This window comes from Trachurus japonicus, chromosome 1, assembly GCF_045865225.1.
Source record: "Trachurus japonicus isolate A0001 chromosome 1, Traja_1.0".
Lineage (NCBI taxonomy): Eukaryota > Metazoa > Chordata > Actinopteri > Carangiformes > Carangidae > Trachurus > Trachurus japonicus.
This window is the reverse complement of record NC_140907.1, coordinates 17,416,365-17,634,309: the sequence shown is the minus strand read 5'-3', so window position 1 is coordinate 17,634,309 and position 217,945 is coordinate 17,416,365. Positions and strand designations below refer to the sequence as shown.

Below are 217,945 nucleotides of genomic sequence, written 5' to 3'. Positions count from 1 at the left end.
ATACAACTGGTACTGCCAAATTTGAGAGACTACAGATTGGATTTTTTTTCTTTATCTTGACTTTTATTGGAATAAGCCTACTGGCATTGTGTATGCACACACAATTCAAGTTTTGTTCATTATAAGGAGGATAAAACAATAAAAAGGCCGGTCACGCACTCTGGTGTGGTCCTTAAACAAAACACCACAGAGGGGTCCAGGTGATTGGGTCATTGACATCATATCACTCCCAAAGACATCATCAATAAAACATCTTCAAGTCAAACATCCAAAGGATAAATAATAACGTGTTATGTTCAAATAAATAAAAACCAAGACAGTAATACGGCATAATTTGTCTTTTTTGAGTTGTGGTGGTTATTTAGCGTTTTAATTTACGAAAGATAAGTTCCCAGTCCGGGCACCACAGAGCCTAGGAAGAAGTAATTATGTGGCATTGAACCTCATCGAGCACAGACAGACACAGAAAGAGACACATTTCTCAACAAATTACATCTGAAAATTACCAAAGCTATACCCCAGCCCACGCCCGACAACATCTGCTTGGGTAGCAGAGCTCTATTTCTGTGCTGGAAATCTGTCTTGAACACAATCCAAGAAGTGTTTCTGAGCCCAACCTCGATATAACAAACTATAGTGTACATATACATAGATATCAGGGGAAAAAACACACTATGTGAATAGTAATTTTAGTCATTTATGTTTTGCAGCTCAATGAAATACAAGCAGATACCATCGGCCTGGTCCCTGTTGAATCTGCCTTGTGTTCGGCCATCACATATTTCATCACAGCTTGTCTCTTGTTATGCGCCCCTCAACACCCCCCAACACACCCCCCACCCTTGACACATTGAGTGCTCACCCCTGCCAGCCCGTGCCACCTCCTCCCTTCCCCTTCACCCCCTTCCACGCCATGTTGGCAGCGAGGGCAGGGCAGGTGGCCAAACCTGTCAGTCAAAGCACCGTCGCCACGCGGCAACACCACAGACACCAATTACCACACAGCAGGGGCGCGGCCTGGCAACCGCATGGCAACCACATGGTCCAATCAGGGTACACAACAACAGGGACCAGAGAAGGCCAAGAAAAGTGAGCGATGCTGGATGTGTGTGTGTGTGTGTGTGTGTGTGTGTTTGTGGGGTTGTGTGTACGTACAGCGGAACCATGTTCAAGTTATTCAAAACCAAGCCGGCGCATGTCTGTGCGTTTGACAAAAGACAGGTAGTCATTGTGTCTTTTTAATATCCGTTAGTCGTCTATTTAGTGTAGATTTTCAATTGAAAGGCAAAACTGATCTCCGTTTATCTGTTGATAATCACAGTAGTTCTAATTAAACACACGGTCCTGACTCGTGACCAGTTCTGCCGGTCTCAGACTCATGCGTGCAGTGTTCAAAAAGACGCCGTTTTAAAATTTGCCCCAAAAACATGCTTGGATGCTTTGTGCCTATGACACATTACAGGACAATAGAAACTGCATCATCTCATCAAGACTTTCCCCATCCACAAAAAACGAGAGTTTTACAGTCATATTGATCACAGGATGACTATCAAACCATGTGAGTGACTCAGACTTGATTACTGGTTATAAAAGCTTATTTTAGGTTGTGAAATCAAGGCTTTTTGGTCATTTAGAGCAGTAACCTCTTGGGGTCTTTACTATTTGGGTGAACCAAAGACAATGTACAGTACTCCAAAACATCGACAAAAAATTAGGTTAAAATTTTTGTGCTCCAGAATAACTCATATATAGCATAAATAAAGTAGGAGTGGAACAATTTGCTGATAAATTGATTAGTTGATCAGAATCTGGTTAACTGTTTAACAGAGTTATGTCAAACCCTTCGTTGCAAGTCCTAAATTGTGAGAATTTATTGGTTTTCTCTGTCTTATGTGATGTCATTTGAATATCTCTGGATTAACAACTATTTCCTGACACTACAAGCCAAATTACAAAGAAAATGTTTGCTGGCTACAATACTAATTTAAAGTTTTACCTGTTAATTAACTGTTTTCGAACGGCACATTTTACACAATCGTCGTCATGAGAAAAAATGTCAGTCATATCAGTGGCACCATGTGTTTAATTCAACGCGCCTGTTCGCAGCAGAGGTCTGTATGGAGTTTCTAACTCAATGCAGTAAAATGGCAGAGCAGCCTACCAGTCAACAAGTGTTTGTATTTAATGGCCAAAGTCATACTCGTGTACGCCAACAAATAAATATCGCTGATAACACTGACCAAATTATTCCGGGTGTCCCTTTTGTCTTCTGTGGCGAAACACACTAACACATCAGCACACAACGTCTGTACAGGGCAAATATATTTTAATAAAACCAGTGAGTTGCAACCTCAATTTCATTTTGATGAATTTCCTCCTGCGGGAGTGAGCCAGGCAGTGGGCGGGAGGGCGGGAGAGGGAAGTGAGGGGATGGGGGCTGGGAGGCAGATAGAATTTTCATGATTGTTATTTTTGTTATTATACAGAGAGAGAAGGAGGGGTGGGGGGTAGATAAACGGAGTTGGTTTATCTGAGGCATTTTGTGGAGCGCTCCATTATCGGGCAGGTTGGGCACGTCGAGGGGGTTATTTTTCCGAGGGATCTTTGGCCCCGGTAATTAAGCTCCATTCACCAGGCCCTGTTCCCCAAATTAAAAATTTGTCATTAAGTGGAATTTACCATAATGCCTTTTTATCTGCCGGCGCTTCAGCATGCATGCGTGCATGTGTGTGTGCATGTGTGTGAAGGGTAGGGGTGAAGGAGGGGCAACAGGAAAGGCCAACCAATAAGGGGGTAACTCTATGGTCACACGCACATCCAAACACACACATGAACACTATGCACATACACACACAAACACATACACACACACTGAGGAGAAAGGGCAAATTGAAAAACTGAAATAATCCTGGACAGCAGCACGCATTTGCATGAGCAAACACAGCACATGCATGCACACAAGCATGCACATATATGCACACGCTCTCACACACACACACACACACACCCACATTCACACAAACACACACACCCACACACACACACACACACACACACACACACCCTTCAATCCTTCAAATCCACAGCCTTTGGGGTAATTAAATAATGGTGCTTTAAAGTTTTAATTTAGATTTGGCTTTTTCCTTCCTCCTCCTACTGTATGCCACACAGCCCTCTCTCTCTCTCTCTCTCTCTCTCTCTCTCTCACACACACACACATGCGCGCACACACGCACACACACAGACACACACACACACACACACGCTCACACAGTCACCCCCACCCCCGACCAAAAACAGTCAGTCACTGTGTTACAGACTTCTTCCAGCAAGATAGCCCTCCATGGGCAGGGTACATTGGAGAGAGTGAATGATTGAAGAGCAGAATCTCTGTCTCTATAGGCTTTATAAAACAATACAATTATTAGTCTTTAATTAGAGCAGCCCCTCTGTGGGACAGGGGACAGACAAAGAACAATAGAGGATTAGAAGAGGAGCTCCTAATATGGCTCTTTTATCACTCCATTCAAATACAGTTCATAAATGCATCCAGCTGTCCTTGTTACCTTGCAAAGTTGGAAGTTGGTGGCAGATTCGGGGGAGAATGGGAACAGAACAATATTATCATCCCCTCTGCGACTTATTTCTGCTACTAACTCATCTACAGATTATGTCTGTAAATGGTTGATTGTTAGTAACATATGTCAAAAATAATGGGGCGGCCTGGTGGTCAAGGGGTTTAAGGCTCCGACCATGAACCATAACGTCTCCAGTTAGTGCCTAGAACTAGACCTCTGTTGCATGTCGCTCTCAACCTTTCTCATCATTTCATTCCTGTCATCTCTCTACTGTCGAAGCCACAAGCTCCCTCTCAAAAAAAAAAGAAGAAAACCTTCAAAAATGTACATGTTCTTACAGAACCCTGCATATCTGGTTAACTGACGTTCGTTAACTTATTTTGTCAATCTGTCAAAAATTGAAGTAAGACAAATTCAGCAAAAAAGTTATTTATGCGAGTCTCTAACAACCTAAATGTTTCCCAATAAATGATTATTTAAAATCATAGGTTAGAGTTAAAATTTCTGTCATTAAATATACAGATTATTCAATTTAGAGCTATTATGATTTTGAATGCAGGCCCTGCAGCCCAAAGAGTCATTAAATAATCAGACAGATGCAGGTAACAGCACTTTCTGTTCCAGACCACAGGTTGCGTGGAAGTGTGCGTCAAATGTCAAATTCCAAACAAGCCTGAAAATTCAATGTCAATGTATGAAGCTAAATCCCCCAAAAACGGTGCGAGGGCAATGAAAGAACCACTCATTGACGGGGTAAAGACAGTGAAGGCAGCACATAAGACGTCTGAGGTCACAGTATGGGGATGAAATTATAAAGTTGTGGGATATACTGGGACTTTTCTCCAGTGACTTTTAATGACACTGAGAATAAACTGCACCCATTAATTCCACCCGACGCTCCACTAAAACCGAAAGAAACCGAAAGACTCTCGACTTTGGCCGCTCCGCCTCTCTCCCTCCTCCTCCTGTAACAGATACAGAAATGTCCCTCTGACTCTCGAGACAAACATCAAGTTCCCCACATCTCTCTGAATGCCATTGGAGAGTGAAGGTGGGGAAAACTTCTCTATACCCAGAGGGGGAGAAGAGGGGAAAAGAAGAAGAGCAGAGGAGGAGGAGAGGAGGGGTGAAAAGGAAAGAGGAGGAAGAGAGGAGAAGGAGGGGGTGGACAGATGGCAGAGGTTATGCCTGGCTGACGGGAGGAAGCTGTTCTGGGTGTTCAGGGTGGGAGCATGTGTGTGTGTGTGTGTGTGTGAAATGGGAAGAAACATACTCGGCTCATCTTTAAGAAATTCTCCCATCTCCCTTTTCGTTTTTTCTTTTTTTTTTTGCCTGCATTTCCTTCGCATTCTCTCCGATTTCCCATGATCCTTTGTTTATAGACATCAACTGTGCATCAAAATCAATTTCAGTAAATGTCTGACTGATTTTTCCTTTAATATCACATCCCGTGCTCGGCTCAGTTGACTCCATATTGGCTGGAGATCGTATTCAGTGATGAACAAAATAATTAGGTCTTTCAGCATCTGATTGACAGATAAAACCTGGTTAAGGTAAACTAGAGATAGAGTTGAACAACAACACGCTGTCAAAATCTGTAAATGTGTGTGTGTGTGTGTGTCTCCAAAATACTGTGCAGAGGGGGGGTGGGGTGGGCAGAATGGCAGGGGGGGAGCAGAGAGAGATAGGGGGTCTTATTTACTGTCGTTTAATTTGCTCCCCTCTGCACCGTCCATCCCTTGGTTTTTCTGACAGGTAATAAAAAGCAGGAGCTTTCCTGACAAGCCCATTTGAATTTGGATTGAATAATATAACTGTAGGGTTTCCCACATAACGCTCTGTCCAAGCGTGCAATGGCGCACAGACCCTGGCAGCCCCTCTGCCTGGCTGCCAGGGTGTGTGGTTTAGGCATGAGCGTGCGTGCGGGCGTGCGTGTCTGTGTGGGGTTCGTGGCCGATGCCCGCGCGCACACACAAGAAACACAGGGGTGCTGCTTACGTCATGGTAGTTAATGCAACCAGTCGACAATAATGAATTCCTGCAACTAGCCACCGTGCCACTCCCAGACGCCAATCTCCACATCTCTGCTCTACCTCTCCTTCTCTTTCTCCTCACCCCCATCCTCCTCCTCCTCCTCCTCCTCCTCATTCCCTCACCTTGCCTTCTCTACTGCCCAAGATCCCTTCATCCCACCTCCTCTTCTTGTCTTACCTCATCCACTACTCATGCTCCCCCCACTTCCCCTCTCCCTCTCTCTCCATCCCTCCCTCCTCCTACTCTCGGTAGCTGCTGAAATCCCATTCCCCGTGGGGCAGGCTAAATTGAATTGGCGTGTTTATATGAACAACAGGGCCGTTGCTTTAATATACCTTAGAGTTTATGCCTAATGCCTCCCTGCTAATACCGCTGGAGCTCACCGCCCTCACTCAACACACGTTGCTTTTATGGAAGTCATAAAAGAGAGAGAACAGCGAGGGAGGAGAACGGAGAGATACTCTGGGAGTGTGCCTGTGTTTGTAAGTAAGAAGGAGAAAGAGAGGGAAAGGTGAGGAGCCTGTCAATACATATTAACAAGTTATCTCTGCTTTATCATACCTCTTTAAGATCATCCTACAGTATCCCCTCAGAAACCTACACACACACACACACACACACACACACACGCACACACACATCCCTCCAGTGTGGAGTGTGAATGAAAAGAAAGGAGGAGAGACAGAAAGGGAGGAAGATTTTTTTAGATTAGTGAGTAATGCTGAATAAATATCCGGAGATTTGGTTGAGGGAGTCGGTCATGCTCGTCGACTTGCAAACATCCTCCATTTTCTCTCCGTCTCCCCCCTTCTTTCGTCCTTTTCTTTCTCTCCCCTGTCCCCCTTTCTCTTCTGGCCCTGTGTCAGCCTACAAAAGGGCCACAGTACAAAGGAAAGAAACAGGCTTGAGACACTCAACCCAATTACTATTGATCAGTCTGCACTCAGAGGACAGAAATGCGCTCACCTGCGCGCGCACACGTACACGTCCACAGCCCTACAAGCCCACACACACAAATCTGTAGATATAAGGAGTCCTGTAAGGTCACGGACAGTTATTTGTCCACAGCTGATCTTTTTCAACAGTGGCCATGCAGGACTCTTGAATTTAAAAAAAGGGAAAATCATATATTGCTTTTCCAGGTTATATCACTTTTACAGTTTCAACAGCACAAGACTCAGGTTTTGTCATTTGGTTTGTAGTGTAAAAACACCATCACAGTCATTTAGGTTTGTTGTTGTCAAAGTATAAAAAAAACAGTTTAGCAGAAAGAATTTAGACACAAAAAAAGAGAAAAATAAAAGAAGACATGCACGAAGATGGTGTGGTGGTGATGAGTTTAGTTGCCATGACAGAGAAATATTTTTTTGTAGGTTGTGTGTGAATGTCAAACCATGACACAGTATTAAAACTAAAAGTATCAAGTGCTGATACAGTTTTTATATTGTTTACATTGTTACTATATATTTCTTAAATCTTAACACTGATCCCCTTGAACTTGTTTGTTTTGATTCTCATGCACTTAAAAGAAAATCTCTAGAGTTTTCCGCTACAGTATATTCCACAATATTTATTTTACTTGTACAACAGCTGCACTATATCAAAAATGCATCATTCTGGAAAATACTGTATCATTATTAAAGCCAAAGTCCCTGAAAGCTAAAAATTGACAGGTTTCCTCATGCAACGATGGAAAACCCAAGATAATCTTCTAAAAAGGTGGGGAAACTAAAGAAACAAAACACTTCCACAGTCTAGTTTTAATAAAATAAAAATGTTTTTATTTGCTGTTATAGACATTTAATACGTTTTAATTCAGTACTCGCGTAAATTCGGAAACCCACCTTTGATCAAGACTACATTCTTTGTAGGATTATTTCAACCAGTTGACTGAATCTAATTAAAATTATAAATTCGTTTTTTAAACAGATTTTTACATCAACTCCATGAACTCTGCCAAAATTCATATTTGATTCTGGGAAGACTGTAAATCTTGTTCCGACTATGGGCTTGGAATCAAAAATACAATTATCATACAGTATAGAAATAAATTGTTATGTTATTGTACATTAGATGATAAACACAATACACATCTACTATTCACTGGTAAAGTTTCAGTAATCAAAGAAGAAACCTGGAGCTGCAGGAGAGCCTCAGGACATTTCAGCTAATCCACCGAGAAAAAGCTCAATCAGTATGTAAAGACTGCATTGAAACCAAATGCTTTCAGTTTGAAGATGTCTGACCAAAACATTTAAAAGTTTGCAAAGCCCTGTTCTAGGTGTATGCTCCCAAACACACAATACTAGTCTCACATTAGGGGTGTGATGAACTCTGTGTGTTGTCTGGAAGCCTGCGCCGAAATATCAATGACTAAACTCCCCAACGAGTTGGTAACTATCTCTTTCACTCTGATTTTATCCTCAATAATTAATTTTCTCTCCCAACGCCGACTTCGGCTTTATCGGTCGCTCGCTGCCAGAATCTCAGCATTCCATTTAACCATAATCCCCCGGATAAAGGGGCGGCCTAGGTGTGCTAATGCACAGGCATGTGTGCACGCAGGAACCCGTGCACGAGCAAAGACTTAAACTTCATTCGCAGACACACAATGTTAAAAAAAAAAATAAAAATCGGGTACACATATGTGCAAGCTTGTCATACCAATGCTGGGTCATTTCTCCATCACAGGAAATTTACCCCAGTGATAATCTCCATTTACTACATCCAGATACATCAGGCCTCTGTGGCTGGAGTCTGAATATGGAGAATGAGGACACAGTGTTCACTGTCAGCTGTGTAACCTCTCAAACAGATGAAAGATACAAGCTGGATTAGCACAGGCGAGCCTATAGCATGAATCCAGACCCTGCAAGCCCGGCATAGCAACAGCCACGTAACCAGGGCTTGGTCTAGTTGCATGGAAGGATGGTTGGGAATGGGAGTGGATAAATAAAGAAATGGGATGGATGGAGGGAGGGGGAGCTTTAGGGTTAGAGGAAGAAAGGTGAAGCGCGGGTATAGATATAGGTTAATGTTGAATTTCTGAGTCACCTTTGGCCTGTGCTCGTTTTGCAAATAAATGACCTTCTCCTCATGTCCACATTAAAATCCTTCCATTCCTGATGACACCTTGATCTGCTATAAAACGTTTCAGACACAGGCCAATGTTAAGCACCTATGTTTTACGCTTGTTAATTAGTGTCGGTTTTCAAAGGAAATGTGACCAAATGAGCAAAATCAAACAGATATGACAGTTTATTGGCAGTAAGTACCTTTTAAACACCTCATATTTGAGCACCTTTACTAATTTTTGGCAACACATCTGATGTAAATAGTTACAAATTGGTAACGATGACAAAAGGAGACATTGAAAATGATTTAAAAAAAAAAAAAAATGGCTTCCTATAACAACTGATGTGATAGGTACTACGTGTTTTTTTTCCTTTTTCAGACGTGGCCCTTGTCTGAGATGAAACAGTAGCCGACTCACCGGTGTGATCTGGCATTTGCCTCCCATGACAACAGCTTGAGTATTTAGCACGTTCCACCAAACCAAACACATAAATCCTGGTATTTAAGGGCCTATTAACCGGAAATCTCTCAGATCCTACTGGGACTCCTAATTAGTTCCTTATTGAAGGCAGGTGTGATGGAAAGGTCAAGCAGTTAAGCTTACACTACACATTAGCACGCAGAGTGTATTAGCACATCTGCACAGCGATGGGGGCGGACAGGACGGTGGAGGAAATTCAAACACAAGAGGGAAAAACAAACAGACGATACAGAAGCAAATCAACGAAGAAGGGAGAGGAAAGATGAAGAGAAAGTGGATGACATAGAAAGGGAAAGACAGGGAGGACGAGGGATGAGCAAGATTGACTGAAATTGTGGTGAGTGCCAGCTAGGCCAGACCAGGCCCAGCTGGTCTCTGTCTGACGAGTGCCTTAATTAAGAGACATGGGGAGAAGCCTTGGAATGGCCACATACACACTGCCAGGAGCCTCTGGAGAGGAAACGGCTACACAGGCACACTGGTGTGTCTTTGTGGTGCACTGCCAAGCGCACACAAACACACACATGCACAACCATCCTCTGGGACCCTGTGAAAAACATTGCCTCGCTATTATTAGGCAACCCCTTTTTGCATACTGGAGTGAATGTACTAACCCTAAACGTGGGTCTTTGTGCGTTTGGGGTTCTCCCTCTCATCCTGTTGACTGTTAAACTGAACTTCTGATTCCAAAACAGCTCTCGCCCCCCCTCCTCGATACCGCTGTTGCCCCCCCCCCCCCCCGCCCCCCAGAACAAGGAGGGGAATGAGACGAGAGGAGAGGGGGTGATTTTGTGGATCCGTGGCTGCCTTTGCTCACCCCCAACCCAACCCAACCCCACCCTACATCATCCATCTCGCCCACCCCTCTTCCGCATCCCAAAAATGTATTAATATTAATACATGTCCCTCCAAACCCTTCCCCTTAACTCCTCCTTCACACCCCCATCAAAAAAAGGGAAGAAAAAATATCACCACCCTAGGCTACCAGTTAATAAAGCCCTCTCAACAACCCCTCCCTGCCCAAAAGCCAAAGAAAGACAATAAGGGGAAAGTTCTCCGGCCAAATAAAAGAACAGAAATTAATACAGTCCCACGGGAGCTCCCTCTGTCCCACTGTCAACCCCCACAATAATTTGATTTCCTATTAAGTGATTGCTTAATTATAATGATTATTATTGGTAATTGTAATTGACATTTTTTTCCCTCTGCTGGTTTCCTCTCTGTCCTGTCCCTCCTGTCCTCCTTTTCAGATCTTCCTAAAAGGACAAGACGGCAAAACAGAAATATGACGATGTGACATTTGAAATACTGTTATTGTCTCACACATGCTGGGTACCGCTACATACAATGTGGGATTAAGGTGTTGAGCCTTAGACGTTTTATTTAATCATACATGAGAGCGCGTGTGTGTGTGTGTGTGTGTTATCCTGTAGCTTCAGGGCACAATGTCTGCTGCAGGTCTGCAGGAAAAGAGATTCTTGCTCTCAATGGGATACCCTGGTTAAATAAAAGTTAAAGCAGAAGAGTGGGATTCCCTATTCACTCACGCACGCGCACACACACACACACACACACACACACTCTCTCTCTCTAAAGTACAGTAGGGACCCTCTGGTCTCTAGTTTATTACCCCTTCCTCCAGGCTACAGCTACTACAAACGGGAGGTTGTGTGCTTTTGCTATGAAAGAATAAAAAAAAATATACACACACACCTGACACTCTTTCCGACACCTTCTTCAGCACATTTTACATTTAATAACAAAACTCAAAAACCACAATTCACCAGCACCACATTTAAAAAATGAAAACCATTTCATTTAACGTCACATTCTTCCTCTATTCGAAACTAAAGACGGTGAAACTCCGTTCCAGTGGGCCAAGGCACGGTTATTGGGCTCACCTCAGGCGTGGTGAGGCTGACACCGGCTCTCTCTCTCTCGCTCTCTCACACACACACGCACGCACACACAAACACACACACATACACACACTTTTGTCTTTAGATGCACACACCTTCACACTCCAACACACACAACATCCAACCTCGCATCACACCTTCACTTTCACTCACAAAATGTTTTCTCATTTTCCTCCCCAACACAAAACAATAAAACTATCACAGTCCATATATCATTGATTAGAGACTCATCTACCATAATAAAGTATCAAATGATTAATGAGAGGAACAATTTTGAACCAACTTAAATTCAAATTCGTAGTGTCCCGGCAGCTAAGGCCACAGTGTGTGGGTGTCTGCAAGTTTAGCCAAACTGATTTCAACTAGATTATATTTAAATGCTGCCTCTCACTCTGAAGAACAAACAGGGCGCATTAATACAAATGAGCACCTGCAGCCGCGACCGCAGATGTCTGTGGGTATTTTTTTAGTCAAAGTTTCCACGAAAAAAATAGAGAAATTTTCATAGATTATTTTGACAGAGATTACTTTCAAACAGGATGGCTTGTCCCCTCCAGATGCAGATAAATGTGGTGCAAATATCTGCAGAGAAGACAAGATGTTCTGCAGTTGAACCACAGCTGAAATTATTCACTGTTAGCAGCAGCTAATAACAGCATAGTAATCCTGTGATATGAGCTCAACTGCAAGAAAAAAAGGGGTAAAAAGAAATAATTCATCCATACAACATTATGAAAATTTAATTTCTATAATTATGTAAAATAAACCTTTTTTTGTCCATATCACATTCTTCAATTTCACATTTGACCAGAACCATGAAGCAAAATCCAATATCAATGAACACTAATTCATTTCATCATAACCTTGTCAAAACTCATATTGCATCAGCCTAAAGCTTCAAAGACACAGATTCAAATGTTGCCGACATGCAGCGGATCTGAAACAGTTCACAGACAAACAGCTGTTTCATTTTACCCAAGGAAAAAAAACAAACAACAACAACAACATCATCATGTCTCAAGATGTGCGGTGTTGTGCGGAGCCACGCCGGGTCAAGTGTTAGACGAGAGGGTTCGACTGTAGAACCAGCAGCAACACACAGACAGTAACTGACAGACAGGGCTAGATGTGTGCGGACAGAGATCCAGCCGTGTTAAAGCCACTCTGAGATCTGAGCCTGGAGACAAACCGGGCCTGACCGACAGCAGCACCGTGGCCGGTCCTTTTCAAGGCCTGTCTCATCCACTTTAGTTTACCCGCTCTCATCTCTCTCTCTCTCTGTTTGACGCTGAGCCCTGCCGTCTGTCCTTCCACACAGATTTCTTTGGATAGAAACTCAAGAGTTTCTTCACATTCCTCGTCACTGAATCAGAATTTACACTGCTGCCGTGCTCTTCCTCACTTGTGAGTGACCAATTCGCCTCAATTTTTCAGGAAACCTTGAGGCCGTGGGTCTACAGTAAAAGATGTATTACAACTGATAGAAGTGAATTGACAATGGATCTGTTCATGAACAAGAGAGTAACAATGACAAGTGCAAAAGAACAAAGACACTTTACTGGAACTTCCTTCGCAGCCGTACATGCAGTTCAATAAACGGAAATAGATGTCATCTCCAGATAAACAAAACATCTCTGGTAATATTTAATGACAAAAGTACATCTTTTCAAATAGAAAATGATGACCTCGAGGCCAAACATTGAATAAGATGACCCAGAAAGAACACCCAAAGGATGTGATAAGCAACATGACTGAGGCGTACCGAGGGGATTTTTTCATATTACAAAGAAACTGCTGTTTCGTTTACCTCTTTACAGTTGTTCAATCGCAAGGTTTTTTTTTAGTTTTTTTTTAATGAAAGCATCAGGCTGTAAGCTGAAATTTCTACAATTTACTTTGCATGCGCTAATATTAGGCCCACAGAGTAGTCTCATCTGATTTGCATATCTTCTGTAAAAACTGGATAATACAAGTCAAACTATGGCACAGCGATTTCATGGTGAGAATGTGTGTGTGCGTGCCTGTTCAAACACACTGTGTGGTAGTGTGGGTGTGGCGTTACACCTCGTGTGGCACTGGGCAGCCAAGATAAGAGCTGATCCTATCCATGCCTCCCTTCTGCAGCGCCTGCCCGCCCACCCACACACCCACAACACACATTCACACTGCCACACACACACACACACCTAGTGTGGCACCCAACATGCCACTGTAATCTCATTTTACAATCCCGATGCCCTGAACATAAACATGCACTCTCACTCATAATCAGAGCCACAAACACTGAGAAGCCAACTAAATCCATATTTCACTTTGTTCATACTGTACACTGGCATGTGATGCACAATGACACACACCTCGAAATATACAAAGGCCAACCGAGGTGTCAGAGTGGAGGCTGCTGCAGGCAGAAGCCCCAGGCCCCAAGCAGCAACACACATTTACAACACATATGAAGGTAGAGAGTGAACACACTCATACCACAGCTTCTAATCAGAGACTATGGAAAGTCTTGTTGTTATGCCAACCCAAACTGAACAGCATGGAAAGACTATGAAATATAGCAGCTCGAAGAGAGGAGGAGCAGAGAAGAGAAGAGAAGAGAAGAGAAGAGAAGAGAAGCTTACCTTCCTCCTGAGACAGAGAGAGTTAACCTTTTTGTACAAACACACAAACACACTCTCTTCTCTAATTTACCAAGACCTTCGGTGAAACACACACATCCAACACACACACACGGACACACTCTGATGTGATCGGCCACCCCGATAGTGAGCCAGAGCTGACTCTCTAAGCCTCAAACAAAGTTTGGTGTGCACTGACCAAGACCGAGGGGACAAAAAAAAAAAAAAACTGGGGGGAGCAACAGAGAGAGAGGGAAAAAAAAAGTGTGACCACTGAGTGAAGTTTAACCACTTACAATTCAAGTTTAGCTCCAGCACACCCCGCCTACACCCCGGATTCATTCACAGGCATGTACACGCACACCTCTCCGGGTGGGAGAGGCACTGAGCTGGATTTTGGGAAGCCCTGCTTTCTCTCTCTTGTTCCGTCTGGTTGCTGCTGCATGGCTGCCGGACAGGCAGACGGCCCTCGCTCATCCCCCTTTTCTCTACTATCTTTTCTCTTTTCCTTATCCAGTGTCCCTACAGATCCACCCACCAACCGCTGCCCCTCACAGCCAGGTGACAGATAGCCACTCGGGCCGTCGTGCATGTGCGTGTACGTCGAGTCTCCATGTGTCCATGTATTTGATAAAAAACCATATGTGAGGGAGCGAGAAAAGATTAGATTGTAAAAGTATGTGAACAAGTGACACCATGTAGGAGAGAGACAGAACGAGACGGAGAGAAAGAGGATGAAAGGATTCAATTTCTGAAGGTGAGAGGTGGAGACTAAGTGTAGTGAATGTGATTTGATGGTGATGCTGAGATGGGGTTTAGGCGTACAAATACTATTAGTCACTGCTGTGTGAACTTGTTACTCTTATACACACACACTTGCACACAAACACTAATGTGAAAACACAAGCTAGCATCCACCCTGTAAGAATCACTACACAACGTGGCATATAAAAACGGAAAACAATCTGTATATTTCTCCAACAACCCTTGGTTATGGATGTAACGGCCATTGTAGTCAACCAGCCACATCTCAGTGACCTGAAATTGGCCTTCTCTTCCAATTCCTCTGGAAAATAAAAAGGAGGGTGCGAAACAAATTTCCAGAAGAAGAAAATAAGTCCATTAGCTATCTTGTTTTTCAGTCTTAAACCTACACCAGCCGAGAGGAGGAGAATAGCGATAAATAAGGCTGGGTGCCAGTTCTGTGCTTCATACCATTGCACATGTATTACATGCTATGTCTATTAGTATTTACTTTTAACTGTACAATTGGACTGCTTTTGCCGTTTGTATAAATGCATCCAAGGTACTGTACTGTTTAATATTAACAGGAACGCCACTGAGAGCAGTCTGTCACCAAAATTATATGATTATACTTTCTATATTTTGCAGTTTTGACCAGTTCCTTCATTTCCCTTGTGAGTGAGATGCATCATGGGAAAACAGTCTACACAGCACAAATGCCAGACTTTTACTTGATGCACATTGTTTTGAATACATCAGAAGCCCAGGGTTGGCACTGCTCTGCCAGCACTTGTCCTATGTCATGTCTGTAGACGTGGTCTTTGTTTCAGTCATGGTGGACCACATCAGCCTCTGCTTTGTCTTCTATACCCTGACGAAGAAACATTACGGTCGAAACGTTGGTTATGTTTTTTTGATTCTATTAAACCATTTTGCATCCAAGGCTATGAGTGTGCGACATCACTTCTCCTCTGTCGGACCACATCAGCCATAACACCACCTCAGGACACTCCTGCTGCTGTTCCATCTCCTCCCATTCCTTTACAAGCCCCATGAAGAAGAGAAGACCATAACCAACAATGGTTCTGTAAGACATAAACCTTTTAAAAACAGGTCACTACTTAAGCAGTATATAATTTAGAGCATAACATGGGGACTATTTTCATCTGCAGACGTATACCTTGAGTGTACTAGTGTGTATTTACTGTAGCAAATGACTTAAAATAAAAAAATTCATTGTAATGAAGGAACACGTCAGCCAGGACATCTGTGTGGTTTGTGTGTGTGTGTCAACAGAGTTCTGTTGCACGGAGGAAAAAGCTATATGAGACTTCAGACAATGTTTATATCAGCCCATTGTTGGTTTTGGTCTTGTGATAAGATTTATAACAATAACAATAACAAAATGTGTTTTGCCCCCTTTTTTTAACAAACCTCCTTTTAAATCAAATGAGTGTGTTGTAAAGAACTGGAGCACAGTCTCAAGACTGTTGAGGCTCGAACCTAAAATTTCCTTCATTTCCCTTTTTCCCCCTTTTTTTTGACAAAGCCCTCCCCCACCCCTCCCACTTTAAGACCCCTTCCACACCACACCCATGGCCCCCCATGGTCCCCCATGTGCAGATATGAGGTCAAGCTCCAAAGATCACAGAGAGAAGCCAAACGAGAGAGAGAGGGAGAGAAAGAGACACAGAGACCTAAAATCCTCCTTTCCTCCCAAAACCAGGCCAAAACCTTGAGCCTTCCCACCAACTCCAGACCCCCTCCTTCAGCCCAGTTGTGTGTAGAGGAGGCAGTGAGCACTCTTGCAGAAACATCAGCCCAGGGAAATTCAAATGAGGAAGAAACAGTGAGAGAGACACGGAGAGAGGGAGAGCGGGAGAGAGAGCACAATAGTGAGAAAATAGGATAAAAGAATGAGATGGGAGAGCGTTAGGTAGGAGGGAGACGGAGGGGGGGTAGCTGGAGAGGTTGCTGAGGCTGCAGGTTAAGATAATGTGTAGATCTGAAGAGATTTGCAGAGGAACATTTTTATTCATTTTTTGATTACTCCCATCTCTCCCGACCTCCCCTCCCTCTCCTCCTGCGTTGTTGTCTCTCAGTTTGTTTGTTTTTGGCATTAGCGTTACGACTGTTGGTATGCGTGTGTATGTACACATGCATGCTGATTAGAAGTGGAATATTTTATCAACACAAATATTCACAACCGCACCAGCCTGCACGCACATATCAATACATAATGCACACAAACATACTTAAAGATGGATCAGAGAAGAGAGCGACTGGGCAGACGGTGCCAGGAATGCTAAGAGCCTACAAATTCGTAAACATGCAGACACAGATGCTGCGTATGTACATACAAACACGCACGCACACAGAATGTTCATGGCGTAGCCCATCGCTGTGCCCGCTCCTTATCAATGTGCTGCAGGTAGGCTAAGTGTTCTGAATGAGCTGGACCAGACAAAATGACTCGCTGCTTCTATTCTCCTGGTCACACACACAATCAAATGCACAAAGACGCATCACAAAGCTTTCAACAATGCTCAGCGCGCGCACACTCACACACACATAAATGAGGTCACACATAAACATGAGACACACCTTCGTCTCTGACAGATCCTCCCTCCAGGTTGAGTGAGATGGACTGGTCTCCTTCCTGGCTCCCTCGACCCAGGATCATCCAGTTCTCTAAACCATCTGAATCATGCGTATCTGAAGAACTGGATTCAGAACTGGACTCAGACTCGGACTCGGATCGAGACTCTGACTCATGTGAATCTGACTCAGAGCTGCTGGACTCCACAATCATTGGCACACCAAGACTTCTTTTTCTTTTCTGGTTTCCCTAGATGACAAAAAGAAAACGACATGTTACCACAAAGCTCTCAGCTGCACCATCCTGAACCCCCCCACTGAACTGATCAAACCACTAATTAGGTGTGAAGGCAAAGTGTAATTAAACTTTTAAAATCTAAACTCTTGCTCTGGTCCAGCAGCAAACCAGCTACTGGCATCGCTACATGCCTCCCTGCTGCTGCAGGTCAACACACTGGAATAGGCCGCTGGACAGTGGACTGGCCAGGTAGTGACCAGCACTGTCAATTCAGAGGAGAAGGGAAAACAAAATGGCTTAGGCTCATCTGAAGGCTCATCTGAAGTTCATGTGAGGATACAGAAGTCTGAGTTTCAAAAATCAAGTGCACATCTTTCAAAATTACACAGTTTGTATGACATGTCCTTTTTGTTTCCTTAGGCAGCTGCAGTGGAGCTGCACACTAATGACATTACCAGAACAATTGGGAAACTCTTCCTTTTAATGGCTCAAGTCAGTCAGAGTCTATTTATAAACACAACTGAATTGAAATTTGATGTATTTCATGTAGAGTCAATTCACAGCACTTCTAAACCCTCAAAGCAATTAAAAACATTTCCTTATTGCAAATGTATGCCGAATGTTTTTTCTTTTTTTAAATCAATTTGTCTTATTAGCTCTTTACAGCTGTTAAATTGCATTGACAAGCATAGTCATTGTTAATTCAATTCAGTTTTTAATTTAGCTAATTCTAGCACAGTGTCCTTCTCTGTTCCTCGACTCCTCTGATTAGTGCTTTATAAAAAAAAAGATCTGTATTGTAAAGTTGATAGCTCAGGAGTTACCTCACGCAGTGACAGATACTAACTGTACTGTATTAATGTTACTGTAAAGAATCACACACAAAGCCGCCTCCCTCTGTGGTTTACCTGAGGTGCCGGGGTGGACGTCTGCAGCCGGTGTGAGCCTTGACCCTTCAGGGCGCAGACACCGTCATCCTCAGCGCTGTCGTCATCTGAGATGGAGATGACGTCAGGACCGGAGTCGATCACGATGACTTCCTCAAAAAGCGATGACGACGACCTCCGGCCTTTAGGATCATGTTTTGCCTTCTTCTGCTTATCGCTTTTCTTTCCCTCCTCCTCCTTCTTCTTCTTCTTCTTCTTCAGGTGTTGCAGTAGCTTGCTGATATCAGGAGAGGCAGGCTCGCTTTCTCCAGAGCTCTCCACTTCTCTGTTAGCATCTGCGGTCTTCTTCCCGGTCAGCTCCGGCTGCTGGTTCTCCTGGCCCTCCACCTCCTCACCTCCTTCTCTGCCCTGCTCCTGCTCCTCCTGCTCCTCCTGCTCCTCCATCTCACCAGGATTAGAGGAGTAGTGGAGCTGGCTGTAGAGGCGGAACTCCAGCTCGCTGTCGGCCTCTGACCCCTCGGAGTCTCCGTCATCCTCGTGGTAGAGATCATCCTCCAGCTCCTCGCGGTTTTGATAGGCACTGTACATCACTCTAGCATACGCTCAACACACAAACACACACAGATTTGCACACTTCACCCCACACACACACACACACTGTCACAGAGGGGATGACAGTGACCACGGTGGCTGAAGCTGGCTGCAGGGATAAAAGCACAGACAAAAAAATGTGTGTTAGTATAATCAACTGATCACAAGTAATAAATTGTTCATTCAAAACAATATTTCTGATTTAAATTTGCAGTCAAAACATTTATTTTCTATTTTTAATCAATTCAAAATGAATAATTCATTATTGTTATTCATCCTTTATATTCTACTCAGTCTATGAATTGTCAGGAAAAAAAAACTCCAATCACAGGAGTCTGAAGTCCAAAGAAACATGTTCATATGAACTCTTTTTTCCTCTCAAATGGCTGTAAATTTACAGCATATTATCCACTCATCAACACACATTAATATATCTGCCTTGCTGTCAACTCTCTAGAAAACAAGTTACCAGTAACATCATGTATTATGTTTTTACATTGCACAATCCATCACAGTAAATCTCAGCCCTTCCCTCGATGATACTATATTTTCATTATTAGTAATCCAGTTGAAAACACTTTGTTTTTTATCTTCACAAATATGTGGATTTGATGCTTCTTTTTGATGAATTTGGTAATCAGACTATCAGATATTTAAAGAAGTAACCTCAAACCATGCTGGGCTTTTTTTTTTGTTATTATTATCATCATTTTCGGATGTTTTATACACAGGAAAATCATTGATTAATCAATAATGAAAATAATCTTTAATTGGTGCCCCAAGATGCGGTTACCTAAACTATAATCTACAGCACTGAGGAATAAGTGGACACAGGCCTGCATCAATTACAGAAGGGGCACAGATTTCAGCCTTGTTCTGAAATCCATAAGGGCTTGTTAACAAAGCTGAAAGAGAGCACGGTTCAGCTGCGCTCATATTTTTTTTTTTATCTGCAGACCATTTCATCAGAGCTCTGGTGTAAAGACACAGCTTGGATCCAGGTTCATCATCTGTCCAGTGCTGCTTTCAACAAACACTTAACATAACAGATTATGTTAAGTGTGTGTTCAAATCAGACCCTCTTCGACTAAATATGTTGAAATGAAATCAGTGCTGATTACTCACTGTAAAACACACAGTGTTGCTAATTTTCTCAATGCCTGTCTGTCTAAATTGTTCTCTCTCTCTCTCTCTCTCTCACACACACACACACACACACACACACAGAGACAAGACACACACACACGAACTGGACAGAGAGGGGGCATCGGCCCATTGCTCTGTCCAGTCCTGCGTGTCTGTGCCATGATGGCTGGAGATGATTGGCTCTCAGACCGCACACACTGCAGAAATGCCACGCTAGACAGTCACAAGCCGCCCGCCAGGGATTAAAGGGACAGAAAGAAGAGTCTGAGGTGAGGGGGCGAGGGAGAGCAACAGTCCTGAAGTTTAGTATAGTGCACACGGACCTGGACCTGACAAACGACTGACTGTGTCTTACAGCGGTGGAATGTAAAGTGTCGTAGCGTCGCAGTTTGCCAACACAGGTGTTTTCATTTAATCTAGCTAATTAAAGCCCTGCTCAGTGAGTGGGTGTGAACAGACTGAGACTGTATCTGACATCTTGATTTCTCTCCTCTTAGCTCAGTGTACACTGTACAGGTGGAATAACTCACACCTCAAAACCCTTGATATGTTCCTCTACAAGTTTTTCAAAATATCTTCTGAAAATCAGTATCAATGTCTGCATTCAGTATGGATCAGTATCTATAAATAAAGTTTGATTTGATTTGATATGACTAGGTTATCCTTTGTAGATTTACCACAATGTTTTTTTAAACTTCACTACACACATGCTCCTCTGCAGATTGAGATTTTAGAAATAAAAAATAGTGATCATATTATGAAATATAATGCCTTGTTATTGATTAAATAAACTACCCAAAGGCGTAATAAAAGTGTCAGTAATTCTATATAATAAATATTTTCACTTTTGCTTGTCCAAAACATTTGTACATTCAATTCTAATGCAGTATTTTAATTGTCATATACTATATACATTTTACAATATTGTGTGTTTTTTTTAATGTCCTGTCAATTACATTTATATAACGCTTTTTTAACCTGGATGAGAGGTGAAACGTCTTTTCAGACAAATAACTAAGTCCAGTTGCTTTCGATTTAACCTCCTTTGAGATACTATGACCTGGACAAATGAGAATATGCACAGGCTTAACGCTTTTTTAACATTACCCAAAGCACTTGCAGAAACCATTATTCACTCATACAACATTCACACCAGTGGTGGTAAGATACAACTGTAGCCACAGTTGTGCTGGGGCAGACTGTCTGTAACATCTGTAATTCTACAGACATATTCTTGTGACCACAATAAGACACACAAAGATAGTGGAAATGCCCGATGTTATAGCACCCTGTGGCATAAAATCCGAGTGAGGGACCACTGGATTCACTCCTCAACCACTTCATATTGTGTCAAAAGACAGTGATGTTGACATAAAACTTATTGCTACTTAATCAGCTAACTGATCTATATGTGTCATACCTACATAATAGCAAAAGTCAGATTCTGTCTTGTCACTCCAGATATGCATTTCATATTTATTTTTATAAATGCTGTTAAAACCTGAATACTTCCTCCATATCTGTTTGAATGTGGATTTTTTTTAAGTGTGTTGTGTGTACATTGTTTATGACAGAGCCAAATCAAATCAGACTATTACAAGTGTTTAGCATTAATTTTCAAGACAATTTTAAACCCTTTATGTATATTCTTCGAGATGGTGAAAGGATGGAGAGGAGTCAAGTCCACCTCAAAAACGGACTGGTTTGAAACACAGCACAGAGATTTTGTTACAAGGGACAGTGCAGAATATATTCCTTGAAGACGCTTATAGGTCCACTTATGTCCACAACAAGAGGTTGCAGATCCTTTAACAGTGCACCATTCTTCACTGCAACCTGGCATGGCAGCAGCAGCAGCAGCAGCAGCAGCAGCAGCAGAGCCAGGCAGCTGTCATCTCTCTGTACAATAATTCTTCTACTATGGAAGGGGGGGACTTTTTTGACAAGCCTGTTTTTTATTTTCATGACATGACAAAATGCTTCCCTGTAATTTAAATAACATAAATGTTCACATCTGCCTTGTGTCAGGTTCATGATTTGATACTTAAAATATGCTGTCTGTGTATACTGTCACCATATTGCAAGTCGGAATGATACTATAATGTAGCCTAATACTACTGTGTATATTCAGCTCATACTATTTCATTATGTTTTAGTTCATTTGGTCTATTTAGTTTATGTTTACAATTAAACCTTTTAACCGTACTGTATGTTGTTTTACTCCGTGATTTATGTGTCAATTCGAGTGCCCGCTGCGATGTCTCTTTGGGATTAATACAGTATTAGGTTGTGATTGAAGATGCTGTGCTGTCATGTTGTTTGATTACTCGGGAGTGACAGAGTAGAGTGACACAGACAAGGGTCCCAAGCACACGGCCCACATTATCACAACAATGACAAGCGAAACAACACAATAATACAACAGTTTAAGTGGTGTTTATTCACTTTGACTGTTAGTTAGCATGATGATAGCTGCGGCTAGGTGCTGGATGCTAACGAGCTAGCAGACAGACTGAGGCACAAGTTAGCTCCGTAACGAGCTACCATCACATGTCCGAAACTAACTCAGCCCCCAAAACACAAGAAGGACTTACGAGGTGCCGCTGGGCTATGATTATTTGAGGCTATGTGTCGACAGTGCATGTGTTAGCATGTGTTCCCCCTGTCTGTCCACGTGTTTATGAGCAGCCGGTCGGATGTAAACAATGAAGCACCGCGGTCACAAACACGCACGAAAAGAGACAAACACATAAAGCTAAAGTCGTTCTACTCCAGACCAACACTGGATATGGTTCACCTTGTGCAAAAGCAGACAGGAACTCACCTTTAAGCGGCTAACTGGAGAGGTTACAGGTGTGGGAGCTGCTCTCCTGTTTCCAGCCAGAGGGAGACGGGAAACTACTTCCGGGTTTGTCTGAGGGAAATAGGTTGGTCAACCGTAAAGTTTCCCTTCGTCCTGTACGTCAGTGACAGTGCTGCTGAGGCTGTAAAGACTGGGTGTTTTCTGAGTTTTAGTTGGGCTGGCGCGGTTTCTATTATGTTTTCAGAAAAGTCAAGACTCAAACCTAGGAAATAAGTCATCCAGGATTTCAGACATATTAAAGGTCACGGTAAAACTGACTCAGTCTGGCAGTTGAGCAGTTTAAGAATAAGCATGCGCCTATGAAATTATTTAAATTACTTTAAAAACTGTTATTTCATTTAGGCTACTGATTTAGGTAGCGGACTGCCACTACTATAATGATTTATGTAGCCTATATCAATGATGTGTGCCATACTGGATTCAGATGTGATGAGTGAGGGGGCCTATCTAGACTAGCAGGCGAGCCTAGACTGCACTGATTGTCATGTTCATTAAACCACTTTGAGATTTGTGGCCTGGTGCATTTTCAATGGTGCATTCAATACTCAGGTAGGTTGTGGTTTTCAAACTATATGACTGATATGCAGAAAACCCACCCCATTATACCACTATAGTAGCCAGGGCTGTGGAAATAAAGCAGGGTGGGTCCATAAATGTCAGCTCAAAACTGATCTGCCTTCTTCTGATCCTCCTCATCAATATGTTTCTGTCCATGGGACTGACTCTCACTAGATGCTTTTTCTTTTTGCAGTATTCTGAACAAAAACCCTAGACTGTGATTTTCACATCAACAGCCTCAGAAATACTCAAACCAGCTGATCATGGCACCACCATGGTCAAAGACACTCAGATCACATTTCTGCCATAGGTACTATATTCTCATGATTGATGTTGACACTGAAGCTTTTGACCTGTATTCACACGATTTTATGCACTGCGCTGCTGCCACATGATTGTTTGATCTGAATAAGCAGTTGTACAGGTGTTCTTAATAAAATGCTTCTTGGGGTCATGAATAAACAGATCAGGTCACCTGGGCCAATTAGCCAAGTTCGTACAAAATTATTAGTGTTGCTTAATGTCAACAGGTCCACTTTCATTTTCCTCAAGAAAATAAACAGAAAATTTAAAACAAAACCGAAACAAATAAAGTGAAAAATAAGTCATCCTCTTTTGTATCACAAGGTCCTCATCAGTGGGTTAAGTTACATAACACAAAAAGAGATGAGATAATACTGAGTTTGATAATTTGACAATGTTGTACAAGCACACAAACCGGCTCACAAATAACACTTGCAAATACACAAACATGGTGTTAAAAGTCACTACACAACTGATGTGTGATGGGGTGTGCTTTGTTCACTGCTTCTTCACTTTAGAAGTAGCCTACTGAAGATGGCTATACTTTTCAGTAGTATTTGAAATGATGTAGCCTATTATTATATCATTATCACATGATTAAGATGGCCTATTGCAAATATGTAGGTACTGTTTCTTTGAATTAGTCTTCAGCCAGGGCTGTCACTTCTCTCTATCTCCAGAAGCACTTCTGTTGCGTATTTTTGGAGCATGTTTGTATAGCCTATCTAAAGGTAGCCTATTGTGAATTTTTACCGTGCATGTGGCTTCAAATTGATCAAGTTGTTTTCTGAACTTGTAGCTGTTTGTGTCTTTGCATGTGTTTTGTTATGTTGCAGTGCATTAAGCTCACAGGGCCACCACAGAAACAAACATGCAGAGCTGACTGAAGACCTCAGATAGTCAGAAGGACCTCATTTGCAATGAATGAATGAGAGTTACAACGACACCCCGTACCAGAGGGGGCGGTAACGCGCTAAAAAGTTGTTTTTCAACAGCCAAAATACATCCGAAGAAGTAACCTACACCTGAAGGCAGTGGGCGTGGTTGATCTGAGGTTATTTATTTTTTCCGAACCCGGAAGACACAATTTGTTTTAATTTGCGCGGGTTTTTCAGTTTGCATCTCTGAGTTTGTTCGTAACATCCTTAAAATATACAAACTGCACCAGGTGCTATGATGATGATGTCAATGTGAAACGATTCGTGGAGTGTTTTTAAATGTCTGCCAGTGAATGATGACCATGAGAAGTAAAGACACGAGGAAAAGGTAAGACCACGAGCCTACTGCCCATATCATTAAGTTCCTCCTTTTTGTATACAGTCTATAATGATTCGCCCTAAGTTTAAATGTCACAACAATAATTCAATTTCAAGACATTTTCTCATCATCTCAAAAGTGGATGTGTCTGTAGAGTGACCCTAAGTGCAGTCAGGTATCCATGACTTTAGGCTAGTAGCCCATACATTATTGATATTAATCCATATAGTGTTCTCAATTCAAAATTATGAACTATATAACTTGTGTCAACTATAGACTCTAAATAAAAAGGTGTGAACTGAACTTTGGGCCAGCTCCAACTTGCACAGCACCTTCCTCACTATGGACCTGACACTAGTATCTTCTGAACACCTTAGCTTTGGCCCTTAAATCAGTATGAGGTGTACACACATGCAGGGGCCTACAGTGTGTCAATTGTAGCCAGCCTACTAACAGTACAGGTCACCTTGTTTTTTTTGGATTACCAAGCAGTTTCATTGCAAATTGTAATTTCCCACCATGACGCGTCGCATATCAACCCCTACCTTCCCACCCTCTCCCTCTGTCTGCTGAATATTGTAAACTTAGTGGACACTTACTGCATGTGCTCAGAGAACATCCTGAGACTACATTATTGTGAAATGTGTACTCTGATAATAAAATGCCATTATTGAAGTTAATGTAAAATTGTAAACTGGGCTGCTTTACTTCTGAGACATCATATCTTTCTGCAGACAAAAGATCCAGCAGGGTTTTTTACCGTTTCTCACCACATGGACTATTGTCAGTGTGATGTATGCTAGGCTTTTCACCTTCCTCAATAAGGCACAAATATTAGTTATGAAATGTCAGAGTATGTCTGTGTGCGCACTGGGTGTGTGCACGCATGTCTGAGTGACTAGTATGGACCTTCAGGCCTATGCTATTATTACATGTTGATGGGAATGTAAATCTATATGTAAATGTAATTCAACAGAGTAGCTATCGCCATCAGTCATATTTATAACACATAGAATACAGCAAAATTATGCCATCCTGGCTTTCATACAGACTGTGTAACATTAACATCCATCTTTTCCTACCCCTCATTTCATGAGAATAATTGTGAACTCTGTATATCCAACTATAGGCGTCGCCGTCGTAATAATGGTGAGCGAATGGCGTTTTGATAGGGAATCAGAGGGTGAATGCCATCTGATTCCAGAGGTTTCTCCAAGCGTGTCAACACAGGAAAGGCCATCACAGCGTTGGATTGTTTCCTTCCAAAGGTTAGGCCGCTTCTCATGTCTCAACACTATCACCCCTTTTAGCCCATACATCTGACACACATACACACACTTAAAATCCTGCATCTGTTTTGTTTTTGGGGAGTGCATATGGGGGCTCTCTGCCTCCCCTGCTACCCATATCTCTCTAAATTGGATGCAGGTTTGGGATGCCTCACTGCCTCAGTGAAATTGTGATGTGGCTGCCTGATTTTTGGGTTCCATGCATTTGCCGGTATTTACTATTATTATTTTTTTTAAAAGAGAGAGGTGAAGGAGACTGGCTGAATGGAGGCATCTGGTTCAGCAGTTCATCTCTGGGCGTCCAGACCAGTGGCGTGTTGAAGATGGATGGAGTGTCCGAGACAGGGATTTAAAGTCCCCCGATTTCCAATCACACATTCCAGAGGGATGGTTCTGCCTGATGAATGATCTTTATTGAAGAGAAGGAGTTAAAAGAAGCATGTCATTGCTCTCATTTGATGGTGTTTGTATGTGCCATGGTGGCTCCCACTTCCATTTGGCAGCAGATGCTACAACCAACACTTGCAATGGAGTGTTTTATCAAAACAGGATTCTTGTCAGCTGCTCTGGTGCATTGGTAATATTCTCCAACTGATGGCCATTTGTGTACAGAGGGGTCCTGGACGCTGCTGTCGCTTGGATCCAGCCAGAGTCTTGAAACACTGATGTCACCATTGTACAAAAAGTGTTCCGGAAATTTCAGATTTTGGCTGAGGTGCATCGTCAGATATGATGAAACATGTTTTCTTAAGTACAGCGGGGGGGAAAATTGTAAATTGGTGCAGACAAAATTAAACAGTAATTGTTTTGATTAATATCCAAGTATTTTTTAATAACAGAAATGACAATTAAAGGTGTTTTATCTTGTCAAAAGTGATATGTTTTGGTTTTCTTAGCTTTTTAGTCAGCGTTTATAAATATTTTAGGCTTTAAGGACTATTGGTCAAACAAAATAAGACATGTTACATTTTCACCATGGGCGCTGGGATTATTCACTGAGACACTAATGACTATAAATAATTGATTAATTTGTGAAAAAAAAAGCTGATCAAAAAGGAAAATGACAGTCAGTCACAGCCTTCAAAATGATTGTTAGGTGTCTGAAAAACATGTCCAACCGTGGTAGCTTCAGCTTGTTTCAGTTCTGTAACATGAGGTCTGCTTCCCTTTCTGTTGTTGGTGCAGGCTTCCTTCTTACTGTATGAATGTAAATACAACCAGCCACTCTGTACCAAAGCAGCCAGGCAGGAGGAATTCCCTCAACTAAAAAAAAAGAAGAAGAAAAAAAAAAAAAGACTCGCCCTGGATCAGCGCCTCTGAACAAAAATGGCTCCCATGCATCACCCATATGGGGCCCTCTGTGCTGGAGCCATTCACATATATCGGATGTACAGCATTTGTGAACCCATCGTCAGTATATTTAAAAAAAAAAAAAGAAAAGATAATTCTGTTGCATCTTTTCAGTGAGAGTCTTACCCTTTCAGTCATATCAACTAAAGTGTTATATTTTAATTCATTCTAGATATCACAGCATCAAACAGCTTTGCAGCATAAGACACTGGTGGTGTGTTAGAGAGGTTCAGTAGATTCTGCAGTTAATATGCCAAGTAGAGCATATACTAATCAGAAGAAGGAAACAAATGATAAAACACAGCCGGAGGGGGATGATGTCTTGGGCTTGAAATCCTGCAGCAAGGAAAAGAACATTTCTTTTGGTTCCTAGTGAAATTTTTGTTGAATCTCTGAAAAGAGCCTTTTCCACACATGGGATGAGTAATATTAATGCCCCCCCCCCTCCCTAGAAATAAGAACACCTGAGTTTGACCTAGTTTATAATAAAATGCTATGAGAGAAAATGATTAGCATGTTTCCGCTAATGTACTTATTTTCTTTTTAAGCCCTTGTTTTGCCGTTATTAGACAGTGTACAGAGCTACACAGAGCTGACAGGGGCTGATGCTCATGACTCCCAACCACAGAGTCCAGATGCCATAAGGCAAATCTGAGGGTTTTCGACAGGAGCCGCCACTCCTGTTTAAATCCTACTGCTTTTGTTTCTTTTGGAATTATTTGCACCTGTAGACATATTTGTTTAAAACCTTCAATCATGGTTTATAAAGTCTCATACAGCGATATTGACAGTATCACACCGATGCAACAAAATCATATCCAGCATTTCCACTCAAAAGTGCTGCTTATTGATTTGCAGCACTGCCCACTACACTTTGACATATCCAAAGATATTTAAGTGATACATGTTGAAAAAATGTCTGTCTGTTGTTATCATCTGTTGCTATTCACTTTAAATGTAAACATGAGCCGAGAGCTTATAGATTCAGACCATGTCCACCTGTAATGAGAGGCCACAAATAGACATTGAATCAAAAAAGAGCAGGGAACCATTTCTTATGTCTTAAAACCCTGGGACACATAGAAACCTGCTATTGATATGATACCTTAAGGTCCATCAGTAGATTTTAGACCAGCACACCTCTTCCAATTAGATGAATTGCCGGTGCAGGTGCCCCCCCTCCCTCCGTCCTCACCACACACACACATCAGAGGAAACACTTTTTGTGAAGCTCTGTGATCAACAGTCTGTCAGTGCTTTCAACAGGAAAAGGCTAGAACAAGAGAACAAGGCTGACAACACCTTTTGAGACCGGACCGAGTGACTTGTGTCTTTGGGGATTAAATTTGTGAACAGAAGCACTATGCACGCACACACACACACACACACACACACACACACACTCCGTCACCACACCATGCCACAACACCTCTTTCTCAGCTGTGAGTATAAAACCACATTGACAGGAGCCTTGTCCGCTCTTGTTGAATCGTCACGCTGAAATGTTTACCTTTACATACAAATGGCCTGGTGTCATGTTGTGTCACATAATGTTTCATGGACAAATAATGTGTCCCATTTCTCAATCCGCCCTGCAGCCCTTAAGCCCCCGTGCAGCCTCTATAGCCACAGCAACACCCAGGCACCACAGCTGCAAGAAAAGGGAACCTTGTGTCGCCGCCCTGAATTAAATCCCAGGGATACAGAGGTAAGCCCAAGTCAGCACTGCAGCTCCGAGTGTTTTCGAGGAAAGCTATAAGGCAAACCCATCAGCACCAGAGGTTACTTTTTTCTTTTATCAAAGTGTTAGTAATGCTTCTCAGCGCACGGAAATGTGAGATAAGTTGCTTCAAAAGTATCGTAGTCTCACACACACAGCATTGTTCAAACCCTCCGGTATGCTTTGGGTTAGAAACCTAAACTAAACTTACAGTGTTTCACAATAAAAAAAAAAACCTTTATAATACAGAATATGAAAAAGACAGGATACCAGCAAAGACAAGAGCTAGAAAATAATATTAACAAAAACCGAATCGTCAATAACAAGCAAAGCATCTGTTGTGAAAAAGTGGAGATATAAGTGAGAGATAAGAAGCGTTGTAAAGTGAAATGAATGATGTGTGAGCGGTGAATTATTCCAGTGGTTTCAGTTTATCTCTGTCAATAAGGGCCCCTGTAAGTTAGACACATGATTTGATTATGGAAAAAAAAATGCAGTATCTGAGGGCATTTTCCTCACTACTGCAAGTATAAAGTAGTAAAGTATTTACCTTACTTTTCATTTATTCTGTAGGACTTTGTACTTCACTGTAATACTTTGATTGGAACAGATGTGGTAACTTTACATGGACAAGGTTTCACATAGAGAACAGATACTTATGAAGCAGCTACAACATTATGTGTTGCATCAGTGGTGATACAATATTATGAAGTATATATATAATGAAAGGAGCCATGCATGAACACCTGTATTTGTGATTGGTTGAGTACACTGTGCTCACACTTAAGTAAAAACCACAAGGCAAGACTTTAAACCTGTAAAGTATTTTTGAGAAAATACTTTGCATATGATTGTTTTGATATACCAAGAACAGACTGACTGGCCATGCAAATGTAATTCTTTGAAGCCCACATCTTTCCTGCTCTACTCTTCTTTGCACATGCATTCATCTCAAACCCCTCAGAACTGCGGGGCTTTAAACCTTTGTCTCTCCCTGTAGTTTACACTAAATTTAAACGGTCTGGTGGAAGCCAAAAGTCCCAGGGAGACAGAGAGCATCTCCTCCTGTGTTTACGTGTTTACTCATTGTTCTAATCGTCCCTTTAGTTCTTCTGTCTCGCGCTTTAATGCGATTCTTTCCGGTTCCGCTCGGTCAGAGCTCGGGTCACCGATCCAACTACTCCCCTTCATATTAATTAGCCCTACATTAATTAGCACGCGGCTGAAAAACAAACAAGCGATGATTAATATCTAAACTATGGCGAATTCTTTAAAGAGATCCTGAAGGCAAGCCAAATGTGGAGCGACTCCGCACTGAAGCTGCAAGAGACAAATATGAGGAAAGGATAAAAATACATAGATATTAAAAAACACTGTTCCTGCTCCAAAATAGTCAAAACACATGTAATGTTAAAAGATGTCGCTAATGGATACATAATTTAACATTTTAGCTCTTAATGGACAAATGTCTCCTTTAGATCTTAGATCTATCTAAATTTATGGCTGCATACAAAAATACATACGAGGTATGTCACTGTTTTTATTTTTCTAATGAGGATAACAATAAAAATAATAATTATAATAATGGTAATGATAATGAAATATATATATATATATATATATATTAAAAAAGAAAATCTCCTGTAGGCCTAATCATTCAAACTCTATACTTCTATATTTTGTGATGTTTGTGTAAAAGAAAGTCTGATGTTCACAGTGACAATTAATTACCAAGTAAAAAAAAAAAGAAAAGAAAAAAAATACAAGCCTCAAGCTATTAATCTAATTTTCCTCAGTTTGTTTCCATATATTATATTGGAAATTATATTTTTAATTGTGGCAAATCGTGTATTTAATCTCCCTGTACTTCACGGCAAACTTGGCAAAAATAAGCCAAATTAAAATTTATACATCGATAATAACTTGGTTTCTTAAAACCTCTCAGTGGCAGATAATTGTACAGTCTTTCCTTCGAGCTTGCACGTTTAGGAAGTGCACTGAATAATCCGAGAGCCATGGCCATGCATACAGATTCAACTTTTGGAGCCTATGAAAAAGATAAGGATGAGGCAGAGTCTACAGAGGATTGGAGATCTTCTGGCTTCCAGAGAGAAAGAGAGAGAGAGTTAGACTATAACTCCGTGGTTTAAGTTGTGTGATGCTGTTGTGTGTGTGTGTGGGGGGGAGTAGGCCTTTATCATTAGTATAGCCTAACAGCAAATTAAAAAGCGACAGGATGAGTTTATGCATGATAAATAAAACTTTGTGCTGTGTAGAAAGTCGATTAAAGAGTGACTCGTCGCACGTGGCTATACTGTACATTTTACCCACATTTATGTTAACATAAAAAAACAACAACAACAGTTTAAGTCAAATTCCCCCTGTGACACTCCAAGTTCAAGCACAGATATTTTCCTGATAACAGTCCACAATTGATTTATCTGCGGCGCTTTCTCCGCCTGGAGGTCAGAGCTGGACCAGAGCTGAGAGAAAAACATTAGTAGGCTATTTATGTTCCGATGTTGTGGGCGCGAGCCGAAGGTCAGGGTCGTAGTGTTGCAGCGCGAGGCGACAAGCAGAGCAAAATGGGTCGCTGTCTCGCGCTTTGTTCCACACTCAATTGTCTCGGGGCTGCGCGTGAACCCTGAGACCCGCAGCTGTCTGGAGGAGAGAAACGGAGGGAAAGGAGGAAGTTAGAGACACACAGCCACTGTAAATATAGATTTAAAACCCCAATTTTCCTCTTTCACAGTTTTTTACTCATCTCTGTTTTTTCAATTTGTTCTTGAACTTGTCCTTTTTTTTCTTAACATCCATTCTGCCCCTTTGATATTAACAATGAATTATAACAGGTTTCATTTGCATTGCCCTTCCCACAGATGTTCACCTGATGTTTTAAGATTTTGTGACTTCTACTAAGATATTTTTGGTGTATTATCTCGCAGAGACCCCCGACTTCCTGCTCAAACTTCAGCTACTATCTGTTGAAATCAAGCTGAACGCACTCATGCCTAACTGTTATAATTTCTCCCCCAGAGACAGACTTCTTCTGCACTTTCTCTGAGATTTTGTCTTAGACTGGAATGTGCAAATATTCACACATAAATCAGCTACTCAAGTTTTTGATAGCTCACGCCTCAGGCTGTATTTTTGTCTCCTTGGGGAAGAGATTTTTTTTTTTTTAATGTGTTTTACTTTGTGTTTATGTGTGGAGTGTGTAAAATCAGGAGGCTTGTGATCCAAACATATTCAGTACATGAAAGGAAGGGACATTTGGAATAAATATCTAAATAATTTACAAGTTTTTTTTTATTTTTTTTATTTTTTTTACCTGTCTTCATTTTGTAAGACATAGGACGCCCATGGCTTCCATTACCTGTGACTCTGTGCCCTCTGTGTCGGTCTAACACGAGTGTACAGCCTTGTCTTCAGTGGATGTTTGCTTTAGTAAAACGGAAGAGCCAAAGAGAGCACACACATGTTCAGGAAATCTTGAATGTCATTGTTCCGCCAGAGAATAAAGTTCTCGGTGAGAACCAAACAAAGCGGTGAGTATCAGTATGAGTGGAAATTTTCAGTTGGCAAATTAATATTTAAATGAAATGTTATGCGTTCACAGGTGTGTGTCTGCGAACAATCAGAGCTGAGGACCGGAACTATCCGGTTTGTAGCAAACACTCTGCACACAGCGCATGCAGCAGGAGAAGACGACTGCACTCTCCGGCTGCAGAGCTGCGGTGCAGCTCAGCTTGTAGTTGTAGTCCCCTTCGCGTGCGTGCGTCCGTGCGTGCGTGCGGCACCTGCTCTGTAGTCTCTTAGTTCATGCGTAATGCGTAAAAGACCACCGCGCATATCAGGTGTGCACTGGAAGAGGAGGGGAGAAGTTTGGAGAAACTCTCATCAACATGTTTGGTAGAAGGTGCTGAAAGGACCGTGAACACAAAATCACTTAGGAAGCAACTTTCTCTGCTTGACGACCTGGTAAAAACTCACCAAAGCTCCCACTAGCGTTACGCGCGAAATGTAATGTCACCAAAACGACTTGCACAGTTATCTATAGGGTGTGTCACAGAGGAAATGAATCTAACATAAAAGAGAGAGGGGGAGTGAGAGAGAGGGAGGGAGGGAGGGAGGTTGGGGCGGGGGCGGGAAAGTTAAGTAAAGTGGAACTTGGTAACAGATGCGAGCGAGGGGGGCGCGGCCCTGCAGGGAAAGGTGCAGGTTTGTGTGTGTGTTTGTGCGTGCGTGCAAGCGTGCGCGCGCGCGCATTCGTTGGTGTGTATGTGTGCGCGGCTCGTGCGGGAAAAGGACAGGACATGAGCGCACATTGAGAGAGCGGCTCTTTTACTCGGCGTGATCATTTCACGCTTCCCCCCGAAGCCTTTTTTCCACCTAAAGCGTTTAGTTGCAGCTGACTGAGCACTTGCAGGGAGTGCAATAGGGAGCGGAAGGGTCGAATTATTTCAACCTACAACTCGCCCCAAAAGTACTGTAGGACGAAAGGAAAAAAAAAAAAGAGGGAGAGACGAAAACAGTGTCAGAGAGAGAGAGAGAGAGAGAGAGAGAGGGGGATAGACAGGGGGAGAGGGGGACACTGCGAAAAGTTTTTTTTTGTTCTTTTCCTTTTTTCTCCCTCCATCGCCTCCCCCTGTTCTAACGGGGTAACATGGACCAGGGGCCCAAGAGTCCTGCACTGCGGCTGGGGAGAGCAGGTAGGGTCGCACCGGCTCGCTTGAGCTTAATTCCACTTTTGTTGACCGGCAGTTTTATCATCTGAACTAAAGTTGTTGTTTGTTGGCTCAGTTCTGCTTGTGAGAAACTTTTTACATATGCTGTGGAAGTTATTTATGGAAGTGAAGGTTAATGAAATTGTTCCCTTTTTAAACTTTATGATGATGTTCTGCGTTAAAAGCTCCAACATGAACTGCTCTGTGTTTTCAAGTGCAAACACTCGTCTGAATGTTTTATCCCAACTTTGCGAAAACTTGTCTGTTGGTGGAAACTTTTTTTTTTTTTTTTTCTGTTGAAGAAATTCTTTGGACTTTAAAGAGCTTAATAAAAAGTCGGTGAGGCAGGCAAGTTTGACATTTCTGCTTGTTATAAGAATTGTTTGTTTAGCCTTTTTTTTTCTTTTGGGGATTTTTGGACAGATGGGTGTTTGGAAGCAAACATGGCTGAATTTATTGGTTTTGGTTGGTGCCACATTGTGAGTCAGGTCATCTCCACGTGTTGCTCTGTGCACCATCACCTGAGAGGCCCATGACTGGTGCTTAACATAAAGTACATGCAATGCTGTGCTACTGCTGTTTGTGTTCAAGTGTTTGTGTGACACGGGCCTTCAGACTTGTTCCCATATTTGCTAAATGCAGTTCAGTCAATAGGCCCAATCAGCATCTTCGATTGAGGCTCTTTCTTGTCTTGCTAATGGACCAGACGCTGAACGTCTTCACCGGTTCAGCCTCAAATAGCTGACTGTGAGCTTGACTCTGCCTCGCTTGTCTCCATTACTTTATTCAACAGGTTCATCTCCTATAGGCCTATTCATAAAACAGCGGGGTCTGGTACAGCGGTGGATCAGGCCATCGACTTTGTTATGGCACCCAATGGATATCACATCATTTCATATTGCTGCCCGCTGCGTCTGCATTGATAAAATGTCGTTTGTCATTAAGAAACTGTGGGCAGGTGATCAGCCTCTCTGAAAGGGCATTGGACCCGGTGCAGAGCCTTTTCTTACAGAAAAGCATAGATCAACCTTAGTGCCCCCCCCTCATTGCTTGTTATAAAAAAAATGGTAGCCTAATACACGCACAGCAGATGTTAAAACATTATGAAACTACATTTCTACGGAGGATCAGAGCTGCACTCTGTGTTTAGATTCACTCACACAGAGCTGTAGCAAGGAAGTAAATTAGCTTGTACCCGGCTTCTATGGACATTTATCATCTAATAATGCCAGTGGTCTGTAAGACAAATAATGCCTTCTTTGCAGTCTTTTGTGGAGTGGGCCTTGCCCTGTGATAAATGGTGAAAGCAATGGGATTTGTAGCAATTGGATAATAACCTTTCAACCACTGAGGAAATCAGAGTTTAAAGGAGGCCCTCCCCTGTTGATGTGTAAAGTCTTCAGGGCCCAGGGCCTATACCTACAGCCTCTCTATTTCCTCTCACTTTAAAATACGTGCTCGGGGTACAAAGGAGGATCTGTGAGGATGAATGTGGATCTAATGAGACCCCCACCACCCTCTTTCTTTCTCTCTCCCTCCCTCTCTCTTCCCGCCCTGCAGGTTGGCCGTGCGTAAAAGTGCGTTGGCCGGTTCTTTCCAAAAGAAACAGGGACGCCATTTCGGTTACTATCTGAGGGCAAGAGGACCGGTGGTTGGCGTTATGTTATTGGTTAATAAATAAGAGAAAAGAAACATATGTTCAGCGGAAACTAAGATGCCAGACATTTGTTAAAATGTTCCAAAAATGTGCCATCGAGTCACATTAGGTTCCAGTTTTTGACTGTCTCACCCTCGGCCAACCCTTCCTGTGTGGGCTCTGCTTCCCTGCAGCTTAAATGATGAAACGAGGGGAAAGTCTGGTTTTAGTTGCCCTGGCCGTGCAGGCTTCGTGCAGTTAGACTTATTTTCGTATAGACTATCAGATTCTACAGCTTAAAGTCGTTGCCAAAATGCACACAGGAATGATAATCTGTGCACAGACCAGGCCAAACAAGATCCCTGATGTTGCGTCAGTGCACAACGGAAACCAATAAGAGCTGCGGTGAGAACGAGAGAGAGAGAGAGAGAGAAAGGGAGGATGGAGGAGAGAGGGAAGGGAGGGGAGAGAGAGGTGACCTCACATGGCATAGCCCACTTTCATGTTGACCTCAAGTGCCCCATCATAACACAGGCCGTGGCTGCAGCAGGGCCTCGTACACCGTCTGACAGATGACAGACTGCTTTTTACTTGCGTTATCACCGCGCCAAATGAGTACAAATAGGTGCGTTTTGATTGGGTCTGTGAGTATAGGACCTGCAGGCTCATCGTGCACCTTACTCGGCACGACACAGTCCAAGACGGTTCACTCTCCAGTCCATATATTTTATTTATTAGTTATGACTTTTATATTTTATAAGCAAATGAAAACTTAAGAAGAGATACGGGAGCTTTCTCATTATGTTTACAGTCAGCGGGCGTGTAATAAACGAGCTGGTGGAGTTAACATGCGCTATTAATTTTTCATTGCTTTTTCGTTTCGAGGCTCGGGCGCAAAAAGCAAAACAGCCGAAGCTTTCATGGTGGATGGAGGGAAGGGGAAGGGAGAGAAGGAAGGAAAGATGGAGCATTTAAACAACAACATTGCCTCCAATTTGCCTCCAAATGATTATCACGACTCAACCACATTCTTACTAATGTTTTAAAAAGTATACACACCCTTTCCCCCCTCCTCCTCCTCCTCCTCCTTCTCCTCCCATCCTCCCATTTCCAGCACTGGAGAGGTAATGAAATATGGTAATGGATTTGGACCCCCGGATTAAAGTCGTCCTACCCTGATGGAAGTTTTCTTCAAATTTCCAACCCTAAAGCAACAACAATTTGTATACATGATTGATTGTGTTTGGATTTTTTAATTGCTTATGTATTTAATTTGCAAATCGGAGAGACAAGGGCGACGACTGCAATTTACTTCTGTGGGGAGAGAACCGCTCGTGTCTATATCTCAATAAATAAAACCAGACTGAGGCTGCACGGATACAATAGGGAAGAGAAAAAAAAACTAAATTGCACAATATGATATGGCTGTGCTTTGGATTTTAAGTCCCCGTTTGAAGATTTCAACACACAAATTCCAGTTTTGTTTATTTATTTATTTGAAATAGCAAAGAAATGCAAAAAAATATAATATAAAAAAAAATATCAGTATATTCGATACATGTAATTGTAGAGTTTGTGTACTATTTTGTCTCGCAGCAGTGTCCCTCATAGTCATTGTCATTGTCCATACTCTTTATACACTTGCTGCTCACATGGCCTTAATGTAGGCCTAATGTATGTGGAGTATGAATTCATTCTAAATATCCAAGCTTCTGTTTCCGGGTGTATTTCTTATTATTTTCTATGGTTTTTCCCCCTTTTGTCTTTTTTTTTTTTTTTTTTTTTTAATATAAAAACAAAATCAATCTGGTTGTGCTGTCTGTCAGATTTGTATGAGGCCTAATTCATGAATACTCAAGAAACAGATGTGAAATATGAATGAGGATTAGTGTGAATGCTTCGGGGTGTATTTTACTGTCAGTGGATTAAAGAGCCGGGACGTGGAATCAATGAAGATTCATGAAACCATATTTAGTGTTTGAAGATCTGGGTTAGAGGAGCAGAGTGGCTTATTTAACAGTCAAAACATCAGATGTAGATTCATCCTATGGTGTTGTATATAGGCTTCCGGTGTGGGCCTGCTCTGCTCTGCTCTGCTCTGCTCTGCTCGGGGCCCTCTTACTGGAAATAATTCCTGAGTTTAGATATGTTGTTGCCGGTAAAGTTTCTGTACGTCTTTGCGTTTTGCTCGTTGTGTTGGCCTGCGTGCACGTGCGTGTGCTCGCGGGCGCGTTGCCCAAGGTTGAACGCCCCCTCGTGGCTCATCCGGCAAACACCCGCACTGAAGAAGTCCACCACGACAGAGAAGCACAACTCAAACCACCTCCTTTAGTTTTCTGAGATGAAGAGAAACGGAAAACAACAAGAACAACAACAACAACAACAACAGACACAAGCAGCAGTGTGTTTGTTTTTAATGAGGACCACCTGGCTCTCTGACCGCTCCTCTTCTATTTGGATTCAAGCCGCTTCTTTTTGAGCCCAAGAGCGGTTCAACATGAGCCAGTCGACTGCAGTCTGAGGACAGGAGTGGTCATTATGAAAGAAGGATTGAAACCAATAATGCAAAGCAAGAAATCTACAAATCAAAAAAAAAAAATCAAAAATTAAATAAACTCAATAATATCATACATTGACCTTTTCAGGATCAGATGAATTGCCTTGAGGTACATCAAGCCTGTGGGTCTGCAGAGGATATATAAAAACTAGGCAGATTAAGGTAAATATTGTTATTGTTGTTGTTTGATAGTGTGTCACTGTAAACATCAGCCTCCTACACGAAAATATCAGTCGTGTCTAATCTTTAATGATGCTGTTATATGGCCAAGAATCACGTGATAATTTATGGCCTATATGGTGGTAAACGTGCCTCATCTAAGTGTTATGCGCACAGTGTAAACATCGTAGAACAAAAATGATTAAATGTCTAGAAGCAGGAAGAAGGGAAATAACACTTTTTAATTTGGCTCATGCTTTAGGCTATTTGTGTGGTTAATATTACTGGGGCGAGGCTTAGATATGCCCTCTCAAATCAGGTGGGACGAACATGTATTGAATCCCCCTCTCTCTCAGTTTGGAGTGTAAATGCGGAGCTCGCCAATTGCATTTCATTAGGAGAAAAAAAACGACATCCGTTTGGATCTGCAATCAATTAGGTAATGAGTGGGAATGCATGTTTCATGTGTTTTCTCTCCATTCTCCCCAAGCTAAAGATTTATGACATTGTTTTGGGCGAAAGAGGGAAATTATGCAGGGCCAATTGTTGACAGCTCTCAGGCCTACATATGGCTAAAGAAACAGAAGCACAATCAGAAGGTTTTGGAGTCAAAATATAACTTAAATGGGTTTAACTTAAATGCTGTGGTCCTTTGAAATCAGCCTTTTTTATATTTATATATTAATTTTTATTTCCGTTTTTGTTTTACCTACAGGAGCTACAGAAGGATGGACAATTGCTGTTTGAGTTATTGAGCATTTCCTCATTTATAAAACCTTGCCGCAACTAAGCCTCATTTTTAGTAATACTCGTTTAATTAGCCATTTAATATTGACATGAATAAATTGAGCGCAAATGGGTATAAAGGCATTAGGTTTTTTTTTTACTTCGTTAATTGAAATTAAACATATGATCATCTACTCCCCGAGCCCTGCGTCTCTCCACCGAGCCTCCCCATTGGTGGACGGACAAAGCGTGCGGGGCGTCATTGGCCCACGGGATTCGCGCCGGCCAATCGCCGCCCTCCCCCGCCCGAGTCTAAGCCGGTGTCGGCGCTGACGAGGAGGCAGCGCTCGCGCCGTGATTGGCGGGATGAGCTGTGAGTGACGGGCAGCTGGCCGGCGCGTGGAGGTTAGGCTTCCAGGGGGTTGGGAGCGCGGGCGCTGTCCGCACGAGAGCAGGTCCTGAAACGCGGTCGTGCGCCACCGTGGACGCTGGGGCGCAGGCAGCTGTATACTCCGTGTAGTTAAAGAAGCCCGTTTATGTACATATTTACACCACAGTGTCGGCGTCTTTTGGCGAGAGCGTGGGGAAAAGTGCCGTCTGAATTTCACCAGGACCGTTTTTTCTCCCCCAGCGCGAAGAAATTCGCCTCCAAACTCTCATATAAACCGGGAGTTGAGCAGCGAGTCCTGGTCAGCAAGAAGGGGGACAGAGACAGAGACAGAGAGCTGCTATAGGATAACAACTCTCAACTCAGCCTCTGTGGCTTTCACTCAGACCAGAAAGTGCTGTTTCCGATTTTCCTGCTTCGCAATTTCCTTCCCTTTTCTCTTTCTTTTTCTGTGTCTTTTATTTTTGTATTATTATTTTTTGGCACGGTGGATATGAGACTTCAGGATGTGAGCGCTCACTCTCTTTGCTGATGGGAAATTATACCAAGTGATGTGAGAGGAGCTGCCGAGGACGATGTGCGCAAAATAACCTGGGGAAAAAACCAACATCAATAAGAAAACAAACAAAACAAAAAACACCCAAACGTGGATCTGTAACGAATATTTTTGTTGTTGTTCAAACTGGGCATTTTTTTCTTGCATATTTTTGTATAATTAAATATTTTTTGAACAGACTGAGAGGAAGAAACTTCAGCCCACACCGTAGTTCAGGGGTCACGGCCAGCGGACCGAGAAGGAGAGAAAGGGAGGGAGACTCTGCCCTGTTTGCTCTTCATATAGATCCACATTTACATTATTTTGTATATATAGCCTATATATTACTATTGTTACCATTTGGCTTTTGTTTTTTCTTTTGCCAAAGTCTTACTTTTTTTTCCTTTTTTTTTTTTTACCCTTGGACTGGTGCAACTCAGTGTTGACGTGCAGCTGAAGGAATGAGCTCTACTGCTGTCGTTTCCCTCCTCTGGTTTTGGAGACCGGCCGCGATGTCCCGTCCCCATGAGGAGGAGGGAGCCCGTCACTGATCCACAGTTTGTTTTTTAACAAACCTCCCATTTAGTTCGAGATAAAATCCCTCCTGTCTCACCCTGTCAGTCAGCTAAAGTTTCTTCTTTTTTTTTTAATTAATCAAGAGAAAGTTGCTCTCTTTGAAGAGGACCAACAGCCTAAACCCTCGTTTCCACATCTCACTGGAGGAGACGGTCTGTCAGTAAAAGTGGCCGACTGAAGCGCGTGGCATCCGGTGGCATTTTTTTTTTTTTTTTTTTTTTTAAAGACCCTCCACCCCGAACACCCTCATCTCGTACCGGGGTCCTCCAGCCCCACTTTACCGATGGAGATTCACTGTAAGCACGACCCGTTCGCGGCGATGCACAGTAAGTTTATTCGTTTATTAATTCCCTCAACCTGCCCTGAACTGAACCACACAGAGCTCCAACTCTGTGCATAATGCAGCAGAGAAAAGCGGAGTAGTGGCATTTCCAGCTTTACTATAAACAACACTCTTTATTTAAGTCTTTTTTTTTATCTATCTGTTTTTATTTATTTATTCATGGCTATTTGTAGAAAATACACTAAAAAAGAGTCTGCAACAGTGTTTAAATAATGTGAACACTCTCATCTCCTTTATAGAAAACTAGCCTCATCGAGACTGTTACAAATTAAATATAACGTTTTAACTTTGGGTTGATGAATTAAAGATGATGTAATTAATTAAAAAAGGTCAATAGCTTTGGCTCTGTGCAAGTGAACCATCTCCTAGACTGGCTCACATTTTTCCTTAAAGAAGAAGTAAGAACAAATAAGCAGAGTCCACTGAAAGACTCCATAGGCTATGCGTATTTTTTGCAGTGTTTTAAAATCTGGGTACATGAAAAACTTTAGGCCTAAATTGTGTTTACAGCTGTCTTCATCCTTGTTCATTTGATGTAATTGCTGTCTTGTCTGTTGCAGCGGTAAATGTAGGCTACACATGTAGAACAGGTGTAATTTGACAATTGCTCGTGAATCTAAGGTGATTTATTTTTTATTGTGAAATGCATTATAATGTATGTATTGTAGAGTATGCGGGACTACATCTGTTTGTATCCGCTGCATGGTTTGCTGTGTTTTCCTCTTTGAAGGGAAGAGGAGGTGTAGGGGTCAGAGAGAAAGAGAGAGAGAGTGAGTGAGAGAGAGAAAGAGAGAGAGAGAGACCGGGTTAACAAAGCATGACTAAAAGCTGAACTTGATCCACAACAGTAACAGTGTTTCTGCACATAACCAGGTTAGACAGACACACACGGAGATCTGCTCAGGTCTTAGAATAATAACAAGGTGAGACTCTGTTGATCCCCCGCAGGGAAACACACACACACACACACACACACACACACACACACACACACACACACACACACACACACACACACACACACAGGTCGCAGGCTCCGTGTCTTGCTCAAGGACACTTCAGCAGCAGAGCAGGTGCTTCTTTTGGAGGGGGGGGGGGCGTAGCCATGGCAGCACGTAGGCTATAAATGGGAAGAGAGGGTGTGGGGGATGTGGGTCACTCAGTCGTGACATGGCGGGCCCTGCTTTGTTTTTCCAGTCCACTTTCCCTCCCCAAATACCAACCACGTCCCTTTACATGGAATTTATTTGATACAAGTGACAGATCGCTAATAATAGAAAAATACAAACAAACAAGAGCTGTGTTTTTTTTTTCTTCTTTTAAATATCTTTGAGCACAAAAAAATGAAAAGAAAATCACAAAACAAAAGGTTCCTGCTGACTTTGTGCTAAAGAAACCCCCTTACATATTTAAGCTCTGGAATGAATATCATGTTTCACTCAAAATCATCTCCAAAGATTGGCTGTTATGGAAATCCCAATAGTGGGAAATAATTAAATTAATAAGTTTCCAACAAAGCTGCATTTGTAACATTTTTGTTTAAACGAACATAGGCCTACACATGACCTGAAAACATCCGATTTAAATAGAGTCCCATATTCACAATTTGCACGGTGGATCAGATCTGTCTCTGCACTAAAAAGCGTCCTGCAGGTATTTCACCGTGTAATAGATTATGCATCATACGTTTTATTGCAGTTTAGTGGCGGGGAGAACCTGTGTGTTATGTGACTGACAGAGGTTCCCACGATGCCTTATCCTGCAGGATGAAAAGAGAGAGAGAGAGACAGAGAGAAGTTCCAAAAGCTAGAACGAATCACGTTTCCTCTTCCCTGCCGTTTCACCAAAGCCAATGATCCGCGGTGCTGACGGTCAGAGCGCAGCTGAAGTTATATATGTCAGGGCGCCGAGACGCTTTAAAACGATTACACCTAAAAAATGTCAGAGAGGGAGGGAGAGAGCGAGAGAGAGGTTGGCATGAATCGACTGTGACGCGTGGAAATGTTGTTGGGCGATGCGCTGTGTATGTGTATCAATGTGTGTGTGTGTGTGTGTGTGTGTGTGTGTGTGTGTGTGTGTGTGTGCAACACTTGGGGCATTAATTTCAGCTCGTGTGTGCGGCAGGGAGTTTAAAGTTGGTAGTTTTTATGTTCTGTCCTTTTCGCAACAAACATGTGCTACTGAGTCAAAAGCTGTGTGTGTGTGTGTGTGTGTGTGCGCGCGCGCGCGTGTGTGAGTGAGTGAGAGAGCTAGAGAGAGAGAGAGAGAAACAGAGAGAGAGAGCTCCCCCTCAACCCAATGTTTGATCACAATATTTTAATGAGTAAGTTTTTACCCAAAGTTGCATTTTTTTTCCAAGTGGAAAATCACATTCGTTGTGTCCGGTTAATTTTTAACCTTCCTCAACAGTTTCGATTTTTTTTTAGGCCGAGAAAAAAACAAATAATTATTTGACATGCTTCATATCATCCTGCTGGGTTGCACCATTGCTGACTCTGGGGTGCGTTTTGCGTCATGACGCACGACACCAGCCTATATATATGAAGCAGAGATGTTTTAAAAATCTATAGGTAATTGTGATGATAATGAGATGAATTTCATAATCACGTATTGTAATGGTAATAGTGGCATGCTGAATATTAAGCAGGAGAAGCTGTGGCCTCTACCTTAGTGGTCGACCCATGACTTAGTCCAAAGAGGATGAAAAAAAACAACAACCCCTGACAGGCAAAATGACGAAACCGGAGTTGAAAATAATACGAAGCTGATTTGAATAAAACTTTATCCCGAACTCTGCCCACTGAAAATGAAGTGAGAAATAAGAGAGGTAGAATAATTGTACGCTGAAGGAGGTTTCATTCATTTTTTTAGTCTGTCACACAATAGTTTTTATTTATTTATTATTTATTTTTACTTAAAAAAATCACGTTTTTTCTCTGGAAAACGTTTTATATATAGAAGATAGATACTGACGAATCGTTTATTAACAGATTCGCAAGTCGCACTTCGCCAACACAATATTAATTATTCCGCATTTCATGAGAAAAATAACACTATACGACCAAAACGCCTTGCTGGCACATCTCACAGATCTATTCAGTGTTTGCTCAAGGAAATGTGCTTCATCTGTATTCTCGCGGGCAACTTTCCAAACAGGTTTTCAGCCAAAAGTAATTTCTAGTTCCCTCTTTTCTGTCTTTTTTTTCTAAACAGAGGAAGAGAGAGAAGAGGGAAAGAGAGAGAGAGAGAGAAACCGGTGGCGTTTTGTTGCGATTTCTCTTTTGCTTTATTTTTGAGTCGTCAGGCCGTGACGAGGCAGATGAGAGATGAGAGAGAGAGGGGGAGAGCGAGGTTGGCGTGCAGAGAGAGGGAGAGAAAGAGAGAGAAACGGAGAGAGAGAGACACAGAGGAATGTAGAGAGACAGAGAGCCTAATGGACCTTATTTTCTGGATGGGGGAGCTCCAATATATTCTGCTTTATCTCTGTATTTTTTCCTCCTGGAAACAGTGAATCAATCAAACATTTAAGGAGGTGCTGGGCTCTTAAGTCAGCTCCTATAAAGGGCAAATAAATAAAATACAACAGGGATGCATAATGACCCCTGGTCCCCTGGCTGTCTCTGTCCCTCTCTGATTCTGTTTCTCCAGGATGAAATTGAAGCTGCTGCCTCTGCCAACACTTACCCCCCTCCAGAGACTGGAGGTTCGGCGTTTATAGAAAGACCCTTAAAAGCCAAGACCCCTAATTTGGCAAAATCTTTGTATCTAATTTGCAACAAAACCTCCCAAGCTGGCCAATGTTGATTGAATTTCTTGGAGCAAGTGGTTAATTTGTTTGGTCAGTGTTGATGAATTACCTTAAACTCAGACAGCTGTGAGGGAACATCAGCCCTGTGTGGCGACACGCTACCAAATTATCTCTTTTAGACGTTCTGACCACGGGATGCGTGGATTGTTCCCTTCAAAATGTAAATTCTCTCAGTTGCAATCCTAAAAACTGCAAGTTTACCTCCTCTGATACTCCAGCTGTGTAAAAACATGGTACATACCGCTTTTAAAACGAAAACTTGCATCTCATATCCAAAGAATGATGCTACAAATGCTGACAAATTCGTGTAATTTATAAAGTTTCTGCATTTTGTCCCTATCAGTATTTATAGGCTTGAAAAAATAAATTTCAAACACATAATCCCCATCGCCTACCCCAAGAATGGTGAGAGCCTGAACGTCTAATGCCAACAGTAAACACACAGATAAGTAAATAAATAGTTATCTGGAGGTTTTTGTGGGTCACAAGTCATTCCTCTCCATCTCTTTACAAAGCAAGGCGTATTTCATGCCCTGGCCCAGATAGGAAGGGTGAAAGGAACCATTTCATTTACTCTTATCTGAGAAAGAGAGAGAGACAGAGGGAGAGAGGGAGAGAGTCTTTTCTGCAGATACCTGTGGTGAGGAGGACGTAGCACAGTAGGCTTTTTATAAACGGCTGCGCAAAAACTGTGCTTTTATTCAGCGAAGCAGGCAGGAAAGGTTTCAGGAAATAATAATAAAGAGAGGAGGAAGGAATAATGCCTTTTTACAACCGTGCACAGCGTCCCCAGCGCGCAAGAGAGAGAGAGAGAGAGAGAGAGAGAGCGTGTTGAATTTGTCCATGTAGGTCAGATGGCTCGCTCTGGCTTTGAGGAATATCTAAAAGTGTGTGTGATTGTGTTTGTGTGTGAGTTTCCTCTCTGCGGCTCAGGACTCAGTGAGACACTGCCATCAGGATATCCAATAAAAATCACAGCAAATCAGTCACAGTAAATCACTGAACAGCTTTTAAATTAAAGTAAAAGACCCAAACACATACACACACCAAAAAAAAAACCCTGAGAACCTGGAGAGTTCAGGGGGGAAAACAGCTGGACGGCAGCTGAGGTTGAACTGCATCATCTTCAGTCAGAGTCCAGCTGCGGACTTTTATTTTATGCCGTTTCCATTCTTACGGTTATTTACCTGCATTGTTAAAAGCGTGAAATGTCTCAAAGTGCATTCAATAAACAGTGGAGTTCAGCAGTTGTAGAGTGGAAAGGCTCCCAGTGTTTCCAGTTGATCCAGTATCCAACATCACTCATTGTTTTCAACAGACTCACAGGAAGCCAAAAACTCATCCCTGCATGTTTGCCCCCAAATGTTTCTGCAACATTTTTCAAAGCTACAAAAGTGAGCAACCTATTGACATGTCATAGACTCAGATGTGACCTGAGCAGAGTCCTGGTTGCTTTGACTCCACAAAGAGCTATGGCTGCTTGTTTCATTGACACATTGACCAAATATTCTATGAAGCCAGTTCACCGCCAATTTGAACTGTTGTGACCATGCATCTTAACTGTTGTTATTCCATTTGCATTGTTTAGAGTTTAAAGGATATTACCACTTGATAATGATATTACTTATTAAAACTAACTACCTCTTCGCACACACCAAGGCAGTAAAATTATATAAAAAGATGGATTAAAATTAAAAGCAGTAGAAGGAGAGATGTCTTGACTTCATTGTAGGGTCAACCTCTCCTCAATGCAACTCAACAACATCTGTATGATTAAACCCTTCAACTGTGTAAAAGTCCATGTCTTTCAAATGCCACATTTGCAGTTTGTAAAGACGGTTTTATTCATTCATTTCTCTGACGATGTTATTCAGGTTATTGTCTTCAGACTTTGAAAAACTCACCTTAGTTTTTAAAGCTGAGCAGTGCCGCTGCCTTCCTCTCCCCAGTGTCCAATAACCTGACTGAAGTGTAACATTAGTAGCTTGCTCCTTTAAAATCTAAAGTACATTTACTGTAATTTAGTCATATAGATGTGCTGAGGAACCTGAATACTTTCGATGCAGCTAATGCGATTATAATGTCTCGAAAGTTAGGGATGGTTGTTACATTTCATGCCATTTAGTCTTTAAATCCCGGTTCACAGGGGCAATGCAGAAATGGATATAACTGTGTCTGACTGTTTGTGTTGCTGTCTTTTGTAAAGAGCAATTGCTTTTCAAATTGTACTGTCTGCAGCTGGCATCTGCATAATGAAGCTCCTTCTTCTATCTTAAAAAACAAAGTAGTATGGAGGAGAGTGACCGTACACATCAGCAGCCTGGAAATAGCTTTGTTTGATGTCACAGAATGAGACTCTCTAGACTTCACATTTCTGTATTTATCCTCCGTGTGTGGACCTATTTATATCTGGGCTGGAGGAGGGTGTGTGTGTGTGTGTGTGTGTGTGTGTGTGTGTTTTTATTTTATTTTATGCTGATGGTGAACAGAAGAGGAGGACAGGGGGACAGGTTCAGGGGACAGCTTTGTGTTTTAGGGGGTATCCCTGCTGGGGTAATGTGTTTAAAATCTATTACCCCCACAGCTAGGATTAGCGAGTGTGAGTGTGTGTGTGTGTGTTTCCCCTAAAGACGTAATCACTATGGTAATACAAAAGCCAGTGGATTATGTGGTAGAGAAATTCTGGTTGATTTATACTGCCTTTGGTGAGACACATACTGTATGTACACATAGAAGGAGACATTTTTGCCCCCAAAGTCTTATTTCCCCCCTTCTCACTTACACCCTGTACCTTGGTGGTGCTGAGGATAGTGGCTGATACAGTGGTTAACGCTGGTTTACGCTGTCACCTCAATGCAAGAAGTTCCTGGTTTCAAACCCGGCTCGGCTCACTGGAGCCTTTCATTGTGGGCTTCACATACAGTAGGTGTGAAGGCGAACTGTGACGGGCTGCCATTGGCACGGTGCATGTTGGTACGCCTCTAGAACAGGGTAATTGAAACTATGGATCCAGACTATGTTCCTATATATCAACATGCTTGGTTACTTTTCTGTAATTCACATCTGTCTGTCCCTTCTCCGTTGTTGCTTCTGTTTAAGTCAGTCTGTTTGTCATGTCATGTTTCTAATGGCTAATAGAGGACTGATCGATTTAAGTGTAGAGTATAAAAGAGTATAACAGTATGTAGGCCTATCATTCAGTTGTTAAATAGATATTCTTTTCTAATCTATTCTGGTCTATACCAGTCTTGCTCTCTTTCATTCATTTCCTTTTATATTTTCATCCCCACATCCCTCAGGGGGTATATTAGAGATATCTTTAAGTAAGAAGCCAGGGCAATGCCTTGTTCAATAATTAATTGAAATCCCTTCATTTACTTAAGATCTTAGTGTACAGTGCCCTGGGTGAAAATGGGCAAACTTTACACTTTGGAATCATCCAACAAGCACAATTATGCTGAGCAAGAGGAATCAGTGGCAGCAAAGAAGTTAGATGTATCCAAGACAGGAAAATTGACTCTAGCCAAGGACCAGCGGCCGGAGAACAGAGAGTTATCATATGTTTGAATCTTCCTCATAAACAATAATGAATCATTTTAAACGTAAAGTAACCAAGCAACAACATTTCTTGTTCTTGTTCTGGTTATTTTAAAGACTAGACTTGGCTGCACAAGCGAGCCACGATGCTGATGAGATTTCCAGAAATAAATCTCAATGATCAATATATAAAACAATCAATAAGTGTTGTCCAACAAATGACAAAAACTACAAAAAAAATCCTAAACAAACTGATTTTTGTAGAAGCAGTTGTCCTTTAGGGCAAGAACAGGAGGTATTTTACAAAGCCGCTGTGTGCATGTTTAGCTCCAGACTGCAGTCATTCGATAAACGATCCTGATGAGCAGTGATGCAGTGACTGTCCAAACTGCCCTTTAGCAAGGCATTTCACCTCTGGCTGCTTCAGCTGGACTGCTCAGTAGTCATCAATAGAAGACTGATGTTGCACTGAGCCGTAGGCATTGTGTGAATATTTGTTTATATATTTGTGGTTGACAGTAAGAGGGTCCCGAATACGTCCAGAATACGTCAAATGATAAAAACAGATACTACATTTAATTTTGGGTCATCCAGTTGTGAAACATGGCCGACTGTCTTCTGCCAACGTCCTGTGGTGTCTTTCCAGAAATCAAACTGGAGGAGAGTTTCTCAGTGAATTCCTACTGATTACTTGACACTTTGTTTCTTATACAAATAAATAAATTCGCCATTGTTTTGCTTTATATTTCTCAGGCAGGCAGCCATAACATTTTTCTGTCTCTCACCTCCACCTTCTTTTGATTCACGCCAAACTGTGTTTTCTCTCACTGTTCCAGGACATGGTGGAGTGAACCAGCTTGGAGGTGTGTTTGTGAACGGCAGGCCCCTCCCTGATGTCGTGCGACAGCGAATAGTAGAACTCGCCCACCAAGGGGTTCGGCCCTGCGACATCTCACGCCAGCTACGAGTCAGCCATGGATGTGTCAGCAAGATACTGGGCAGGTAAATACGCACTCATGACTGCACAGTGACAGATGAGACATTCACGGTTTGACCCTTTTTTACGTACAACAGTGTCCAGCAGAGTGTGAGACGGTGTGACCCGACATGTCACGGCGCGCACGGGTGGTTGAGGTGTGTAAAAATGTTGTCGCCTTGGTTCGACATCGTCCTCTATTGCTGGACAGGATAAAATGTCTGCGTCAAACATTGCCAACTTTCCACAAGTGGCTCTTTTTTTTTGTTTTTTGGGGTCATGTCACTCATAGAAATAAACTCAACATGTGTCAAACTGAAGCTCCTGAGAGGTGACACTGACTCTTAGTGTCAATTTTGTCATTTATTTAATTCCCTCAACATGTACACGCTGTCCCTTATTTCTCTATCTCACTTGTCTCACTCTGCACTCTCTACTCTTTTCTTTTTTTTTTTTTTTTGCCTTTTTCACCTCTCTCTCAATCCTGTATTTCTCGTCCGACCCCTCTCAATATTTCTGTCACTCTCTCTCTCTCCGTCCGTCTCTCTCTCTGCCTTTTCAAAGCTAAATTCAAGAGTAAATCCCTGCTCGTTCTGTCCCCCGCAGAAGAAAGGGGGACAAAAGGGAAAAGATTCATCACTTTTTGGAATTAGCATCAAAATGAAAGTGGCACCATATTTCTGCGCCACCCCCCCCCCCCCCCACCCCCCCTCAAAAAAAAAAAAAGGACAGAGAGAGATGGGGAATGGGAGAAAGACACAAGAACAAGAAACACAATCAAAAGGGAAAAGGCGTGTTAAAGAAGAGGAGTGCAGGAAAAAGAAAAAACGAATGAGAGACGGAGACCGTTTGTGGGGACGGAGGGGAAGGATTAGCTACAGCGACCCTCAGCTATATCAAAAAATGTGTAGCTCATTGTTCTCCCTTGCTTCTCTTTCTCTTTCCCTCTCTCCGTCTTTCTCTCTCTCTCTCTCTCTCTTTCTCTCTCTCTCTCCCTCCCCTGTCCTGGCCGTTCAACCCACTGAAGCGTTACCGTGAGGAGGGGGGTGGGGGGGGGCGCAGGAGGGGGTGGGGATGAGGTGGTGGTGGTGGTGGTGGGGGGGGATCGAGGGATGGAAGGAGGGAGGGTTGTTTTATCCTCTCCTCTCTGTCTCTGTGGTGCCAGCAGAACAAAAACACCAACTCTTTCACCCTGTGTGTGTGTGTGTGTGTGTGTGTGCGTGTGTGTGTGTGTATTGGCTCATCGTTGTGCGGATATCAATAACCATGCTCGTTTATTCACCAATGATTCAGCTGTGAATAATTTAAATAGTTTTCCATTTGAAAATAGATTGTTTTTCCTTTAGCTGTGTTTATACTCCAGCTGTGAATAGTCACAACGTGCGAGCACACCCACATCTTGCAACGTGCGCACACCCACGCACACTTCAAAGAAAGACAAGGAAACGCACATTTAGTGGAACACACATCTTCACGGAAGGGATTACTCTACCGTACAGCGGTGGAGAGAGAGAGAGAGAGAGAGAGAGAGGGAGAGAGGGAGCGCAGCAGGTTTAAGACTGACTGACAGCTTGCATCCACACACAGCATCCCCCCCTTTTCTGCAAGCTGAGTAGCGCATTTGCTGTCCTCCCACCCCCTGCCCCCATGGCCCCTCTGCATGCAAATACATTCATGAAATAGCCATGGTGGACACGAAACACTCTGAGAGTGTGTGTGTTTGCATTAGTGTGAGTGTGTGTGTGTGTGTGTGTGTGTATCCCTGCCACTCTCTTCTTACCTCTGTGTCTTGAAATTGCTTAAAAAAAAACAAAAAGCCGTTCACAGGCCGAGTCAGGTTTTAGGCATACATATTTTTTTCTCTCAGGTGTTTTAGTGCGTTGGATTTACACTCGGTTATTTAGCTGACACAGGTCTCTACAGCAGATCGCGGACACTGCGACGGCACGAGTCATTTGTAGAGAGCATTATATTTCACCTTTACCTAACCAGATGACGCCTGCCACTGAGATCAGAGACCTCCTTTGCAAGAGACACCTGCAGCAGCTGCAAACAGCAGCATAAACAGTTGTAGACACAACAGACAAAAACCACAGAGATGACATTAGTCTTAAATTTGTCAAGAGGCCCAAATCTCTCCAGTGTGCACACTGGAAGAGCTTTTGCTTGATGCAATCAGTCTTCCTTGCCGTGAAGGGTTTCCTTATGATAGGAGGTGAACAATAATATCAACAGCCTCGCTCTCTGTGAAGCAGCACCCTGATGTTGAGCTGAAGCCAAATACTGGGTCTTCCGAAGTTTCAGTCTTTTTTGTGTGAATAATGTTGTGTTTGAGATACAGAGGAGGGACAGGGGGGATTTCATACTAACAAGACTGACTTTTTTTAGAACCACTAAATTTGTGTGACTCAGGTTCATTTTGACTTTTCTGAACACAACAAGGGGAGGTCACTTAATTTAACTGGGTCGGTAAAGAACAGTGACAACATGCAATCATTCTTTGTACTGTCTTAAGACGGGCTTGTAAAGATGTGGCTCTGTCTGTCTTTTAAAAATGAGACACAAGACGGGAGGATCATCTCTTACAAGGTCAAGTGCGAGTGGAGGAGAAGGGCAAGGGACAGACCAGTGGGACATGAACCATGTTTCGGAGAAGATTTTTGAATTTAAGCCAGAAAGAAGTCATGACTACAGAGGAAAGGTTATTCCTCCACCTCTAGAGCCGAGGGGTGGGGGATTTGGGGAGGGTGCTACTGAGACTGAGTGGAACAATGTTCAAATCACCACCAGGAGGGGGGAACTAAAGGGTCCGCGAAACAACAGAAAGACAGAAAGGTGTTTTTTTTATTTTAAGCATCAGTTTTTTTGGGTCCAGTATCAGCCATGACGCCAAACTCAACATCGGTTTCTGCTACTGAATGAGGATGATGGGATTTGAGCTGTGGTCTGTTTCAGCTTTGAGAGTTAAAGATAAAGGAATAATCAAACAGGAAGGTGTTTAAATCACCATTTCAAAAGATAAAACTGGGGACATTACTGTCAACATCAAAAGAACAAACCCAACAATTTATCCCCCCAACAGTTGTTCTCCTCACAGCCAAAGCTGGATATAGTTTTATCCTCTGCACCATTGAGCTCCATCATTGTCCAGAAACTGTTGAAGTGAGCCACACAGCCGTGGGACATGTCGCGTTTTCACAAAGAACATGGCCGCTATAATTTATTTTGAGTCGATCCCACATGCACCATCCTGCCACTGTAAATACTCACCAAAGGACCAAATGTAGATTCATCCACGGTTAAAAATATACTCCTACAAATACATTTCTCATGTATATTAATAACTATAATGCCTGGCTATTCTACCTTTTAGAGACTATTTATTTTGTGATCCGTTATCATAGATTTGCTACAGAAAAAACTGACAGACAAATGAATGCATTGTTAGTATTGAGGAGTGTTGACAATAGAAAAAGTATATATCAACACCATGTCGTTTGATCAATCGTGTAATCCAAGCCTATTGAGATTCTTATTCAGGTGGGGTTTAATTGCTTTTGCACAATCAACTGTATCAGTAAATATTGTTTTAACAAGAGCATCATTGTCAGATCAACTGATTCGGTCACACAGTTTTGAATGTATAAATGTATAAACATCAACCTGCTGAGCTTTTTTTTATTTCATTTGAGAATGATTAAATGTCAGATTTTAAATTTCAAGATAACATTGTGACCTGTTTAAAACACACCATGGGACAGGTTTAACCTTGCAGCTCCATACGACCAACACGAGAATCTGCTGTGCTTCGACCGACAGGTACTATGAAACGGGCAGTATCCGCCCCGGGGTAATCGGGGGATCCAAACCAAAGGTTGCTACACCCAAAGTGGTCGACAAGATCGCCGATTACAAACGCCAAAACCCCACCATGTTTGCCTGGGAGATCAGGGACAGGCTCCTGGCTGAGAGAGTGTGCGACAATGACAGCGTCCCCAGCGTCAGCTCCATCAACAGGTACTAGAGTCTGTGTAATGTGTGTATGTGTTGGAGTATCACCTTATAGCAACAGGTACAGAGTGGAGGTAGAGCACAGGAGGGATATAATACTGTGTTTTATGTGTGTGTGCGTGCGTGTGTGTGTGTGTGTGTGTGTGTGACTGGGAGTGGAAAAGAGAATAGCAAAGAGGCCCCAGTCTCCATATGTATGAAGTGGCTGCAGCTCAGTGGTTCAACACGATGGTACAATGACAACCCTTTCCCCTGAGCATAGAGGCAGAGAGAGAGGGAGGGATAGTGAAATAAGAGAGAGAAGGAGTGAGCAAAAGAGGCAGACAAAAGGGAAGGAAGGTGTGCGGGAGCAAGGAAAGAAATAGACACAAAAGGAAAGGAAAGAAAGGGGAAAAGGAAGGAAAGGAGAGAAGAGGAGAGGAAAGAGGGGAGGAAAGGAAAAGAAGAGGAGGAAAAAAAAAAAGGCTTGCATGAGCAGCCAAGCAGGAAGTGTGAGGCCCCTCTGCCATGTCAGCCTGCCTCAGCCACTTCACACACACACACGCACACAGTTTTGCACTCCCACGATGGTCATGTTCTCTCTGTCACTCAGAATCCACTCTTTCTTCCACTCTCTCTCTCTCTCTCTCTCTCTCTCGCATACACACACACACACACTCACTCTAATATCTCCTCTCTCCTCCTGCAGGATCATTCGGACTAAGGTTCAGCAGCCGGGCCAAACGGGCTCAGTGTCGGCTCACAATTTAGGTAGGTCGCTGCGATGAAATCCTGTTTCAAACTGTCAAAGCAAATTTTACAGAAGAGACGTTTTCGTGCAAGTCTCTCAGGAGTGGAGCCTGTGTCCTGTTTTTTGATTCAAACGAGACCTATTGAAATTCCAAGACCTTTACTTACAGCAAAAGCCTCGCACGGTCGGACACGGTGTGAAATTTCACGCACCACAAAATGAAACCCTGTTAATAGGACTTTTGTGTGGTCCATTTTCTGCTCAAAAAGGACATTAGATTTACAAAAAAAAAAAAAAAATAGTGTCACCAGTAAACTCAGGTGTGTGTGACAACTGGAGTTAATGAATATCTTACCTTTCACCCGTATTGTTGCATGGACAGTGGAGAACTGGCATTTGACAAAAGCATCAAACCACATTCAAAGACTCATTGGGATTTCCTTCCACAGCCTCACACAGTGTTGCACGTACAGATGTGTCTTACAACATAATGAAGTGCAGGGATGGAGCCAAAAGAAGATGTTCTATTCAAATCAACGGTAGTCAATATAAAGATTGTTGCAGGAGTTTGCAGCATCAATATACTTAATCCTAAATATAATTCTTATATCGCAAAGAACATTTTAGTGAGTAAACTGAATTCCTGAGAGACCGTTGTGCAGTCATGGATATCACAACATGGAGCCATATCAGGATAATATCCACAACACAAAGCTTATTTACACGACTACTATAAGATTCTCATATTACCTAATATCTATATACAGTATATACCATTACTTTTTACTGCTTTTTTACTGGGTCTGTCATTCGGAGACAGTCATCATCATAAATGTACTTCAACCAGGTGATCACAAATTGGAAACCACAAGAAAGTTTTTGCTCTTGTGTGATTTATCAGCCATGTTTTGTTTTTGCTAATAATAGAGTCAGTTGCAAGGATGTTTGTGTACATAAGCAACAATAGCATATGTGGCTTTTGCCTTCATTGTGCCTGAAATCAATAGTCTTGATGCTAAAGTGACACTGAACACATTATTATTAATAATAATAACAATAATAACTGATGCCCAATCTTAAAAAAAAAAAATCCTGCAAAAAGAGCATCATTATTATTATTGTGTTTATTGAACTATACATGAAAAAACTTTCATCTTTATTCAGACTAACAATGTTTGGATGTTCATTTTGTAATGTATAATCATGTTACAGACTGAGGCAATAATATCTATAACAGCTATGACTGTCACATTACTACTTCCTATTTGATGAATATCTGCGAGTACAAATAGCCTGTATATTAGAACCGTTCTGTCGCCCCCCTCCCTCTCCTCCTCACTTTGTCCTGCAGTGGATTGTGTTTCGGTGTCTCTCATATCTTCATAATCGCACATTGTCTATTAATCTAAATTAATTTCACACACACTGCTCCCTGACTCCTGCCTTTTACACACATTTAGCAGACACATACTCACACACCTAGATCCAGCGAGAAGCGCGCACATACACACGCACACACCCACACCCTCGCTCTCTTACAGATTACACAGATAAATGGGTCCCACTCCCAGGCGGAAAATTGAACATTTGGATTTGCAGAATAAAAGCGTTACGTTCTGATAAAAAAAAAAAAAAAATAGACTGAAAAGAAAGAGAAAGGAAAATCAGATAATTGAAGTGCTAAATCAAGTGACGGGGAAAAGGAGGGATATGCATTCATTATACTCTCCCTGTCGTTAGCAAAGCAGTAACGGCTGGAAGGGACCTTGATCCTTTGGTTTGTTGTTGTTGTTGTTGTTGTCGTTGTTTTTTTTATTTCCCCTTTTCCGTCTTGTCTTTCTGTGTTTGGGGGTCTGCTGGGAGAGAGGATTAGGATGTCTGTCTCCACACCTTTCTGTCCCTCCTGGGATACCATACTGTCACTCAGCCCCACGTCCGCGCACAGGGGCACAGATAAGGGACCAAGGAGGAGTGAGTGACTGTATGTTTCGGTGTGTGTGTGTGTGTGTGTGTGCGTGCGTGCGTGTCAGGAGGTTGCGGGATGTGTGTGTGTCTGTGTGTCACTGAAGCGGTGACAAGTATGTCGCTGTGTCGCCCAGCGAGGAACTTGTCTCCTCTAGGGGGAAGATTAGAGGAAGAGACAACGAGGAGCAAAACACAGACTTCTGTCCTTTGTGGCTTTTTCTCTGGCTTCAATTTAGTCTGTATAGTGAAGTTTCAGAGGATTGAAGCGCATCTGTGTTGAGTTTATGACGAGAATAAATAGAATAGGATTTCAAATTTCTTAGCTTTTACTGTGAGGTTTTGTTTTCAGTACCTTTGGTTGTGAGGGTGTCACAAGTAACAGAGTCAAGAATGATGCTCTTGAAGTAAAAGAAACAGACCAACAGATCTTGATAGGAAGTAGCTAACAAATAGATTTGGACACATAGAGGTTTTCTTTTCTCTTCATTTCACATACAAAAAAAAAACACATAATACACGACTCATTTTGCGTCGGCAAATAGTAAGATCATAGCAGTAGCAGCTCTATCGGGCAGTCTGTATCTGGCACTGTGTCAGGCAGTTGAGATGTCTTTGTAACATTATACCAGGGCTTTGAGAGATTGCATTTAGGGCTGTCAGATAGCACATAATGTTGGAATAAAAGTGATTACATTATACATGAGTCCAACATTAAGGTGCTTTTGCAACAGAGACACTCTAGTCTCGTTTAGATGGTTGCTCTCACTTTTATAGTTCTTCATATACATGTACTTGTGAAAGGGTTTCGTGATTTATGGAGACAGTTGAAACAGATGTAATGTTTCCTGGCAGCAGAGATCATTCAGGAGTCGGTGCAGAAACTTAGATCAGAACCCCTACATAATCTTTTTGCATTTCTATGACTGATTCTGATTTCATTTCTCAAAGTGCCTCTGAAGAAAACCTTGCAGCTTTCAGTGACAAAAAAAATGAGAACCTCTGTCTGTTGTCGTTTGATGTGCTTGCAGCTACGTCTGTGGCGGCCACACAGGTCTCAGCAGTGACCAGCGACTCGGCCGGCTCCTCGTACTCCATCAGTGGTATTCTGGGTATCAGTTCAGCTGCTGATGTGGGCAAGAGGAAGAGGGACGAAGGTGAGCACAAGGATGAGTTTTTGTGTGAGTGACTGCATTAGTATTTCCTTGCGAATGTATTTTTTAGTGTAAATTGTGTGTTTCCAAATACAGTGTGCAGTTCATATGTGCATATCAATACACAACATACTGTACATGATGACTTACAGCCTCAGCATCCACCCCTCTCCTCGGCAAAGCCCAGATGGAGAGAACTCAGCATGAGGATCAATGACAGATGTGTGTGTGTGTGTGAGAGCGTATGCAATATCAGTTCTAAACCAAACGTCTTCATTCAGAAACCCCTATCTGTTAACAAACAGCACTTCACAGGAGAGCACCCTGAGAAGTTAGTTTTATGCATGCACTATTGATCATATACGCTGTCATACTGGATCAATGTTGTACGAATGTTAATGGGGGTGAGCATGTACATGTGTGTGCACATAAGGGGGTTCTCACAAGAACTGTATATATATATATATATGTATGTTTGTGTATGTGGTTGTGTATACATGTGTACAGGATGAGAGTGTGTGAGTGTGTATGTGGCAGTGTCAGTGGCATTAAAAAGCCATCACACAGACAGTCTCCTACGGTAAATGAGACAGGACCAGATGTCGGAGCGAGGGGGGGCGGGTGACAAAGCGCCACTAGGGGCTATTTCTCACTCTCTCTTTCTCACACACACACACACACACACACACACACAGATACAGTATGGGGTCCTTTTCCCAGCGCTGATGAATTTCCAAAACATTCCACCAGGTTCCAGGGTGATTCCCAGTTGTACCTTGAGTGTTCTGATCTGCTCCGATACGGTCCACTTACCCATCAGCAGAGCACGAAGGCTGTAGACCCACCACACATACACGCACACACACTTTGTGTGAGACATTAAGTGCTTAACACACATTTTCAATTTGTAAAAAAAAAAGGTGCAAGTGCTGATAATTCGATAGAGGGTCAAAATGATGCAAAAAAAGAAAAGAAAATTGCAACAAAAAGCAATGGAAATAAACTTTGTAGACAATTTCTTCCGTACCTGAGACAAGTGACTTGCGTAATAATGACCTACAGTTGTCCTTTTCACAGCAGAGTTTGTGTAGGATGAAAAGCACAGGTGTATCTAATAGCTTAATTATGGCCCTGTTTCATTAAGGTGTTCTTGTTGCCGGGCGCTGCTATCACACCTGCTGGGTCACTGACGAGCCGGACTGCTGTAGGGTTTCATATAAGCAAAATATTTCACTGAGAATAATAATTTGGCTCATGTACGATTAATGTATCCCTCTATCCCTCTCTGTTTTGTCTGTGGCAGAGGCTTTGTGGTCAGTAAAAGTAGAAGCTCTGTAATCTAATTAGCATCATTATTACTTCACTTTGTTTCTTTATGTGCGCGACGCGCTGCGCCGTGTGCTGCATGTGTGGTCTGTTTTGTCTTTTATCCAACGACTGGACTCTGCATTTGGCAATTCGCATCGGAAACATTGTATCACTTCACGTTTCACTGGAGCATCCACAAAGCGTCATTTGAGCATGGTGTCGCTCGCCGTCACGTTTTCGCTTGTGTGTTTTATCTGCAGTGTTTCTGTGGCAGAGGTCTGCGCGGTTGGCTCTGTGGTCTAATTAACAGCATTGCTAATCACAGCTTCCATTAGAGCAGCCCCCGCTGGATAATGACACACACACACAGCAAGGGGCGACAGGGGGAACAGCATGCACTGACATGGACAGACAAACACATACACAAACACACAACAACGCAAGCTTCTCTCTCTCCCACACACACACGCACATATGCTTGACAGTGTGGACGATTGTGCGCACGCAGAGGGAGAAAGACATCACACATGCGAGGCCAACAATCACGCATGCCGTCTCTTGACTTCTCTCTGTGCTGCTGAGTGTGTTACATATACAGTAATGAGACAGTCACACAGCGAACCTCAAGGTCTTTCGCCTCACACCTTGACCTCTCATGTACGAAGCAAAGAATTAAAAGCCTGTCAAAAAGAAGTGAACAACGGTTTCTTTTCCCACAAGAAATTCTGGCCAAACTACAGTGGTGTTGCTTGTATTCTTATTTATTGTACCGTATTGTACCTATTGATCTCTCATATCATCTGATCTGATCTGATATGGTATGGTACAGTATTGTCTCATATCAGCGTATCGTAGCGTATCGTAGCCTAGCGTATATCGTAGCGTAGCGCATCATCTTTCATATTCTGTAGGAAACGCTTTATATTTACCCTGTAATTTATAAACATAGAAATGGCAGCTGTGTCAGTGATGGGAACACAGAGAGGCAGGATCAGCAGCATGTGTGTGTTTGTGTGTATATCAGCAGCAGGAGTGTGTGGGGGTAAAGCCCTGTGGTGACCTGTGCCCCCTGCAAAAGAGAAGGGAAGTGGGGGTTTGACCGGGGACAGAATGTAGATGAATGGTAGTGAATGGAAGAACTTGACTTGTGGGGCCAAAAGGGGACTATTGTATCTTAGCCTATTCTCTTACACACAGAAGCCGAGTGTGCGTGTGCATGTGCGCGTACATGTGCGTGTACATGTGCATGTGTGTGACATGGATATGGAGGGCAGAACAGGTGGTGCCAGTTATTGAAGGGAATGATTCGTGAAAAGTGTTATCAGTACGTTTGAAGGAAAATCATATATAGCAGTTGTTCAAAACCTGCTTTCACACGAAGAAAAAATGGTGTCAATGGCATTTACCCAGAATGCCAAGTTGACCTCTCACCCCCTTGTGCATTCACTGTGACATGCAGCAGCTTACCAGATAAAAGATGCTGGGAGTGAGGAAGAGACGGAGGAGAGGAGGGAGGGGAGTTCCTCTCAGCGCCTCCTGCCCCTGAAAACTTTGATCTCTGAAGTCTAGATGGGACACACACACACACACACACACACACACACACACACACACACACACACACACAAAACATGCGTGCACAGGTTGTGACTGTGAGGTCAGACTTGTAAGCTTTGTCCTATCAGTATGATAATCCATGTCAAGTGCAAAATGATGCACATTGGTGTTCTACACACACATACACACACAACATGCATTGAGACTAACAAATACGTGACAACCCATTGAACTCTCAGACGTATTTGGATTTAAAAATTCAACTGTTCTTGGGTATTTGAAAAATGGCAGGCCGAGTCAGAGGGAGACTGCGATTGGGAGAGAGAGAGAGAGAGAGAGAGAGAGAGAGAGAGTTAGCAAAAGTGAGATGGAGAAGGCGGAAGAGAGAGAGGAAAAAGGCAGAGAGGAGAGAACAATAAGGGCTCATTGTTTGTTTTGTTCTGCTCTGAAAAAGAGGGAAGAGAAGCGCTTCCCTTCTGAGACTGACTCACAGAGATAGAGGCAGCTGCTAGTGTGTGTGCGTATATGCGTGAGTGTGTGTGTGTGTGTGTGTGTGCGCGTGTGTGTGTGTGCGTGTGTATGTGTGTATCCGACAGTGAATAGGATTTAACCCGTCACGGCAATGAGTTTCTTTACCCATCCATTGATACAATGAGACCAGCCGGATATCAACCTACCCACCCACCCACACCCACATCCACATTCACATTCACACCAAGACCCACGAAGTACGAGCACACACACACACACACACACACACACACACACACACACACACTACACGTTCATACAGACGAATGGACAATATTGATTATCATAGGTAAAAGCTTTGTTCTTACTGTTCGATCACAGTAGTTTCTGTCTTCCCTTTCGCTCTCTGGTGCTTCATGGGTACTCTGTCAGATTTGGTCAGTCTTTCAGGGTGTGTGTGTGTGTGTGTGTGTGTGTGTCTGTGTGTGTGTGTGCATCTGTGTGTGCGACAGAGAGAAAGCAGAAAGCAATAAGCTGGCTGAAATGGTGCCATCAGAGCTACATGATTGATCAATTGAATTCCATCATGGGGACTGGCCGGTGGGATTAAATGGGTCGCCGTGGGTTACCAGGCTAAAGCATCATACTGGCTTTATCTCCCCCCTGATTGGTCTGTCACCAGAGACCTGGACCATACACTCACACACTGCTCCCAGCATCTGTGTGTGTGTGTGTGTGTGAGAGAGAGACTGTTGAAGATAACTGAGATTATGATCAAGCAGTGTGTTTGTAAGAGAGTGGGTGAAAGAGGTTTTGTGTACTGAGAAGGTATGGCGAGGTGTTGTGAGGGACGCAGCACTGTGAGTGAGTCTGAAGGGTTTTTCTTTTCGCTTTTGAAGCTGGATACGGTCTCGTGATTTGAGGTTTACTCGAGGTCTTTGAAATGAAATGTGCCAGACGTACATTCATCATTTCAGAAAGTTAAGTAATTTTATCTGACACAGACATCGCCTTGAACACCGTCAGTAGCTATGGAATGACAGGTCAGTTGTAGTATGTGGTACATTAGCAGCTCTTAACATAAAACACTTGCATCTGTGGCCAACTGCCGGCTATCACATTGCATTGTGGGTAATGCAAGCGCCACTTTGCAACTAAGAAGATACTTCCTACTTAAAACTGTCAATCACCGGCAGCAGTCCGATAATTATCTAGAAGTGTTAGGCTATTTGGTAAAGTTGTCTTTTAAAGTCAGGGACTATATGGGGATTGATAATAAAAAATGTAGGGATATTTCTTTCTTTCTTTCTTATTTTCATTTCTTTCTTTTGTTTTTTTCTTGGTGCACAGTCTGGCACAAATGGATCTGTATTCGCAGTCCAAATGGAAAAATATATATATATATATTTGAAGCCCCTTCCCCCCTCTCCACCTGTCTGTCATATCACTACGCAGGCCACCGGACACACACTCGCACACATACACACACACACACATGCACACACACCAAACGCACAGTGACCCCCAGGACTAAAATAGGCTCTCAGGAGCAGTTTGGAGCGATGAATTGGCTGTATAGTGGGGGATTTTCACCCTCATCCCCTTTTTCTCTTTATCTTTTTCTCTCGTTCTCTCTTTTCTAATCATTTGTGGGCCGCGACTCTTCAGAGTTCTTATAATTGTCTCGTTCAGTCCCTCAGCCTTGCAATAACTGCAGGATACGAGAGCTCACAGTCTAATACTGATACCACAGCAATATATATTTGTGTGTCTGTGTGTGTATGGGTGATACGACAAGAGAGACGGAGAAGCGCGCATATATGAGAGGCGGGAGTGTACTTTTGAGAGATCAAGAAGGAGCGACAGCGTATGCTTGGTAATGGATTGCATTTGTATAGCATTTTCTCTGAGTCTCCACAATCTATGAAGTCACTTGGTCCTAAATGAGCTCACTGGAGTTCATCTGAGTCTATTCTTCACTCTAACTTCTCTCTCCACATCTGCCTCACTGATTTATTTTATCAATGCATGTCTTTACTCCTGCCTTCATTCCTTTATCAGTGTCTCCCTCTGCCATGCACTCCAGACTAGCAAACACCCCCTAAAACCTCTTATTCAATCGTCAAACATCTTCCGTTTACAGCCCCTCTAACCCCACTCCTTCCTCCTGTGTTTTTTCTGTGTAGGTTTGCAGGAGTCACCGCTGGCTAACGGGCATGGCCACAGTGGGCGGGACTTCCTCAGGAAGCAGATGAGAGGGGAGCTGTTCTCGCCGCAGCAGATCGAGGTATTGGACCGCCTGTTTGACAGACAGCCATCCTGTCCAATCCAATCCAGCTCTGACCTCTATGTGAGCCCTGACTCTGGCAAGGTAAGGGCGGGGCATCGTGCAGGCTTTGGGCTGAGGCTAAGTTTGGGAGTAGGTTCAGGGTGAAAGGACCTTAGGGCTGATGCAGGAGAAAACTGTGCATGAGAAATTTAGAGAGGCGGAGACATAGAGGTGGCTACCATAAACTAACACCTAGGCCACTCACTGGCCACCAGACAGCACCACGAGTGGGGACGCTTTTAACCGTGCAAGCATATCCAGTTGTGCTGGCCCTGCCATGTTGCCTTATGCTGAGCTCAGACAGTTTCATAAACACTCTGTGTAGCCAGATGAGCTAAATCTTCATAGTGATGTTATGATTCGTAAGAGTTTACTAGCTCTTCTCACTGCTGTAGAAGCCTGTGTGAATTTTTTTTTTCATTGTGAACAAATCCCATAAAAAGACCTAAATCAAACAGGAACCCGATTCTGGTAACAAGTGCTGCCTGTGCAGCCAAAGCTTGAAATAGCTCATCCCTCTCTGCTTTAGACCAAATGACCAAATAAATAAAAACACATCAATGAGCCACACAATTTCACTGGGAAATTGTCCTGCTGTCTATTAAACAACTGCTGAAAGTAGCACCCAGAAAATGCACTCTTCTCTTAGGAGTGACTGTAAACTACAGTATCAAACTGTTTTGAGCCCTTTGATAGATAAAACTGAGTTTATATAACCGAGTCTATATTTGTGATACATTTTGAAGCTTTACATCCTCATGATGGGGCTGAGTAGCTGATACTCAAGATATAAACTAAAAGGCTCTGACAAACATCTTTTCATGGGTTTTGTTGACAGTTAAAAAGATACACCGTCGCCAGGCTTATTCTTTATTATTCTCCAGCTACAAGACTCCAGTTTTTGTGGCACCACAAAGTGAATGGCAGTCATCACAATGACAATTGTTTGGCACCACTAGTTGATAAAAGTTACCAATTATAGTATGAATTTCCATAGATAAATACATAAACAAATAATTTATACATTTTATGTATTACACAGGGCAATGGTGGCCACAGATCACACTGGGCTAAACATTCATCAGTTAACTAACATTATTAATCGTCTGATCTAGTTGTAGTAGCGTCATTAAAACTACTCACACAGACCCACTAGGAAGTGGCAAACGTTTTGCCATGTTTTCAAGCTAACATTAGCGTGCTTGATGCTTGTCTCTGCTTTGAGCTTAAAGCCTGTCCTGCCTGCTATGCCTTGCCATGCCACGCCAATCATGATGAAAATAGTCATAATGGAAAACAAAATTACGATTTAACGAAAGATACAGATGTGGTTTTTACCTCTCCTGTGTCCGTTGTTCACCGAGCGATGTGAGAACGTCAGCATCAAGTCGTTTTCTCTCTGGTAGCCTGACTGGCTGCTGGGTGTTTCTGTGCACTGATAGACAGTGTATTAGCTGCAACGGAGGCCCAGTCAGGCCTGGCCTATTGATGTTCCTATAATCTAGACGCACTGCAGGGGTTAATGAGCATATTGACCCGGCTCCTATTATGACCTCACTTCCTGCTGCTCAGGGGGCACCGATGGAGCTGTCCACATGCTGATGCATCTTGGGAATGTGCTGCATATGTGTGTGCGGTTTGAATATGTGTGTGTGTGCGTGTGTGTGTGTGTGTGTGTGTGGGGGGGGGGGGGGGGGGGGTGAGAAAACAAGCGCGAGAAACGGCGTGCCTGTGTGTCTTAATGTTGCATCTAAATTGACCTCCCGCCCTTTCCCAGCAGTAAGTTAATATAAATCTGAGTGGAATTGAAAGGAGCAAGTAGCACAGTGCATAACAACACAACAACAAGAGAGCATTTGTATTCTCTCTTCCTTTTCTCGAATGTCTTCTTATCTGGAGCCGTCCAGTCAATATTAAGTAAATGTTTTGCCAGCATCTCAAAACGACACTTCTGTTTCCACAACCTTTTAAGATATCCCTACTTTGGGTCTATTTATCCAGTCAATGTCAAGGGCAAGAGGACAACCACTAGATGGTGGGGCAGCAGTAAATGGAAGCACAGATAGGCTACAGCCTTAGACCTATAGGGCAGAGTTTGGCTTTTTAGTCCATTCACTTCCCTCTGACCGACATGGAGAGTGGAGTGGCGCAGGGCAAGAGGTCGACAGGGATTGGCTGTAGTCGCTCTATAGACTACGACCTGAGACTATAATACCCATGATTCATAGGTCAGTGTCCTCTCTGAGCCCGGTCAAGCCACTGGGGCTGGGTTCGGAGATGGGGGGCTTTAAACTCTGGGTCACACTGGGGTCAAACTGGCTTTAGGAACTGCATTACAAAGAGATGCAAGCACACACTCTCTCTCTCTCTTACACACACACACACACACACACACTCACATCACGATCTCTCCCTTTACCTCTGCTCCTTTCTCTCATCCTGTCTAATCAACCACCGCCCCCCTTTTTCCTGGCCTGCATTTCCCAGAGGGAATGATTGACAGTCATACCCTTAACACTGACACACTGACAGCTACAGCTCTTCCTCTTTGGTATGAAGGCTGCCCGAGGTCGGTGAGCGTGTGTGTTTGTGTGTGTGTGTGTGTGTGTGTGTGTGTGTGTGTGTGTGTGTGTGTGTGTGTGCATTTGTGTGTGTATGTGTCTGAGGAGGTATTGGTGGCATTTTGGTCAAGGAGGGTCACGGTGTGTTTTGACTGACATTACTAAAAGATGCCCAATAGACTTGGCCCTGCTCTTGCTCTTTCTAGCTGCTATTGCAGTGGATGGGTGTGTGTGTGTGTGTGTGTGTGTTTGTGACAGAAAGAAAAAAGGCAGAGAGAGTAACCAAGTAAGAGTGAATAAAGGTGCAAGTGGTTCAATTTCAGGTGCCAACACCATATGATAATGCCATACTAATATACTGTAATTTCAGCAGTTATTTCAAGCCCCTCATTATCTTTCAGCTTTCTTGCACTGAAACACGAGCCTCACTCATTATTTCTTCTTCCTTCATTTTACTTAAGGAGATAAAGAATAAAATTGCTCACATTCCTCACAAGAAAATCTTATTTTATCTGTCACCAGTAGTTACTCTTCTATCCTGTTTGTCTCAGACCTTCTCTTTATCTTTCATCCCTAACAAGCCATCCTTTTATCTCATCTCCCTCTCCAGCTCTTGTCCCCCTTCTCCCTCTAGTCTATTAAGCTCCACTATTAATTTGTATGTGCGTGCTCATATGTGTGTCTGCATGTGTGCCTGTCAGAGAGAGTTCATTTGAATTTCCCTTCAATCACTTCCTATTACCCAGGTGATAAATCAGCGGGGCTGATGGAGCCCCCACCCATCCACTCTGCCCCGGGTCCAAATGCCCACCCCAGTACCAACCCAGCATGGCTTCACAGTGACATAGAAATAAGGAAAAAGAGAACGTCATTCTCTCCTTTGAGAGAAGAGGAGAGGTCAAAGGTGATCCCCTCTGTAGGATGGAGATGGTTAAACTGGTCAGACGGGGGTGACAGGCCTATAATGCACACCAGCACCCGTAATAACTGCCCTATAAACAGATTGTTCCACCCTTCACTTCTGTCTGTGTCATCAACCAGACGATGAAAACACTATTCAAAGAAAGAAGGCAATTTTCTTATTGTTGACAAAATGACTTTAGAAATGAAACAGTCCATTCGTTCCCACTGAATATGTCAGATGAAAAATCAGCTACAGATATGATGTTTGTTTTTTATTTTTATTTTTATTTTGGACAAATATAAACAGAGTCTGCTAACAACAGTGTAGTTTTAATATAAGCACCCAGTACATACTGTACAGACTGGCTGTGGACAATTTTTAGCCTTCAACATTTTGTGCTAAGTGTTTACAGTATTAGGGCGGTGTAGTGATGCAGTGTTCACTTAAAATAAAATACAACACCCATGTTCATGGCAGATCATCACCCTGCAGTGCAACATTGTGGACAATTATCAGTTTCTAAGAACAAGTTACATCAATGTGTGTTCAGACAGACAAACTATTTGCATTACTGCTTGACCTTGAGAGTAGAATCAGTTCAATGTTGGTTTTGTTTTTTTTATCATGAGATTTGTTGAGGAAAATAAAAATATATAATAATAATAATATAATAATAATAATAATAATCCCTAAACTATTCCAAAATTACCCTCATCCTGTCGATTCTTTGTCTGCAGTATGTAACCACTACTCTGGGACCACAAATCAGGCATTAACCACCAACACAATGATATTTAATTAAAATTTTTGAATCAATAAATCATTCATAAATTAGAACTGTTAGCCAATTTCTCATTCAAAATTCATGAACTTTTTACTGGCTCTCCACAGAGTTGAGGTCTGGTTCATCTGGAAATGAATATCCTCCCCACTGCGGCCACGCTCAGTTTGAGCGCAGATGAATTCCTTCCTCCCAATCCCTGTCTCAGTTTGTGGGCCTCCGAGGGAATTGTATTTGTTTATAGCCGAGCCTTTTTCCATCAGGAGTACACAAGACAATGTGGAGAGATGGAGAGAGTGGGAGATGGAGAAATCGGGAGCTATTTGGGGAATGGAGAAAAAGGGAAATACTATTATGCAAATGGAGCAATCCAACATGGCCTGTGTGTGCGTCTGTGTTTGTGCACATGTGCGTGTGTGCGCGCACGTGTGTGTGTGTGTGTGTGTGTGTGTGTGTGTGTCAGAGGGCCGATTAGGGCTCATCTGTTATTGATGTGAGATTTGGACCAAACCATTACCTTCCCAGATCTGAGTCAGTAGACCAAGCTCTCTCTTTCTGTGTGTGTGTGTGTGTGTGTGTGTGTGTGTGTATGGATGTGTGGATGTGTGTGTGGGTGGTGTGAGCAAACTAAGGTAAAGCTACTGTAAGAGAAGAATCTCCATTATTAGCATGTAGCTTGTTGGCTGAAAGTGAAATTGTCAGGAATCAGGTTGAATTCAAATACGTTTGTATTAATTGTATTCATTTATTTATTTGGATGGGGAAAATACATTACATTACTGTACACATAAAAATATGTTTCAACCTAATGTATGGTTTTACGGAGAAATTATATTTTTCAGTGACACAAAATTACTCAGCTCATGCAGTTTTTGCCTCCCTACAGAGTTTATATAGACTTTGGTAAATATATTTATAGCCAGATGTTCTTAACTCAAACATCTGTGTTCAGATCATTGTGTTCCACAAACAAAAGATACATCACATAAAAAGTGGCCAATCACAGGATGAAATATAGTCCAGGAAGTCGTATTTGAAACAGTCAAATTGCTGCATTTATTTTTACAAAGTAATCTACCAGCATTGTGATTGATCAGCCAGTCCAGTGCTTTGGAGTGTGACATTTCACTGTGTCACTGTATTTTTGCAGGACAAGCAATTTTTTTTGTCTGAGCCTCTGCATTGTGACCCCAATGCATTTACACAGTGGGTTCAGTGAAATGAATGAGGGGACTGTATTGTACTTCAGCATCTTTTCATAGTTTCACAAAGGAGGCAGCAGCTCTCATCTTCACTCATGTCTTATTCCAGCTGCTTCTCTCAGTCATGTCTGTCCTACCTATTTATGTGCCTCCCATCTTTTCTTCTTTCTTTTTTGGCTATGACTTCCTGCCCCAGGTCCAACTTCCCCCTGACACCTTTTTTTGTGCCCAACAACCCCCCCCCACACACACACACACACCTCTACAGCCGCCACCCCCGAAAAACCCCCCCTACCCCTCCACGTCCCGGCAGCTGCGTCCCTCCTCTTTGATGAGGGCTGATGGCGCTGTATGAGCGGTGGAATTGACAACATTTACGGGGGCGAATGAGAATGATCCATCTTCCTTAGCGGGCCTGTCACCCCACTGGCCAAACTTCATCATGGCCAATTACCACGGCAGACCCCGTCTTCTCTGCTGCTGCTGCCGCCGCTGCCTGGCCCCCATCTACATGGATACATGGACACATTAGACACCATTATAATAAGACAGAGAGCGGCCAAGAGAGGGAGGAGGGGGTGTAGGGGTAATGTGTATGATTCGGTGGAAAAAAAAAAAAAACTACAGGTGTGATGTGTGAGGGGGAGGAGGAAGGGGGGGGGGCACATTAAGAGAGAAAAGAGGGCTTAGAAATGTGTCTGTGAGAGAGAGAAAGAGAGAGAGAGAGATGTGTGTGTAGTATACAGGGTGTAAGCTCTTATTTGGCAGGTCACAGTCCAGTGGTTGTGTTGTGTGTTGACGAGCACAGAGGTGTTTAAGAGGTCAGTGAGCACAAACACACGCCTACATTTATGCCTTCACACACACAAACACACACACAGATGCAGGGGTATTAAAAGGGTCAGTGCAAAACTCTCACCTCATCACCTAAAGGAAATTCTGATTGCTGTCATTAGTGTGTACACACACACATACACACGCAGGTCAGCACTGATAAAAAGGAAAAAGGAATTGGAACCAATTAATACAGAAAAGTCTGACATATACTCAGCGCAGATACAAAGAGGCGAAAGAGAGGAACATATAAAAAGACCTGGACTGACAGCTACTCAGATATGTAAAGTGTTTGAGGTAACCAGGTAGTAATTATACATAATTAAATGAGCCGTATCTACTGTGTGTGTAAGCTGCATTCATTCACATTCAGTTTAAAGTGATTTTTAAAAAAGATCTTTCTGCCTTCACTTGCAACACAACCAACACCAGCGCAATTAAGGAGCCGGGGATCAAACCTTACAGTTAATAATAAATCATCAATGACTGTTGCGTGCATGTTTAAACTAAACAGGCTATATGCAGATAAATATGTGTAACCCATATAGGTGTCAAGTGCACCCACAAACAATTCTCCACCATCAGTAGATTTGTTTTTGCACGAGTAGCTTTTCTCCCCTCACTGATTTCTCCTCAGCTGTGATCGCGTCTGGATTTAAAGCTCATTAAAGCTGTGAATCTTTGAAATGAACATAACCGCTTGAATGAAGTGGTCTGCAATTTTCATTTGTAGCTTGAGCGTCTCTCTTTTAATTTTTTTCTATTAGCATCTGTTTAGCTGCGACTCCGTCCCTCCCTGTTCTGCATTTTCCGAGACAGGTCAGCATAAAGCTCTTATAATGCTGCCTCGGAGAGAGAGAGAGAGTGCCAAGCTTTCAAATTGTTGTATACTGTGGAGCTGTCAGTCCGAGCCTTTTGTGCTGCTAATGCCTCTTCATAATAAGATCTGTCCACAAATTGAGATGATAAAATTTCACTTTTTTTTTTTTCTAAACGCAAGATTATGCAAACGCTAACAAATAACAAATACAAAGTTAAGTTAACAAAGCTGACACACACATACACACAGCAGACAGGTCATTTGCCCATCATGAGCACAACGGCCCTGAGAATCTGTGGTACTTAATCTATATATAGTTGATGATCATAGTCAATACCATCACTTTAAATCATCACACACACGCAGAGTGTGTGTCTGGCAGAGCGATGAGGATGGATAGGTCATGGCTGCTGGGGTCACACACAGTTGAGGGGACGGTTTCCATCCATCCATCTGTCTGTCATGTTAACCCACGCTGAAGGTAAACAAGTATTTATCTGAATTATTGGGGTTGGTCCAGGGTTCATGTTCATGAAAATTATTTTATATGAACAGTATTTAGCATTTTCTAATGTATATTTGTATATTTGCATTTTTTTTTTTTTTTTTTTTGCAAAATAAAAAGCAGGATAAGAAATTGCATCCTCATATTAAACAATTTAAAACAAAGCTGCCATCATCTGCTGTAACCTGTACAACTGTACAATAATTTGGCCATTACTTAAAACTAGTGCATCCGTCTTAATTAATTACCATTAATTTAATCAAGGTCACACAGGAAAAACTAATATCTGTAATAGAACATAACCATAATTGTGATGTTTTTTTTTCTTTAAGCTTCACAACAGAGTTTGACTGAAAATGACTGAAAAAAAAACCCACAACCAGACATTGCTTTGTCACTTTAGCCCTCTCACTATGGTTTTAAACTTCTGCAGAGCGAGAACGGTGTGTTTGTGTGTGTGTGTGTGTGTGTGTGTGTGTGTGTGTGTGTGTGTGTCTATGTGTACAAGTGCTGAGATGATCACAGCTCTTATTGTTGTTGGTATCTGGGGAGAGAAGAGGCTTTGTGTTAGCCATGGTCACTGTGCTGTGTGTGTGTGTGTGTGTGTGTGTGTGTGTGTGTGTGTGTGTGTGTGTGTGTGTGTGTGTGTGTGTGTGTGTGTGCGTGTGTGTGTGTGCGTGTGTGTGTGCGTGTGTGTGTGCGTGTGTGTGTGTGTGTGTGTGTGTGTGTGTGTGTGTGTGTGTGTGTGTGTGTGTGTGTGTGTGTGTGTGTGTGTGTGTGTGTGTGTGTGTGTGTGTGTGTGTGTGTGTGTGTGTGTGTGTGTGTGTGTGTGTGTGTGTGTGTGTGTGTGAGGGGAAGAGATGAAGAGAAAGAGGAAGCTGATCTTGTGGTTATAGACTGTTGGACTTGGTTGTACAGTAAATCCCTGTCTTTGTAAACAGATCAATAAACTCTCAGCTGTAGGTGCCTCTCTATGTGTGTGTGTGTGTGTGTGTGTGTGTGTGTGTGTGTGTGCGTGCTTGTTCACACTAAAGCTTCTTTGCTCTCTGCTATGAGGAAGCATGTCAGAAATGTAGCAGTATATATCAGACAGATTGATCACATCTGTAAGCAACATCCAGAACTGCTCTATATATTCATGTTATATCAGAAGATTTCATGATTTGCTTTGTCGTTGGAACTCACCGAACTTCTTTCTCCACTTCCTCCTTCTGCCCAGACGTCAGATTATTCGGCCATGGCCTCGCTAGCAGGCGGACTGGACGAGATGAAGAACAGTTTGGCCAATCCTGGTACAGGGGCAGAGCTAGGAGCCAGTGTTTCCGGTCCACAGTCCTATTCACTAGTTCCAGGTAAGAAAGACTCATTTTGAATAATACCAACAAGAAACAAAGGTGTTTAACAGAACAAAAAAAATTGTTTTAGTATAACATCATATCTTCATCAGACAATCTGATGTAGATGTGGCAGCTATTTCAAATATGTATTTTTCAGCCCTTTTTTTTTTTTTTTAATTTTGGATGCCTGGTCAGTGACATCAGTTTTAATGCCTAGTGCGATCACATTTTATTGATGGTGAGAAACCAGTCTTTGTTCCACTTTTATACAGCAGCACTCAAACTTTCATCATTTTAGTCATTTCCTGTAAAAACCAATCATAAGGGGACGAACGGTCAGATGTTGGGAGATGTCCTCCTCGATGGTCATGTGAAAAAGGTGAATGATAAGAAGAGGAACGAATTAGAGACAATTAAAGGTGAAAGCTCTAATTTCCCACGTTGGAAGCAATGATGGAGACATTATTTGATAGCTCTGCCTCTGCCGTCATTTCATAATTCACAATCACTTAGCAATAATTTCATAGGATAAATTCAGTACATTGCATTTTCACTGAATTTACAATCAAGCCCAATTGATTTAACCTGCTTAAAGTGCTCAGTGCTTTAGATCTCAGGAGAGGAGAGAAGCCTGGAGGAAAGGAGCAAAAGAAAGGTTGAAGCTTAGAGGAAAAGTGAGAGCCTCGTCTCTTTCTCTGTCTCCATTTAGGGGCGCTGGGAGAGGCAGCGGTTAATTAAGAGTAGACCAGGGAGCACTTGGACAAGGCTTCGACGTTCCCATCTGTAATGAGGGGAATCATAGAGCTGGGAATTTGGGGATATCTGGGAATGGGCTTCCTTTTTTTCTTTGCCCTCTGAAACCACCGAGGAATATTACCTGCTCACACCGAGAGACAGACAGAGACAGAGAGGGAGAGCAAGAGAGAGAAACAGAGAGAGAGAGAGAGATAAAATTTCCATTTCTGCTTATGCATGCAAACACACACATTCATATTCACACACACACTTTCTGAATATTATGCAGGCATTTCCTTGCCTGTCTTCTCCCTCAGAATAGAGCTCCCTCTAGGGGATCAGACGTCTGTGTGTTTGACGCAATGTTATTTTTGCATCCTTGAAGTCTTGATACTCTGGACACACACACACACACTCAAGAGCCACATTTACACGCTCAATCTTCCTTTCTGAGGTCTTTCCAAATCTGTAGGGCATTTTCATTTTCCCCTGAACTTCACCCAGCGCTACGCAAGTGCAAACACACAAAGGGACACCGTGTGCGCCCTCGATCCCTCCAGATTTGACATGTGTTGCTCTGATGGCCGCTTGATGTGGACGAGTTAGGTAGCGAGACAGTGAGGGAGAAAGAGAGGCAGAGGATGTGTGAGACGGAGGAGACTTGTACTTGTTCGTTGACCTCTACGGCAGAGCTGTGGAGAACAGATACATCAACACAACTGGCATAAATATGCACAACACACACTGCGTGCACAGACACAGAAACATATGCACGCACACACACACATACACACACACACCTCAGAGGATCTGGCCCTGTCTGCCCCCTCTAAGTTGGGCTGTAGAGAGTCCATCTCTCCTCTCCTCCACCCTCTCCTCCCTCTCCTCCTTGCCCTGTGCACTGACCCTGAGCGGATGAGTAGCCCGTCTGCACTAATGCCTCGCTGTCGCGTCAAACACCAAGAAAAACTTTACTACACCGAGACAGGAGAGAGGAGGTGAAGAGGGACAGAGGAGGCTGGAGTAGAGAAGGGGTCTGTGGGAGAGAAACACGAGCAGGGAGGGGTGGGATGCAAGTGTTGAGTATTAAGGGACCAGAAATATGAGAGGACAAGATGTTGGAACCTCAGAAGATTTGTAACAAAATGACAACTCCATTTCTGCCCCCCACCCCCCAAAAATCCCCAATAGTTAAGGTTGACCAATATTGACACACATCAACCAATCCATACCACATAAACAGATATTTTTGAAACCAAGCCCTAAATTAGATTTTTAGGCGTGGATCATCAAAATACAATACAGTGTCCATAGATTAAACCATACAAAGGAATACACAAGTTAAAATTACATTTGAAAGTTATAGTGCTGCTTAAATGTTAATTCTTCTGTAAAAATAAGAATAAGTCGTTATAAATAGAACATAGTAAGACACTCTGAAAGTGGCCATTCAGCATCATGGATGTCTTCCTTTTGATACATCGAGTGACTTAAAGGGATAGTTCAACATTTTGGCAAATTGGCCCATTGCCATAATCGCTATAGTCATAGCAGTAGGTTCGTTACCTTTAATTGTTGGTGTAAGCTATTTTTAGAACGGCGGAGCGGAACAACAGGCTGCTCAGGGCTACACTATGGAGGCTAAGGGAATTTCTTGGTTTTCCTCATCAAACTCATCAAATACACAACCCAACAACTCCAAAAGGCTGTCGTGGACAAGTTGTGACCTGCACATTCACCACGCTATGAGATAATAATGGAACGTTACGAAACGGAGCCGTTTTAGAGGTAAATTCATGCAAAACCGCTGATGCGTGTTGCGTTCAGGGACAGTTTTTCAGCAAGCAGACTCTGTATTTACCCTGTATTTACCTCGAAAACGGCTCCATTTCGTAACGTTCCATTATTATCTCATAGCGTGGTGAATGTGCAGGTCACAACTTGTCCACAAAAGCGTTTTGGAGTTTTGGGATTTTGTATTTGATGAGTTTGATGAGGGAAACCAAGAAATTCCTTTAGCCTCCATAGTGTAGCTCTGAGCAGCCTGCCGCTCCGCTCCTCCATTCTAAAAATAGCTTACACCGACAAATAAAGGTAACGAACCTACTGCTATGACTATAGCGATTATGGCAATGGGCCAATTTGCCAAAATGTTGAACTATCCCTTTAATACTTATGCACCTTTTCTTAAATACAACACTGCAACTTCCCTTCATCACTGCTACTAAAACCTCCCCTCCTTATTTTAGCCCAGGTTGTTCTCTCCACTCAACCAGTTTTCCCTTCTCCTGGTCTTTCATGTTTTCTTCTCAGTTTCACTCTCCTGCCCCCCCCCCCCCCCCCTCCTCCTCCTCCTCCTCCTGCCCCCCCTCAGTTAGTTAGTGGTGGTTAAGTGGAGGGGAAGTGAATGGGATTGATGGTGTTACCATCTGAGCTGTTTATGATGATGATAAATGTGTGTGTGCATGGGCAGGGGAGGAGGAGGAGGACGTTGGTGTGTGTGTGTGTATGTGTGTGTGTGATGATGATGATGAATGGAGGGCTCCCTCTTCACGCACTCCTACAGTCTACTGCGTGCAAACACAGAGAAATGATTTGGGCTGACACACTGTCATGTAATCTAATGCAGTTATATATCCTATTCACCAAGTGACAGACAGAGGAGGAGGAGGAGGAGGAGGAGGAGGAGGAGGAGGAGGGGTGGGTGGTGAGTGGTGATAGCAAGAGGAAGGGGAGTCAGTAAATTAATAGATGCCAGTGGATTGAAAACAAGAGGAGAAGAAACAAAAAGAAGAGGGTCATCCTGAATGTATTTTTCAGTAAATATCCTACATGGACATGTTGCATCTTCAGGGCGATAATTGTTACCGTTACCAGTTCTTAGTAAATCAAAACCACATTAATATTCAATCACTGGTATTAACACTGTCAGGACTATATAGTAACTGTCATTGGCCAATTTCTATAGGAGAGCATCAACTAATAACATTAATGCTGGCTCTAGTCCACTCAGGTGTTGCAGTTGCAGGGCGCTGGTGCTGTGCAGCCTGACTCAATCAAATGTCCTGATGGACATTGTGGTTAGCTCCACTCGTGTTTCTGCTGCTAAACTTGAACTGTTTTTCCTCAAAAGTTTGTCAAAGATCATTTCATTTCTGAGAATGGAGTTGACCAGCTTTTGTTGTGCTGTTGAGCTCCAAAGCTCTTTGTCTTTGTGTGTTTGAAGCAACACCAACAATGACTCACCACCTTTCAGTTTCTCTCAGACTTCCTGTCTGTGGCTCTCAGATCCATGAAAACATAAATCTGACAAACATCTTACCTCATTTTTAAAAGAACTAAAAAAAAAAAATACTGATTTTCATTCTGCCAAAGGCACATGCCTTAACTCCAACAGTGTGGCTCAATAATGTGGTTTTAATGACTTTGGACGAGTTGAAGCTTATCAGACTTTGGCTAAAGATAAACAGAAAACATGTTTGGGACTGGTTTGTGATCTCCACATTTCCTGGTATTGTGCCAAAGTATACCAATACTGTAATACAGTTAAAACCTAATTTACTATTCTGTTGTCTTTACTGTTCTCCTGTTGTGATTCTATCAAAAATAATCCTTGATGGTAAAGGTCATATGCAAAATTTGAGGGATGTGCCTTTTTGACATGCTTCCAATTTACATATCATAAATCAAAATCTTAATCACATTATGTGAAAACATTAATTCAATGGTTTGGGTCAGGTGCTACAAACGTGTAGCATGAGACAATTAAATAACATTTAACATAACACAATACAATTATGGTGTGAACAGCATCCAGCAGGAACACACAGTATAGGGCTAGGAGGTATACATGTGATTTTAGTAAATTAGTGACAGTGTTGACACTAATTATGATATTGATAGCAGAGAAAGTGATGACAGCGTGTGTGTGTGTGTGTGTCTCTGTGTGTGGTTACAGGTCGAGACATAGCCAGCACAACTCTGCCAGGCTACCCTCCTCATGTTCCTCCCACTGGACAGGGCAGCTATTCCACTCCTTCCCTCACTGGCATGGTACCTGGTGAGTACACAGACACACATACAAACATCCACACAGAGCTAAAGGGACATTTATTCGTTATAAAGCAGAGTTTTAGGGGAAAAAGCCACTGTGCGGTAATTCACTCTCACCATCTTTTCAGCAGATGTGTAACTGCACTTATATATCTGTTTGAATCCCCACTGGATGCATGTGTGGAGCGTTCCCTGTGTGAGTGCATGTCTTCAGGGGGTGTACTTGGCTTTGCCACTTCCTCTTTCTTGTCTGTCTCTACACCGTGGCTGACAGTCCTCCCAGGGGGTGACGTGTGCGTGTTTTTGTGTCCATCTATACATGTGTCTGTTTGTCTTTGTGTGTGTGTGTTTGTGCCTCTGTGTGTGTGTGTGTGTGTGTGTGTGTGTGTGTGTGTATCATTACAAACCAGCCACAGTAGCACAGCTGTCCCTCCTCAACATTAGTAATTTGTTTTTAATGAGAATCACCAGTGACCCACGACTAATTCATTCATTCCCTTCCACTCCGCCTTCTACGCCGCTTTTGTGTTTCAATCCTGGACCGCCATTCTTGCTCTCTCTATCTTTCTCTTTTTCTCTCTCTCTCGCTTTCCCTCTCTCTCTTTCTCTTTTTCTCTCTCTCGCTTTCCCTCTCTCTCTCTCGGTCTTGCAGCCGTGGTCCTGGTCAGTGTGAAGTAGCTACACTGCAGAGAAGTCGAGGGAGAAACACAAAAGCAACAGCAGCAGCGAAACAAAGTCAAAACAACGTTGTTTACAAGTTCTTGTCTCTGTGTATTCCCAATCATTCAGTTTGTGACACACACACAGAAACACACACACACACACACACATACACACACACTCTCTCAGTGGACATGTAGGAACAGCACGTCTAAAGATGGGTGACCCTGTCGGCCTGTCCCCCTGTGCTCACCCCATCCTGTCCTCAGGTTTGACAGCATATCTGTGTGTGTGTGTGTGTGTGTGTGTGTGTGTTTGTTGGTGTATGTTTATATGTGTGTTGATATACAATGTTTGTGCGTATGTGTGTTTGTTTTTGACAGTGTTTGTGTGTGTGTGTATGTGCATGTGCGACCTTGACACTAAGCTACACAAGGGAGACCCTGAGCCCCCGCTCCCTCCCTCCCCTCGTTTCCTAAACAACCTGACACGTTGCCGTCACTACGGTGATGACAAGGGGAGGATGTTCGCACCCAGGGATGCCATGGAGACCACATCCCGACCCCACCTGACAGCTAAACATACACACACATAACTACACACATAACACACTTGCACAAAGGGTAGTGCCAGAAAGAAAACTTGGGTAGTGCATCCAAACACACACAAACACACACACGTACACGTACACACACACTCACACTCACAGTTTCGACATCTAAATTCTTCTCAGTGAATATTCGAAGCTGTCTGAGTCCACAAGCTGACTAGAATTAGTGGAGGAGATAATCTCTCAACTTTGCTTCCTCTGGCTTCACCATGTTTTATCTCAGCACTTCTCAGGCAAATTATTCTCCTTTTTGTCCGCTCTGTCTAATATCATACCTTCATTAAGCAAGCAACTCTCTTCTGCTGTTCCTCTTCTCTCCCTCTGCCTCTCTGTCTCTCTCTCTGCAGCAGGGGGGCTGACACTCAGAGGGGGTGTAGGAGAGCAGTGAGGCAGAACCGACAGAACGAGAGGGAAAGAGGAGGAGCGGGTGGGAGGGAGGTTGGAGGGAGGGGGCATCAGGGTCTGTGACTGTCAGCTATGGGAGAGGGATCCCCCGGGAGGAGTGAAGGTTCAGGAGGAAAGAAAGAAAGAAAGAGCAAAAGAGTGGAGAGAGAGAAAAAGAGAGCAAGTCAGCGGAGGAGAGGTGGAGAGAGAAAAAGAGGAGAAGAAATGGGGAAGAATGTTGTTTTGATGTGAAGGGTGACGAGCGGGCTGTAGTCAGGCAGGCCAGAGGACGAGAAATAAAGAGGAAGGGGTGAAGGGAAGAGAGGGAGGGGAAGACAAGAGGGAGAGTAGACCCCAGGCAGTAAGTGGTAAATGAGGTAGAAAAGCTATGCTATCATCCACTGTATGGCAGGACCACTGCAGTCTCACTGAGTCAACTCAACTCATCTCTCAACTAGTCCGCACAATAACAGCAGCTGCTCATTACCTTTACAGAAAGCACACATACCACCACCATAGTTAAAGTTTGCTTTGGCATGGACACAAAAATGACTTGGTAAAGGTTGCACGTGCACACTTAAATTAACATTTTCGAGTTTGTTAGACGCTGTAACTATTGGCTCTGGTCTCATTTAGCTAGCCAGAATATGCCCAGCAGGTGTAATCCAGTATTAACCAGGTTCAGGTTTCTGATCACTGGTGCAGTGTGCACGTGGAGATGTTGATGTACACATTGTTTGTTCATGAAACAAAGTTAGGATGATCAATAATGTAATGACCATGTTGCAAGTCTGGAGTTTCTCCCATCAACCATATAAATGAGCAGGGTTCGAAACCACAGGAAACAAACTCTGCACTCCCTTTAAACACTGAGGTGACTCCGTATTTGCAGTAATTAGGGATTCATCAAATGAAAATGAGTCAAAATGAGTTTTAAAACTTGATGAGCATAGATCTTCATGAAACATAAAGAAAACTAATATCAACAAAAAATATTTTTCCTGTTTGTCTTTTTCTTTCAGGTGGAGATTTTTCCGGAAGTCCGTATTCCCATCCACAGTATTCCACATACAACGAATCGTGGAGATTTCCTAACCCCAGTTTATTAGGTAGGTGAATCCCATATCTCACCAGCCAGCCTCTGCTTACCAGAACTGGATCAATAATTGTATCAATGAATTTCATTTCATTCTACCTCACATCCCACTTCCAGCCCGTCTAATACTCTCTTGCAATATGTATCTTCATGCTCCACTGTTCGTTTTTCCATTACATTTCATTTTGTATTGTACTGTACAGTACAATACATCAAAGACATACTAATGGTTCTGTGCAAGGATTTCTGTTCTTTCTTTCTTTCTTTTTCTTTTTTTTTTTACAACCGGCAATTTGGTGTGTGAATGGATTTGAAGAAGAGGATGGCAGAGAGTTAGAGAGAGAGAGAGGAAGGACCATATTAGGGGGCGTCTATCTGCATCTCATCAGCATTGCATTCTAGAATTTGTTGGTTTTGATGTTATAAACTATAGTTTCCCTGGAGGACGCTGACCCTGATCATTTATTTTATTCAGTCAGTCTCATGTTAATCGTCACTCGAATCAACAGTGGCCTGCGTTACTCATTGGCAGTGAGAGCTGGACAGTGTTTTATGGTTTTTATATGAATGTGTCATAGTTACATAGAACCTAGTTTGATGCAAATGTATTCAACTCTGGTCATGCCTCTCACATGACAGCAATGATGAGAGGGTAACTTTAGTTCAAGATCTGAAGTACATTAAATACAAAGACAGATATACATACAAATAGATAATCCTTTCATGTTGCACTAAAGCTTAAAATCTTAATTCTAACTTGGCCTTCTCTTATTGTCAGCAAATCTCAAAATAGTAGTTTATTATGATTCTTGCCTGCCACTCATTACAGCACCAGTCAAAACTCACAACCTGTTTTTAAAGATTTACATCTGTAGTAGAAACCAATGGACTTTGGGCTAAGCACCACAGACTGGATAGGGAAATTGGAAAGTATTGAGAAACAGACTAACACATTATTTCTGTTTTTTTATGGGATTCAAGACAAATATAAACTATCACCGGCAATATTCCTCAATGCAAGTGAATCAGTAACATTACAAGTGTGTAACCCTAATCCAAACTAGAAATGAACAGCCCAACACACCTTTCCATCCGTGTTTATCAGGACAAATTAACTCCCGGACAAAAACAGTCAGTATCAAAGTCAACGTCAAGGGAGCCATTTCAGGGGTCATGTTTAAAGGTGAACGGGTCAGGGGGTGATGGTGTAAAAGGTCAATAGGTGAGAGGGGTCAGTGCTGCGCTGACCTGTAGTTTTCCCCCACCCTTTCCTCTCCTCACTTCTCCTTTTCCCTCCTTCCTTCCTTCCCTCCATCCCTCTGTCCCCAGTGTTTCAGCAGGATTATGGGTCTCTCCTGGGGACGGAAATTGGCTGCTCCTCCAGTCTCTTCACCAGCCAGGCAGGACAGATGCAAGGTAGGTGGAGAAAAAGACAGAGAGAGAGAGAAAAACCACAAATGAGAGAGTAGAGAGAATTTAGCAGTGTGTGATGATGCAGGTAGGATAATCTGTGAGAGACTTTAGCATGATAGAATATGAGAACTAGATAGGAGACACTGAAATGTTTAACATTGACGACAGGGGAAACAGAAAGGCAGTGATACAAAGGAAAGGCAGCGAGGGAGAAGGAGAGAAGAGGTGACGAATGAAAGAAAAGGGAGTTAAATAAAGAGGCAAAAGGGGAGAGAGGGCGTCTGAAGTCCTGAGTGAGACTAAATAGTTTGTCAGGCCGGCTTAATGCCTCACTTCCCCAAAGAGCCTCTGGAGATTACCTGGACTATGGACAGACATAACCTGTCAACACACAGCCTGGCTGATTGATGGAACTGACAGAGACAGGTGTGTGTGTGTGTGTGTGTGTGTGTGTGTGTCTGTGTGTGTGTGTGTGTGTGTGTGTAAGCAGTTTTTTTCTGTGTGCATTAAGGTGTGTGAATGTGGGTTTGCTGTGTGTCTGTGGGGTTACAGTATTGAATTGACCTCTTCCCTGAGGAGAGAATAGACTCAAGGGATCAGTAGTAGTAGAGCTGTACTCAGTGTGTCAGCTTAGACTGTCACTTAGATCTTGTGTGAGTGTGTGTCTGTGTGCGAGAGAGAGAGTATGAGAGAAGAGGGCGACATTGAAAGAAAAGTGTATAAGGAAGTAGACGGAGTTCATTTTATTGGTTTTACATGAAAGGGAGACTCATTTTTTCTGTCATTAGCTTCATCGGCTCATGTCATCTCATCCCTGCCATTCACTACTCACGTTCAAAGTAAAATATAATCTTGACAGAAAATTGAAGCTGCTCATTCCACATTTACACCGTATTTCAGTAGTTAAAGGATAATTCTGATTCATTACAACTTGGGTCTTAGTTTTGTCATTTTAAACATCGTTCCAATCTGTAATAAGAATTGCACTCTCCGAGGTAATTGCTGAGATCTGAATGCAACGACATTGCTTCAGAAGAGACGTTCAATTGGGAAAGAAACCTGAGCAGAGCCCACATGACAATCATCTGTCAGTTGTAGCAATGAACCCACAGAGAATTATAATCAGACTCTGATGCAGTTCTTTCTAGCTCTGTTGAACATCTTAGTGACTTTGAGTTAGTTGTTTTGGTTTTAGATTCCACAGCTTTGCTGTTTTGGTTCCCCATCCCCTTTAGTTAGGCATAGTTATTCAGACTTGAATTGCTGGATGTGCTAATAATAATAAATTATTTCCAATTTTGCCATGATAATTTAGAAAGATGATAATACAGGTAGCCTATGTCCACGTTGTTCTTAAAGCCTGTGTGCTACTCTCTAGTGGCTGGATTTAAATAATATACCGTAGGTTTAAATAATCTGGTTAACCTGCTGGGTTTGTGTCGCCATGTTCATCATGTCAGTTTGGTGACTGTACAAATTAGGCTTTTTTTTTTTACCCAAAGTCGTTAAAATTCTGCACTACATCCACGATCCTGTTGCAGTATTTGAATGATTTTAAATAAAACACATTTGTGTTTTTCCCAGGGTCACCGTACTACTACAGTGCGACATCGCGAGGGGCGGGCCCTGCAGCCACTGCAACAGCCTCCGCCTACGACCGCCACTGACCCCTCCCACTGAGAGACGAGGAGGATGAAGAGAAGGAGACGAGGGAGGGAGGGAGGGAGGGATGGATGGATGGATAGCACCAACAGCGCTCAGTACAAGCCTGCCCACGCATTTTTTGACGTCAGTGAAGTTTGAATTTTCTTTGATCGATACGCCAACAAATGCACTGCTGGGCTGCAACACAGACATACTGCATTGGTTTTACATTTCTGGGATGATCACAGGCAACAGATAAGATTTATGAACAAGTAGATTTGGACCCTCCCATGATATATCAAATCTTGGTATCCCTATCTTGTTTTTAACCAACCATCGACAAATCCAAGAGGTCAGTGGACTATGTGTGCAGCAGTGACTGAAGCTGTAATCTGTATTGTGATCTCCTGGGTAAAATGTTGTGTTTTCAGTTTGGGAATATTTTTGATGTAGTAGTCTGAGCTGATTAGACCAAAATCACTTTTTCAAACAGTCTTTTTATGACCTGACATCAATTTTCAATCAATTTTCTATGCCATGCTGAGGAGAATTAAAGACAATCCAACTCTCATAACTTTGAATGACCAAAATCACCCTTGTCATTATCATTCTGGTCTCTTTACTGTAGAATCAACACATTTCCCCCTGGGATCACAATGCTCAATAAATGGGATACCCTCATTTTTGATGGGAGCGTTCAGTTTCACAAACGTCTGCTAAGCCCCACCCATCTCAATCACTGTCACCACGCCTGTCAAGCTTTGTGTTCTTGCTCGGCACATATGAAGTTTACAATGCTAACAACGATTTTGTAATATTTCCAACAGCTTATTGTTTTTAACTGCTAAATGTCGTTGGGAGAGTTAACCAGCTGCAGCAACCAAGCGATTAAAGCTAGCTTGCTACACGTGCTAACATTTGTAGCTTGTATTAGATATCCTACACAGTTCAATCAAATAATACACTTTTTAGGTTTTGGGTTTTGGAAAGATGCAACAAACTTTGCTCTTACCACACCACCAAGCACCAACTCACTTCAGCATGGAGAGAAGTTCGAAGCTTGACAGGTCCGCCGTGCTTAGTTAGAGTTGCAAGGCTGTGATGGTATAGTTGACATCAGTAGTGGGGTTTAGCAAAGAGTCCGTTTCAGTTGTGGCCACATCCTTATGTGTTTGCAGTGTTGTCCAACAGGGAAGTTTGTATCCTCACATCTGTACTTGTATTTGCTGTGGTTTTGAATGCCACTGTCCAATGGATAAAGCACAGCGTTAAATCTGAGCCCAGTGTTGACCATGTTCACACCACACCAAAATCAAATCAACCCCTGGGGTGTTATTGTACAGGAAGGTGCTATCCTGCCTCCCCAGCCAAGATTTAGTCGTGATCAAGAGCTATTTATAATGGAGGAGACACAGAGTAATATATTAAGAAGCTTTTCTGCGCTGCACTCCGTGATGAGAGTGAATGCCTGTAATGATTTATAATATGTGTCACGCTGTTGTGCTAGAATAGTGATGATGATGATGATGATGATGATGATGATGATGACGATGCAGTGAAATATGAAATCTTCAAAACTTTCAATATGAAGTCTTTGTTTATAAATGTGATCTGCAATTTTCTTGTTCATAGTTTGTTGCCTGGTATCAGTTGACACAGGTGCCATTTAATAAGACGCCATTTTTATCTGCTTCCTGAATATTCAAAAGAAGAGCCAGGAAGCAGTGGCACCCTCTCTCTCTCTCTCTCTCTCTCTCTCTTTCTCTTTCTTTCTTTCTTTCTTTCTTTCTTTCTCTCTCTCGCTCTTAAACTCCCCAAAGATGGGCCCCCCCTTGTGGATCGGCTGACAAACTTCAAAAGCACAAAGAGACTCAATCATCATTTAAAGGCGCCATTTTACTTTTCTTGACTTCCTTTTAGAACCATGAAGTACTTCTTTCTCCTCTCCCCTTCTTGAGTGCTTGTCCTTGTGCTGTTAAACATCCTGAAATTGTTTCTATAAAAGCATCGCTTTCGTGAAAAAAAAACAACAACAAGTGAAACTTTTTTCTTCTTCTTTATACTTTTTTTTTTTGGGTTTGTCTCCTACATCAGTTCTGCACTGTGACAATGCACGACACCAGGGTCGAGGCCTTACCCCGCTCAATGTACAGACGGAGTAGGACAGATTTGCCCCTCAGCGCTGATCTGAAATCAGTGTGTTTCCCCTCCCAAATGTTTGAGGGCCCCACGATGTTGATCTTGTGAGAGGGCAATATCTTCCTTAACCTGTACGTATAGCTTCCTGTCTCACTTCTGTCCATACAAGATTTGTACAGTAATCAGTGAAAGAGAAGAGAAGTCACAATGTCAATAGCAATTACAATTATTCACATTTGACTTTAGATTTTAGTGATGCAGCTTTCTTTACGGTAAAAAAGATTAAGAGGTGTGTGGTGTTGTTTTAGCCATCGTCTGCAAGTGTTTACATATCTTTTGTTTGTTTGTTTGTTTTTTGGGTATGTGTGGCTGACTGTAGCGCTTCATTGCTACTGTGTAGTTTTACTAGCTAACAGATTGGAGGCACCAAATCTGCACAGGAGACATGAGATATAGTTATATAAACATATACCTATGAACACTGAAGAAAGCTGTTTTTCAATCTTTGTTGTTTCTGGGTTTTAAAATAGTGATAGAGTGGCTCCTTTTACATTTGTAGACCTTAAAAGTTGTGCATACACAACTCTAAAGAAGATTCTTCTAACGGCTCACCTGCTGTGCTGCCAGCCTGCACTGCACCAAGAGCCTTTCCTTATTTCTGTCTTTCTCTCTTGATCTCTCTGAGGCATTATTGAACCTGAACCACACCAGCTGAAAACAAGGACAGTGCCTTTAGTTTTATATGTCAACAAACCCCTGACTGACCACAAGTCACTAAAACGAGCGATTCAGCGTCCCTCCCTGCAATTCCTTGAACAAAACTCTGTCTATCTGCGTGTGCAGACATGCAGGGTTGTAGATTATATAAAGCCTTCCACTAATAAGTAGCAAAAATTATTTCAGTTCCAACATCAGACAATAGTTTTCATATTATAAACAGCAACAGTGCAGCTGTGATAACAGGACCCTCCCCCTGATCCAAACACTGTTGTATGCCATTCATCACCATCCGATCTCATCACATGGACATTTCAGTCACAGATGCTCTGGTAAAAAAAAAACATTGACAGGGATAATGCTGAAAATACAAACTCATTATCTCACAAATGGGGTAAAACAGCAAAATAAAGTAAAGTAAAATGAGAAAACACATATTAATTTCAAAGGAGATAAGACGTGCAAAATTGTACCTTTTTTTTTTGGGACCACAGTGTTGGTCTGTCTGTCTAGACCGTCTTATCTCAACACCTATAGTGATGCCATTGTACAAACATTCATTGTCTCCAGATAATGAACCGGTTCAAGGTGAAATTACTGGGGATGAAATTTGGTGCAGATGTTTAGATTCCCGTCAGGAGAAGCAGTCATCACTCTTGTGATCCCCGGACTTTCCATGTTTCCATGTGACCTTTGTCACTGTATATCAGTATACCAATCATAGCACTTAGCTCCCATTTAGCAAGTTCAACCTGCCAGAGCTGCGCAGCTGTAGACCCTCAGTTTTGTTGTCATTTTACAACTTTAAAATTTGACATTTTCAATAATTCTCCAGTATCAAATCTTTATGTGAAATTCTGTGACTGAAATTTGCGTGAGGTATTATACAGGACCGTGATACGTGGTATACAGCTGTGGATCAGTGCTGTACACAACCCCACTGACTTGAAAAAGAGTCAACTCAGAGAAAAAGGCACAAAATATAGAAAAAGACCAAGTAAGTGACAGATATATTTCAACTCTGATTATCAATATTTTTTTTAATTAACCAGAGCGTCTTATAAATAAATGAAACCCCTTTTCCACGAACACAAACACACACTGCTGTAAACATGGAGGAATATTGATTGAAAGTCCTTTTCCTTGAGGAGATGAATCTGGCCGAGCCTCCGGTCTCTGCTCATTGGAAGCCGCAACATTTAACAGGACAAACTTCAACCCCCGTTTTCCGGTGTAGCCAAGAGTCCAGAGATACATTAACAGGATTATTTGTTAACTATGCATCTCATAGTGACACAGCTTGCCTTGCCATTGCTTTGACCTAACTGATTCACATGGGGAGAGAATGGCTTTTGATTGGCCCGCAGTCGTTTCGATTGGCAGCCGTGACATTGACTGCAGCGATGAGGGGGGATTGTCATTGTGGGTGGTACTGTAGGAAGCATGGCGGGCAGAGGCCACACACACACACACATACACATACGTAAATGTAAGTACAGACACACACTCTCCCTCCCTTTGTCCTTTGCAGACTGGTGATCGCCCCTCCTCTCATGCCCCTGTGTTCCCCAGGGGAGGCCAAACCTGCTGTGCCATCAGAAGCTCATCCCAGCTTTTTTCTCCCCCTCCCTCAGCCCTAATCTCATCATATCTCATGCAATCGTCTTCCTCCTTCTCTTCCCTCCTCCCCCTCGTGTAGCACTGCCACACCACCACCAGGATTAGGAATATTGAAACTATTCTGTTGATTTCAGGTCCGTGACCTTCCTCAAAAAGTCCTCCCTCTTTCTTCAGACAGCCCTATTAATCCTTTTTTTCCTCTTACTCTTCTCTCCGACTATTCAGATGTGATGCTCACTGTCCTGTCAGAAATTCTGCATAGGGATGAAGCAAGGTGTTTTGTGCCAAAGCGAGGTCATTTCAATGGCAATTTTGCTGCCAGCATCTTTATTTGGCTACCAATATTCTGTGAGATCACATCTCACACTCACACTGTTTTCTCCTCATACGACTAAAGAGCATTTAAAACACAAAGAAGCACTATTTTCAGATTAAACTAAGGCATTTTAATTTCCAGCACTGCCACAGTTTACTGTCCATGAAAATACAATTGCATTCTGAATTTTTTATCCCAGCTCCAAGTCAGATAGGAAACTGAAATAAATGCAAATTAGTTTTTTTTTCTTTATTATGATTTCTCACCAAGTGTGCACCGCCTGACTGTATCTCAATATGAATCCATGAAGATGGCTACTGCCTTCGTAAAACCTGAGGGGATTTCAGCATCACATCTTGACAGCAATTAGTGGCACAATCTGTTTCATGCTTGCTGATATAACTAGGCTCTGGACAGATCTCATACTGAAGTGTTACTATGTTCTGTACATCTTAATATTATTCAACTGTGGAAGAGGAGAAATACACACGACTCAGCCTACAAAAATCGACTGTGCTTTTTAAGCAGATGTTTCAATCAAAAAAAAAAAAAAAAAAAATTACATGATTTTTCACCTTACTGTGGCCTTTCGTGTAACAATCTGGAGTTTTTTTGTGTCCATGGCTTCCTATTCGGGGTGTTAAAGAGATATTTATATCTGTGACGTTTTGGTATAAAAAAAATAATAAATAAAAATATGAACAAACAAATGACATAAAGAAATACACCAGAACGCAAAGACGAAAATTAGGTTTTAACCATTCATCTCGCTCTATTCTTCAAAATCAAATGCGACGAAAGGAAAACATATCTGTAACATTCACCAAAGCCTGTGATGCCTGTTTTAAATGATAGATTCTTGTACAAAAAAACATATAAAATAGCAGAAAAGACTTACAGATACAAACACAAAATGAAGATAAGAAATGCCTTCAAATATTCTGGAGGGGAGGATTTAAAAAAAAAAGTAAAAGAAATGCTTCTTTAAGAAAATGTGTATGTTTTTTATTCGATTTTCTAGTAGTTGCAACAAAAACTTGGTGTTTTTTCTCTTTGTGTGTTGTGTGTTGTCTTAATATTTGAATGTATTTTACTGCAGTGCGAATTTGCCAAAGATATCATATCATTTGATTTCTCCTCTTGATTTTTTTTTTTCCTGAATTGTGACCAATTTTGTTCAGAAAACTGGTGAATTTGATATTATGCTTATTTTTTATATTTCTATTGTTAATAATATTGTTATATTATTTCCTGGGTTTGAGTTTACTGTGAAATATTAAATTGCAGTTTGCTTGATGCATCTCTTCATACTCAGTCTGTGTACCTGTCCATCCGTCCACCTGAGTGACTGTTGTTGGTGAATTATTCAATTTATGTACCTGTAATGTGAAGCTAAGAAGTAATTATTTGTAAATATTTGCCATAATTTTATTGGTCCTTCAGAATAAAAAATAATTTTTTGGAAAATAAAGGTTCCGTGTCAATGTTTAGCTTCACATTTACATGCATTTTTATTATTTACATGCATTTTTAATGGACATACTGACAATACATACACACATTTCCTGCTGGTGTAAACGTCACATTCCTCGACATCCACCCTCAGCCTGGGCAGTCTGAGACTCCCAGAGCTGGAGGCCGTTTGTGTCTCAGTGTGACCCTACAGCTGTGCCTCCATCCTGGGGATGCAAATCTTATCTTGGGGGGTGTAAGGGAGGGACACGACTAAACCCCCCTCCCTCGCCTCACCCCACCAGTCTGAGTGAGTGGAGTGTCCCAGTGCTGCAGTCTTGGCTGCTGGCCGAGTCCAGGGGGGGCAGAGGTGTGCGGGTGTGTGTGTGTGTGTGTGTGTGTGTGTGTGTCGAGGGGAGGAGGAGGACGTATGGGGAGAGGAGTGATAATAGGACACAAGCCATGACATGGCGACAACACGCCACACACACAGAAAACAGCACATACCCAGCTTGAGACACAGGCCGAGCTGTCCGCAGCTTGGGTGCCTGCCCAAGACACCAGAATGGCAAAGTGTGCATTTCTATGTGTGTGTGTGTGTGTGTGTGTGTGTGTGTGTGCGTGTGTGCGTGTGCGCGCATGCTTACGTTCAGGCTCAATTTGGTTCTTTGCCAAAAAAACAACCCTATAAGCTTGTGTGGGAGTGCACTGCATCATGAAGTACTGTTGACCATTGCTGTTTTATTCCAGCTATTCGGCCTTAATTAACTTGAAGGAGTGTCCAGGCAAAATTGGTCAGTGGACCCCTGACTGTTCATTCTACACACACACAAACACCAAAACTACTTTAATTAAAATAGCATTGCTCTGATTTTACATGTCTGTTTCTGTAGGTGAAGATTGAAAGTTGTGATTGTTAAATGGGAAGACAGTGACCTGAACTATTGTGGGATCTGGTGTCTTTTGGAGCTTAAAGCAGAAGTAAGTGATATATTTGTGTTAATATAAGTCTTAAATAGTTATATCTTCCGACAGCAATCACTTACATAGAGTGTTTGGACCGAAACACGGGTCTGTCAGTCACTCTGCTCTGCTCTGAGCCGAGGAGAAAACTTTTCTCGTATCCTACAGTTTTTATCCAATGAGGAGAGAGAACGGCATGCAGGGCTGTGTGTGCAGCCAAGGGATGCGCGTGAATGTGGCGACGTAGGGACGAGGACTGTTATGGTGCGTTCAAGGAAACTCGTATTTTTCCGACCGTGAAGTCGTACCAGTTCGATCTGGTACGAGTTCACGGGTCGGAAGTTACGAGTGGCCGTTATAGTGACTTTCACAGGTAAAACAGGTCGGAAAAACACGAGTGGGTTGCCTGGAACACTACAAAATCGTAAGTTGTGACATGAAGCTGTAATTTACGGTTTCAAAAGCCTGCCTGGAACGCAGCATTACCCAAAACGACCGGATCGCTTACTTCTGCTTTAACTCTAGGAACTAAAGGTCAGGATAGGTCACTTCTTTCAACTTCTTTCTTATGTCACTTACCATGTTGTATTGTGTTTTCATGGTCAACATTACAGAACAATGTTGGAATAAATCAAATTGTTAAAACTGTTGGTCAAACAAACAATCTGATGTGTTCAGGGGCACAAGTGACCATGCAAACATTGGGTTCAGGCATGGATTTTAAATGGATTTTATTTATTTTTCACATAGGCTATAAACAAAAAACCATGGGAAATGACACCACAGTATCATAACCACACAGGATGTAGGGTCACAGCCAATGAAAAAAATATGCACGCATAGTTCAGATGTGATATTTAATCTGATTTAGTTTTGCATGGTAGTGGGATCCAACTCAAATGCTGGATTGCCATTTTCCAGGTATTATAAAACACAAAAGTGTCACCTTTGTTCAAAGTAGCAGTGAAAAGGATGGATGGGAAGTTTATTTCTGCACCAAAACAAAGCCCAGGAATTTGGCCAAACGCTGCCAGTCAGAAACAATGTATGTCTGGCAAATGCAGCGCTCATGTATGATCCGTCAGATCAACGTCTGCTTGAAAGATTCAGGTTTGACAGTGTTAAGTTAGTTAAGAGGCAGTGCGACGCACTCTGCCCTCCCTACTCTCCTCCTCTTGCTCCAGATTACATAACATGACTAGGCACTGACACGTTCTTCCCCTCCTCCTCACACCCTCCTCTGGCTTCCTATACCAGAGCAGAAGACAGACAACAGTGGTACTTATGGAGGCCAAGAAGTCATGCAAATTAACGTCAGTCAGCATCGGTATATTTTGGCCCTTCAGAGCCCCTGTAGGGAGGATGTATGGGGCCAACTGAGTATAATTGGGCCTCAGCTGATTAGTGAAGAGGTGCTCGTACAGGAGGAGAGGGATGAAGGGGGGGAGGTTGAGAGGCAGAGATGCTGAAGACGTATTAGGAGTGAGAGAGCAGGGCCTTTGAATCAAACAGGATGAGAGGAAGAAGAGAAACTGACACAACATACAGAGGAAAAGGACAGAACAGGGAGAGCACTAATACGTATGCTACATATTCATGCTGCTGCTGGCTGTGTTGTTTCCCTCCAAGTGCATTTGTCCTGCATTCATATGTTGTGTCTGAGAGAGGAAACATTACCAAAGCTGTGCACCTGACACACTGTGCATTATTTACTACTTTGTATTCATTTATTCAAAGCTCTCCTCTGGTTTATTGCAACTTGGGTTCAATCATTCATATTAGTTCCAATCATACTGGGTTCATCGGGTTCCTTGCGGGGATTTGAGAACGTGGTGACATTAAATGAAGTGGTAGTCGGACGGGAGACGGAACATTCTGCAGTAATTGTACATGTAAAGTACAGTATAATTAAGCCAAGAGGAAGGTTGTGGTTATGGTTTGTAAGAAGCTGAATGTTACAGTTTTTTTTCAATTGCTAACAAGCATTGGTCGAAACTGAAGTCACATTTTCAAAACTCTTAACAGCCTGCAAAACACAAGTCCATGTGGAGCAAACTGTGAGTCACTTTTCATTGCTTTCACACAAAATGCACTGAGTGACCACAGTCACCAAAACTCGTGAAAAAATAATGAAAATAAAAATGATACAAAAAATATGAAAAATTAAAACGACTGAGGAGGAAATGTGCTCGGGCAGAAGGCAACTGTGGATGTCCCAAGTCATAGAGGAGCAAATATTACAATGTGAGCCGCTCTCTGCCATGATGGTTTGTCGCCATGATGGTTTGTCATCATTGGTCTTGTTCGACCCCAGAGTACAGAGAGGTCAGAGGTCAAGAAACACAACATTTGTTGTTGTGGGATGTACATAATGTGGTATTTGACCACTCTGCTGCAGTCACTGACTGGTTTGCTGATGTTGATCAAAACATGTGCAAATATGAAAACACACTGGAATTCACCCCTGGTCAATTAGCTCCATGAGTTAGGAGCTGGTTCTTGGTGTCAGTGGTTGTGAGTTCAAACCTCAGCTGAAGCAGAATGGATGTTGTAATGCTGATGTTCTTATTGTTGTCCTACTTTGTCTCTTGTTGCTCAGAATTGCCTAAATTTGTCCAAAATTGCTTGGCCTGCTGTGAAGCAGCTTTAATTCTTTACGTATTTACAGTAAAATCTATTTTTCGTGGGAACTGTAAATCACCATGCACAATACATTTACTGTAATTATGTGCTGCTGATTCATTCTAGTTACAATATATAATATAATATACAATAATTTAGTGCACTCAATAAAGTGCTAAAATGTTTTTCGATGACAAAATACTGATTCATCTGAAAAACCTTCAAACCTAAAAGATCAAATATATTTCATGTAATGCTCGCTGTTAGTATTTTGTAGTTCAGTGTGCTAAGAGTGACTGAGAGACTTTTTGCCAGTGTTGTGGATGAATAAGCTTATTTTGAGACATGTATGAAGTGTTATGTTGCTGAGGCACCGTTTTAGGGATGAGATTAACTGTTTATTATAACAAAATGAAGACACAAACAAAAATTCAGACATGCTCCGCACCCATGAGCTCCTGAGCCTATAGCCTTACGCTGGAGTTCCTCACTGTGGATGTCTCGGTTTTGAACAAGGTCACCTGCACCTCCCACAAAATGTTAAGAACATCCATACCCATGCAACGGTGGTGTTTTCAAACAATGATCTGTTAGAAGAGTGTTTAAGTTCCGTATGAGAAATGATCCCGAGCTACAAAAGGCATATGTATGTACCCCACCTGAGCATCACATACAGTGAGTATACAGATCAGATGGTCAGGTGTAAACAGGAAGTAGATCTCTTCTTTTACTGAACAACAGCAGCTGGTAAAGAAGTCAAAGTTGGTAACACTTGTATTTTATTGTCTATATTATGTTTCTCTCATATCTGTTAGGCATATAAGACACAATGAGGCAGCGACTGTGTAAGCGTATCCATACGAGTACATCATCATGTCCAAATTTCTCAGTTTTTACGTGCATGATAATCCTGCTGCTGTTTAAGGTTCAATGTTGTGTTTTATAGCAGTATTTCTCAAACAGGGGGTCAAACTTGTGACATTTTTCTAAACTACGCTGTTTGTTCATAAACTTCTAGATGCCTGGACATCTTCATTCTTTCTCATTGCTTTATGTTAAGTGCCAAAAAGTTGGGATCCATTGGTGTTAATCATTCTTCAACTACTTTCAATCATTTGTTTTATTCATTGCGGGACTCGAGCAACAAAAAAAGGAAAAAAGAAAATCATTCACAGAAGTGGAGAGAAGCCGGCCGGTCTTCTGCTGCTCTGACTGTCGGCTCGTCAAAAGAGGAGAAACTCTCTGACATTCTGAAAAAATGTGGTTTGACCTTATCACAGAGACATTTGGACCCCACAGAATGAGCCTTTACATGCTTCTCATTGCCCTTTACAGCAGTGTCCGTGTTCACACACACACACACACACACACTTAGGTCACAGAGATGCATTACAGTGGTAGAGTTGAGCGATGCTTGTACAGAGTGCTTATGTGCTGTGTTTCACTCATTAAGGCCCCCAGACACCAGAAATGACAAGACATATTAGTTCCATGTAAAAAAAAAATTCCCCCTCCTCAGCCCGTCGCTCACAATCGCTCTCTCACACAGATACTACATGTAACAAATGTCAGACGTGAGTGTGTCTGTGTGTGTGTGTGTGTGTGTGTGTATGTATGTGTGTGTGTGTCTGGGTCAGACCACTGACAGGCATGGAAGCTGCTTGTTGAACTAATAGCCTAACTAATGTGTCTACATTCCCTCCCCCCTCCTTACCTCCCTCACCCACCTCTCCCCCTCTGCAAAACTGACATCTTTGAACTGAGCAGAGAGACGAGGGAGGGAGAAAAGGGAGAGAGAAGTGGAAAAAAAGAGAGGAGAGGAGTGGGTTGACAAGCGGCAGACCCTCTCGCCCTCCCGTCTGACTCCGTCTATCTCCCCCTCGCTCCCTGAGGGTTTGTCTCTGAGGATAGTTTTATGATGAATAGGCCTGTCTAAGCTAACCTAGTGGAGACCAATTAGAGAGAGAAAGAGAGAGAGAGAGGAGAAGGAGAGGAAGAAGGATAGATCCAGAAAAACAAAAAAGAAACTGAGGGAGACACAGAGAGGAAGGGCAGATAGGTTAAAAAGGAGGTAGGTGGATTGGGGTAAAGTTCGTAGTTTAAGACAATGCATGTCAGGAGAACGGTTGTCCGTGTGTGTGTGTGTGTGTGTGTGTGTCTATGAGCTGTCAGTGCTGAGGGAGAGGCAGTGTGAGAGGGGCCGGCCTCTTCAGTCTTAACCTCGTCTGCTGCTGCAGGAGAGGATTTGACAGCAGAGACGTACAAACAGGACTGACCCCGGCAACAACACTCCCTCCCTCTCCTCCAGAGAAACCTCTCACTGCCGGGCTCCTCGCTCCACACGTCCCTCCCTCCTTCTTGCTGATTATTTTATTAGTCCTTAAGACTTCAGCAGCTTCGCTCTTTCCCAGACTGAGCAACTTCACTAAGTTTCAGTGACAATTTACTAGTGTTTGGCTAATATGGCTATCTGTAATTGGTGGTGGTGCCTTTGTACTGCATTCCCCAGAGGCAACCTAGATCAAAGAGTGTGGGCACTTTCCTTATTTGTTGTGTTCGAAATGTTCCTACCAAATAGCCTACAGCACATCTACGTTTGAATCATGTGCTGCTAAAAAGCCTACGATGCAATGCTATCCTTTTTAATGAGGCTGTAAATGTCCAGTTAGGTAGGTGTCACCTGCCAGTGAAGGCAAAGAGTTTTTCTTTTACAAAGCGTCCTACGAGGCAAAAATTTCCAATGAGCCAAAGAGTGTGTGTTTTATGTTGTGGCATTAGCATTAGCTGCTGAACCCAGATGTGCATACCAAGAAAAAATAAAAACCAACAGAAGAATAATGTGTCAATTGCTTTTGTGTGTCCAGGTCCTGCCTGTGTAGGGTCTGTCCACTTCTTATCAACATCTTTGTTCTGAAATTGGCTGCTGCAGCATTGCCATGAAGTGGTTGTGGTTCCTGACAGATCCATCATGTCTCTATTCTTATATCCAAAATATAATGACATTTTTTTTTGCCCAATAAACATTAGATGTAGGGGCTACATCTCCATAGACCTCCATTCATCTACCATTCACACAACCACAACATCTAGTGTGGCTGCTGAGAGTACCTTTTAACACTTGCCATCATAAAGCTTGTTGAAAAACCCAACAAAAATCTGAACTGATATAGTTGCTATATTGTCAGTTCCATTAGTTTTAACCCTGACCTGACCAACTGTACGATCATACAACTCTTTACTTGGTGATAACAGTTAAGTTTGCAAATCCTAGACGCTGCAAAACCTTGGCTTCAAATGTAGCTCTGGTCTGGCCTCGGATCAAATCCCCACTAACGTTTTCTCGCCTGCGTCTGCCAAGCTAATTTTCTTTCTTCATAGAAACATTTGATAAATGGGCTTCTCACTCTCCACTTTCAAAATGGGAAAACGCCACCCGTCCTCCTCCTTCTCCTCTCTGTCCTCCAGACGATCCACCCCCCCATCTCTAAGACAATTACAAACATCCCACTTCCCATTTATCACCAACAATTAAACAGCATGGATGCAGGCTACTTCATAAGCAGAGAGGAGAGAGTGCGGAGAGCGGGAGGAGACGAATGCGAGTGGAATGAAGTAGAGTCAACAGTGAGAAAAAGAGAGGAAGGCTGACAGCACAATTAAGGTTTTTAATTCTCTGCTTGAGTGGGCCGGTCCAGTCTTTATGCTAATTAGGATGCCACGGCCATATAATAAATCTCTATGATCCAGCCTCATTTCCCTTCTGTCTCTTTGTCTGTCTCTTTAGCACACACACTCACACACCAGCATAGAAAGTTCACCCATTACTTTTTATAGCTACACCCTCCGGCTGGAGTGTTAATAGTTTTGATAAAATTGTTTTTTTCTTACAATTTTTAATGCTTCCCTGAGATGTGAGAGCCACAGCGTGTCAGCACATACTGTTTACTGGTTGGCCGAGCAATCGCCGCCTTGGCTCAACGCCTACACCACATGTAGTTTCTCTCCCTGTTAACTCCCTTTATTAGTGTTTTTCAGGAATGCGGTTTGCATGCCTTGCACTGTTGGACGGCACTGTATAAACACACACACATTTAAAGGCACTGACGCAATGAATGCAGAAGATTTTCTCTTATGCCTCTCTTTTTCTCTCATCCGCTCCTCTCCATTTGACGGACGTGTCTAATGATAACATCTGCAGATGGGAAGAAAACAGGACAACAATCCGCAGATAATTGGGGGCCACATTTGAAGAAGAGGAGGGAGAAAATGAGATAGATAGATAAGTGGACAACTGTAGGCTGTTTGTAAAAAGGAGCAACCAGCAGATGTATTTTCAACCTCATTTAGGTCAAGAGGACGCACACTAATCAGTGCTTTTTTTCAACTCCACAGCCAATTTAAACACAGTATCTGTGTAAAAATCAACTCCAGTTGTACGTTCATTAGATAAATGAGGGTAAAAGCGGGTCCAAACAAACCGAGATGAAATTTTACTCAAAGAAACACATCGTAACAGGAGAACTCACTCTTCTTCACGCACATCTCTACGAACAAACATCCTCAGTCTGGTTACGGTGCCATGTGGTTCCAGCGCCTTCTGTCGGTACAGCAATTTGTCATTCGCCACGTCGCCGCCGCCACCGGTGGCCATTTTGTGCTTTGTGAGGACCAAAATGGCTACCACCCCAACCACCAGGCCCAGGTGAAGCAGGTACAGGGCGACATGGAGGCAGGACAGCAGCAGCGAGATGCAGACGGTGGCAGCGCACCAGGGGCCGGCCAGGAGCAGCAGGAGGGTGTGATAGAGGGAGCTGAGGACAAGAGCCGGAGCAGACAGGACAAGCCTGAGCAGCGTGGATGTCAACCAGGAGTACAGAGACAGAGGGGACAAGAGGAGAGACACGGCTGCCTCACCCATGGATACAGCCTGGGAAAAAAAAAAGCAGACACAAATGGTGAAGTATTTCATTCCCATTTTGGCCAAAGCAACCAGAAAATGAAGTTTCCTAAGACTTGGGAGCCACTGCTTTCAGTTAAATAAAAAATCTGGTGTTTCATTTTTGCCATTTGGAGTTGGTAAGTTTAAGTACTGTAGGCCTACACTGTTCACTGTCCTCCAGCCTCCACAATATCCTGTGGCAAATGTATGAATCAATGCATCACAGCCACTTAAAAAAATATATAATCTTGTAAGACTATTAATGTGAAGAGTCTTTTGATGCTTGTAGAAAGAGGTACTTTAGTTTATTGCTTATCCATACTGCAGCATCTAAGACTCCACTGTAGCCTACTGTATGAGCGTCTAATGAGTTTCTCCATACATTTTCTTAATCTTACCTCGCAAGAATTCCCATGCAGAGCATCATAACTGGATGTCTGAGCCTTGTGAAGCCCTGAAAAATGACAAATGTATAGGTTGTGTTAGGATAACCAGGATGGTGTGATGCTGTTGCCTCCCTAAAAAACAAGCAAAACTGGACCACATCAGTGTAACAGCACTTCTCAAGAAACATAAACTCACATAGGAAAAGAAGGACGAGAGCAACTGCCAGCAGAAGCCTCATTTCTCCAACACTGGTAAAACTGAGAAAAATTAATAAAGAGGTTGAAACAAATCCACTTTAATCCGTTCCAGTATTTGCATTGGATTGTAGGTCAGTGCCATGTACATACAAACTTCTCAACTCCAGTTTATCAAAGAATTTCATCTCTCACCCAACACGACTGCTAACCTGAATGCACTGTGTCTGCTCCCAAAGTCCTACCTTTGTTTCCCACAGCATGTATGTTCTGCACAGTTCCTCAGCTGTAATTCTTTAATCCTCATCAGGAGTTTGAACAAAACAGGCTCCCCTGCTCCATTCAAACAGGCATGGGCCGTGTGTGCTATAGTCTAAGTTCAGCGATAGCAGTGCCCCCTGTTTGGATGGAGGTACAATGACAGCAGTTGTTTTCAAGATGCTGATCATGTCAGGATCTGGGATGTTCTTTAAAAAGGTGAGAGCTTTGATGAACTTGCCCACTTTTAGTTAGTTTTACCTTCATTAAGAGGTTGGAGTGAATGAAGAAAATTATTGCACCAACTTTATGATACAGAGCCAAAACATTTAATTAGAAAAGTCTCAGGAGTGATGGTTTTGCAGAACAAGTAGTTGATGAAGGAAAGGTGGCTTTTAGTTCAGCTGTTGTCCACATACACACACGCACACACTCATTACCACCAGTGAAACAGCACAGAGGTTATGGGCTCAAGGAGGATTTTTCTTTTACCGCTCCTCTACTTATTATCATCCCACCCCCCACCCTCTCTCAGAATCCATTAAGGTTAAACCCCCACCTTATCACCACCTCAACCCACCATTACCCTTCCCCTCCCTGCTGAGATGCCAAGGAGAAGCTGCCACGAATAAATGCCCATCAGCTGCAACACTGTCATGACTAAGTGGCACCTTGTCATGGAGTAGGGAGGAGGGGAGGAGCCCTTTGATTCCTCTGCTTTATTCTGCTCAGATGTTGCAGGCAATGATCATCATTATTTAGTCATTCAGTCAGTCATAACAATCGCACTCCTACAGCCGATTCTGCCATAACAATGATCATCCCCCGTTTTGAGCATCAAAGCTAATCCATTACCTTCAACTGTCGCTGGTAACTTACTGTTGTTGATGTTTGTCTACTTAGTTTCCAGTATTTACACAGGTTTTGAAATCTCAAAAGTGAGAAACATCGAAGCCGTCTGTCAACTTTCACTTCTCATTTTATTGGTGACAAAAGCTTAGAAATACTGTCACCAAGACAAACTGTCGCCATCAATCTGCACTAAACAAGAGTGAAGACTAGAGAATGAACATGAGGATGACGGCAGTGTAAAACACACCACTGCTCCATCAAACTGCCACATTTATTTAAAAGCAAATGTTGCCATCCCTTAAATCCACCTCAATCATCTGTCTCCATTAATTCAGGCGCATTACACTTAGCAGAAATCATTTATTTTGTTCCATTTACACTGTGTAAAAAGACACAATGTGACAGACAATGAAAACAAGAAAAGCACCGATAGGAAATAGGAGATACTTCATATAACCATGTAAAAAACATGATCAAAGACCTGTTAACACATGTACATTAAAAAAAACAATGACAGTAAATTAGTAATACTCTGCTTATTGGTTATTACATCAGGTTTTGCACCTCCAGGGGAGAATAACAACATCATGACATAAATATGTTGATAAGCAGCCAGAAGGTACACTATAAATACATTTCACACACGCACACATTCATCCCAGGAGGATTGACAGATCCTACTCAGCTCAATTATGAAAAAGGAAAGTAAAACAATCTACATACAGTAAAACCAGATCAGTCTGTCAAACAGCCAGACATGTAATGCTCATAAATTTGACACTCAATGTAACACGTACTTTAGGGACCACAGGCAGCCTAGAGACAAGTGTGAATATTCATAATGAGACTGATCGTTAATGGTTAGAATCTTTACATCACGTCACTGAAACAAAGCAGCCAGTGTCTGGTTTATAAAGGAAATGATGTGGTCAGAAAAGTGCATTATTTATATTCTGGATGTGGAGAGGATGTCCTCCACCAGGTGCTTGTAGACCCAAGCGTCTCCCTTCAGCCTCTGGCGGCGGACGCCAACAACCTCTGGCCTCTGCAGAAGGCACACCTCCAGCTCAAACGCCATCGTCACCTTCCCAAAGTCTCCCCAGGTCTGACACTTCAGGGTATACCTGAGAGCAGAGCCAAGGGAAAAACAAGCAGAGGCATTAGTATTTGATTGAAGACTGAACCGTTTGGTCAGAACAAGGGAAAAGGGAAAGATAAGACTTTAATGATTAATGGTTTTGTGCTCTTACCCTTTCTGTGTAAAGTCCACATTTTTCTCTGGCAGGATGGAGAGGATCTGGTTGAGCACCTGGTCTGGGTTTGTCTGACTAGTCAAAGTCACATTGTATTGTGCCTGGAGGACGACACAGATACACTGATCAAAAATGCTGCCTACCTAATGCTAAAACTATTAGAATATTAATGATTAATTGATTGAAATAAATACAAAACATTATCTGGTTCCAGTTTATCAAAAGCAAGGATTTTCTACTTTCCTCTGTTTTTATAAATTTAAGATCGCACAAAATGGTCCCAAAATGCCAATGACAATTCCATATCAAATACAGTATTTTAAACTGATATTTTCTCAGTCTATGTTTCACCAACTAAAATAGTCAATTAGTGAGTTGGTAGCATTGTACGTGTGTGTGGGGGTGTGTACACCTGTACCTTGATCTTGCGTGGGCCGTCACGCAGGGCTCTTCTCTTGCTGGGGGTGAGCATGGTGATCACCTTATCCAGGCCTCTCTCCAGAGAACCAAACACCTTCCCTGCTCTCTTCTTCTTTCCACTGTCTCCCATGACAGCCAAGTCCAGAGACCGAGACCTGCAGGGAAAACAGGGGCTCACATTTAATAGCTCCAACTTGGAATCTGATCTATGTTGTCCTACCCCCGTCCCTCCCGGTAATTCACATATTGTTTTGAGAAGTTTGGAGATGTGCCCCAAACATTTCTGATTCTGTCAATCATATCTTTGAAATCAAATCGACTCACAATGAGTGAGTAGGGCTGATGATGCATTGTATTTTTGGAATCATAATTATGTCTCAAGAGCCTATTGATGAACTTCAAATGTCATGATGTGATCTGCAGATTTTACATTTCTCCCATTCTCCACATGTGACACACAGTTCCCAGCAAAAGCAGAGAAGAAAAACATCTGTTGATGGTGACAATGACATCCCAGCAACATGACATAAAGTCGACACTTTTCACTTTCATCTGTTTAAATTGTACATGAAGGTCACAGACATGAAAAAGACGTTAATATTACGTATTCGTACATCTGAATGTGTACTATATGGTCATATGGCAGAAACCTAATGTACTGTAGGTTTTATAATCATATCATATCAATGATTTAACAGTTGAGGGACATATATGTTTCTGGTGCTTGTTTCCTCTTTCACACACTTTGTTGTGTGGCTAAACAAAAGACAAAACCAACACAAAGTAGAGCGATGGAGCTAGCTGTAGCAATGATGCAGCCAACACACAGCTGGCATGAACAGGTCAGTTCCCAGGCACATGCAAGGAAAGCAGTCAGTGTGTGCTGAGCATTACCCATCCTGCAGGCTGCTCACCTTCTCTCAGGACTGAAGGTCAGTATTTCAATGTCTGCAGGCTCCTTGTTTTCAGCTGTTTTCTTCTTGTTGTGTTCTTTAGAGGCACTGCCTCCACCTGCAAGACACACAGGAATACAAATGATTTTTCCAACCTCAGCATCTCTTAAGAGTAAATAAAAAGGAGAAACTGTGTGGGGTGGGATTAAACGTACACACTTATGGTTACAGCCCTGTGCTCTTGTGTATGGATTGGTACTAGGTGGCGTTCACATTGAAGTTGTGAACACAAAGGCTTTGGTGTACACAAAGACAAGCGGTCTGATACACACATGCACACACACAGCTAGGCTTTAGTGGCAAGAGAACACATGTCACTACAGCCCACGTGGGACAGTGAGCAGAGGAAAGAGACAGCTACACCTGTCACAGCACACGCCTGGGGACAGGCGCACACAGACCGTGGTGGTGCACGCGTGTGTGGACAAGTATGTCAGAGGCAGCGTGTCTGCAGTGCAGCTCAGAGAGCAGGGGGCTGGAAAAGAAAGCAGGACCGAGCCTGGAGGCGTTCAACGCCGACCAGGTCAGTCGGCTTGTGGCTCAGCCGCTGTGTCGAGTTTATAGTGGAAACTCATGAGGCTGGACATCTGAGTGGAGAATTCACTCTGACAAATAATTAAGACTTTAATGATTCTCCATTCATATTAGTGTCCTTCATTTACAGATAAGTGAACAGAATTAGCTTTCTTGATAATAACCTCACCTTTGAGTTGACAGTGATAAGTGTGTGTACGCGCGTGTGTGTGTGTCCGTTTTCAGTGGCGTGATGACAGCTAAATCATAGAAATATGAGTGGCTTTGGGATAAAAAACAGGCCACATAAATGAGTTTATTACCAGAAGACAATTTACTTGCAAATGTGTGGCATGTGGATGTGGCACTTGTGATTATGAGTGCTGCATGAGACTGAGAGAGAGAGGGACAGATAAATGAAAAAGAGCAATGTGGAGAGGGGCAATTGGCTAATGCAAATAATCTAATAGAGATTGTACTTCAAGCTTCTCTTTTGTTTGCAACACAAAACAATTACAGAATACAAATAGCCATTTGTTGAGTAACCAAGAGATTCTCTTTTTTTACCTTTAGGCGACGCTGCGTTGGGTTTGCTGCTAGTGACGTTTGCGTTTTGAGTGGGTGTGGTCAACACATTCTTGTTGGGGCGTGCGTTCTTCTTGACGGACACTGGAGTTCGAGGAGGAGGCAACGCAAAAATGTCAACATCTTTCTCCTGAGCGGCAATGTTCTCCTTGTTTTCACTGGTTCGCTCTTGGTCTCTGTCCCTCCTCTCCTGGCGGGGCTGTTTAGGCGTTCGCCCCCTCTCTGGAGTTGTTGTATATACAGTTCTTTTTTCCACTGATGGAGATGCCAGTCTCTATAAGAGGAAGAGTGAAATGTAATTTGAGTATCCTTACCTCGAAGAGCAACAGTCCTCTACCTCACTGTTACCACCCAGTACAGATCAGCTTCAGTGTGCTCCTCTTTCACAGGTGACATAATGCAGCAAAAGGATATTTTCAACCTAACCGTCACATACCGTTTCCTTGTTGTTAGTTACTCCATCTGGCCGACCTCTGCGGCCCTGGGATGTATGTTGTGTGACTGAAACCCACGGACAATCGTCAATGTATTCTGAGCAAAAGTCCAGTGAGCCCACAATCACAGCGTCTTCGTCCTCGCTAAAATAAGGCGCTTCCCTAGACTGGAAAGGAGACATTAAAAAAAAAAAAAAGTATATAGTAAGTTAGGGAAAAAGTGAGTATTTAAGGTTCAGGATATAGGTGCAAAACCCCCCCAAAAAACAAGCTGATATAGCTATATAGACAGCCAGTGCCCCAGACGGAGAGTGGAGCATTGTGGGAGTTGTGGTCAAGAGTCTGACCTGTAGTCCGTGGTGCTGAGGAGAGCAGGAGTCCTCACACACAGTCAGCTCAGGGTACAGGCGGACAGGCTTCCCCCTCTGTTTCTTTGACAGCAGGAGCAGGTACGTGGCTGTCGTCTGATCATAGCGCCACTGGGGAAGTTACGGTGTATTAGACTGTGATAAAAAAACTACACAGCACATTCTACTACACATGTATTGATGTAATTTCACCATCTTTAAACTGACAAGGAATCGACATAATAAACGTCGATGCAAAGTGCAAACATGTGCACACGACGCTGTACACACCTCTTTCACCAGCGCTGTGGTGCTCTCTCTTGATCGCTTCATGTTGACTGCCATTTCAGTAATGCAGTCCTCATCTATGTGGCCGAGCTAGAAAAATAGACCCAGACTGTCAAAAGATGATCCAACACTGACACCACTTTTGTATGTGAGCACTGAATCAACAATCCTCACAGAATGTTGATATTGAATATATTCTGAGAAACATGCAATAGTAAAATGTGATGTACTGTATATAGAGCATAATTGTATGGTCAAAAGCTAGTTAATGTAGTATCAAATGTATCCATTTATTATATAGTTTATAGGTGTGTGTGTATGTGTGTGAGTGTACCGGCTGCCTGCTACGCCACTCCACGGGGCTGTTGTACTCCTTCATCACCCAGGGATGGTCCAGCAGTTGTCGAACAGCAAGACGCCGCTTGGGGTCCACCTACAGGACACACACAGAAACTACAACTGAATATGCAATAACACTACCCACTCGACTATGTCAACATCGGGTACATGCTGTACAAGAAGAAAAAGACAAATCAATAATATTAGATTGTCAAATGTTTTACACCTTTATTCTGACTTTAATTTCCCCACACTACAGTGAAAGGCTGTGGTGAACGACGTGAACAATGAATAAAGATGAATAAAAGGGGGAAGTGGATGAGTGGACAATGTACCTGCATCATCTGGTTGAGCAGGAGGACACTGCCTGGAGAGAGCCACTGAGGGTTGTCGTATTTACCTCTCTGAAGATATTAGACAAGACAAACACATCATTACACAGAAAATAACCCAATGGTTCCCTGAGATTATAAATGGTAATATTTCAGTACTGAATCGGATTTTAGAGACAAACAACTGTAGAGAATGACCTCAAATTAATTCCCCTCCAAAAAACTTCAAGTCATCTTTAACACTGCAGATCTCTTACTGTAATCTTCCTGTAAAGGACCATGCAGTTGTCATCGTCAAAAGGCAGGTATCCACAGAGCAGAGCGAACAGCAGTACCCCCATACTCCACACATCAGCCTGGATGTTACACATCATACAGCAATATTTCAACTTCAAGTGTTACAGCCAGGATTTCACAGCTCAGTTGCACTGAGTCATGCACCAGCAAATATGATCAGGGCACCATGAAAAAGCAAAAATTGTGGAACAGGCAGGTAATATCGGCCTCAGTGGGGGGGAAAATTAGCTATTGGGGGTTTCAATGAAGACAACTCTTGAAAATCCATTGTTTCTAAAAGATGTAAACAGCACACATCATCTCTCACCTCTGAACCAATGTATGCTTTTCCTTGAATGAGCTCGGGAGCGGCGTACGCAGGGCTACCACAACATGTCATAAGCTCATAACCCAGACCTCCCTAGGAGAGACCATCACATGAAAGTCAGACCAGACAAAATGTACATGAATACTGCATTTGTATTCAGTAACTGCTATATATGTACACACTTTTTCTTCATTATCAGTTTGTCTATTATACCATGCAAGTTGTGAGGAAACAGAGAAACTAGACGGTGACTGGCCTATTAAATTTGCCTCCTCCCAATCCCCAAACAAAAGTATATATTTTTCTATGTATAACTATTCCCTTTTCTTTTCTTTTTTTTTTTAACACAAATGGAAGGGGGACGGGGAATGTTATGCTGTACCTTAGGTTTGGCACAAAGGCCAAAGTCTATCAGCTTCAAGTTGTGGTTTTCATCAATCAACAAGTTTTCCTAGAGGTCAAAGACACAGAAAAAGCAGCAGATATTTAATTCAGATGTAACCAGAGGGTAGAGGCATTTTTCACCACTTTCTCTCTCAGTCAGTCGGTGGTTGTTTTTACCGGTTTAAGATCTCTGTGTGCATATCCCTGGCTGTGGACGTAGGCCAGCGCAGACACAATCTGTCTGAAAAACACCCTGGTCTCCTCCTCTGACAGACGGTCCTTTGCTACGATGTAATCAAACAACTCCCCACCTGGACAGTACTGAGAGAGGAGAGAAAGAAGGAAGCAACACAAAAGGGCCACATGGATGAATACGACATTATCACATTTACACACTCAAACTAATTCTCTTTGTGTGTGTGTGTGTGTGTGTGTGTGTGCTTACCTCGAGCACCATGAAAATCTGGGTGGAGGTCTCTATGACATGATAAAGACGACAGACATGTTGATGACTCAGGTTCTTCATGGCCTCAATCTCCACCTTGACACGGGGCAGGTCATCCTGGGAGAGCATTTTTTCTTTATGTTAAATCACTATTGTGATTTGCTTTTTCCAGTTTGGCATGTTAATGTCTCATATGCCTTTCTCTACGGGTTGAATTTTAAATTGCTCGGCATTTTATTTTGAAACTATGGTAGGAAAAGGAAAAGGAAGATTGTAATGAATGGAAAAAATATTATTATTGTTATGCAAAGAGTTAGTGATGAGGGAAACCAAGTCTGAAGTCTCAACAACTTTGAACTGTCATTAATCTTTTAGAAACAATCATTGCAATCTCGAAAACTGGTTGTTTTATAATGATAAACCTTTTACAGATTTTTACATATTTTCTAAAGCATCTCATTCTTACTCACCCCCAAATCTTTTTTATTCATAATTTTAATGGCAACTTTCTGTCCCGTCAGGATATGCCGACCCAACTTGACTTTGGCAAAACCTCCTGAAAAGACACACGTTTAAAAAAAAATTCACATTGTCGAAAGAAACGACACTGACACCAGGCTGTGAATGCGTCACTAATACTGATGTTAAGTTACCTGAGCCGATGGTCTCGTAAACCTCATAGTATCTGTAGAGCTCGTCGGCTCCGCGGTTCTCTGTCCTTTCCACGGGCATCCTCCCTCCTTCAGCCGCACGACGATAAACCTCTCTGCGGCGAGAGAAAGAGGCGTGTAGCAGCAGCAGTGGTAAGTTATCTCTCAACTTACAAACACACTTTGTTCAATACCATAGACATATCTAACGTTATGGTTCAATACTAGCGTTAACATAAGTGAGGCTGTCTTACAGCTAGCTCAACTAACGTTTAACTGTTGCCAAGGAGAAGTCGCTGATACCACACCAAAAATAACAACGATACTCTAAAAGCGGTGTTGCCACAAACCAACTTGTCGACATTACCTGAATTTTGATTGAAGTCGGGAACGAAAGAAAGTTAAAATCAGTCAGCAACCATATGGAAAAGCCCTCCGACGAAGATGTTTTGTTGCAGAAGTTTGAATTTCGTGCGTCGACGTTGACGTTGACGGCATTTCCGGTTTCCGTTTGTTGCTCCATTCACCCCCTCGTGGCGAACGATCGGTACTGCAGCCATTTAAACAAAGCAGCGCCGCAGACATGGAAATGTACTTTCATGGCAATTTTGGGTCATTATCGCCTCTGCTTTCAATGTAGAAAACACTCTAAATGTAGGATACGGTACTTAAGTTAAAGTACAACTGTTATAAAAAATCTTGAGTGGAAAATACTTGATGATGAGGAGAATTACATCGAAGGTAAGAGACATGAGGGTCCGTGCACGAAGTATGAGGCAAGACTGTTTATTGATCACATGGGAAATTTGGATGTTACAGTAGCATACAGCAAGAAGGTAACAAGGTAGAAGAATAGGCAAATATAAAAGATATAAGATCAAAGAGAGAGAGACACACACACACATTCTGTACAGTTTTGTACAAACATATTAAAAGAGTAGTATACAACTATGTACAAAAATAGAAATGTTTTTTATACACAGTGTTGCTTGTTATAAGGGAGAAAACTATTGCACAGTTGGGGCAGGGGGTGTATTGGAGTGTATAGGAGTAAACTGTATCAGTACAGCCTACAGTAGGCCTACAGTGCTCATTTCAGAGACTTGGCTCCTATGACTGAATGGGCCAAGCAGGCGCAGACCCAGGTATCCCAAGGGTCAGGAGGTCAACCTGAGCTTGACCCCTAGAATGTCACTGAATGAGACAAAAAATCTATTAGAAATAGACCCAAAACAGATTATTTAAGAACAACGAAAACACATCAGAAGACAAGGAAAAATGACAGGATGAGCTACAAAAAATGACAACGACTGGGTGGGTGGAGGGCCTTTTACATGTGCTTTCCCAGGGGCCAATCAGCTTTTCCTTAACAACATTTCTATAATTATCTCTACAAGCAGTGCCCCCTTCTCCCCACCCACAACACATGATGGGTCAGGTGATGGTTTTATGAGTATGAAAATAATGTTACTAATGCTGCAACCCACTTAAACATCTCTGAGATTTTGGATGTGTGTGACAGGGCTGTCTGCTGCCATCATAACAAAACAAAACAAAAACTAATAAATGAACATGTTTATTCATTATCTCTTCAGTTTTAACTTTTGTGGAGGCCAAGAGAATAGATCTGTTCTGCTGGCTTGTGGTGACCAAAAACCTTTTAACATATTTCTCTCTTGTTGCCCACTTGTATTTTCTTCACCCATCGATTACCTTAGTGCAGGTAGATCACTGGTAAAACACAAAACTGCCACATAGTATGTCATAGACATCCATTGTTACAGGCACCAATTCACCTAATCTGCATGCCGCTGGACATGTATGTATTTTGTGCAACATGCTTTTACTGGGTAACAAAGAAGTCCACCATATGGCACACGGACGGTTACACGATTCTGAAAGGTAGTGGTTAGTTATAAGATTTACCTGCACACACACTTTCATGTACATCCGTGGGCAGGTATTACCACAACTTGAGGGCATAAACGCATTCTACGTGTTGTAATCTGTAAACTGTTCTGCTTGACCCTGCAGGTATGCAGTTGCAGTAGCTGACCAGAGAGGTGTATTTATGGTGTCAGAAGGTGTGTGCGTCTTCACCTGAACTAGTCTCAAGCCTGTAATTATGAAAAGGTGAGAGGTGAACCCAGAGACCACTGAATGCAAATTAACAGACCCCCTGTTTACTTGTTAGCCATTTGTAATGAGTGCACATAACCACTCTCACTGTCACAGCTGACTTGTTGAGTCAGTGTCAGTCTAACTATTTCTATCCAATGTCAGTCATTGCATGCATTAGCAAAGGAAAACGTAGCTGCTGCTGTTCTTGTCAGAGTCAAATCAACTCAAAACTATAGGATATGTGATAAGTAGAAAGACATCATGCTTTTAAGGTCACATTACAGGCCATCCAAGTCACGCACAAGCCTGTCAAATGTAAGCAAGAGATGTTTATGGAGTGAAAATATTACACCCTGACACTTAGCCAACATGGACAGACAACTGCAGAGGAATGTTAGTGATTGATCAGTGGTTGTCCTGTGTTTCTCATGGTCGTTAGGGAAAGAGTTGGTCGTTAGGGAAGTAACCGGTGGTTAGGGGATGACCAGGTGTCAGCGGCATGACAGAACCCTCAATTTGGTTTCTGAGGCAGCTGGCCAGGACGGGACAGAGGGACATCAAACAGCCCACAGCTGGAGGAAAAGAGAGGGTAAGGCGAGCGTGAGGACAGAAGAAAATGGATAGGAGAAGAGAAAGGAGGAGAAGAAGAAAAAGAGGGAAATGGAGAGGAGGAAAAATTAATAATAAGGGAATGTAAGAGAGGGAAATCTTTGATTTTGGTGGTGAGCTAAATTTCTGTTGACTGTATTGTTCATTTTCTGTCTTGTATCATTTTGTCTTCCTTTCGTCTTTGATTTTGTTGCGGCCAACCGAGACACACGCACGCACGCACGCACGCACGCACGCACGCACGCACGCACGCACGCACGCACACACACACACACACACACACACACACACAGGGGAACTCTCTAAATCATATAGTTACATACAGTATGGTCGATTCTCAGGAAAGTAAGAGAAAATCCCAAATCTGCATGAGCTCACATTTTACTGCACATTGAAACATATTTTCAATGTACTGTAGCAAACTGCAAGCCAGAGGGTGTTCCCCCCTCTGGGTCCTTTTATAAGATGCGACTCAAGAGAAATGCTTTCTTTTGTTCATGAACATAAAAAAATAGAAAAATAATAAATTGTTGTAATGCTTTTGAGGATAAGTTCTGCTGCAGTCAATGGTTTTAACAGACTGCATGAGGGCCTGAGTGTTTGCCAGTTAAGTTTCACATACTGTATGCAAGCTTCAATACTAGACTGCTTCACAGCAGTTGGGCATGTCAGTGTCTTTTGCTAAATCCCAATAATCGCACCCCTAGCTGATAACCACATCATCTGTATAACACATTGTAGTATTAACATGTAAGTTATCAGTATGATGACATATAAATCTGTATACTGCCAGTGTTTAGGACTCCATGCTTGTACATGTCACTGTTTGAGCATATCAGCGTGTCAAGGAGCTGCATTATCACTTCCAACTGATTAATCAGTCATGGCAGCTATTAAGCTGTCATATTGGAAAACAGACATTGGAGCCCCTACAGCAACTGTCTTGCACAGAATTCCCAGTATTCCCTGACAGACTTTTGGAGGCTCCTACACCGCCTATGTCATAGCTCCGTGACTACTGAGCATTAACTGTACAGGAGCGTCATCTGGCTATACGCCAGATGACTCACATTGACAGACGCAGACTGACACTTAAAGACAGAGGAAACAATTCACTGGTATCACCTCTCTTGCTGCAGCTTTCAACATCCTCACAAGGCTTCACAGCGCTTTGCAGGATCTTAGTCAAACTCGTCTTTCTCACTCAATCGATTCACAGTGCACCGTGGACATTGCATTATGGTGCCTTATCCATGCACATGTAACTCGTTTACCACTCTAGAGTCCACACACAAACATTTGCACCTACACGACCACACACACACACACACACACACACACACAATCACAGAGTCTGAGAAGTTGTGAAATTCTCAGTCCTGGCAAATTCACCCCCATGTTGTGAACAGCTGCGACGTGGATCATCTGGCAATGTACGAGAAATGTGCTTTCTCTGAATTTAATTGTGGTTTCAGCCAGTCAATACAAGCATGAAACAGGTGGGGAAAACATATTATCTTTGCTCCATTGCTCTAATTTTCTCCACAACGTTAAGTTGGAGTCAGGAGTTAAAGTAGTTTCTGATATTTACAACTCATATCTCTCCTCACTCTCCGACGTAAAACAGTGGAAAGTTAAAGAGCCAGGCAAGTTACGCTACGTTGTGTGTTTACAAGGATAAAATAGTCCTGTGCCCAGAACTTAAATGTTCAGCCAGGGGAATATATTGTACCCATATGTGTTTGATCTTCATCAAACCATTTATGTCCAAGCAAATATTACTATAACACCGCTAGATGAAGATGTGGGCAGTGTGCAACTGTGGGGTTTTGACTCCTGGCCAGTGGATTTACTGTAATTCTGAATCAGATTACTCCCCGACATGGTAGTGGGTATCTTTTGGGTGTGAATCACTGTTTAAGGGAAACTGAATCAGTGTAGAAAATAATGGTACTTTCCATGTGTTTTGTTCATGACAAACAGGACATTTGATGAGCTGTGAGCAGACTTCACATTTTTTATGCTCAATCTTGCCATTTCTAACTGTGGTATTTTTCATTTAGGCTTTTTATCCTTGATTTTTTTTTTTTTCCATCGTTGCTCAATTGAAAAGTGGAATAACCCAGAGCAAGTACAAGCCTTATAAAGTAAAAAATAAGAGGTGGGTGGAGGAGTCAGAGACAGATCAAGAATGATGTTTGTCTAAAGCCTCACAATCTTGACAATTTACAGGCAGTGATATTTGTTTTCGTCAGTATTAGAATACACTACAGGAGCCTATCCACATGGCAGAGACACACACACGCACGCACACGCACACACAAACATTTTGAGCTATCACAACATTCATACTGAGGTGCACAATGGGTGTGACCTTAACTTGAAATAACTTTTAAAAAATGTGCCTGCACTTTTTGAACACTTTCTCTCAACATTTCTCCTTACATCCCTCCCAAACTTTGTCTTTTCTCCCTCCCACCCCTCAAGCCAACCCCACCTCACAAACACACACTCCCCCATTAAACATGTGTGTGTATGTGTGTGTGTGAGTGTCCTCCCTCAGTCTCTCCATGGCTGGATTGTGGCAGCAGCTCAGCTCCCTGCAGCAGGGTCGAGCTCTGGCTCTCCTCCACTTCATTTGTCTTCTCTGCCCACCCTCAGGTGCTCTTCCCTGGGATACCAAAGGCAGCCCATCCCCTCCAGAGGTAAGACAGCCACACAGTCACGAAAAGAGCTATAAATGTAACTTATATTCATATGTGGCCACATGAATGCTTGAAGCTGTAATTCAATCGTTTATGCAAGCTTTTTAAGAGCTGTGTCAGTTTTATACAAATGTTGTTTTGTCGTAAAATCAAGTACAAGCAAAATCAAACCAAAAATCTGGCTGAGGGGCATAACTGCATGGCAGCCCACCAGTTTGTTTTAGATTATATCTGTCTTTGCCACTCAGGCTAACTAATCACTAACAGATCAAGCTATTTGAGATGATACATGAAGCATCAAAAGGAGAATAAAAGAGAGGGGCCCATTGAGAAAGACATGACGTGAAAAGAGCAGCAGAGGTAAACTTTAGACTTGCAAAATGGAGATTTGTGCCGAGGAGGAATGGAGAGGAAGACCAGAAAGGTTCCCCAACTCAAACCAACTGTTGGACTGGACTGAGTGAGCTGTGGGATTTCCAGCAAGAGAGAGAAAGAGAGAGAGAAAGTTGGAGAGCAGGATGGATGAGTGAAAATGAGAGAAAAAGAGCAGCAATGTGATCCAGCGGAATTTATGATTGTACTGTTGAAACACATGCCTGTGATGGTGAAAATGTGGTACAGAGAGCATGCATAGAGTGTCCGTACATATAAACAAACGGGCATATACTGTGTTTGTGCCCAGTGGCTCTGTGTGCATAACAGTGTGTGAATGTGTGTGTTGGCAGGGGTATGAAGTGGTGAAGGGGAATTTCTCTTGTACTTTCCTCCGTGTTGGCTACCATAAGATTGCAGAGATCCCTGCAGGAGCACGAAACATCAGCATACAGGAGACAGTTAAGAGCCGGAACTACCTCGGTATACACTCACACGCCATTTACACACACACACACACACACACACACACACACACACACACACACACACACACACACACACACACACACACACACACACACACTCACACAATGTATCTGACAGCATAAGTATTGTCAGCATGACAAACACTACAGTGTTGGGTGAATGTGAATTTTTCTCCAGCTCTGCAGACCGGAACGGGCGTCTCCATCATTAATGGAAACTGGGTAATTGATCGGCCTGGGATCTTTATTGCAGTAGGAACACAGCTGATCTACCAACGACCAAATGAAATCCGCTCCCGCAGAGGAGAATCCATCACTGCACCAGGGCCACTGACTGAGGACCTGCATGTTTATGTGAGATGAAAAATCCCCAAACCCCCTTTTATTTGTCACCTATGAAAATGCACAAATGCATACAGTACAGTAAATAATGCATTGTACTAGAATACAAAAGCAATATTACTGCATACCATGATCTACCTCTCATCTCTCTCTCTGCTCTGTAGTTGATCTACCAGCAACCAGGTCCCAGTGTGTACTATGAATACAGTGTACCCTTACAAAACACACACACGACTCCTGAGCCAGGTACATCCTCTGATGTTCTTCCTCTGGGTGAGTGCACACAATAACACACACATACACACACACACACACACACACACACACACACACACACACAAATCCACTCTTAATATCGTATTAGAGCGCTCCCAAATGTCCACAGTGGCATTTCCACATAGGCCTACCGAACTCTGGTTTGCCCACAGGAATCATAACACATGCTTCTGTTTGCGTCATCATGCAGGGTCATTCGAGTGAAACTTTCCCTTTGAAAATGTGATTAGGATTTTGACAACATTTAATACAAACTGACATCCAAACTTTATTTAGGCAGGAAAACATTTCACAGACACACTGTAATTACTTACTTTAAATAGATCCTCTGATCTTAATCAAGAAACAGCAAATATTCTTAAAATCTCTGCACAACTTCACATGTGGTTTCAAATAAGTGATTAGACCTTCGTGCAGGTTGAAAGAGGGTGGAACCGTGGTGATATTGTATATACATATACAATATTCCTTTCCAGTTTGTACACAACATATCACCATTCTTAAATGTTTTATATTACAAAAGAAGTGAAACAGTATGTGCTCTGCTGGTCACCATCTGAGGTGTTACTGGGGCTCTTTTGCCAACATCCACAATTAGTTTTGATTTTTTCCAGCTGTCAGTAGCTCCTCCATTTGCTTCGCCCATTGCCAGAGTGTAGCATACATCATACAATCATCAGCACCCTTAAAAGTAAATTTTCTTTAGCATGCATGCTGAGTGAGTATAGTTTTCTACCAATGTGGACACAATGCAATGCTTAGACTTAGAGGACAATGGGCTTCATAACAGCCTGTAACACATCTACATGGTCCTGAAAACACATCACCTGTGTGGGTGTGCGAGGTCTTATCTCTCACTTCACTGCCTATCTCCCCTCACATGACTGTGAACATTTTTGTTCCACGACTCAATCTTCCACTTTCTTCTAGCGGAGACTGTAGATCCACCTCACCCAGACGAGAAAGGTCACCAAGGTGACATCACCAACAATGACATAATCAAGGAGACGCCACATCCCAACCAGGTTCCCTCTGACCACGGTGGGAACTCTGAGCCTCAGTCCGCTTACACCTGGACGAAGAGTGGGCACACCGAGTGCACAACAAGCTGTGGCACTGGTGAGAAATCACATATGACACAGAGAAATGGTGCACATACACTTAATAATGCTATCCAATGCTTTCTTTGTTCACATATTTATTCAGTACTTTTGTATTGAGGCTAAATTAGTAATTGGGGCATTGTTTTATGAAAACTTACCAATGCAAAAAGCCCTAAGAAGACCATTCACTGCAGCAAGAAGACACAATGAAATGTTACAGAATCAGATATGACACATATGGATGTAACTTGTGTAAATGTCAACAGTAGATTCCTACAACTACAAGGGTGGGACTGCTTACAAAATATGTGGGCTTTACTGAATGGATAAAAATGGTACTGATTGTCAGTCAAATGTCTGCAGACGAACATAAATTGACTTGCTTAGTCTTTTTTCTGTGTATGTGTGTGTGTGTGTGTGTGTGTGTGTGTGTGTGTGTGTGTGTGTGCACTTGCTAGGCAGGCGTCAGGTGTTCTGGGAGTGTATTGAGAAGGATTCACAGGCAACGGTTCCTGCTGACCACTGTGACCCTGCCCTTAAACCTACAGACCTGGAAGAAGTGTGTAACACCCAGCCCTGCCCTGCATAGTGAGTAACACACACACACACACACACACACACACACACACACACACGGCTAATGTGCCACATTAATTGTGAAACATACACAGAGTAAGACACACACAGACGCACAGTGAATGAGTTCCACGTGGCGCTGTTGACTTTCAGGGTGAAACATTCATCACTCACACCCATTCCAGCAATAAGTCAGTCACCAGTCACAGTCAATCACTCTGACTCACTTTGGTGTGGCTTTGGTTTTCATGTCTTGTGGTAAATACCACTATATCTTACCACTGCCAAGATATAGCAGGGTGTTAGTGTATTGACTGTATGTTTCATTGTGGGTCTGTTAGATATTTCGCCCACAGTGTCGGTGATCCGTGGTGATGATCTGAAATAAATATGTTTCCACTGGGAATACAGCAGCAACAGAGGACTGAAAAACTGAAACTTCAATTCTAACAGATGGACGAGAAACATCAGAACTTGTGCAGCAAATGTTGGCTTCTTTTGCTTGACTCCTGTATGATCTCCCTTTTGAGGAAACAACAGGCTTTCAAATGCACCCTGCTGTCCACATACACAAAAACTGTGGTCACACTGAAGACAAACGGCTGGGACATGCTGGAGGAAAGTCTTTGTAAACTCATGTGTCACTGCATTTTTTTTTGTTTTTTTTGTTGATGGACCGCAAGCTGCTCACCCTCTCCTCTCCTCTCTCTCTCTCTGTCATCTTTTATTGTCTCACAGCTGGGATGTGGGGGAGTGGTCAGAGTGCAGCAGGAAGTGTGGACCAGGCACTCAGCAACGCCAGGTCATCTGCCGCCAGGTCACACATGTCCATGCCGATGGGACGGAGTCATCGGTTACTGTGGCGCCAGAGCTGTGTGGGTCGTCTGATAAGCCAGTGACCAAGTCAACCTGTCAGCTGAAAATTTGTAGCCAGTGGCAGACACGATCTGAGTGGAGCCCAGTGAGAGAACACACAAATACACTCAATTACAATAGAAAATACCATGCTCTCTAGATTTTACATAGTACAGAACAGTCATTTGTACAATACATTCAAAGAATCAGATGTAAACTTCTCATTGTGCAAATGGTGCCCCTCAGAGTTAGAAATATTATTACTATTACATTAACATGTAAGTAACACATTAATTGTATAACTAGTCCAGGAGGAGATCATATTTCAATAACATGGTCACATATTTATATATTAAATCTTAAAGGGATAGTTCAACATTTTGGCAAATTGGCCCATTGCCATAATTGCTATAGTCATAGCAGTAGGTTCGTTACCTTTAATTGTAGGTGTAAGCTATTTTTAGTACAGCGGAGCGCAGCAGCTGGCTGCTCAGAGCTACGCTATGGAGGCGGAATTTCTTGGTTTCCCTCATTAAACTCATCAAATACAAAATCCCAAAACTCCACAGCGCTTTTGTAGACAAGTTGTGAGCTGCACAACCACCACGCTATGAGATAATGACGGAACGATACGAAACGGAGCCGTTTTCGAGGTAAATTCATACAAAACCGCTGATGCGCGTTGCCTTCAGGGACAGTTTTTCAGCAAGCAGTCTCCGTATTTACCCTGTATTTACCTCGAAAACGGCTCCGTTTCGTATCGTTCCGTCATTATCTCATAGCGTGGTGGTTGTGCAGGTCACAACTTGTCTACAAAAGCGCTGTGGAGTTTTGGGATGTGCTATTGACTGCTATGACTATAGCGATTATGGCAATGGGCCAATTTGCCAAAATGTTGAACTATCCCTTTAATAGACTTAATAATGGAATTAAAAAGTACAATATTTTACTATATTGTACAGTGTTTGAGTAAATGTCCTTCATCACAAACTGTTATTCTATGGTCCACTTTTTACTCTGTCCATAAGCAGTTAGTTAGTTAGTTACCTTGTTGGGTAACACTTTACTTGAAGGTCTCATCAGACACTGTCATAAGAGTGACATGTCACAGTCATGAACGTGTCATAAACATTATGTCAATGTCATAACATTGTTATTAAGTGTCATTCAGTTAACCCTAACCCTACAAACCCGGGTGTTATGACATCGACATAATGTTTATGACATGTTCATGACTGTGACATGTCACTCTTATGATGAGACCTTCAAGTAAAGTGTTACCCTTTATTGTCTCCCTTAGGAGAAATATGTTTTGGACACAAGAGAATGTCAAATGTTCACATAAAGCACATCACAAAACATAAAACACAAAACAACCACAAAAGGAAAGAGAAGTAATATGATAATGTAAACCATATCAGATTATTATTACTACTATAACAACTATAACTAACAGCTTTGTAAACGGTCTCCCCCAGTGTTCAGTGCCATGTGGGGTGGGACAGCGCAGCAGGGAGGTGGTGTGTTTGAGTAACCAGGGTGATGTGGAGGACGATGAGGAGTGTAACATGAACCTAAAACCAGACGTACTGCAAAACTGTGACATGGGAGCCTGTGCACGCAGCTGGTTCACCTCCCTCTGGAGCCAACGGGTAACAACACAGCATTACTGAGTGTGTGTGCATGTGTGCATGTGTGTGTGTGTAAAGAAACAAAAATGAAATTATGTTGTTGATCTTGCCATGGCTCTAATTTACCATGTACATGTGTGATACTCCTCAGTGCTCTGCAGAGTGTGGAAGGGGCAACCGAACCCGCTCAGCTGTGTGCCTGATGGATCATGTGAGTGATCTCCCACTGGGCAACTGTGAAGGGGAACGCCCACCAGAAGTGACGTTTTGTGACTCAGGTCCATGCCAAAACCAGCTGGAGTGGTACACAGGACCCTGGGGTCAGGTAATCGACACATATACACACATGCACTCAGAGACACTGTTCAAACAGCATTCATTTAATGCATCAACGTATGTGTTTCGCTTAATTAAGTGTTCTGCAGAGTGCGGGAATGGCACGCAGACTCGGAGCGTGGCTTGTATTTTCAACAACAATGGTCACATGGAGGTGGTGGACCAGTCAAAGTGTTCTGGCCTGCCTGAGCCAATCGTAGCTCAGACCTGCAGACTGAAGCCATGTGGTGTTCAGTGGTACGTCACAGAGTGGAGTGCAGTAAGTGTCCCAAACTACATGTTGTGTCGCAAACTACTTCTACATGCTATGAACCCCTGTTGTAGTGTCTGGCCATACTGAATGAATAAGACAGCCTTCACATAGCCTCTCAATGAGGACATTGTTTCTGGAAACATGGACAGATTTACGAATACCATCTTTTATTGCAAGTGAATTTCAGTTCAGTTATATAGAAGTGAACTGAAACTGCATCTGTTTTTGTGAACTAGTTTTTTAAGCGTATATGACACTACAACACTGGTATTTTTCAGGAAGGTCACCTATAAGGTGAAGATTGAGTGACTCAATCCTGTTATGTCTGCCTCTGCCCCCTCTTTGTATCACCTCAGTGTTCTCGTTCCTGCAATGGCGGCTACCGTGTACGAGAGGTGCGCTGTCTTGCAGACAACATTGCCCTAAGTGACCGGTGTGACTCTGGTTCAACCCCAGAAAGTCGAGAAGAATGCAACACACAACCTTGTGTAGCTGAGATAAGTAAGTCCAATGAGCAGTGGTTTACTAAATCAGGTATATTTGGGGTACACACCAGGGTCAGGGACAATGTCGATGGAGTGAGACATTAATGTCTGTGATGCTGCCATTGTTGAATGTTACCATGGTGAAACTGTTCATCACCTACTGTCACATCCTAAAGGAATGCATCACATGAGGAATACATAAAAGTTACTGGTTTTCGATGACTTATGTCTGGAGAAAACTGCTAAAATTATTAGAAGACATATTTGCAAAAACAAAATAGGGTCAAAATAAGCAAGTGACTTATCAATGCATAATACAACATTTCATTATGCTCAGGTGTAGTGGTGGAACAGAGCTTGTGTGTAAACAAGGATTTATAAGTATGTAATTAATAACCCCTATTATGGGTTATTATTAATGAATGTGACTCATCTGTTCATCGGGCTCTCACTTGCTCTGCAACATTTGGTGAATGGATATACCACTATAGAAACATTGTATTGTGTGGTGGCTCTTTGTCAATTAATAATCCAGGTAAAAACACACAAAGTTGGACTGTATCTGTGTGAAATCACACACAGACAAATCGCATGTAGGCATGTGATGGATTTTATTACAGTTTTTTTTTATTTACTGTAATATGACAGGAACTCTGTACAGATCACTGTCATGCCGGAATCTACAATTCACTTCTCATTTCCACATCAGCAAATGTGTATTTTCAGTTTTAGGGTGAACAGATTAAAATGCACTCTCAGTTCTCTCAGCAGTAAAATGCCTTAGACCTCTCGACACAGCTGCAGTGCTGATGCAGCAGGCTTGGGTTTAGACTTGTGCACTGAGGAACTGAACTTGGAACTGAAACTTAAAACCACTCACTGGATTACATCAATGTATTAGCGAGAATTCATTGTGTGGGATTGGAAGTCATCAGTTTCTGGGAATAATGCCTGTCCTTCTACACATCTACACAATATATTAATTCATTTATGACATATTGCAAAACTTATGAATTTAACAGATGATGTCTTGAGTCACTCCAGCCAAAATCTATCCTTTATCATGACAGATATGTTTTATAATGTAATGTATGTTCTACTGAGACATTAAGACAGAATCAGCTGTACCATTGATTTATTTTTTGTCATTTTTGTCATTCTTTTGGTCTGTTTCTTGCTTGTGTAAGAGGGGTAGATGACTGCTTACATGGCTGACCCGTTTAAATGCTTCTAAATCCAGTTCGGCTTCCAGACAGATGCAATGTAACCTGCCTGCAGTGAGAGGTGCTTTGCTTCCCCTATTTTTTTTATCAGTGTCTTCTTTCTACTTTATTTCTCCTTTGCTTCCTAGATCCATCATGCAGTGACCAGTATCATAACTGTTTGGTGGTGGTTCAAGCCCGACTCTGCATTTACCCTTACTACAGAAGTGTCTGCTGCACCTCCTGCACCCGTGCCGAGAAAACATACCCCAACTCATTTCAAAAGAACCACATCATCAGGTGATACTGGACTGGACACCTTGTTGTGTTTGGAGAGCACTTCAGTGGGTAGAGCATAGTTTAACATTCACTTACTCAGTCTGCAACAGATAAACTGACCAGGTAATCAACTGCCTTCTTTTGTTTTGTGAACATGGCCACACACTCACCACAGCATGAATAGCTACTGCTGTCGAAGTGCTGTTTCATTTGACACAGAACTTCATGGCAATAGTTTGAAACTTAGTCACAAAATTTTCACTTTTGTAAGAATTTCACTTTGAATTGGTTTTGTGTTTTCATACTGGACTGGTCACAGTTGGTGATCTACTTATGTTAAATATTTATTCTTAATAAAAAAGTGTATAACCTCTGGTGATCAGCTTTGCTTATTGTATTATTGCAGGGGGTATCCAAATTATTTGAATCATCAAACTGCCTCAGAGGTCCTGCCAAATACTCACGTGGAAACACACACGCTTCTTTGTTCTTTGTGCAGTAAAAAAACATAATTAATTAATTCATTATTTGATCAAAGTACAAAGCCATACAAGTCATACAAGTGCAGCTGACTTCAATGGCCTAAGAAACCTAAAAAGTCTTTGTCTTATGATCAGTAATTAAATCAAGAGACACTTAAATGGATGGTCTGGATGGCAAATTGAATCAATAAATAAAACATATGGACATTTTAACCACATCTGGCTACTCTACAGGAACCATATTAGTGTTTTCTGTTTGTTACACAGACCCACTGCAGCCCATACCCTAGTGAAAATATACCTGCATTTATTTAGGCTTCACACCCCTACTCAAACTTAAAATTAGATGAGCTGATCTGCCAGAAATCCGTCCATAGTGTCTGTAATCACAGTAAGAAGGGTTGAAACGCTGCCAACGACAAAGCATTGTAAAGAACTTTTGCAACCATCATTGGCCCCAGATAATAGGCTACTGTTAGTTAGTACAAGATTTACATGTCAATGGGTTATATTAGGTTTAGGTTTAAGTTGAGACAACAGTTATGTATGTTGTCTGATCTGGTAAAAGGTCTCTTTTCCATAACATGATTTAAACATGACACGTTACACATGAGCTCTGAAACACACAAAGTATTATTTGTTCACTTTTGCTAACCTGAATTATTTCAGGTTTTTAAAAACAATTTCTTTTTTTGCTTGGAGTTGGCTGAGAAATAACCATTCCCATGTATTCATGCCAAATATGGAGCTACAGCTTATCTTAAAATAAAGACTAGCAAGCAGCTGTTATCCAGAGGTAATAAACTTCATACATCGGGACATTGATAACATGGAATTTGTAAAATGAGTAGTTGTGGTTTGACAGGGAGTTTATTAGTCAAACCAAATAGGCTCCAGTGATATCTTGGAAAATTCAGACAAATAATTTATGCAGTATCAGAATCATCAAAGCTAACTGACGCCTATCTATTATTAACCTTTAATTACTGATGTGTTTGATTGTAGACTAAAACGTATTTTACTGTTGATCTGGTTGAGATGGATTCAATGTTTAGTTTTCTTTAGGAAGCTTAATCTAACAATGATTCATATTTTATCATCTCATCAGATGTTTTGTATGTAAAATCTGAATTTGTTAAGTAAAAAAAAGGAAAAAAGGGGGGACTCAAAATGAGCAAAACTAAAAGCTAAATAAAAGCATAGAGCTGGTTGCTTTTGTTGACTGAGAGGAGACACACCACACAGTGAAAAAAACAGTAGTTCTGCTTTGAATGTGAACATTTACTTGAATGAAATGTTGAAGAGATGCTTAACTAGCTTGAGACAGTGAGAGTTTTCTCCTTCAATGCCCGTCTTCTAAAAACATGGTGTACCTGTTCATAGTGCACACAAACAACTATTCAGTCAAAAAGATCACTTTAGCTTTGTACTCATTCAAGATAGTAATACCATTGCTTTAATGGGACAGCTGGGCTGACAGCATGTAAAAGGCCATAATTCAATCACGAGAACTTAAAGCACAAAAATAAACAGTAAATGAACACCAATGACAATGCACATTGCATTCTCTGTTTCTCAAAAAAAAAAAAAGAAAAGCATGGGGACCAAGACTCTTTTACATACACACTCTCCCATCTTGTAGCTATACAAAATCTTCAGTAATGTTCCCGTGTTGCTCCGGAGTCTGTGTCTGTGGATGCAAGGCTGCACTGGTAGGTCAATGATAGTGGGCTGTTGAGGATGTGTGACAGGAAAATATCTTTAGGGTGAGCCTGGGCCTTTGGCATGGAGGGATGCAGGGTCCACATTCACCAATAATATCCACGTCTGTCTTGAAAAAAATTGCTTGGACGCCATTCCCCCGAAAACATTCAAGGCTCTCTTACCATGCTGATAAACCTTAACCCATCTATATATATATATATATTTATATGTATATATTCTTCTTTTTTTAACTCATTGACACCATGCTGGATTTTTTGTGAACAGAAATGTCAGCCACTTGTCTTTTTTGCTTGTTTTTTTTTTCTCTTGATAGCTCTTTTTTTTTGCGTTGTCCTTGGCATTGGGTACCAGACAGTAAGACGTTAATGTCGCTGTTACTGAAGAGTTTAACGATAAGCTCTCTAAAAACATCACCACATTACCCACCCATCCATACCTCCCTCCCTTACCCTCCCTCTCCCCTCCCCATCCTAAAATCGAACAGTCACCATTTACACAAGTCAGTTCTGAAAATACAATGGCAAGTGATATTTTCCACTAAAGTTTCATTGTGAACAACAAAAAATATATTTCACTCCCCATCTGATTTGTTCAGCTTATCAAATGCAATAACTGGTTTTGTTTTCTCTGTAGCATCGTACCAACATTCGCTGATTTCAATATTGTAGAAGTTTTACAAAGACATAAATATAGTAGGATACAATACAGTAAAAAATACAAAATAAAGTTGATATAGTTTTTTCTTAAATGATAATTTACCAGAGGCAAACCCAGAAACGGATCTTTGACATTAGGCAAAAAACACTAGAATTACCCCCTGAGGTCAAATGATAAAAGAATAGCCATGTCTCAAACCAGAGCTTAGTCCCGGATAACTCACTACTTGTATGTTATTGATAAGTAGTGTACTATGTACAGGACTATAGGCAAAATGTGGGTGTCCTGTGTGGCACATAGTCAGTGTGTACTATGCAAGTGCACTAGTTTTTTTTGGGTGTTATTACTATACTAGCGAGACATTAAGCTAAGGAAAACTTGAAGGCACAATTATCTGAGGCAGAACATGCCTCGAGAACCAAACACAACAGTTGTGGTATCAAGGAGTAAGATTCAAACAGGGAAAGAACAAAAGGGGAAATAAATCGGTTTACAGTTTCAGGTATGGTTTAGGTCTGAGAACGACGAGGCAGTGAATCAAGTTAAGGCCAAATTACTTAAGATCGTCCACCAATCAGAACGGTCCGACAGTAAAAATGATGTTAGACCTGACAAATCACACAGATTTGCATTACGATATCAGTTTTTCTACCAGAACTCTTTTCAATATTTTGTCATAGCCTGGCTCGCTACATAGATATTTCTTCTCAAGGTTAAGTCAATTATATTAAACAGCTTTTTTTTGCTCTTCTTTCAGAGGTTGTTATAATGCACACTAATGTATAAATGTATGTTACAAGAATATACATGGGCTTCAGTCATAATATTTCACGAAGGAGTACATCCAAGCATTCAAGGTGAGGACTTTGGCTTTGAAAAGTTAGTCTACATATGCACAAATATGAAACACATGTAGAAAATGCACCATAGAAAAAAAAGGACATGGAAAATAAAAGTAAAAACAGAAATGGACTAAATGGCTCACACACTGATCAACTATCACTTACGGCCACATGCTCACACAGAACCATTTCCTCTCAAAAAAATGAGAACACAAAAGGAGAAAAAAAAAAGTTTTCAAGTTTCACCCTTTCATACCCCTCACATTTTATCTGCGATCGCAGAGTTGTTAGGGGTTGAAAAGGAACAAGAAATACAAAGAGGAAAAGAGATTGGGGGTTGGAGGGCTTTAAGGGGTAAAGTTCAAGTTTGTCATTCCTCATGTGCAAGTCAATATAAAAATGCTACAACTCTTACAACGCTCTTGTCAACAAGACAGGTTCAGGGCAGGCCAAGTTCCCCTGTAGTTTGCTAAATAAAAAGGGGCTCGGAAATTGGCAGGACAGCTTGCTCAAATCAGTGATGCAACGTGCAGTCTCCACTCCCTGTATTTTTTTTTTCCAAAGCTCTTCACCTCCTCTGTCCATTCACACGTGTAAAGGAAGAGCAAATGTGGGAGTCTGTGTGGTTACATCAAGAGCCAAAACAAGATCTCAATCCTTTGTCTCTTAGAGCGGAAGAGTCATCTCCTTCCTCTACTCTGACATGTCATTCCTCAGTCTTTCGTTCCTATGACTTCGGTTAAGATTGGCTATCCCATTCGTCTAGTTATGCTTCCATGTGTCCCTCACTCGCTGTCAGTCTCTAGGTCTGAGTCAGACCACTGCACTGGGCTCAGTTTCCCATGGCGCTGGGCATACTCGATGACTGCCGTGTAACAGAAGTAGTACTGGTCCCAGGTCTGGATGCTGAAAGCCCTCTGAGTACGCATCCGCCGCACCGTCTGACGGACATCTATTGTGCCGATGTCCTCCAGCCGGGACAGGCAGATATCCAGTGTACAGAATGTGCCTATAACAGAGAGCAGGCAAGAGACGCAAGGCAGAGAAGTTACACAAGGTTACAAGAGATATACAACAACGAGGGGTGGGGGGGGGGGGACTTGATGACTTGCCCTCCTACTCTATAAGTCAGGGTCACCTATGTAGTACTGGAACGTGTCTGTTTTTCCTTCAAGCTGTCTGAAATCTTAGTAGCACAGATTTGACAATGTGTTGAGGCCACTAACCTACCTTGAATAACATTCTCAGTTGCTAAAATCTGTCTTGCCGAATGTTCTTTTTTTTTTTTAACAGTAACCCCATTTCTAGATTCTGTCTGTATAACAAGAAACAACTACATGACTTAAAGACCTATGGTGGATTAAAGTGTACTTAAGACGGTCGTTTTGCCCCTTGTCCAAGTGGCTTCTGATAAGGGACACTTGGATAAGGGGCAAAACGTCCTCAAAGACAAAAACAAAAAGTCCAGTTGACTTGATTCAACTGCCTAGAGATGTACTTAAGACAGTGACCACTAAATGGCTGATGAGTAATTTGAGCTCAACTATACATTGAATCATATTGTACAACCTATAATATGATGTTTACCTGTGCGGCCAATGCCAGCACTGCAGTGCACAACCACAGGGGGGCCTCCTGGGGGCCCCGTCCAGCTGGATCCCAGGCTCTGAACTGCAGCATCCCTCCTTTGAAGGACGTGCTCACGGAAGTCCAGCATAGCAGAAGCACTCTTGGGCACCCCGAAGTCTGGCCAGCTGACATAGAGGTAGTGGCACACCTCCCGTTTCTCTCCAGACTAAAGAAGGTTCATACAGGTTGTTGTAGAAGAAGAATAGAGTTCGACTTTAGGCTCATTCTTTTCAACTGGCATGTGCGAGCCTGTGGGACAATCTTCACGCCAAGTATTTTTTGGCAGATTATATCAAACTGCGATTTTACAAAGAGTCCTCCAAGAAAAGTAATCCCACAATCTTAAATCATCAAAGTCAGATCAAGTTATTTACATTCTTAAAGCCGTCAAAGAATCTTCAAATCTCAAATTAACAGTCCTAGTTTATGAATTTCCCGGCACTAACATGGTAGCCATGACCTACCTGTGTGTTGTAGAGTTCAAGATGGGAGAGTTTGAAGTCCTGGAACACCTGAACATGTGTGTTCTTGACAAAGAAGTGTCCATGATGGTCAGTCCTGCCCTCCTCCAGAGGCCAGTACTGACCACACTTGACACGTCCACGCTCCACGACCCTGAGACGCACAAGACAAGTCAAACATTTTAATCTCATCTTCACCTGATCATGTTATTGGTTACTCTATGTAAGTATGCTCTGTGCATCTCAAAAGCCAGGCAGACACTGTTTCAATCTCCTGCAACCTCTATGCCCACACTGTATTGATCAGCACACTGCCACAAACACGCGCACTCGCACCGAACCCCTGGGGTAACCAATTATGGGTTAAATCAGACTTGATGCAGTAAGTGTTTGCTTGGCTCAAATCATAACACGCTTTCGAAATAAGATGTAAATAAGCCTCACCTGGTGGTCATGACAATGATAAGTACCATCTGTTCCCACACCATGCGCCAGAAGTCACCAAAAGTTTTTGGCAAAGGACCTGAGGAACACAAAAGTCAGTCAGGTCACATTAACACCATCTTGTTCCCTGCTGAGGTTTAAGAGGAGCTCAGTAGGGTTGGAGTAGAAAAAGTCGTGCATGAAGGACTATATAAGGATAATTAAAAGTGTGTTTCAGCAGCTGCTCACCCTGAGTTGCGATGTAAGCATTGCTCCTCTTGTACCCATCCATGAAACTGGCATTAATGTAATCGGATGTCTGCAAAAACACACAAAGGAGGTGGGCTGAGTCTGGCTACTTGGTGTTAGGACTGTTTCATGTGGGATGCTCAGCGTTAGTATCATTAGATTGGTGCTGACATGTTTATAACAACACTGTAGCTTTGTCTTCTATGGAAAATTAGATTTTGCGCCTGTGACTTACTTGCAGTAAACATTTAACATTTCGATTTGAGTCATATAAAAATGTTATCATATACAATGCATTATGAATCCAGAGCGGATTCGTACAATCTTCAGTTTCTTGATTTAACGAGACTCGGTCAGTTGCCAATCCCAGCATTTGTTCGAGAGCCAAACCACCTTTTTTAATTCTTCTAAAGGATTTTTTACAACATGGGTCTTATATTTATAGTTTTATCCAGTATAACACAGTGCTCCTTTTACAAAAATAAGAGCAAGGTTGCCAAAAACAGGCCTTTCCTTTTAACCACATGAAAGCCACTGTGTATGATACTGCCAAGGGCTCCATTTTCAAATCACACATATCAGATGCAGCAGACAAATACAAAATCGAAAACATCATAAACAACAGACTCAGTTGTTGACACGCAAATGTTGTCTTGAATATCTTGAAATCTAACGTAACTGCAAATCAAGCGTCCACATTCAGGTCTAAAGCCCATCTTTTACTGATCACTTCAGTGTTGACTACTCATTAATACTCATTCAAAGTATGCAACATATAACATTATAATGTCATGTAATTTGTGTGAATGAATATGACAGATGTTAGCAACACTGTCACATAATTTCACAGCAAAAATGGACAACAATCACCTTTCATCAACAAAGTCATGAGGGGATATTTGTCAAACGTATGTAGAAAATAAATACACAGGAAAAACTGAAGCTTCATTTATTGATAATTACCTCATCCGCGTCATCAGGCAGCTGGCAGAGTCGAACTCGTGACTGGTCCAGGCAGAGAACATCACTGTACCTGTTCTTTATCTGATTGGATAATTTCCTGTAAAAGCAGATTTGTTTTGTTAAGAAATATGACCGACTGAAATACTGATCTGCCACATTTTCATCTACCTTGTAAGAGATTGAGAAAATCAAGGGAGATACTACAAGAAAGACAGAAGCTCAAGGGGAAAGAAGGGAGGCCGATAGGTAGAACATTATCTCTTACTTGGAGTAGTCAAAGGTGCCTGCTGGTGGCTCCTTGCGGATCTCCTCGTACTCCTGATAGATTCCTTTTTTCTTCTTCCTCTTCACGTGCTCCACCAGCTCATGCACCGTCATACCTCCCTGCTCTGGCATGTGAACAGACACCTCCATGCAGCGGTCCTCCTCATCAGGATCCCAGGATGAAGACAGGGGCGGGGACTGAGAGGAAGGCTGGTGGGGTGGACGAGGCAGAGATTTCTGGGGTAACGGAGGCACCCCTTCCTCCTCGTCCTCGTCCTCCGCACCCTCCTCCTCCTCGTCCTCCTCTTTGACGCCCTCATTTTGAGGTTTATGGGCAGAGTCTGTTGTCTTGCTGTACGCCACGTCCCCATCACCCTTATGGGAAAGTGGTGTGTCGGGAGGCGTGTCTGACTGGGGAGGGGCTTGGCGGCCACGACCGTTCATGTTAGCATTGAGGCTGGCCGGCTGGCTGGCTTCGCTCACAGCCGAGCCGTTCCAGTGTTGGTGGTTCCCCTGTGGCCTGTTTGCAGCAGAATGTGGACTCTGCTGGTACTGGTCTAGGCCTCGAGTCCTGCCCTCCACCACACCGCAGTGGTTGTGTGGGTTAGCATTGCTATCGTCGTAGCAGTTAGAGTTAGCCACAGCTAGCTCGGGACCTAACTGCGTATTTATATGGGTGTGGGACAGTGTAGCGCCTGCGCCTGTGTTGCCACACTCCAAGCTGTAAGAGCGTAGCAGGCTTCCCACGCAGTCATGTGTGTCATGTTCTTGTGTGTCACCCTGAACAGTGTTTGTGTGAATGTTAACACAGGACTGGATCCAAGCGATGTGGCTATACTGGGATGTCCCACCCAGGTGCTCAGGAAGGGAGGACACTGGGATATGACTGGCCAACTCATGAGCTTTCACCGTGCACACCTGGTGACAGCAGAAAGAAGAAAACACACATCAAACAACAAATAACAAACGCATTGCACATTATGACATTTATCCCTGATAAAAACAGACATACATACCCTTTCTCTCAGCTTCTCACGCACAAAAAGGCGGAGGACCGCAAAAGGAGCTCGAAACCAAAGAGGTGATGACACAATGAAGACGCATTTTAGACGGGCTGGGAATGCGCCCTGCGAAACACAAGCATCAGACAGACAAATCCATGTCAACGTTTTTCATTCCCAAGAGAGCTTTTTAAAGCCAAAAAACAATGAAGAATGTTCTTTATATTTACCTTGAGCAAATTGAGGATCTTGACACAGAGGTCGTAATCAAAATTGCCATAGCTGGAGTTGGTCATGTCGTAGATAAATATGAGTCCGTCTCTTTGAGTTTGTAAACTAAAGAATAATTAAGAAGATTTTCATATTAAATGCAGAGGTGGAGCATCACAGAGGCTTGACAAAAGGTTAATTTTATACAAAACACCAAGACAATGGTCATTATAATTGATAATTTGTTTCTTTTCTAACCAGGTGTTTAAAGGAAAACAAACAACAAAAATATACACACAAAACTAAAGAGATCCTGGCACTGCTAATTATTAGCAAGAACTCAAAAACTGAAACTGACAAAGGCTAACATGAAACAGACAGTGAAAGAAATGAACAGTGACTGAGGAACAGATGTGGCCCAACACCAAAGTTTAATGCAGAAGGAAGAGAGAAAAAAAACAGTTTGTGCAAATAGCTAAGGTTTGTGTATCACCTCTCTATGGCTTTGTCCAGCTGATAGATGATGGCCTGAAGCACAGCTTTGTGGGTGGTGACGTCTGGCCGATGGAGACGAGCAGTGAAGAGCGCTAGAGCAGCACCCTTTGCATCTCGGCCAGGCTGGTAGGGACATTTACAGGCTATCATATACATCTATGCAAATTCACTCTGCTTCCCTGCCATGTTATCTGTGAGAGGTAGTTTTAGTCTGACTGAGGTTTGATCATTGACATTGTATTCTCTGACAGTGCAAATATATATTCTTTATATCCAATTATGTATTTGCTTAATGGTTATCTCTAGTTCTTTTGTGCCAATTAGTAACTTTACTACTTACCAGGACTGTAAATTTGCCACTCAGCAGCTCAGAGCGTAGAGGCTCCTCGTCAGGGTTGATATTGATGATGTCCTCTTTGATCCTTGTGTTCTAATGTCAATAAAAGATGGCAGAGCAGAAAGAAAGCAGGCTTTAGTTGTGTGTGCTAAAAGCCTTTTTTTAATCCCAGACTGTGCCTTAAGGAGTTATGCTGTTCTGTCAATCCATACAGTAATTCCAACGAGTACAACCTCAAAAATGACAGGGCCTAACACAGTATAACAGGACATAGTTATTGCAAGCATACATGTTGCTACAGACTTCTACACATCACACTTTCAGTCAAATCTTTTACACCGTCAAATGACCCTTAATAAAAGTTTTCTGTGTATTGTAAATGGTAAACTATGTAGTTGTCAAACAAGATTATTATGAATTTTAAATATTGAGTGATGTAGTACGCTACTAATGTCATTTTTTGCTAACTATATACTCTAAAAAACCTTAGGTAAAGGTCAAGCAACTGCATCACTCTGTCTCCCTTCCATTATTATAAAAACGTATCACATATGTGCACATGTGTAAATGTGTACACCTGCAAACAGGCCTGGATCTCATTTGGCAACTCTGACGCATGTTGATTATAAAAACTAACTAACTAACAGTTATTTTGGTTGTGTCACCAATCGAAGCACGACGTACCTTGTATGCTTGGAAGAGGTCGATGGCTCTGGAGACGTCAAATTTGCGGGCCATCAGAAACTTTACAGCGGTAGGTTGGGAGACGAACACAGCGCTGTGAGGCTGCTCCCTGCTACGCACCTCACCCAGGAACTCCTCCACAGCCTGGGGGACGAGAGGGAGAAGATGAGGGGGAAAAGGGTGAGGCATCAGTATGTGAAGAGGGATTAAAGCAGAAAAACTGAAATTGAACAACCAAAGGAACGGAGACTTAAAAACACAACAATAGCTGAGAATCTAGAGGGATCGAGCAACAGGAAAGAAACACTGAGAAATAATGGGGATGACAACTGGCAGGACAAAGAGAAGACAGAAAACTGTCAGCCCCCTCAGCTTGGTAGCTCTTTCTCTGCCAAAGTCACAATAATTCAGATACAGATGGCAGCAGCAGACTTGCTCCTCGAAGATGAGTGCAGTCGTATGCCAGGAGACAACAGTTCGGCTGTTTCCACCCAAGTGGGCTGCATCTGTCCTCTATATATTTGAAACCAGCAAGGGGAGAGTTGCTGAATGGGTACAACAGATTACTTCATTAGCTATTTACAAACCCTGAATCTACTTTCTCATAGGACAAGACTAAAAAAAAGAGGATGCGAAGAATTAAACCAAATACACGGCTTCCCTATGAGTTGTTTGGCAGACTTGGTAAGTCATCCACATCCTGATGAATCTCATGATCAGTTTTGTTATTAGATGATGGCCTAAACAATAGACACATTCATTAAATACATAACATTTGCTGTGTGAAGAAGCAACTCTGCTCCCCTTTTTCCTGAATGTGAGTGCAAGATAGATAGGTGTGTTATATCAGTAGAGGTGGTCTGTCTTTACACTGATGTGAACTAAATTTTATCCAGTGACAACTGGATTTTGTTGAAGATTTCTAGGCAAGGATTAAGTGCTAGCTGAGTTAACACTGTGACTGGATGAATATTGTAATAATTGTGTATGGCTGCATACACATTCAATAAATATATCCAATACCTTGGGCTGTCATTTTGATTGAGGCAAAGGAGGCAAAGGAGATACCACAGCCACTAATGACACCCTGAAAGGGTACAGTGTCAAATGTGCATCACACATTTTGTAACGATTGTTTTATTGAGTAATTGAGGGGATCGTCCCTTTAAAGTTTTGTTGCTCTACCACAACCCCTCCCAATTAAAATTTTCACATTTGTGACTAAATCACACCTCTATATCTTGATGCCGTTATTTACACTGTGACAGGACACCCGCACAAGGATAAGGGTGCTAGCCTTGGTGCGACTAGACGAGGCAAGTCGCCAGACACGACAAACAGCATGTACTCAAATTGTCCTCATGGTCGTTAATCGTTTTACGTTACTGGGTCTGGGAAAGTGACGCTGAGCCATCGAGACCCAACTCGACAAATGAAATCAGGGGAACAGTGATAGCGCGTCCCGTTACTTTGCTAACTGATCGGTTAACCTTGTGAATACTTGATTAAGATAAAAACAAGTAGCCATAAAACGAAGCTGTCACGACAATCGCGGAGTGGTACTCGATGTTTGCCATCAGTGTCAGGGCCCACCCCTTTACTAGAAAGTGATGGCAACAACAATGCTAGGAACCGGAGGATCGCTTCTGTGAATTCTCGACCGTAAATCTGATAGGCAGGACACCGCTGCTAGCTTGTGGGCTCACAGCAAACACTCGCGTTGTAGCAATGATGAGACCCATGACCATGGCCTGTTTTTCTTCTGTGTCAGGATACATAACGATAACAGAAATTTTACTCAATCATTGATTGGTCGTATTCAACATTCACGTATCGTGCAGCATAATTAATAACGTCTTGCAATGTAGCTGTCGAGGAAATTCCCTGCAAGTCAACAATAGCTATTAGCATCAGCTAGCGGCTAGGTTACATGTGGTGCCTGGATGGTTAACGGTCGCGTTGAAGACAGTAGAAGCACTGTGTGTCTGAGGCTGTGTATACGTATGGATGGACCGCTAGGTAACATAAGCGATATGAACATGTCTGCAGAGTCCGTGTAAAACGGGGTTGTTGGGTGAAACGTAGATTCGTGATAAACAGCCGCCGGCTAAGTGGTCCCTACTACTAACGCACAGCGGCTAAGTTACTACCAAACGCCATCATGCTAACACACATGCTAACTGCTGTCAGTCACACCGGAGTCGGGCTGCGAACGGGCCAGCGCTGTTTGACTAGACCGCATCGTTCCCGGTTTCTGTCACCGTGACAAGATATATGGACAAATCGCTGGGTAGACAAGAGATCGAATGCGGCGTGTGTAAATACTGAACATTGTGAGGGATAAGGGGGAAAAAATGCGTTAAAGAGACCCCTTACCAGCTGCTCCTGAGCTGTCAGGGCTTCCGCCATCTTGAAGCCTCCGCAACGTCGCAGCAGCGGGCGCGCCCACCAGCCGCTCGCTCGCTTGCTGCTCACGCCAGAGCGGACCGAGACCGATGCCCCGCCCACATCCAATCACTTTACTACACACTCCGTTTATCTTCTAAACTGTGAACAAAGATGATTCAAAGATGAATAAACACACATCACTGCTCTTTATTTGCCATTATTAGGGAAGAGTTTGATTTTTTCTTGTGTCTAAAAACGAAATGAAAAGATAAATAAAATTTTATCAGCACATTCTCAAAGAGTATGGACTGTACTCTTTTTGTTAACACCATTCAGATTTCATGAACAAATTTATCTCGACTGCTTATCACTGACTTGTGAGTTTAATGACAGTTGTTCGTAAACTATTTTATCTAGTTCGCTGTAGTTCATAAATTGAATATTTTAATTGTTTCTCGCCAATACACTCTATTAACCATAGGCCTATCAACCACATTGTTTTCACCATAAACAGATAATTCAAATGATATTATTTATATAAATATTTAATTTATGAATGATTTATTTATAATGATTTAGTAGGCCTATTTCTTTCGGTAGTATTAGTAGCCTTATTATTATTAAGCAAAGATACTCTATTTTCTGTCGTCTTTTGGTTGTTGTAGTAGTGGTAGTAGGAGCAGCAGTAGTTGTACTACCATGGGAACCTTCGTATGCGAGCATTTGTTCCGTCGAACTGTTTTTGTGTAACACCAGGGCGGCCCTCTGGCGGTCGTTTTGATTTCAGGTCCACTCTGCGCTGCTCAACGGGACAATAATATTTACAGTTAGCGAGTAAACTCTTTGGCGACGCTTGTCATATCGTAACTACTGCCGTTCTATGAAGCTACGTACATTGATAAATATCTCTTAAGAAAAAAAACACTCGTGTCGTGGGAGAAACCTATGTCATGTTAATCAACATCCACCTACTCACACGTTTGTTGAGAACAGTGCAGCCTCTCCAGTATGGGTCCTCTGAGACAGAAAAGCTACATGGGGCAGCACCAGATCAAGAAGAAAAAAGGGTAAGCTAGTAGTTTTCAATCATAATGTTGTTTGATTTAAAAGACAAAGGCTCGTCCTTCCTGTTGCCATGAGACCTGTTAGTTTTAAAGTTTCTGTCTGTGTCTTCCTACGATGAATGTATTTTCTTCTGCGCACAGCTTCCAAGCTCCTGGTGAGCCACCGGATGAAAACAGATTGCAGAATACCCGCTATCTGTCAGACAAAACACACAAGTCAGAAAGTTCAAGCAGAAACGGCCTCAGGGTGAGTGAGATAGCATGAGAGAAAGTTGTTGTCAACTCTTTTTTTTTCTTCCTCTTCCCCTCATAAGTTGGATCACAAATGACCTGACCTGTTTCTGGTTTACCTTTAGGGCGGAGGGGAAACATTCCCGCTGGGAGAATCCACCTTAGCTCTTGATGAAGAGATGCTGCAGGTCCTGGATGCTGTCGACCCTGTGAACCCTGCGACTACCAAAGCTTGTCCACCAACGGTAAACAGAGATGCACAGCAGGAGCCAGGAGCATCTTCAGCTGCTCGGCCTTTTGCAACGGTTGCACACAGTGAGAGGGAGAATGACAGAGCTCCTGTTCAAGCCCCAGGCCCAGGACCCCACAGAGCCCCCAGCTCCCAGGAGACGGTCCTTTGCCGTGGCAGTGATGGTAAGAGACCAGGGTGGACAGCTGACTGCAAAAACCTTGCTCAGAAGCTTCTCTTCAGTGAGGATTCGGAGGAAGTGGAGCACATCCAGAGGGGCCCAGAAAGCAGCTGTAACAATGGTCTCCCATGTCAAGAAATAAAAACCAGCCAGCAAGCTGGCAGCTCCAACAAGTGAGTCTGGACTTTCACATTATCGCCTCGTATGTTTCTGTCATCTTTATACTTGTCTGTGAACAAGTGTTTCTTTTTCTCTCTATGTTTCAGCAAGCAGAAGCATTCATTCAAAACAAAGACTTCTCCTCTTAGCAAAGAGGAAAGTGAACCAATTAAAACTGCTGACCCACCTCTTGATGCACGCAGAGACTACATCCTGTTCAGCCCCACACGCCTCGCGGCTGCCATGAAGAGGGCCAAGCTCCAGCAGTCGTTACAGAATCAGTCGGCCTCTGTTCTCACAGTTCCCACTGGATTAGAGCTCAGTACTCTCAGTGACACTTTACCTCAGCCAGGTGAAGTAATAGTCGGTGTAGTGAAGTCGTAAAACCTTTTTTTCCACTTTATTCTTATGTCTTCAAGTGTTCTCGACCAACACATGTTCACATCCTCTCTGAACTTTAATATAGACTCAGATATGAGTGTTCATACTGCATCCAATCTGATTTGATAACATGTGTGAAAGTATGTTATGTGTGCTCTACTGCAGGCATTGCCCTGTGTGCTCCCTCAGAGCAAGCTGAAAAGCTGTTGTTATCCAGTTGGGGTTTACCAAAACCTGTCCTGGAGCGCTACCAGAAACATGGAGTGACTCACATGTTTGAGTGGCAGGCTCAGTGCCTCAGTGTTGGACAGGCGCTGCAGGGAGGTAACCTGGTATACTCTGGTAAGAAAGTGATCGAATTAATTCACTTTAGTAATTGTTGGTTTTATTCCTCTCCTGTAGCTCCCCTTTCAGCTTTATTTTCCCCTTTTTTCAGCCCCCACCAGTGCTGGAAAAACTCTGGTGTCAGAGCTGCTGATGCTGAAGCGTGTGTTGGAGACAAAAAGAAAGGCTCTTTTCATTTTACCTTTCGTCTCTGTGGCCAAGGAGAAGATGCACTATCTTCAGGTGAGGGGGGGGCATGGACAGAAGGATACATGATGATGTTGTTATGAACAAAATGTTGTCTGTGTCTGTGCTTGTCTAACCGACTTGTGTGTCTGCTCCTGTAGAGTGTATTTGAAGAGGCAGGAGTCCGTGTGGAGGGATATATGGGCAGCACTTCAGCTGCTGGGGGGTTCACAGCGTTGGATGTGGCTGTTTGCACCATAGAAAAAGCCAACTCTCTGCTAAACAGGCTCATCGAAGAGGACAACATGGGCTTACTCGGTAATACATCTGTTGTAATTAAGTGTCTCATTAGTCAACTGACAGAAAAAATTAATCTATGCAGATGCTTAATCAATAAATTGTTCCTGCCATTTAAACGTATTAGTTTCTGCTTTGTGAGGATTTGACCATTTCTCTGAGTTATTCATCTGTAATGTAGCTTGACTATCTCTGGATCTGAGACTGTTTCTTGGACCAAACAAATAATTTCAAGACTTCACTTTGAGTTCCTGAGGAGTGTGACTTGTATTATTCACTATTTTCTTACAGACTAACTGACAAAAACACAAAAACAACAAAGAATATATTTCTGTGCCACAGCTCTAAATTGTGTGTGTGTGCGCTAATGAATGCATAGCATAGAATAAGAGTATGCATTTAAAAGTGTGTATTTTCTTTTGTGCTGCTAGGTATGGTGGTGGTGGATGAGTTGCACATGGTAGGTGACTCTGGAAGAGGGTATCTGCTAGAGCTGCTCCTCACCAAAATCCGCTACATAGCCCAGAAGCAGAACACCACAGGGTCTGTTTGTCTGTCTACCTTTGTCTTGAAGTACAGTCTTTTTTTTTTTTATCCCAAAAGTAACTAAGTAAGTCTGTTTATTTTTTTTCTACAGGTCTCTGTCTGATGGTGTACAGATCATAGGTATGAGTGCCACCTTGCCTAACCTCTCCCTCCTGGCCAGCTGGTTAGGGGCAGAACTTTACCAGACAGACTACAGACCCGTCCCCCTGCAGGAGCATCTCAAAATGGGCCGCAACATCTACGACAAGACCCTCTCTGTGGTCCGCCAGTTCACTCCTGTGCTCCAAATTAAGGTAATATAGATGGAGTGATCATCCAGTATGTGTTTTATCATGACCGATGCATACTTTCTCTTGAAATCTAATATAATCAGTCACATACTATAATCTTTTCTGCTTAAAAAGGGTGATGATGACCATATCGTGAGTTTGTGTTATGAGACCGTGAGAGAGGGCCACTCTGTGCTGCTATTCTGCCCCTCGAAGAACTGGTGTGAGAAACTGGCAGACAGTATCGCAAGGGAGTTCTACAACCTCAGACGTGCTGGTATGTCAAATTTGAAAATGTATTCAAATGAAATAATTAAACATCAGAACATGTAGGTTTTCAGATTGAGGCAAAAGCGGTTGCTATTTTTTTTCATTAGTTCAGACTGCTGTGTCTGTCTTTCAGATGGTCAGGGGGATACCGAACCCCAGCCAGTGTGTCTGGATCGAGAGGGACTAGTGGACGTGATTGCTCAGTTGAGACGAACTCCTGCTGGACTGGACCCCACCCTCCAAAGAACTGTGCCGTGGGGGGTGGGCTTCCACCATGCAGGTGAAAACATCATATCACCTATTAACAACAACAGCAAAACTGTGGCCTGAATGTTACAGTCTTTGTTATTTCCTGTGTAAACAAGATGATGGAAGTCCAAGTTTCATACTTTCCCCACAGGTCTGACATTTGATGAACGCGATGTGTTGGAGGGAGCTTTTCGTCAGAGCACGGTCAGAGTCCTGGCTGCCACCTCTACCCTCTCCTCAGGAGTTAACCTCCCAGCCCGAAGGGTCATCATTCGAACCCCGACCTTCAACGGACACTTGTTGGACCCACTCACATACAAACAGATGGCTGGACGAGCAGGGAGAAAAGGCGTAGACACTACAGGTATGGAGTCGGCACAGGGGCAAAAAAGAAAAGAAAAATGGGACAGAGATGAGGAAGAGATGAACATGATACTTCTTTTTTTATGAATGATTAAGCCTGTAGCATATGAAAACTTCATCAAAAACTATTCTCTTCTTTGTTCATTCGTTGGTCCTCTTTCAGGTGAAAGTGTGTTAGTTTGTAAGGAGGCAGAGCGCCAGAAAGGTATTAGTCTCCTTAACGGCGCTCTTCAGCCAATCAGCAGTTGCCTTGTGAGAAGGGAAGGGGAAGGTGTCACGACTAGCATGCTGAGAGCCATCTTGGAGGTATCATTGAACACTCATGAACACACAGAAACGATTTAACAGGCTGTATGTCGTTTTCTGCTTAGAGAATAGCCATGTTGTGTTTATACCTCACTGTGGCCAAAACACGTTTTGCCCCATTAAATGAATTGTTTTCTTGTTCTGATTCATACTATCCCAAATCACAGATCATTGTTGGAGGTGTAGCCAGCACTCCACAGGATGTGAGGTTGTATGCCTCGTGCTCCCTGCTGGCTGCCAGCATGAAATGTGACGGCAAACACACATCAAATGAAGAGACCAACAACAAAGGCGCTATTGAAGCCTGTGTTGAATGGCTGATGGAGAATGAATTTATTAGCATCCAGAAGGACGGAGAAGGTACTGCCACTATTGCCATGCTATGCTATGTAGTATTATTGTGTTATGTAATTTATTATAACCAGTGTTGTCTCTGCATTTCCAGAAGAGCGTTACTGTCCCACTCAGCTTGGTGCTGCCACCCTGTCCTCCTCCCTCTCCCCTCCTGAGGCTCTAGGAATATTTGCAGACCTCCAGCGTGCCATGAAGGGCTTTGTACTGGAAAATGATTTGCACATTCTCTACCTGGTAAACATGCACATATCGTACGTTATAACAGTAACACTGATAATCTGTCAACTTTACCCCACTCGCACATTTCTCATAGTAACTACTACATCTTAATTCTATCTCACCAAAAACCAAAAACATCCCCATTTCAAACACACCTCCATTCCAGTCAACCCAGACCAGTCTTTACAAGCATAGTAATACAAAACTGTGTCAAAACTCCCCTCAGATTACCCCGTTGTATGCAGAGTGGACTACCATAGACTGGTATCAGTTCTTCTGTTTGTGGGAACAGCTCTCATCGTCGATGAAGAGAGTGGCAGAGCTGGTTGGCGTCCAGGAAGGTTTTCTCGCACGATCTGTCAGCAGCAAAGTCGTTGCCAAGACAGAAAAGCAGCGTAGACAGATGGCAATTCATAAACGGTAAAGGGACACATTTATGTTAGTTACACAAGCTATATATACTTTACATCACAGCATTGGTGAATACCCCCTCACATGTCTTTTTTTGTAATTGCATTTTCCAAAATATTAACAGTGCATGGCTTTGAAAAAAAATGTAATACTAAATTATAGTCACAGTTACACAAATCTGTAAGCTATACACTGACAAGAAGGCTTTCCAACAGTGTACAAGACTTGAGCAAAAATAATACAAAGGCCTTAATAATATAATTTAACACAATGTAATAGCTCTTTAATCAGGATACCTTAGTGAAGCATATCGTTTTTGATAAATCTAACAACCACATACAATATGCACAGCATAGTGTTACTGCTAATTCTTACATTATTTCACTCAGATGAGGTAGAGGAGAGAACCTAAAACAAACCACTAGAGGACATATCTCCAGAAAGTCAAAGAACAAGTCATGTTTTAGAATGTGGGCCATACAAGATTTTTTTAACTTCAGATTCTTTTATTGTTGCCACCCTCCAGGTTTTTCACCACACTCGTTCTACAGGATCTGGTAAATGAGGTGCCTTTGGGAGCCGTGGCATCCAAATACAACTGCAATCGTGGGCAGTTACAATCTCTCCAGCAGTCTGCTTCTACCTATGCAGGTAAATGTTGCTGGGTAACTTGATGCAAAAAGCACTTTAGAATGATGTATGTACAGACTTCACCCCATTAACTGGTGTTTCAGCTCCTATATGGTTCCTTCAGAGTCATCTATCCATCATACATAAGTGCACTGCTCACACCTCTTGCATCAAGTTACCGTGAGAGGGTTCACAAGATCTTACTGTTACATAGACATAGAATGATGGTGCCAATTATCATTGACTGATGCACAGTAATAAAGAGAAGTGGAGCCAAAAAATAGGTCATTTGTTATTCGCTGACTTTAAATCAAGTTTCTATAGCTTCCACAAATGCTTAGTCACGTTGTGCTATCCCTTAGGTATGGTAACAGTGTTCTGCAAACGTCTGGGCTGGCACAACATGGAGCTGCTGTTGTCACAGTATCAGACCAGGCTGAGCTTTGGAGTTCAGAGGGAGCTGGTGGACTTGGTCAGGGTTTCACTCTTGAATGCAACACGAGCCAGAGCACTCTACGCACAAGGGCTGTGTACTGTTGCTGAACTAGCCAGGGCTACTGTGGCTGATGTGGAGAAAGCTTTAAGGAACGCAGTCCCATTCAAGAGGTAGGTGTGTGTAAGTTACTTTGTGCAGATCTCCCAGTAAGATATAAATACAAATGCTGTTGCTATACATAGGCCCTTTAATACTTAATGAATTATACCAATGTAGTGAAAAAAATTCCCCTTACTTTGACAAAAAAAGCTGAATTTGATTTGGTCACTCTGATTAAAAGTGGCCAAAAATTGTCACAGGACCAATTAGCTCCTCTTGCAGACAGTGTCACTTTGAAGACATAACTAGGCTTTGTAAAAAGGAACAAAAGTTAATCAACAAAAAGTAAAGCACTGTAAAGAATGACGTCCATCCTCAAGAACAGTGCTGTACCAGTAGGTGGTGCTGGTACATGAGTGGTAGAAGCTGAAGTATATCTGAAGTATACTGTATAGTACTATTATTTAACTTCAATTGATGTATCTCTGCTGCCATAGAGGGTGTGTATCACATGTAAATTCAAGTTAGGAATCAGACCACTGAATCCAGACCAACAATACACTGAATGGACTTTTCAAATCCCAGTCAGGTCTTAGTGTTGAAAATGTAAACAAACAGGTTCTATGATGAGAGGCATTGTTAACCATCCAACATAGCAATGAACAATTCAAGTACCTGGCGAAATGAGGACCTCAGAAATTACATTAAAAATATATCATGTTTAAATGTATGTACTCAACATGCAATAACTAACACAGGTCAAAGAAAATAGAAGCCGGTACAGCCTTGCAAATGCTGCTTAAAACCTAATCCGAAATGAGTCCAAATGTAAAGTCAATGGTGCACTGTCTGTTTTCCTCAGTTCTAAACGTGCGGTGGATGAGAGTGAGATGGAGGCTGCTGAGAGACGGAGCCTCCGCTGTGTGTGGGTGACCGGTGGACGGGCCCTGACGGAGCAGGAAGCAGCTACTGAGATAGTTTCTGAGGCAAGGCTCCTTCTACAGGAAGACCTGGCCCAGCTAGGAGTTCAGTGGGACCCAACAACTCTTCCTACTGGGGCTCCTGCTGTCAACAGCCCAGACGATCTTCACCGCAGCAACACAGAAGTGTCATCTGGCTCATGTGTCAGTTCACCTGAAGCACAGACAGACAACACTAAAGACCACCAAGAGGTAGACAGGCTCAAGAAAAGTAGGGACAGAGGTACTGAAAGACATAGAGAAGAGCAAAATAAAAGTGAGAAGATTGTGGCGGAAAGAAAAAAGAAGACACAAGACAGCAACGTTATGAGAGAGCAAGCGAAGGAAAAACTTGTTGAGGTGAAAAATTTGGGGATGCACAGGAGGGAAGACAGGACAGAGCTAGACACTGAACAGGCAGATAATGAGATGCCAGTGGAAACTGGTAAAGAGACAGAGATAAGAGAAGAGCTATCCACAGCAAATGAAACAAAATATCAGTCAGAGAAAGATGGAAAAGAGGGCAAAAAATTAGAGGAAAAGGGAGTTGAGAAAAAAGGTGCAGTCTCATCCAGACCCGGGGGTCAACAAGTGAAACAGACCCTTCCTGAAAGGAGTCTGACACAGGAACTGGCTGAGATTGTATCCAGCCCTCTGCCTCAATCGCTCCCACATCCTCAGCCATCACCTTCTCCAATGCCGCCGCCTCGTTTCAGAGCCCCGATGCCCCGGGTTGAACAACAAAGTGTTTCCACAAGGACTTTCAAAGAAGGTGGTAACAAAGGGCTTGCTGCCTCACCTGTGCAGTTGGGTAGATTGAAGCACGCAAGAGCCCTAAGCAAAGTTCTGCACTCCATACAAACTGATAAATGTCTACAAGACAATGTGGAGAGTGCGAAGACAACCCTTCTGGCAGCACCAGTTCATACTCCCACAAATGCAGAAGCACTAAATGCACCATCTGTTTCTCCAGTCTCAGTCCCCTCATGTTCTCCTGAAGCCAAGCGAAGAAGGATAGAGGACAAAGAAGTAGATAAGTTCTCATCTCCCGAGCTGTACGCAGGAGATGAGAGAGATGAAGAAGCTGACGGGAATGGAAAAAACAGAGAAGAGAGTTTTGGTGACAGCTTTGAATTGGACACTCAGACAGAGAGAATCATTGCCCAAGAATCATACCAACACAGACATGGGGTGGACGGAGGAATGGATCAGGTGGTAGAGACAGAGGAGATAAAGGAGGAAGAAACGGCCATAAAACAGCAGAACAACACGGATGAGGGGAAAAATGGACTTGCCCTTCAAAATGCATGTCCTACATTCAATATCTCTCTCACAGATAGCCAGATGGAGCTCATCCTTAACACCAGCCACCAGGTGACTGACCAGAAATATCATTTGTGCTCGGATAGCAAATAGAAATTACTGTACAATAGCGTATAATCAAATGATTTGCCTGTTTAATAAGAACTCCTGTTTTCACAGGTTTCCCCTGGTCCTGGCGGTAGTGATAACGTGGATGAAGATAAACATGAAGGTGGTTATGATGATGATGATGATGATGATGAAGCCCCCAATGCCAATCAGGTTGCTTCCGACAGTCTGAACAGAAGCAGTAGCTTCCTGTTTGACAGCCTGTACGACAGCTCTCTGCTGGCTGGTCTGAGTCCACAACAGGTCCATGACCAGTCTGATGAAGAGGAAGCCGTCGACCAGGAGCGCCCCGTCCCATCGACCCAGGAGCGACGACACAGCGAGCTTCTCGCCAACCAGGAGGCAGAGAAGCAGGAGGCTGTCCAGTGGGGCGAGTCCTCCTTCAACCTGTCAGAGTGGGGCGACTCGCTGTTTGTGGGTGAGCATTTTCTGGAGAGGCAGAGCTTGCTGAGACACACAGAGAAAACCCAACATGATCAGGAGCAAGAGGCTCACCGCTGTCAAGCTCAGCAACCTGACACAGACAATGTTCTGCCTGAGGAACACCTGTTAAATGTATCATCTGAACCCAGTCACATACCAACTCAGCCTCACTGCGTTGTGATTCAGAATGAGCATGACAAGGATAAAGCAAAAAATGTTGCTAATGACAAAAATGAGAGTAAACCAGATGGAAGACAGAGAAGGAAAAACAAAGAAGCCAAAATGAATGTTTTATTGCCGGATAATGTGCCTGAAAGTACCTTCAATTGCAGCCCTGGTTTACAAGAGATCTTTGACCGCTGGCCGAGTATGTCTGACCAGTCCTGGGAAAACACCACAACAGGCCACGCATCCGCTCAAACACACACTGCTGCTGCTGCAAACACAGTGGCTGCTCCAGATCTACCTCAGAGCTCAACACACGCAAGCAGAAAAAGAGGTCAAAAGGTAAAGGTGCAATCTGCTGCTGCTGCTGTTGAGCGCGACTTTCAACCAGCACGATCCCCAACAAGTGACACTGAGAATGTAAGGGAGAGGCCAGGATCTGCTGGTGACCTTATTCCCCCCACTCAGGAAACACCACCTGTCACACCCAGAGTAAAACTGACCACCACCTCGGTCCAGTCGCCCCTCACCGTCCAGCCACTTAACCAGTCAACTCCCTCAGCCCTTCCGCCAGGGAATCCAACTGCCCCAAAATGTCGTAAATCTCAGCCAGGACACAGCAAACAAGTATCAGAAACTGCCAACTCTAAACAGTCTGATTGGAACCACAAACATCAGCTAAAGCAAACAAAGACTCGACCTGAATCTGAGCTGAAGTCTGCTCCATGCTCAAGTTCAAAACCCAAGCCCCTTCTACATAGTGATGAGAACCACAGCCCTCCTGCTTCTCCATCCTCTCCCCGGCCGAAGCCTCCCTCTGATACAGAATCGCCTGTGACTGAAGGCTTCACTCTTGAACTGTCCCAGGATGCATCACTCTGTTCCAGCAACTCTGGGACCTTCTCCATCATAGATGTGGCAAGTGACAGGCACCTTTTCCAGACTTTCATTAAAGAGTGGAAAACAAAGGAGCGGTACTCTGTGGCTCTGGCCTGTGAAAAGAGGGAGCGTGGGCAGCAGCATGAGGGGGAAATAGGAGGGAAACACAAGAGAGGTAACCACAAAAACCACAAAAGCTACAGTCAAATCTGATGCATGTCGAATACAGTACATCTCCTCATTCATGCATGTGTTGTCTGTGCAGCATCAGCATCTCATCAGAGGCTCAATGGGGCTGAAGGTTTCCCAGTAAGAGACAGTGACGGACTGGTGTTGATCGGACTGTCCGTCTGCTGGGGAGCAAGAGATGCATACTACATATGTCTGCAGCAAGAACAGAGCAAAAGTATCAACGCACGCCACACACCCACAATCAAGCAAGCACACTATCCAAAAGGAAAATGCTAACTCGCCTCATCTGTCACCCTCAGGTTTAAGCTCTAGTCTGGCTCCCCCTCCTCTGGATGATGATTTGTCAGTAAGTGAGAGGCTTAACCAGGCAAAGGCCTGTCTGAGCAGGGCATTGGCTGGTCCTAGAGGGGGAGTGATTGTCACGTATGACATAATCCAGGTGTACAAAACACTAGTCCTGAGCTGTGGCATTAGCTTGGAGGGAAGGTGTGAAGACCCCAAAGTAAGTGCACAATGTCCATACATCTTTTTATTCACATAAAAGTGCATTCAGCAACAAGTGACATGAAAGTGTAATAAACAAAATACAAGAACATACAACACAGACAAATATACACACATAATAGTAATTACAAACTTGAACCTGTTGCAAAATAGTTTTTTATATGTTCCCCATAGGTGGCCTGTTGGCTGCTGGACCCTGGCACTGAGGAGAGGACTCTGCCCAACATGGTGACTGTCTTCTGTCCTGAGGAGTTACCTCTGCTGGACGGACTTGGGAACGCACACGCGCACTGTCCTCGTGTCAGGGCAGCAACCAAGAGTGTACTTGTACACGCTGTCATGAACCATCTCACCGGCCTGCTGGAGAAAGACGCCAGGCTCGGTAAAAAGAGTGCACACACGGTCACTTGCGTAGTAGCGTAGCACCGCTCACTGGTCGTTTTATGATATTTACGCATCTATCAGATTTTTTCAGGAGCGTGGAGATGCCTTCCCAGGTATGTTTGGCTCTGCTGGAACTGAATGGATTGGGCTTCAGTGTTAAGGAGTGTGAGAGACAAAAACATGTCATGCAGGCCAAACTCACAGCTCTGGAGTCTCAGGCATACAACCTGGCCGGACACAGCTTCTCCCTCACCAGTATCGATGACATAGCTCAGGTTCAATGCATCTCTTTCTCTATCCCAGCCACGTTTTTCAACCGGTTCCCAAATTCAGTCATACTTACACTTTATACACGAATTTGTATCTTATTAGGTGTTGTTCTTTGAGCTCCACCTGCCTCCAAATGGTGATGTTGGTGGATCAAGAAGTAAGAAGACTCTGGGTTATACCAGGAGAGGCGGCGGCAGAGTGCGGCTTGGAAAGCAATTCAGTACCACCAAGGTGAAATGACTTTGTATTAGCCATCAAGTAATAACACTGTTTGTTTTTATACCATTGAGGAGCTGTAACATAATATTGGGGAGGTGAAATATCCACAGTTTAAACTGAAATTGAAATGATGTTGGCAGGATGTGCTGGAGAAACTTTGCCCCATGCACCCGTTGCCAGGCGTAATTCTGGAGTGGAGGCGGATCACCAACGCCTTGACTAAAGTGGTGTTCCCCCTGCAGAGGGAGAAGCAATACCACCCTACACTGGCCATGGACAGAATATACCCCATCGCCCAGACACACACAGCCACAGGTAAAACACACTCACACATATAGGCAAAGATATTACACTTGTCTGTATTTACCAAATGTAATGTAACTCATGTAGCCACACCTTGAAAAGTCAAACTGTCGTGCAATAATGTCTCATTTGAAGTCAACATACACTTCTACATTTTAGGTCGAGTGAGCTTCACTGAACCCAACATACAGAACGTCCCCAAAGACTTTGAGATTTACATGCCCACAGTGGTGGGTGAGAGCCCTCCTTCACAAAACGGACAAATGACCACCAAAGCAGGGTAGGTTTGATTTAAGAGCCAGCGGTTTTGAGAAAGCAGGGGTTTGGGACACTCAAGGGGTACTTGAGGGGCTTCCCATGTGTTCACAGTGAAATGAGAACTGGTGTAATATCATTAAATAATGTAGTAGAACTGTTGTTCATTCATAACTTCCTCACTCCTACTTGCGGATCAAATTACCGTAAGTTAATTTTGTTGCACTTTGGCACTCTCTCATTGAAAGACACCATCTCTTAGTACAGCATTGATAGCAGCTTTTAATCTATTTTACATGAAAGCCAACTGCTTCTCTATATAAATCAGATTGTTATTATTGAACTCGGATGTTTTCAGTGACATTAACAGTAAGTAGGATTGGGAGGATCAGATGATTAGTCATAATGTTTTTACTCTTGTGTTACAGAAAGAGGAGACACTCGGTGGTGCCCGCAGTTACAGCTGGAGCTGCAGAACAAGGCCCGGCCTTCTCTGTCAGCATGAGACATGCATTTGTACCTTTTTCAGGTTACTATGATCATGATGATACTATTGTTTTGTGTAGGTGTTTACCTTTCCTGTCTATGGCTTTGTCTCAGACTGTTTCACACTGTCCTGCAGGTGGGATGATATTAGCAGCTGATTACTCCCAGCTGGAGTTGAGAGTACTGGCTCACCTGTCCAAGGATCAGCGACTTCTACAGGTCAGTGGTTAATAGACTGAACAAACAGCAAGAAGGCATTGTAAATCAGACATTAATGATCCGATAAAGAAATGCTGATGCCTCTACGTGTTCACCAGGTGCTGAATGGTGGAGCAGACGTGTTTCGCTGCATCGCTGCCGAGTGGAAAAGTGTCGACCCAGAGACTGTGAATGACAACCTCAGACAACAAGCAAAACAGGTACAACAATGCAGAAAATAAGACAATGACATGGACATGTGAGTATTCTCAATGAGAAGCTCACCAGTGTGTATGTGTTTCTGACTTCGCAGATTTGCTATGGAATTATTTATGGGATGGGAGCCAAGTCTTTGGGGGAGCAAATGGGAGTGGAAGAAAACGACGCAGCCTGCTACATAGAGAGCTTCAAGGCCAGATACAAAGGTATGAACACATTACCGTTTCTGTTTAAATTATCCAACTACACTTGGTTGGAATGTGCACAAGTCATATGCTGTTAATTTATTTGACATTTAGTTTTTTGGGATCATATTATTGGAAACAAATTTCCACTGAGGAGACATGAAACGTCCATGTTCTGTCTTCTTGGGTTTCAGGGATTAATGCCTTTCTTAAAGAAACAGTGAAGAACTGTATAAAGAATGGATATGTTCAGACTTTGATGGGCCGAAGGAGATACCTACCTGGAATCACTAACGCCAATACACACATCAAAGCACATGTAAGTATGATAATCCACCACAAGTTGACAAAATTCGATTATAAGATTTGAAATGTAAAATTCATGTGATTTATTAATTTATTCAATTTTTCATATCAGCTGTACGTGTGTGTTTCTCTTCCTTCCTTTCCCAGGCTGAGCGTCAGGCAGTAAACACAACGGTGCAGGGCTCAGCAGCAGACATTGTCAAAACTGCCACAGTGAACATTCAGAAGCAGCTACGCAAAACGTTTCCTGCTGCTCCGCTGTCTCACCAACACACACACTCAGGTGACACATACTTAATGCTCATTCACCAATCAAACATGACACACAAGTTACCTGCTTTATCATTGCAAATGCAAATGAATAATGTCTGATAATTCATTGCTTTTATACAGCCAGCAATCGGTGCAAGGCTGGGAGGTCTCAGATGAGAGGAGCCTACTTTGTGCTGCAGTTGCACGATGAACTCATCTATGAAACCACAGAAGAAGACCTCATTCAGGTATGTTTATTTCGTGGATTGTCAATTTCTCAGTAAGTCATAATAATATTATCTGAATATTATTAAGAAATATATTAATATCTATCACTTAAAGATAAAAAAGAAACAGAAGTTACCACTTCAACATCAGTGGAGATATGAACCTGACACCAAACAAAAATGATTGAACACAGTCATGTATACAAAGTTTGTCATCTCTCACTCAGATTGCTCAGATAGTCAAGAGGGAGATGGAGTCGGCAGTAAAACTCTATGTAAAGCTTAAGGCCAAAGTGAAGGTGGGACCCAGCTGGGGGAATCTGCAGGATCTGGATCTATAACCTGAATATTTTAATGTTCAATACCATAATCAAATTCCATGTACTGCTTAAAGTTATGTGATATGTAAATACCGTACTTTGTAATGTCTCAAATATTTTTTATCATCAATATAGACAATAATGAAATATACAAAGTCAATGAAAACGTTATGAACTCTAAATGAACTATTGAATTTTCTGATGTACAGTGTTTGAGAAAAATAATTTTTATTTTATTGATATCTGACATGAGATTTTATGCAAGATGATATTTTGTTGTGTAATAAATTGAAAATCAATTTTGTAAGCCTGAGACTACTCTTACAATCACTTAAATCATCAGTTATTGTGTTGATTATTTTATCAAGAGGGTGGAACTGGAAATATTTTTTTCCCCCAATTTTTCCTTAAAAAAACCCAACTGAAACAGTTAATCAGACTAGTTTCTGGTTATTTTTCTGTTGTTCAACTACTGTAATTATTTCAGCTCTACTGTGATGTAGTGAAAACAAACACTTAGAGCAGCATTGGTCTTGAGGACATCCTGAAGTCTCACATTTTATTGGACCATTGGTTGAGTTGTCTGTCACAAGAACATACATCATTATCATTGTCACTCATTAACACTGTTTTGTTTTACACTGATGACATTCACTGCACAAGAAGTGTCGTCAATATGATAGACATTTTCTGTGTGGAGCGAAATTCACCACCTCTGGTAATGGCCAGAGAAATTAATGTGGTGGAAGAATCAGTTTGTGTGAGTTTAGTCTTCATTGTTGTGAAAACAGATGATAACCTGTTGGTGGGCTCTGTTCATGTGGATCTTAATAATGTAAAGTTGGATTTAATTGATTCCTTTCAATGTTGACATTGGTGCCAATACATGCCAATGACGACCCTTTTACAACTTTTAAGTGGAGCTAAATAGAAGATCCTCTGGATAATCACTTAAGGATGACTTTAGTTCAGTATTGATTAACAACCAGTGCACCATGACTCCACAGAGCTCAACACAGGCTCAGTTTGACACAAAAAAAAGTGACAAATGAGAAACAAGTAAATAAATACACATCATGGACACACATCCATAAACAAGTTAAAGAAAAAAATCATGAACAGCAAGATTTTTCCTTTAAAAATGAAAAAAAAGTGTGTTAAGAGTGTAATTTTTTAGATGGAACAGATGTTTCAGGTCTGTGTGAGGAATAGTCATTGAACTCACACCACTGCTTAATCTAATGAAGAACATACAGTTTATTTAACTGATGTAAGTGCAGTCAATACCTAAATATTAAATGACATAGGTAAGACTATCAGCTACAACTAGCAGGTGGTTTTACCCATATTGTAAGCTGCACCACACATCAGCTGCGACATTTGATTTACGTCCAATGACTGGGAAGTAATGTGATAAATTGCTGCTTTATTGAAGTGTTGCTGGTCAGAAGGACAGTGAATTATCCAAAAGTTCATATCAACCCCGTGATGAAGCACATTGAGACGCAGTGGTGTGTGACGTCCTTTAATGTTTGGGTAAAACTAATTCCCCGTGATATAAATGATTTCATGAGGCAGTCAAAGTGATGATAAAAACAGAACAATCATCTGCAGATATTATGATAATCTGTATCTTTGGTGGTTTCGCCATTGTCCATTGACCTGTTGCACCTTTAAATTTTACAACAAATATTGGCTTAACCTGTTACTATGAAGGGAGATGACCAAAAACTGGCAAATTCTGTGGTTGGCAATATTTTCAAAAGAGGAAGATGTGACGCCTACAGACTACAAATCCACTTCAACTGCACCAACAGTCCTGGCAGATTTTAAACAGACATCAGACTAATGGGGCTGTATGTCAGGATTATGCAGGTTTCTGTAAACATTGTTTTTAGTCAGACTCACTGCCACAAACAAAACAAAAAAAAGTTAATCGATTAAGGCATCGACACAGGTGGAGCTGTGCGTTTCACCAGAGTAGAAAACAGAACAGAGAAAATATATGTACACAGGTATAGTTAAGTGCTACTCAAGCAGCCTCGTGTTCCACTGGCTAGATCGGAGGCAAGAGAAACTGGAACCAGGACTGGCTTTTTCTTGCTCCATGATGTACGGGGGGGGAGGAGGGGCCTGTGCTGGGGCCAAGAGCTTTGCCCATGTCAGGTAACATCCTGAGGTAAAGCTCATGGCCCTGGCCCAGGTCATTGGGGTACAGTAATTTACATGAAAGGGAAGTAAGGACACAAGAGGTTTGAGGACGAGATCGAGAATGTTGTCAGGGTGTCTCTCCATCGCGGGTGAAGAAGTACCTGACGGGGGGACCAGGGAGGTCCTCGTCCCCATCTGCCTCCGGAGCAAATGACACGGTGAGGTCGACGTAGCGGCGGTCCACTGATGGCTTGATCAGCTTCTGCATCCTACAGAGAGAGAGGGAGTTAAGTGCACAAGTGAGAGTTGGTTCAGAAACAGAAATCGATTTGAGATCCCGTCCAACAAAGCTCAAAAATATGGACAGGAAAAAAAAAAAATCACGTTTAAAGGTAAGGCACTCACGTTAATTTAAGTCTCTTTGAATGTCCAGGCATGACAGGCACGTAGAGCATCTTCACACCATGGACAACCATAGTGGGTTCAATTCCATACTTTTCCTGACATAGAAATCACCAACAACATGTTATGTGATAAAGATGCTGTCAAAAACCTTAGAGAAAATGTGGTAAATGCATCTGGTAAAACACCGACACGGGCACAATATTATTTTTTCTCACCCGCACTGCATTCATCAAGTCAGACAGAGTGAAGTCCTCATGGCCATAAATAGTCCAGCAGTCCCAGATGGTGAAGTAGATGTTGTCCCTGGTTAAAATATAAAATACAAGTCAGTAAACTGTGGTGGTTCAAGGTTCTTCTTAGCTTTAAATAGTGTGAGAGACAGACTGTCTCCCACAGTGTGTATATATGCCCTTACCTAATGAGTGCCCTTTTAACTGGAGCAGGCTCAGTGAGCACCATGGCAGGGAGGGCCAAGTTGAAGAAGCAGTTTTTAAAAGATTCAAACCCATAGCCTCCAACCACCTTGATCAACTCAACGGCAACCTGAGTGTATCAAAGTAATAACACAAAAAGTCTGAGCAAATACTCATTATGGAATTATCAAGTACTAATTCTGATTACAATGTTGAAATGAAATTCCCATTTCCCCCATTATCACTATCAAAATTTAAATCATGGAAAGTTTACAGTGTATTTGCAAAACATCAGCAGCAGTGAGGGGAGTCCAGTTAGTGTCTGTTCTCACCAGTCCAGCCACGGCAGCTGTTGCCGTGGCGATAGCAGGGATAATCTTGCCAGCGATGCGTTTGGTCTTGAGTCTGTCAGCTGGCTCAATGGAATACATCCTTGCTCTGAGAGCAGATGCTGACGTTACAAAGTCCATGTGGCCGTTGCTGTCGTCGTCCTTTTCAAACTGCATTGGACTCATCTGTAAGCTCTCTGTTGCAAGTATGTGAAAGTACAGACCCACAGTAGTGAATAATCATTTTACAATCATGTATCTGTACATAATGTTGAGTATTTTTTTCCTTATTTGTGTACCTGGTGTGACACAATCTGTAACAATGGCCTGCTCGAGCTGTGTGATGGCCTCCCTCTCCTCTTCACTGCTTTGCGGCATCTTCATCTGATCGGGCTTCTTTGCCGTCTCATCCGTCTCTATACACTGGAACAGGATCAAATCCACAAAAAAAAATCTGTATTTTTTCCTCTAGACACTCAGATCTGCGAGTACACCAATAGACAGACTTACTTTCTCAGTGGGCCTGTACTCGGGGATCTTCACATCTGAGAGAATCCTTGTCACCGCCTCCTCAGAGAGATCCTGATCAATGGAAAGGTTCAGCTAGTAAATGAGGAAGTGTGTGTACTTGAAAAAATATAGGTATTAATTTGCAGGACCTACCTTTTCTTTTTTTTGATCAATTTTCTTATTGTATTTCTTCATTTTTTGTTAAATAAAAACTGAGATGTGGCAGGCAATAAATGTGCAAAAAACAAAAACAACAAAAATAAAATAAAACAGACATAATAGAAAAGCAAAAATAAAAGAAGATGACAACAGTTGTTGTCATAACCTACCTTTTCTGAGTAAGTGACGTTATAAATCCCAGCGAAAAGCCGGGCAGTGCTGACAATGAAGGTGAAGTGCCTGATGAAAATAGAGGGGGGTTTGGCAAGTTTAGGTGTGACACATACAATACCAGATCAGCTTGAACTGCGATATAATGAATGTAGCACTCACAAAGAGTCTTTCAAGTCAAAATCAATAGGTGCTGGAGGTCTTTTTGGAGACTGCCAAAACAAACCTATGAATGATTAAAAAAATGTTTATGCTGTGCATCGTAAATTTTACAGAAATATATGCATTTTAATTGCTGTGAAATAAGCAGGTAATTTTAGAGGTACTTATGTGTTAAATACAAACTTACTTCCATCTTTTAACCTTGTGTCCAGGGGGAAAGAGTGCAACAGTTGTAGGCCCTGAATATAAAAAGAATATCAGTCAACAATGCTATGAGAACATAGGCATATTATTGCACATATATACATAAAGTATCTTTGTTATAAACGTGTATTTTCAGGTTGAGAGCAATTACCTTTCTCTTGAAATACTTTTCAAATTTCAGACGAGCAGCAGTGACGCATTGTTCCCACTGCCTGGGACGTCTGCTTAGCAGCTTGATAACCTGAAATGCGCCCTCCAGACTTTCCCCTGCCTGCATCCTCTAAAAACACAAGCAAAGGCTCTTTCAAAGCCGTGTTTTTCAAATGTGGTTTACATTGCTACTGCTGTTTATTAAAAGCAAGTGAGGCAAAAAAAAAAAGTCTTACCTGAAGCACCACTTCAGCCGAGGAGTGGGTCTGCCAGAAAGAGTTAAACACGGAGGGCTTGTGGACAAACGCATTCTCAAACTACATAAAGCGAAAACACACAAAAGAAAGTCAAAATTAGGACACTGTCTGATACTTTCTAAAGTAAGAATAATCAGCACTTGCTAAATGAAAGGGAAATTCTCTCAGACTTCTGGCAGACCTTGTCTCTGGCCCACTGGATGGTGTGCTCTATGACTGAAGGGAAAGACTTGAGAGTGCAGAATGGGATTTCCTCCTCCGGGGGGTCTCTCTGGAAAGTTAATGGAGAACCGCTGTACTTAGATTGACGTCTGTGCCTATGAAGTCCTTGGACAGTAATGATGCAAGAATCAACTAGAGCAAAGAACAAAAACATGGTCTCGCACACACTTACATGGCTATTGTAGGACTCGGTCAGATTTGGCACAATGATTTCTGTGTGTCCTTTAGTGCCCATGGTGCCAGAGTCGAGAAGAGGTCTCTGATTGGATACACAGCGACTGAGAATAATCAAATACATGAAGAACACAATATCAGCACATGGCCAAATTAGTCGACATTTCCTGACACATTTATATCATAGACATACTTTGTCTAATCAAAAACTCTGCCCACAGGAAATGATTTGAATTGTATTATTGATTATACCACTTTAAAGGTAGAGTCTGGAGTATTGTTCGTTGCAGTTTGTAAACAAAACATTACAACTGCGCCCCTCCTCTCGGGAGGAGCTGTGTAGCCTCCTGCCCCTGACAGCAGCAGTTGTCAGGACCGCAAAGTAAAAGGAAATACAGTCCAAGAGAAGCGCTGGAGCCGTGGGCCGAAAACCGACTGTCACCAACAACGGGAGCCTCCGTGTTATGTTGTTACATGTGGTGAGCTGGGAAGACGGTGTTAGCGGCGGATGCTAACCGCTACTGCTAGCCGAAGTTAGCATCGAGCTAGCTCACTACAACAGCCCTAATACTTGTTACCAGTCGAAGCTTTAGTTGTCGGTGACGGTCGGGAATCGGTCCGCGGCTCCGGCGCTTCACTCAGACTGTATTTCTTTTTCTTTGCGGTCCTGACTGCTGCTGCAGAGAGAGAGAGACGTGCTAGCACTCAGCAGCATCAGGGACAGCTAGTACGGCTAGCTGCCCTGAGCCTCCTACTCTGCTGCACGTAGCTTCACCTGAGCTCTGTCATTGGCTGGAGAGAAAACACCGACTTTTGCTCTCCACCCAGTAACGTCCACGTGCACAACAAAACAGAGCAAAAGACCAAAATACAGGCAGGGGGAGGGGGCGCTGCAGACACAGCTCCCACCACACAGGACTAGAAGCCCATAGGTGATGATTAAGACGGATGTCATTAGTATAAGTCTAATGTTTATTTTTGGGCACAAAACTCCAGACCCAACCTTTAATATTCCTACTGACCTGTCTACATATCTCCGGGCCTCCACATTGTCCAGCGCAGTGACCACTAGGTTCAAACGGGAGTAGAAGGAGTCACTATAGATGTTCTCAGTAGCCGGACACACCTTGTTCAGATGAGCATCCACTTGCAAATCTGGATTGATATCGTGAGTGGCCTCTGCTGCTGTGGTGCTCTTCGGTTTCTGTGACAGAAACAAAGAAAATGTTAATTGTGTGTTTCTAGTAATTTAATATTGAGTGTACTGTACAGAATTGGAAGAGGATGCGTACTCACCTGTATATGATGTGGTCTGAAAAGAAACTGCCTGTTGAGGTTTGACTTTTCTATAAGATCTGGGTCTGAGATGCACACCTGAGGATAGACGAATGTAGAGTCATGAGTTATAGTAAATTAGCATTATTGAGAAATTAAATTTAATGAAATAAATGAAGAAATGCATGAAGAAAGAGGAGAGGAAAAACAAGGAGGGAAGGAATGGCCACCTCTCCTGAGCTCTTGGCCAATCCGACCCCTAGCAGAGCAAAGTTTTTAAGCATCTCACAGCCTATGGCACCACAGCCGACCTGGAAAAGAGGACATTGTGGTTTACTGAGACATGAATCTTAAAATAATTCAGTGAAAAAAGAAAACATTCAAATGCTGAAGAGACCTTACCATGAACACCCTGAGCTTGTGCAGTTCAAGACACATTGATTCACCGATGCAGGCTCGTAATCCATCATACCGATCAGCCCTGGGGAAAAACTCCTCTGCAGAAAGTGACTGAAGGGGCCTGACCACTTCAATGGCATCAAGGTAAAACTAACAACAAGACAAAAAGGTGAGATGAAGTTAATAGCTATGGGAATTATTTTGTAAAAATTTGTAAAAAACGATTGAAGTCAGAGACTTCCATTGCTGTGTTGCATTGGAAACGGGGTAGGCTTAATATTGAAACATCAATAAGCATAGTTTTTCATTCTGAAAGGGAGATCTAAAGTTCAAATTCAATAACATACCCATTGCTGTAGTGGTGCAAACTTCCCTGTGATGGCTTTAAGAGCTTCCTGACTAGCTAAGCCTCCTACAGCTGCTACCAATGGAGGGAGAGTCCCCATCGCCGTCCTTGACAGACAACGCACCAACTCAGCATTTACTGGAGCCTGGGAGGAAAGAGGAAGGAAAAGGAAAGAGGTGTTTTTAAGGATGTGCACAAACCTCTGATGATCCAAGAAAAAGAAAAGTATATGTAATAAAAAAAACAAAAAAACAAAGACTCACTTTATTCTTTAGAGTAGCATTCACTTCCTCAGTCAGCGTCAGTAAAACCTCAGCATCCTGTAAACACCTGATGGCATCAAAGTAAAACTGCTCACAACTCTGAATGTCACGTTTGAGCAACTTCATACACTCGGAACCACAACCAGGAAACGATGATACGATATGTGTGGTAGAAGACTGGAGCTCCACAGTGAGAGGCAGAAAAATGCTGTATTTACCCAATGTTGGGAAGTCTGCTGTGCTGCTCCTGGAAGGTGTCCAGTGCCAACATGGCTGCATGGATCTGTAGTGGAGCCTGATGGGTAGATTTAAGATAGGATTGTGAAGAAACAGCTGCTTTACCAGAAATGACGACGACATTTCGAGCTGAAGTTTGCACCACACACCAAAGTCAACACAGAAAGACTTAGTGGTCTTTGTCATCTTAAGCTGGTTTCACTGAAACTAACCCCACCCTGGATAAAATAGTTAGCACAAAGCTTTGGGCATAAGCAGAATAAACACATATGTGTTTCTTTTTCTATTTGATACAATGTGATGTTAGTGTTTTGGGCATGTTGTGACCCACAGGGTATGAAGGCTCCACTCTTCCTGTGAGCTGACCAGCAAGTAGTGTTGGCTCAATCCAAAATTAACCTGTTATGGAACCGGTTATACTGCATAGTTTATGCTTTTTGGTGGTGTGCCTTAGTCGCACCAGTCAGTATTTTATGATTTAGTAAACAAGAAAAGCTTTTAACACTTACGTCTGGTTTACTGAAGTCTGGGGTCAGGACCTGAGGATCACACAACTGTTTCTCTATTGTCTCCTGAAATACATTAACACACCGGCAAACAAACGGACAGACACACACACACACAAAGAATTTGTTTATTAAGAAATGTATGTCTGGTTTTAGTTTTGTGGTTGGCATGGCAACTGGTTAACTTACAAATTTGTATGTCTTGGGGGTTTTCATCAGGACAAAGAAACCTCCATGCGTATGTGGTTGTAGCTGGGATGTATCTCCTATTGCAAAACTGTGAGGGGAGAGGACTAACACCACACAGATTCAAACAGAATACACACACACACACAAAAGAAAAAGAACATGTGTTGGATTGGATTACTACACTATTATGCAGTTTCATACAGAAAACATCAAATGTACTCTTGGAATAATTCAAAACAACAAAAATAAATGACCCAGTAAATTTTATTCAATTCAAAATAAACCATGGCCATCTTATAAATGCTATTAATATCTCTGATGTGTTAGGTATACAAATGCTATTATAAACTAGCAAAGGATCTATAAAAAGACTTAAAATGCACAGAAACCAACTGCAGCCCAGATCAAGTACCTGAGACCTGTCGTGCTGCGCCGTTGAGTTCCACCATGCCATTGACCTCTCTGAAGACAACACTCTGGCCTGTCTGCAGGCCGTGGGGTTGGTTGTCCATGCAGGTTACCACCCCTGGGCTGTCCTGGAGGAGCAAAAGTCAAAGGAGGACTCAACAAATGTTTAGAGTGGACACACAGTCCTTGTAGTCCTTGTAGAGGAGAAAAAACATGTAATTTTGTGATAATAAAACATCTTGTAAATCCACCTCACTCTTAGAAGAAGTAGAAGTTAGTAAGACAGACATTCTCTCAATCTGACCATAATCAAGAGAAAATCAGTTACACATTAAGGAAGTGAAGTTGTTAATTGTTGGGGCACAGGTTTAGGAGGACAGAAGACTACCTGAGTGATAGTTTGGATGAAAATCTCCTTGGGCTCCTCTCCTGTGGGATCGGACACCTCAAACTCTTCTCCAAAATCACAGAACACTCGCACACAAATGCCATTAGCTTCACAGCCAATGAACTGGCAAAGACAAAACACAATTTGGTTAATACACTGGTAAAAGACATGGTTAATATTCGACTGTTTATGTGTTCTGTGTACTCAAAACTTGATTTGACCTGTGCTCTTTAATACATTACCATCATAGGAACAGTAATCTTACCTTGATGGGTGGTTGTTGTGAGTGGCAGAACTCATTTACTCTCTTCTGTAGACTCAACCTGGCTTCAGTCAAAATCACACACTGAGAGAGAGCAGACAGAGAGGGAATGTTAACTGCAGCAGTCCAGACTAGAAAGCAATGCAGGTGTGAATTAAACCGAGGTGAAGAAAATTAAATCACAGGCACTTCTTATATTCCATTAATTAACAAGTAAATGGGAAAATGACCTTTAAGTAGCATCCGCCCAGTTTCATAATGCATGAAAACATTTAATTAATATCGTGAAACTTTGTCAACATTTGAAATGTCTCTGAATTCAAGCTGATGGCCCCACTCGGTTTCTTATAAAATAACTGACAACAAACTTTACAGTCACATTAAAAGTCTTGAGGGGCTGGATGTTTTCTTACATGCATACTAAATAAGTTTCTACGTCCCTAGAGGGGCTGAAAGAAAAAACAAAGAACGACTAACAACAACTAGTTTAAAATTTCCCATGAGCCACAGGTTGGTCACAGTCGACATTCTGATGAGCAGCATCTCACCTGATACTTGCTGAGAAAACTGAGATCAGTGTTGTCATCCAAAGCAACTGACGACATGTCAACATGAACGTAGGGGTTCAACTCAGCTACCCGAGGACACACAGCCTCCACCCTGAGGACAGATGAGACAGAGAAATAAAGACAGAGGATTTTACCTGTATTTGAAGAGTGTCCTTGTGATATCTTATGAGGCAAGTTACAATCGCGGTTTAGAGGAATAGTGCAGCTTTGTGGTGTACATTACCTCTTTCTCTGGCTCAACACATCCTCTTTGCGGATAAAGAAGTTGGAGCCCAGATCCCAGGTCTTACATAGCTGGGTGTCATGAAGGGTAACTACCTGTACACACACATACAGAGACTGAAAAACTGTAGCCAAGGCATCTGGGAACACAGTCCTGATTAAAACAATATATATTGCCTTAGTGTGAGAGTGTGTACCTTTATACCAGCCAGGACGATATTCTTTGCTGTGAAACCAGAGGTCGAGTTGCTTAGTCTCAAATCACAGTCGACAGTGTAGATCATATAAATGCTATGGAGGAAAACATCTCACAGTGCTGCATGGCTTACCTATCTCTATTCCAAGTCCTCCCATCCCACTGAGAAAGACTGATGACTGGGCCATCTGGTGCATAGCACTGTCTCCCAGCACATATCGCTGGCGGCTGAAACGACAGAAAGGGGGGGAAAGCAGGTTGAGGGGGTGTGCTGCTTTGCTTTGAGACGGATCAGGGAGGAAAGTGAGGAGCACAGCGTGTGGTCACTGATCACTCGACTGTCGTGTAAAGTGGCCTGTAGTTTCAAGGTGAGTTCATAAGGAAGCACTTCAGAGAGAGAGAGAGAGAGAGAGAACAGGTAGACTTGCCTGTAAAGAGAGTCATCAATCTCCATCGAGTCTGCAGCCATGCTGGGAGGGGAAGAGGGGGGGGATCCAACTGTCTGAGAAATAACGACTATATCTATTAGACAAACAAAACAAAAAAAACCCGACAGTGATTACAGAGGGTTATAAACTTTTAGGGTCTTTGCGGTGATGATCTAAAAAAACAAAAAAACAACGCCCTCTTACAGGTTAGCCAAGTGGCTAACTGAATGTAAATGCCGGGGCTAACTGTAGTTGCCGGTAGCGATGTTGTTGGCCTGACAACTCTCAGTCAGCAACGCTACAAGCCGGAGACAACCTTGAACTAACGCAGCGACGTCTTATTACAGTCAAAGATTGCAGCTGTTAGCGCCCACAGTAACGCTGGTTGTTTCATGAACCTGCTGAGGAAAGCTTAGCCGCTACAGCTAGTTAGCTACTACTGAGTGCCTGGTGCCGGTGGCGAGGACATTTGTCATAAACTCGTCAAAAGTGGTGGTGACACGCGCGTTAGGCTACAAATAACTCCGAAATTTAGACATCAGTTAGATGTATTATCATTGTGATAAGCGATGTGAGAAAAAAAGTATTATTCATTTTGTTATAAATAGCCAAATAACCATACGCAGCTACCTGTCAGTATGCGCGAAGAGCTACAGCGAATGAATGGCTGTGACTGGTTAAAAACTTGGAGTGCTTCCGGGTTACCACAGTCATGTGACCGAGGCCATCCAATAGATTCACAATACCCTACACAGCAAGACTGCGTTTGGGATTATTTTTATTTCACTTTTTTTTTTTGTTATTGTTGAAGGTGTTCCTATATCACACAGATATGGAAAAAAGCGAAGACCTTTCAATTAGACAATTTTCTTTACTTTATTTCCCCCAATTCAAGATTACAAGATTACTTTATTTGTCACATAGCCTACACAAGTCACAGAGTATGCAGTGAAATGTCTCATGGAGCTAATCAACAGACACATCCATCTGTAGCTATAATAAAACACAGTTCAACAGCATCACAAACCGTTGCCCCCCACTTGCAGTTTGTGTTCTTTTCAAGAGGTTCAAAGAAGACATTTAGGGCTGCTCCCAGTTTCTTGATTTGACCCTACTCCCAAACATTACAAGTTTTGCCAATTCAAACAGTGATTTAATTAAACATGTTTGAAAGATGTAGCCTATAGTAAGTTTCCTTAAAGGGATAGTTCAACATTTTGGCAAATTGGCCCATTGCCATAATCGCTATAGTCATAGCAGTAGGTTCGTTACCTTTAATTGTCGGTGTAAGCTATTTTCAGTACGGCGGAGCGCAGCAGCTGGCTGCTCAGAGCTACGCTATGGAGGCTAAGGGAATTTCTTGGTTTCCCTCATTAAACTCATCAAATTCAACATCCCAAAACTCCACAGCGCTTTTGTAGACAAGTTGTGACCTGCACAACCACCACGCTATGAGATAATGACGGAACGATACGAAACGGAGCCGTTTTCGAGGTAAATACAGGGTAAATACGGAGACTGCTTGCTGAAAAACTGTCCCTGAACGCAACGCGCATCAGCGGTTTTGTATGAATTTACCTCGAAAACGGCTCCGTTTCGTATCGTTCCGTCATTATCTCATAGCGTGGTGGTTGTGCAGGTCACAACTTGTCTACAAAAGCGCTGTGGAGTTTTGGGATGTTGAATTTGATGAGTTTAATGAGGGAAACCAAGAAATTCCCTTAGCCTCCATAGCGTAGCTCTGAGCAGCCAGCTGCTGCGCTCCGCCGTACTGAAAATAGCTTACACCTACAATTAAAGGTAACGAACCTACTGCTATGACTATAGCGATTATGGCAATGGGCCAATTTGCCAAAATGTTGAACTATCCCTTTAAGTATTAAACCTTGAACTACAAAAGTGCCTCTGTGTTTTAGGCATGACCTTTTTTTGTTTGTTTGTAGGATTCTGGATTGGTAAAACAAAAAGTAAATTCTCTGTTTTGGTATCTTTTCCCTTTGTTATTTTCTTCTGTTTTTGTATAATGTGTTCCTATTTTAGAGTATTTGTTGTTCAGATGTAAATCTGGATGGTGACAATGTAGGCTACTATAGGATCATTTAGGGACATAAAAAGCATAACACTGTATAGACTCCATTATATCCAGTTGGGAAGGCAGACTGCTGAACCAGTCCCAGCTGGAGACAAAAACCATGTTTAGGACCTCCACTGTTTAATGAAACAAAGGTCAACAGCCAAGTGAAACATTTACATCCCACTGACAACCATCCTGGGTGATGATGTAACAAAAACACAAGTCTACTGCTGTCTGTAATGCATAATTAGTATGATTTCTGTGTAGTATATGTGTGCATGTGGCATGATAATTGTGTGTGTGACATAAAATAAAATAAATCTGGCCACTGATTTGGTTGAGTGATTTTGTTGTGTTTTAGTTTTCTGGGACAGAGCCTCTCAACTTCAGACTTTGGAGACACCCTCCCACGAATCATATTGGTTCAAAACCACAGACAGGAACCTCCCCTCCCCTAAACTATAGCCAAACTCATGCACAAGCACAAAGCAGCCACTGAACTTCAAAGTGCCACTACCATCCCGTAGATTCTCTCCCTTGTAGAAATGTGGTGCAGTAATATGGCACTGCGTCGACTCCAGCGGATCGCCATTACTCCACTGAATATCAGTGGAGGTCTAACAAGCAACATGCAGAGAGAGATGTCAACCCTGCCGCGGGTGTATGTCACCCGACAGATCCCACCCGAGGGTCTGAAGATCCTCCGTGAATCTGGACAGTGAGTCATGGTTTAAAAATTATTCATTTTTTTTTAACGTGACCAATTGCTTACTGCAGCTCATCTATGATACACTTACATAGTTTGCTTTGGAAAGTTTATCATTTACTTAGAGTAAACAGGGCTGCTAACATTTTCCCTGAAGTTGAACAGATAAGACTGGTATCCTAAAAGGTATCCACTCACAACAGAGTGAAAGAAATGCACTAGTAGGCCCAGGCAATACACTATGTGTATTATAGTTTGATTTACTTTATATCTCAGAAGGGGCTTGAACTTCATTGACAAATATGTGAAATGTTTTATTATTTTTGCACCTTTGGCCATGAATTTCCCTTAATTCATCGAAAAAGATTTGCTCTTCAGTGATGGTTTCTGTTTTCCTAGAGTGCAGATGGAGCTATGGGACTCAGATGACGTCCCTGTACCCAGACAGGAGCTGCTTAAGAAGGTCAAAGGTGTCGATGGGCTGCTCTGCGTGCTGACTGAGAAGATTGATGCAGAGCTGTTGGACACTGCAGGTGTGAGGACAGTTCTTGAGCCAGTTAAATAACTAATATTAAATAAGAAGTCTGTCCATTTATTTATGTTTCTATATGCATGTGTGTGACATACTTCTGCAGGTCCAAACATGAAGGTCCTTAGTACAATGTCGGTGGGTTTTGACCACCTCTCTCTAGAGGAGCTGAAGAAACGGTGATTCATTTAATCAAAAGTTTTGATTTGTGTACATTTGTGGGAATATAAAAATGATGATGTAAATTACGCCCCTCTGTGTTTCCCCCTCAGAGAAATACGTATAGGTTATACTCCTGAAGTTCTGACAGATGCTGTTGCTGAACTGACTGTCGCTCTGCTGCTCGCAACCTCCAGGAGGCTCATAGAGGCCACACATGAAGCCAAAATGTAATATTACACACACACAAACACTCAACTTTGTTTTTTGTCCAATGTCAAATACACATCTCGCTCTCATTTACCCTTGTCAGTGGTGGCTGGGGCACATGGAGAACCTTGTGGCTGTGTGGACATGAGTTGGCCAACAGCACTGTGGGTATTTTTGGCCTAGGGAGGATCGGTGAGTCTACATTATCTGACACACTACACACAACGTGTACAACAGCCAAACTGCCATTTCTGTCAGTCTGATACGTCTTACCCTACTGTATGTGTTTGTGCTCAAAGGTGTTGCTATCGCTGAGCGTCTGGCCCCTTTCAAAGTCAAGAAGTTCATTTACACAGACGTGGAGCCCAGGCCAGAGCTGGCCAGTCTCATTAATGCAGAGTATGGTAAGGACCAGATCCATGTCAGCCCACAGAGGGCGTTTTGAAATGTCTCAGTAAGAAAAGCACTGGCATTAAAAATGAAATAAATTATGAATAAATTCCAGTTGGCTGCAGTTAGGGTCCTGGTATTGTTAATGCTGGTTTGATGTCACACTGCCACGACTAACTGGGACACATGGATTTACTGTGGACATGCTGGACAAAAACAAAGATCACTTTATATCCTTTGACCTTTCACATGCTGACCTCCAGAGATGCTCATGAGATGTAGTTAAAGGAAATTAGATTGTTTCTAATCAGAGTTTGCACTAAGACTGTGTCATATGACATTAACAAGCCTCTGTCTTGATCTAGTCTCTTTTGATGAGCTCGCCAAGCAGTCAGACTTCCTGGCAGTGTGCTGTGCTTTAACACCGGAAACAAAGGAGATCTGCAACAAGACACTCTTCTCCAAGATGAAAAATACATCCATCTTTATCAACACAAGCAGGTACCCCTTTAGGATGAACAGTTGGGACTATAAATGGTGGTGATGTTGATGACCTGTGTTATATTTGTGGTCTCTCTGCTGTGTCAGAGGTGGGGTAGTGAACCAGGAAGACCTGTATGAGGCTCTGTCCACTGGGCAGATTGCAGGTGCTGGATTAGATGTCACTGTCCCTGAGCCCCTACCCACCAGCCACCCACTCTTTACCCTCAAGAATTGCGGTGAGTCTTTCATTCTTTTTAGTGCTTTAACTGCGTTACAATTCATTTCATCTTCAGTTCTTAATTTCCATTGGCTATAATTGTTTTGTTTTTTTTAAAATTCCCTCTTCCCACAGTCATTCTCCCACACATTGCCAGTGCCTCCTATACCACCCGTAATGCCATGTCTGCGTTGGCAGCTAACAACCTCCTTCGTGGTCTGAGGGGTGAGCCTATGATCAAAGAGCTCAAGCTGTGAGAGGGAAGTTCCACTTTGAGAATTGGCTGAATACTGGACCATTAGTTCACTTCACATATCTAGTTGTTTTTAGAGAAGAATAAAGGGAGTACTTTTAGTTTTTAATAATATGTTTCCCCATACTTTGACTCTTCTCTGTGTATGTACAGATGTAATAGCATTAAATTCCGTTGCCCTCTTGTATAATCTCAAAGCAACCAAATGCAACAAAATGAGTGTCATTGTTTTGTTTTTTAATTCAGTCCATACAACAACTGAACGTACTATACAGTACAATCTTCATAGCCTTCAACAGTAAAGACAAACATTTAGTCCTCTCATGGTTACACAATGTTATTCATACAGGAAAATAACAGCAATCCTTCAGATTTGGCATATCAATAAAAGCCCGGCTTTTCAAGCTAGAGGGCATAAGGCAGTGACTTTCTTAATTTAGGCCTTTTACATGTTTTGAAAATTTTGGCATAATCATTCAGGGATGATACAGTCTGATACAGTGCATTTTTCAGTGTTTCACATTAAACAGCTTTACAAGACAGCACCATTACAATTCTTAACAGGCCACTGTGTGAGAAATGGAACGAGGATTACATCTTTCCTTGGCCTCTTACTTGGGAGCACATCAGCTTGGTCTATCCGTCATAACAGAGGGGGCTGAGTGTGAGGAGGCAACACAGAGATCATCACGTTTGAGATTGAATCATCAGCAGCCATTTTTAAATCCTGTGGCCAAGCATAACGGCTTTCTATTGGCTCCACTGTGTCAAGAATTACAGGGCAGACAGCAGGTTAGCTTATGTTTACAGGGAAAACACATGGGAAGACAATAATCTTCTATGAAGGTAAATGTCAAGATTATCCATCAAAATATGTCAAATATAACTGTCATTTTGTACAGGCTAACAGTGCAATGACTCTACAGTACAATAAGGTGCCAACAAGAATTGAAAGCAATGACCATGTGATTCTCATTGACAGTGTAGATGACACAGTGTAGCAAGCAATTAAGTATACAAAAAGGCAAATATGTATTTAAAGTGTTATTTTTATCATCTCAGTTCACTAAAACCAAACTTTACAACACTGCATAAACACTGATTTTAATTAACCAACTTTATAGCAATGAATTTACAACTACCTAGATGTCTGGTATCCCCCGGTTGGGATGATGTAATAATACTTTTTATTTTACTTTCTGTCAGCTGCAAAATTTTATTCCTTCTAAGCAAGTCTGATAATGGTAGATTATAGTTACATAGCTGTATGGGTGTTTTTTTAATCTATGTAATTTATGCATTCAAAACTGTGTTTACAAATCATCCCCATGTGCAATATTCCTCTAAAATTCACTGATCACTGAGTGGAAATCCTATATGATCTACTGCTTGCGGAGAAGAACAGAACTGCTGTGACTCTAAGATTTCAAATGCAGCAAAATATCAGTATGACACTAATAACTGAGTATTAGTAAAGTTGGTTAATTGCAATACAGCACCATTTCCACATAGTTCAAAATTCTGGGAAACATATTAGTTATAAAAGAGAATGTCTAAGTGCTTTAGTAACAGACAGATGCAACATTAGACGTAAAAAGAGACATGTACAAAGCACTGATATCAAGTACAGTAACAAACCTATACACAATGTTGAGTTCTTCATGAGTTGTTTTGTCTCTTCTCCAAGAGAAAAATTATGAAACCAACCACAAATGAGCAATATTTACATTTTCAAAGCATTTTTTCAACACAAGCTGAACCTCAGTATCCTGTAAACACTTTTCTTCAGACGACACCGTCTCTCAGCACTGCTTCATTACCCCTTCAGCAGACACACCAACTGAACACATACAAGCACACTAATGTGTGGGTGGTCAGTAGACTTGTTAAGCTGAACCAAAAGTTGCATCTTTTGCGCACCACGACACAAAATAAGGTGCACTTACAGCACATTTTCCTGCAAAGCTGTTGTATCTCTACTATAGTAGCATTATAATGCAATATAATATATATTGCATTTCTCAAAAACTGAGGAACTTTAAGGTTTAATAGCTCTGACTTGTGAGTGCACATTGAGGCACATTGTTAATTAGTGTGTTTAGTTAGTAATTAGTTCACATTTCTCAGAAACTTGTATAAGTGTATTGAAACATTTATTCTTTAATTATTATTATTATTATTATTATTATTAGTAATTTATTACTATTATTGGTAATTTATTATTCATTAATTACCAACTACCTAGTCTCGCTCGCCAGACCCTCCTCCAAAGAAGAAGGAGAAACTACCAAACCATCACCTTAACTGAGGTGGTTGGACTCTACTACAGGGGTAAAACATCTCACATCTATTTGATTTGACTTAGTGGTTGAATATAAATGAAAATCTATCAGCTACTGAGAAATTATCTCTTTTTTTGTTACTATGAAACATCAGCTGCCTCAAACTTCATCACTTAAGTGAGTAAAAGAATCAAGATTATTTGGTTAACAACATTTTTGCTGCATACCAACAACAGAGTTTTAAAAAAAACACATATACTGTACAACTGTAAAGTCCTCTCTGCCATTTTTTCTCTTTAACTCTTAGCATTACCTTATCTCACAGGATAGACTCCAAGTCCAAATCTTGTTTGGCAAAGCAAGTGTCAAGAAATGACATCTGTCAACAGTTCCTAGTGCTTAACAGACATCCAAACTGAATATGCATCAGTTAGCCAACAGTCTACATGACTGACCTTGCACAGAACAAGGAACAGTCAATATGCACAGTTGGGATGATTCAGCAGTTTGATGCTACTACATGTTTGCTATTCTTAATGTCGGTGCAACACAGCTGCCTCTGATCTCTAAACACTCAGACAGAGTGATAGAAAATGATTATTATATGATTACATCAATCTTCATCAATATGTGAACCACAAACTACCGATGTTCAGAAATGAAGGACCACCCCAACAGATCATGTAATGGTGAGAGGGCACACTTTGTGTTTTAAAAAAACATAATACAGCCAGCAATGTGGCAGCTTTAAAAACCAAGCCTGGACTTGCTTAGATCATAACTCAGTTAGCTGCATGTGTGCATGTCCTCCATCCCTATAATCTGTCTTCAAGCTAAATGTGTTTACAGTAACTTCTCCTGCCTTCATAGTACAAGTTCGCCTGGAAAAAATGTGTGGTTACATTAGCATCCCTATCTTTGGTCAGCACTGATTAGTTTGGACGGCTGATCAGAGACGATTACTGTTACAGCTTCAGAAAATCAATGTTTCAGGAAATTCCATTCTATTGCCCCACTCCACTCTGATGCAGTCATATCGCTCCTACAGCAGGGCATTGGACATGTTACTATTCTGCCAGCGCAGGCAGGTGGTCTTCGAATGCTTGTATAGATGGGACGACTGGCTGAAACGCTTTCCACACTTTAGACAGGCGTAGGGTTTCTCTCCTGTGTGGACACGGATGTGTTTTTTGCAGTCAGTCAGGGTAAGGAAGGTTTTGCAGCAGATTTTGCAGGCGTACTTCCGAGCTCCCTCCACCACTAAGACGTTGTGCTCCGACAGAGCCTTCTTGCACTTCGATAGGACGTCTGCTGAAGCTCGGGTCAGCTGAGGTGGGAGTGATGTGGGCCTGCCACTGTTCATGTCGTACCCACCACTCTCGTTGAGAAGCAGGGGACTTGCCAGACTTGAAGAGGAAGAGGCTGAATCCTGAAGAGCACCACCTACTCCCTCTTCTCCAATACCGCTGGCCATCTTCGGAGCAATACGCCTGTAGCCTGGATAACCCAGAGAGGCAGCGGTGGCTCCTCCGGCACCTCGTGAAGGTCGCCCAAGAGAATGTAGTCCCAGACTTGAACGCTGAAAGTCCAAACCAAAGGGATCCACCCCTCCACGTCCTCCACCTGCACTTCCCACACTTCTCGGGCTTCCCAAACTGTCATGCAGAGGACGAAGGAACAGAGAATCTGGTTGCAAATTTTCTCCAAAACCACTGCGACTCTCCCCACTGAGTGGACCTGACTGCAGAAGAGAAGAGGACGCAGAACCAGACGGACCAGCCGCTTCCTGTCTCAGCAGGAAGTGATGTCCTACGGCCTCTCCAGTTGTTGTGTTGGGCAGGTCGTCTTCTGCTGCAACCATCCCTGCTCTGCCACTTCCAAAATCTTTTGGGCTAAGGAAGCTAGAAATACTAAATCCGGGTTTGCCGCTTAATCCGTTATTACAAGCAAATCCTCCCCCGACTCCAGTGCCACTTCCCATGCTGCTCTTGAGAAGGAGCTGAGAGCTGGCCTGCAGCAGAGAGTCAGAGCTGGGTTGGGGTTCAGAGGTGAAGCTGCGGTCGCTGCTCTCTGGGCTGAGCTCCACCTTCTCCTCTTCCTCCTGGCCTCCAGGCTCGGCTGGATCGCTACCTTCTGCCTGCGATGTCACATCGCTGATTTCATCCGTTGGCTCAGGTGAGCTTAGCGGTTCTCGTTTGACTACCACCTGTACGAAGCAAAGGAAAAGCTTCATCTTAGTTTAAAAAAAATTAAAAAAGACAAATCAAGGAGCATCCAAATTCAGCAGCTCGTGATTTTCATGTGGATACAATTTAAATTACTTTGTGATGGGCAGACAATGGACTTAATTGGAAGAAGCAGTTGCAAATGTGTCAGTTTTCCAGTAAAGATAGACATCCACCCTATAGTGTAAAAAACACTTTTCTGGCTCTAAAAGAATGATGACTTTATTCTTCCAAAAATTAAAACCAAATAACTAAAATAAACTGAATGCATATTAATATTCAAATCCCCCTAATTATTATCATCCCCATGACTGTCACACCACTTTGCACACAGGGTGTAAGTGAGAGTGTGCTACTTTGACACAATACAAGCCACAGTTTTACCTTCTGTTCCTGTTCTTCGGCCTCCTCCTCCGTTCCTGATTTAATCTTCACCCCTGCTCTGTTATCCTGGTGGTCGTGCTCATCCATGTCCTCCTCCTTGCTCACAACCCCCTGCATTCTCCCCATGTCCTCTCCCTCACAGTGTCCACTGTCTGACTGGCTTGGCATCTGAGGATCATCTTGGGACACTCCAACCAGACCTGTGATTGCAGCATCCAGTTTTGATTCATCCCCCATCTTGTGTGAGTCCGGGGACAGCAGTGCTCCTTCCTCTCGCTCCGTGTTCACCCCTTCCTCTCCCAGCAACCCCAGGTTAGGGCCTGAGGGGCGCTGCCTTTGCCTGGGTCTGTCTTCTGACAGGCCCAGTGCAAGAGAGGGCTTGCGTTTGTGGAACCGTCGGATAGGGAAGGAGGCTCTCTGTTCCACCCCTCTGTTGCCAACTACATTTCCCACTCTGTCCTCCTCCATCCCACCGAGAGCAGAGCTCACCAGACTGAGCCCCAACTGCTGCAACAGGAACGAGCGCTGCAACTTTGACGTGGCAGCATTTGCTGCGAGGTTAGCATTAGCTGCTAGAGTAGGGTTCACTGCCAAATCTGCCACTTGCTGCTGCTGCTGCTGTTGTCTGCGCCTCTGCTGGTCCTGCTGAGGGTGGTGATGGGCCGGTCTTTCAGTTGAGGGAGACATAGGCAGGGTGCGTGTTGTCAGATAGTGTTTGCAGGCTTTGACCACATTGTTGAGGTGCAGGTGTGAGGCTGCAAGGAGGATATCCATGACGTTGCTCTCCCCCAGCATCAGTGTTGACGTGTACATCATGTCCACCAGGGCAGCAAAAGCCTCAGCTGTCACTACCTGCAAACACAACAGATGCTTGACCCTGCTGGCACAGTTTGAACAAGCAACAAGACAGAATTGTGTCTGCTGTGACAGTGCTTTTACTAATTACACATCATCAGTATAAACATGAGCGTTATATTATATCTGTTTCCCTCTTTGACACAGTATGATTCAGATCCTGACCTCACTATCCAGCTGGATCATGTTCATGCTTGCATCTCCCTCCGCAACAGTGAACAGGGCTCTGAAGTGAGTGCTGCAGGCTGCAAGCACTGAGCGATGGGCCTTAAAGTGTCGGCTGCCCACCACGATGACACAATCGCACAGCTGACCATGGACACGCTGATAGTTCAGCTGCTGGAAGAGCTGCTCAAAGTGCCCTGGGAAATCCATGGCCCTGAAGACAAAAGTAAGCAGTGGTTTTTAAACACAAAACAACCCAAATAAACATGGACATCAATTAAGACCAAACAACAATTTTCAAAACTTTTAAATCCTTTGCCAAGCAAATAAAAAAAGTTGTTTACCATTTCTAAAATGTTTCCCTCACCCCCATAAAAACAAGCATCTTCAAGGCATCAGCCAAATATATTAATTATGTAAATAAACCATAAATATTCACAGGTTATGATGCAATAAAAGTGACATTAGTTGCAGCCTGGAACAGTTGTATGAAGGTTTTTTGTGTGCTAGTTATAATAAAGGAGGTGTTGAGAAAAACATCAAACCATACAGTAAACTGTAGTCCTAGGGCCTACAAAACATTTCGGTGGGAATATTAATTAATGACCACCAAGAGCAGTGTTGCTGCAAAGGAATAAATAATGAAATAATAAGTGGCAGACTTAAGTTTGTCTAACAGTTTATTTATGCTTTATGGAAGCTATAAGGTACAGCTAAATGATAACACAGGCTACAGAGCATAGCCTCGGAGTGTACTCTGGACTGTTTTAATGATACCTGATACTTCACAAGATACCAAAACGAGACTAGCTAATCCAGGACCAGTTAGTCAATATAAACAGCACAATCTGCATAAACACGGCGCGATAAGAAGAGAGCTAGTAACCTCTAACGTTACCTTAAATGTTTCCTAGCGCGTCGGTAACAGCAGGCAGAAACACGCAGGGCCCTGACCAGTGAGACGAGGCTAAAGTTAGCTGGCTGCAGCCCAGCAGATCGCCTGTTAGCTACCGCAGCAGCAGCAGCAGCAGCAGCAGCAGCAGGCGGTCACCAGGTTGTTGGACCCGCTCGTCTATATCGATACAGCTTTTCCCATCAAATGTGACCTATAGCTAACATTTCTGCGGCCACGCTGCACCCCGTGTCTCCCCACCCACCACCACGACGCCCCCCCCCGCCCCGCGGTCCACTCCGTCCGCTCACACTGAACGGTCCGTGGGGGTGAGAGCTGCCCGTGGTGATGAGCGCGCTGACCGGTAGCCCTCCGTCTCACACATCGGTCGGTGTCATCCCACAGCCGGCGGAGGAGACAAGTCAAAATGACAACCGTCAATAAGTCGGACACACTGACTGTAAATTGCTATCCGGGTCCAACATGTGTGACGCTATAATTTCTAATAATCTCTTCGCTCAGACGGGTTTTCCCGACCAGACTCACAGGGTGGCGCTGTGCTTCACTTCCATGTCCGTGACCTCGCCGGGGTGAAGCGCTGCAACTCTGCTGAGCCACCGCGCGGCGGCGCTGCTGATCTCACAGACAGCAATGCTTTGTTTTTATCATAGACTGTATGGTTTTTATCTATCTATCTATCTATCTATCTATCTATCTATCTATCTATCTATCTATCTATCTATCTATCTATCTATCTATCTATCTATCTATCTATCTATCTATCTATCTATCTATCTATCTATCTATCTAAGTATCTTGGGCATATTCTTACTGATGATTGGCATGATGATAGAGATATTCATAGGCAGTGTTCAAAGCAATATGCTCAAGCTAATATGCTCCTTCGTAGGTTTAGTATGTGCTCAGTTGATGTTAAATGTCCCCTGTTTAGATCTTTCTGTAGCTCACCTCTGGTGTAGCTATAAGAAAAGCAGTATGCGGCGGCTCATAGTGGCCTACAATGATGGACTGAGGTTGTTGCTTCAGGTGCCCAGGTGGCACAGTGCGAGCCAACTCTTTGTTAATTTAAATGTACCCAATTGTGAAGCACTTCTAAGAAATGTAATGTATCGTTTTATGTGCCGTCTGGATGACTCGGGGAACAGCGTTATTGGGGCTTTGACCAGCCCTGATAGGAGCTGCTATATGTATTACTCCAGGCTTAGAAAACACTGGTGGGATAGCCTGCTTATGAATTATGTGGAGAATTGATTCTCTGTCTTTGTGTATGTCTTTTTCTCTCTCTCCTTCTTAAATCTGTTTTAACATGTCTGTTGTCTATCTGTCTGTCTGTCTGTCTATCTATCTATCTATCTATCTATCTATCTATCTATCTATCTATCTATCTATCTATCTATCTATCTATCTATCTATCTATCTATCTATCTATCTATCTATCTCTATCTATCTATCTATCTATCTATCTATCTATCTATCTATCTATCTATCTATCTATCTATCTATCGAGCAAGTAGGCCTACATAACATCATGTTGTGAAATTGTTATTAAGTTGTTGTTTGCTGTTATTTTGTATTAGGCTATGTAGGATTGTATAATTTCTAGATGGTGAACAAAATTACACCTTGCATTTGAATACTCATCATGTGGGAAGAAAAGAAGTCATTGCTGAAGTATGTTATGGGTTGCACTACAAAACCACACACGATATACACACACTTATAGTTTAAACTTTGTTTGAAATTTAGGCCAGATTTATATTTACATTCTTTCTCACCCACAATTGATGTATGAAAGATTGTGTAAAAGTTTTGTTTTCATGTGGAAATTTTTGAGTTAGGCTATCAATGAATAAAGGTCAAATCGTCTTTCTTTTGAGCGAAAATATATTGCACAACAGGGGGAAAAAGCCATGTACAACACCACAAGTCTGGTCCTGTCTATGGCTTTCAGTTGATGCACTTGTGTAACAAAAGCTTTTTTTTTTCTTACCCATTACTTATTAAAGTTTATTAAAGTTTGTTGACAAGAAAAGGAGAAAAAAAACCCTGAATTTATTTATTTTTGATTCAATTCAATTCAATTCACCTTTATTTAAAGTGTAAAATCACCAAAACATGGTCTCAGAACACTTTACAAGACAACACACACACAGAAGAGAATTAGAGATGACAATTAGGCCAACATGACAGAACAGCAACAACAACAACAACAACAACAACAACAACAACAACAACAACAACAACAACAACAACAACAACAACAACAACAACAACAGAAACAGTGACGATAGTGACACGAAACAAAGAACAAAAATGAAACAAAAACAAAACAAACAACAGAACAGAAATAAAACGTGCTATCAGGCTATACCGTATGTTTGAGAAAATAGATGGGTCTATTAGTCTGGATTTGAAAGTGATAATGGAATCTGCATCTCTGACTGATTGCGGGAGCCGGTTCCAGAGGAGTGGGGCACGGTGGGAAAATGCTCTTCCACCTGCTGATTTTTTGTTGACTTTGGGGACCATGAGGTAGTTACCATTCTGTGAGCGGAGGGCACGTGTGGGAGTGTATGGGATGAGTAGGTGTGACAGGTATGGCGGTGCAAGTCCATGTAGGGATTTGTAGGCCAGTAGGAGTAACTTGAAATCTGATCTGGATTTGATTGGGAGCCAGTGGAGTGAGATTAGAGCTGGGGTTATATGATCAAATTTCCTAGTTTTGGTAAGTATTCTGGCAGCTGTATTTTGGACAAGTTGTAGTTTGTGTGTGCTATGGTGTGGTAGGCCGAAAAAGAGAATATTACAGTAATCTAATCTGGATGAAACAAAAGCATGAACCAAAATCTCTGCGTCTGAGGTAATTAGGAGAGGATGGATCTTTGAAATGTTACGGAGATGGAATAATGCTGTCTGGGTGATTTCCCTGATGTGTCTGTCAAAAGACAAGGTGGAATCAAAGGTCACACAGAGGTTTTTAACTGTATAGTGTGAAGTGATAATACAGCCATCAATGTTTAGCCTAAGGTCGGTGAGGAGTGGTAGTTGGTTGGTCATGTTTCATGTGAATACATCTCAAGAAAGTGCTGTAATCACTGAAACAAACATTACAGAGTGGTTTGTTTATGAAGTTAACAGCACTGTAAAAAAAATCAGCAAATAGCAAAGTAGAACCAGTTCTGTTTTACATAGGCTATAATAATTAAATCAGCATTTTTTTCCCCGCCAGTACCACTAATAAATCATTAATTATCGAATAATATAGATAAAATCTTCATCTCCATTTTGTCTAGTATGTGAATCTGTCTAAAATGTATGAAAATCTAGCCTATCATGTGCAGAAATGGTGGACTCCTTTGAGAATCTTGGCGAAGTAGGAAGGAATGACTCTTCTTGCTTCCCGTAGTAACGCATGACAACAACTATGGCTGCCTCCTGCACGCTAGTGGGTTGTGGAGAGGAGAAAGATGACGACAAAGCTGTTATTGGTGACTATATCCCACTTTCTGCTTGTCTAAACCATTTCAGAACAAAATTGTGTCTGTACCCATGCTAATAAAAGCTGGGTCATGTTTCGACCTGTAGTTTAAGAACCTATTTGTGTTGCACACGTGGGTGCTAGCAACTGGCCTGATAGCTGTCTAGCGTGTGATGTCTGAAGTATACTGAGTTAGTAAAAGGCCACAAACGCACCATAAACGTGTTTTTTTTTAAATCACGGGCGTTGAAAAGCTCATCTCTGTGTGTGTTTACCTTACAGTCCGCTTTTCAAACGGCACCGTCAGACATTCAGACAGGTTGGATTTCACCATGTATAAGAACGCAGATACGAGCAACCCCAGGAAAAAGAGCAGAAGGATGTTGGTAAGAAAAATTGAAGACTAAACGCTGTGTTATGTCTTCACTGTACATTACACCCTTTAACAGGCCTGAGCAGATGATGTTCTATTTTAATAGCTTTGTTGCGTACAATTTCCTCTTACTAGGTTGCTGAATCCGACAGACTGTCTTATGTTGGAAGTAATTTTGGATCAGGGTCACTTAAATGCAACAACCTTTGCAAGTAAGTAAATGTAGTATATTTTAAAGAAATTAAGTATTTTGATCACAGAAGCTGTGTGCAGGATTGAATTAGAATGAATTGTCTGTGTTTAGCTATTACGTTGGAGTGCTGAACAAAAAGACCATGCAAATGGAGGTACACAACGCTCAGGTTTTCAACATGCAACCATTTATACCAGGTAAGGAAAACAATCAGCAGCATGTATTGAATGCTACATTTACATCTTCATCACCACAGTGACTGATGACTTTTTAAAACAACTAAAACATCATTTTTGTAGGGAAGTGTATGATACTTTGGTTTTGGTTCATGTATGCAAATTTTCCATGTTTGCAATTTTTCTTCACCAGGAGAGACAACAGAAGCTGCAAAACCCCAGGACGCTACTCAGACCTACAGAGACAAGGTAAAGTGGTTTGTTATCTTGTCAAAGAATAAGAAAATACAGGGTTTAAATGACAATAAAGGTGTTTTAATCTTACGTAACATTTTCTCTTTAGGTTGACTCTTTAATTGAGGCGTTTGGCACTAACAAACAGAAGAGGGCTTTGAGCTCTCGCAGGCTGAATCAGGTGGGCAGTGACACCCTGCACCAGGCAGTGGCTAAGGCTGCTAACACCGTGATTAACCAAAAGGGTGTGGAAGGTAAGCTACATAGTTAGAGTCATTGGGTGTCTGTGGACTACTACTAGTCCAGTAGTTAAAAAGAACGGGGTTGGCATTAAAATGTAATGTCATCTTTAGATTTTCTGTCTCTCAACCATCGTACTCTCTGCGCTTTCTTCCCCCTGTTCTTGTGTTAATTTGTTTCTTATTTTTTGAATTTTATTTTCTTCCTCAGCTCTCCAACAGGAAGTTGATGAGACAGAGGCCCAAGGAGATCTGGCTCTCCACCTACCCCCCTGCAACACAGATGCAGACACACCTGAGAATGTTTACCTGTTTGATGATCGTATCCTTCATTTGTTTTGTGTATGTGTGTGTTATTACAGAAACACTGTAGAACAAGAACTGTAGATGACCAGATGATATATTACAAGTTTTAAACTTACAGCCAGGTTTGTTCGTTTGCATCGGTGTCCTTAATTGATACCTGCAGTCCTGACTCCAGTGGAGTACGGAGCTTTGGAGCAGGCTGGTGCCAAGATGGCAGCACTCACCCCCGAGGAGCTGCAGAAGATGAGAAATGACGGAGGGTAGGCCAATGGCACAGACCACACTTACTAATACATTTTATCAAGCTGTTTGTGTTCCCTTGCATTCAAACCTTTGTTTGTACTTTTTTAAGGTGTCTGTGTGTTGTGAAGCAACTAGAGAAAATGCCAACTGTAGGTGAAGACAGAGATAAAGTGTCACGATGCACCTTTTACCTTTCCGTGCTGCTCAAACTGGCGAAACAGAGGAACCTTACCCGTAAATGTGAGTACTGTTGTTTGTCATCATCATACCTTGAGTGTTACCCTCACCTTGGACCAGTGCTAATAGTGATTTACATTTTCATGTGCAGTTGGGCAGGAGGAAGGCTGTCCTCGCATCATCCAGTCCAAACTGTTCAAAACATTTACTGTGGAGACTTTCAAAAATGGCAGGTAAGATGTGTTCAAATATCTATAGGGAGTAGGGAGTACATCTGAGTTGGCTGAATGAATTTAATTGGGAACAGAACAGTAAAAACACATGACATCTGCTTGCTTTTTTCGGTCAAAATTCAGATTACCAAGAGCAAAATGGCCACAAATGCCTCTCATACTATTTTACACCACTTTCTACACCTTATTGTATATTTACTCATCACCCAGCGGATCAATGCAGTTTTATTTATAGTGCCCAAATCAAAAATTTGCCTCAGAGGGCTTCACAATCTGATAGTCCATATGACACCCAATTGGACAGTTTCTATTCTTCAACTTATGAAATTAAGTTTTGATATGGTTACTCACTCTTCTGTACAAACAAACATTTTACTTTTCAAGGATCCTGAACTTGGTGTCATCATCAATGCAAGCTAAAATAGCCGCATACTCCTTGGCCATCCTGCTGCATTTGAGTCACATGACTGCTGATCTCACATTACTGCACCGTGACCTTGGAATCACTGAGTCCAGGTAAGAAAAATAAAAAGACTCTGCATGCTTATGTGAAAACTTCAGTACACATTGTGTATTCGATATACTGTACTTGTTGAGTATTTGCTAAATACTAGCGTCTAAATAATACAGGACTCTTGTTAGAGTTAGTGATGTCATGTCAGATCTGTGAACTAAGTTTATGGGCTTTTCTTCTTTCCGTATATGGTTATCAGTGATAGTGCCATTCTTACCATTCTCCCATAAAGCACTGTAAGCGTGTGGTGCAATGGAGGAAAAAACCTAGCATACCTGATTTATGTTTTCCTTTAGGATGATTGAAGTTGCAAAGTCAATGGGACTGACCCTAACTAAACCAGCCCGGGGGAAGAATGAGGAGTCTGGTCTGCGAGACGAACACAGGCAAGCGTCTCTTGTTCTGCCTCTGGTCAAATATGATCAGTTCATGGAGAGACGGAAACGCAAGAAAATGCACTGAAGACCACAACAAGTGTAGACAAGAACTGTATCGGCATGACTGTGAGAAGTGGAAATGCCACAAATAAGAACTGTTTATTGATTACTTTTGTAGACAAATAAAGTGGTTGACTTTGACTAATACATGATATTGTTCATTCTTATTGTGCACGTTACAAAAAAGCAGAGTGATGATGAACTGTAAACAAATTCTAGATGACAGAAAACATTAGCTTAGATAAAACGTGTAGGCACATTTGTAGACATCACATATTGCACACTGAACATCTTTTTCCTTCCTTAACTGACTGTTACCAGCTGAGTCTGTGCGGTTGTATCACTGTGCAGTGTGTTGATATAGCTAGAATGATAACTTGTCCTCCCTCTCTGAATTTGAATGAATTATATTTAAAGAACATGGAGGACATGATACAGAAACACAGACTCACCGGGAAACAGCGCTGTGCAAGAGGCAGAAACATAAGTTTGGCTTTGTTTTTTATTTTTTGCATATACACCTCACAATATGACAACTTCTCCCCAGCTACAATCACTGATTGATTAAAAAAATCAACAAGGCACAGCTTTACTTTGTAGCATGATTGATGCTGGCATCTCTGATGCCTTTGACTTCTGCTAGGACTTAAGAATGTGCACTTCCTAACCAGTAAGTCTGAGAAGCAAACTGACAAAACCAACAAAGTCTACAGCAGTCCTGTACACATGTATGAAATCTGCATTTAAAAGAGAACATGATTTTTCAAGTTAAAGCTTTAGTATGGAAACAGCATATGTAGGTGGGTGAAAATGCTTAAATATTTTACACTTCAGCTTCACCTCATGAGTCCACATTTGATAAAAGCACTGGCATTTTATCATAAAATTACAAAAGTCTGATTTCAGATTCACTAAATGTTGTGCCACCCTAACATACTAGAAGGTGGATGGCCCCTTTAGTGGTTATACTTGGTGCTGGCTCTTACTACTTGGTGGTTACTCAACCCCAACAACGGCATCGTTGCGAAGGGTCTTCTATGAGGAAGTCTAGAGTGCTACAAATGTACAATAACACTAATTTAGAAGTGATCAGATGCTGACCTCTTGTTCATGTTGGTTTGTAAGTGCTCGCCAGCATTCACAGGATGGAGCAAAACATGCTGCCACTGTGGCAACCACTCTCCACTGTGGCGCTGATCCTGGTTGTCATGGAAATCCCAAGTCGGGAAGGATACTGGGATGATGACAGGCCAGAGGGGGAGCTGGCCAGTGGACGAGGAGGAGGGTTTTCCAATACCCATGGAGGAGCAGATGTACAGCTACAGAATGCAAAGACACAAATTAAAGGTATTTTTTCACATAAAGACAATAATATTGAGACATGAGAAACATTGAGCAGTGCAGCTGTTAACTGAAATAATTTAGGGTGTCTGGCATTTTGGGAGTAAACATGTTGTGAGCACAACATTGACATCAACTCCTTTTAAGTTGATAAGATAAACTGAACTTCTTAGCAAGAAGTTGCTTGTTAACATATCCGGTAGAAACAATTATTGAGAGTCATGCTTCAGACCAGGAAGTGCATTTAATTCCTAAGGTGACAAACTGTTAAGAGGAGAAAGGAGGACTTTTAAGAGGCCTAAGAGTTTCTTAAGCAGAGAAGGAAATGGCAGAAAGACAGAGAGGTCAGAGATATATTCTCCAAACATTGAATGACAACTATTTAATGAAACGCTACATATTAGACTGTGCATGGATAATGTTTGTGGTCGACCTCCCACCGTGAAATAGCCCACGCATTTACAGTTGAAATGAAGGTAATCACACCATTATAATGTTTAACTAAAAAAATGACCGGATCGAGCATTGATGACTGTCAAACCCTCTGTCAACACGGTGATCAATTACAGCACTTTTTAAAACCTCATACTGTAGCGCTGTTTGTTCATTTTCCGCTGGATGTCCACACGTTACCGGCTCACAAACGGCCATTCATGGACATAGCAGGGTTTCCGGTGCATTGTGTTCCAGTCTGCCTCTTGGCTTTCGCTGTAACTCCAGAGCTGAATTTCCCTCTCAAATCGTTATGTGAAATGACCAGAAAGGCGATTAAACGTAAGCAATAAATATCTAATAGCTATTGGCCCCAAGTTTGTATATGTTCCAAACAATTTGCAGCTTCTTTTAAATCTAACAATTTATTGAAATTTGTTTAGTTGTTCATGATACAAAATCATTTTCACGATGTCTTACAGTAATAGCCTAACTAAGTTTTGTGAATTTCACTGTCCATTCATCACTAGGAGTGAATTTGTTTTTTCCCCTCCTTTTTTCTAACAACCAATCAGAGATTTAAAAAAAACGAGTCACCCCTAGCAACAGGGTCACCCACACCTCCTTGCTAAGATAAAAGTTTCCATCCACTCCTTACTAAGAGTTGCTCTCAGAAACTTCCTAAATCACTCTTAAGCTAAGATTCCTTGCTAGGAGTTTTTAGGCTAAGTTATAGGAGCTCTCTGAGATGACTCTGAGAATCTTTGTGAATATGGGCCCAGGTTTATTAAGATAAATAATTAAAACAAAGGTTAGCCGTCTCCGCTCTCAGCCCTTTCCTGACATCCTGTGGTAGCTGTACAGCATTGGTGAAACACTGACTGTAAATGGTTAACTGCTTTATTCAGTGTTCCAGTTACAATCAGCTAGTTGGCTTATTTTAGAGGCGAGAGCACAGCAGTGCTCCCAATAAAAACCTCCAGTTGACACAGAAGGAATCCAAACCAGGAGATGTTGACAGCAACAGCGGTGAAGACAACTCCCTTAATCCCACAAGGTGGTAATTCACTGTACATTCATCATCACAAGTGATATTAATTAATACCATTTGATACATTAAGTGCATAGGCAGCACAACAAAGAGAAGGAGGAGTAGACAGATCCTGGTGGTATCTGAATGTCTAGGGTGTTAATTACCTGTTATTATGCCTCAGAATACTGTTGTTGCGCAGCACACAGCTATCATTGCCAGGATCCATATGTAGCAGTGTTTTTTTGTTTGCAGGGTGGCCTTGGAACAAGAAATTGTCATGGACAACTCCTTTTACTGGCCCGAGCACAGCAATACCACAGCTCTGTGTTGGTTGGACACGGTTGCGCAGCACCTAATGATAAGAATTATAATTAAAAAACAAAACAAATAATATAGCAAATAAGACTTCATTAGTCTGTGTTCATGCCTCACTCCAACTCACCTTGATGTCGGCATTGCCCGAGACCTGGATCCCATATCCGCAGTTTCCAACCATATCGTTCTCCACGATCTGCCCGTTCCCGCTGAAACTGACGCCATGGCCGTTGTTCTCATAGATGCCGTTACCACGAAGCTCCACTCTGCAGTCTTTCTCTGCCGTAACACCACCTCGACCATTTTCAAGTATGCAGTTAGTAACCAGGCGGGTCAGCTGACTGCTCTGCAGCACAGCAATTCCAGTGCCACGGTTACTGTTCACAAGGTTAGCAAAAACGTTCAAGGGCTCACTGCTCTTCACGTACAGACCAACTGCTACAGAGAGGGAAACAGAAAGATGGAGAGGTTAGGGAGTGACTATTTGTATTTGAGACTATCTGTATTTGATGCAACAGGTGTCTTTTTTACCTCCATTGTAACTCATGCAGTTACTCTCCACCAGGGCCACACTTATGGAGCGTCGTGCAGAATGGCGCTCGTCCTCGCTGTCCAGGTCGCTCTCCCACGCGAACAATTCCCCTTCTTCATTTAAGTTCTCCTGCCCCTCTCTTCCTTCTCCTTCTACTCCCCTCCTTTCCCCGCTACCTCCATCTCCACCAATCCCCTCCTGCCCTGGCCAGTTCCCCTCTCTCGCTTCGATGTTCTCTGGGTCTTTCCTGCAGAACACTGCCAGCCCATACATACAGTTATGGGTGATATAGTTTCCCAGGAGTTGTGGCAGGCTGGACGACATAACCCACACACCACAGCCTTTGTTACCTGAAGAAACAAAAGGGAACAGAGATGAAACGCCAGTGCAACTGATGTGCAGAGGTAAATAAAAGTCGCTGCCTTTATCAGGCTGAAATTACACACAGTAGACATGGTTTCCTTCAATAAGTCCACGTCCTCTCTCTCCCACCACCACGCCATCCGAGAAGCCATAACAGATGTAGTTGTTCCTCAAGATGGGGTCACCTCCTCTGCGGATGTCTACACCCCCCCACTGGTTCTCTCTGATCACATTCTCTGAAATAAAAAATAAAAAACCTTTATATATACAGTATATAAAAAAAACTGATATAAATTCAGGTAAGCACATAACCACAAGTAGTGATTTTTGGAAGTGGCAAAGCAATGGGTGACAGTGGACAACATATAATTTAAGGAGGTGGGGCAGACCCACTTACACACCTGTTATCATCCCTCTGCCATTCTCATTTATAGCGATTCCTGCTGCCTGGCCCTGGAAGATGTGATTCCCACTATGAGAGAGATAGAACAAGAGTAGAACAACTACAGAGTCTAATACTGTAGAGTTAATTCATTCATTACCAACTAGTTATGCAGCTCTGTCTCATAACAGAAGTTGTAACTCACTTAAGGTTATGTTTGCAGGTTAAGGTTCATAGAAACAATATTTAAAGGCTTGTATGAATATACAGAATCCATTGATACAATCTGGGGATCATTATCTTTACTAACTTGAGCACATTAAGGCCTTGTTTTAACAATGACAAGTCAAAATGTCCGCTGTGAAAAAGGCCTAAGGTTTAAGATTTCACATTATTGTTTTAATTTGACCTCTATAACTGATGCAAATATTATGACTTTACATTCTTGGGGAAAGTTAGCTTGTTTTTAGAGTCCAGCCTACCTGACCACAGGATTCCCGCTGAAGAGAATATACACGCCTGCCTCTTTGTTGTTATAGATCTGGTTACTCCGAATTGAGCCTTTCCCATTGCCAAGGACAACAACTCCAGAACGCAAACCACTATGTATTTTGTTGCACTGCAGAATGAAAGACAAAATGAATTGTAAAAAAGGAAAAGAAAGGACAATCAAGCTAGGAGCAGTTATCTTCGGCAGTTTACCTCCTGGTGTTAAACTATTTAAATCAAATACCAGCTTTTATACACCTCTTTTATTGTGCTTCATAATTATCAATAGTCTGGGATTGGGACCTCAAAACAATCCCAATAAATTCCATGGAAACTGAGATTCTGGGATCAGTTAGTAAATGGCTCTTGGGGTTCATTTTCTCCCAACTAGGTAAAATGCATCTATGGACTGTGAGATTTCAGAAATATTACAAGGTTTTTTTGTGGGCCACACAGGGAAACATGGATCTAATTTACCTGGGTATGACACCATGATGGATTTGTACAGACTGTATGATGATTAACACTTGATTCATAGAATATACAGGAATAAAACACCATGAGTGCATGACATTCAAACAATGACGCTTAACGAGAGAATCCTGCCACTGCAATAATGGTATTTTTTGTATGTGGAAAAAACCCAAAGAAGAGAGGGAGGAGGGAAATGGCCTTGGCCATGGAGAAAAGGCAAACTTGGGGTGCCAGTCATACATTCCTAGTTGTTGAATAGCAGACTCAAGTCGTACAGTAGCAGCACACATTGTGTTATGTTCATCTTTATTTCTGTGACTGTGATAACAGCCATCACTTAAAGCAGAAGTAAGTGGAATATTTGTGTTAATATAAGTCTTAAATAGTTATATCTTCCGACAGCAATCACTTATAGAGTGTCTGTCAGTCACTCTGCTCTGCTGTAAGCCGAGGAGAAAACTTTCCTTGTATCCTACAACCTTTATCCAATGAGGAGAGAGAACGGCATAAAGGGGCGGTCCTCTCTGTGTGTGCAGCCAAGGGATGCGCGTGAATGTGGTGACGTAGGGACGAGGGCGGGGACTGCTAACTCCATCTGCTGACAGGAAGTTAGCCAAAACCACCAGATCGCTTACTTCTGCTTTAACTTTTTTCAAAGTCTGACCACTCTTTTGGAGCAGACATCAAGAAATCATCATGTTACTTTTATGTTGGTCATATTTCGTCTGAAGTTAGCCCACAATCGCACAGTGTGCACCTCCCTAAAACTGTGGACTTATGTAGACAGTGAAGCGGCAGTTACCACAACTTTGGGGTTAGCCCCTTTTCGGATATCCAGTCCCGCCTCTCCGTTGGAGTGGATGTTGTTTTCTGCGATGAGGCCCTGAGCTGAGAGACGCAGGAACACACCTGACGCCCGGCACTCACTCACCTCGTTTCTCAGCATCACTATCTGCAGCCAGTGAGAAAGCAAAAGACAGCTCAAATGACAGAATAGGAAACTGCTGCTTAATTACTCATGATCTGGAATTACTTCCTTAACTCGATACACTACTCGGATGGCATGCTGGAAATAAAAGTCACTGAGCATGGAAAACCTAAATTTGTCAAGATGCATTAATGTAGGATTTATTTACTGTTGAGTTCTGGATGCAGCGGACAGCGTAGTTCAGCCCCCGGAAAACATTGCCTTCCAGCCGAGCTTGTGCATAATTAGACAAATGCACGCCCCCCTTCCCTTCCCTGAAGAGGCAGCGTCTAAGGATGCAGCCAAGGGTTGATGCTGCCAACATCTGAGCTTCTGGGTCCCTGTCTAGTTCCTGTTGAAGGGTAAGAGGTTCAGGGGTTACAGGTGGAGGATTCGGGGATGAAGCCTGTGGCAGAGACCCATCCGCCCGGGGTTTGATGAAATGGGATAGGCCATGATTGTCACATGGAATTTTGTAATCCAATGTAAATGTGTTTTTGGTGTTTTTTTCTCCATCTCGACTCTCCTCCTCTCCCTCGCTGTGTTCAACATCACTCCAGCCATCTTCAATCACTGTGCCCTGACACACTGCATCTACCCCAGTCCTCTTCTGCCAGTCCTCTATGCTCACATGTTCCCTTTGGACATTATTCCCTGACAGTTGATGCCCACCAGTTGAGCCAGCCAGATGACCTCTGGGAGGGCTACTGTTACTCCCAGACATGCTACATGATGGGAACGTCCTGGTCAGGGCAGCCAAGTGTTTACAAGCCCAGTTCCGTTCTGTCACTGGAGGACCTTCCACAGTGACTGAAGCCGTGTCACTTCCTGAGAAGTCACAGCTGTCCAATAAACTGAGGACGACACCCAGCAAGTGGGCAGAGCTGCCCTGTGAGAAGGAGCAGAAGCGAGCCTGGCAGGTTCCTGGGCCACGGATTTGCAACTGAGCCCCCTCAAAGTTGCAGTTATCTAGCTGGACGTGACCCCACGACGTCTGCAGCAAAGCAAGGAGAGAAAGCACGAAGTCAGACAGATAATTTCAGCAAAAAACACACAGATATATCAGAACAGATACAGGCATGAGTACAAATGTGATGTGAAACTACTCTGACAATAAATAATAACCACAGTTCCAGCAGCTCAAATTAGATATTTTTTTCTGCTTTTTAGCCTTTTGCTAAAGTAAACTGATTATTTTAAAGTTTTGGCTGGTTAAATGACAGAAAAGCATTTTAAATGCATCACCTTGATGAAACTGTGATAGCCATTCTTCATCATTTTTTGACATTATACAGTCAACATGTCACTGGTTAATGGGGAGATAACCATTAGTGTTACTTCTGTTGCAGCAAACCAAGATGTGCGACATACCAACAGCTTTGAACAGTTGGTAAAACATGGCTATGTGAAGAGACCATCACCATAAGCTGTTACTTCACCTTGTAGACCACAGTGGAGAACCAGGGTGGCATGAACACCAGATTACACAGCCTGGCAGTGGGACACTGCTGCTCCATACACACCAGGAGGGCCACCTCACCCAGTCGTCCCAGCCCAACCAGCTCCACAGGCACCTTCAGTGCTACTTCTGCCTGCTCCTCATACACCCCGGGATGGAGGACCACACGGTCGTACGGCCCCACCACCCCGAGGGCCCCACGCAGGGTCTCGAACTCACATCCAGGCCCCACATGCCAGACCCTGCGATCTTTTCGCCTGCGGAAAAAGAGGAGGCAGGCGGAAGACTGAAGCTCTGGCCCGTTTTGAGTCCAGGTGCGTGTGGCCAGGGCGTGCTGCTTCAGGGCTTCCCTCCAGGATGGGGGCTCCAGGTGGGGCTGACTGGGCCAGTTGGGATGGCGGCACTCGGGGCAGCCCAGGCAGAGCTGCCTCCAGCGGGTGTTGTCCAGAGAGAGGATGAGCTCCCGCCAGGCACGGCACACCTGGCAGCAGCGGCCCAGGTCAGGGAGAGGCAGGTAGGCCAAGATAACCCTCCACAGCTCCACGGGGAGGCTGCCCACTTCCATGGCAGCACTCACACTCACACACACACAGACACACACACACACCGGCTGGGGAGCACAGTGACGGACGGCAGGCACACCTGGAAACAGACACACGCAGGCGCACATAAAGCAACAGGAAACCGCTAGCGCCACTCGTTACACAACAACAATAATAAAGATAAACAAACATAAAACGCCGCTTTTAAACGTCTGCACAGGCACATCCTAGTCATATCGACGCTCAGCTAAAACCGTAACTAGCTAGACTGTGTCATGTAAACAGGAAAACACACAGCCAACGAGACAAGATGGAAACGAGGTCGTGAATTCTGTAACATTGCTGTAATTTTAATTAACATATCCAATACCTCTATTTATGCCTGTTACAGTATATCGTGTTGAAAGTTTGTAACGATTATGAACGGTGAGCCAGCGAGGTAACACACGTTAAATGCAAAACCTTGTGTAAGGGACGCAAGCCACAGCAAAACAAAAACACAGCAGAGCATCACCTCCGTCAAAAACATACATAACATAACAAAGGCTTACCCTCTACTGGTTGGCCACAGTTTGATATTATCAGCACATGTTCAGACCTGCTGGGTTTTATCTTGTGGCGTTTGCCTACATGTCTGCGATATTAGCGACTTCTCGCTGCCTCCAGACTTCAACAACCCACGGTGACTGCAGCAGCAGCAGCAGCAGCTGATGTGCCATCGACTCACGAGTTCAGACGTTTGCTTCCAGTTTACGGCAGAAGACCAAGTCTGGTCCATCTTCCGCTTCCCCAAAGTGGGCGTCCACCTGGCTGATGGTGGGAGAAGTGAAGATGTTAGCGCTGATGTTCATTTGAACCAAGAATGAACATTAAATGAAGTCAGAGATTGGTTGTTTTTAGAAACCCCAAAAGAAAGGTAAGATAGTTTGAGAGCTCTATTTTCAGTTTGGCTCTGTGGCCGCACATCTTTAGTTTTTTTTTTTTTTTTTTTAATTAGGCTAATTAATTTTTAGTTTTTTAATAGGCCTATTTGTTTCTCTTTAGTTTTGTTCCTAGCAAGCATTTACAGCTCGTGACACTGAGATAAGTCATATTTTACAAAAGGACATAATGTATTTAAATGAATAGGATAGCTATTCATTTAATGAATGTTAGACCATATGGATGATTTTGGAACGTATAAGAAAGAAAAAAACTAAGACTTTAAGAATAAACTAGTGCACTGCACTCTGTTTGCTAACAGGTAATTTGGGGATCATAGTGGGACTCTTTTGCTTTTGTGTTGGAAATGTTGAGGTGGAAGTTCAGACTGTCCCACAACTGAGCCTCTCACCAATGTCCTGGTGAGATAGCATAGGGCTAAAGCTGCTCCTTCACCTCCACACTACTGGTATTGTAATTTTCTCCATATTTAAAAAAAGAAAACAAAAAAGGGGCAATATAGGCTACATTCTGTTAACGTCTTGTCATGTCACACCTTCAACCCAGATGTTGTGGCCTATAGCTTGCGTCAAAAATTATTTGCTTAAAGCAGAAGTAAGCGGAATGTTTGTGTCTTAAATAGTTATATCTTCCGACAGCAATCACTTACATAGTGTGTTTGGCCCAAAACACGGGTCTGTCAGTCACTCTGCTCTGCTGTAAGCTGAGGAGAAAACTTCTTGTATACTTCCTTGTACCCTACAACCTTTATCCAATGGGGAGAGTGAACGGCATGAAGGGCTGTGTGTGCAGCCAAGGGATGCGCGTGAATGTGGTGACGTATAGGGACGAGGACCTATAGATCCATGACGAGGGCGGGGACTGCTAACTCCATCGGCTGACAAGAAGTTAGCCAAAACGACCGGATCGCTTACTTCTGCTTTAACTAACTCTGTTAGAATCTGGATTCAAATTAGGAAAAGCCTATAGGCTTTCATAGAGCCTCAGACTTCTCCCCCATTGTAAACAATCACCTATTTCTGCTCTCTTGCACTGATTTCACCTTTCAGACTTAAAGTGATAAAGTGATAAACTAAATTTAGGGACCTTTACAACCAAGAGACTTTTATGTCCTTTTCTGAGTGTTCAACAAAATATGACCTGCCTAAATCCTATAGGCAATTTCATTTTTTTCAGACAAAGGATTTTATTCAGAAGCAGAGCCCCAAATTCCCTAGTCGTCCCCCGGAAACTTTGGTTGACTTCTTGATCCAAAACAAAAGTGGCTAATTTCTAGCATTTACAGCCTTATCAATTCTGCTATTGACACCCCAGCATCCGTTCCCAAGGATTCCTTGGAGCAAGAGCTTGGAACCACACTGCCTGATGATTATTGGCAACAAGTTTTACGGTTGGTTCACTCCTCTTCAATCTGTGTGAGGCACAGCCTCCTACAGTGTTAAGTTGTACACAAAATTCATTACACTAATTTGAGGCTATCTCGGATATAACCCGAACATGGACACACTCATACAACCACTGAGAAAAAAAACTAGTCAGAATAAAAATCGTAAAAATGATTAACAACCATGCTTAGAAAGTGGAAAAGAAAAAGAAAACAAAGGAACATAGACAACAATAAAAAAGGGTGAAATAGGGGGTAAAAAAAGGGAAGGGGGGGCTACTCTGTAATTATTGTCAAAGGTTTCTCATAGAAACAGAGGTAATCCATTGATACAGTCTTTACTAATTTGAGCACATTAAGGCCTTGTTTTAACAATGACAAGTCAAAATGTCTACTGTGAAAAAGCCTAAGGTTTAAGATTTTGCAGTATTGTTTTAATTAGAATGAGGGATGAGAATCAGCACCTCTAAGTCCGAGGCCATGGTTCTCAACCGGAAAAAGGTAAAAAAAAAGTATCTTGGGGTCTTGTTTACCAGTGAGGGAAGGATGGAGCGCGAGATTGACAGGTGGATTGGTGCAGCGGCCGCAGTAATGCGGTCGTTGTATCGGTCCGTTTCGGCTCAGCTCTCAATTTACCGGTCAATCTACGTTCCCACCCTCACCTATGGTCATGAACTCTGGGTCATGACCGAAAGAACGGGATCCCGGATACAAGCGGCCGAAATGAGTTTCCTCCGCAGGGTGGCGGGGCGCTCCCTTAGAGATAGGGTGAGGAGCTCTGTCACCCGGGAGGAGCTCGGAGTAGAGCCGCTGCTCCTCCACATTGAGAGGAGCCAGCTGAGGTGGCTCGGGCATCTGTATCGGATGCCCTGGACGCCTCCCTGGTGAGGCTCAGTATCTCCAGCCACCTCGAGTAGTAGTCCATGACTACTAGAAAGTTCTCTCCTTTAGTAGTTTTTGCCTTTAGTAGTTTTTGCCAAGGGATCTCAAACAGTGGTGTGGTGATGAGTGGTTCTCAGTGCTGGCTTGGTTTGTGTTCATTACAATGAGGGCATGACAGCACCTTGTCTTTTACGGTTTGGCTGATTTTTGACATTTCTATCTCTCTCTCGACATTTGTTCAGACCCAGATGCCCATGGTGAATCCTTTCCAGCATCTCGGATCTTAAGGTTTGTGGAATCACTATCTAATTTGCTCTCCTTAGCCTAGCTCTTTACTACCTCTCTCCCTGAAATAGTCCTTAGCAGGCTTGGCGACATTTCTTTCATATTGTGGCCACCCTATGATGTATTGTCTGACAAGCTGCAGGGAGTCATGTTTTACAGTTTCCACTTTTATGCGCTCTAACACTGGTTTATGTCTCTCCTATTTCTTAACAGCATCTATGTATGCTTGGATGTCCTCATTTAGTCCATTGTCTTCCCCTTTGGACTCTGGGTGCCTTAACAGGGTGTCGAGCACAATCAGGTTCTTGCGAAGAACATACTGGGTTGAACTTAATGAGACGGATGAGAAATCGCTGACATCTGTACGGGGCTCTATCAAGGTATCTGTGGTTCTCTATTGGTGTGTATTTCTTTTTTGCTTCAGTGAGTGAGCAAGAGCAGTAAGCTACAGTTTTGAGACCATAACTGGATGTGTCAGCGCCTACTACAGTGGGCTGCTTCAGGTCAAGGTACTGGAGCACAGGAGCCAGAAGATATACATTTTTCAAACTTCCTGAAGGCTTCTTCTTGCTGAGGGCCCCACATCCATGTCACAGTTGTTTTCAACAGTTCATTTAGGATGCAGTTCACCATACCATTCAATTCAGACACATTTTTGGGTGTTTCCAGGGTGTGAAAGTGAAGTGAGCTCTGTCTCTGATCTTACACGTCTGGCGGTTTAGCTTCAAGCCAGACTTGTGGATGGTTTCCATGACTTTCCAGATGGTGTTTATGTTCTTCCATTGAGGCTCCGAATACTAAAATATAGTCCAAGATAGATCACTGTTCCTTCATGGTCCTACAATAGCTCTTGCATTTTTCTCTGGAATATCTCTGGTGCTGATGTTATTCCAAAAGGGAGCCGTTTTAAGCAGTATTGACTATTTGGAGTTATGAATGTGGTCAACTTTGAGCTTTCTTCATCCAGGGCTATTTGCCAAAATCCACGCTGCATGCAGCGTGGTGTTCACTGAGCTTCCAGATAATTTATGCAGAATGCTGTCGACAGTTGGCAGGACAAACTTTTCTCTTTTTACATTTTCGTTCATCTAAGTAAGGCCTACACAAATCCTTACTTTGCCAGTTGGCCGCCATCCCTGGTACCATAGGCACAACCCATTCTGTGGGCTCTGTCACACGCTCTATAAAGCCGTTCTCCTCCATCCGCTTTAACTCCTCACCTCATGGTAGGAGTGGACTGAGTATGCGGCGGGGTGCTGCAACACTGTATGGTTTGGCGTTTTCTTTAAGGACTGTCTTCACAGGATCCTTTAAGCAATCCCAACTCTGCATACACACCCACTTATCCAATCTGCTGTATCAAGCCCAGGTAAGCTGCAACTGATCTGCTCAGAAAATTGTCACATTTTGACTTTTGTCACCTTTTGTTATCTTGGCCAAAAACTGTCCCTGATGGTCCACTTTTCTTCCGGGACTGTCAATTTTTGACATGACTGATCTCAACTTTGGCTTTTCACAAAGGCAGCTGTATGTTGCTTCATTTATTGTTGTACTATTGTACATACTATTGTGGTACGCCATGGTGGCTCTGTGTCAGTGTCAGTGATGACTTCACCCCCCCCAAATAAATAAATAAATGAAAAATAAACCTGATTTCTGCAAAACCAAGCCTATTTTCTAGGCCTTTTCTCAAAAATTGCATATCCATAATAATGCAACCACAAGGTCTATTTGAATACTTTTGGTGTCATAGTAAAGGGGAAAAATTAGAAATTGCTGAGATGTGTAAATTTCAGTATATGTGTTACTGGTGAAGAGTAAATGAAGATGTCACACAGAAAAAAATAAATAAAATTAATATTCGCCCCAAAATCTACCACAAAATATTCGGGCAAGCTTTCCAAAATGTCCATTTTTGGCACAGCTTGGAACCACCTGCCACTATAGACCATTGTTTAATCTTTATTTTCACACAATTTGCATAAACTAACTGAAAAAGAATCAACTGGGACTAAATAACAACTACTTTCTAGGCCCTCTTACATAGAGGGACTAGAAAGTCCCTCTATGTAAATCACTGAGAGCAGCTTATTTGGGTGCAGTTACGCCTGGCTCTATCTCTGCAGTGGATTGGTTGATTTGAGTGATTGACAGGCCATTCAAACCGTTAGAGCCAATAGAATGAGGCCACGGTGATGTGATTGACAGTACTGGCAGCCAATCAGAATCAGCAGAATCCTGAAACGTGTGACGTGCAGGCTGTTGTGTGCGGCGCTCGTAAAGGTTCCCCTGGCTCCTAAAGTCCGGCCCGGACCGATTCAAAGTTCAAACTGGAAATGTTGCGGATTTACCCATAAAACAAACTTTTCACGGCAAAACAGCAAAGGTTTTACAACCATGTTTTGGCCAAGCAGTGGCTGTGTTTGCTCGACTTGCTCGTTTTTGGCTTCTCTCTCTGCCGTGCTTCTGTGTAGCCGTGGGTGCTATGTAGCTATCGTTCCAATCTGCTCTTTCATATAAGCGGTAGCTGATGTGTTTTGCATAATTTACAGTAGTATACGAACCAGAAATGTGGCGACTGGGTCCACAGAGGTGCTTCATCATGAAGTTTGATGTTTAGTTGTTTATTTGAGTAGTGTTTGGGCTGTGTTTGGGTCATATAAACATGGTTTTTACACGTTTTGGGCCAGCTTCTGCTGTTTAATTTGACATGGCTATATTCTTTCATAATTAGTGCGGTGGTGGCTCTGTGATGGTTCTGCATGTCTTCAAGTCTCCCAAATGGGGGACTTTGGGGATAAAGCAAACCAACACACAAACAAACAAAAAAGTGTGTGCAGTTTTGACTAACGGTACAGTGCTTTCTCAGGACACAGAATCAACAGGTGGTCTTTTACTGAACAGGCTTCATACAAGACAAATTGGAAAGCTGGACACTGAAATGTATGACTTGGCTGGACAGCTACAGCTTAATGGATCAGAAATTAAAATCTTAACTGCAGCACAAAATGACCATAGTTTATTTGAGTACACGATTGCTACACCATGCACTGTGTAAACAGTTCTCTGAGCAGTGAGAAAAGAGTTCAAGTTGATTAAATGCACACAATAGGCTAGAGGCAGATGGGCAATAGTCCAAAAAGCTGATAGCAAGGAAGAGAAAAAAAACTGTTGGGTCGTGAGAACAAAAGATAAACTGGCAAATAAAGTTGGGAAATGGGCTGTATTACATACCAGTAAACTGATGAATGGGAACAGATCTGAGAGTGGATATGTGTCTCAGGTGACAGCGACTGTTGGGAAGACTTTGGTTTTTAAAGGAGGACAGGTACGAGTGGCTTAATGTGAGACAAAGAAATTGAGTTCAGAAGTGTCTCTTTGGCTTGAAAAGTGCTTTATAAATAGAAAATAATGTCTTTAAAGGCTTATAACATGTATTATATTATTGTTATAAAGCCTTTAAAGACATTTTCTTTCTGCTTTGCTATTTCAACATCAGCCACAGCCAACTCACATGTTTGTCCAACTCGCATGCTATAATGCAATCTGGGGGGAAGGAAATGACAAAACAAATTGGGCAAATTTGAAAGGACCAGCATGATTAATTTGGCAACTTTTGGGGAAATGTACACTTGAATTAGCAGTAAACTTCCATTAGTCTGTATGATGTTTGACTGCACAAACAAATTTATAAAGTAAGACCACTCTGGCATAGTTTAGCTAAGGCAAGAGTGGACTTGATTTTACGTTGCAAGGTATAACATCTAAGACACAGTAAATGGGTGGCTGAGAAATGGTCTGATTTTCATCAATGTGGGCCAGTGACAAATTGGCAACATGAGAAATTCAGAAACTACGGAAGCTTATTGCATTCACTTGAATAATTAAAAAAAAATCCAGTTTTTCTGAGTAATTTATTTTTTGGTTTGTTTTTGGGGTAATTATTTCTGTTTTTCTGAGTAATTTATTTTTTGGTTTGTTTTTTTGAATACATTTTTATGTTTTTCTGACAAATTTTTCCCTTGTTTTTCTGACTAATTCTTTTCTGTTTTCGTGGTATTTTTTTTCCTCCTGTTCTTCGGGGTAATTTTTTTCTGATTTGGGGTTTCTGATAACCCTAACCCTAACCCTCTGATTGAGATTTCAAAATCCCATGAGAAGCGGGAGGTGGTGTTCTGTAATAACAGGTACCACAGTTTCCTTTCAATATAAATCTGAATTTACTGGGAACACAGTGAAAATAAGAAAGATGAGTGGGGTTTTCCTTTGAAAATCTACAATGCTGGTGATAGCTCGACTGTATTTTAAAATCCACATCCATAAGAAAACACCTGACATCATAATAAACCATCCAGCATCAAGCTCAGAGCTACATCACCACCTACCAGACTTCAGTGGCGTACATTGGATCACTGCGTTGTCTTTTCTGGCGAACTCGTTGAAGACTCTGATCGTACACACGTGCACAAAGAGCAGTATTTATCTTCTTGGGCTGGGCCTGCCCCGTACAGAGGTTGGATGTTCTCAGAATGTGATAAGCAACATGACAACGTGTGTGTTGTTGTTCAGGCGTGTATCTAATGCAACAGACCTAACTGACAGACTAAGAGAACTCAGCAGTTACATTATGTCCTTGGTTATCAGGCTAGAGTCACAATATCTGGCTTCATGTTCACTAGGGGTGCAACGGTACAGGTAGCCCACGGTACGATACGTACCTCGGTTTTTGGCCACGGTTCTCGGTACGGTTTCGGTATGTGTTTGCCTTGACAACAGCTGCCCGGGCACTGACTCACCTGAGTGGATAAATGAAGCTACACAGCAGGTCTCACTACCAGCCAATTAGCTCAGTGAGTTAGGAGCTGGTTCTTGGTGTCAGAGGCTGTGGGTTCGAGACCCAGCAAGGGTGATGATGATGACAGATCAAAATGTCAGTTGTCCTCAACACGAAACACAAGACAGTTGTACTGATGGTGGCATCACAGCAAGCCTCTAAGTTTAAAAATCCAAATAGCTTGGACTGGACCATGTGCGAAGGCTCCTAACATCTTAGAGTCACAGTAGATGTTTAACAAATACATATCATTATTTTACCTCAAAACGGATTTTTCTTTTTACTGTGGTTTCAAATCTGCCTGCGCGACAGTGAATGGCTTACTCAATTTGTGAAGCCACTGTTAAATGCCACTTGGCAATTAGCTCAGTGTGATAAACAACGGTCTTTGGTTCTTGAGGTTGTGGGTTCAATCCTCAACTGATGCAAATTGGACATTATAAGGTCAACTGTCTTGTCTTCCTGTTCTCCTGTTTGTTGCTCAGAATTGCCTAAATTTGCCCAAAAGTAGCCCGGACCCGACCCATTGCTGCGCAGCAGCTATAATTCTATATTTAAAATGTAATGCATTTTAGCAACACTGGGCAGGATATCCAAATACACCGCTTTTCTTTAAATAATGTGCAACAAATTATGTAAAATTTGTCAAAAACATATGTTGCATTGCAAAAATAATGTACAAAAAATACCATTTACACCATTTAACATTGGGTTGCATCAGGTCATTGACCCTTATACTGAATAGAAGACATAAACACAGGAGGCTCAAATTCACTTGACTTGAATAAACAGCAACCAAACAATAAACCACAAGGGACGTCTAACTCCCTTGAGTGGAGTTTACCCAAAGAAACAACATGAATATGACAAATGGCTTAGAAGAGCATTGGTCATTGCACAACAGCAAGTTCAGGAAGGATGTTAAAATTCTTTTGTTGGCTTTTGCCTTGTGCATTTAGTTGATTGAGTACAGCTGTACAGTGGCTGAATGTTTACTTGACTCGTGTTACAATACAATGTGGCAATAAAGTAATATGATTTCAGGATTGTGGGCATATGAAGGATTTTTAAAGACAAAACTAAAGAAAGGAGTTTTAAAGATAAATGAACTAATTTGAATCCTGATCATGTGCACACCGTCCAAGAGGTGGCAATGTCCCCCCACTGACCTGACTTTGCAGGAACCACGTCCCACATGATATAACTTGTGAAACTTTGTTGTTTACCAACAGCAGTTTTGGTTGTTTAACATGTCATAAATAGCAAAATGACCTCCGCAAATACTGAGCGGTGTCTCAGGATATACAAAATGTGGTGGGATATATTGGAGTGTTTAGTGCAACACAGTATTTTTCAGGCAACCCTTTTGTAAAACATGGCTTTATAAAAAATAATTTGCTGATTTTTTCTTTATTTCCTTTCAAGAGACAAAATACAGAGCTCTTTGTCTTGACCGCAGGTGGAGAATAATGTGGAGACCCACCTAAAAACATTAGGTTTAATATTTGGACAATATCAAATTAAACATGCTGATATCTACTATATCTTCCATACACATGACATAGGCTTGTGATTTTAATATTATGTTTATTTTCAGTCTTATTATTCCAGGATAAGACAATAGAACTTTACATTTAGCAAGCTTTATAATTGAGATACAGACAAACTGAGATAGCTCTGAAAATAAGTACAGATGATGTTTAACATATTTTATAGTACAGGTTTGTGTCAATGCCCTTAGATACAACCTCACAGCTGCTACATGAATCTTTCCCATGATGCAAAACAAGATCTTTGTTTTCCATAAGTGCAATCTTTACATCCACTTTGTACATTAGTGGTAATAACTACAACATGTGACCCCAGACTTAGGGTCCATTCTTCACGGCGTCCGCCTGAAGGGAAAGATAGAGAAATAATTAAGGGTAGCTAATTTAACATAGACATAATATGAAGTTGATGCCAGATGACCTATTTGTTCACTTTGTGATCACAATTAAATAAATTCAATATCAGATAATTGAATGGATATAGCAACATAACATATGATTAATCAAAAAAGAGCTCTTCCATAACTGCTTATCAATGACCTCAGTTACAGCCTATATTTATCTTCCCCCAGACACATCCAAAAAAAAATAAAAATAAAAATCAGACACAACCTTATCCCGAAAACATTTCCTGTTTATTTTTAAATAAGTGACCTCTCAGGACTTTTCCATGTAAAACTACTCAGGTATTTGGATTGTCCCGGTCTTGCACTTCAAGTCTGACTGTTTACACTCCATTTTAGAATAACTTTTAAGACATTACACTGCTCCTTTACTGTAAACAGTGTCCTCAGGTATTCAGCAAACGGTACAACCCCACCCATTTTTTCAGTTAATGTTTAATTATTATCAGCCAAGTTCCAGGAAAGGGAAATGGGAAGTGACACCTTAAATTCACTTCTCTGAACTGCCATGCCTTTCCCTGATATGTCTTTACACTCCTGCCATCAGATTAAGAGCTCAGTGAGTCAACCATAAATTGTAAAAAGTCAAGCCTTAGACTGTGCAATTTTACTGTGTCATACTGAAACTCAAATTAAGCCTTCTTCTCAATTCAATATATTCACACATTTATAGTAATAATAATAATAATAAAAAAGAAACACGAGTATGGACATGGAAAATGGACATACTCAGCTAGTCTCTTGGCAAGAACTTTTTTAACCCATGGGGCATCAGGGTCCAGGCAAATTTGTTGCCGATCACTTTTAAGAGTGGCACTGCAGGAGCATATACAGATCAAAAACATCACATGTAGTATAACAATCCATTATTTTATAACAGGTAATCATCTCAGGCATGTGAGTAAAAATGAACAGTAAAAATGATGAACTTTGGTCCTAAGGCTTACATAATCTCCATTTCGTTGCAGTAGGAGCTGGCAGGGTACACTGTCACTTTCGCTATGTAACGTCCAATAGGCTTTTTCTCCTTGATGATACATCGGCATCTCCTTATGATGCTTTGATCCCCCTGACTGTTGCCTGAGGTTGAGAGAGGTCAGAGAAGGATATCAACATTTGGGTGCACATTTAAATGCAAACAGGCATTTGTCATAAATCACAGAGTGCATGCAAGCTGACAATAAAGAAATTATGAAATGAAGTGTTTAAATACCAAGAGACATATATATTTTTAATCACTTATTGCAACAGTGACTGAGAGATTAGACTCACCCTCAGGAACAATCAGCAAAACCAGAAGTGCCACAGTCGTGATGGTAGACATATCTGCGCTGAAGTTGAAGTCAGAGATATACTACGCTTGGCTCTTCCCTCTGCACTCCTTAACTGTGATGCAAGCCTGCTGTGTAAACTCTTTTTTTCCCCACCCTCTCTCACTTCCAAAGAAATTCACCCCCCCGCCACCAACACAGTGTTGGACAAGAAGCCTATTCTATTCATCTTTTTTCCCATTCTTCTTTCTTCATGTTTATTTCGATTTGTGGGAACTACGTATAATAACAAGAATCATTAATCCTACAATAACATGACTCTTCTTGCAAAAGTGATATTGTCTCTGAAGACTGAGACAAACTGCAGGTCCAAGCCCATTTTCTTCCAAATTTCCATGGAAGAATGATATAATATAAATACTTCTACTATTGAGTTCACACACACAAAATGAATACATCTGGAAGTGGGCTGTGTTTGTCAAACAAACTAATAAGATATTTAAAGTTTTTTTTCCCAGTAAAACTGACACAGCATTGCTGGAGCTTTAGTGATTTAGCTGAGAAACTGTACCGTATCATCTATGCCCCCATGTTCCTCATTTTTAACATCCTCATTGAGCAATTTCACTTCTGCTCTCTTTCAAGGAAATTGCATGAAAAAAATCAGTGCACAGAAAAAAAGTAGTACAACATGTAGATAACAGATATAATCTTCTCAAAGAATAAGACAAAGGTTTTTTTCTTATTTTTAATCTCAGTGTAATATGTGCTGCAAAAAAGAAGTATGCATGTGTAGAATATGTGGTATTTAAAAGTCTTTTCATTTACATATTTGTTGGTTATGACAAGCCAGCAAACATGTCCTGGCATGATACTTAACTTGAGACACACACTTTTACACAGATGAGGTATGTAAACTGCTGCAGGGCCATTTGCTATCAGACTGATACTCCAAGTCAAAGTTTTGTATGTGGTGGGAAAGACAGTCAATCCTCAACCCCTCTTTTACCAGCCATTTGTAAAAAAACAAAAACAAATTCCTGACCATTATTGAAAATCCCAGGTGTCAACAGTCACCTCTTGCACTCCTCATCCAAGTGAAACCACTTGTTTACTTTTGTATATTTCTCAATGTAACCAGTTTCCACTAAAGCAACACAGACATGCTTAAGTATTCATCCTCGGATTATAATTCAAACACAAAGCAGAAACCACAAGCAAGCTAAAGTGATTACAAGTTCATGATTCATCCCCGATTTTCCCAGATCCTGTTTACTTCCCGGTGCCTTTTGTGATTGGTATCAGTGTGTGGTTTGTCAGCATGCAGGGTTGATTGCTTTCTGATAAGGCAGTCATTCCATAAGGCATTTTTAATTTGATATTGCTTAATGTGAATAAAAACATATGGAAACATGGTTAAAGGGAATGCTATCCATATTATACCATACTCTTTTGTGGAATGCTATACAGTATATTACAGGCAATATATTGTTATGCAGAAGAAGGTAACATATTAAAAGACTGAAGTAACAAGACCAAGGGCCCTGTTTCCATAGGTCAAAGCCACCGTTAGAACAATGGCAAAACATTTCTTGCCTTTTCTCTGCAATTGTCTGGTGTTTTCAAAACTCACTTTAATATCATTTGTTGAGCTGCTGGTTTCAGATGAATGGTGATACTATCTGAAGTATATCAGTAGATCAAACATTGGGATTTTCCACTGAGCAGCTGCAATGATAAATGTTTCCAACCTAAAAATGTCACCATTTGTCACCTAGCACTAGAGAAAAGAAGAGCAATCGTGTCACTGATTAGAACTCATCCACTGCGAATGTGAAAGTCTGTGCAAACTGTTATGATAATAATAATTTCTATAATTATAGTAACATGACTCACCCATGATTACAATGCAGGGCCAATTTTAGAAATTAGTGTATACTGTATTATATCCAATTTACTATATAGTTGTAGCTGAGGTCAAGGGGAAGTTATGAAATTACCGAAAAAAAATCTTGTATGATGTGAGCAAACAAGATTTCACAGTATGCCGACATCCTCTGTGATAGCATCAAGTTGCTAATCACATATATGGGACAGTGAGCCTGCTCAACAAATTGAACTTTCCATATCTGTTACAGTAGACTAATGATAGTGTTTAGATTGGTGATATATGATTTTTTTTTATTATGTACCTAAAGACATGTGAAACCTGATTTCAGTTTCAAAAATGATCTGATACTCTGGACCCAGGGTAAATCTGGGGGAAAACCAATAGGTGATGTATGCTGGACACACGTGAGTGTCATGCCATCTTTTCATGACACTACATGGATGAACTTAAGGGTAAAAAAAAGAACAACAACTAACTTTAGATTCGTAATTTTCCAGAAAAGTTTTTCACATCCTCTATTTACCGGATCGTGATATTCACATCAACTTTTAATTTCAGTATGACCAGCAGTCATCACAAAAGGAAATGAGTGTTTTCAGAAGGATATACTTCCTAAGCTCCATGGTTTTAGTTCATGTTCAATAAAAAAAACTTTAGTTCATTTGTTATATTATTTTCAGAACAACAAACGGTTCAATCAGCATGTATTGTTTGTGTGGTGCAACAACTGACACATTAGTCTTAAACCACAAGATTACCCCCCTTGTCAGAAGTTGGCCCATACTTGTCTTCTGCAGTGTGACAATGACTGTAGTGACGTCAGGGCTGTGAGTGGACTTGTTGGTGCTTGCTGGGGTTGTGTCAGACTTTAGTTCACAGAGGGCTTTTGGCATGTCTACTGGAGTTGCTTTAGATGTGTCAAACACATGAGTTGGCAGTTGACAAGTTTACTTTGCAATAATGTGCTTTCAGACTATGATGCATACATGTCAAAGGTTCATCTTTGAGATAAAGTATATTAGACTACTTTGTATGTCAAATCATATTGCCAGGCTGCGAACTCCCAGCTTTCTCCCTGTCTCTTTCTAAATACCAAGTATGCACAAACACGTTCTTTGTAACAAGTTGGTGCACATTAGGCAGGCGTGCATTATCTATATGAAGTCTGTGATGAACTACAGCAGTTTAAAAAGTGTGTGAGACAGTGACGCAGCTTATTATGTGAAACGCAAAGTTTGGAATAGAGTCACAATAAATGTCCCTTCCTGAGGGTAAAATCTTTGGATGACAATCACCTATGTCAGCCATCCATTCACAGAGTGCATCTAACAGTTCATTTAATGAATCAGTTATAAATTGACCAATCTCTACTTCATGATTTTTGAGTGAGTAATGGTGTCATGCTACGGAAGCATATTGCATTCACTTGAGTAATTTATTTTTTGGATTGTTTTTTGGAGTAATTATTTCTGTTTTTCCTCCTGTTTTTCTTGGTAATATTTTTCCTCCTGTTTTTCGTGGTAATTTTTTTCTGACTTGCAGTAACAAGATTTCAAAATCCCGCGACAATCTCCCACCTGCAAGTAGGCTATCTTTAACCACTGCAGTCAAGCCTCCACTTCATCACGGATCTATTGCATCTTAGATCCATGAGATACTACATTGTTAAGGATTTTTATTCAAACTCCACTTTGGTACAGGTTCCACCATTATTTTCCAGACTGACGGCTCGAACACAAGCTACACACGTCACATCAGGGAGCGCCTTCAAAATAAAAGTATTCATAACACAATGAGTAAAGGCCATAGACTGTAAAAAATATGGACGTAGCATCCGTGACGTCACCCATTGGTTTTGGGGAGTTGTTTTTGTGACTCAAATATGGCGGCCTGAACAGCGCCATGTTGGATTGGCCGGCTGAGAACCCGCCCACTGGCCTCGAAGCAGCGGTCTCCGGACCTGTCACTCAACGTTTTCGGGCCCTAATTGGCCAGAATTTTAAACCTAATAATAGTAAAACGGTAGAGTTAAAAAAAAATTCACCCCCCTCAGAGTGTGTGCGGGGGTAGAAACTATCGGTTTGATCATGTTTATTTAGGATGTAAAATCTGCGATTTTAACATAGGGGTCTATGGAGATTTGCTGCTTTCTGGCACCAGCCCCCAGTGGCAGCTGAGAGGATTGCAGTTTTTTGAACGCGGAAGTGAGCTTCACTTCTCAGACCGACAACTGCCCCCTTGGTAAAGCCGCTTTCTTTTACATTGCTTAACATACGCTCCATATATGCTCCACAAAAAAAATGCAGTCTTATTTTCACTGTGTTCCAAGTAAATTCAGATTTATATAGGAAGGAAACTACCTGTTACTGAGAATACCTCCTCAGAGAGTGTCACTCAGAACAGTCTGATGTAGCACCTTTATTTTGTAATCAGTCCTTAGGTTACTTGCAGGTGGGAGCTTCTCACGGTATTTTGAAATCTCGAAGCTAAGTCAGAAAAAAATTACCTCGAAAAACAGGAGGAAAAAAATACCACAAAAAACAGAAAATAATTAGTCAGAAAAACAGATTTTTTTTTTCAAAAAATCAAACCAAAAAATAAATTAGAAAAACAGAAATAATTAGGCCTACTTCGAAATACAGACCAAAAAAATTAATCACCCAGAAAAACCAGACTTTTTTTTTTTATTCAAGTGAATGCAATACGCTTCTGTATTATACAGCGTTAACAGCAATACCATCATATATCTAAGTTATAGAGAAGTTTTCATTAGCATTCCTGTGGGATCAGTTAGTTTATTACCTATTTTAGTCACTCTGTTATCAGATAGGTTAGGATAAGTCTTCAGGATAAATCACAGACGTCCCTCTTCTTCTTTCAGTGTAATTTCCCAGTCATGTGCCAAGAATCCCAGGTTTCGCAATATGACCTAGCTAGGGAAATGACTCACTTCCAGGAGTCGGCTATATAAGAGCCTTCCCCCAGCGCTAGATTCAAACAACAGAGCGAGAAGGCAGCTGAGCAAAGAAAAAGGAAAGGACAGAGGCAGCTGCACAAGACGAAAAAGAGTAGAGCTGTATAGAAAACACCTCCTTGACTTTACTTTTACAGGCTTTCTGAAGGACATTTTTATTTTTTACAAGTTTAACTTGCAGAATTTTAAAGGGCAAAATGATAAGCGGAAGAGTTATGGTTATTGCTATGCTGGTGCTTGTGGCATCCCTGTCTATCAGTGAAGGTAAGATCATTTTGTGTCACTCTCACTACTTTGTTGTTTCTGCAGTGCATATAGAGACACCAGCAAACACTTGTTGCACTGTGTGACTGCATGTGCTTCCTGTCTCCTAACAGGTATGAGTCTGAGAAGCCTGGGAGTAGAATTGCACTGTCGCTGCATCCAGACAGAGAGCAAACCCATTGGCCGCCACATCGAGAAGGTTGAATTGATTCCTGCCAACTCTCACTGCGAAGAAACTGAGATCATGTAAGACCCCATTTAAAAGCCCTCATCCCATATAGCAATAGCAATGATGTTGGTACTATGAGATTTTGTCATTGTCACTTGTTGGCTTCTGTATGAGTGCACGAGGTCTTTGTCAAAGTTTACAAGGTCTGACCCTATCTCTGCATCTTGTTGGGTTTTGCAGTGCCACTCTGAAAAAGACCGGCCAAGAGGTCTGCCTGGACCCTGAGGCTCCCTGGGTGAAGAAAGTGATCCAGAGGATCATGTCCAAGTAAGTACAGGTCAATCATGCAGTCCCTAAAAGTTCGACTAGATAATGTGATATGTTATGTCAGAAGTATTTTAGAAACACAAAATAATGATTCTTTCCTTTTTTTCCTTTTTTACCTCTGCAGCAGGAGGCGCTGAGCTGAGCCATTTTTGGACAAATGAAAGTATACCCGAATGTATGTGTTTGATCAGATGTTGAAGCCATCGCCCTCATTTCATATCATGACCTGGGAACTACGTGATGTCCTCACCTACTGTTGAAGTGTTCAACAGAATATATGCACTCCAATCCTGTTTGTATCAAACATGCTATTTATGAACAAGTCTCTGTTAAAACTGTTAATGTTCTTGCCACTTTTTGATGCAATTTCGACTGCTCCTTTAGCCCTGTATCTATTTTTGATACTACTCCCTTGTCTCTAATATACGTATCTATTTAGCATTATTTATTGATATATTTATGTATTATATCTATTGATACTAATGATGAATAAAAAAATTCAAAATGATATTACTTTGTATATTATTGGTTAGACTATAATGTCATATTTTCATTGCAAGCATGAAATGATCAATATGAATCAAGAATTTCAGTTAAAACCAATATGTAAGTAATTCATGAAGGAAATGTGTTCCCAGCTTTACCTGATCATAGCATTAACATGGTAATCAAACTATCATCACTCAGTCACTTATACTGTGCATTGTAATCAGACAATTATTCTCACAAACATGTAATTACCTATATTGTACAATAACACAAACATATGTAATACTGTGATACCCTAAAGAATCATTTGATGTTATCTCCCAAATTTCACTTCCTCTTTCCACTTCCTCACCGTATGGGCTATTATAGGGGAGAGTGGGGTAAAGTGAGACACTTTTTACATTTGCTCCCCTCTAAGCGAGCTAAAATGATTTATCAGTAAAATGTACACATTTCCCATTAATTCAGGATGTTGCCTAGCAATGGAAATGATCAGAATGTATTTAGGACGAAGGGCAGTGAACTAATTGCCCGGTCATATTATTTGATACACCTGTGCAACATCATGCAGTGCAGTATACCAGCTGTGCCATAAATTCTGCTTTCATAAATTTTATACATGTTCAGTTTTTGTTGACATCAGAAAAGTAGTGTTCATTGTACTTTATGTTATTTGTTGAGATCATTGTGTGTTGGACTGTTGCTCATATTTTGCCTTCAAGTATTTTAATGGAGAGGAACACTGTTGAATGTAATGCACCCCAGCACAGCAGCATCCACTATGACTCCTGTAAATAAACAGCAACTAGTGACTAGTGATCACCTTTTTGACTATGTCAGCTATAACTAGAAATATATATTTTTATAAATGAAGAATGTATGGGCCAGAGCAATATATAGTTAATCAATAATCATAGACATTGATGCTGTACATCAGGAGAACTGACGAGTAAGGACCAATGATCTTATAGCTCAGGAGTGATGATGACAAGGATGTAACATGTCTCTTATGTGTTAACTGTTTCACCAGATGTGGGACAACAGCCATGAAGAAGAAATGCCTGCCTGGTGTTGCTGGATGTGTCACCTATGTTTTATTCGACCCCAAAGGATTTCCACATGGCCTGCTTAGGGCTACCCATGTCGGTGGTGACATTTATTACATGTAGCCCAATGGATTCTGCCCTCTGTTGTCGTTGCTACTGTTTTAGGAGCTGTGATTCTGTGATTCTTCTTGCATTGTTTTTCCTGTTCTGCTCTATTAAAAAAAATATTAAACTTCCCAGTGGCGTGGTATTTGAAAGTGTGTGAAAGAGCAAATAGTTTGAATATGATTACCTCACATATTTTTTTGTTGTTGAAATCTAGGTGTTTAAATTGCTCCTTCTGACTTTAGCCAGCCATGCTTTTCTCCTGTCCCTGTGTTTGGGGAAGCCATACATGTGCAGGCCTTTCTCCAAGCGACTGGAGCATCCCCGTGCAGCACAGCATACCATGGTGAAGACTATATTCAAGGACAACACAGCGGAAAGGACGCAAGCAGCTTGACATGCTGATCTGTTTGACTTCTGTAGATCTGTTTTTAAGGAATTTATTGTGATATTAAGTGCACTGGGTAAAACATGACTCTGTTTTATTATGCATCACTGAGTACAGTAAGTTTGGGATAAGTATACAGTTAACAAATAGTGATAAAATTCCATATATTTGCAATGAATTAAAATTAAACTTTAATTTATTTGCCATGGATTTTCTATTAGAGTTATCATCATAATGCTGTTGTGTAGTCAATTGTCAAATCATAGTCACTTGTTACTCTGCCTCAACCAAGTCTGAAAGTAAAAAAAAGAGGAAATATTACAGTTTTATTGCTATCAACAACAGTAAGTGTTTAGTCAAGTTAACAGAGTTCAAAGCAACACAAGCATAGCCTAATAAGAAGAATAGTTAACAAATAGTGATAGAATTACGTGTATTTACAATGAATTAAAATCAAATTTTAGCATTTGCATGGATTTCCTATTTGAACACATCATTATGCAGTTGTGAGTCCAGACATGTTGTCAGTGACCTGTCAGTTTGCCTCATTCAAGTCTGAAAGTTTAGTCCGCCCAAGGGCAATACCCAGCTCTTTTTGCCCGTTACCGGCTCACTTGCCAGGCGGACTAGACAAAATAATAAACCCAAACTAATAAACAAAACAACGGCAAGAAACAGCTAATAGGCTGCCGATTCTCTGCAGAGACACAAATACAAACCTTCAATACTTTATTACATTCATAAAAATATTTAAGAGTTTACGGCATATATCGCAACTTTAAAATACCTGGTCTGCCGAACTTTGCCCATTCACCGGCTACCAGCTACTCACTACCCCAGCAGGGCAACAAGTCTGAAAAATATAAAAAACACAGTTCATATCAAACAATAACATAATGATATAAACCCTCAAAACAGGGCCTCAGCCTACCAGTTCTCCCTGGGTTTCCCTGCATGCCCGCATCATGGATGTATGGCCCGCATGGAGTGAGGTGTGCACCTGCCTCACTCCTCCGGCCGGAACCAACAACAGACTCTCGTTCCCTCTACAGGTAGGCCTATTTCTATACCGCGGCTTAACTTCCTGCACCTCCCCTTCCCTACTCGGTGCCACCTGCCATCAGCTAATAGAATACAAGCTTGTCTTTTGACAGTATGGCTCACCTTAACATCATCCACAGCTCATAAAACGTTTTCAGTGCTGTAAAATGCTAAAATAAGTGCATCTTAAACCTGAAATTAATTTATTTACTAAGAATTGCTTCACTGATTTTTAATGGGCCAGATCTGTACAGTAACATGAATGCCAAGACACACTGCTGTAATCAATAAATTCAGGAAAAACTTACAGGACTATTTCTATGTATGCTTTCATTACACACAAGAAAAATACAAATGTTACCCTCCTTGAAATGATAATAAAGCATCCAGAGATGAATATCAGAGCTTGTGCTTTCCTGATGTTTCTTGTCAACTAATCTATGATACTGAAAACAATAATTCACCAAAGTGTCACATTATATTGGCCACGAGGTTATGTTAAATATGTAAAAGAAATACTACAGTTTAATCACAGTAACTTTCTTTATTATTACATTTTCAATGATAACAATCATGGTCTGAATAAAGCATTTGTATTAACTGGACTATGAAAATAGCTGCTTCAAAATCTTCACTGTCAATTTTAGGTTCACCCTAAAAAGTGTGAGGTCAAATGTGGACATAGAATAATAAAACAGTTGGTCTGTTCTCTCTCATCAGAGGTTTTCTGGTTTCATCATCATCACAGCTCCATAACTTCACATGATGTCCTCCTTCTGTTGGCACCGGTCACTCAGCTCTCACAGTGGCTCCTTAGAATCACAGTAAAACACAAGAACTTAGATTAAAACATTGTTGAGAGGTGCAGGACTGTCTGCTTCAGTTTTTTGTGTGTGATTTTACAGCAGTAAGGGACTGTTCGTTATTTATCATCAGTGCCACCGGAGGGATTCACGGGACTTTTTTTTTTTTTTTTTACATGACCCTGCATAAGTCTTATCAAAAGATACATGACCCCCCCCCCCCCCGCGCGCCATCAAGTACGTGACATCGCATCACGTAGCGCGTGACACTACATTATTTCATTTTGACAACTATGTCACTATGTAGCCTAACATTGCAGTGTCCTCCAGACAAAATGTTGAATGACCCCCCCTTGCTGACCTTTTTTTTTTAGTGGACCCACCCCTCAACAAAGAATATTATGACATGACCCCCCCCCATTTTCCTCCGGTGGCCCATTCCATAAATAACGAACGGTCCCTAAATGACAAATCCCCACCTGTAACGTTAGTTATCAGTAACGTTACAGTATGATAACGTTACGAGCAAGATAACAAGTTGATGGATAAACCTGGGGGCTTTGCAGCTTGTAGACCGATCCTACCGATCACTGTTCTGCTAAACATGACGCCGTGGTCGTTAAATATTAAACCGGATTTATCCCGGTCCGGTAAAAGTCGGAGACGAGCTAACGGTTAGCATGGCTAACACGGGAGCTAACACGGAGCTAACGGCGAGCTAACGTTAGCCGTGTAGCAAAGTGAATCGGTTATTCACATTAACTATAAATTAACTTGTCTTGGACGGTGACAGTCTCATGTTCTCCGGTCAGAACACACCGGAGAACATGGGAAAGTAATCAGTGGTCTTCTGGAATATACAACAAATTAAATATAATTTTTACACATTCAGAAAAAGAAAAAAATAACTTACTCACCAAATCGTGATATCAGCTTCCTCCGGTCTGTTAGCACCGTCGGACGAATCATAAACGAAAAACTGGGTGAAATTAATTAACTGCCAACACTGTACCCGTGCTATCTATCATCCACACATATCGACAAAATATCAGAAATTAAATTAAAACTGACTGAACACAATACGCAAACGACGGGAGGTCCCCTCCGGTGTTAATCCTCGGTGTCTGATCCACTGTGTCTGACCTGTGACGTCTCAGTCATCAGGCTGTCAATCATATTCCGTGCTGGAAGGTGATTGGTCAGTTATACCAACCTTTAAGGACTAATATCTAATAAATTATATAATTTTTTTTCAGATGGACCACCAGGTCATATTTAAGGATGAGGAACTTTAGCTTTTTAGACCGTTATCAGTTGTGAAAAAAAATTATTGATCGAGTATTTCATGATTGAAAATGAATGGGAGTGGATTGGAACCAGGGCTTCTTGGAAACACCCCTAGCGGATCTCGGGGGGATTGCAAGTTACTTCCGCGTTGGCTTCACTTTTCAGACCGGAAGTCTACGTCCATTTTTTTTTACAGTCTGTATAGCTGTGTCCCAATTCAGGGGCTGCAGCCTTCTAGCTGTGTCCCAATTCAGGGGCTGCAGCCTTCGGAGGACCCAGCCTACGCGGTCTCCGGAGGCAACGGCTTCGGAGACTCCTCCGGGGGCTGCATCAACGGTCGGTAAATGGGACGGTCTAGCCTTCAGAGCATTTCCTGATCCGAACGTAAACAACAGCCTAACGTAAACAACGGCCGGACGTTAAACATTTAAAAGTGGCGCTTGCAACAGCTCTACCGCTCCTCTGCTCCTCCTCCTCCTTTTTTTTTTCAAGAAGTAGAATCAATACAAGGGCAGTTATCATTAATATACTAATAAACAAACCATTGAACAGCAGCCAGGGGGGTAGGCTTCAGGCTATTAAGTGAATAGAGAATAAAGAGCACAAGTAATGTGTTTTCATAGCTTTCTTATTAAAAGTTGTCACACACACCTCTGCTCCTCACCTGTGCAACCAGAGCACAGCAGAGCTCGGCTCAGCAGCGGGCAGCCACGCCTCTGAGCTGGCCGCAGAGCCGGGTTACCGTGGCTACAGCACAGAGCTGCTACGTTCGATAGCTAGCGGCTAGGTTGCTAATAACAACAACGGTGCAGCAAAGCATCTTAGGATACGAGAGGCCGCGAAGGATACTAGCGATGCATCCTCCGAATGCAGGGGAAAGGAGGACGCATTTGGAGGACGCATTTGGAGGACCCTTCGAATTTAGACGAATTGGGACAGCCTTCGCGCAGCGCTGTGACGTAATTGGCCTTCAAATCCACCCTCCGAAGGATGCAGCCCCTGAATTGGGACCATAGACTGTAAAAAGAATGGACGTAGCGTCCGTGACGTCACCCATTGGTTTTGGGGAGTCGTTTTTGTGACTCAAATATGGCGGCCTGGACAGCGCCATGTTGGATTGGCCGGCCGAGAACCCGCCCACTGGCCTCGAAGCAGCTGTTCACGGAGCTGCTCGGACCTGTCACTCAACGTTTCCGCGCCCTGATTGGCCAGAATTTTAACCTAATAACAGTAAAACTATAGAGTTAAAAAAAAATTCACCCCCCTCAGAGTGTGTGCGGGGGTAGAAACTATCGATTGAGACGAAAAAACGTTCTGACACCAGGCTTTTAACATGTTTATTGAGGATGTAAAGTCGGCGATTTTAACATGGGGGTCTATGGGGAATGCTCCCTTCTGACACCAGCCCCCAGAGGAATCCGAGGGGATTGCAGTTTTTTGAACGCGGAAGTGAGCTTCACTTCTCAGACCGACAACTGCCCCCTTGATTGGGACACAGCTTATGGTTTCATTCCAGGGTTGTCCAACCTTAGAATGTTGTGCAACATGTGACATGGGGAGAAGCGCTCTGATTGGTGGATCAGCAGACCAATCAGAAGGCCAACAAAGGGTCAATTAACCAATGAATAAGCGAGCTGACTGAGAACACCTAGCATAACAAAGCAGTGTGGCTTCATTGATCACACAAGATTTCTGGCTTGGGCGGCGAGATTCTAGTGTAAATCTTTGTGTGTGGTGTGCTCACAGTGTCTCACTCATGGATTTATTATAATGCATCCATGGTCTCACTTTACCCCGCAGCATTTGTCTCACTTTACCCCAACACCCCCATTTTAGAAAAAACAACCTCTCTTAGAAATTCAGGCTAATTTTCAGCCAGCATCATCACATGGTTGTATGTGTTGGTAGTTCATCATCATGTATCATATAAGTTTTTCTACCTGAATCAATTTGCTTTGGCACAACAGTCGATTAAGTTGACACCAAGAAAATTTACTTTTACATGCAAAAATAACATTTTTGTGAAAAAAACATGCTTTCCACAGCATCATGAGGTCCTCTTCTTCATGACCATGGGGAAATGGAAGGGGCTTGAAAACATAATGGTCAGATGACCAAAAATGTGTTTCGTTTTCTAGATATAGGGGGTGTCTCACATTACCCGGTGTCTCACATTGCCCCACTCTCCCCTATCACTGTAGCAGTCATCTTAAACAGAACTAAAACACATGATGCTAGCTATCTAATGACCTCACAATCCTGGCGCCAGGACTTTCCGGGAATTCACTCTCACATGGATAAATAAACCTCAAGTGTAAACAATGAAACTTTTAGCTTTAAAATGTAAGTTCTCTCCTTCCACTTATAAAGACCCTAAAGTGATTCATGGGGTTAGTTTGTATAGCTCAAAATCAAGAGCTTTTTCTGCTTAAAAAAATAAGTTTGTTATGCATATACATTATAATGAGTTGATAACTTAATTTGATAAGTTGGTCTAAATGAAAATAAATAAAATTGTGGTAACTCAATAATACATGAATAGAGTCAATAAATGTCCCTTCCTGAGGGTAAAATCTTTGGATGACAATCACCTATGTCAGCCATCCATTCACATACTGGCCCATACTTCTCTTCTGCAGTGTGACAATGACTGTAGTGACGTCAGGGCTGTGAGCGGACTTGTTGGTGCTTGCTGGGGTTGTGTCAGACTTTAGTTCACAGCTTTTGGCATGTCTACTGGAGTTGCTTTAGATGTGTCAAACTCATGAGTTGGCAGAGTCAATATCACTATGGAGTGCCTTTGGTGTCCTCATCAGAATCACTCAGTCATCATGAAAATGTAGCAGAATAATGAAACTCTGGGGTCTTATTATAAATGGCCAAACATTTACTCACATATTGGTATAATTATAATTCACTTAAAATATGTTCCCTTTATTTTATACTGTTTTCTTGCATTGGATGTACGTGATTTTGGCATGTCCCACACAGTGCTCTGCTAACTACAGCGTGTGTAATAAGTGCTTAAATGATACTAAATCAAAACTTTTTTTACATGGTTTTATTGTCCACAACAGCCTATTTGAGAAAAACAGTAATTTTGATCATGTATATTCTATTTTCATAATTATATTGAACATTTTGTGTGTGTCCCTGAAATCGCTGTCCACCCTGTCATTTTGGGGTAACTGCCCCTTTAAGAAACCCATGATGTTTTCAGTGACATTACTACCATCATTTTGTCTTTCTTCAATGGAGCCTGACACAGTGGCTAGTTGCAAAGTAAGTATTTACCCATATATTTCGTATTTGTTCTCGTATTATGTGTGTAGTTGGATGTTGTCAAGCTTAACATGTCCACTCTGTCATAGTGAAATATCAATTAATATAAATACCTTTCAAAAATTTGAAACATATTTGTTAAAAAGTACACAGTCAGCTTGCTAACTGCATCATGTTGCTAACTGAAGGTCCACCATGTGCTCATTTAATACTAAAATTAGCTTAAAATGTCCACTCTGTCACTGTCCACCCTGTCAGTACAGTACTGTAAACCTCCCATGACAGGGTGGACATGGTTCATGACAGGAAGGACATGTGCATAATTTTGGCCTCATGCTGATAATGTTACACACTATATATTTTATAACAGTACATGCTGTACTGTACATAGTAAGAGTGGACAATATGGACTTTTTTGGTGATATTATTACAAATTGTGTTTCAGGCCATAGACTGTAAAAAATATGGACGTAGCATCCGTGACGTCACCCATTGGTTTTAGGGAGTTGTTTTTGTGACTCAAATATGGCGGGCCTGAACAGCGCCATGTTGGATTGGCCGGCCGAGAACCCGCCCACTGGCCTCGAAGCAGCGGTCTCCGGACCTGTCACTCAACGTTTTCGGGCCCTAATTGGCCAGAATTTTAAACCTAATAATAGTAAAACGGTAGAGTTAAAAAAAAATTCACCCCCCTCAGAGTGTGTGCGGGGGTAGAAACTATCGGTTTGATCATGTTTATTTAGGATGTAAAATCTGCGATTTTAACATAGGGGTCTATGGAGATTTTTGAACGCGGAAGTGAGCTTCACTTCTCAGACCGACAACTGCCCCCTTGGTAAAGCCGCTTTCTTTTACATTGCTTAACATACGCTCCATATATGCTCCACAAAAAAAATGCAGTCTTATTTTCACTGTGTTCCAAGTAAATTCAGATTTATATAGGAAGGAAACTACCTGTTACTGAGAATACCTCCTCAGAGAGTGTCACTCAGAACAGTCTGATGTAGCACCTTTATTTTGTAATCAGTCCTTACGTTACTTGCAGGTGGGAGCTTCTCACGGTATTTTGAAATCGCGAAGCTAAGTCAGAAAAAAATTACCTCGAAAAACAGGAGGAAAAAAAATACCACAAAAAACAGAAAATAATTAGTCAGAAAAACAGATTTTTTTTTTCAAAAAACCAAACCAAAAAATAAATTAGAAAAACAGAAATAATTAGGCCTACTTCGAAAAACAGACCAAAAAAATTAATTACCCAGAAAAACCAGACTTTTTTTTTTTATTCAAGTGAATGCAATACGCTTCCGTATTATACAGCGTTAACAGCAATACCATCATATATCTAAGTTATAGAGAAGTTTTCATTAGCATTCCTGTGGGATCAGTTAGTTTATTACCTATTTTAGTCACTCTGTTATCAGATAGGTTAGGATAAGTCTTCAGGATAAATCACAGACGTCCCTCTTCTTCTTTCAGTGTAATTTCCCAGTCATGTGCCAAGGATCCCAGGTTTCACAATATGACCTAGCTAGGAAAATGACTCGCTTCCAGGAGTCGGCTATATAAGAGCCTTCCCCCAGCGCTAGATTCAAACAACAGAGCGAGAAGGCAGCTGAGCAAAGAAAAAGGAAAGGACAGAAGCAGCTGCACAAGACGAAAGAGTAGAGCTGTATAGAAAACACCTCCTTGACTTTACTTTTACAGGCTTTCTGAAGGACATTTTTATTTTTTACAAGTTTAACTTGCAGAATTTTAAAGGGCAAAATGATAAGCGGAAGAGTTATGGTTATTGCTATGCTGGTGCTTGTGGCATCCCTGTCTATCAGTGAAGGTAAGATCATTTTGTGTCACTCTCACTACTTTGTTGTTTCTGCAGTGCATATAGAGACACCAGCAAACACTTGTTGCACTGTGTGACTGCATGTGCTTCCTGTCTCCTAACAGATATGAGTCTGAGAAGCCTGAGAGTAGAATTGCACTGTCGCTTCATCCAGACAGAGAGCAAACCCATTGGCCGCCACATCGAGAAGGTTGAATTGATTCCTGCCAACTCTCACTGCAAAGAAACTGAGATCATGTAAGACCCCATTTAAAAGCCCTCATCCCATATAGCAATAGCAATGATGTTGGTACTATGAGATTTTGTCATTGTCACTTGTTGGCTTCTGCATGAGTGCATGAGGTCTTTGTCAAAGTGTACAAGGTCTGACCCTATCTCTGCATCTTGTTGGGTCTTGCAGTGCCACTCTGAAAAAGACCGGCCAAGAGGTCTGCCTGGACCCTGAGGCTCCCTGGGTGAAGAAAGTGATCCAGAGGATCATGTCCAAGTAAGTACAGGTCAATCATGCAGTCCCTAAAAGTTCGACTAGATAATGTGATATGTTATGTCAGAAGTATTTTAGAAACACAAAATAATGATTCTTTCCTTTTTTTCCTTTTTTACCTCTGCAGCAGGAGGCGCTGAGCTGAGCCATTTTTGGACAAATGAAAGTATACCCGGATGTATGTGTTTGATCAGATGTTGAAGCCATCGCCCTCATTTCATATCATGACCTGGGAACTACGTGATGTCCTCACCTACTGTTGAAGTGTTCAACAGAATATATGCACTCCAATCCTGTTTGTATCAAACATGCTATTTATGAACAAGTCTCTGTTAAAACTGTTAATGTTCTTGCCACTTTTTGATGCAATTTTGACTGCTCCTTTAGCCCTGTATCTATTTTTGATACTACTCCCTTGTCTCTAATATACGTATCTATTTAGCATTATTTATTGATATATTTATGTATTATATCTATTGATACTAATGATGAATAAAAAAATTCAAAATGATATTACTTTGTATATTATTGGTTAGACTATAATGTCATATTTTCATTGCAAGCATGAAATGATCAATATGAATCAAGAATTTCAGTTAAAACCAATATGTAAGTAATTCATGAAGGAAATGTGTTCCCAGCTTTACCTGATCATAGCATTAACATGGTAATCAAACTATCATCACTCAGTCACTTATACTGTGCATTGTAATCAGACAATTATTCTCACAAACATGTAATTACCTATATTGTACAATAACACAAACATATGTAATACTGTGATACCCTAGATAAAGAATCATTTGATGTTATCTCCCAAATTTCACTTCCTCACCGTATGGGCTATTATATCACTGTAGCAGTCATCTTAAACAGAACTAAAACACATGATGCTAGCTATGTAATGACCTCACAATCCTGGCGCCAGGACTTTCCGGGAATTCACTCTCACTTGGATAAATAAACCTCAAGTGTAAACAATGAAACTTTTAGCTTTAAAATGTAAGTTCTCTCCTTCCACTTATAAAGACCCTAAAGTGATTCATGGGGTTAGTTTGTATAGCTCAAAATCAAGAGCTTTTTCTGCTTAAAAAATTAAGTTTGTTATGCATATACATTATAATGAGTTGATAACTTAATTTGATAAGTTGGTCTAAATGAAAATAAATAAAATTGTGGTAACTCAATAATACATGAATTTTGAACAGATATTTCTGCCTTAACTTAACATAGAGGTGTATTCAGTTAGCACAACTTAAAAATCTGTGTCTGTATTTTGTTGAGTACAAGGTTGAGTACAAGGCTAACCTGCTAGTACATGTTTAGTGCGAACCATGTGGCACGCCTGTTGGAAGCATAGGATTGGAAAGACACCAGTGACCAGAGCACAGAGTTGGAGACACTCATTTGCAAACTTTACAGCTTGGTGAGTACAATCTTGACTCGTTTTATTCACAACTATCAGTACAGTTAGTAGGCTACAAGAAATCGTTTTTCACCACTAGATGCTGTTTCTCTGTCAGCAGTTGTCAACTGTGTTGACAAACAAATATTGTTGAGATGCCACAGGACTAGTTATAAGCTAGTTGTTAGAATAGCATGAGTGTGCACTGCCATTTCTTTGCAGTAGTTTGTGTGCAAATTGTATAAATTAGCATGTTGTACTTATTTGTGCCTTTTCTTTTTATTCAGATAAACCATTAAGACAGATCACCACTGTCAGCCTGCCCTGGAGTCAACATTCATGGGAAAATCAGTCTCAAGAGTATGACTGCCAAAATGTTCAGACTGTGTTCAAAAGACTGTTTTAAAGGGCTATTTTATATTGTAAGTTTCCTAATTTATTGTATGCTGTGTTCAAAAGACTGTTTTAAAGGGATATTTTATATTGTAAGTTTCTTAATTTATTTTATGAATGCTACTTTTTAAAAAAAAAATATCATATACACTCAGTCCTGTTGCTGTAGAGTGAGATGCTGACTTGTCTTTGAATAAACAGTTAGATCAAACTGAAAGTTCAATGTGTGATATATTCTGACTTAGATAAATAAGTTATTACTACTAAAAGAAATTGGGGTAACAATTTCCATGGACATTTCTGAGTAGAATGAAATGAAAATAAATAAGTTAGAATAACTAAAAGGGGTTATTTCAACACAATTAAAATTAAGTTGGTTTGACTTAAAGCAGAAGTAAGTGATCCGGTCGTTTTCGCTAATGCTGCGTTCCAGGCAGGCTTTTGAAATCGTAAATTACAGCTTCAAGTCACAACTTACGACTTTGTAGCGTTCCAGGCAACCCACTCATGTTTTTCCGACCAGTTTTATCTGTGAAAGTCACTATAACGGCCACTCGTAACTTCCGACCTGTGAACTCGTACCAGATCAAACTGATACAACTTCACAGCTCGGAGTTACGAGTTTCCTTGAACGCACCATAACAGTCCTCGTCGCTACGTCGCCACATTCAGGCGCATCCCTTGGCTGCACACACAGCCCTGCATGCCGTTCATTCTTCTCATTGGATAAAAACTGTAGGATACGATAAATGTTTTCTCCTCGGCTCAGAGCAGAGCAGAGGGACTGACAGATCCGTGTTTCGGTCCAAACACTCTATGTAAGTGATTGCTGTCAGAAGATATAACTATTTAAGACTTATATTAACACAAATATATCACTTACTTCTGCTTTAAATAAGCTTGTAGAGGACAAGGGAAATCATGTTGCTTGTACTTAAGTAATTAAGTTGGCCTAACTAGAGAAGTATTGTGGCATGTACTTAATACTAGCTAAGTTGAAATAACTTAAAAATATATCCATGGAAATTGTTACCTCAATTTTTTTTACGTTGAGACAGCACATCATTTGTTAGAGTGTAACATTTAGTAACCTATATTTGAACCCGTGTAACAAAGATGAGTAGTGTGCACAGATCACCACTAAACAAATACCATGCGTAACGGGGATGAAATCAGAAGCAGCTATGTGTAAAGGACGCATCGCCAAACTCCGGTGGTGCTGACCCCCCACATTATGAAGACCATGAAAAGACTCATCCTGCAGCAGCTCCGGCCTGTGGTCACACCACATCTGGACCCCCTCCAGTTCGCCTATCAGCCCCGAGTTGAGGATGCCATCCTCTACCTGCTCGACCGCATCTACACGCACCTGGACAAGACGGGGGGCACTGTGAGAGTCATGTTTTTTGACTTCTCCAGTGCCCTCAACACCATCCGTCCGGCTCTACTGAGTGAGAAGATGACGGCGATGCAGGTGGACTCCCTCCTTGTGTCCTGGATTGTGGATTACCTGACTGGCAGTCAGGTAATGTGCGGCAGGGTGGTCAGCAGCACCGGGGCCCCGCAGGGGACCGTCCTCTCTCCCTTCCTCTTCACCCTGTAGACCAGCGACTTCAACTACCGCACAGAGACCTGTAATCTCCAGAAGTTCTCAGATGACTCAGCAGTAGTTGGATGCATCAGCAAGGGAGATGAGGTGGAGTACAGGACTACTGTGGGCAACTTTGTCACATGGTGTGCGCAGAACCATCTGCAGCTCAACGTGACAAAGACCAAGGAACTGGTGGTGGACCTGAGGAGGACCAAGGTGCCGGTGACCCCTGTTTCCATCCAGGGGGTCAATGTGGACATTGTTGAGGACTACAAGTACCTGGGGGTTCACATTGATAATAAACTGGACTGGAGGAAGAACCCTGTACAAGAAGGGCCAGAGCCGCCTCTTTTTTCTGAGGCGGCTGAGGTCCTTCAACATCTGCAGGACTATGCTCAGGATGTTTTATGAGTCTGTGGTAGCCAGTGCTATCCTCTATGCTGTGGTGTGCTGGGGCAGCAAGCTGAGGGTAGCGGACGCCAACAGACTGATTTATTTATTTATTTTATTTATTTATTTAAAAAGGACAGTGTGCAGTGACATTAATTATTGAGACAATAAAAAGATGGCTGCACCAGATTTAGCAGAACTGCTAATTTCCATCTCGCAAGGCCAGCGACGTTGTGGGGGTGAAGATGGACTCTCTGACAGTGGTGTCAGAGAGAAGAATGCTTCACAAGGTGAAAGCCATCCTGGACAATGTGTCCAACCCGCTTCATGACGTGTTG

General features: G+C 42.2%; 15 protein-coding genes and 1 long non-coding RNA gene across 24 annotated transcripts in view; 8 read left to right on the top strand and 8 right to left on the bottom strand.

Annotated features, from left to right (window-relative positions):
* Positions 1 to 22,871, bottom strand: part of zcchc7 (zinc finger, CCHC domain containing 7) — a 46,823-nt gene extending 23,952 nt beyond the window's left edge. Inside the window, exons 1-3 of the mRNA XM_085777424.1 lie at positions 22,740 to 22,871; positions 18,200 to 18,878; positions 17,060 to 17,303 (exon numbers count right to left, since the gene is read on the bottom strand). Of these exons, the coding sequence (XP_085633550.1) occupies positions 17,060 to 17,303; positions 18,200 to 18,766 (811 nt within the window). The 5' untranslated portion in view covers positions 18,767 to 18,878; positions 22,740 to 22,871. The remainder of the gene's footprint in view (positions 1 to 17,059; positions 17,304 to 18,199; positions 18,879 to 22,739) is intronic.
* A 1,866-nt stretch (positions 22,872 to 24,737) lies between these two features.
* Positions 24,738 to 26,850, top strand: LOC146991711 (uncharacterized). The gene is made up of 3 exons (XR_015035876.1): positions 24,738 to 24,905; positions 26,026 to 26,164; positions 26,430 to 26,850. It is a non-coding gene; the product is annotated as an uncharacterized LOC146991711 (long non-coding RNA).
* Positions 26,851 to 33,550: 6,700 nt separating this feature from the next.
* Positions 33,551 to 85,514, top strand: pax5 (paired box 5). Of its 2 annotated transcripts, none has more exons than XM_085777405.1 (11): positions 33,551 to 33,967; positions 49,084 to 49,249; positions 53,043 to 53,240; positions 53,923 to 53,984; positions 56,958 to 57,083; positions 62,603 to 62,703; positions 71,572 to 71,704; positions 76,383 to 76,484; positions 79,154 to 79,240; positions 80,557 to 80,643; positions 82,225 to 85,513. In XM_085777405.1, the coding sequence occupies exons 1-11, from the start codon at positions 33,922 to 33,924 to the stop codon at positions 82,305 to 82,307; spliced, it is 1,191 nt and encodes a 396-aa protein (XP_085633531.1). In that variant the 5' UTR covers positions 33,551 to 33,921; the 3' UTR covers positions 82,308 to 85,513. The 2 variants fall into 2 exon arrangements, with proteins under 2 accessions (XP_085633531.1, XP_085633523.1); XM_085777397.1 differs by having other exon boundaries at positions 33,564 to 33,967; positions 62,603 to 62,787; positions 82,225 to 85,514.
* A 10,090-nt stretch (positions 85,515 to 95,604) lies between these two features.
* Positions 95,605 to 97,895, bottom strand: LOC146991709 (uncharacterized). Its single transcript, XM_085791837.1, has 4 exons — positions 97,879 to 97,895; positions 97,635 to 97,687; positions 97,451 to 97,506; positions 95,605 to 97,040 (listed from the first exon to the last, which is right to left on the bottom strand). The coding sequence occupies exons 2-4, from the start codon at positions 97,675 to 97,677 to the stop codon at positions 96,636 to 96,638; spliced, it is 504 nt and encodes a 167-aa protein (XP_085647963.1). The 5' UTR covers positions 97,678 to 97,687; positions 97,879 to 97,895; the 3' UTR covers positions 95,605 to 96,635.
* A 1,188-nt stretch (positions 97,896 to 99,083) lies between these two features.
* Positions 99,084 to 106,799, bottom strand: melk (maternal embryonic leucine zipper kinase). The gene is made up of 18 exons (XM_085777384.1): positions 106,658 to 106,799; positions 106,294 to 106,406; positions 106,111 to 106,196; positions 105,641 to 105,757; positions 105,373 to 105,516; positions 105,194 to 105,262; positions 104,812 to 104,904; positions 104,465 to 104,563; positions 104,211 to 104,279; positions 103,871 to 103,969; positions 103,540 to 103,626; positions 103,249 to 103,380; positions 102,904 to 103,068; positions 102,450 to 102,741; positions 101,331 to 101,427; positions 100,415 to 100,571; positions 99,994 to 100,097; positions 99,084 to 99,867 (listed from the first exon to the last, which is right to left on the bottom strand). The coding sequence occupies exons 2-18, from the start codon at positions 106,370 to 106,372 to the stop codon at positions 99,690 to 99,692; spliced, it is 2,067 nt and encodes a 688-aa protein (XP_085633510.1). The 5' UTR covers positions 106,373 to 106,406; positions 106,658 to 106,799; the 3' UTR covers positions 99,084 to 99,689.
* Positions 106,800 to 108,321: 1,522 nt separating this feature from the next.
* Positions 108,322 to 120,295, top strand: adamtsl7 (ADAMTS-like 7). Of its 2 annotated transcripts, XM_085777362.1 has the most exons (14): positions 108,322 to 108,423; positions 108,851 to 109,000; positions 111,682 to 111,725; positions 112,451 to 112,580; positions 112,764 to 112,939; positions 113,092 to 113,200; positions 114,134 to 114,322; positions 114,765 to 114,894; positions 115,621 to 115,843; positions 117,216 to 117,389; positions 117,520 to 117,693; positions 117,784 to 117,963; positions 118,314 to 118,458; positions 119,794 to 120,100. In XM_085777362.1, the coding sequence occupies exons 2-14, from the start codon at positions 108,892 to 108,894 to the stop codon at positions 119,946 to 119,948; spliced, it is 1,938 nt and encodes a 645-aa protein (XP_085633488.1). In that variant the 5' UTR covers positions 108,322 to 108,423; positions 108,851 to 108,891; the 3' UTR covers positions 119,949 to 120,100. The 2 variants fall into 2 exon arrangements, with proteins under 2 accessions (XP_085633488.1, XP_085633497.1); XM_085777371.1 differs by lacking the exons at positions 108,322 to 108,423; positions 108,851 to 109,000 and having other exon boundaries at positions 111,462 to 111,725; positions 119,794 to 120,295.
* A 1,543-nt stretch (positions 120,296 to 121,838) lies between these two features.
* ptpn9b (protein tyrosine phosphatase non-receptor type 9b) lies at positions 121,839 to 132,776 on the bottom strand. 2 transcript variants are annotated; one of them, XM_085777336.1, is made up of 13 exons: positions 132,722 to 132,776; positions 130,346 to 130,489; positions 129,665 to 129,754; positions 129,323 to 129,447; positions 128,850 to 128,955; positions 128,635 to 128,745; positions 127,620 to 128,536; positions 127,355 to 127,451; positions 126,392 to 126,461; positions 126,164 to 126,242; positions 125,723 to 125,873; positions 125,217 to 125,424; positions 121,839 to 124,638 (listed from the first exon to the last, which is right to left on the bottom strand). In XM_085777336.1, the coding sequence occupies exons 1-13, from the start codon at positions 132,752 to 132,754 to the stop codon at positions 124,415 to 124,417; spliced, it is 2,355 nt and encodes a 784-aa protein (XP_085633462.1). In that variant the 5' UTR covers positions 132,755 to 132,776; the 3' UTR covers positions 121,839 to 124,414. The 2 variants fall into 2 exon arrangements, with proteins under 2 accessions (XP_085633462.1, XP_085633471.1); XM_085777345.1 differs by lacking the exon at positions 126,164 to 126,242 and having other exon boundaries at positions 122,346 to 124,638.
* An 880-nt stretch (positions 132,777 to 133,656) lies between these two features.
* Positions 133,657 to 148,426, top strand: polq (polymerase (DNA directed), theta). Of its 2 annotated transcripts, none has more exons than XM_085777300.1 (35): positions 133,657 to 133,800; positions 133,939 to 134,044; positions 134,154 to 134,611; positions 134,705 to 134,949; positions 135,144 to 135,320; positions 135,415 to 135,545; positions 135,650 to 135,806; positions 136,217 to 136,328; positions 136,423 to 136,624; positions 136,736 to 136,877; positions 137,004 to 137,150; positions 137,271 to 137,483; positions 137,646 to 137,788; positions 137,956 to 138,148; positions 138,234 to 138,376; positions 138,588 to 138,781; positions 139,299 to 139,423; positions 139,765 to 140,008; positions 140,800 to 142,270; positions 142,379 to 143,969; positions 144,066 to 144,200; positions 144,286 to 144,488; positions 144,665 to 144,872; positions 144,956 to 145,149; positions 145,247 to 145,375; positions 145,504 to 145,678; positions 145,826 to 145,946; positions 146,350 to 146,450; positions 146,544 to 146,626; positions 146,725 to 146,826; positions 146,919 to 147,030; positions 147,204 to 147,328; positions 147,463 to 147,598; positions 147,709 to 147,815; positions 148,022 to 148,426. In XM_085777300.1, exons 1-35 carry the CDS (start codon positions 133,742 to 133,744, stop codon positions 148,133 to 148,135), a joined length of 8,298 nt encoding a protein of 2,765 aa, XP_085633426.1. In that variant the 5' UTR covers positions 133,657 to 133,741; the 3' UTR covers positions 148,136 to 148,426. The 2 variants fall into 2 exon arrangements, with proteins under 2 accessions (XP_085633426.1, XP_085633418.1); XM_085777292.1 differs by having other exon boundaries at positions 144,060 to 144,200.
* A 215-nt stretch (positions 148,427 to 148,641) lies between these two features.
* Positions 148,642 to 159,780, bottom strand: uba6 (ubiquitin like modifier activating enzyme 6). Of its 2 annotated transcripts, none has more exons than XM_085777313.1 (32): positions 159,740 to 159,780; positions 159,110 to 159,203; positions 158,815 to 158,909; positions 158,683 to 158,711; positions 158,487 to 158,581; positions 158,243 to 158,354; positions 157,698 to 157,778; positions 157,433 to 157,555; positions 157,049 to 157,172; positions 156,637 to 156,740; positions 156,451 to 156,513; positions 155,923 to 155,999; positions 155,705 to 155,771; positions 155,443 to 155,586; positions 155,099 to 155,245; positions 154,927 to 155,007; positions 154,718 to 154,795; positions 154,444 to 154,625; positions 153,420 to 153,525; positions 153,207 to 153,296; positions 153,005 to 153,085; positions 152,770 to 152,898; positions 152,602 to 152,653; positions 152,415 to 152,478; positions 152,252 to 152,321; positions 151,923 to 151,994; positions 151,712 to 151,835; positions 151,416 to 151,609; positions 151,086 to 151,213; positions 150,886 to 150,973; positions 150,671 to 150,765; positions 148,642 to 150,534 (listed from the first exon to the last, which is right to left on the bottom strand). In XM_085777313.1, the coding sequence occupies exons 2-32, from the start codon at positions 159,148 to 159,150 to the stop codon at positions 150,393 to 150,395; spliced, it is 3,078 nt and encodes a 1,025-aa protein (XP_085633439.1). In that variant the 5' UTR covers positions 159,151 to 159,203; positions 159,740 to 159,780; the 3' UTR covers positions 148,642 to 150,392. The 2 variants fall into 2 exon arrangements, with proteins under 2 accessions (XP_085633439.1, XP_085633448.1); XM_085777322.1 differs by having other exon boundaries at positions 159,110 to 159,183.
* A 1,886-nt stretch (positions 159,781 to 161,666) lies between these two features.
* grhprb (glyoxylate reductase/hydroxypyruvate reductase b) lies at positions 161,667 to 164,208 on the top strand. Its single transcript, XM_085777279.1, has 9 exons — positions 161,667 to 161,901; positions 162,289 to 162,422; positions 162,525 to 162,597; positions 162,691 to 162,807; positions 162,891 to 162,979; positions 163,087 to 163,191; positions 163,543 to 163,678; positions 163,766 to 163,896; positions 164,013 to 164,208. Exons 1-9 carry the CDS (start codon positions 161,729 to 161,731, stop codon positions 164,132 to 164,134), a joined length of 1,080 nt encoding a protein of 359 aa, XP_085633405.1. The 5' UTR covers positions 161,667 to 161,728; the 3' UTR covers positions 164,135 to 164,208.
* A 2,272-nt stretch (positions 164,209 to 166,480) lies between these two features.
* On the bottom strand, positions 166,481 to 171,548 carry zbtb5 (zinc finger and BTB domain containing 5). Of its 2 annotated transcripts, none has more exons than XM_085777258.1 (4): positions 171,480 to 171,548; positions 170,042 to 170,255; positions 169,022 to 169,873; positions 166,481 to 168,618 (listed from the first exon to the last, which is right to left on the bottom strand). In XM_085777258.1, exons 1-4 carry the CDS (start codon positions 171,503 to 171,505, stop codon positions 167,455 to 167,457), a joined length of 2,256 nt encoding a protein of 751 aa, XP_085633384.1. In that variant the 5' UTR covers positions 171,506 to 171,548; the 3' UTR covers positions 166,481 to 167,454. The 2 variants fall into 2 exon arrangements, with proteins under 2 accessions (XP_085633384.1, XP_085633393.1); XM_085777267.1 differs by lacking the exon at positions 171,480 to 171,548 and adding an exon at positions 170,940 to 171,463.
* Positions 171,549 to 174,365: 2,817 nt separating this feature from the next.
* Positions 174,366 to 177,704, top strand: polr1e (RNA polymerase I subunit E). The gene is made up of 12 exons (XM_085777247.1): positions 174,366 to 174,442; positions 174,715 to 174,818; positions 174,941 to 175,017; positions 175,110 to 175,195; positions 175,368 to 175,423; positions 175,518 to 175,662; positions 175,859 to 175,969; positions 176,117 to 176,213; positions 176,306 to 176,436; positions 176,525 to 176,606; positions 176,991 to 177,122; positions 177,417 to 177,704. The coding sequence occupies exons 1-12, from the start codon at positions 174,367 to 174,369 to the stop codon at positions 177,580 to 177,582; spliced, it is 1,263 nt and encodes a 420-aa protein (XP_085633373.1). The 5' UTR covers position 174,366; the 3' UTR covers positions 177,583 to 177,704.
* On the bottom strand, positions 177,632 to 186,714 carry fbxo10 (F-box protein 10). Its single transcript, XM_085777235.1, has 11 exons — positions 186,438 to 186,714; positions 185,325 to 185,986; positions 184,055 to 184,879; positions 183,721 to 183,870; positions 182,438 to 182,574; positions 181,975 to 182,045; positions 181,657 to 181,809; positions 181,210 to 181,560; positions 180,806 to 181,116; positions 180,528 to 180,715; positions 177,632 to 178,876 (listed from the first exon to the last, which is right to left on the bottom strand). The coding sequence occupies exons 2-11, from the start codon at positions 185,907 to 185,909 to the stop codon at positions 178,696 to 178,698; spliced, it is 2,952 nt and encodes a 983-aa protein (XP_085633361.1). The 5' UTR covers positions 185,910 to 185,986; positions 186,438 to 186,714; the 3' UTR covers positions 177,632 to 178,695.
* A 9,074-nt stretch (positions 186,715 to 195,788) lies between these two features.
* On the bottom strand, positions 195,789 to 197,512 carry LOC146991699 (alveolar macrophage chemotactic factor-like). Its single transcript, XM_085791824.1, has 4 exons — positions 197,440 to 197,512; positions 197,115 to 197,247; positions 196,897 to 196,983; positions 195,789 to 196,108 (listed from the first exon to the last, which is right to left on the bottom strand). The coding sequence occupies exons 1-4, from the start codon at positions 197,489 to 197,491 to the stop codon at positions 196,096 to 196,098; spliced, it is 285 nt and encodes a 94-aa protein (XP_085647950.1). The 5' UTR covers positions 197,492 to 197,512; the 3' UTR covers positions 195,789 to 196,095.
* A 4,801-nt stretch (positions 197,513 to 202,313) lies between these two features.
* LOC146991698 (interleukin-8-like) lies at positions 202,314 to 203,520 on the top strand. Of its 2 annotated transcripts, XM_085777211.1 has the most exons (4): positions 202,315 to 202,567; positions 202,681 to 202,813; positions 202,977 to 203,063; positions 203,188 to 203,520. In XM_085777211.1, exons 1-4 carry the CDS (start codon positions 202,501 to 202,503, stop codon positions 203,198 to 203,200), a joined length of 300 nt encoding a protein of 99 aa, XP_085633337.1. In that variant the 5' UTR covers positions 202,315 to 202,500; the 3' UTR covers positions 203,201 to 203,520. The 2 variants fall into 2 exon arrangements, with proteins under 2 accessions (XP_085633344.1, XP_085633337.1); XM_085777218.1 differs by lacking the exon at positions 203,188 to 203,520 and having other exon boundaries at positions 202,314 to 202,567; positions 202,977 to 203,067.
* Positions 203,521 to 213,114: 9,594 nt separating this feature from the next.
* LOC146991697 (interleukin-8-like) lies at positions 213,115 to 214,330 on the top strand. 2 transcript variants are annotated; one of them, XM_085791802.1, is made up of 4 exons: positions 213,115 to 213,335; positions 213,449 to 213,581; positions 213,745 to 213,831; positions 213,956 to 214,330. In XM_085791802.1, exons 1-4 carry the CDS (start codon positions 213,269 to 213,271, stop codon positions 213,966 to 213,968), a joined length of 300 nt encoding a protein of 99 aa, XP_085647928.1. In that variant the 5' UTR covers positions 213,115 to 213,268; the 3' UTR covers positions 213,969 to 214,330. The 2 variants fall into 2 exon arrangements, with proteins under 2 accessions (XP_085647928.1, XP_085647938.1); XM_085791812.1 differs by lacking the exon at positions 213,956 to 214,330 and having other exon boundaries at positions 213,745 to 213,939.
* The last annotated feature ends 3,615 nt before the right edge of the window (positions 214,331 to 217,945 follow it).

What these genes read in the sequence shown, in the direction of transcription:
- polq (XM_085777292.1), top strand. Translation starts at nt 133,742, where the DNA reads ATGGGTCCTCTGAGACAGAAAAGCTACATGGGGCAGCACCAGATCAAG. An exon ending in CAGATGGCAATTCATAAACG is followed by an intron (nt 138,782 to 139,298) that starts GTAAAGGGACAC and finishes GCCACCCTCCAG; the next exon opens with GTTTTTCACCACACTCGTTC. An exon ending in AGGAGGGAAACACAAGAGAG is followed by an intron (nt 143,970 to 144,059) that starts GTAACCACAAAA and finishes TTGTCTGTGCAG; the next exon opens with CATCAGCATCTCATCAGAGG.
- LOC146991709 (XM_085791837.1), bottom strand. Translation starts at nt 97,677, where the DNA reads ATGAGGCTTCTGCTGGCAGTTGCTCTCGTCCTTCTTTTCCTAT. An exon ending in TCTCGTCCTTCTTTTCCTAT is followed by an intron (nt 97,507 to 97,634) that starts GTGAGTTTATGT and finishes GTCATTTTTCAG; the next exon opens with GGCTTCACAAGGCTCAGACA. An exon ending in TGCATGGGAATTCTTGCGAG is followed by an intron (nt 97,041 to 97,450) that starts GTAAGATTAAGA and finishes TTTTTTTCCCAG; the next exon opens with GCTGTATCCATGGGTGAGGC.
- melk (XM_085777384.1), bottom strand. Translation starts at nt 106,372, where the DNA reads ATGCCCGTGGAAAGGACAGAGAACCGCGGAGCCGACGAGCTCTACAGA. An exon ending in TAACTAACAACAAGGAAACG is followed by an intron (nt 102,742 to 102,903) that starts GTATGTGACGGT and finishes TTCCTCTTATAG; the next exon opens with AGACTGGCATCTCCATCAGT. An exon ending in CAACGCAGCGTCGCCTAAAG is followed by an intron (nt 101,428 to 102,449) that starts GTAAAAAAAGAG and finishes TGTGTCTTGCAG; the next exon opens with GTGGAGGCAGTGCCTCTAAA.
- fbxo10 (XM_085777235.1), bottom strand. Translation starts at nt 185,909, where the DNA reads ATGGAAGTGGGCAGCCTCCCCGTGGAGCTGTGGAGGGTTATCTTGGCC. An exon ending in GGGCTAACCCCAAAGTTGTG is followed by an intron (nt 182,575 to 183,720) that starts GTAACTGCCGCT and finishes TTCATTCTGCAG; the next exon opens with TGCAACAAAATACATAGTGG. An exon ending in ATTCTGAGGCATAATAACAG is followed by an intron (nt 178,877 to 180,527) that starts GTAATTAACACC and finishes TGCATTCTGTAG; the next exon opens with CTGTACATCTGCTCCTCCAT.
- polr1e (XM_085777247.1), top strand. Translation starts at nt 174,367, where the DNA reads ATGACAACAACTATGGCTGCCTCCTGCACGCTAGTGGGTTGTGGAGAG. An exon ending in AAAAGAGCAGAAGGATGTTG is followed by an intron (nt 174,819 to 174,940) that starts GTAAGAAAAATT and finishes TCCTCTTACTAG; the next exon opens with GTTGCTGAATCCGACAGACT. An exon ending in AAATGCAACAACCTTTGCAA is followed by an intron (nt 175,018 to 175,109) that starts GTAAGTAAATGT and finishes GTCTGTGTTTAG; the next exon opens with CTATTACGTTGGAGTGCTGA.
- adamtsl7 (XM_085777362.1), top strand. Translation starts at nt 108,892, where the DNA reads ATGACCAGGTGTCAGCGGCATGACAGAACCCTCAATTTGGTTTCTGAG. An exon ending in CTGAGGACCTGCATGTTTAT is followed by an intron (nt 112,940 to 113,091) that starts GTGAGATGAAAA and finishes TCTGCTCTGTAG; the next exon opens with TTGATCTACCAGCAACCAGG. An exon ending in ACACAGGACCCTGGGGTCAG is followed by an intron (nt 117,694 to 117,783) that starts GTAATCGACACA and finishes CGCTTAATTAAG; the next exon opens with TGTTCTGCAGAGTGCGGGAA.
- grhprb (XM_085777279.1), top strand. Translation starts at nt 161,729, where the DNA reads ATGTGGTGCAGTAATATGGCACTGCGTCGACTCCAGCGGATCGCCATT. An exon ending in GCCACACATGAAGCCAAAAT is followed by an intron (nt 162,808 to 162,890) that starts GTAATATTACAC and finishes TACCCTTGTCAG; the next exon opens with TGGTGGCTGGGGCACATGGA. An exon ending in TTTTGGCCTAGGGAGGATCG is followed by an intron (nt 162,980 to 163,086) that starts GTGAGTCTACAT and finishes TTGTGCTCAAAG; the next exon opens with GTGTTGCTATCGCTGAGCGT.
- ptpn9b (XM_085777336.1), bottom strand. Translation starts at nt 132,754, where the DNA reads ATGGCGGAAGCCCTGACAGCTCAGGAGCAGCTG. An exon ending in GTGGCAAATTTACAGTCCTG is followed by an intron (nt 129,448 to 129,664) that starts GTAAGTAGTAAA and finishes TGTCCCTACCAG; the next exon opens with CCTGGCCGAGATGCAAAGGG. An exon ending in GTGAGAAGCTGAGAGAAAGG is followed by an intron (nt 128,537 to 128,634) that starts GTATGTATGTCT and finishes TGCTGTCACCAG; the next exon opens with GTGTGCACGGTGAAAGCTCA.
- zbtb5 (XM_085777258.1), bottom strand. Translation starts at nt 171,505, where the DNA reads ATGGAAGTGAAGCACAGCGCCACCCT. An exon ending in GTGAAGCACAGCGCCACCCT is followed by an intron (nt 170,256 to 171,479) that starts GTGAGTCTGGTC and finishes TTTTGTCTTCAG; the next exon opens with GGCCATGGATTTCCCAGGGC. An exon ending in TGATCCAGCTGGATAGTGAG is followed by an intron (nt 169,874 to 170,041) that starts GTCAGGATCTGA and finishes TTGTGTTTGCAG; the next exon opens with GTAGTGACAGCTGAGGCTTT.
- pax5 (XM_085777397.1), top strand. Translation starts at nt 33,922, where the DNA reads ATGGACCAGGGGCCCAAGAGTCCTGCACTGCGGCTGGGGAGAGCAG. An exon ending in GTCCTATTCACTAGTTCCAG is followed by an intron (nt 71,705 to 76,382) that starts GTAAGAAAGACT and finishes GTGTGGTTACAG; the next exon opens with GTCGAGACATAGCCAGCACA. An exon ending in CCAGGCAGGACAGATGCAAG is followed by an intron (nt 80,644 to 82,224) that starts GTAGGTGGAGAA and finishes TGTTTTTCCCAG; the next exon opens with GGTCACCGTACTACTACAGT.
- uba6 (XM_085777313.1), bottom strand. Translation starts at nt 159,150, where the DNA reads ATGGCTGCAGACTCGATGGAGATTGATGACTCTCTTTACAG. An exon ending in CAGACTTCAGTAAACCAGAC is followed by an intron (nt 156,000 to 156,450) that starts GTAAGTGTTAAA and finishes TCTACCCATCAG; the next exon opens with GCTCCACTACAGATCCATGC. An exon ending in CAGCTGCCGTGGCTGGACTG is followed by an intron (nt 151,214 to 151,415) that starts GTGAGAACAGAC and finishes TGATACACTCAG; the next exon opens with GTTGCCGTTGAGTTGATCAA.
- LOC146991698 (XM_085777211.1), top strand. Translation starts at nt 202,501, where the DNA reads ATGATAAGCGGAAGAGTTATGGTTATTGCTATGCTGGTGCTTGTGGCA. An exon ending in ATCCCTGTCTATCAGTGAAG is followed by an intron (nt 202,568 to 202,680) that starts GTAAGATCATTT and finishes GTCTCCTAACAG; the next exon opens with GTATGAGTCTGAGAAGCCTG. An exon ending in TGCGAAGAAACTGAGATCAT is followed by an intron (nt 202,814 to 202,976) that starts GTAAGACCCCAT and finishes TGGGTTTTGCAG; the next exon opens with TGCCACTCTGAAAAAGACCG.
- LOC146991699 (XM_085791824.1), bottom strand. Translation starts at nt 197,491, where the DNA reads ATGTCTACCATCACGACTGTGGCACTTCTGGTTTTGCTGATTGTTCCT. An exon ending in TTTGCTGATTGTTCCTGAGG is followed by an intron (nt 197,248 to 197,439) that starts GTGAGTCTAATC and finishes TCTCAACCTCAG; the next exon opens with GCAACAGTCAGGGGGATCAA. An exon ending in TGCAACGAAATGGAGATTAT is followed by an intron (nt 196,984 to 197,114) that starts GTAAGCCTTAGG and finishes ATGCTCCTGCAG; the next exon opens with TGCCACTCTTAAAAGTGATC.
- LOC146991697 (XM_085791802.1), top strand. Translation starts at nt 213,269, where the DNA reads ATGATAAGCGGAAGAGTTATGGTTATTGCTATGCTGGTGCTTGTGGCA. An exon ending in ATCCCTGTCTATCAGTGAAG is followed by an intron (nt 213,336 to 213,448) that starts GTAAGATCATTT and finishes GTCTCCTAACAG; the next exon opens with ATATGAGTCTGAGAAGCCTG. An exon ending in TGCAAAGAAACTGAGATCAT is followed by an intron (nt 213,582 to 213,744) that starts GTAAGACCCCAT and finishes TGGGTCTTGCAG; the next exon opens with TGCCACTCTGAAAAAGACCG.